The sequence below is a fragment of the Lampetra planeri genome, chromosome 5 (genome assembly GCF_965212315.1).
Source record: "Lampetra planeri chromosome 5, kcLamPlan1.2.h2, whole genome shotgun sequence".
Classification (NCBI taxonomy): Eukaryota; Metazoa; Chordata; class Hyperoartia; order Petromyzontiformes; family Petromyzontidae; genus Lampetra; species Lampetra planeri.
The window spans coordinates 12,595,110-12,883,467 of NC_136111.1; the positions used below are offsets into that span (position 1 = coordinate 12,595,110).

General features: G+C 45.0%; 9 protein-coding genes, 8 long non-coding RNA genes and 2 other non-coding genes across 35 annotated transcripts; 5 read left to right on the top strand and 14 right to left on the bottom strand.

Moving 5' to 3' along the window:
* Nucleotides 1-12,795: 12,795 nt before the first annotated feature.
* Nucleotides 12,796-28,503, bottom strand: LOC144718881 (forkhead box protein J1-B-like). 3 transcript variants are annotated; one of them, XM_078594464.1, is made up of 3 exons: nucleotides 27,032-28,503; nucleotides 23,483-24,036; nucleotides 12,796-14,923 (listed from the first exon to the last, which is right to left on the bottom strand). In XM_078594464.1, exons 2-3 carry the CDS (start codon nucleotides 24,014-24,016, stop codon nucleotides 14,156-14,158), a joined length of 1,302 nt encoding a protein of 433 aa, XP_078450590.1. In that variant the 5' UTR covers nucleotides 24,017-24,036; nucleotides 27,032-28,503; the 3' UTR covers nucleotides 12,796-14,155. The 3 variants fall into 3 exon arrangements, with proteins under 3 accessions (XP_078450590.1, XP_078450591.1, XP_078450589.1); XM_078594465.1 differs by lacking the exon at nucleotides 27,032-28,503 and adding an exon at nucleotides 25,964-26,253 and having other exon boundaries at nucleotides 23,483-24,033; XM_078594463.1 differs by lacking the exon at nucleotides 27,032-28,503 and adding an exon at nucleotides 25,964-26,253.
* A 25,865-nt stretch (nucleotides 28,504-54,368) lies between these two features.
* On the top strand, nucleotides 54,369-66,453 carry LOC144718882 (uncharacterized). Its single transcript, XR_013585484.1, has 3 exons — nucleotides 54,369-61,907; nucleotides 65,989-66,028; nucleotides 66,218-66,453. It is a non-coding gene; the product is annotated as an uncharacterized LOC144718882 (long non-coding RNA).
* A 177-nt stretch (nucleotides 66,454-66,630) lies between these two features.
* On the top strand, nucleotides 66,631-75,766 carry LOC144718884 (uncharacterized). Its single transcript, XR_013585485.1, has 2 exons — nucleotides 66,631-72,189; nucleotides 73,813-75,766. It is a non-coding gene; the product is annotated as an uncharacterized LOC144718884 (long non-coding RNA).
* LOC144718883 (UBA-like domain-containing protein 2) lies at nucleotides 74,395-88,015 on the bottom strand. Its single transcript, XM_078594467.1, has 3 exons — nucleotides 87,508-88,015; nucleotides 85,803-85,865; nucleotides 74,395-76,558 (listed from the first exon to the last, which is right to left on the bottom strand). The coding sequence occupies exons 1-3, from the start codon at nucleotides 87,625-87,627 to the stop codon at nucleotides 76,202-76,204; spliced, it is 540 nt and encodes a 179-aa protein (XP_078450593.1). The 5' UTR covers nucleotides 87,628-88,015; the 3' UTR covers nucleotides 74,395-76,201.
* A 3,676-nt stretch (nucleotides 88,016-91,691) lies between these two features.
* LOC144718885 (uncharacterized) lies at nucleotides 91,692-111,777 on the bottom strand. Of its 4 annotated transcripts, none has more exons than XR_013585489.1 (8): nucleotides 111,240-111,777; nucleotides 109,900-109,986; nucleotides 106,093-106,194; nucleotides 99,992-101,206; nucleotides 97,094-97,172; nucleotides 95,220-95,302; nucleotides 94,008-94,044; nucleotides 91,692-93,792 (listed from the first exon to the last, which is right to left on the bottom strand). It is a non-coding gene; the product is annotated as an uncharacterized LOC144718885 (long non-coding RNA). The 4 variants fall into 4 exon arrangements; XR_013585488.1 differs by having other exon boundaries at nucleotides 97,094-98,186; XR_013585487.1 differs by having other exon boundaries at nucleotides 91,692-92,459; nucleotides 97,094-101,206.
* Nucleotides 111,778-124,643: 12,866 nt separating this feature from the next.
* Nucleotides 124,644-129,292, bottom strand: RPSA (ribosomal protein SA). The gene is made up of 7 exons (XM_078594468.1): nucleotides 128,896-129,292; nucleotides 128,301-128,470; nucleotides 128,049-128,167; nucleotides 126,564-126,809; nucleotides 125,839-125,967; nucleotides 124,974-125,142; nucleotides 124,644-124,867 (listed from the first exon to the last, which is right to left on the bottom strand). The coding sequence occupies exons 2-7, from the start codon at nucleotides 128,431-128,433 to the stop codon at nucleotides 124,767-124,769; spliced, it is 897 nt and encodes a 298-aa protein (XP_078450594.1). The 5' UTR covers nucleotides 128,434-128,470; nucleotides 128,896-129,292; the 3' UTR covers nucleotides 124,644-124,766.
* LOC144719227 (small nucleolar RNA SNORA62/SNORA6 family) lies at nucleotides 126,314-126,468 on the bottom strand. The gene has a single exon (XR_013585576.1). It is a non-coding gene; the product is annotated as a small nucleolar RNA SNORA62/SNORA6 family (small nucleolar RNA).
* LOC144719226 (small nucleolar RNA SNORA62/SNORA6 family) lies at nucleotides 127,758-127,912 on the bottom strand. Its single transcript, XR_013585575.1, has one exon. It is a non-coding gene; the product is annotated as a small nucleolar RNA SNORA62/SNORA6 family (small nucleolar RNA).
* Nucleotides 129,293-129,453: 161 nt separating the features above from the next.
* NDEL1 (nudE neurodevelopment protein 1 like 1) lies at nucleotides 129,454-140,657 on the top strand. Of its 4 annotated transcripts, none has more exons than XM_078594470.1 (9): nucleotides 129,454-129,579; nucleotides 131,266-131,406; nucleotides 131,521-131,674; nucleotides 136,228-136,376; nucleotides 136,494-136,630; nucleotides 137,835-138,047; nucleotides 138,236-138,327; nucleotides 138,479-138,615; nucleotides 138,955-140,657. In XM_078594470.1, exons 2-9 carry the CDS (start codon nucleotides 131,321-131,323, stop codon nucleotides 139,052-139,054), a joined length of 1,068 nt encoding a protein of 355 aa, XP_078450596.1. In that variant the 5' UTR covers nucleotides 129,454-129,579; nucleotides 131,266-131,320; the 3' UTR covers nucleotides 139,055-140,657. The 4 variants fall into 4 exon arrangements, with proteins under 4 accessions (XP_078450596.1, XP_078450595.1, XP_078450597.1 ...); XM_078594469.1 differs by having other exon boundaries at nucleotides 129,575-129,893; XM_078594471.1 differs by lacking the exon at nucleotides 129,454-129,579 and adding an exon at nucleotides 129,586-129,889.
* A 156-nt stretch (nucleotides 140,658-140,813) lies between these two features.
* On the bottom strand, nucleotides 140,814-146,137 carry SLC25A38 (solute carrier family 25 member 38). Of its 4 annotated transcripts, none has more exons than XM_078594475.1 (8): nucleotides 146,040-146,137; nucleotides 145,343-145,467; nucleotides 143,305-143,389; nucleotides 143,080-143,153; nucleotides 142,498-142,603; nucleotides 142,251-142,419; nucleotides 141,858-142,021; nucleotides 140,814-141,518 (listed from the first exon to the last, which is right to left on the bottom strand). In XM_078594475.1, the coding sequence occupies exons 1-8, from the start codon at nucleotides 146,052-146,054 to the stop codon at nucleotides 141,396-141,398; spliced, it is 861 nt and encodes a 286-aa protein (XP_078450601.1). In that variant the 5' UTR covers nucleotides 146,055-146,137; the 3' UTR covers nucleotides 140,814-141,395. The 4 variants fall into 4 exon arrangements, with proteins under 4 accessions (XP_078450601.1, XP_078450600.1, XP_078450603.1 ...); XM_078594474.1 differs by having other exon boundaries at nucleotides 143,272-143,389; XM_078594477.1 differs by lacking the exon at nucleotides 146,040-146,137 and adding an exon at nucleotides 145,936-146,008 and having other exon boundaries at nucleotides 143,272-143,389.
* A 1,150-nt stretch (nucleotides 146,138-147,287) lies between these two features.
* On the bottom strand, nucleotides 147,288-148,790 carry MRM2 (mitochondrial rRNA methyltransferase 2). 2 transcript variants are annotated; one of them, XM_078594479.1, is made up of 2 exons: nucleotides 147,881-148,790; nucleotides 147,288-147,372 (listed from the first exon to the last, which is right to left on the bottom strand). In XM_078594479.1, the coding sequence occupies exons 1-2, from the start codon at nucleotides 148,634-148,636 to the stop codon at nucleotides 147,367-147,369; spliced, it is 762 nt and encodes a 253-aa protein (XP_078450605.1). In that variant the 5' UTR covers nucleotides 148,637-148,790; the 3' UTR covers nucleotides 147,288-147,366. The 2 variants fall into 2 exon arrangements, with proteins under 2 accessions (XP_078450605.1, XP_078450604.1); XM_078594478.1 differs by lacking the exon at nucleotides 147,288-147,372 and having other exon boundaries at nucleotides 147,494-148,782.
* On the top strand, nucleotides 148,698-150,235 carry NUDT1 (nudix hydrolase 1). The gene is made up of 3 exons (XM_078593947.1): nucleotides 148,698-148,846; nucleotides 149,585-149,730; nucleotides 150,069-150,235. The coding sequence occupies exons 1-3, from the start codon at nucleotides 148,698-148,700 to the stop codon at nucleotides 150,233-150,235; spliced, it is 462 nt and encodes a 153-aa protein (XP_078450073.1).
* Nucleotides 150,236-154,565: 4,330 nt separating this feature from the next.
* LOC144718890 (stromal interaction molecule 1-like) lies at nucleotides 154,566-187,700 on the top strand. 4 transcript variants are annotated; one of them, XM_078594481.1, is made up of 12 exons: nucleotides 154,566-154,775; nucleotides 155,397-155,513; nucleotides 172,247-172,374; nucleotides 173,363-173,477; nucleotides 174,540-174,651; nucleotides 176,718-176,833; nucleotides 177,141-177,318; nucleotides 177,770-178,097; nucleotides 179,211-179,311; nucleotides 180,050-180,195; nucleotides 180,774-181,044; nucleotides 182,147-187,700. In XM_078594481.1, exons 2-12 carry the CDS (start codon nucleotides 155,441-155,443, stop codon nucleotides 182,451-182,453), a joined length of 1,875 nt encoding a protein of 624 aa, XP_078450607.1. In that variant the 5' UTR covers nucleotides 154,566-154,775; nucleotides 155,397-155,440; the 3' UTR covers nucleotides 182,454-187,700. The 4 variants fall into 4 exon arrangements, with proteins under 4 accessions (XP_078450607.1, XP_078450606.1, XP_078450609.1 ...); XM_078594480.1 differs by having other exon boundaries at nucleotides 155,421-155,513; XM_078594482.1 differs by lacking the exon at nucleotides 154,566-154,775 and adding an exon at nucleotides 154,816-155,247 and having other exon boundaries at nucleotides 155,419-155,513.
* Nucleotides 187,701-192,750: 5,050 nt separating this feature from the next.
* On the bottom strand, nucleotides 192,751-197,140 carry LOC144719210 (uncharacterized). The gene is made up of 4 exons (XR_013585562.1): nucleotides 197,009-197,140; nucleotides 196,361-196,405; nucleotides 195,147-195,261; nucleotides 192,751-193,587 (listed from the first exon to the last, which is right to left on the bottom strand). It is a non-coding gene; the product is annotated as an uncharacterized LOC144719210 (long non-coding RNA).
* A 5,270-nt stretch (nucleotides 197,141-202,410) lies between these two features.
* LOC144719211 (uncharacterized) lies at nucleotides 202,411-206,418 on the bottom strand. Its single transcript, XR_013585563.1, has 4 exons — nucleotides 206,287-206,418; nucleotides 205,643-205,687; nucleotides 204,406-204,520; nucleotides 202,411-203,290 (listed from the first exon to the last, which is right to left on the bottom strand). It is a non-coding gene; the product is annotated as an uncharacterized LOC144719211 (long non-coding RNA).
* A 3,043-nt stretch (nucleotides 206,419-209,461) lies between these two features.
* Nucleotides 209,462-215,656, bottom strand: LOC144718892 (uncharacterized). The gene has a single exon (XM_078594484.1). The coding sequence runs from the start codon at nucleotides 215,155-215,157 to the stop codon at nucleotides 209,941-209,943; it is 5,217 nt and encodes a 1,738-aa protein (XP_078450610.1). The 5' UTR covers nucleotides 215,158-215,656; the 3' UTR covers nucleotides 209,462-209,940.
* Nucleotides 215,657-228,890: 13,234 nt separating this feature from the next.
* LOC144718893 (uncharacterized) lies at nucleotides 228,891-247,272 on the bottom strand. The gene is made up of 5 exons (XR_013585491.1): nucleotides 246,882-247,272; nucleotides 234,055-234,189; nucleotides 233,431-233,475; nucleotides 232,340-232,454; nucleotides 228,891-229,726 (listed from the first exon to the last, which is right to left on the bottom strand). It is a non-coding gene; the product is annotated as an uncharacterized LOC144718893 (long non-coding RNA).
* Nucleotides 247,273-251,156: 3,884 nt separating this feature from the next.
* On the bottom strand, nucleotides 251,157-257,211 carry LOC144719212 (uncharacterized). Of its 2 annotated transcripts, none has more exons than XR_013585564.1 (4): nucleotides 257,125-257,211; nucleotides 254,178-254,222; nucleotides 252,432-252,567; nucleotides 251,157-252,034 (listed from the first exon to the last, which is right to left on the bottom strand). It is a non-coding gene; the product is annotated as an uncharacterized LOC144719212 (long non-coding RNA). The 2 variants fall into 2 exon arrangements; XR_013585565.1 differs by lacking the exon at nucleotides 257,125-257,211 and adding an exon at nucleotides 254,378-254,439.
* A 12,984-nt stretch (nucleotides 257,212-270,195) lies between these two features.
* On the bottom strand, nucleotides 270,196-282,706 carry LOC144719213 (uncharacterized). Its single transcript, XR_013585566.1, has 3 exons — nucleotides 282,373-282,706; nucleotides 280,647-280,708; nucleotides 270,196-270,587 (listed from the first exon to the last, which is right to left on the bottom strand). It is a non-coding gene; the product is annotated as an uncharacterized LOC144719213 (long non-coding RNA).
* Between the last annotated feature and the right edge of the window lie 5,652 nt (nucleotides 282,707-288,358).

The following is a 288,358-nucleotide window of genomic DNA, read 5'->3' on the forward strand; positions in this document are numbered from 1 at the left end:
ATGGAATTTGCATTGAAGCTCAGACACCTGCACAGGAGGCTCAGACGCTTGCACAGGTGTCTGTGTGTGTGTGTGTGCGTGTTTCATGTGTACGCTTGTGTGTACGTATTTGACGGCTGAATTGTTCAAGATTATTTTTACAATAGCTTCATTTTGAGACGTCAGGTTCTTTCTTGCCATCTTGTTCTATTTGATCTACAGATCACGTGCCTCTTATACTCCATAGACCATTATATGCCTGTGCAAATTTGCAATTGGATTTGGTTGTTTTTTCAGCAGCTTTATCGATGGCACAATTTAGTCGAGTAAAATAAAAGTACAGACTGTGACTTTATCACTTTCATATCTTTGCCAGTGCGTTCGAAGTCGTTCATCACACTCTGGCGAACGCAATATTCACACCTGTCGTTGAGAAACCGAAGAGGTGGCAGCCTGCGACTAAAGGCACTTTCATTCCCTATTTATGTGCTCGCAGGATTTTCAACCATTGTGCCAAACCTCTTTGCACCTAGCTGGGTGGTTTGCCGTTTCCTTGGAGACTCTAAGAATGGGGGGTTTCAAAGCCCAGTTGTCCGATGGTATGCATTCAGGTATGGCAGGAGTGTTCTTGTGGCTTGGAGCCGTTTTGTGGGGTATTTGTATGGATTTTTAAAGCAAGTACCCATTCCTTCTTCAACTATTAACACATGTCTATGTCTCTGTTAAGGGACCCCTTGTTTTTCGGCCAAGTTGGGAATACTAACAACGGCTCCACTTCGCGTGTTGCACAAGTTATACTGGCGGTTGGAATATTTAAAATTGTATCATACTCAATTTTAAAGGCCTTGAATAGCTATGGCAAAAGAGCTTTCGTCTGAGTACTTCTGAAGAAGAATAAAAATAACTTTCAAACAGCCACGTACGCAAATATGGAATTCGGCCAACAACCACTTAGTGATCCTGGCATCGTAATTTTCATTCAATTTATTTGACAACTAATTTGTGTAAAGATATTCATGCAGTGAGCATCGTATAAATGCAGTTGTTGGTCTTATTTGTGGGCGTTATATTATACAAGAGGTGAAGTAAAGAATACGTGATACTGATATAAATTCTATTATATATTCATATACTGAATGATACGCTAATATATTCAATGATACACTGATATATTTAAATTGAGGACGGCAGGCGGGAGGAGCAAAGCAAAGGGAGTGCTGCTACTTTATCTTTGGTCACAATTTCACCCATTTGTAAGTGGTAAATGTTTCTTCTGTAGTAATAATCTTAATTATCATCAAGCATCATGCACAATCCAGAGAGTTGACACTGAGATCTCCATCTCTTCCTGTCCCTTGTTTCTCGTGACGTGCCATACTTTCTCTGTACTCGTGATCCGAACCATTTCGGTGTGTTGCCTTTGTCTCCCTTTCGATCTCTCGTCCTCACGTTTTTCAGTAATCGACAAGCTCCCCGATGCCTGGTCGTCTTATCACACATCCCAATAATGTTGTTGCCTTCCTTATTGCGATGATCTTCACGACTAGATGACTTGAGAGTTGTGCATTTTTAATATGTACTTCTTCATTTGTTATTATTTCAACTTAGAAGTGCAAATTTGATGTGTGAATTTTTTTTACTGCACATGAAATGAACGAAATTAGGCACTTATCACTTGCCTGCCAATCTTTGATGGATTGTCACAATTCATCGTTGTGATTTGAATCATATTCTTCTGTTGACGATCCAGTGCTGTTAACATCTACCTCACCGCTGCACATGAACTGATCTGATAGCTACATCTCGGTGCTGGTCTTCCTCTTGTGTGTGTTCTCTTGGACAAGGAAGACAGACTGAAAATAATGAGTTAATAGACTCTGAATTTAATGTGCAAGCAAAAGTTTAAATTGCAATCAACAAATCGCATCACTTAACCCATTTTCAGTACCGTGTTGTGGTCATCATCACTGTAAGGACTCAGCTAAGCATGTCCATGGTCAGTTTAACACGTAGGCTTTCGTGACCAATATTATCCTTAATAGATCGCGTAAATATAATAATAAAAATACATATTTACGCGATCCAACAAACAAAACCATATTCATGGTCGCTCCCCTTGATGCAAAAATTGCACACAGACCACGGTTCTCGTGATGCTGACATTGCGGAAAGATCGAAATTTTGCTGCCGAAAAGTGTGTGCCATTTGATTTGTGATGCTACACTGTGAGAAGGCGTTCTCTGGGGAATGAGTCACATTTTGTAGAAGACATTTGGTTAACTGTGACAATGCATTTAATACTGACGTCCTTAATCCAATATTGAGCAGTTATCTTAATTGGGAGCCTTTATCTTAGTAGGGAGTCCGAGTTCATATCATAAGAATAGGCTAATTTGCTGATTTCTAATAATTCGACACATCCCCATAAATATATTTTAAAGCACATTAAGTTGTCATAATCCATTGTGAAATGTTTCATAAGTCAACGTTTGAACATAATTGCTATTCAATTGCATAACACTATGTAACACAATTTTTGTTCCTGGGTAGAAAGTGTTATTTTGTAATTGCTTATGCCAAAAAGTATAGAAAATGGCTATGATTCCCCACAAACTTTGCTTTTGTGACCAGGACAGTTATATTTTTAAATTTACCTATTTTCAATTAGAAAACGGGCGAATTTGTGTCCATTCGTTGACATAAAGTCAGAAAAAAAACACATGAATAAAAGTTAACATGTATTTATACTAAAGTAATACAAAAAAATCTCCAAAAGATTTAGAAGCGAGTAGTTTTTCGAGATTTACGATTATACAGTAAATCACTTTCACGAATCAGCCCCCAAATGTAGTCTCCCATCATGTTCTCGTTATACTGTCCTTGGTAGCGGTGTTTAAAGTCCAGTATATCCTGGTGGAAGCACTTGCCTTGCTCCTCTGAGTACGTTCCCATGTTCTCCTTGAATTTATCAAGATGAGCATCGAGGATATGGACTTTGAGGGACATCCTACAGCCCATTGTGCCATAGTTCTTCACCAGAGTCTCAACCAGCTCCACATAGTTTTCGACCTTGCGATTGCCCAAGAAGCCACGAACCACTGCGACAAAGCTATTCCAAGCCGTTTTCTCCTTACTAGTGAGCTTCTTGGGGAATTCATTGCACTCCAGGATCTTCTTTATCTGTCTTCCAACGAAGACACCGGCTTTGACCTTTGCCTCAGACAGCTTAGGGAAGAAGTCTTGAAGGTACTTGACGGCTGCCGACTCCTTATCTTCAGCTCTGACAAATTGTTTCATAAGGCCCAATTTGATGTGCAGTGGTGGCATCAGCACCTTCCGGGGGTCCACCAGTGGCTCCCACTTGACGTTGTTCCTCCCCACAGAGAACTCGGTCCGCTGTGGCCATTCCCGCCTGTGGGAATGCGCCTTGGTGTCCCTGCCGTCCCAAAGGCAAAGATAGCAGAGAAACTTGGTAAAACCGCCTTGGAGACCCATCAGGAATGCCACCATTTTGAAGTCTTCGATGACCTTCCAGCCGTACTCATCATCCTTCAAGGCGTCCAGCAAGGTGTTGATGCTGTTGTAATCTTCTTTGAGGTGTACCGAGTGAGCCAGGGGAAGAGACAGGTACTTGTTACCATTATGGAGCAGCATGGCTTTGAGGCTCCTGTATGAGCTGTCAATGAAGAGGTGCCACTCATTCTGGTTACAGGCGATTCCGATTGCCTCAAACAGACTGGTCACATTGTATCAGAAGCACAGCTCATCTTGATGGGTGAAGAAGCTGTAAAAAGGTTGGTGATGCTTCCTCTGATCTGCAATTTGCACACTTTTATCCAACAAGTTCCATTGCTTGAGCTTAGACGTCAGAAGCTTGGCATTGGACTTGGTGAATCCAAGATCTCTGATCAAGTCGTTGAGGTCTTTTTGGTTGGGGTAGTATGGGTTTCTCTCCTCAGCTCAACCACTGAAATTGTCATCTGGATCAACGTCTTCCTCCCTCTCTGACTTGCTGCTCTCTTCTAAAGACGGCTGCTCTCTCTCCGGAGGAGTGGGTACCGGAAGCTCATGGCAGTGTGGCTCGTCAGGCGATGGATGAAGGAAGGTCCAGATACGTGATAGCAGGTGCATTCTTGCCAGTCCGATGTTTGGAAGGGTCCACCATGTAGAAGTAGCAGTTCCTTGAGTGGTCAGTGGGTTCCCGTCAAATTCTTGGGATAGCGAACTTCATGGCCCTCTTTTCCCCTCTGTACCATCCTAGAAAAATATATTTATTTCACCCATGACTAATGTGCAAGAGATTCTCACAACATTTTTCAGAATGATATATTTTTTCAATAAGATTGAAAATTGTAAAACATTTTAAAATTAAAAACTTTTACAATTTTAACAAATTTTATAACATAAAATTCCAAGCAACAATTGTACATCTTACCTTCCAGAGTTTTTTTTTTATTGCTCGCAGGTGAAATGAGGTGCCTAGGGTGTGTCTTGATCCCCGACAGGCATGCCGAAATAAGCCTTGTAGGCCTCACACATCTTAGCAGATGCTTCCACAGAGTACTTTTTCGCTCTTGTCTTGATAAACTGACTGCAGACATAGAAAAATGCATCTGCCAGATGCTTGCAGCCTCTTGATGCCATCTCAGAATAATGCAGATATGTATCCACTTAGGCAGCTGGAACTAAACTGAACTGGTGGGCTTAAGGCCCCTGTATTTATACTACTATTTATATTACTGGAAAATTCTATAATGTTCTAGAAGTTACTCCAAGTTTACTCAGCACTGAATCGATCTGGAATGTTCTGGAAAATAGGTAAATGTCTAAATATCACTGTCCGTGTCGCAAAAACAAAGTTTGTGGGGAATAATAGCAATTTTCTGTACTTTTGAGGCATAAGCAATTAGGAAATAACACTTACTACCCAGGAGCAAAAAAATTGTTACACAGTGCAATCATTCATTCAATGCAGCTCTACATCTGTATACAACACGGTAAATACAAATCAAAATGAAGAAACAATACTCAACCTTCTGCAGTGTTTGTCTTTTAAACATTCTCCTTGGCGTTTCTTGGTCACTCACGCTAGTCTGATATCTATCAAATGCTTCATGTTTAGTTGAAATTTATAAAGCTACTTCGACATTAGAATTGCGATCTGTTGGTGCTCCTGTACTGTGTCTGTGCCTGTCTATCAATTTATGTCGGCCTCTCGTCGGATCATTATTGTTTATATTATTGTGATAGCGATTTGACATTTCAGTGTCTATGTTTTATTTCACAATCTCGTCCACGACACTTTGTGTAGAAAAATCTCATCCAATATCCCAAAGACAACTGGGAATGTTTACTCCATGGTACAATATAAAAGTATTTTCATTTTAACACGGAATATTACTTTAAAATAACATATTGTGTTAATGCATGGAGAACTTATTTCGTACGTAGCCAGTTGCGCTAATCAGAGGTGCGGGGGAAGGACAACAAACTAAACACAATAAGCAGTTCACAAAGAAAAAAGATTTCAACTTATAATTAACGATTAAATGTTTTCCCTCTCAACAAAAGGCAGAATAGCATCTATCCATCATGTTTATTGCACACTTCTGCAGTAAGACTTGTTATCAATAGGTTGACCGGGAAGCTTAATGCTTATTAACATCCTTCTTTTTAAGAATGTCAAAATCATTTGCATTGCCTTTTGATACGATAATTTTTTTTGTGTGCGCGAGCAAGCAAGCCCAGGGTAAATAAGCATCCAAGCGCGCGAGTGACTCATATTCCCGTAAAGCACCAAAAGGGTGGCCCGGAAACGTGAAGAATGCGGCCGAGCGATGACTCTCCCGGGCTCCTCAATGCGCAGCTCTTGAGCGCGGCGGCTCCGATCCGTGACCCCCCCCCCCCCACAACGAGAAGAAACATTGCAACTGCGCAAACACGAACGACGCTCGCTAGGCTCCAGTGATTAAATAGTTACGGGCACCGCTTTGTAGCTTATGTCTTCTTTTTTTCCACCGGGGATAGGAGAGGGCATGTAGGGGGCACACCGAGGGGAGGGGTGGCGGGTTGGTGGGGGGGCGATGGGGGGAGGCTGGTGGCATGCAACGCTGGTGGGAAGGGTGAGAGCGAGGAATGGGGAGGCATTGTGGAAGCGCTTTGGCATTAATTGCCGCGTGCCGGTGTCACCGAGCCCAGGAGCATCATGAAAACGTTTGTGAAATGTGTGATCAAATGCGCGAATGGTCTTTACGCGGGTGGCTTTGACCGAATAGTCGGTTGTGTTGGAGATGTGATTAATTACAGCACATACAGTTTTATAAGAACATCCAATAGCCCCCCCCCCCCCTCTTTTTTTTTAAAGGGAAGCTGCCTGCTGGCAATATAAATGCCAGAGACAGGGATCTATTCAAATTCACAAGGTTTATGGGCACATATGTAATTGGGATTTTTTTTGTTGTTGCACAGGACGCATGACGTTTTAATGCCGAAGCTAACAGTCGTATTTTATCTCGTAACTTGGCTGTGAATTGGCGATGCGGGCATTTTCTGCTGCCGTAAAGTAGCGCGTTTTCGCAAATGTTTGTTTTGTTTGTTAGAGCGCGGTTATGCAACCGGTGCGAGTCGACGAGTCGGTGACTTTCACCCGCACCCAAAGGGGCCCCGCTGCTTGCGGGCGTAAGGAGCAGGGATCGGGCACACACGGATTGCCAAGTGATGGAGCTCCAATCAGAATCTTTATTTATACTGGAGGAATCCGATGAACTATATAGCTCGGTTTCACAGCTGTCCAATAGGGGCGGGTCAGAACGTTACAACAACAACAAAACAAAACAAACACATGATATGAGTGCAAAGTAGAGTAAGGGTAAGCAAATCGCTGAAATAAATATATACAAACTAAACTATTTTATTTTACCAGGTGTAGTGTTATCATTTGCAGACACACTGTTAGGAGGCAACAACTTATATTCACACAATGCTACACCGTTACACACGAGACTACAGTGAGGGAAAAAAGTATTTGATCCCCTGCTGATTTTGTACGTTTGCCCACTGACAAAGAAATGATCAGTCTATAATTTTAATGGTAGGTTTATTTGAACAGTGAGAGACAGAATAACAACAAAAACATCCAGAAAAACGCATGTCAAAAATGTTATGAATTGATTTGCATTTTAATGAGGGAAATAAGTATTTGACCCCTCTGCAAAACATGACTTAGTACTTGGTGACAAAACCCTTGTTGGCAATCACAGAGGTCAGACGTTTCTTGTAGTTGGCCACCAGGTTTGCACACATCTCAGGAGGGATTTTGTCCCACTCCTCTTTGCAGATCTTCTCCAAGTCATTAAGGTTTCGAGGCTGACGTTTGGCAACTCGAACCTTCAGCTCCCTCCACAGATTTTCTATGGGATTAAGGTCTGGAGACTGGCTAGGCCACTATAGGACCTTAATGTGCTTCTTCTTGAGCCACTCCTTTGTTGCCTTGGCCGTGTGTTTTGGGTCATTGTCATGCTAGAATACCCACCCACAACCCATTTTCAATGCCCTGGCTGAGGGAAGGAGGTTCTCACCCAAGATTTGACGGTACATGGCCCCGTCCATCGTCCCTTTGATGCGGTGAAGTTGTCCTGTCCCCTTAGCAGAAAACACCCCAAAGCATAATGTTTCCACTTCCATGTTTGACGGTGGGGATGGTGTTCTTGGGGTCATAGGCAGCATTCCTCCTCCTCCAAACACGGCGAGTTGAGTTGATGCCAAAGAGCTCTATTTTGGTCTCATTTGACCACAACACTTTCACCCAGTTGTCCTCTGAATCATTCAGATGTTCATTGGCAAACTTCAGACGGGCATGTATATGTGCTTTCTTGAGCAGGGGGACCTTGTGGGCGCTGCAGGATTTCAGTCCTTCACGGCGTAGTGTGTTACCAACTGTTTTCTTGGTGACTATGGTCCCAGCTGCCTTAAGATCATTGACAAGATCCTCCCGTGTAGTTCTGGGCTGATTCCTCACCGTTCTCATGATCATTGCAACTCCACGAGGTGAGATCTTGCATAGAGCCCCAGGCCGAGGGAGATTGACAGTTCTTTTGTGTTTCTTCCATTTGCGAATAATCGCACCAAATGTTGTCACCTTCTCTCCAAGCTGCTTGGTGATGGTCTTGTAGCCCATTCCAGCCTTGTGTAGGTCTACAATATTGTCCCTGACATCCTTGGAGAGCTCTTTGGTCTTGGCCATGGTGGAGAGTTTGGAATCTGATTGATTGATTGCTTTTGTGAACAGGTGTGCTCCTAATCTCAGCTCGTTACTTGTATAAAAGACACCTGGGAGCCAGAAATCTTTCTGATTGAGAGGGGGTCAAATACTTATTTCCCTCATTAAAATGCAAATCAATTTGTAACATTTTTGACATGCGTTTTTCTGAATTTTTGTTGTTGTTATTCTGTCTCTCACTGTTCAAATAGACCTACCATTAAAATTATAGACTGATCATTTCTTTGTCAGTGGGCAAACGTACAAAATCAGCAGGGGATCAAATACTTTTTTCCCTCACTGTATGTCACCTAACTCTCTTCGGCCGGGGCTACGGACACCTATCCTCTTCGTGCGTGCAGGATAACTGCATGTCTGGTCAGAGCAGCCCTCGTGCCTTTGACCCACGATGTCGAAGAGCGCGGCCCCAAGCGATGAGCATAATTTTTCCATTCACCGAACAACCTCGAACCTCGCTCGAGGCTTGCCTTATATCCTCTATCTCCTGCTGCCCCTGCTCCTCCCTCGGCCTCCCCTCGGCCCGTCCGGCCAATTCCAGTTCCCTTGCACCTGTTCGCCCATCCTGTCACGTGCTTAACCTGAGCCGACAGCAATTGAGAGTCCGCACGCCCAGGCTCGTCAGGCACATCAACCACTCAACCTCGGGGAAGTGGAGATGATACATCGTGTCCCACGTTCTGTGTCTATGTTTGATCCATGTGTCATGCAAGCGATACGCACTGATTACAAACGTTCTTAAAGTGCATTCGTATGTTCCTTCAAATAACCTACAGTATAATTTTATATCAAAAGCACTCCTTCCAGTTCCCACTCACCTCCTTATATGAACATTTAATCCCGTACTCTTTGGGTCTTTCGGTAAAGTCACGTAGATAGGTTCAAAGAGAATAACAAAAAATTACGACGTTTCGATCGCAACACAAGCGGTCGTCATCAGGAAAAGGGGGTTAGCTTCTAAAGGCAAATTGTTTATAAAGGTTTGAAATGGGCGTAGCCCAAATATCAGCAGCATTGGCGGGGCAGCTAATGTTAATGTAAGTGGTGGGCAGCGACCGCGACGGTGGTGGGTTTTCCACCAATTAAAGAGCTGCCAGGTAATAATTTGCATGTTAATGTAAGATCGGTGAGCGGCCTCCACGGCGAGCGCGCTGAGGTGGCTATGTTAATGTGAGAGATTAGCATGTTAATGGCGGAAAGCAGAACCGTAAGCTCTAGGTCGGCGCGCGAAGGTGGTTGTGTGGGAAATTTGACCTGTTAATGTGGAATCGGAGAGCGGAAAATAACAATTAACATCGGAAGGAGGTAGGATGGGAACATCACAGCCAGTTATGACTTAAACTGGTTGATAACGTTCTTCCAATGGCTGCTCAGTTTGTACCCATCTTCTCAGCTGAAATTTTGTCTGTGTCTTTAAAAATGGATGGCTTCATTAACGAATCTTTGTTGATAGCCAGTCGGTTTTCAAAGTACCTACGTCTTAGAGAAATCAATTTCGTGTGAGCCCACCGCATTAAAACAGTGATCAGCCACGGCCGAGGTATTGGTCCTACCGTGTTTCAGATCTGCCTTATGTTCACGAACACGGTCCACCTTTAACAATCAGTCTACCATAGTAAAAAATTATCAGTTGTATTTTATGATTGTGTCCCTTCCAAAATGATTTCTGTTCAGCGAAGCTGCATTACATACATTTTTTTTCTCTCACTTTATCTTTAGGCACACTTTACAGCCAGCCTTGCTGTAAATAACTTAAGTGTGCACTTCACTGCAAAAATTGTAATTTTATTTCCAGATTTTACAGTTGAAAATTATTTAATGACCTTTTGACCTCCAGTTGTTTAAGCATTTCATTTTCAACTGGCAACTCTGCGGAGATGGCATGTTTTTAAAAATTAAATTTAAACCACTCCCATGACTTTGAAAAATGATCTAGTTGCATGCCTGGAGGGAAATCAAAATACCCCACTCTCTTTTAAGTTGCTGCCCACCATAAATGGAAGACAATATTACGTGCGTGTTTAGTATGCGAGATGTGAGTATATCCCGCATGCTAAAACAATGTAAGTGACCTTATACCCTAATTATATATAGTTTGGCTCAGTGGGTTTACTCACAATGTCCTTTTGGAATATTTTGAGAGCAGAGCATAGTATATGGCATTGGGAGGTACTAGGAGGTGGTGACATTTACACAAGTCTGTATCCTAAGATGAATTTGACCTTGGGCTGCACCAAGTTTATGTTATTGTACAGCAGTGGACATGGACTTCAGTCCGAGTGAAATCACAATAATAAAAATGTTGTAAGTCCACCATTTAACCAATGTTCCCAATTTGAGTACAGTATCTAATTCACCATCAACTTACCACTTTTAGTACAGATGAGACAATACTGTACTAGTAATATAGGGTTGCCGCGATATAATTTTCACGAATTGATACCAAATTTCACAATGACATCACGATAGCACTTTCCCATAAGTTTTTAATTATATTCCACATATGTACAGTATTGTACTGCGTTTGTGCTTTGCTGTACTTTTAATGTGAATGAATATTTCTTACAAAACAACCTACTTAAGTTCAATTAACAATCATAACTTTCATATCGCACATGCTGTCAGTTACACACGAAATGATTCAATAGAATGAACTACAGAAATTGAGGTCGTTTGAATGTACTCTATTTAAATTATTTCACACCGTAATAAGCCAACCGTGTTAATCGGTGGTGCCATCAATTACTGCAAAAAACATGCTGTCAAAGTGTTAATTTTATTAATATAAATAATTTATTTACAACTTTCATTCATGCTTTTGTCATTTCATACATATTGTCAGGATTTTTTTTTAAGAACAAAAATTTGGATTATCACGATCTCACAAACGGGCAATACAAGTACAGTACATCTTACGATATATCAGTGTCGCCAAATCGCAGCAACCATAATACAATCCATATACAGTATTTGATTCCCAGTTAAGGTGGTTGACTACAAATGTATTAAATCGACGACTGCTTCCGTGAACCCAACATTGAAAAGGGTACAACATGCTGAAGGGGTTTTACAGATCCGTTGTGGTGGGATAATGTATTTTCAAATGCATTCTGCCAGGGTGGTAAGCAAAGCTCTGTGCTTTTCAAAATGTGGAGGCTGTACACCTGCAGCGGTGTGTGTGCTGTGAGTGCAGGTGAGAAGGTCACATCATTATATGGATTGCTTGCACAGGATACTCGGAGGGTTGTGAAGACTGTGAAGAATTATGAGGCATAGATCAACTAAATATAACGTTGAATTTCCTTAATACATCTTGGGATGGGCATTAGGGGCTCTGTTTTTGTGAGAAATGTCACACTAAAATGGTCACATGGTGAAATTTCATGATTGTCATGACCACACAATTAAAGCATACCTTCTGCTTGGCATTACAAACTGAACATGTCCAACAACTGTTTTGTTCCTGCTACCTGAAGCCATGATTAAAAACCCCATTTTGTCCAGGCCAGATATAAATTGACTTACAATGGGCTTTTATCTGGGCAATGAGCATATGTTCTAATCAATCATTGACAATTATGTTGTTTCATCAACATCATCAATCATATCCATATCCAGGCATTTGCTGGGTCTATTGATGGATAACACCTCTTCATGCATTTTCACGGAGGTGTTATTCTCTTTAGTCCTGTATAATATGTTTCAATGCCTTTGCCTCTTTTTTTCCATCCATACTTGGTATATCCTGCATGACTGGCACAAAGATAAACCCAGTGCCTACACTTCTCCGTCTTGTACCATCACTTTCAGATTTTTCCATATAACACTGGTAGATACTGCCTCCGCCTGTGTTGTTTGATTCCATCTCACCAGTGTTCATCCATGTCTTTGTGAACCATTTTCCAGGATCCAGATGAAGGCTGATGGCATGGCCCAGCCAATTCAGGTGGAATTTCTCCATCCACCTTGTACGTACAATACCACTTCAGTCTTGGCTCTTCTATCCTTTCAATTTATTCTATACTAGCTTTACTACCCGGCTTCGCCCGAGACTTGGATTCTTGTCTTGGATTAATACACGGCCTACGCGGAGGGTGGGGGGGGATGCGTGACGTCAGCAGGCACACTGCGTAACGCTGCCGCATGCGGGTGACATCACAGATGTGACGTCACCACTCACTTGCCGTGCAAAATATATCCATTATTGCAACCATCCCCCCCCCCCCCCCCCCAATGCAAAAGTCTATTTTTATACTTTTTGCATTGTGTACAGTCTGGAAGCTACACACATGCCAAATTTCAAGTTTGTTGCATGTCGGGAAGTATGCTCAACATTTCGAACAGACACACATATTCACAAATTTCCCTTTTATAAAGATGTATGTATTATTGAGAATGATGGATATTGAATAATTATGGTGGTTCTTACGAGATAATGAGAATGATGTATGATGATGACGATGATTATTATGTTTTAGTGCAGTTACTGAATACATATACAGACCAGTGATGAATAAGTCAAATTGGCAACAAGTGAAAACTCTTTTCCATCACTTTTTATTACCTTTCCTTTTTATTCCATGGAAAGTGAACAGCAAACATGCCTCATATGACTCAGCCATGTAACTCTCTACTTTAATAATTCTCAGCACTCAGGCGTGACAGCACAATCCGTTTCCACACCATGGATTCCATCAGCACATTAGAAAAATTATCTTTTCACTCTCTCCATAGAACTCTGTAAAGTGTTTTTTTTTACATATATATCATCCAAAAGTTTGTCTTCAATATATGACTGTTCCAGTAAACACCGAAGATGTTGGGGGTCTTTTCTCCATGTCATTTGGACAGAATGTCTTATATTTAGGAATCATTATTGTAATCTTTTTTGTAATAACAGGCATCCAGATCAATTGCGATGACTATAAAATTACAATCCAGTAAAACAATGTGAAAAAAGAGAATATTTTACAATCATTGTTGCATTGTCAAAATTACTTTAAAACGATTTCACAGTGACCAATGTTTGAGCCACTTCAGGATATAAAATTAACAGTTTCTGTGACCCAACATCAGCATAGTATATTGTTGACAATTTTAGCTTACATATCCACACCTTTTTATATATATATATTTTACATTTTGTTATAGGTTAACACAACGGCCCTTCCTTGGTTCCAGATTCTTATTACGTCATTACGCCTACAGGGTTGTCACCAGGTTGGATTGCTACAGTTTGGTACAACAGCAAATTACCCACAATCCTCCGTTCATTCTTCATAACATCAGCAGACCCACAACCATTCCCTCATACACAATGCATTATCTGCCACTGATTTCCAGTCCTTCAGGATATTGCATCCTACAGCTGAAAACACCAACCCAATGAAGAAACCTACTGCCCTTTCCCAAGTGCCTCTTAAAATCCTGGCGACCGCCATTCGGTTAGTAATGCTCATGGAATGCATAAATGAGTTACAGTGCAAAAGACTGTTAGCAATATGGTCAATTAAAAAAAGAAGTCAAAATTGTTATACAATAGTATAATACGCTCTACTAAAATCTGTTACATTTGCATCTTATTTCATTGTTTATAAAGAAAATTGAAGAGAAATAAAATGCAACTAAAATCACAATGTAATTCAACAATGTAATTAAAACAATACAAATCTTCAGTTCAAATGTAGGCACACCTCTTTCCCAAGAAAACAATTATATTAAAAATAAGCATCATGCATTCAAACAAGTTTTCTGTTATCAAAATACTGCAAAACAAGAGAGTAGTGTCTTAGATCTCATTTAGTGTATATGCGTGTGTTTAAGTCTGCAGAAAGTTTTATGTTTTAGAGTTCACATTGTATGTTGTTTTTTAAATAAAAAAAAACCACCAGGAGAACTAAATCACAGCAGGGCCTCTGGCCTGTCCCACAGTGAGGCATGTCCTGGGAAGCTCGCAAAATCAAAAACCTCGTCGAAACTGACTGTCGTTGTCAGGAACTCCTCGGCGTCTTCCTCCCAAGGGTGGCGAAGAGAGCTGATCGCGAGTGACAGCTCCTCGTCAAACGTAGGAGCGTGAGCCCTCAGGTCGACCTGCTCCAGGGCATGCTGGCACCACTCGGGCGGCGGGTTGATGTGCCGACCGTGCACCGTCAGGTCGATGTCGGCGTGCGCAAACGACGCCTCGAACTCTCCCGCTGCGTAGGCGTCTCCGCTGTCACCGCTGTCGCCGCTGCCTGAGCCAAATACGTCGTGCAGCACCGACTGCCAGTCGAAGCTGCCCTTTAGCGAGCCAAGGTCCTTTTGCTCCTCCTGTGCCAAAAACTGCCTATTGCTTAGTGCCACCTCTGGCCTATTCTTGCGCTCGCTGTGAAAGTGCTGGAAGGAGGCGGCGGCATCGCCATTGTGGCAGTCCTGGTGGGCGTGCAGATCTGAGGGCGAACGGCTTTCTAACGATGCCTGCGGGAGGCCGTATGGGCCTGGTTTGTTGGCCGAGATGGGGTTGTTGGCCCAGCGCGCCGTGCTTATTCGCCGCCTCCTCAGCAGCCCGTTGGCCACCACATCTGCATACTGGGGATTGATGCTCCAGAATCCCCCTTTTCCAGGTTCGTCCTTCTGCCGTGGAACCTTGGAGAAGCACTTGTTCAGCGAGAGGTTGTGGCGAATGGAATTCTAAATATGGGTGATAAAAAAACACACACGTCAACAATCAAGTGTGAGGTTTTTTTTGTAACACGTAGTGTACGCAGTGAATTCTTGCAACAATTTGTAAGTGCAAAATAAATGCTGAAAAGCGAACGTCCTTCAGATATCACGCTGCTATTGCCAAAGCTGAGCTGTCAAGTGCTGTTAGTGGGCACTTGATTAGGCTCTGTTTGGCAAACGAGAGCATGCATAGGCAGCCCAAAAAATGCCTGGCCACCCTTAGAAATGAAGTGACAAATACTTATCCGAATAAACATTTGCATACATTAAAGCACTGTTTTCATAGGGGTGCAGAGAAACACAAAAAAAAATCAATAACGGACCATCAGGACTTTTAAATACCAAAACACCAGAGGGCTTGGTGCTGAATAATAGAAAAATAGAACCCTTTCTTAAAATGTAATTTATTTTCCTGAAAGTTGACAGACCTAACGATGTATTCATTGTTATTATTTTACAATGCTGGAATAAAAGCTTATGTTATTGGTTTGAATGAGCCTTAAGCGTACTGGAATGACCCTAAAACATACTGCCGTTAGAGCTGGTAACAGCCATATTAAATGAACAAAGCTTTTATAATAGAAACAAAAGGCAAGGGAAAGTGCTTGTGTTAAGTGTGTCTGTGTCTCAGACTTAGCAGATTAAGACTGGTCTTTCAGCAACATGTCTCGTATTCAAGAGGGCCAACAGACATAGAACTGCATCTTGAAATACCAAAGATGGTAAACATCGCCGCCTGTGTAGAATATGCTTTTAACAATTTACCACTTCTCTTGTTCGTTAAACCACATCCCAAACCTAAGAATTTAAAATAAATCTTATTTGCAAAAGGCCATTCTCGGCTTTTGAAAATGTATTTCTTGTAGATAATAATGTTCGAACAAAAAAGTTATATTTTGTTCAGTTAATAATGTTTTTGGCTTGCACAGCATTAAGATTTGGGTGGAATGGACATTTAAATGATCAAGGTTAGAGGCATACCTTTTGTACATACATTACATACAATTAGTTTCTTTACAGAAGTGCCAATGTCTTTGCAGGAAGTAGTTTTGGTTAAATTCTGCCGCTTCTGAAATTGTGTTCATCCTACTCATCAGTCATAGTTTAATGGGGGAGGTTTATGTAAACAAATCATTTAGTTGCGTTTTATGGTAAGGTTTCCTCACGTGTAATTAATAAATTGTGCCACCCTCTCCACTTGTTGGGTAAAGTTTGATCATATCATCATAAATGTTAAATTGTAGTTGTTGTTCTGCATCTACATCATCCATACGAAAGAAGAAGGTAAAATCCCAATTGTCAATCAATTAACAGGGATTCAACGGAGGGAACAAGACAGGGGAAGTGTGGTCCATGGAGATGGAGGAGAAATCAGCTTGTGTGAGGATAAAGTATGCTGATGGCTTTGGGACGCCTTGATCCAGGAGTCGATAGATCATGGTGAAAATGATGACGGTGAATGGGGAGTGGTTCTGGGAAGTATTAATGGTTGCACAGGTGGGGCAGGGGATAACATCTTTCCCCCATTGAGAGACCAGGGGAGTAAGAAATTCCCCACCTACTACAGAGTGTATATCCTTAGAGTTGGGTATGGAAAAACTGCAATCATACACTTTGTTTTCTGGGCTTTTGTGTGAAGTCATTTGGGGCCTGGGTGAGATATTAACACCTAGTATATACATCATACTTCATGAAGCCAGGATAAAACACAGCAATTCAACTTAGATGGGCATGTAACAAATCGCCCCGTATGGCAATTTGATGAATTCTGACAATTTGGGGTCATGATTCGATTAAAAAATCCATTGTTTTTCATTTTCAGCCTGTTTGTTTTGTTTCTCGTTTGCTCTGTCTGGTTTGCACAATTGTATTCACTCCATGAGCCAAAATGTAACATTTCCATTTCATGTGCACACCTTTTTTTATTACACGCACAATTTAATGCATGAATCGTGTATATTATTTGATTCTAACTGCTGAATGAATGCATACGTAATACTCCCTCAGCATCTGGACATGGGCATTAGATCTCAAATCCAATACAATTAAATGTAGGTTTACATCACGTGAATCCTCTTGTACCATACTGTGCTTATCAATTGTCTTTAGATGTTTTTAGACTAACACAATTTCCAACGAATGTAAGTCAACCAGTGCTGTTGTTGAATGGAAACAAACTGGTACGGACAGAGGCAATTTGTTGGCCAAAATTAACATTCTCAAAGCTCTGAGCAAAGAGCTGCACGCACGGCTAATGCACTAATACATGCACGCTGGTGTATGGATGCATGTTGAATTTATTTCGCACCGTATGCAGCAAACCGTGATAATCGGAGGCTCTGTTAGATCTTAACACTGTACACTTTCAAAGGTGATAGTCTTACACGATACAAGACTGACAGCCTAGTAACTTTTTACATTTTTGTGAAGGAGATACGTTATGTGCAGATCTAAGTGATAGCCTTTACAAACGTTATTGAATTTGTTTATTTCCATTTAACGCGGCATTCAGAACCAGACACATTCTGACAGTTCTCCTGACCTAACCAACATGACTTCTTATGTAAATTTCACACAAAATGTTTCACTATTTCAGATATTACCTATCATGTTTTTATTGACTGATACATTAAATATTTTTCAAATACGGTTCAAGTTCGTATTTTTACACACAAACGTCCCATTAGCACGGTGTATGTGAATTAAATAAAGAGCAAAAAAATATCACGAATTGTCTGTCTCTGACAAAGGTAAATGTTTTAAAAAAATCAAGGTCGTGCAAATGTAATATTAATAGGTGATTATGGGACAATAAGAAAGTTAACACGTTTAAAGTAAAAAAAAGGTAAAAACGGTACAGCGTGCTATATTTAAGAACAAAGTGCATGCGGCCCGTGGGCATAATGTAAATAAAAACACCCCTATTTCCTTTGGGAAATGGTACATTCCACAATTAAAATGTTCTGCACCTGTACAAACGACATTGGCAATAGCTTCCGTAATAAACACAAACATATGACATAACTACAGTGTTTGTTTATGTCTCTGTTCTTTAAAAAAAAACTATGTTTTAGGATTCACTGCACATTTTTCTAATTACGTATCGGTATTTACAGTATTCATGCAATATAAATAAACATGAATGCTGTACTTAAAATACTGTTACAATAATAATCAGTCATTGTTATGGGAATGTACAACATGCCCCGTTACGCTTTTTAAAAAATATCCTTTCGAAAGGTTTTCGTTCTAATTTGAAAAGAAACTCGCTGCAATTAACATTTACCGTATTAATAGGGTAACTGTGAGGTTTGTGTTCTAGTATTTCAAGAAAATTGTGGTGGCTGTATTAATAAGTCAGTTTTCAACGTTCTTTTCGCATTCAGAATAGTTATACCTTGGGCAAATCGCCAGTGCCAAGGCTGAACAATGTGTTTGCCTCTGCAGAATAAATAATTTTAAGCTGTAATTTAGCTCCATTGTAAGAACATGGTTCATTCTATTTGCAACGTGAGTAATGTTGGATTGGGCAATAAATGCATGTAGTAACATGCAACAGATTAGCACTGAGGTAGGCCATTGTGAAAATGACAAAAGCCACCATCACCGAAGTCATTCTCTCCAGCCCTTAATTGCTTTCATTATTCAGGTCTAACCTTACAATACGCTCTGATATCAATTATTTGCGCTGTTCTAGAGAATTTCCAAACACTGATCTCACGTTTGGTTCATTTTACAGCACAATTACGTAAAACATCTCATTCCTGTGATCCTATTCGGTCGAGGATGTGCCCCAGCCTTGAGTATATTTCCGTAGGCTCATTTGGAACTCACACGTACGTACACACACAGAGCCCCATCGTCTGTGCTGGGCTCACCCCAACCAGCCACAGAGGGGCCCCGTACCCCCCACAACGCCACCCGCATTCCACATCCCTAACAACATCAATTTAATCACTCTCTATAGCCCCCCGCCCCCCACTGCTGGACCCATGCCCAGGCAATAAACAGGGCAATACCTAATCGCTGTTCTCACTGCTGTTCGGCGATAGTGGTCATAAATATAGCAGTGTCTACCGCGCTTTTATGAAATAAATACATTCGTAAGTGGTGTCTTTGATGTGGGAAAACCACTGCGTATGGCAGGCACAGCAGTATAAATTGCTATTCAAGACAAATTTAATGCGTGTTTATTTGAACATCTGTCCCCGAAACCACAAGGGGGCTTTTTTTTCATATCACTACTTTTTGGGTTTTAAAATAGTAGTTCGAAAAATTCGCTTTTCTCTTGGACCCAGCCGGCACTGCCGTGCATTGCTTGTGTGTAGTGTTATGAAGTGGAACCAGTGGCAAAAAAAACAGCTCCTGTGGAGGCTGATAAGCACCCAGCTGGAGGCTGCGTCCCACGAGATAGGATGCGTGGAAGGTGCATTGTAGGCTTTTGTTGTTATTGTTGGTGTGTACAATGCCCTCCGGGTTTTTTTTTACTAATAAAAGAGATGTCATGCATCGCAATCACAATGAGGAGGGCATTTGAACCATTGGCTTCTGGTAATGAGCTTCAGTCAAAACGTTGCAATAAGTCATCAGCATTGAAACAAAAGTCGGCGTGCGTGGTATATGTCCTGATCTTGTTGGTGGTGCCTTTTCACAGCACCTACTGTGTGTTGTAACCCGTTAATTTGCAAGTGTAGAAAACTATACAAAAAATGAACGTACGTCTGTGTTTAACAGATACTGTATGTCCGTAAAGTATTATATTTAGAGCCGTCAAATTATTTTATGTAATGTATACGTATACTGTATATACGGTATTAACATTGCCACGTTTATTTCCTGCGGTTTTGCGATATCAAATACATAAATTATAATTGGATATATTGAATTGCCCTATATTGTGAGATTGTTTCGACGCTTGACTATTAATGATAGTACAGCATTTTACTTTTCAGCATGTTAAACCATTTGATTGGCGTTTACGCTATGCGATGTATATCTGTTTATACATGCATAGTATTTTGAAATACTGTACAACAGCACTTTACTTTGTACTGTACCATTATGTATAGGGCGGATGAGAATTCGCGGATAAGTGAAATTCCTCATTAAATTGTCGTTATCTGCGACCCCGCCCACCACCCCCATGGATATCGGTCCCCAATGTAAACATTGATAAGAACGGGTGTCCTGCAAATCTATTTTATAACGTAAGTAGATACGTGGTGTACATTCATAAACATGTACACGTATGCAGTGCACAGTACTTACACAATTCAGTAATGTACAATATTATATGCAAAGTAAACTGTACTGCATTACCGCATCAAAACGTATGTCACCAGACATGACTAAACTGTATCGTACAGTATTCGTACGCACAACTCTTGCTGGTTGTTTGCGAGCGCAGGAGTTGAAGCAGCACTCACTGAATCGCTCCGGGACATTGTTGAATGAAAATAAAATCGGGTACCAACTCGAGTAGCAACAAGCTGCTAAATCAAAACGTCTGTCCTCCGACATGACCGACCCATGGAGGGCACGCGCTCTGCGCACCTGTTGGGCTTGAACCCACCCTGCCTGCCTGGCTGGCTGCCTTTTAGCACGGCCACTTACAAAGGAAACAGGAAGCGTCTTTTGTGTTAGACTTGACAATGGAAAGCAAATAAAAGTTTGCATGAAATGGTTCAAGACTCATTTAGCAACGGGCAGTTTAATTGTTGTTTATATTTGAGAGGCATTTTTTTGAACAAGAACGTATTCTGGCGCACTTGGAGTAGAGCACATTGGCAGTGGAGCTTCTTCTTTATTGGCAGTGGGAGTAATGTGGTGATTATGCATTCAAGGATTAATTGACGAAAATCGATTATGTATTATCTGGGATTACAGCATTCAGATTTAATGCAAACGATATAATAAATAAAAATATAATCAATACAATTGAGATGGGAAGAATGAGACAAACGTATTAAATTTTTTTCGAATTACAGTTGTGTAGTCAGCATCATGATATGAATAATACATTTGCAAATCTCAATAGAGCAGTGCACCCCTTGGCGTCAGGCAATGGCCCACGGATGCGACTTTTTTTCTCCTGAAAAATCCTTCAATACCCCTTTTCATCCTTTTCATTGTTGGGGTCGCACTTTCCCATACACTCTCCTGTGAAGGGAACCCCGATTTGTTTAATTATCAGATCTACAATTCTAAACAAGTGAAGTGCAAAACCTAGCTTAATGTGATTTTTTAACTTTGCAGATTTTTGTGACGATGTTCTATCAACTCACTGCACTTGAGAACATGTTTTTTTTAGCATGGATGGCTGCCCTAGATTCTTACCCAGGATCTCAGCAGTGCTGGCTCAGCACTGACCTCTTCGCCCTCCATTCCACTCTAAGTATTGTATTGATTTACAACCTGAATTATGACAAGCTGAGGAGCAATGATTGGGTTCAGACGTGAAAAAATAATGATGCTCCTAATGCGAGGTGGCACCTTGTGACTAAGTGTAACTAGTGATACTTCCAAACAGAAAACTGCATCCTTAAAATATACGACCCAAATTACCCTCAATGCATCCAGCCTCATTATACTGTCCAGTAATTTTGGCAGCTAAGCAAAGCTGAGCCTGGTTAATATAGAACTTGGGCAGAAGACTGGGGCTACAGTTATTAGGTGTTGTAGGCTTGATGCTAGGTGGCCAGGAGATGAGAGTACAGATATTAATTATTGAATGTAGAGTGTGTGTGGAGCTTCGAGTGTTACCTCCTCATATGCGTGGGGCTCTCCAGATATTCCTCCCACAAGTAAAATACTTAATGGAAATGGTCAAATATATCAATGCTTGGCCCTCTTGACAAAGTATTGAGACTCGGTGAGGTATTTCTGGGTAATATATAACAATATAAACTTTGCAAAAGCTACTTTTGTATGACTTAGTGTGTATGTGATGGCTATGAATGTGTATGCAGTGAATTACAGTATATGCAAGAACTGTTCACAAGTCGAATCATTATTTCTGAGATGTACAGTCAACAATAATAAATACTGTACATTTTGCTTTAATACCGTCCAGTGCTTTTCATGCAGATCTTTACAATTCGACTCAAGGATGAGCGTGTCGTACATAGAGGGACATTTTGTCTAAGCACAATACTTTGCACTCGGCTTCTAAAAGAGGTGGACAGGATTTATAGCAGTACTGTATTAAGCAAATGCAGAACAGTGGAATCTACTTGCCCGGGTTTCCCATGCAATTTAAGGCCAAAGTAGGTGCCACTTGAGAAAATGCTGAACTCTAGACACAAACTCTCAAAACCCACTCACCCAACCCATGCACTTCACCACTGCTCCCACTAGAAGACCCTCCTATCCGCCCCCCACTACCCAACACCACCCACCTCTTCAGCCCGTGGAGGAGAGGGCGTGGGTGGGGAGGCGTGGTCGTAAAGATGGTGAGGGTGGTGCTGATGGTGGAAACATGGATGACATTGAGGGTGAATCCAGTGTTTTGTCCCGCAGTTTAGGTTGGCAAATGAAGCACATAGGAAAAGAAGTGGGGAAGTGGGATGATTTATGAAGGTGTTTTACGTGGTGATTAATGGACCTGACATATGTAAACACCATTGGTGCAGTAGCAAGTGGACGGTAGCCGGGCTGAAGTCCATTTTCATTCAGCCTGATAGTCAAGGATCTAAAGTATCCTCCAGCCTCGCTTTCACGTTCCTCTAACGACGAATCTAGCACCGTGATTGGTGTCATGCATATAATGAGAAATTGTATGTACAGTACTGTATTTATTTTTGCCATAACATTTATAATTTCAGAAAGGACAGAGTAACTGCAAAAATACAGTTCTGAAATTATTTGGAGACAAGCTAAAATACCTCAAAATTTAATACTGTACGTTTATCCTTTAAGGTGTATAATTGAAGGCATAATTTAATATAATAAGTGTAAACATATATTTAAGTGCTAAATAAACACCCATTGTGTTAATTTCACTGTCTCGAATGGGTGTATGTGCAGATTTTAATCCTTATAGCATCACAACTACACCCAATTATCACTTGAGTAATCCAGATAATATTTTTTAAAACCAACACCGCCTAATGCTACATTCATGTCTTCCAGTCAGTGAATGCATGTACGAGATGTTAATACGGTACAGGAATCTACTTTATATCTACGACATTATTTGCTCACCTGTTGCTGTTGTACAATGAACTACTAGAGAATGCACAAGTATGCAAAATTATACCACTCGAAGTCCACTCATTACACTGGAGAAGGCTTTGCATTTTAACGATATGCCAAATTGCATGTTCATTGAATGAGGCAATGAAAGACACCCAGCTCCGAACCAATTAAATAATTCACTCAAATAAAAAAGGCAATTCAACATTTTAACTCAACACCGTTAAAACAAAGACAAAAATACAACCTCGTTCATTTCACTGTGTAATCTCACAGCCGAGTGATCACCTCTCCCTGCCTTTCTCTCCACCCGGTGTCTGTGCGTCTCCTTACCCTCCAGCAGGGGTCGGCGTGGCGGTAGTAGCAGAAGTTGTCCGTGATCCACTTGTAGATGGTGGCCAAAGTCACCTTGCTCTTCTTGCTGGCCTGCATGGCCATGCAGATGAGCGTGGCGTACGAGTAAGGGGGCTTGGCCGCTCCGTTGGTCCTGTAATCGATCTCCGTCTGCTGCTGCTGCTGCTGCTGCTCCTGTGCCATCACTGCTGCGCTCACGGGTTTGCCCGGCGTGCGGGGCCCCATGCTGCCCGCCGTGTCCCCCGCCGTCGGCGAGGCAGGTGGGCCGGTTCCCACCCCGAGCAGGTCACCCCATCCAGGGCCACCGGCAGCGGCCCACGAGCGGCCCTGCTGCTGGCCCGGTGGCCTCGGCAGGTCGGCGTTGGCGATGGAGAAGTTCTGCAGCCACTGCAGGCTGGTGAGGCTGTCATCCAGGGTGACGGCCCCGGCGTCGTTGTCACGGTCCTCCGGGTGCAGGAGGCGCCAATTGGCCTTCACCCGGTCGGCGATGGCTGGGCTGGACAGCACCGGCATGGCTCTGGGCTCAGCTGCTGCTGTTGGCGCAAATGGGGATGGCAACAAACAGTGTGGGAAGTCACGCACAGATCCGTTGTCGATTTTGCACGGTACAAGAATAATAATACTACAATACGTGATGAGCAGTGGAGATTGGCATCACCACTTCACCATTGCTGGACAGTGCAGGTTGGTTGAGATATCACTCTGAAACGTCGTGATTTAATTTAGTTGTTTTCATTTATTTTATTGATTGTTTTACCTACGTGACTTTACCGAAAAAACCAAAGAGTATGAATCCTTGCAGTCACGAAAGCTTCAAATCTAGAAATATCACTCGCCACTGATTGTTAGCCGTGGCCAGGAATATAACTCAGGTGGCCAGGTTCGTAACGCGTCTTCTTGTCACGTTCGGAAGGAAGCTCATGAGGTCTCATGTCGAGTCCGAGGCTGTCTCAGCCCATCATCCCACTAGGGTCGATAACAAAAGTCACCACACGTTGTGGGACATTAATCGTGGTTGTCATATGGGTAGATTCATTATTTATTGGTCCCTGCCGTATGCATGTGGAATTCTCATCTAAATTGAAAACTAATTTTTTTTAACTGCTTTTTGTGCTTCGTTTGTTTTCCTTCCCCCCCGCACCTCCGATCAGCTCGGTTGGCGACGTACGGTGCGAAAGAAGTTCAACATAATTCACTGGCTTATGATCAACAATGGAAAGAAATAAAGACCACGTTATTGCTTTGAGGCAGAAGACAATGAGTTTTAAATGTTACATCATGACACTACTTTAGCTTGGTGGTGGTTTGGATATCTCAAACGCGTTATAATCAGAGGTGGTACACAAATATACCGGCTTGACTCATTTTAGAGGCGAGAATGTGGATGGCATTCAATATCGCAGTTCAGCAACCTGTATTACTGCAGGACTCTGCGATGTTCCTGTGACCCACCCTGGGGAGTCCAGTTGTCCTTTTTGGACCAGCACTGGACGCCCATGATGATGATGATTAACATTGCAAATGCACAATTGTGCAAACGAGGTATAAAATAAGCAAATAAATGTTCCGCACTAACAAAAACTTACACGCTTACATTGCAGTGCAAAGGGTAAAATGATTTAAAGGTACGATAGTATCAAACCCCTACTGGGGTGTCATATCTGTGTTTAGATACAATACAAATGATCGAAAAGTTGTGGCATAAGGCAAAATATTAGTATTTCGGACGTTTTTTAGCCATTTATACTGTGCAACTGTTTCAATTACGATGCCTCTCATTGAAACGTATCTAAAAGGGGGTTTCCAGAGTACATGCAATGTATGCATACACACATCTTTCATTTACAACCAAGTGCCCGCTGAGATTACAAGCATATTGTGTAAAGGGAGATCACGGTTAGAAACAAGCATCAAAGCAAATACGTGCAAAGTAGCAGACAAAACAGTCGAAAGAGAAATGCTTGCAATCTGCATATATTTTAAGAGCCAATTTGGATTCAAAGTCTCTTTTCTATCCGAGCCCAGTTTCTAACTCTCTCCATTAAGGGAGCCCTGAAAGAGAAGTAGAACACAAAAGCGAATACAAAGCACAGCACACACCAAATGTAAATGTACGCAATGTGCATTTCACATAACTTCAGTTCCACATGCTGTCGACTGTACTCATGTTGGGCTGTTCTGACTCTCCGATTTGGCTTCAAGAATAAAACATGCGCAGTGTTATGAATGGACTGGTACTGATGCACTCACCTGCACTAAAGTTTTGTTACACGTCTCAGCGTTTACACGTCTAGTCGTTTAATACCGATTGCTTACCTGCACGAATAGCACTGTTCCAAACCACACGCGTGTACATTTTATATATCCAGCATTACCACTTGGCTCTTCAAATTGCCCACAATGTGAAATGACAATAAACGTGAACGTACGGATGCGGTGCAGTGCGTCACGTACACTTACCTCGAATAAATTCTCAGAGGGCAGCAGAATCGAAGCATGAACAACGCAGTTTATAACACGGTATCCAACCGCTACTTGTATCCGAGAAAGATGTGCCGGCGGTGGTCTATATGGTGCCTGGCCAAAGGCAGCAGCAGGAGGAGGAGCAGTAAGGGCTTGGCTCACTGCTTGCGTGAATTGCGGTGTGCGACGGATGGTGCGCTGGGATGGACACAAAACGCACAGGGTAGCCCTGCCCGGCTCTTTAAAACAAGCCTTGCAGCTCACGATTGGTTTCACCGGACTCTCCGTCACCCGTCCCTCGGATTCTAGAATTACTACCTCCCCTTTCCACCCACTTCATGCACTCTACCCCTCCTCCCTACCCCCTCCAGCCCTCTAACCCACCCCCGCAATGTGACATGCTTCAACCCCCCTTCACCCCAACACCCACACCCGTGTTTAGCACTGAGAGCCCCACTGCCCATTCTCATTCAACCACTTGCTAGAATGTACTACAGGGTTCTGCACGGGACACTTTTATCAGCGTTGTGTGCATGGCAAATGCTGTTTGTTGAGTTGGATTGTAAAAAAAAGTAGACGTATGTATGTCAGCGATTTTTTAAATTATCTTTCGAATACAATTTTTTTTAAGATCTATTTCTACATACCTTACAATTACATTTGAATTTATTTTCAACTGTATCGTAACCTCAAGACTGCAAAATGGCAAATTTGTATATATTTTTTTTACGCCAGAAAGCCTCACAGATTATTTTCCAGGAGGGTTCTGCATTTAGGTTCTTGGTCATTCCTATTCCGTTTTGGACGCAACCATAGTACGTGGAGATAACAACTTGCATATGAGGGGATGAGACTCAACATTTCCACACAGATGGATTCAGCCATCGCTGTGCTGTCATCTCCTGGCGACTACACAGATGAGCATGCAACATCTTGGGAGGTAGGGATAGATGAGGGGGGGGGTTGTTGGAGGTTATTTTCAGTGGTGAGCCTGGTGCATGAAGCCAAGGGCATGGGGGGAAGAAGACGACATATTGGACACTTCACGACGAGGCATTTACTCACAGGCAATGCGCGATGACGTTCGTGTCAATCGTTGCCTTGCCCACTTGTTTTATGCGTCGTATCCGTTGCGTGAGAGTCGGGTGGGAGTACTGTGCGGACCCATCCGTGGGGACACTATAGGGGAGAATGTCCTCTCGTGCAGGTATTCCTTATGGGGCCCCTAGGTGCACGTTTCTAAATTGGTAAAACTCTGAGCATTCAAAAACCATTTGAACACACACATTACTGTACATGCATTCTAAGTGTGCGCGTGTGAGACTGTGAGTGGACATGGTACATATTGTGAATAGTACATACGGTACAGATGCGAGTGTATATTGTGGCATGTGCACATTTTTTAAAGGGCCAGATTGTTATGATCATACTCTCGAATATATTCTTTGCAATTGCTCAGTTTTCTAGTTCTGCGAGAACATTATTGTAATTTAACAAAACAACTCAAAACATTCCTCAATAACATTGCTTTAACAGAAATAATACCGTATTTAAAATATATATATACATAATTAGCCATTGCCTGGAACGTCACCAATGTTTGTGTTGTCGTGCTTGTGCACGCACCACTGCCAACACAGCATCACCGCGTCATTTATTATCAGAATTGACATCAGTCGAAATCGTCTGTAAGTATTCGATAATCTGTCGCCTTATCACCACATGCGTGTGGCATAAGTCAGTTTGTATACATTGTATCGTGAATGATAGATATGTAGTTTCATGAGCCTGATAACTTTATCAAGCTTTGCGCTTTATCAATGAGTTCCCTCCTTTGTTCCCGCAGCACCCAAAGCAGCGTGTTGGTACGATCTGTGTATTAAGCCCAGAAAAACTGAACTTGTGACATTGATTGCTGCATGGACAAATTATCAATTGAAGTTTAAATATTCATTTTACGACCGGCTCTCGTAACATGGCTTAGCGATAGTGGGTTTGCCGCCTGTTGCAAGAGGTTCACGGTTTGAATCCGCCCGGGTTTACTGCTGCCGATGTATTAACGCGCATCAACATCCGCAGATAAAGATTCATTTACGTGATTCGACACGACTAGGCCAATTCTAAAAATTACCCGCAACTTATGAAACCGGGAATACATAGCAAGCATCGCCTCCTACTGGCAGAGACGAGTTAGTGCCGCATATGTCTGAGACTACATTTCGGTCCCCTAATTCGCGTCGCTCACCGCGTGGACGGCGTAAAGGAGGTCAGGGGAGCCTCTCTTCAAACGCAAAAAAACATCAACATAAAATTTTCATTTAAAGCTTTCATGTCTGCAGGGATTCATATTCTTGGTTCTTGAGGTAAAGTCACGTAGAAGGGAAATAATTAAATAATATTAAAATAACTCTTTTTTTATTGTCTTATATTTTAGTTTGTTTGTTTTTTTTATAGTTTTTTATTTATATTCTTTTATTATTTCCCTTCTACGTGACTTTACCGAAAGGACCAAGAATAACATCAACATTGTCACAATAACCCTTGCGAGCAGTACACACGGTGGTGCCTCCGACGGATCGACTTGCCCCCCACCCACCCATCCACCCCCCCATCCACCCCCGCCGGAGGAATGTGGAATTGCCATCCTTTGCGTCCAGCAACGGCAGGCGTCGTTGATGATGTTGTTGGGGCTGACGTCCCAAACGGCCACACCACAAACCGCCGCCGCCCGTGCACAACGGCCACAGGTCAACCTCCTCCTCCTCCTTGGTCTATCCACTGCTGGATGGAGGTCTCCCCATACCGTGTCGATTGTGGGGGGGGGAGAGGGTTGTTTGACCATACTTCACCACGCTAGTCAGTACGTTCACTAGGGGGAGGCAGGCGGCGGGCGGGCGGGGGGGGGCAGAATGGGTGCAGATGGAACATCCGTGACCCCCAATCGAACTCAGGTCGCCGACGGGTTAACAGCGCGATAACCACGATGTGCCGCGCGATAAACACACAACTGTTCATGTTAAAGCATCAATTACTACCACGTTTAGAGCACTTTGTCAATCCACTGCTGGATGAAGGTGTGGGGGTTGGGGGTGTGTGTAGTGAGCATACTTTACCACGCGAGTCAAGCGACTTTGGTGACGGTTCAGCCTGTTCCGCGAATCGAACTCGGGTCGGGGCAAGGTTCGCAGCGCGGCGACTCTCTGTGGGCGACTATTTCGCGGTGTCACCCTGCGACTCACGGCCACCACTGAGCACCTCGCTGACGTTGGAGGGATCTTCTCCTCCCGACGATCTCACCTCGGGGAACGCTCTCGGCCACCCACGAGCGACTTCTCCCGTGGGGGAGGGGGGGGCGGGGGAGATGGCACCGTGCGAGTGACGGTTGTCGATGCGCCCGTTGTTGGCACGTGCACAGGGAGCGAGATGAGTGACACGTGCAGAGGAAGTGAGTGACACGTGCGCAGTGAGTGACACGTGCAGAGGGGAGTGAGTGACACGTGCAGAGGGAGTTACACGTGCAGAGGGAGTGAGTGACACGTGTAGAGGGAGTGACACGTGCAGAGGGAGTGAGTGACACGTGCAGAGGGAGCGAGATGAGTGAGGGACACGTGTTGAGGGAGCGAGATGAGTGAGTGACACGTGCAGAGGGAGTGACACGTGCAGGGGGAGTGAGTGACACGTGCAGAGGGAGCGAGATGAGTGAGTGACACGTGCAGAGGAAGTGAGTGACACGTGTAGAGGGAGCGAGTTGAGTGAGTGACACGTGCAGAGGGAGTGACACGTGTTGAGGGAGCGAGATGAGTGAGTGACACGTGCATTGGGAGCGAGTTGAGTGAGTGACACGTGCAGAGGGAGTGAGATGAGTGAGTGACACGTGCAGAGGGAGTGAGATGAGTGAGTGACTCATGCAGAGCGAGTGAGATGGGTGAGTGACTCGTGCAGAGGGAGTGAGATGAGTGAGTGACTCGTGCAGAGGGAGTGAGATGAGTGAGTGACACATGTTGAGGGAGCGAGATGAGTGAGTGACACGTGCAGAGGGAGCGAGATGAGTGAGGGACACGTGTTGAGGGAGCGAGATGAGTGAGTGACACGTGCAGAGGGAGTGACACGTGCAGGGGGAGTGAGTGACACGTGCAGAGGGAGCGAGATGAGTGAGTGACACGTGCAGAGGAAGTGAGTGACACGTGTAGAGGGAGCGAGATGAGTGAGTGACAAGTGCAGAGTGAGTGACACGTGCAGAGGGAGTGACACGTGTTGAGGGAGCGAGATGAGTGAGTGACACGTGCAGAGGGAGCGAGATGAGTGAGTGGCACGTGCAGAGGGAGCGAGTTGAGTGAGTGACACGTGCAGAGGGAGCGAGATGACTGAGTGACTCGTGCAGAGGGAGCGAGATGAGTGAGTGACACGTGCAGAGGGAGCGAGTTGAGTGAGTGACACGTGCAGAGGGAGCGAGATGAGTGAGTGACACGTGTTGAGGGAGTGAGATGAGTGAGTGACTCGTGCAGAGGGAGCGAGATGAGTGAGTGACACGTGTTGAGGGAGTGAGATGAGTGAGTGACTCGTGCAGAGGGAGTGAGTGACACGTGTAGAGGGAGCGAGATGAGTGACTCGTGCGCGTCAAGCAAGAGTCGATTATATTTTATTGGCCCGCGTGGTTGAAGTTATGGTCAATTAAACCCCGCGACCCCACGCGGCGGCTTGGGGAGGTCTTCGTCAAGCGGTGGATTGACGAAGAGGCTGCACGTGTACAACAACAAGAATAATCATCATCATCATACGACGTGCCAGACTCATCGACCAAGTGGAACGAGTGAACACGATCAGGTGACGCGCTCATAAGCCTTGCTTTTAAGTGGGATAATTGTGGTTTTTTTAGCTTGAATATTCGTCAATTACAGCCTCGGCAGCCATGGTCAATCCACAGCTGGATGAAGGCTTCCCCAAACCATCGTCATCTCTCACGAACCTAATACGTTTTTTTTTTGGGGGGGGGGGGGTAGCATGACTTCTCCAGATCCTTCGAGTTTCGGGGCTTGTAAACGCAGCTGATGAAGTCTTGGCCACGCCGTGCTGCCGCTCAGGTCGACACGACCGACCCCGAGCGGTTGGACTGAGATCGAGGACGTGGTGAAGAAGCAACTCATCAACTCGCACAACACGCACCGAGAATTGCGTGCCACATGCTGGTCTCTGTAGAGGATGGTTGAACGTACGAATCTTCATGTGTACAGCCAGTGGTTGTGGTACGCTGCGCTATAAACCCGGCGACACGGGTTCGATTCTCGCTCACGGCCAACACCAGTGACGATTATCTGAACCGGTCCCGGGCCTCCCCTAGGTCGACTCAGCCTCAAAATGAGTACCTGGTGCGGTGTGTAAACATTGCCACTGGGGAGACAAAGACGGCCGGGCATGGTGCTGGCCTTCATTGGTGCTCGCTAACAGAACTTGCGCCTACAGTCTGTTCAAGCTATCCGGGGGATCTTTGTGTAAATTCCACTGCGAGATGCGGACGTCCCCCAATGCCGCCTTGGCGTGTCGTGGTGAATACGTTAAGGAGACTTCAAACCACCACGCGTGTCAGTGGCGGAGTGGCTTGAAGCTTGGTGGATATCGCCGCACTGCCCTCTAGCGCTTCACAGCGCCTCCTGCTGCAATCTGTGTCCAGATGGTGGCCGCCCATCCCAGCAATGTCCAGGCTAAGCCCTCTCTCTCTCTGCTTTAGCCTCCAAGATCGGGCGCATTGCGGGCAATTTGGTCGCGGACCAAGTAAACACCCAAAAAAAAACCATAATGTTGACCGTCTCGAAAAGTAAGTGGGCTTGGGCAGGACGACACGTGGTGTCCTTGGCTATGAGGGATGATGGTTGAGACTCATGACGGAATCGGCGTGTGTGGCATGCGCTTGATGACCTGTTGAATCGCAGAACCCGTGAGCGATGGGAACGGCTTGGAGACGCCAACATCCAGCAGTGGATTGCTGATGGCTGATGGTGATGTTGAGCGTACCGCCGGCTAAGTGCGTCTGTGTGAGTGTTTGTGCGATTTGCATGCGTGAGTTACGTGTTCCTTTCCATTGTGTTTGTGCGTACAACTGTGTGGCCTTTGTGTACCGCATGTGTGTGGCTGCACGTGTGTGTTCCTCTTCGTTTTGTCTGTGTGCGCGAGTTCCTTTCCTTTGTGTCTGCGACTCGGCGTGTGTGTGTGTGCTTCATTTGTAATGTGCGTGTTCCTTTCCTTTGTGTCTACATAGCGTGTGAGCTTATTTAGAGGTGGGGGGGGGGGCGTTACAGCCCCTTTGTCAATCCACTGCTGGATGAAGGTACCTCCAACGCGGTTGTGGGTAACGGGAGTTGTTTGACCATACTTGACCACTCTGGCCAGTGCAGATTGACGCGTGGGTGAGGGGGGCAGGACAGGTTAATCGCTCCCCACAGATGTTACATCTGTGGTCAAGAATTACACTCGGACCACCGACTTAAATGCGCGCTGTACGAACCATGGTTCTGGTTTTCCCGATGATAAACTAAAACTAAACTATTTTTTTTTATTTTATCCAGATAAGGCCCACTGAGCGATGAAGCTATTTTCTTAAGAAGCAACCTGGCCACAAATGATAGCTCAACAAAGTGGCTTATCATGCGGAAATGTATCGCAGCCAAATACTCTAAACGCATATTCGAAATGTGGTGGAAAAACTGGACGACCTAGAGAAAAATCCATGCAAACTGCAAATATACAGGCATGAGGGTCAGGATCAAACTCACGACCTCTTGCATCCCAGGCGAGGGAGTTAATACATCGCCACCGCGGCACCCACGTGATAATGATGGTGTTCTTATAGATGTAACGGGCCTACTGATGGTGTTGCCATAATGGTTGTTGTGCATATGTCAGGCTGACCTTTTCAATAATGACCACAGTGTTGCTCGAAATGTGATGGTCTTTTAATAACGTTGACAATGGCGTTATATGATATTGCTCATTGGGTACCTGTAATAACCGTGATATTCTTATAATTCTCACGGCGTTCCTATTACGTGAGAGTAATTACGTTCTGAAAAAAAACGATTACGTGGTTATAATGCCCACGCTGTTGCTATAATCGTGTAATTGTAATACGGTATTCTTACACAAATATTGTAACAACACTAATTATTTTTTTGCTGTAACGGAGATGCAGCATCATCTGCAGTGGAGAAGGTGCATCCACCAATTGGTGATGCTGCTGCTGCTGGTGATGATGGCGTTGCCTCCCTCCCCGCTCACAAATTAATTCCCGCTTTGTTCACTGAGCGCGCCACTCTTGCCGCGCTTCTGCACACGGAACGACGCGAACCAAAGGTCACGGCGCCTGCAAACGTCGCCAAACATTGAAAAAAAAGGGAGGGTGGAGGGGGGAAACGCAAGGCACACCCGGGACCCTGGGCCCTGATGTAATAGCTAATAACTGCACTTTAAAGGGCTTCCCGATGCTGGCTGTAACCTAAGGAACTTGCGCTCGCGTGCTGCTTTGTGAGCCTGGTCTCTCCCAGTGCCACCTCCCGCTAACGCTCCGCGCATGTTTTGTTGGGCCCCTTTTATATTACATCACGTAGCACTCCCTTTCACCCGTTGATAGCCAGGTTTATGGTTTTAATGACCGGCGCGGTCAAACTCGTGCAACCGTGAGATAATCGACCCGTTAACGACACGCTGAAGTTGCTTTCAGAGAGATCTGTAAACAAAAAATAACCTTTAAAAAAGCAAGATGCTTTTTTTCTACTCACTGATCAGTAGCGCCAGGTTTTTTTTCCCACTTATTGACCATCGTATCTGAATAATAATAAGTCATTACTCATTAACTTTAAATCAAGAATTACTCTGTCACCTATTGTAGCAAAAAAGCCTGGTATGTGTACCTATAATTCCTCAATGGCAACTTCATTCATTGTGCACAGCTTTAATCGTTATAAGTAATCATTAACTGTCTTACTACATACTAATATAATTCCTTTATCCACAAAACGAATGAAATGTTCAACCAACTAGAGTATTTACACCTTTTACATTTTTTTGGAATATTGTAATAGCTTGTGTATAAGCTTGTGTCTATTTCCCCGATTAATAAGCCTGTGGCTATACTACCCCTGTTTATCTCTCAAGACAGACCTTGCTCTTTTCAGAAATTTATTTCGATCCATTATTTAAAAGTGGACAGACATATCGTGGTCGTAAAATGGATCTGAACTTTATATGCCTATAAGATCCTTTATGTGGTGGACAGGCATTTGCAGTGTGATTACAATGCTCCTACCACGAATAGGGGGCGTGCCCACAGAATTTCATTTAGAGGGCAGTCATGGGAGCAGGACGAATGTTGGGGAGGTACCCACTCTCTGGAACAGTGAGCATTGTATCTCAAAATCCACAACAAATTGGATGAGCAACATTCATTTTCAAGGAGGCAGTTGCATTACCCAAAATTAAAGTTCATTATCCATTAGAAATCATGTTACTACGTGCAATGCCAAATTAGTAATTTGCAGAAACTTGTCGTTTGAGTACGTCCCTCAGTTTTACCCACAAACTACGTTTCAATGCTTGAAAGTGCTGAAAAACAAATTGAGACCAAAAAAGTGTGCTTTTATTTTCCGACAAAACTACACATTTTCGCGGGGTTGATTCTAACAATTTTACTGTTTTCACAACACTTTGATTATTGCTGGATTTCTCACTAAAACCACTGGTTTTTACGTGTCAAATGTTGAAAAACAGGCTTAAAGCCAGCAGGAAAACAAGGCCTGAATAGGGATTTTTTTTAAAGAGCGCCCCCTAGTGGTGTTAATGAGAATCTCACATGAACACATTCCTGCGGAGGGAGCTGGTAGAAACGTTGGGTTTCTCGGTCAATGGCCAGGGTCAACGGCGGCGTGGTGTATTCCGCAAATATGCCCAACTGTGAGGGCGGGCACAAGCCGACGTGAGTAGGTTAAACGTTGAGTTGTATAAGGGCACCACGAGGTGACCAGCCCCTCCCCACCCAGCCCCACCCCTCCCACCCCCCACCCAGCCCCACCCTCCCCACCCAGCCCCACCCACCCTCCCCAGCCCCTCCCCACCCAGCCCCTCCCTGCACGACGGACGGACACAATAATCCCCTGCGGGCTGGTGTAACCAAGAGGTTCCTACCAGTAAAAGTTATTCTTGTCTCTTTCATCCCATTCCGTCTTTCTCCTGGTCCCTTCAGGTCTCTCGCCAGCTTGTCTATTGTGGTGTCTCCTGCCTTATTTTTCATCGTCATATGGTCTCCTTTATATACTCTGTATTATAATTTGCTAGGCACTTTCAGGCTGAGTGCTCTTGTTATTAAATCATTGGCTTTTGAACAATTTCGTCTCAAGGGTATTTTTTCGTTGTAAATAAAGTACATTTTACCATTGCCTTGTGATATTTTGTGATTGCTTTCACTTACAAATATATGTTATTGATGCAATACATTCTACAATTTCATATATTGTGATTGTTTTAATTTGTAATAAGTATATCAAAATGAGAAGAATGCTGGTTTTAACCCATGTCCCAAACGCTCTTCACTCGACCACAGAAAAGTGATGACAGCTGACCAAACCTGGATGTGATCCTGGTGGGTCCTTAGCTTAGTGGTATAATGTGAACCACCACCTGAAACACTCAACAGCAATGCTCTCGTCACTCAGGGAAATCTCTGGTATCGTTCTTGTGATTTGCTGTACTGCACTTTCAACAGTGGCGACTGGTCTTCATGGTTGGGGCATTGGGGTGGTGCCCCACCTAAAAATGTGTCGTTCATAAAATACACTTTTAATATATTAAGTGCACGTTTTTTTACAAAGTACACTTTTAAAGTTGTTGCATTCAAAAGTTTGGAAATAACTTTTTTAAAAAGTGGCGAAATTGAGTAACGTTACGCTTTCAAATCCATTGAAAGAGAATTGATCATCAATAGTTTCCTCCAAATGATAACAAAAACCTAAACACATCCATCAAAAACAGCCTTTAAAAAATGCAAAAATATATAATAGTCGACGTTTGAGGCAATGGCCCTTCGTCATAGCACGTGATAATTTCTTCAGCTTCCTTTTGCATGATGCTAACTCCGCCCATGTCGCCAGATACAGGTGAGAAGCGTGGCGATCTCAGAAACAACGACGATTTCACATTCAGGTGGTCAAGCCAGACATCCGCGTCAGGAGCAGCGAAGTGTGTCGCTGTAATCTCGCCTTTGTATTTGTGGATCGAGTATTGCATTGTTTTCTGTTGTTTGGTCTGTTCTGGATGACCACAGTTGCATATTAGAAATGTTTAAATTTTCCATTTGTGCATCAGGTATCCGCATCTGCCATGGTTTATACGGATGCGGATTAGGGTCAACCATGAGCATTGTGGAGGATCAAAACCAGGGATCTGAATTGGGTCTGTCACAAGGTGTATGTAGAGATCTTTTGAATTCAACCAGTCACAAGCTGTCATCCCTCCCCCGCGGCACTCATCAGTTACACGTGCATCGCTCCATTTCTTGGCTTCCGCTCCGTTATTATTTTTGATTCTAGATTTGAAGCTTTCGTGACTGCAAGGATTCATATTCTTAGTTCTTTCGGTAAAGTCACGTAGGTAAAAAATGAAATAAAAATTAATAAAAATGAAAAAAAAATCACGACGTTTCGGAGGCAACACAAGTCTCCGTCATCAGGTGGGACCGTCACAGCCAGATTTGGGACCGTCACAGCCAGATTTGCAGCAAATCTGGCTGTGACGGTCCCACCTGATGACGGAGACTTGTGTTGCCTCCGAAACGTCGTGACTGCAAGGATTCATACTTGCTGCAAATCTGGCTGTGACGGTCCCACCTGATGACGGAGACTTGTGTTGCCTCCGAAACGTCGTGATTTTTTATTTTTTATTGTTTTATTTGTATTAATTTTTATTTCATTTTTTACCTACGTGACTTTACCGAAAGAACTAAGAGTATGGATTATTTTTGATCAACAGCCGTCAACCCTTCTGGTCACAATGTGCCCTGTCCAAGCCTGCTGACTTGCATTCACAGTTTGAACGATGTCACTCACGTGTTGCATGTTCTCTAATCCATGTGCTCCTCTTTCTGTCCCATAATTTGCAAGGATGCATATCCCAGTGCTTCTTTGCGCAAATTCAAGTTTTTGTTACAAAAATGTCGCTATACCATGACGATGTCATTGCTGGTAGTAAGCACTGATAAGAAATAAACTTGCTTCTTTCGACACTTTGCAATGTGTATTTTTCATGACCAAGTTCCCGTTGCTGCTGCTGCGGCACCGGCCCACCAAAGATTTTAGCCACCGGCCGCCACTACTCTGCATTAAGAACGAGCAGTAGGGCTTCTGGTTTTATTACACCAACGATATTTTTCAAATTGAATAATATATTGTTTATACAGTTATACCACCAATATTGCACATATTACAATGTAATTACGGGCCATTAACTCATGTAACTTTCATGTAGGATGAGAACAACTAAATATGCTGTATCACAGAACTCTAAAGAGTACTAATTCGTGAATTTTCTAACTTTAATTTTTATTTGCTTAAGACTGTGGTGGTTTATTGTTTGTTATTTTACCAGCCTAGCGCCCAAACTACAGCATCCATGAATCGCCAAACTCGCTACAAAAAACATGCTTGTCGTCGAGTAATGCGCACGTTTGAACTATGTATCAATATATGCGTAGCTTATTAATTTAAACACTTAAGACTTTAAAAGTGGAAATAATAATGCCAGGTGAGAATCGTGCGCCCCCTGGTGTTTGACGTTCGCATCGAGATGAGAGGCGAGCCCGGGTGAAAACCACGTCTATATGATTATGCATTTTATTCATCTTTCTAATAATACATTGATAAAGTTTCTGATAATGCATTGTCCACCAAAAAACGATTAAGGTGATGTTATTATGACACGAATTCTGATTTAAAAAATTTAAATGCTGAGCATTTTATTTGCGCATAATGTAATGTTACGTTCAACTTTCTGAAGTCATGTTCATCATAAACACTGATATAATTAACACTTATACTTAGCTAATTAGTTTCACAATTATTAATGATGAATCCAGGTTTAGATAGGGGTATGTGAACTTTAGGGAAATAAATGTGGTTATGAGTCATAAACATATTATTGGTTCTTTCGGTAAAGTCACGTAGAAGGGAAACAATAAAATAATAAAAATATTATTTTATTAAATAATAAAAATATTATTTTATAAAAAATATTATTTAATCAAAATAATAAAAAAGATTCTTTTATTGATTCCCTTCTACGTGACTTTACCGAAAGAACCAAGAATATAAATCCCTGCAGTCACGAAAGCTTTAAATAAAGAGTCATAAGCAGTCGAAACACATTAATACCTCGGTTTACATCGGGGATGCGTTCCTGAAAGGTGCGACGACGAACATTGAAACGACGTCAATCAAAGCGATTTACAGGATTGGTGGAGGCGAAGGCTGAGAGGCGACGGATACGATAATGTACGGATGCTGCTGTCAGCGACGTAAGTGTGGGTTCATGCGACGCAAACTAGGTAGTGTTATTAATAAAGTCACGACGTATTTGCAAAACGACGTAAATCGGGGCATCACTGTACTGGACTTAGGCACTCAGCAAAAACCTGAGCCGACACCCTCCACTACACAATATTTGGTCTAAATGTCACTCCTGAGGATGTCGTGAACAAATGCACATTGAAGAAAATCAATGAACAGTAACCAAAAAACATGCCACGTTTGTTTATTTGTTTTATTTTATCAGTGCTTGACAGCGCTCGAACTACATTTCAATGTCGTCACTGCTCCGTTGATTTTTTAAAAGCAGCCCGACAACGATGTGACACAGCGTGACACGTGACACAGCGTGACACGTAAGGAAGCTACTTTTTGTTAACATAAACTCCTTAATACAAAAATTATTTTACCCTTTCTGGCAATGAAGCAGGTGTTAATATGTTAAAACAGCAAATGGAAACATTTTGCAAGGAATCACGTCTGCAATAACCACACATACTTGGACAGAACAGTCGCTCGGAGGAATGATGACCGAGTGGTCAAGTCTAAGAATGGAGTGGAAGCCAAATGAAGGCTCAAGGAGGAATCAGACCCAATTTAATGTTTGATCGATATTTTCAAACACCTCAGGCCCGTCAAAAGAGACGGCACAGAAATTCGTGGTTTTGTTTTGTGAGGACCATCAATACCAAAAAAGTGCAGAACCACTGCACTCATCAGTATAGAGAAATAACCATCACAGCCTGGACGGAAGTGCAGATGTTCACTAAGGAGTGGGAGGAAAGGTGACACAGTGGTTAGTAAACTGCGCTATCAACTTTGGAATGTACGACCTTAGCCAAGGAATCCTGATTTTGAGCTGCAGGAGGCACCACGTGAAATAATTCGTCTAAAACCAATACCGTGAGAGCAAATATCTGAGTTAGAGAAAGCATAACACAATACCGAAGCTGAGCTTAAGGGTGCTGTGGGTGGTATTATACCAGTTATGACAAGCGCTATTGTACTGTATAATAAAGTGCCTATTTACAGTTTTTAGAACAAAGATAATCCTCCATTCTGGGCCGAATTTCACCCAACTTGACCTGGATTTTGTAGCCTGTACAAACCCCTCACAAAGCTGCCAATGCTAATGCTCAAGTCAAAGAACGTTCCGGAATGATTTCTCACACAAGACATCCTGTTCAGCTTACATCAAGCGGACGAGAGAATATTTCGTTTGCATCTGCAGATTAGCGGAGATTTGCTTTGATCTTCGTGGTTTTGTTTCCTGTACAAAAGTGAGCACTTTACAGTAACCTGTTTCAAAAAAACAACAACCATTGACAAGTACTGGCAAGTTATTGCAACCATTAATTAGAGTTCGAATGATCGCCAACTTTTTGTAAGACCTGAGATATGCGAAATAGTGCAGCTGCAATGCTTCGACTTCTGACTTGGGAAAATAAAAGCTCATCAGGCTCATTTTTAAGATTCCATCAAAATCACTAAACATGCCTTAAGTGAAAACTTTGAACTGTTCTACTTTGGCGATATAAGTCATGCTGGAGAGGAATGTGTGAATCAATAATGTATGCACTTCGAATGTTCCCGTCCGCACTTCTACTCGTGACCCAAGGGGTTTGTATTTACACAACTAATCAAACACCTCTGCTTGGGTCAGACATTTTTAAAGAGATTGACATTTGCTTCTGGTGCAGAGCAATGGGCCCTTTTGTTTCTGCCTCTTAAAATGTTTGGTGTCCCCCCCCGCCACTTGCGTGGTGACCTTGTTTAAAGGCGGGGGGGGGGCGGGATAAAACACACGGGGGGAGGGAGGCGATGCTGGGGGGGGGATGCACAGTCAATGTTAAACAAACTCGCTATACATGTTGAATGCTAAGTGGAACGGGTAACGATATGATCCAACAACCTTAGCATCGACTGTGCCAATTCAAAGGGGCACCCGGCCCCATACACAATTGTTTTAAATAGCTTTTTACGTTTCAAAATACACTTTTTATGTTTCTGTTCTTAAGAGTGGAGAACCACTTTACCCTTTAAGACGTCTCTCCCCGGTTAGCGCACATGCCACTGTGAGCGGCACTGTGAGGCGTGTAGTAGGTGTGTGCATCTCCAAGGGGCAGCAGCTGCTGCTGCACAGCTTGGGTTAGCTGATGGAGCTGCTGCTCTCAGTGTGTGCCAGCTTTCCAGAGATTTCACGGTCTCAGGATCACTCATTCACCACACCCGTTGGGTAATAAGTCTGCAGGACAAAAGCCCTATCTAGTTTACAGCATATGATTGATGTTTTGCTCGTGTTAAAGCAGCAGCCATGTTGCAGAGTAAACAACTCACAGTCGAAAGGATGCAAGTTCAAATTCCGGTCAAGGGCAACTCAGCTGATCATTCCGTTGAGGTCAATAAATCAGTACAGGGCTGTATTGTGGGATGCCATCAATGGTTTTCTGATGGATAGACTGGTCCCTGCCATACGAATGTGGAAGTGTCACCCCTGGAAGAGGCTCAACAGTGAAGAAAATCACTGATTGAGCAGTGAAACACGTGGAACGGTAATGTAACTTTTGCTCAAGCTATTTTTAGCTTTTTTAGATTTTCTCTTCTTCATTTTCGTATAAAAATATGGACAGTATTTTAATCTTGATAATTTTCACTGAAGCTGCAGTAATTTAGGGGACCGGGAATTACCACCACCACCGCCACAGTGTAGTGTGCAAACCACTGCACCAACAGTCCACGGCGTGGGGGTTTGTGCACACCCGTAATCCAGCACTGTGCAGGTGAGAGGGTTGGTAGGTCAGACAAATGTTGTGAAACTTTCGACCTGTAGGTATCGAGGTGGCATACCCTGGTTCACCAAAAAAAAGCAGGACAGCAAGTTAACTAATCGCCACCTGTTTCCATCTGTACGGGGATCTAGTGCGGCCTCCTGGTACGCGTGGGTATCTCTAAGAGTGCACCGGTGTCCTCCCACTTGTATAACACTCATCAATTGGCTGAAAACATCTTAATACAAAAATCCTTTACTAGACCCTCCTAAAAAGAGTCATACGACTGTGTTACTTTCGTAGATAAATAAGTAAACTTATTGTAATCCTCGAGTTCCGATTACTGGCCAGATATCAGTGACAACCTCTTAACCAACCAGCATTAACCATCATGGTAAAGTATGGTAAGAAAAAATACCCAAAGAATGACAATGCGCGCATGGAGAGGCCTTCATTCAGCAGTGAATTGCCAAAGGGCTGTACGCGAATGATTCAAATGAAGTCGCATTGCTCTGGTCATCGCATATTCAGGGCCAGTTTGCAGTACCCAACGTGTGCCGGGCTTGCAGCAATCTCCAGTGAGCATGGGCGTGGGATTGGTGTGTCCCGTCGTCCCAGTGTATGCAATATGTCATTGTTGATGTTCCATTTCAAACATGGGAATTTTGACACTGAATCCAGCAACCTGCGTTTGATTCCCTGTCGTGCTTAACAGTGGCACGTGATATCAAAACCGGTTCTGGTTCCCACGTTCACAAAATTACCCTGACCAAAATGATGAAGTATGGCCAATGGCGAAGGGAGGCCTTGACCCCATTAGTGGATTGGCACTGGGCTGTAAATTATAGATAAATCATTCAGAGGATAAAGGTTCACAAATAATAATATAGATTTGTAAAAACTCCCAAACCCACTGGGCTATGAGGTGGCTAGGAGATGGCAATACAGCAAGTGGCGTCTGTGCGAACCTTAGAGTGGTTTCTGCCCACCACTCTGCTTATGGATTTTCTCTGTGGAATGTTGGTTTCCTTCCACATTCAAAATACTCAGTAGAAATGAATCATCCAAACTTTACTGGATGTATGTGGAACTTTTTGCACCATACGTAGCCAACCGTGCTAATCGGAGGTGGATATATACATTACAATTATAATTGTGTTCATGGCCAGCTTACCACAACACTCAACCAGAGATTGCAACTGCTTGCAGTACAGTACAGTATTACCAATGCAAACCCTAGAACAGCGGTTCCCAACATTTCCAAGTGTACGGACCCATTTTCAACCTCCAAACATTTCGCGGACCACAACGATTTTATTGTACAGCTCAAATTGTGCATTTCTAAATAAAGTGGTGTGACAATTTCACCTGCAGGGGGCGCCACATGGTTGCTTTTGACTTGCTGATATAAGTTTTCCCGCAAATACAGTCTGGGATAGAGAACCGTGGTTTTTTAGAGACAGTACAGCAAGTTGGTTATCTATCCGTGGTGTTTGAATGATCTTCACTTGTCGCATACTTGGGTTTTATCCAGACACTCTGTTGACATTAAAGCCGGAAATGGTATCGAAAGCAGGGCCCTCCAGCAGTTTTGAGTCTCTGTGAAGCTATCTGGCTAAATAGCAAGTTGAAGTTAATTTTGTTTAACCATGAGACCAGGGTAGTTCAATTTGCAACAGTGACTTAGGCCCCCAAAATTACAAAAGCAAAACAAATAACATAAGAGTACAGCGATGAAGCAAATATAAATCAATCCAACACAACCGTCACATGAGAGAAGTAACAAATATTGCACAAACATAAAGCAATGTTAAATAATTACATATTACATGGTTGTGAGTGTGTGTGTGTAAAGTGCTGCGGTTATCCACTGTTTCGTGTGCAGGATAGCATACAGCAGGGTTCGCCTGGCTCGAGCTTCAAGGCTCCAGAGCCGGTGCAGAGTTTGCCAATTGTTATTTATTTGTGCTCTGGAGCCAGAGCCGGAGCCAGAGTGGAGCTGGATCTGGAGTCACTGGAGCCGGAGTGGAGCTGGAGCTGGAGTCAGTGGAACTGGAGTGGAGCTGGAGCTGGAGTCAGTGGAGCCAGAGCAGAACTGGAGCTGGAGTCAGTGGAACTGGAGTGGAGCTGGAGCTGGAGTCAGTGGAGCCGGAGTGGAACTAGAGTCAGTGGAGCCGGAGTGGAACTGGAGCTGGAGTCAGTGGAGCCGGAGTGGAACTGGAGCTGGAGTCAGTGGAGCCGGAGTGGAGCTGGAGTCAGTGGAGCCGGAGTGGAACTGGAGCCGGAGTGGAGCTGGAGTGGAACTGGAGCCGGAGTGGAGCTGGAGTGGAACTGGAGCCGGAGAGGAGCTGGAGTGGAACTGGAGCCGGAGTGGAACTGGAGCCGGAGTCACTGGAGCCGGAGTGGAACTGGAGTCGGAGTGGAGCTGGAGTCAGTGGAGCCGGAGTGGAACTGGAGCCGGAGTCACTGGAGCCGGAGTGGAACTGGAGCCGGAGTGGAGCTGGAGTGGAACTGGAGCCGGAGTCAGTGGAGCCGGAGTTAAGATTAAAATAGTTTTTAATCCAATTATCACTAAATTTTGTAAATGTTTCCCGTGTTGGCTGTCTGTTGTAGAAATGGCAAATGTCTTGCTCAGTGTGGAAATGGGACCGTGTTATCAAAGTCATCTTTGTAGTTTGACCCTCTGCTCACTCCTGTCATCCAACACAGCAACCTGCAATATTTGCACTACTTACAACAGCTCCCTGATATAATACCGGTGGCGACCTCAGCCAAGCAAGCACGTGTACATGCACTGCAATGAATTAGACAACACTTAGGACATACAACAAAACAATGTTTTTTTGTCTCAAATTATAAACAGGTTTGTAACCATGGCAAAAGTATTTAGACTTGGCAATAAATAGCCGTGGTTCTTTCCTGCAATACAGAGCACACCCAGGTCAGAGGGATTAGGCTGTATTGTTACACTCGCTGGCTTGCATCTATTCATTCATGGTGAGAGCGGAAGTTCCATGTCTGACTGCTAGTGTACACAAGTTTCGTGGCTTTATGCCCACCAGCACCGTTTCCAAATGCAGCAGCTCTGGACCTTGCTGTCAAACAAAAGGTCGCTGGAACGGTTGCTCAAACTTCTTTTTGACGGCACTGTACTTTTATTTACTCCAGCAAGCGTGCCAAGATTTGGGATCATTTTGTGCCCTGTGTAAATGTGTCGCCGTTCATCAAAAGTAGGGCGAGCCGCACACTTTAAACGAGGTGTGATCGCTTAAATACTTGTCCCATGACCAATTAAAGTATATATAAAATAAAAACCCTGTGGGTTGCTGAGTTACCAGGGGAGGCTTTATAGAAAACTCCTGCGATGTGGGTGACCAATTTTGCGGATCCTATTATCTGCGGGGTTGTTGGCGAATTTTCGCTCACCATTGAATAATTATCTGCGAAAAAAATCTTGGATAATCGGAAGCTGCTCCGTAGTGATTTGTACATGAAGCCATTCATAAACTTTGGTGGTCCTATGAATGTAAAATTGAGTTAAACAGACATGTAAAATTCAGCATAGTACTGTATTGTAATTATCTACGTCAAAACAGACATTGCATATGCAGGCAGGATGTGACACATATGACACCGATGGTATGTCTATCAACCTTGTACAATTGGCAAATCCAGCATCACTGTATGTGCCACATCCTGCCTGCGTATCCCAGCGTGCCACACTTCATGTCAGCAGTCACAACGTGTTGATTGCACAATTCTCACCCGCAGGCATGAGCCTGCAGATAAACACACGTGGACATTTGTTTAGAAATCGCCTCATGGAGAGCTGCTCCACTTGAACGCCTCAGATTGCAAAAGTTCTGGGTCCTCTAAATTTTTGGGCAGATCATGCTTCTGGTCTAACTGGCAGTCGAGTACAGAATTGTAGTTTTTCATCAAAATACAGTGTGAATGTACGGTATTCATGTAATGGAATGTAACCTGGGGTCAAAATGTCAGCCACAACAACAAACAGTGTTTTATATGCTATTTGAATTTAATAAACATCTAAAATGAGTACTATCATGGGAAAAAACAATTTAATTATACCTTCGTCTGACCATTGGTTAAATTATGAATCCATGCAATGTACAGATTTTAAATCATCTGCACCATAATGACCAGCATACTACACTAATTCTTTTGACATAAGCTGTTGTTGTGCAATTGTTGGTTGACCTCGCTTATTACTGTATTGTAATCTGTGCTCTATGACAACACACTGTCCTGTGTTAGACTCCAGTTATCGAGAACTGTCTGCTGGTGATTAACGGAAATGTGAGCTTTCATTAGTCTTGGATGAATTGTAATACACAAAAAATGTGAGGTTTCATCAGTTTTGTATGAATTGTAATACACAGGACTGTACAACTATAAAATTCCAGTGAAATTTCAGAGTTTACATCACTCTCCAGCCTTTAATTCTACCATACCATTTTTCTTCGTTTTACAAAACGTATTGCCAACTTTCAACGCAAACAAATTATACGATTCGCTAAAAGCGTTTAGCTAATGTGAAGAACCTCATGAGATCAGGATGGTGACACTATTTAGGCATGCTTTTTTGTGACATATATAAGCAAATCATCAGTGAGGATTAACCCTTCATGTGTCTGCATGAGGAAACTCACTTGAGCGCTCTGACTAAACACACTGACTCACAGACAAATGAAGTTTCTCATCGTTTAGACTCCAATCAAAGTGCCCTGTGCCCAACACAAAAGGCGAATTCATTGTAAAAATGACGTAACATGCAGTGGATCCACATGGCAGAGAATTTCAAATGGATCGATTTCAGTAGACACACGGTTGAATTTAAATGAATTAATCTTTTGGAGCACGCTGTCCATCAGAGCAGCAGTGTGGTGGTGGGCTTTGCTGGGAATGAGGTGCTATTTTGGGGAGCCTAACCACACATCTCCTTTGTCCCAATGCTGGCTGCATTACTTATCGGAAAAATAACATTTCTATTGTATGTGTCTATTAAGTCATCCCATCTAATTTCAGTTGCATTTACTGAAAGTGCACCAATTTCACTTTCACAATTCTGGTTGCAGGCGCTTTTACGGTAATGTTAGGCCCGAGCCAGTACTGCATTGTAAATCCGAAATCGTCACGTTGTATTGTTATAAATATGCACCCATTCATTGGTAAAATCCACATTTAAGATATTTCATGCCAACCTTCGGCACTTACCTACCCATGCATCCTTTAATGCAAGCTATACATGTGAAAATAAACTACAGTGCTGCATTATTTTGATGATGTTAAAAAAGCAAGTAAAATGTTAAGACTCTGTGTTCAAATCATATAATGATTATTCAACTGTAGGTTATCGTTGTCGTCTACACGATTAGTCCTGTAGCTTGTACAACATTCTCAGGCACGTGTCGTGACGTGTCATGCAAAATCAGGCCATGTGCATCAGGTGCTCGCTAAGCTGCATTGGCTCCTGGTTGCTGAACGAATACATTACGAGGTCTCACTCATTATACACAAAGTGCTTGCCACAAATTAACCACAGTACCTTGCTGATCTTGTCCAGGAGCATAAACCATCGCGCAATCTCCGGTCACCCTCTCAGTGGCTTCTGGCTAACCATATAACGAAAACGGTCACCGCATCGCACGCTTTCAGATGCGCTTCTGCGTCGTCTAGAACGCTCTTCCTTTCCCCCACACCTCCGATGAGCATGGGTGACTAAATACGGTGCGAAAGAAGTTCAACATACATACATACATTCACACGGGAAAGTTTGGATGGTTTGGCCTGAATGTTTCTGACTCAGCATGTAACGTTAATGCTTTAATGTGGTAGAGTAGATGCAGTGTATTCATATATAACCATAACTCTTTCTTGACTTTATTTTATTTCGGGTTTCCCCTTTTCTGTGGACAATGGGGTTTAGTTGGTCAATTATTTTTCTGACGCCCATTTCATTATTCAGGTATCTCCCCCAATGCTCAATTCGAAGCTTTATTCGGCGGACAGTAAACCCTCTCTATCCGCGAAGGTTACGTTCTTGAAAACGCTCGCGAATGCAAATTCGCAAATGCATGAACCTTGTTGCAATAGGATAAAGGGGATTACATTTCTGGTACGAGTGTACATAGGGTGGAAATGTAAAAGGTTAAATAACAATAAATATAATAAATGATAGACCATAAATAATGTTTTTTCTTATCTTTGATGATGATGATTTGACGACGATGGAACAGGTGCTGATGGTGAGGAATTCAGGAGGATGACGCCTCGGCAAATGCAGCTGTTTGACGACAGACGCTTATGTTGTGCCCGAAACGTCGTGATTTAATTTATTTTATACCTACGTGACTTTACCAAAAGAACCAAAGAGTATGGATCCCTGCAGTCACGGAGCCCTATCCGCAACACTTTCCCCGGTTGCATTCACGTTCTTTTTAATTGACCTTACAGCTGACTCATTCATACTAAAATATATAAACGAGTCGACTGTAAGCACGCATCAAGTAAAAATGCACAATAGCGAGTTCGGTGTGGATTATTGCGAGACTCGAGGACGACGCGGGCAGCCGAGGGGGCATGCGTAATCTTTGCAGACAGTTTCAAATGTAACCACATTCTGCATCCACCTCCCCTGTGTCGGTGGTCTGGCACGTACACCCGCGAATACTGGGGTCTAGCAGGTCGCTGAATAAGGAATTAGATGAGTGTACATTTTGGAACTCGCGAATATGTGAGGGTTTACTATCTTGGGATAACAATCCCCGATCACGTGGATGAAAATCTCTCCTTGAATACGGATCATTGTATGGTTCAACGATTATGGTGATTAAGCTCTCATAACAGCTGAGGTTCTCAGATTAAATTTCTTCTCCCATTTTCTTCCATTACCTTTCCCTATTTAAGCCATTGTTGATCATTCTCACTGAGCAGACATGTATGCAAATTCTGTGTGCTCAATGAATAATGTATTGAGTGGCTTGTCCAATGTAACTACTGTACTGTATAACATCGGTTTCAAATTTCCAAATGTCTATGTATATATACAGTATTTTGTTAAAAACACACGTTACTGTGCAATGCTTTCAATGTCTCGACACCAGCAATGTTTCCCTAACGTGTCGAGTTCATCGACTGCACGGATGCCAACGGATTTAGCCGTAAAGCTGTGTCACGCCGGTGACTCCACTGCTGCGGAATTGGCCAACGTCTTGGCCGCTGTAATAAACCACTGCCCTTGCGGTTTCGGCTTTTCCGAGCCGGGTTTCGTTAATCGTTGAAAGCGTTAGGCTGTAGGCGACTTCGTGGCATGCATCATGACCAGCAGCGGCGTAGCTCCTTCACAAAAGGGCGCCTCGAGTCCAGTTCTAAACAACCCTGTAGCGTGTCCCTGTTTCACAGCGGTGGCAAATACAAAACATAATCAAGGGAAGGGAGGGCATGACACAGTCGATGTTACAATAAATTTAAACATTTTAGGCACCACGCAGAATGAGCTAGGATAAGATATGCGATTGTTTGTCGTGCATTTTGCCCGAGCTCTCACCCGTTATGGGTATGAGGAAGGCTGTCTATGATTATGGGTGTTTGCCAAAGTGGTGAACTTTGCCACTGCTGTTAAGTATTGTGGCAATATATTTTGATTGGCTAGAATAAATTGGAAGGGATTCTGAAATTTCAGCACGGGTGAAGTAGTCACCTCGCCCACCCCCGATGCTACACATCTGGGCTTTAAACACAAATACATCCACTTATACCGTATTTTGTAGCTACAAGTAAAGAGCTGATGTTTTATGGTCCACCTGCCTGTTGGCCTTGCAGAATCGTGGTAAACAGCAAAAGTTGTCTGGACTGGTTCAACTTGTGGGTCTCTTTTTCGATTGAAAGCTTTCGTGACTGCAGGGATTCATCGTCTTGGTTCTTTCGGTAAAGTCACGTAGAAGGGAAATAATAAAATAATAATAAATAAAACATAATAAAATAATTCTCACGACATTTCTACGTGACTTTACCGAAAGAACCAAGAAGATTTGTGGGTCTCATTAGGAGTCAGGCTTGCTAAACTAATAGCGTACATCATTGGAATTCAACTTGCCAGGTTCGTATCACAGTGCCCCCACTGTTGCACCTGAAAGTGGCATTAATGTTTATTTAGTAGTTTAGCAACATATTACAAGTGGCATTTTATGCATTGTTTTGTTTACACATTCGAATTTGCTTTTTCTGCTGCCTCAATCCCACTTCGCTTCTGAGATATGACGAGATTGGTTGCATTCCGGATGATTTGGTCATAGGCTAAAGTATTACCTGGTCGTAAGTAAAGTTCATCTGCAATATTTGCTAAAACAGGTTTTGGCTGCTATGTGAAGATATACATTGCATATTTAAGCTATTAAAAAAAGAAACACAGGACAATAAAAATCACCCAACTTTCCAAACATTTCCAGCTCTTTTAACCACTTCGTATGGAAATATATACCAAAAACATTTTGCCAGGTCTATTGACCTTATACTCCGACAATTATTTGGTGGGATTTTTCCTGGTTATTGTGTTTTTGTGGATGGGTGATGATTAAGAATTTCTTACAAATAGCTTATCTCAAGCGTTGCAAAAAATGTGACTTATAATAATCACTATTAAAGTAAAGTGTTATATTTACTGTGCCGCATTTTTTTTAGTTTGGCCAAAACATAGTCTTTTATTTTTTCAACTGCAGCTGTTTTCAATAAGTCAAGCAAAAAATACACATTTCAGGCTCATAAAAGTATCAAAAATGATATCAAGCGCCAAACCATTGTAGGCAAATCTTTATCAGCAAATGAGTAAATGAATACACAACATTGCTGCCATCTGTTGATATCCTTTTTTTCATACCCTACGTTCAAATAGGCAATTAAATATATACTACAAATACTAATTTGAACACATGAATACACGAAATATTATATCTAAGGTTTAAGTTTGCCTTCAAGTCAGTACAAACATGGGCTTTTAAGTTGATAAAAGCATGCACTGTGAGCACAAAGAATCACTCATTCATTACTTATTGCGTCACCACTTTCTGGCAGGAAAAACATTTGTGCTTTGCAAAGTGTCTTCCAAGTCATTTTCGGGAAATAAAGCGTTTCATTGAGAAACAGCTTGGGAAATAATCAATTAAATTAAGTCCCTTCCACTCCAAATCTGCACATCAAAATAATATATCTTTTAGTCGATTGGCCTGTTGTATTCACCAGGGGCATTTGTTTAAGCGCACAAACCTTAGCCCAGTTTAGTCCTTCTGGTGCTCATCAGGAGAGTAAATACATGTAAAATTATTAATTGCTACTGGTTTACCACGTGTTATTGGTAAGTGCCCTCTATCTCCACCATTGGCTGTCAGCCACAAAAAAACAAAACAGTGCAGTGCTGTGTAAAACAAAAATAATTATTGAACGTGGTTACTGTGGGACTCTGGTCAATCCATTAAATGAATCATCTTCTATTCCTTATCTCAACATAAACATATTTTAGTCTATCAGCCTACTGGCCTTCCCGAAATTTATCCAGCAGTATTATTGTAACAGTGGTTTGACCCTTGTATGTTGAACTTCTTTCGGATGGTACGTAGCCAACCAGACTCATCAGCAAAATGAGGCCTGTTCCACAAATTATGAACTGCTTGTTTACCAGATGTTAAGCATAAGTGCCATCTTGGGAAATAATAGTTGTTACAATGAACGGCTTCAATTGTCTGTAGCAATTGAACAATTTTACTGTGGCACACGCATTTATATACGAGTGTATAGACACAGTACTGCGTTAATGATATATCAAACAAACACAGATGTGTGCAAGATAGAATATATTTGTGTGCAAATTACTTCCAATAACAAAACGATAAATGTTATTTTCAGCCTACATGGCATGCACGCTAACATTGGTCATAGACACCCTTTGGCTCAATGCAAAGTTAATAAAACTGTGAAGCAATGTTCAGGTATTAAATCAGCACCCGTTGGCATAACGATTCTGATGTTCAAAATTAAACACGCAAGCATGCCTGTAAGCCAGGATTGTGTGCATCAGGTGAAAATATTCCCATAAGAAATAAATATCACGTATTTGTTTTCTAAAAATCATAACAAATAATACAGCAGTCTAAGTATGTGGTGACAATGGTACCGAAGCATAAATAACAACAAGCTCAACACACTCGTTAATGACGCCGCCTTAAAAGAAAAACAAATAATAGAGGACGTTTCGGGCAACGGCCCTTATTGTGCTATGTGCTATGAAGAGAGGCCGTGTGCTGTGACCAACGCTTCATGGGGAAGACTTGATTCAGCAATGGATTGACAAAAGGGCTGTAAATAAAGAATAATAATAATAAAAATAATAATATATCATGAAAAAGTATAATTTATGCTTCATTACTTAGATTTGAAAAATATAAATTTTTAAGTAACGTATACTGTATTTATACCACTGAGTGCATACGCCGCATAATCCATATACTGGGACCATAGATGAGGGTCAGGTTTGAGATGAATAATTGTGATCGAGCTGGCTCTTGTTTGAACATCTAAACTGGGATGACACACGTGGAATAAGAAGAGGAACACTTAAAATAGTCAAATGCTGGGGGTGAGAAATGGGAAGGACACAGATAAACGGGGCTAATATTTATTTATTTTTAAGCATGTTTTGCTGGCCCGTGGGATCGATTTGCTGACCTTCCCACTCACTTTTGCAGCCTCCAAACTCCTTTTCTTGCCTGCCCCCTTCCCGGCGCCCTCTCTCATTTCCTCGAATACACACATTTCCTTGCGGCCCTTACAGTTCTTCCGCCGTTGTCCAATGTCTCAATTTCCTGCTCGGCTGTTGACATCCCGAGTGCTTTGTCGACGACTGATTTACACGGACATTGCTGCAGCGAGGCTGCGCAGCTATTTATCCATATTAAAGTTATCACGATAACAATAATGATGATACTAAATATTGTATGAGGTTTTCGTCACGGTGATTGTGAGATAACAAATCCAGATTATGCCACTAAGCAGTTCTAGACCTTGAGTGGGTCAACTATGGTGAAACGTCAAAAGATTTACCTACGACTAATTTAACATATTACACTCGCTTAAATATCACAGACGATTCTACCGATAACACTCTCCAACTTTAACAATGGACTCATGTATCGAAATTTCACGAGCGTCATTTGTTGTTTTGGCATTACAAGCTTGCCGCTAAGGTTATAATTTTAAGCTATGGCAAATAACCGCAGTGAGTCAGCATTTAAATTATTAACGTGGGATATTAACCAAACCGTGCAAACACCACGGAGTGACGGCCGCAGTAGGTGTATGGTTAGTCAGCAATCTGCATGACAAATTTCACACAATAAGTAACGGCACCGTTTAGCATTTTACTTATTATTCAAAAGTCAGTGTCTCTTTGTTCCCAGTGAACGCGGGCAGTGCTCAATTCCATTGGTGGACCTGTGTGCCTGCCAGTGTTGAAACATTCCACATTCTTATGATGAGAACTTGTTCATCCACGTGAGAACTAATGTTCACTCCACGTCGTGATGCTTCCTGTATCAGCCTCAAAACCTTCCCACGGTGCCCCAGTGCGTAAAACATTCTACCAAGACTGAGAAGGAAAACTACAAACTCAAAATACTACGTTCACGGAATTACAATGCAATCGTGGGAAGAGAATATTATTGCATGTCTGCCTTCTATTATAACATATTAAAAATACTCACTTTTTAGCGTGAAAACTGTTTCGTGCGCTGTATCATTTTTAAGAAATTATACTCAATCATTTATAAAGATATGAAAAATTAAATACAGGTGTGACACGTGGGCTTTTGCGACCAATATGATTCGTAATTCATTGTTGGGTCAGATCACGTACGTAAAATGTGTATCGTCCACCCTCCTCCACCCGACGTGGCCAATTAATAAAGGTGTTACGTGAACAAGCGTGACAATTTATTTGTGCTTCAACAGCACGACCAGTGTGTTGTTGAAAAGCAATTCACAACATTTAACAAGTGGGTACGACGTTTCGCTGGTAGTTACAATTAACATCAGGCAGTTGCCAGGATTGTAAAGGTCATTAACAATATTGTGTCCTTTGCGTTACATTAATTTTCCTTGAGAGCAGTATCTTGCAAGTGAAACAAAAATGCCGTCGCTAACCAACAGACAAGCAAAATCTGTAAATTCTATTAATAGAACAGGGAAACCGACTAAGAATAAATCAAGGAAGCATGAATGGGAAACGTTTCATAACCGGGGTCGGGGTTGAGGGGAACAAATTTCCGAATCAAGAATGCCAGTGTCTTTCCCAACCACTTACACCACCCTCCTTATCCGCGGGTTTTCGAAGTCAGGCAGGGTGGGATTGACAGAACACTACGGCATTCACTTATCCGAGTGAACAAACCACGCCACCTTCAACTAGTTTAAACTATTTGAAGAGTTATACTGTTGTCAATTAAAAAGCACACTAAAGTGCTATGTTTTGAACTGGGCCACCTGAGTTCGATTCCAGACCATGGCTAATATCAGTGGCAAGTGACAGCTAAATGTCCTTCCTACACTCACAGAGTGTATAGGGAGGCATTCATCTAGCAGTAGATTGACATTGCCATTGTATTTAATACCAGAACTTATGGCATCTTGTTTGTAGGATCGTGATCGTTGATGGGCTGGGGATAATTCTGAGAATGCTAGACGTGTATTAATATTTTTTTGCGAACGTGTGATAAAATGTTTTCCATCTGCCACCTTAATGTATTTCTCAGCCAAAACAGGGAAAACGTGTGTGCTTTCTTGTGAAATGATGGTTATGCATGTGCGTGTATGTCTGTGTGTGGGATGCGATAGTGTAGCGGTTAGCGCTCTGCACTGCGAACCCAGCGACCTGAATTCAATTACCGCTCATGACCAACGCCAGTGACGATTATCTAAACCAGTCCTGGGCATCCCCTAGGTCAACTCGGCCTTAAATGAGTACCTGATGCAGTGTGTAAAACATCGCCACGAGGGAGACAAAGGTTGCCGGGTTTGGTGTTGACCACCTACCCCCTCGTGTGCCGTGCCGGCCTTCATAGGTGCTCGCTAACAGCACTTGCCCCAACAGTCTGTACAAGCTATACGGGAGATGTGTCTTTGTGTGTGTGTGTGTGGATGTCGTTTCGGCGTCAAATACCTGGTGCGGTGTGTAAAGATCACCACTGGGGAGACAAAGGCGGTGTGGTGCTGGCCACCCACCCCGTCGTGGACCATACCGGCTTTCATAGGTGCTCGTTAACAGCACGTGACCCAACAGCCTGCATCGGATATACGGGGTAGCTTTGTCTTTGTATATATGTTGAGAGCAGTGGCGTTCACCACTGCTTGCAGAAGATCCTCCATTGCGGGAGCTGTAGAGAGGGCATTATGACCTACTCTACCACCCTGGTCAGAATTGGGACTTTCCATAACTTTACCCCACTATACGTGAACCTGCCATTTATATTGCTGGGTGGACGAGCGAGCAGGAGTTTTAGAAAATGTTCAGCATTGCCAAAAACTTCCGCGCCGGGTGATTGAGCCGGTGACCTCTGTCCACCGCACTGAAAGTTACAACCACGACATCATCCTCACCGTATATGTGTGTGTGTACAGTTCGAGAGATTTTACATCAAGTGTACACACGATAGTGGCTGAGTTCTCTTTTGGTCATTCCAATCGGTGGCTAATTACACCAGTTTTGCCAAACGTTACAAAAATAGCCATATCCTTTGTACGAACACTGAAACAAATATCTAAACATTATGAATGTAACAACAAAACATCTCATTCTTTATCAACTTGGTCGGAAAAACATCTGTGGCCCGATTTGTTTTGGTCAGTAAAATGTATGTTTTGTACCAAATTCTTTTTAAAAAATGTAAACATTGCAGCAACGCATTATGTAAGATTGCATTGTAATTGTGAACTATTTCAGGTCAAAACATCGTTTACGGGACTGCAACTGAGTCCAAAAATACCAACACGATTTTCCCAGTTAATTATCCAAGTTTTTTTTTTACTATGCAGATTTGAACTTAATTATTCTCCTGTCAGAACATTTTTTATGTGCACTGTATATACTGCTGTGTAATAATATCAGGAAGTTTTTTTTATTATGGCGGAAAGATATTTTTTGTTTTGAAGAACAAACCATTAATAAATGTTCACTTATATGGACCACATAGTTAAAGCGCTGTAGCCTGTGCTCCTTCAACGTAGGAGCAGCAGCAAAGCCACACTAAATGTCTCTCCTGAAGCCCTCTTCGTCGTGGTCAGCAGCATTTGACTCCTGAACACATTGTGCTTCCGTGCGCGAGAATAGTGCGGGTAAACGCGCACGTGCGTTATTGCAAGCACACAAACGAGGTGAAAACACCTCCGAGGACAAAGAGAAAAACACACAACAACGCCCGAGTGTTGTTGCGTACAGTGAAACATGGGGTCCGATAAACTGAACTGTATGTTCAAGGGGGCAAAGTTGTCAAAACAACAAACGATGTCACAACCGGCAGTGGTTGGGTGGGAGGAGGGGGGAGCTTTACCCGAGACGACCTTTTGTTCTGACCTTAAGCGCGAAAGATTACGTAGGGGAGGAGGGACCATGTCTGCATGCAAACCACACAACACATCCACCCGTGTGACATCTACTGCTGCTGCAGGCAAGAAGCATTCCTCCGTGCCACGTACCCGTATAGAGACTAAACAAATGCACGGAGTTGTGATACAGTATTCCGAGAAGCTGCCACATACACGAACACACATTGCTGCAGGCAACTCGTCACAGTACGCTCGTGGGTTTGTGTGCGTTGCGTCCAGCGGGGCCCCACGGTTTTGGATGGGGGTGCTCTTGACTAACAACGCGTGGTTAAATGCACCAGCATTTGTTTAACAAGTTCGACTCGAAATGTAAAACAAAAACAATACTTGGGTTTTCTTGCCAAAACAAAGTTATGGTTAGTGCTGATGGTCTAAAACAAATATATATATTTGAAAACAGAACGGAATTCTGCTTATACACATCCTCTACCGACCTGGCCTACTGACGATGTGCCATGAAAGCGGGCCATTGCCTGACACATCCATTGTACAGGATGGCCCAAATCTCAAGACAAATAGGGTTATTTAATGTATTTTAACACTGACATTAACACATTGTAACTGTTCACGTGATAAGTTAATATTTCATCTATTATCATTGTTAATAACTGCATTGTCTTCTTCGCGTGTGGTCACCTGAAATCTGTTGTTTACAACACTCGACCAAGACCCCTGAACGAATTGAGACGAAACAAAAAAAAGTCCCAAATTAATTTCAAAACAAAATGCATGCATTCATGTTACTGGTAGTCAGTTTGAACATTTGTTGAGATAAGTTAAATAACCCTATGTGATTTGTTAAAATAAATATCAACCCTATGTGTCCTGAATTTTGGGCCACCCTGTATACTTTTTCATTTTAAGGCCACTGTTTAGTTTGTTGTCCTTCCCCTGCACCTCCGATCAGCACGCTTGGCTACGTACGGTGCGTGCGAAATAAGTTCAACATACAGTACATACGTGCACAGTGTTATTGATGAATGTGATTGAGATGTATTATGCATCCTGTGTGTATGCTTTAGAACGCTGAGTCAGTGCTGCTGCTATTGAAAAAATTCAAAGGATTAGGTGAACCGAACATCCAGTCCGGTTAAACCGTTCTGAAAACAAGAAGTAAAATGCAGGCTTAACAGTTGAAATGTTAATCAATTATAACGAGGAGTTGTTATTTCATATGCATGGGAAATCAGTTGTTGTGTTACCAGCCCTATACTTTATACATGCATTCATTATACGCGGTACAAGAACAAGTGCAGAATCCATTAATATTAATGAAAGGAATGTAATTAAGGTAATCATAAAATTTTCACAATCGTATTAATTATTTGCTAGAAGCCTTCCAGATTAATGTAAAACTAGCAGAATTTATATTTGAAGTTTTCGTGACTGCAGGGATCCATACTCTTTGATTCTTTCGGTAAAGTCACGTAGATATAAAATAAAATAAATTAAATCACGAGTTTCGGGCGCACACACAAGCGTCCGTCATCAGGTGGGACAACCACAGCAAGAAACAATTGATCAGAGGTGTGGACTCGAGTCATGTGACTTGGACTCGAGTCAGACTCGAGTCATGAATTTGATGACTTGCGACTCGACTTGGACTTGCATAACAATGACTTTGTCCCACCTCTGCAATTGATGACGGACGCTTGTGTTGCACCCGAAACGTCGTCATTTAATTTATTTTATACCTACGTTACTTTACCGAAAGAACCAAGGAGTAGCAGAATTTGTTAAGGCATGCAAACTGTGGACCGCTTTCACCCCTCTGGAACTCATCAGCAGTTCAGGTACGCCAACAACTAATGGTGGTTTGTACATGTACAGCCCTGTTGTCAATCCATTCATCAATCTGGATAGTACGGGTTGGTGAAGGTGGGCAGCATAGACGTACAGTACAACGCATGATTTTTCTCCCCTGCCCTCTGATGCCCACCATGCAGCACCATTGATGGCTTACCAGATGTTATTGGTAAGTGCCCCCTATCTACACCGTATTCCATGCGAGTTTTGCTTTGTCAAGGCTGAATGGGTGTAGTTGAATGGGTGTACTGTAGTTTGTTACCGTGGTTTAAATAGAGAAGGCACGCTCAGCACTCAGAGTGTAGGTTTGATACCCATCTTTGGCCCCAAGAAGTGTTATGTGAACAACTGTCTGGTAAGAGGGTTCCATCCATCACAAGTGACTGAGTTGAAACCCGCATGTTTGTATTGGCACACTGAACAACCCACAGCTCTCATGCAGCGACTTCTCTAGTCACAGTTAAATTCTCAACTTATCATATTACTGTATTTGATAATACCTCAAGCAGGACCAGACGTTAATATAACATGGAAATGCGAACTTGTGCTATATGATGCTCGGTATTATTTCAACGATAGAGTAATAATTACGTAATTTCATGTTATGGTTCCGTTCCATTAAAATGTTACTCGGTTTTTTTAGACGTAGCGTTCGGAGATTAGCCACGTGGTTTGTTTTCTTTTTGCATACTGAACATGTGCAGCCTTAATTTATCACAAATATGGTTTTCCTGAATATAACCTCAGTGTTTTCCAGGAAACGCCAAAGAACAACATGGCACTTCCACGGAAATAAACTTCGTGGCTGGTTTGCGTTTTTTTTCTTCCAGCTGTATCTGTCAAATACCTCTCCCATACCTGCTTTTACACATTTCTATACATTTCCACCAACTGCACCTTTATTTATGAGATAATGTACAACAGCACTGTCATTGACCCTGTTTGCAGTGGCACAGTGCGATTGGCATGGGTCCTGGTTCATGGAATGCAATGGGGCCCCTACATCAATAGTTACACCACTGCCCGTGTGGTACACACAGAATTTCCTATCGTAAGTACAAAAGTACAGTGACACTGCTCTTATCCGAGCACTTATTATCCACAGCAACTATTATCCACAGTCTCTAATCAATCTGGTTTTTTTAAAAACCTCCTATCATCAATATTCTCACACATAATAGGAGCTGCGCATATAATGAATTCATATTAAATGGTATTTATGCTACCAACATTGGTAGCCATGATTAATAAATTAATCCTACTAATGACCATAATTGTCAGCTACTTGTCAATCCACTACTGGATAAGGGCCATCTGACACCAAGTCTGTTGTGGGATTGTTTTTACTATATTTTCGGAGAAAATCAAGCAGCCTCCATCCAGAAATCAAGCAGCCTCCATCCAGCAGTGGAGTTGCCGATGATTATCGAACATCTGCGCAGCTCAGTGGGTGGAATCTGCGTCACATTTTCACCGCAATTACTAAACCCGTGGAAATGTTTTTGAGGGACGTCCTCACTCTTCCCTCTCCACCAACAACCAACAGCAATTTGCCTCGCCACCTCACCCCATCCCTTCCCATAACCCCATCAAACTCCCGCTCGTCACAGCGACTCTCTGGCAAGGGTGATGAGTGTTTCTCGACTCTAATAGGGGTGAGTGGCTACAAGGGAGCGCCTGTGAAGTGAGCACACATGATGCATATCGTGCCCACGTTGAGTATGGCTATTAGATATCACTGTAGTTGTTAATCGTGTTAGAGTTAGACGAAGCATTATCATTATTAAATACTAGCCTTTTGCCCGTCCAATGACGGGTGTATTTCAGTAAATCTGAAATTTGCAAGCGAAAAGCAGACCGCGACGTGATATTCATTGCATCCATTCGTGTGCAATTTGTAAGGCCGCGGTGACACAGACCTATTTCATTGTAAGGTGAAATCCCTTGTTCATCATGACATCCTTTTTACTTTGATGTCTCACCAGCGTTACGGAGATCACGTGACGTGAGGGTTCTACCTTTGTAGTGAGGGTTGTGAGTTGACGCCGAAGAGGAGGGAGGAGGCGCCTCGTCCCCCATGTGGAGTGACGTCACCCGCTCATGATTATTAATTAGGGGGGGGGTCCATGTGGAGGACGTCACCTGTTCATGATTATTAATGAGGGGGGCTGGCCGACGTAGAGTGGTGACGTCACGCGCGGGACACACAGACATTCTTGGCTCATTATAGTCGTAAATTTGGATTACACTACAGTATTTGTTCATGCACTGTTGATGGCTTTCTACTGCTCTGCCAGTTATCAGAGTAGAGGACCGAGGATGTTTTGCTGTGATGGATGCCGTGGTAACCGATAGCTATAAAAAAATAATGCACTGCGCCTCACTCTCCGATTGTAATGCGTTGCTGCAGGTTGAAGGACGTCATTAAGAAGCATTACTTTCATCACTTTTTTTTTATAACCAGATTCCAAGTAAGGCATATAACAACAATTATTTGTGGTTTTAAAGTTTCGTGTTAATCTGGCTGGTTCAGCTCCCAGGCACTGGCCACATGGCACTAAGCCAACTGCACAAATGCAGTTCCGTGGCTGCTTTATCTTTATTTCCTCAATGAGCGCAAACACCCATGTTCCCGTGCATTCGAGGCACCGAGCCACTGAAATACCTCCACACCTGGGGCCAACGAGGCAACGTGGTCAGTGACAGACAGTGCCGGCAAGTGCCCCTTGACTCAACTCGATGGCAGTCTCAGAGCCCTAGTTCAGCACGACGATGATTGGCTACGTGCGGTGCGAAATAAGTTCAACATATATACGTAGATAACAATTATTGAAATACCTGCCCCTGCCGCATACATGTAGGGTGGTCACTTTTCTTTGAATTTAACAAAATCTAAAAATCTACACACAAATGTGGTATTGTAAAAGTCACATATCCTGGCAAACAGGTGTTGGTGGGGACAAAAGCATCAACACACGCAAGCCATGTTAAAGAGATCAACGTAGTGATGTGGAAACATGCACATTAAATCTGAAATATGTAGTGTATTGCCCATGCGAATTGAAGCATGTGCTTAGTTTAAGCTGGAGCTGTCCAGGGCTGAACTCCGGAAAATATTTTTCGTCCCATTCCCCTTGCTATTGTGCTATTGGGGGTAGGGGTACAATGTCTAGTGGGTTTGGGGTTGTGGGGCCCCAGAAAATGATACCATCTGTAGTACAGTGGTTAGTGCAGTACACTATTAACCCCCCAGCCACCCAAGTTATATTCCAGGCCACGGCTAACATCAGCCGTGAGTGATATCAGAATCGGTCCTGTTCTCTCTCCCTTCACCAACCCGTACTGACCAGCGTGGTGCAGTATTGCGAAAAAAAGCATGACATGGGGAATATTGTATCCCTTGGTGGATTCAGAATGGCTGGAATTTATAGTTTTTCATACATACTGTACTGATTACATACGGGTGCCAAACCCTCAATGCATCGACTTTACTCTGCGGCAGATCAAGGAAGGCATTTTGTAGCACAACAACAAACCATTCAACAAATCGCGCGTTTACTTTGCTAAACATTGATTCTGGAAGGGCTGGCGGAGAACGCAGATAAACACATGTATACGTACATAGTGCATAAATTCCAGTGTCTTAGCAACGCAAGCAGACACAACACGTCAGCAGTGAGCCACACTCGAGAACAAACAAACCCGACAAAGGTCTGATGCACGTGTTGACCGGATCCACTTTTCTGTCAATTTTCAGCGGAATAAAGGTGAAACCGGCAGGAGAACTTACGGCTACTGTATTTGTTTCCCTCTCTTCACCAGTGTGGGTAGAAGCTGCCGTTCAGCCGACAACGTGTGAATAATACCCAGAGTCCATCTGATTTTGTTTACAGAATCCTGCATGTATATGACATTTTCATACTGATGGCATTGAACTATCAGTTCCACAAGAGAAGAAATGGAATACATAGATGATACACCCAATCGCACGTCTCATTTTGACATCTCAATCAAATGAAAGCAACAGCTGCATTTTATTACCCGAATACAGAACTCTCCACATCACGGACGAAATGTCACTTTCAGGGCATTCTACATACAGACATTACATTGCTGATAAAGCTGGAACGGATAAAGGTACCCACAATTTACCCCACCATAAGTGATTTCAATCAATTTAAGATCTTAATAAAATATTGAATGGTACAAAGCTCTTGATCTTGATTAGATTATTCTAGCAGGGGCCCAGTGACAATATATAAACTTAATGGGGCCTAACGGCTGGGGTCACCCATCCGGTGTGTGCAGGTGGAGTAGCCAAATTGCCTTCACCCACCACCAGCCTGCTGGGTGGAATAAATGCTGTAGTATCATGTATGGTATATCCAATTTAAACATCTTAGGGTCAAACATACTGTACATGCAATTTAGTTCCTAAACAGAGCAATGTTATTTAAAAATGGTTGATCAAGTGCAAAGAGTACAGCAAAAAAAATTTCAGTTTTTTGTGCAGTACACTACAACTCTCCCTTGACCTTCTGTTGGCTGAATATGCAACTGTTCTGAAATCAAGGCAATGGCTGATTCATGGAAATCATACACTTTTTTTTTTAAAATAGAAACACCTGTGGCTTATCACCACAGTCATTTGTTTCCTGGTGAATTCAGACCTCCACTCTACCTCGGATTGTAATCTGCAAAGTGGTATTTGAAGGTGATATCTTAATAATGCTGAAACTTATAACGCGCACAATATATTATAGACGTAGACGACTGTGACTCTGAGGCATGGAGCCAAGCTCAGTGCTGCTCGAAAGCCAACGCGAAAGAGGTGGGGGCCTCTAAGAGTCTCTTAAAAGTCGGTGTAGATTGAATGCTGCTGTGACTTTACAGCGAGATGGCATTCCAGACGGCGGGGGATGCCACTCAGAAAGTACGTGTGACAGTGACGGTCCTGGTCCTTCGTATAGAGAGGAGGAGGTTGGGAGTCGTGCTATAGAGAGTTCTACAATGAGCTGTATTGCAGGGGGATAGTAGTGAAGAGAGACACGTATGGTGACTGAAAGTAGAGGCATGGTGGCATAGGCAGACAATCTTGTAGCTGACCCCCTGCCGGCAATGTGAAACCAGTGGGAGGATGACACGGGCAAGATAGTTCACGTACCAAGACCGTACCTTTACCGGCCATAGTACTTACAGTAAGAATATATACACGTGGAAATTTGCAGGTATTTAGAGTACCACTTCATTTACTTATATATTATTTGGACGTTTTTCACCCCAATAATTTGGTTTCCTGAGCACAGGCTCAAAGGCCCAACAAGCCAAAAGGCAGGCTAAACAACACTTGCAGGTGAAATATATCGGAGTTAATACGAATGTTGTGATGTTCTTGTTATTTAACATTGACATAATCAAGCCAATAAATCAGCATCCATGCCTTAATCGCTTTGAATAAATGTTTACACATCATACAATTCGATACGCTTATTATTGGCAAATATAAGTTTAATTAACGTTTTTAAATTACAGCTGTACTGTGTCGTCTTGACACAGTTAATGACACAACAAACCGTGGTGCGTCAGTGTTCTCGGTGTCCTTTACGCGTAATAAAGCGTTTTATCTGAATAAAATTCGCACAGCTCAGCTTCCAAAGTTAAAAACAAAGATATGTGGTTTCACTATATGCGTAGGTTGTACTGCAGTTATGTGCTCTGCCTGCTCATTCACTCACAGCTAACACATGTGAACACACAGTGAGCACTGCGATGCACACAGCATCCTCATCCCTATCTAACAATCCATCCCTTAGAGCAGTGGTTCTCAAAGTGTGGTCCCTGGACAACCTGGAGGTCCGCAACGGTCCTCCAGGTGGTCCGCGGGGCTGTGATGTAAATACAAGTTGATCCGGAAATTATGACATAAAATAAAATAAAAATTTCCTCCCAATCGTATCCCAATTCTGTAATCAGTGTCACATCATGAGACAAATAATCTATTCGTAAATATCAGAGCAGTGTAAACATTTGTGTTAGAGAAGGGCACACGGCAGCGGATATCACAGAGCTACATCTGAAATCACTTTAATTGACATCTGATCCACACAGTAGGAGGTAATACTTTTCTACTCACTCTACATAATTATGTTCATTGCGTGACAGTCACACCGATATTCTAATTCTTAGATCTGGAATTTAAAACTTCACCAACTTAAGAATTTTTCGTTTACCAGGCAAGGCCCACTGAGCTATGTAACTCTTTTTAAGAAGCGACCTGGCCACAAATGATAGCTTATCATGTGGAAATGTATAGCAGCTAAATACTGTAAATGCATGTTTCAAAGAAGTGGGGGGGGGGGAGGGAAACGGGAGGACCCAGAGAAAAATTCACGTGACCACGGGGAAAACATGCGAATTCCAAATATACAGGCATCAGGGTTGGGATCGAACCCACGAACCTCCTGCATACCAGGTGAGGGAGATAACATCTCGTCACCACGGCGAGAGGTTAGCCACATGAAGAACAGAATGTTATATGATGGGATTTTTTCATACAGCTATTAGTGACCAGGCTGAGACTATGAACTAACTATACCTGAGAACATTATTTAATCACACGTGGCGACCCAGATTTGAACCCAGAATCTCAGCAACGATGCCAGCTCATCAATGTAACCTCTGAGCCACCCGGCCACTTAATCCACCAGACGTATTCAACAGTCTTTGCATACTCACAAAACTCATGTGCACATAAACATTGATACCGTGATTGTGCACGGCCTGACATGGGTTTTCAAATTCACACAATAGGAGGTGCAGTCAAGACAGGTAATACAAAAGTGTTGTTTTCTGAAGTAATCCAGAACAAAAAGCACATTATGTTCATTTGCCAGTTCTTTCCGCATACTTTGTGTGCAATGTATAAATCCAGACCGAACCACTTTAGCCCCGTAGCCTGTACAAGGTTTGAACCAGGGTCCGCGCCTGCACGTGAGGTATTATTTTACTGGAATCGTTCAACACACTACGTTAGCTGCACTGGCATTTAGGTAAATCGCCAGCGCATCTAACATCGTGTGTTGAACATTATTGAATCAAAATACGTTCAGAATTTTCCCAAAACATTGCCACCTGAAAACTGCGTGGTAGTATATCAGAGCCATGTGGTGTTGTTATCCTTAAATGCAATAAAAAGTCGTTAATTAACACCATCAGTGCATTCTAATCGTACCCCTGTACCACCACGAAGGGTATACTGGGGTAAACATTTGTGCAGGGAAATTCATTCGCCGTTTAGTAATGGTCACACACCGCATTGCCAAAATAAAACTTTTCACGAGACGATATCAAATTTCATATTACGAATATAATAAAGTATCCATTTCCGCATAATTTTGCCATTGTAGCTCACATTCTATTTAATGTGCTTTGCTGTACCTTTTGTACAAAGAAATAGTACTTCAAATGTTCAACTGTGGTTCACTCAATATTTACCTGCCATAAGTATTCGAATTATTAAAATCTATAACACTTCTAATGCACATGCTGTCAATTACATACTCTGTACATTTTAATAACTTGATGAAATACCACATTTCTCATGTGACACAACCACCATGCTGTCAATTGCTCCTGAAAATATTTCACGAGGCATTAATGCACATGACAGATAATAGCTGTCCATTGACAACCTCGGTCATCAATGTTGTCATTACGGAACTATTGTCAGAATATAAAACGAGCAACAATAATCAGGAACCAATGTTGCGAAACCAACGATACGATCACCTTGGAGCGTGTATCGCACCACGTATCGTATCGTCGCCACATCGCGGGCAAGTTGACTCACACGCGAGTGAGGCTCGCTCACAATGAGACTTCACGCACATGGTCGTTCGTCCACACCGAATCGCCGACGCAAATACGGCCATGCATCACCGGCACAAGCACAATGATTCAGGAGCTGGAAGAGGAAAGCGGAATTAGGCAAAAGAGCCCAGGCGGGGAGTGTGTGTGTGTGGCGTTGCTCACAAACAAACACAAAATATCGTTAAAGCGACATCGAAATACGGGGTTGCTGCCATCTCCTTGCAGATGGAAACTAACCCACGGATAGCGACTACGCACAGAAATGTGCCTGACCTAAAATAGCCCGAGATGTATCCGTGATGTATTCATTATTCACTGATTCGGACTGCTTTTGTTCGGTTAATTACAGTCGCTACGGAAAAATGGAAAAGAGGAATATATCGAGACCGGTTCGTATAAACATATCACACGTGGAAAATGCACCGTACAATATATGCATTCAAATAGTATGGTTTCACTTTCAAAGGTTTTCACAAGTGAAAAATCCCGAGAAAAAGCTATATATACACTTTACCGGTGAACATGGTTTGCAGCACAGCCTTTAACCAAATTGCCTGATATGTGCCCATTCCCGTCAGATCTCGGAGGCTAAGCAGACGGTTGACCCTGGATGGTGCTCAGATGGGGTGACCGCCACGCACATGAACGAGATGATGGGCTGCAGGGGCACGTGTGGTGGGATGCACAGAGCAGTGCAGGAAACGCCATTATTGGACTCTACTTCTATTCTTCCCAAGTTTATACTGGTAGGAACCTCCTGGTTACACCAGCCCACAGGGGATTATTGTGTCCATCGTGCAAAGAGGGGCTGCGTGGGGAGGGAGGGGCTGGGTGGGGAGGGGAGGGTGGGGAGGGGCCGGGTGGGGAGGGGAGGGTGGGGAGGGGCTGGGTGGGGAGGGTGGGGCTGGGTGGGGAGGGCTGGCTGGGGAGGGTGGCGAGGGTGGCGAAGGGCTGGGTGGGGAGGAGCTGGGTGGGGGGCTGGTCACCCCGTGGTGCTCTTATAAAACTCAACGTTTAACCTACTCACGCCGGCTTGTGCCCGCCCTCACAGTCGGGCATGCTTGCGGAATACACCACGCCGCCGTTGACCCTGGCCATTGACCGAGCAACCCAACGTTCGTACCAACTCCCTACGCAGGAATGTGTTATACCCCCCAACTATTACCAACTCGCAATGACAACCTGACATAGCTTATGAAGACTCTCATTCCAGCAGCAGATTGACAAAGAGTTGTACGTGCATTCATCACAGTAGACATCAAGTCGATGGATTGATCACCGACAGTACTTTTGTAATTATGCTGTGTATGGATTCCCTCCATTGATTTGAGAAGATAATCACCTCCTTTAACGCTTTATATGTTTTGAAGCATACACAGTAACATAAATAAATGTTGTTGTTATCCATTATAATGAAGGCTGCATGGCTATGTATGTGTACGTGCGTGTACAAAGCAACCCTATATTGACATTTAAATACCAATTGCTCACACTTTTGAGCAATGCGTTTAATAATAATAATCTGGAGAACAGAACAGTGAGTGTTCGTCAAGAGGTGATGGTGCCAGCTGGATCTCCAGGCCACATGTGGAAAGGCGGCGGTGACGTTTCTGACTGCAAGCCGCTACATAGCCGGGGGTCCTGTGGAGACAGCCACAGTCAAGTGCTTAACTGTGGCTGTCTCACTCCCCATGCCAGATAAAACAACACTGCAGAGCTTCAGCGGCCACTGGAGAAACAAATATGCAGCCTCAACACAAACTCCAACAACACTGTGTGCCATAGCGTGTCGACAAACGTTACACCACCACCACCTTTATTGCAATACAGTCACACGACTGTGATTGATCACCCTTCCTTGGGCTGGCACGCAAAGTTAATGCACACCAGCCGAACTATCAGGGGCAGATGAGGCTGGACTTCATTGAGTGGACGGTGTGTGCTTTCGTAAGTGGATTGCTGGCCACGGATAACACCGATGGCGACTGTCTAAATCGGTTCTGGACTTCCTCTCTAGCTTAGCCTTAAAAAAAAGTCCTTAACGGCCTGGCATGGGGCTGACCCACCATCTGCACATCATGCAAGCTTAACTTGATGCTCACTAACAGTGCTTTCCTCAACAGTTTGTGAAAGCTGTAGGGGGGATCTTGGTTAATTCCCCACAACAGGTATGGTGCATTCTTCTGAGTGAGTTAAATCTCTGCCTAATTATTATCATCACTTGGGAGTCTTTGCCACCACAGTATTATACAAAGCTGTATATTTATGGTGAGTAGTATTATAATAGGCAATTTCGGTTGCAATTTCTGATATTGTTTGGCATATATATGCTGTAATGAGGACCGGGGAGGGAAATTACTCACTTAGTAAAAACGTATTCATAGTTTCCAAAATGCCCATATAAAAATTGTGACATTTCAGAATGATCCCTTTGGCTCCTACTGTACATATACCCGGAATATAACCAATGAAGTTACTGCTTTGTAGTGAGCGGAATACACAACCGCTTTTGTAGCAGGCTTGTTTTGACAACCACCAAATTTGTGTTTCCACCCAACCTACCGCTATGAAACTATTCTTTTATTTTACCAGGTAAGACCCACTGAGCTGTATAACTCTTTTCAGAAGCGACCGCACCACAAATGATAGCTCAACGAAGTGGATTATGTGAAAATGTAAAACAGCCAAATACTCTAAATAAATGTTTCTAAATGTGGAGGGAAAACCCAGAGGACACGGAGAAAAATCCACATGACACCGGGGAAACCATGCAAATTCCATATATACCAGCGTCAGGGTCGGAATTGAACCCGTAGGCTGTAACTACGATACAGCCGGTCCCTTACACCAACAACAGCATAACATTTTCTGCCATCACTATGTGTTTTAAGTTTATTTTGCACCGTACGTAGCCAACCATGCTAATTGGAGGTGCGGGGAAATTACAACAAACTAAACACAAAAAGCAGTTCTAAAGAAATTAGTTTTCAATCTAGATTTAAAAGTGCATAGCTCCAGTGGCTTCCTGATATTGGAGGGAAAAGCATTCCAGACAGTCACAGAAGTGCATCTGAAAGCGAGGCAATGCAGTTACCATCTTTGTTCATGGTTAGCCAAAAGCCGCTGCGAGGATGACCAGAGTTTGCTTGATGGTTTATGCTCCTTGACGAGATCAGCAAGGTATTGTGGTTCATTTATGGCAAGTACTTTGTGAGTAATGAGTGCCACCTTATTATGTATTCGTTCAGCAACCGGAAGCCAATTCAGCTGATCTTGCAGTACCCGTCACGACGTGCCAAAGAATTTTGAAGACACAGAACCGTGAATCCGCTGCCATTCGACAAAAAAATGCAATCCACAGCTTGTCCCAAGCAACAAATGCAATTATAAAATAAATATAATGCATTCAAATAATAAGAAATACTGCGATGTCCACTATAAACAAACCTTAAAGTGATTTATTACTGAAGTAATTCAATTAAAAAACAATTTATTTCAGATGGAATGGCAGATGCATCCGAAAATGTAATAATATTTGTAAGTTAATAATAATAATAAAACGGGAAATATGGATATGGAACAAATATTTATCTGTTGCATGCTTGGAAATCATACGATAAAAAAAGCACTGTCCAAGCACAGAAAATGCAGTGTGTAGAAGAACTGTCTCATCACCTGCCTTCACACAACACCACGCAGGGAACTTCTCGTTTGTTTCCAAAGTATCTTCTTGGTTCTTTCGGTAAAGTCACGTAGAAGGGAAATAATAAAATAATACAAATAAAACATAATAAAATAATTATCACGACGCTTCGGCCACAACGCAAGCAGCCGTCCTCAGGTGAAGAACAGGTCTGTCGGAAAGACAGCGTCTGAATGATTATGGGTTTACAATAGTTGCTGTACAGTATTTATCTAGAAGCCAAAAAAGCATATGACCAACGTAAACACATACGAGACCTCATACACTTAACATTCAAGCGGAAACGTTTATCAAAACCACATTCGGAGATCACGTGAGATCAGCAATAACGAATATTGACTCTCAATAAGCACACAAGTACGGTACTGGTACTGTATCATTAACATGTAGAAATTCCATCGTGGACCCATTATATGAAGTCCTAAACTACTGGAATGTTTGGGTTACTACTTCCCGTACATTTTTCTAAAGGACACAACATTCCCAACATGCGAGTTGGCTGCCAATGTGCTTTGGGTTTTCAGGACTAAAAACACCGATGTAAACACAACCATTCCACAATCGCTGCCCATACCTACACAACTCACTTCAGCCATGAGGACTTGTGTGCAATGCTACTGCATGAGAGAAGCACGCCAATATTTGTGAATGTGTCAGAAGAGTCAATGTTAAGATCATTCTGTTTCAATTAAATTCCTCCACCTTGCCCACCAGAAATAATAATAGGTAGAATATCAGCCGTGCACTATCCACTGCTCATGGTGCTACGTGCGATAACACAATCCCTCTTGGCTTCTGCACATGAGCTGATGCTATTGCTCCATCTCTGTGATGGTCATCCTCTTGGGTGTTCCCTGCCGCAAGCATCTTCCCTAATCCGATTATTGGCTTGTAAAAAAAGTCTACAAAAACTCTTACAAAGCCTTGTAAAGCTTTCCCGATTTCAAACAGAAACACGGTATTGTTACCAGTCTACACTGACAGTGTTAAGATTTATAAGCATGGCACTGTCGTTAAACAACAGGTTACATTGAGTTTTATTGCCCTTGGTCTCGGTTCAACCAAACACGTTTACAGAGTACAAAGTACGAGCATGAGCTGCACAGGGCAGATGACGCGTCTTGTTTCCTTGACACACAATATTGATAACTACAGCCCTTTGTCAATCCGATCATGTATGGAGGCATCCGCAATACCATGTCGGTCATGGGGGGTGTTTGACTATACTTCACCGCACTGATAAGTGGAGAGATTTACAACCGACGTATTTCATCCTGAACAGTCGGACTGCTAGAGCTTAAGCAGAGACGTTTTATAAAGTACAATATTCCAATTAAAAATATACAGTGTAGAGTATTTAGAATAAGACACGTGCAAATCATTATTTGTACATAAAGTATCGTAGGTATGTCAAGAAAATTGAGCATGTTCATGTCAAGAACAACATGTACAACTGCATCACATTTTTACACTTTCCAATAAAATTTAGTGTTCAGTAAAAAAAGAATTGCAGCCCTCTGTGAATCCACATCGGTCATAGGGCTTGCTTGGCCGTACTTGAACACAACCAGAGGATGATGTGTTAAAGAGGATCCAGGACATACACCACTGTGACATTGGCCATGACTGAGAAATCGAATCCAGGTCACTGCGTTCATAGCGCTGTGCGATAACCAGTGCCACTATTCACACCAATGTAACATTTCAACGGTACTGTACTTACAAAAATATGAAAACATATTTAACAAGGCAGACTAATGATGAATGTGTCCAGACATATGCTGAAATGTCACGTTACACCGCATCGTTCAGCAGTAAATGTTGGAGATTAACTGTGCACAACTGTTGGCACTGGTCCGACTTGCTGAGACAGCTGCTCCAGGTGTGCTGTACAAACACAGCAGATGGATGTTTTTTTGTTCATTCAGCAGCATCGGCTTCTCGTTGTGATGCCTACTACACATACAAATATAATGAAATGTATTTAATCCAAGAAAAAAATTATTACATTATAATAACATGGGGGGAGCATGTCCATACTTCACCGTGCTGGTCAATGTGGGTTTACTGTGTACCAAAAATACAGCATTGCGATCGCACTTTATAAATTACACGGCTGCTGTTTATTTATTAGAAGCTCTTTATAACATGGTTTTTCTACCACGATAGTCTTTCAACCTAAGTGCCCCGAGTACAAAAATAAAAAAACAGACAGATCAGTTAGGCTTTGCCAAGTCTTTAGCAATAGAATTACAACACTTGTACCATATAACGCAAGCCTGATTTTGGCCTCCGGTACGATTGCATTTTTCATCAAGTAGTGGCCAGGCTAAGCTCATAGCACCAGCTGCATGTGCCCATTGCTTCATACCACCATCGTGGCGGTGCGGCAGGCACACACCAACAGAGGTTGTTAGAAAGTATTTTGACAGCTAAGGCAAAAAAGAGCCCTCAAAGTCTTGAGAAATTAACAAAGGGACACTGACACATTTCGGCGCTCCTGCCACGGTTATGTAGCTTGACCACCTGAATGTGAAATTGAAATTGTTGCTCTGAATCCACATTGGTCGATAGATTGTGATAGTTTTAAATATATAAAAGTTACGGATTATGTGCAGTACTACAAATCACTGTGTATGTAAATATTAGTGCAGAAAGTGACGTGAAGATTTAAATGTCTGTGATGTGACGCCAGAGTATTGTTACATGTCCATGAATGCCAAAGGGTGTTGCGTAAACTACAATAGTTACAAGCCTTGGAAACTGGTCACTTGCCAACTGTGATGGATTACCATTACCCCTCATGAATGATCCACGTGTTATGCTGATCTAACTTCCGGTCACAAGGTCAGTGGCACATTTCCTATCATGTGATCACCTCCCAAGGTCATACACCACTAAATGTCACTTAGTGTCGTTTGCTGTGTACATGGGGGAATTGCAGAAATCCAGTTCCCCCTCCTATGGAAATGCATACAAGCCGTATGTGCAGTACAGTACTGTTATTCGATTACCGTGCTACACTCAGCTGACAATTCTCCATAAAATTACCATTTTTAGTTGTACAAAAATATTTAAATCTTAAAATACTTCTAAGTAAGTTTTCAAGGTGCGTTATCAAATGCACCTGCATTGCTGCAGTGTAAAACAAAGGCCAACTAACTGCACAGCTTCCATGATTCATATTAAGTGTACAATATGCATGTTTATTATAGTAAATGTTTAATACTTTATGTATACAGTATAACACCCATTAAGAGACCAATTATAAAATGAGAACAAGAATATTGCATTTAATTTTGCATCCAAGTTTCCTCTTCAGTAACGTTACATAGTGTACTCAAAGGACTTAATACTGGACAGTACGTGGATGATTTTCCCCACATTTAGGGTATAGATACTGCATTTTTGTCCGTAATATACATTGAGAGTCACCGACAAAAACGACTGGTCTGGAGTGACATTTTTTTTTACGTCAGTACATTTTGACCTCCTGAAGCTGGACTCGTGGTTGGTGGTAAGGGTGTGGGGAAGAGGCTTTCCGATTTCGGGGGGTTGCCAGACATACTGCAAATAATTCACTTATTCATGCTTGCGACAGCGACGTGACATTTATAACGTAATTAACCCGGAACATATTTAAATAACATTTAATACCCGAGTAACTAATTATTTACTAACTTAATACTTACATTTTAAGAAAACCAATTCGGTCACGTGTACTGCACCGTTTACCATCACTCGATGTGGAAGGCTGAAGGTTAAACTTTTAAATAAAAAACAATGTGGAAAACGAGAGCACTACAGGAAAGGTCAAGTGCCCATCCAAGGGCACAGGTTCACCAAATTCTACACGATAGTGAAGTGCATGCTTTAGAGAGCTTATGAAATGCGAGTACACAAATGCACATCAGTTATATCTGCTATAAGTGAATTACAATTGTCAGGGGAAAAGTTGAACACCCCCTAATCGAAATAAGTGAATATGGACGTATTGGCGGTACACCGGTGCAGCATGACACACGTGATACAAGTCTGAAATCTAAATTTTAATCAACAAATCTGTGATCAGTCTTTAATTGACACTGTCACCTAGTTTGACGCGATCCGAAGGGTTATTTCATTCGACTGAGACTTGCTATAAAAAAAAATGCCAATATTGACCGTTCATTGGGCTCTGGGCACTTGATTTTTTGGGCCGACCAGGAGGTTCGAGCCCCTGGGGCAACAGCAGCTTTCTTGCGAGCCTTAGGTGGGACTGGAGCACCATCTTCGTTGTCGTCGTCGTCGTCTTGAACCGCCGATGGATAGTACGACAAGCAGAGTGTTGGGGTCTCTAGGGCTTTTGTGATATCAACGATAAATGAGGACAATATATAAATATTTCATGAAGAACCAAATTATTCATGAAAAGTCAGTGCTCGTATTTATCTAACCCTGACCTAACCCTAACCATCCCACCACGTTTAGGGCACGATTGAAATCTGACACGAGTCAAAACACGGAGCCAATCGTCATCAAGCTGGGTGCTGTACGGCAACAGATCGTGAAGCTTTATGTTAAGCTGCTCATAACGTGAGTCTTCCGACTGCTTCGACATCATGAGAACTGATTTTGACGCAATATTTTCTGACAAGGGTTGCGAATCGCAGGAAAACAAATAAAACAAAGAATTATTGCGAAAAATGTGCATTTTATACTGAGCACAGGTGTACCACCAATACGTTCATATAGTATTTCCTAAACAAGAGAGGCATTAGCTCATGCTGTATCCTACCGTTTCCCGAGACCAGCTAAATTCGGCTTAACCTGAATTCCGGCTTACTCGAGTCAGGCTTCGTCAGAATTTTGTTGACATCAGTCGCAATAGGTGCAGGTGTACATTACTTCACATTAGCAAGATAGGCTACATACTGTGCGAAAATAAGTTCAACATACATGCATTCACATTATCGTAAACCAAAATGCCACCACAGAAACATGAAACTGGACTTATATATTTTATCTTTAAATGACTAGATTCGAGAAATCTCACAAAACCACCACACCAAGTGAAAAATAACTAAGAATTTTATTTTTCACACAAGCCATGCGCTAATCTCTGAATGCAGCGCTCCCAAACGTTTGTGACGATGCACGACAAGCACGAGGAACACACATCATAAATCGGTCACTACAAGCGATACATTAGTAACTATTTCCATGAAATAAGTAGGCCACTTTGGAACCCGCGTAATATGCTACTTGAGTCTCCAAAATTGCATCACAATATGCAGAGGTGATTTCACGGAGATGACATTAAAAGGCATTAAACCAACATGATTAAGATGCCTTATTGTCACATTTTATGACAATTAGCTGGTGACTTTATCTGGAGTGCTATTATGCGGGTCTTAACTGTGCTTTATGAAAGAAAAACACAAACAAGTTCAAAGCCTGCCTTCCTCTCTAAGAAAACCACGGCTGGCCCTGTGGCCATAAAAGCAGGTAGAAAACTTTAATACAAAAGACTGACCAAAAGAAAGGACGATTTATGTATGGAAAAAAGTTCAACAAAACTATGTAGGTGAAAGGATGTACAAATACAGCCAAAACAATGAATGCTATTTTCATTTTTTCGCACATAAAGTGTATTATTAAAAACCACCGTACTCAAATGACAATATATTAACAATGTGCTACATTGCCAAACCATGGCATGCATTTAAAAATGTTTCCTGACAAACAAATGAAAATGTGACGTTTTGATGGCAATAGGTGTTGCAATGCTATTGCTGGTTATCAGTGTGCTGACCAGTGTTTCAATATCAATGTAAAATCATCGTTATAAAAGAGCTCATCGACGGTTCTAACGATCGGCGATGTTTACATGATATAAACGTGTTCTATCCCCAATGTTAGTTACAACATTTAATTCTACAGCATTTAATATCACCTTGCCAATGAAATCACAATTTTATTTTATAAGTAATTGAGTAATCTCAATTGTAGATTTTAAAAAGGTCCAAGTTAATAGCAATTTCATGATGGCAAATATCATACTTTGTTGTCATACCTTCGCATTTAAAGAAAGAAAAAAAATATTTAAATTCAGATATGTTTTTTAAATTACATTTTAAATATAATGTAAATGTGACTAACCACCTTGTCAGCTATGAAGAAACACTGACAGCACTGAGGAATACTGATAAGAACTGAATTTTCCTTGTATGAAAACTGAGAATAAAAGACTTGTTATACTTAAAGTTAATCGAGTTTCCTCCAAAACGTATAAAAACAAGATAACTCTAATGATAAACCAATAACTATTCCTATGCAGTTATTAAACGGATTTTATTCACATAAGTGCAGTTACGACCTTTGCTAAATTTCATTTTTAAACATTGCACTCTCATGCTTTTTGTTTAAAATCCCATAATTTTTTTACAAAAGCCTAAAGTATATCAAAGATGCAGCATACATTTTGAAAAAATGTTTCCCATTATTTAGCTTAATGGGAGGTTTAAACCACGTTACCAAAAAGCGAAGTTATGAGCTGACGCACATTTACACCAGACAGCTAAACATTTCCCTGATCAAAATGTGTTTCACAAAATGAAGTATGCAATTATACCACACAGGCTTGCTGCAAACCCAATATAATGAACACCATAATTAACTACTTCACCACAGCACTAAAACAAGACAAACCATTCTGTAATTTTGCAGCCTTCCAAAACGCTGCAATTCCAAATAAAGAGGGAAATCAACAATGAAAGTTTTAAGCCAAGCTTTCTTCACGTTTCAATAACCGTCCCATTACAATGCAAAAGTAATCTTGAATGCACAAGGTCTAAAAGTTGTCCTTTGGTGCTGAAAGTCATCTCTCTGCCTCTGGCACATGGTTTGCTTGCGGTTGCTGGTAGTGCATTTGTGCAGGTGCTCCAGGTTGCATCCTGGGATGGAGCATGAGGGGAGGAGACATCGCTGCTGTAGCTGCCACGGTGCCACCAGACATTGGGCCACGAGCGCCCATGCTGGGTGGGGAAGAGGCGGACGCGGCCCATAGCTGACCGTAGTTGCTGTAGCCGCCACAGCTGCCAAAGGCTGGCGGCGAGGTGGCCATGGCAGCGGGGCTGCCACCCTGGAGGGCTTCCGATGTCCTGAGTCGCGAAAACATGGCCAGCGCATCGGGAAAATTTGGCGGCGTTGCTGGTGTGTTGGCTGGGGTGCCCATCTGTTCCAAAGAATTATAAGACAGGGAAGGAAATGAAAAGAAATGACCCAACACACAAGTGTTATATGTTGTGATAGACTAATTATAAAAGACCACTTCATGAGAAGATAATTGCTCAGAAAGATATGCTATCTATCATAAGCAAGAGGTTCATATTGTATATTACTTTTTTCTCATAATGAACCGTTCATATGCAAACGTTGAATTCCTGTCATTAGTTTTAAACCACAAACCAAAATGCAATTGTAACATCATTATTATAAACGTTTGTTCCCAAACGTAAACAAGCATTAAGAGTGATCATCTCCATTGGCAGTCCTAAACCAGTGAAAATTGCACATTTGTATGGTGGGGGCCAGATTTTCCATTGGACAATCACTGCTGACTTGACACATTAAAATGCACACACATTAAAATATGGCATAAAAGTTGATAACACATTTACAGGTTAAATGTATTTATTTTACAGAAGAAATGTGTGGTGGCAAGAAAATAACAATATTTCATTAAATGTAAGTGAAACGTATCATTACTATATAACTTTCAAAAATGAAGCTTATTTAAAAATGTTCTGATGTAAATGAAAGACAGTTTAAAACTAATTTAATCGGTGGCACAAATCATGACCTTATTTGACTTTCCATGAGAAAAAAAAGTTGTGCCAAAAATCGTCCCAGTACCATTATTTGCAAGTAATTTTTTTGTTCAGCACAGCTCTATTCTGAACGTGAATATGGAATTAAATTTCATGTAAACAGACCCTGGCTATTTATATAACCTGGCACAGTACAACAACTTCTAACCACTCAGGATAAAAAAGATGCCTGGCAGCACACTGCTCTTCACATTTAAAATTCACAAGCGTCCGGTTCAAATAATATGGCTTTTTGTGATTTTAAACTATTTATTTTATGTAACGTCACATATTTGTTGTGAGTCTTCTCATAAAGCATAAAGTAATTTTTTGGTTATGAAAATGTTTTCATGTAAACATACTCTTCTTCGCACAACCTTGTGAAACCAGTGAAATCTAATGCAGAAACAAGTTTCCCAAATGTTAAGAACTTGTGATGCATACCTGATCTTATCAAGCCTTACATATAACTGTTGGAAATTCACACATTGGTAAGCGCATTTTTATTATTGCTGGTTCTGCAGTAGTCGACAGTCCTTTGGATCTTCTGGTCAATATGTCCTTACTCAATTCATAAAAATCCTCCCTTTAAAGTTGAAGGAAATTAAATGTTTGTGTTTTTTTACATGGAGCACAATATGTTGATCACTAAAACTTTTCAAACAATAATCAGTCTGCTTTCTAAGTGTAGGAACAAAACAATAAAAACAGATGACCCTTATTGTATGGCTAGTGGCCAAACATTCAGCAACGGAATGCTCTCAATACAGCCATACAGTGTGCATTCACTATGTGTAGCAACTCAGATGCTTTTCGGTCTGTTAGCTATGCACTACACTGGCATGCTTGAGCAGGTCATGTGATAGCAAGAACATTACTGCTGCGTGTGACTTTACAGTACTTAACGCATATCGTTTTACAAAAATGCTGTTACCGCTTCCAATAATAGCACCGTTGATTGCACCCACCCTCGAGTTGAAATGAAAACATTGCACTTTCAAAATGTAACAGAAACTAAATGTTCTTTTCGTCAGGCAACGCTATTAAAAGAACATGGATCCGACCCGACTCAAAATCAAGTGGCTTTGTTTGCGACCAAACATTTCATTCTCTGAAAGTCACGTGCAAAAAAAGGTTCCTTTCCTTAAAAGTTTATTTCCTTTTTCAATTTCATCCCGCTGTATTGGCGATGAGGCAAACTAGTATTTCTTTTGTCAATCCAAAAATGTGCATTCGCCAATTTACGTTAACAAAAATATTTGCACGTGAAAAACGTTATTTTTTCCATCGAGGACTGCAAAAAAAAGCACGAACCATTTTGGAACCAAATCAAATAAATTATTTGCAAGGGCTTAATTAATGTCCAGACAGCAGTTTAACGATATGATGCAATGGGCTAAATTATTGGTCAGTCATATTCATAGTTTAAATCCAAACCAGTGTAGAGAGAGAGAGTAATATCCTGAAATACTAAATATATAGCTTGTACAAAAGCAAATGTGTAATTGTTTTCTACTGTGCATCATCTAAATACCAAAACGTGTTATTTTTATTAAAACATACGTAACTAATACTATACGTGTAATTCAACCAAATAAAATATCAATATTTTTGCGACAAATGTTGTCACGGTAGGACATGGTTATAAACAATAACCATGACAACTCCATTGTATGTTCCTGATTGTCATTAGTTATTGAATTAGGTTATCGGTAAATTACAGATGTCATGTTCATTTCATGGTGAGACCATGTGCTTTGCCGTAATATCCAAAGCCTGACATCTCTGCGTGGCATGTTTTAAATGTGAATAACATTTGTAAAGTAACCTAGGTGCGATGGTGTAAATGTCACAATTTTTCGTAGCTGGTTATCAAGACTACCACCCTACCTTAGGGTTACACTATACTGTACAACATGGAAATTAAATAATTATTCCTCGCTTCCAATGCACGCACCACAATAGAGATGCTGAAAACGTGTCAAATTAATGTTCAGTTCCATCGACCATGAAACAACCCATACATTTCACTGCATCGCAAATCCCTCCTATCACGAGATCCATAACCAGCAATTCATATTTACATAATCATCAATAACCGCAAATGCAGTTTGAAAATGAAACTCGGCGTAAGATGCAAGAACATTTTATCGTAAACGTGCACTGCACTTCAGATTACAAGATCAAACACGAGCTGGAGTTCAAACTTGACTGGCATAAGGGGGAACAGCATTTCACGGTGTGCCATTCTTCAGGAGACAATGTTACCACCATCGCCGTCTCACTTGCTAACACTGAATACTTGCATCTCATATTACGAAGACTACCCTAAGAAAAACCAGCTCCCAGTAAAAACACAGGATGTTGTCTCAATTATTCCTTATTAGATGTTATGCTGTTTAACGATAATCGCACGTGTAAAACATTTCACACTATTCAAATGTTTACCTGGCAACATTCAAACTGCATATTAATTATGTAATCCTCCCCATATGTTGACAAATGGTACTCCTTGGATAACACCCCCTGTAATTACAGTACTCTACTTACAGAACTAAGCTGCCTGCTTATGCAATTGGTTCGGATCTGGGAGGGGCTTTAGAACATTTAGTTAATTCTGTATGAGTTTAAGATTTATACTCTAATTAAGGGGTATTTTGTTAAGAACTACAGTACAACCCGGTATACTTGGTGCTGTCTGATTGTATTAACTGTAGATAAACCTGCCTTGTTTGCACAGATCATGGACACGATCTTTTCCAAAATTGTCTTTCTATATATACTGTACTGCATAGGACTTGTACAACCCCTTTGTTAATCCACTGCTAGATGTAATCCTCCCCACATCTAGCGGGTTGTGGGGGTTTTACGAACTACTTAACTATGCTGTATAATAAGTAAACACATTGAAACACTCTTTTTAATCACACTGACACATGAAGGCCTCCCTCCCCATGCCATGTCACCATAAAAATGTGTTTGACAATGCTTCACGGCACGAGCCAATGCTGGTTTGTGAAGGAAGGGGGACCAGGCGCATTTCAGGTATCTATCATTCAAAAGCTTGACAATCGAGCTCAGTGCCCAGGTTTATCGCGCAAGGCGCAAACCACTGCTCCAACCCTGTATGTTGTAAAACGTACATCTTAAACTGAAAAGTTATGATCGCTTACTGAGAGCCCAGAGTAATGTTAATAAGCACAGTCGACCAACCCTGCTCAAGTTATGAGATTGTGGTTAAGAAACAAAATGCCACTCTTAATTATGACAGAGATATTTTCAGGTCTGTACATGTAAAAAGATGCTGCTTCGTTAACAAAAAACTATACTTATTATGTTGAACTTCTTTCTCACCGTACGTAGCCAACCGTGCTAATCGGAGGTGCGGGGGAAGGACAATGAACTAAACACATATATCCTGTAGTAAAATCGTGTATAATAATATAAAAGGGAAATTTGTGAATGTGTCTGTTAGAAATGTTTAGCATACTTCCCAAAATGTTACAAACTTGAAATTTGGCATGTGGGTAGCTTCCAGACTGTACACAATGCAAAATATATAAAAATAGACTTTTGTATTTTTGGAGGGGGGGCGCAATAATGCATTAATATTTTGCACGGCAAGTGAACGGTGACGTCACATCTGTGATGTCACCCGCATGCGGCAGCGTTACTCAGTGTGCCTGCTGACGTAACGCATCTCTCCCCATCCTCCGCGTAGGCCGTGTATTAATCCAAGACAAGAATCCAAATCTCGGGCGAAGCCAGGTAAAGCTAGACGTGTATAATAATAACTAGGCCGCAGTGACAGACTTATTTCATTTAAAGGTTATAATCCCTTGTTCATCATGACGTCCTTTTTACTTCTATGTCTCAAAAGCGTTATGGAGATCGCGTGACGTGAGGGTTCTGCCTTTGTAGTCAGGGTTGTAAGTTGACGCCGAGGAGGTGGGAGGAGGTGCCTCGCCCCCCCCATGTGAAGTAACGTCCCCTGCTCATGATTATTAATGAGGGGGGCGGGCCGACGTGGAGTGACGTCACGCGAGGGACACACAGACATTCTTGGCTCATTATAGTAGTAAATTAATGCAATGGGAAAGTGGCCAGATAAAGAGGGATGGCCTCTCTACAGGGAGTGGGGGATGGCGGAGGGGAGGGGACATAAACCCGAAATGTCATCACGCCATGTCCTCCTCCCCATGTCTCCCCCGTCCTCCTACCAACGCCTCACCCCTTCTCCCAGCCGTCCCCCCACTCCTCGTGTCTCCCATGCCTCCTCCTCCCAACGACTCACCCCCCCCCTCTTCCCATGAGCACTCCAGCTTATGTCTCATGAATCTCGTGCAGCTGGCTATACTCATGCTGATTTTACATGGCACCGACACAGTTTGCAAGATGTGTCTTGAGCTGGTTAACAATACAATTTACATAAGTGGGAGTCCAACTAAAAATAAACAATTAACTTTTGAGATTAATAAACATTTCCAGCCTTTTGTCAATCCACTTCTGGATGAAGGCCTCCCGTGGGAATTTTCACACCGAATCAGTTTAGATACCACTCATCACCGATGTTCACCATGGCTGAGAATCAAACTGAAGGCGATCGGTTGAGTGTAGTGCGCTAACCAATGCACCACCACCACTACACCCCGACTTCCTTTTCAACTAGACAATGTCATAGACAGCAGAAGCAAAACTTATATGTTATATATACAATATAATTTTACCTGCAATTACTTAATTCAAAAGGCACCCAAACGTATCTGGAATACCAAGTACTGTATGTACTACAGTACAATAACAAGTGTTAACTGACACATTGTGGTGATTAAAATCTATCCTGTACAGCTCAGGGTATAATTTGTACAAAAACGTTATTTATATGTAGCACTGAATAAAGAACTGAATATAGAAATATTAAGAATCATGTAACATTTTTAAGTCATTAGCTTTGTAAGTGAATTTTAGAAATATCGAAGTGCAAAATGTGTGGTACATTAGCTAAACAAAAGGCAGGAGCCGAGTGGAAGATACCTGGTTATTCCTGCAAGTGGTGTTAAACACAAGTAATTTCTTCAAATAAATTAGTAAATCACATCTCCCATGCGTAATAAACTTAAATACACTAAGGTGACTCACATCTCACTTTGCCAGTAATGCTCTTGATTAAAATATATCCATTACATTGTGTTCTTCCTAAGACGGGATATATTATTTTCAGCGAACCCGGATGCCTTGCTATGGCTTACAACATAAAAAAACATTGTATACCGCTTCTTTTTCGAATACTAAATGCAATATTATTTTCAGTCGAACAATACTTGGCAGCTATACACCATTATATGCAGATAACGTGCTACAGTTTCAGAAACTTCTGTACACAAGTTACTTGCATTGGTGAAACAAGATGTCAAGATTTTGGCGAACATACTCCTGAAAACTTAAGTATGGCTTGCCAATCAGAATCTACCTTTAGTCTTCATTGTAACATTGATCTATTATTCTTTTCAACTCATCCATATATATCGAAGAACAATAGCAACGAGAGCTCAGCTCTCATGGAATAAGTTAAATGTTTACATGGTGAATTGAACTGAACAAGCATAGAATGCAACATTTAAAAATTAACCATTCTGGTAAAATATTGTCTCCACCTTTCATCCTAACAGAAGTACAAATTAAAGAGGGATAGGAGTTTGTGATATTTACAGAGCAGTTAATTCACAAGCATAACTTTATAACATGTGTGGATTTTAACGCTTTCTCTAACTGAATTACTAGAAAGCAAAATAAAATGTGGGAGCGTTTGAAAGTTTAGTTCTGCAGTAGTTATTTAATGTTGATGTCAATGTCATCTAATAAGAGAACATTGGGTTAGAGAAGCCTTTACCTTCAAAACCTGAACATCACTTCTCCCAAACTGGATGTCTGTCCTGTTTTGTGTAATGTAAATTACACAATCTTTTAGATTTCCATTTTGGATTACCATCATTCATTGTATTTCTAAGCAAATAGTTCTTCTTCTAAACGCCATTAAATCCAGAACGCTGTACTGCTACAACACCAAACAAAGAATATGTCAGCAACATTCTTTGGAAACAGTGACGCTGCACCCATCACTCACAATTCCACTCACATCCCTTCCACCCATGTGATCTTGTTGCATGAAAAGTACACTGGAAGCCTAAGACGATGGATCCAGATCAGGTTTACGCACATGCATGTGCCAATAACACATATCTTCAAACAGCTCCATATTAAGCAACCTTATGTGTGCTATTAAGACAGTCTTAAAACCAGAACCATATTTAGAAACCTTGGGTGTGGAGCCAGAACCAAGTGTCATCAACGAGTTTTCCAAGCACAGCACAAGATTACACAAATCGTAGCTGTAACAGAAGCACGGTATGGCAGGATCACGGCTGTGTGTACAAACACTTCATTGTTTAGTGTTTCATCAGCTAATGATGCAACGCGCTTTGGTTTATATATAATTAAATAATTTGTGCCCACACAAATGTTGAAATAGGATACCACTTGAATAACAATCATATTAACAAATAATAGTAATTCTTTAATTCCACGAGAGCTAAATGGAAGGCTATGATCGCCGACATCTTTGAAAGAGGACATGACACGTATAGAAAGAATAATAAACACACGTTAAACAAAGGTAGGATAGGTACTACCAAGTCTTTATATAATCAGATGTCTCACAAACAAAAGCTTAACCAGAAAACTTTGAAAGTTGTGTATACATTTACAAACACATGCTACAGTATTTGTTAAACACGCCTGTGTGATCATGTTATGCTTGGGAAAGCCATGCCCGGCAATGGGTGTGGTGTTTCCATTCAAATCCTCCCAGTCTGAGAAAACCCTCCAGTCATAACAACGCAGCCATGCAGGATTCCAACAGAATCCCTCTCACATGCACACATCCCACATAAACGTTCTAATAAATGTAATTTTCATGTCAAACAACTCGTATCACCCTGCAGCAGTGTAAACAACCAGTGCTATTTTCGTGAAAGATCTGTCAATCTGTCAACCATTAACATTGATGCTACTTATTGACTAACCTTACCCGGTAAGCATACATGTAATTGTGTATTCACGGGCAGTCTCTGACCCCCCACCCCACCCCTGCCGATAAAAACATTTCCACGATGCCGATGGTCAGTAAGTTCTAAGCTTCTGATACCTAAACACCATGCGTGAATCACAGCAGTGTATAAAAAAGTCATTCATGTCAGCCGTGCAATTTCCCACGGCCATTTTTGTTCGGACGACACGTCCAGGGATGACACGTGCCACGGGTATTATCACTTCCTCGATCTGGCGAGCCAAGGGTACTGAATGTACCTCAATTCCATGAAAACGCGCAGACAAAATCAATGCTATCTTGAATTCCTACGTCAATGTACACAGTGTAGCAACTCATAAAGGCCTCGGTTAGAAATTGTTTTCCCGTGATGTGCTATGTTAGTTAAGTGCTGTTGTTAATGTATAAATAAAACCTAAGAAAGTGCAACTGGGTAAAACAAAGAAAAGCCCCAGACGGCATTACGTTAGTGACAGCAGCAACTGCTGCTTTAATGAAGTCCATATGCACTGCGCAATAATTAAAATAAAAAAATATATACAACGCAATTTTGCTCAAAGTGAGTAAGTTGAATGAATGGCAAGGTCAGCGTCTTTCCAATTTCAAGTGCAAATTCTCGGTCAAACATAATGCTTACGTAAAGCACTGTAACACTACATAACCGCTTTACAAACATGGATGCTATATATATTCAAGGCCACATTGCAGATTAGTTAGGTTATGGACGCCGAATTGTCGTAGTGGCATTGTAATCATCACAATATAGACAACATAATGTTGTATATACTTAGTTGTATATCCACTAATCCGATGCCCGAGTTCTATTCTCCAGCGAATGACATCTGAACACGGTCCTGGTGGCTCTCCCCCTGCCCTGGCCCCTTCACCAACCCGCAATGACCACCGTGACAAAGTATGGTCAAACTACCCCTGTATGCATGGAACTCAACTCCTGCTTAACCCATAGTTTCACACAAAGGTGAAAATGTTCAAACATGGTTGGTACTTTCATTTTTACCTGGTCACCATGGTTGCAGTTGACAAAGAGTTGTAATATCCCTCATTTCTCAGCAGTGTTTGCAGCATATGCAGACTGCTCCACAACTGGTGTTAACAACCAGTGTGCCGCTAGATCCCGGCAGAAAAACAATGTGAGCACGTGATCCACTTTAAACATCTCCAGCGACAGCATCGTGACCACGTCGGCAAAAGCCAAGCGTAATCAGAACTCACGCATCATCACCTACGGCAAACACTTGTACCAGTGGATTTGCAGGGCCTGCAACTGCACATCCGGGCCCACGGACCCAGGCGTCAGACCAGAGAGATGACAGGGGAAGGCCACATTTCAATACTGGCACCAGGGTCCACACTAACCAAGCTACGCCAGTGACAAGTACATGTACCGCAGTGACCATTATAGCATCGTCTGCAGTTCAGCCGATGGACAGGGTGGCTTGGGGTCATGGCATAGTCAACGCTGGGGTCATGTGGCAGATACTCACCATCTGGTGGTACTGATGACTTTGGGGCATATTCCCGTCTTGAAAAAACGTACTCAGTGCAGTCTGGGGGATAAAAACAAAAGAAGACATACGTTGGGGAGAGAAGAGGCAAGAGGAGATGGACCAGGAGGGAACGGCGAGTCGGAGAACGAGAATGCAAGACGACGGATGAGACAGGGAGAAAACTGGGAGATAGGTTAGAGACACAGGGTCGAGACGGGAAACATTATAATAGACATAAAGATAACACGTAAAAGGGGAAAATGGCGAGACAGGGAATACGATGAAAGCGAGACAGAGAGGGGGACACTTTTAGATGTGTCGGTGTCAAATGGGGAACGGGTAAGGAGATGGTCAGGGACAGGTGGACACTTGTGCAGTGATGATCGGCAGGGCGCAGCCAAGGCAGAAAGGGTGAGACACAGTAAGACAGGCATAGAGACGCAGTAAGACAGGCATACATAGACACAGTAAGACAGGCATACATAGACACAGTAAGACAGGCATACAGAGACACAGGAAGACAGGCATACAGAGACACAGGAAGACAGGCATACAGAGACACAGTAAGACAGGCATACAGAGACACATGGGGGGGGGGAGGGTGAAACAGGTAGGAGACAGACACGAACGGGACACGAGACAGCTGAGAAATAATGGGAACCGAAAAACCAATGGGACTTTGACACGTGGACAAAGTGAGCAGACAGCCAGACATGGACAACCAAGGGACAGAGAGACAGATGAATAGACAGACACGGCGAGGGTCGTGGTGGTGGTGGGGGGAGGAGGATAGGGAGACAGTGGCAGAGGAGGAAGAGAAGGAGGAGGGGGGCTCAACGAGGCGGGTCGCCATGTTTAGCGCTCAGGCTCTTCTACGGCAGCACGAGGCTCTCTAACATGGTCGCTGCTGTTGTTGTTGTTGTTATCCTCCACCGCTTCCATTGCTGTAGTGTCAGTGTCATTGTTATCCTCTACCGATTCCATTGCTGTCGTGACAGTGTCGTCGTTGTTGTTGTTACGTGTGTGTTGGATGTTTGCTCGTGATACGTGTGTTCTCATGCTTGCGATTGTAGTGTATTGTTATGGGTTGTTGTTGTTGTTACGTGTGTGTGTTGAATGTTTGCTATTGTTACGCGTGTTCTCATGTTTGTAATGTGTTATGGTTGTTGTTGTTGTTTGTGGGTCGGCATGTTACGTTGACTTTGTGCTGTTATTGTTGCAGCTCTGTGTTTGTTGTTGTCTTGTATGTCTTGTTGTGTACGTACTGCTCGTTGTGTTTTGTTTACGCGAGTTTTGTTTGTGTATTACGTTTCTGCCGCTGGTGTTGTTTGTTTATAAGCGATTGTTGTTGTTTATACTTACGTACTGTATTCTGTTAGTTATGCTCTTATTATTTCTGTTGTTTTGTTACTCATATAATTATTCATATCATTAGTTATATTTATTGTATGTTATTCCTGTTTAAACGGTCGATGCCGTTATTTGTATTGCTTGACGACCAAATTGTATTGCCAATAATGTCATTACCATTAGTCATTGCCGATGTATTAATGTCGTTTGGCGCTCATCTTATTCGCAAGTTAACATCGATGTTGCTATCCGTACCGTTCCAACTCTCGACGTCGCTATGCCTTATTATTGTAACCCTTGTAGTCATGACTTAGTTGTCATTATTTACGTGTCGTCGTGTTGTCGTGTTCACCTCGAATTGCCAATGCGCCGCCTGCAGCAGCTGCTTCGCCTGGTCCGCGGCGCAGCCAGCGGTCAACACGAACTGGTTGATCATCACCTGGTGCCTCAGCTCGTCCATCTCCACCGACATGACAACAGCGAGCACAAATCGACCACCGCCAACCTAATACTTGAACGAATACGTTGTTAATTGGGCGGCAAGGCCTCGTGAGCTGACGCCGCCTGCGCTAATGCGTCCGTCCGTCCGCCCGCCGCGATCTAAATATTTACATCGGCGCGTGGGGGGTTCGGCCGGCGCGGTGACGTCACCACGCCGGCGTGACGTCACCACGCACGGCGTCAAACGCCGTGGTTTTCGCCGCGGCGGTCGCGCGTCATCTTTCCGAAGGGCGCAGAGAGAAGAGGAGGGCGGTTGAGCGCCTTGCGTGCTGACGTCACGCCCCGATGAACGCCTTGCGTGGTGACGTCACGCCACGATGAACGCCTTGCGTGCGGATGTGACGTCGTCACGCAAAAAAGGGGGATGTTTGTGCGGCGCTCGCCGGGGGGAAGAGGGCGTTGCGCCAGACGTCAACACGCGGCGCGTGACGTCACCACGCAAGGCATTTTACAGCGCCGACGTCACCGCCCACGTTGCGGCGACGCTCGTGATGTCATCGCGCGCACAGGGTTGTAAATCGACCACGCCATGGGCGTGTGACGTCATAAGGTGTGGGCAGTTCCACGTGCGTGGGAGTGTTTCTGAACGAACACCTGCGGTGTGTCGGTGGTCGGTTAACAAAACAAAACATTGAGTGACTTTCTTGTAAAGGCCACGTCGTACGTGGTGACTCTTGTGAATGAAAATCCCGTGAGGTATTTTAACACAAATCGAGTCAAACTTCTGCCTGCTCAGAGAAACAATTAATGGGGTTGGGAATCATCTCCCATCGGGGAATGGTTTTGGATTACAAATTACCATGGCATGCACGTGTCAGTCTATTCGTAGAACATCAACAAATACAGCCGTTCATCCACTAATACGGCTGTTAATCCACCGACCAAAATTGTATCCGCTGGTCAGTGCGGGCGAGTGAACTGAGTGGGGTGCAAGGCCCGAAACGTCTCAGATCTCACGAGCCACTTAATGCCAGCCATGGCTGGGAAACAAACTCACCGTGCTGGAGTGACAGCGCAGTCCGTGAACCACTGCACCACTACTCCACAAAATGATTTCCCACAAAATGGTACTCATGTTATCGATTCATTAGGGAAGACGAGCTGAGTCATCTCCATCCTAGACTTTTTGTGAGTCACAGCATTACCCGGAGCACCGTTTAACATGTGAGGCGAGCAGGCCTTTTATGTCAGCACCGAGGCTTTACAAAACTAAACTATAAAAACAAATTGCCAGGTTAAGGCCCACTGAGCTAAAAACTCTTTTTCATAAGCAACCTGGCCACAAATGTTATCCCAACGAAATGGCTTATGTGTAGATTTATAGCAGCCAAATACTATAAACACATGATGTTGATTCCTAAATGTGAAGGGAAACCCCCGAGGAACCGGAGAAAGATCCACACGGCCACGGGGAGAACATACAAACTACAAATATACAGGCATCAGGGTCGGGGTCGAACCTGCAATCTCCTGTATATCAGGCGAGGTAGTTAACATTTCACTACCTTTGCACGTGGTGGGGTTTGATTTCGTGGGAATTTTGTCAACAGGTTTACTGGAAGGGTAATAATTAAAGGGGAATATATTTTTTATTGAGCATGTGAATTATAGTTAAAGGTAAACGTGCAGCCTTACCAGTGTTTGCTCACGCCACTGCTGACGGAAGGCCCTCTACGAGTAGGTGATTGGCCTACTCTTCAATGCTGGCCAAATGTCACAGAAGAGGTACGTGACCTGCCAATCGACAACCAGTGACAGCTGTATATTTGAAGTTTGCATGTCTCTCTTCCCGTGGTCGCATGGATTATTCTCTGGGTCCTCTGGTTTTTCCCTCCACATTTAGAAACATGCGTGTCAGGAGGAGCGGAGTGTATTGCTCTAATGTTGCCTCTTTCGTTTAGGGTATTTGGCTGCAATTAATTTCCACATGATCAGGCATTTCGTTGGGCTTTCATTTGTGCCCAGGTCGCTTCTGGGCCTTACCTGGTTAAATAAGAGCTAATACTGTTGGGTGGCCAGAGGTGAGGGAAATGAAGTGGAATAACCATTACACTATGGCAAGATCCCCAAATTACAGTAATATTTACTGAGATGATTTTCTTTGTTTTTAAAGTGGGGGATAAGTCATCTCCAGAACACACCACATGCATTACACGCAGTATTAATGGACACACCTGACGGAGATCAAGTGCATTTGAGCAGAGCTTTTAAGTCTATCATGCAATAGCCATCACTTTTGCAGCATGCACTGGGCCTCAATTTGTTATAATAATGGTGGTTTGATAAATTTCCCCACCAACTACTTTTGTTCTCGAATATTAGCATCTGTCACCCAAAATTTTATGAGAAATTTCACAGCTTTGTTGCTTGCTTGCAAAGGTAGATTTTTCAGAGAACATACACAATAAATACAAGGTTGAATAAAAACTAGAGATATTAATCTACCACGGCAGAGTGATGTATGAAAACTAGGAATGTATATATATATGTGTCTCTGTCACTGAGTCTGCTGTGTCTATGTGTGTTTCTCTGTTCCTCTGTAAATGCATAACACATTTGAAGGGTGTTGGACAAATATCCCAATATAAGACCCTCACAAAAAAAGGCTTGAGACTTTTCCGGGAAATAGAGGATTTTTCTTGGTAAATAAATATCATTACCGTATTATTAGGTGGAATTATAATTGGTGTGAACAGGTGGTGTAGTGGATAACAAAGTACGCTATGAAATTCGTGGCCTGAGTTTGATTCATTCCCACGGGTAAATCAGTGACAAGTGACACGAACCAATACTGGGATTCTCAATTTATCAACCCTTGCTTGGAATTGCGAAGTATGGTCAAATAATTACCATGCCTGGCATGATTTTTTTTGCCAAAATAAACACAAACCCGTATTTTGTTCGTCTTGTGGATCAACAAAAATGTTTCTACAGTAGGTTCACAAGGTTACAACGCACTACAGTAATGCTGCTGGTAGAATCGGAAACTCTCGCCTGCCAAAACGCCCCCAACGTCGGCTCGATAATCTCCCTACTGGCTCCAAATCCATTCCTGGATCAAATACAAGACTGCATTCACCATCTTCAAGATCCTCCGTGGATTCGCCCCTGAGAGGTCGCTCTATCTCCTGCGCTACCCACATAGCCTAAAACTCCCCTCTGCTATTGGTGCTCTTGACTACCCACCCCTGTTCAAATCGAGGTTCAAGACCTCCCTCTTTGAATCTGGCTGTAACTTTCCATGTATAAACGTAATAAATCAACATGCCTACTTTCTGCAGGATACCCAGATCCCATTATTCTGTACAGTGTCTTGAGATGTGGTTGCATTTAGACACTGTACACATCCAAATACTATTATAGAGAGTGTACGGTATTTTAAACACTGCGGTAGAAAACACGACGTTGTTTATTGTTGTCTGTATTGTATAGAGTTGCATATAATTTCAGACATCCATCATGTTGTTACAACATGACACCAGCAGTATGGGATATTCGGTGACAGGGTAAATCACTAACAGTTTGTCCAAACTAGAGGTGGCAACTGAGGATGCGTTCACACAACTTTCTGATTGCAACAACCAATCCTTCATTAGATCAGATAAAGTAATGATTATTTTGGGTTTGGCGGAGGCTTTATAAAGAATTAATTTCAACACATCACGTGTTATGAAATATTTTTTTTAATTAAGGATCGTACATGTTAAAATATGCACTTATGGTTAAAAATGTTCATATTCTGACCTTATACACTTAGTATTGATTTTGCACCAGTGTGCGACTGTGGTCATTCAGAACAGGTCATACAACATATAACGATTTAATGCCCGATCCACAAATACGAAGTAGACATCACAATGATACAATCTGCTTGCACCTGACGCGGTTGTCTGGCTTGACCACCTGCATGTGAAATTGTAGTTGTTGATCTGCATCTACATCAACCATACAAAAGCAGACGACTGCAATGTTCGTATAATTATTCAACATATTTTGTACATGAATCCAGGTGTTCCTAGCAAGAGAGACTTATCTTAATGGTCTCTTTACCTGGTAAGGGTAACGGACCATTCATAATGCCATTGTACAAATGCCACCGTCCAGCATATGCCAAGTGACGCTCTTGTGAGTCCAAAGTCATAATTGTGAAATAATGTGACAAACATTTACTTAAAATGAACCTCTGTAAGGAGGTTATTATAAGCATGATGTATGCACTATGTTGAAATTATTTCCCACCTTATGTAACCAACCGTGCTCATCGGAGGTGCGGCACACTTAATTAATCTCAGTCTATTATTTGATTCTAGTGGTAGCTTCAAAAAACACATTTATATACAAATGTAAACACTTCAAATACAAATAATGGTTGTTATCATTATTATCATTATGTACAGGCCTTTGCCAATCCACTGCTGGATGAAGGCCACTCCACGCCATGTCAGTTACGTGCATTTTTTTTTACCATACTTTACCATGCTGGTCAGTGTGAGATGGTGAATATGGAGTCCAACACCCACCAGTTCATATATCACAACTCCACTGATGCTAGCCGTGGCAGAATATGTAAGTCAGGTCACAGGGTTCATGTGCGAAAAATTACTGCGCCACCGCTCGCTATACTCATGGTAACAGGATATTAATATCGAAGTAAAGTGCAGCACATTGGAAACGCATGTTTTGCTGTGGTGCTGTGAAATTGGCCCCATTGCTCAAGGTGTCGTTCTTGCTCCCGCCTGCAGAACAGCTGCTGTCCCGTCTCCGTGTCACATGCAGCTTTGCAGACAGAGAGTAATTTCCATACTATGGAGAACAAAAATAATGTAGCAGCTCGCACAATTTTTGCCCAGAGAAACACATACCGTGATGTGTTTAATGTATGTCAATCAAAACCACAATAATTTAAAATTACAGTATACCGCAAATACAAATAACTGAAATGCAATCATTAAAACATACGCAAATTAAGTTGGTGTAATTTCTCTGTTCCTGCAATGTGGCTAAAGTGATTTTGATTGTAGGCTACATACCACCAGTGACCAAAATCCATTGCTGTGGTACTGTGCTTCTGTCCTATGCTGCCCGCCTTCACCAATCTGAGGCCACGGCGTGGTGAAGTATGGGCAAATAACGACGGTACTGCTTTTTAATTTTAACAATCACCGGGATGTGATGTTTCAACAACAGCTTGCGTTGCCAAGGAGTCGCGATTATGACGTTCTCCTTTAACTGTTGGGGTGGAGAAAATGACGTGCACTCATTGTGACCTATACAACGCCGGTAGAATTGGAGCCGCAGATATTCACACAGTGAACAGTGTTTGAAAGTAGGGAATGCATAAAATAATGACATCATTCGAACTGTTACAAAAAAAGTCATTGTGCTTGGGGCAGGACACCTCGCTAGAAGGGTAAATAATTATCATGTTGATAATTTGCAGATCTAATGCGCATTTCAACCGAAGATTCCAAATAGCCAGATGGCTAGAAGTGGCATTCGAAGTGTCTTTAATCAAAAGCATAACCGAGGAGTCAAGAATAAATGACAAGAGTGGCAGCCGAGAAAATGGTAACGCGTCCGGGAGGACAGCCACTGGGGAGATGCAGCAAATGAGATCAGAAATCAACCGGTGGATCATTACCTTGGCAGGCTCGTGAGAGAAAGATGTACCTGTCAACCCATACTGTTTATCCGTATTCTTATACAGGGAAATTGAGTTTTCAGGTCCGCACGGCGTACAGCCGTTTCAATCCGGCCAAAAAATGTGTTGTATATTTGTTTGTGTTTCTCCCTTGTGATGGGACTTTTTAGGATGAACGTTGAGATGTATAAGGGGCACGGGGTGACCAATAAGGTCTGAATTGGTCTGTAATAAGATAGGGCACTGATAAGGGTATGACAGGCATGGAACTATGGCTGGGGAGACCTTCGTATCCAGCAGTGGATTGATCATGGCTTGATGAGGATGACGACGATGCATCAGTGAACCTCATGAACGTCATGTTGAGGGTGCACAGGCTGGTGCATTGTGTGTAACACGGGTTGGTGGAAAGCAACGCGCTTCTCTGGGACCCAACAGCGAGCGCAGTGTTTCAGCCTCGCCTCGTATTCCCACCACCGTTAAATGTTCACACCACTGTTCACAAACACACAGCACAATACTTGAGTATATATATATTTTTTTTCAAATCAATAAAAATGTATACATTTACTGTGTTCCGCTTGATTGAATGCGCAGCAGCTTTTGTGCCGAGTGCAGCAACACATCAGCACCCGCGTTCATCTTCAATGTAACACAAAAGATGGTGTTGGGGTGGTTGTTGCTGGGGGTGGTGTGGAATTCTGGCTCACCGTACGACTTGTTTTGGCTCGGAGGGCTTCCGGACTTCTGCAAGGACAGCCAAGTCAAATTAAACTCAAGTCTCGTCACTCACCGACTCCTTACATTTTCCCCACCCCATCCTCCCTTCTCCTACCTAAGAGGAGCATGCACGTCTGTCTGTCTATCTGCTGCGAGCCACAGCTTAACCCTGGAAACAGGAGCGTGACCACTGGCAGTGCCATTTGAAGTGTCTTTAATCAAAAGCATTTTTCTACGTGCTGCCTCCCCCCTTACACACGGCTCAACTTGACTGGCAGTCTCCCATTCACGGAGACCTATACCATTTATTATTTAAATGGAATGAACTTTAAATTCAACGCACGCAGAGGCCACACACACACACGGGTACTGTATGTAGTGCACTTACACTCTTCTGTCTCCATTGTGTATCCCTATACAGTGGTATTGGATAATACTCATCCAGCAGTGGAATGGACAGCTCATGATTATGTATATATACAGTGCTGTAGTCAGCCATCACACACCAAGGGGTGCAGTATTGTCATAACAGTTCGTAGGTGCTTTTAATAAGGACCTCTCTTAATGTGTTTTTTACATACATTAGCTGCACAAGCAGTACATCTTGTGTGGTAAATGCAGTACAGATGTATTTCAAAACAGTACTCTATTATTGGGTCTCATTGGTGCACATTGGCACATTCTTACTCCAGAATGGCAAGATGTCTCTATGTGCATGTCAAGTACGGTCAAACAATACCGACGACACGTGGGCTGGGGGTCTTTAGTCAGCAGTGCATTGGCATAGGCGTGGTAAATTCTTATTACAATAATTACAGGATGCTCGTCATCTCAGATACTGTAATGCAGTACTGTATAGTATTCACTTTATTTGAAACAGTTCAATAAATGTAATTCCCACATTTGCGTATCGCCATTTACCCCATTCCCCTGGCAGTAAATGGGGTCATTTATAAGAATCGACTGGAGGAGGTGAGCCATTAATAACATAAACATTCCCTCGTTATTCGCGAGGGATACGTTCCGGAGATGCTCGTGAAGAGCAAATTTCGTGGAAAGTTACCTTAAATTAATACTTAAATAGGCTATTAAATACATTGCAATTATCACAACACATATTTTTTTTTATTGGTTATGATAAACATAAAGTAAATACAACATGAATAATAAAGTATTAAATCATAGTTTATTAATGAATTTACCTTCAGTTCTGATGATGCTGCGAGGTAGAAGGATGATGATGGTGACGATGATGATGATGATCGTTGTGATGTCGTTACTGCTCCTACATATACGTAGAGTTCCAGATGCAATTCGCAGATAGCCAAAAACGCGGATAGCAAGTTCGTGAATAACAAGTTCAAGTTCATTTATTAGGTAAAGCCCTGTGAGCCATTCGGCTCTTGAATCGGGTGCAACCGCAACAAACAAAAAACAAAAACATGAACAAGAAAACATCTTAAAGTGAATATGTGACTAAGTGCAAACAGAAAATCCAAGAAAGTCAGCAAAATATTGCAGAAAAAACACCGTACACCAATGCTGTGCAAAAATCCCAGTGGGATGCAAGGCAATACTGAACTAGCAACGTTTTACCCATGCAACACCATGGGGATAGGAGTAGAGTCAATGATCTCATGTATAGGAAAAGGAAAAAAAGAAACGTAAAGGAAAGAGAGAGAGAGAGAAATTGTAAATGATAGGAAATGATAGGAAAATTATAAGAAGAACCTGATCAAAGGCTCAGGAAAGATGATAGGGAGGAAGAGGCTCCGTGCAGCGCCTGTTTTCACAGGGGGCAGGGAGAGGGGAGCGATTCATAATGGGGTGGACACATAGAAGTCGCGTAATTTACGGGTGATTTAGATATAGATATTTGATGTGCTATAAAAAAAAAATACAGATCTATAATGCATATTGAAGTGAGCTGTGCATTGAGAGTCATCATGCTTGGTAGACTTGGCAGACCTTCGAATCTGCCAAGTTGGATTTAGTGCAGGTTGGTGGAGGGAACCAGGCAGAACCGGTTCGAATATCATTGTCACTGATGTTAGCCACGGTTTAGGAACCGCACACAAGAAGCCACCACGTTCGTGATACAGTGCGCGGACCACTGCGTCACTACTCCCTCCATGCTTGTAATTGTTTCTCCCAAAATAGGGATGTGATCCCTTGCATTGTTGTATTTAACCCATGTGAACATTTATTTAAATGAACTAATTGCAGCAATTACTAATTGTGATTAAATCAGGCACACTTTACATTGATTAGCTAATTGTAGTGTGTAATGGGCCCCGTGCTTTATGCAAATCTTAGACAATTTTAAGTCAGGGTTTCATAGAGAAGTGGCAGCTGGTATGTTCTTTGTAGAGTATTGATCTGTACTTGATCCCTAAGGAGCGAGGACATTGCATAGTCAATGGAATTTTGAGACGCATGGCTTACTTTGCAAACCAGTTAAAGGAGCTGAAAGTGGCAGGGGTGCTGGCTGTGGGGGAGGATGCTTGAAGATTCACGGATAATCTGACCTTGTGGGTCTTTGCTTAACTTAGAATTATCATAAGAAAAGGGTTGCTTGTTCGAAGCACGCATAATAGCGCTCAGTGAACCCAATACACTACGGATTTAACGCACTGACTGCAGGTGCGTCCTGTCCTCAGCACAGCACTTTACTGTATTACAATTGCACAACTGACACTTGTCCGACTCAACCGCTTAATTACCACTATGGGTAGGCCAGCCCACGTGCAATTATTGTCCAAAACTTCTCCGTGGCTCGTTTCGAAATCGATCAAATGTTTTCACGGGCAGTTCACCCTTTGCATATGGAATGCTTACTGGGCACATTCACAGTGGCGCCTTGTCCCATTTATAAGTTGGTGGGCATTACCCTACCGTTCATTCATCCACACAAATTTACGCCGCCTAACAATTTTCCGGCTGGGTGCACCATCCCTGGAATAAGTAAATAAATAAATAAGCAAAAAGGACAAATCCTGGTTGCACAATCACGACTTTCTACTCCATCACAAGAGGGCTTTTTTTTTATTTGTCCGGCGAATGTGCGTTGCCACACCGTATCAAGGGAGAAGGAAGTGAGGGCCAGTCCCGGTGTCGTTTCACTTTATTCTTTGGTTCTTTCGGTTAAGTCACGTCTAAAGATAAAATAATAAATAAAATAATAGCATATTACGACGTTTCGATTGCAACACAAACAATCATCATCAGGCATAAAAGAAATAGCAACAAAAATCTAACTAGAAAACTATAGACTTTGGTTTTGATCTCATAAAGTTGACAGCCAGCAGGTGCACTGCTAATTTCGATTGCTAAGCTGATTTTTACATATAATGTTTCCCGGAATTGTTATCACTTTAGCCACTTTTAAATGTGTGAAAGTCGTTTGTGTTATGGTTGCCTACACGTAGTAACATTTACAAGGGTTTACGATGCGACAACAGTTTATTGCAAAATAATATAATTGGCTGAGGTTCAAATCGAGAAACCAATTATATTTTAAACATTGCAGTAGTGTAGTTTTCAGGTTACACTATCGCTTTTTGTTATTTTGGTGACTCCATGCCACTCTTGCAAATGAGGCTGTCTTTGTCTCTTGAGTTCTCACCTGGCTAACAACGTAAACTTGAAGTTGGAAACTTTAAATGTTAGCACCTTTAAAGCAAGCTGCATAGCTCACAACAATTATTCTGTTTCATAAAACGTACAGGAATCCACGTGTAATTCGACGCATGCAGCAATATGAATCCACGTTATCGTCCCAGCACTAAGTGTCGCAAGAGTGTTCGCAAATGCATTTCTTTCGCATGCTTTGCTTTTGTAAGGCCAAAAGGAAGCAGTGACCTGAGGATTGTGTGTGTCAGAGAATAATGTCGACAGTAACAGCTGGTCTCAACATGTGGAGCGACGCACACTGTGGGACAGGGCGTCCACACTCGGGAGGATAATAGAGTCGTCACTGGATGACATCATTGTTATTCATTCTGATTCCGAGAAGGGATCATCGTGTGTATGTGCGGTCATGCAGTAAACATCGCATGTCGCCGTGTTGCACACTGGACTTTCCATCCAGAGGTCGATCGGTTCGATCGCAGAAGTTGAAACATCGGGAACGTTTCTCAAAGCCGCTCCATCTCTGTCCGAACTACTACCTGTGGGCACAACACAGTTAGTTAGTAGTTCGGGGCAGGTTTTGTGTGGAATCATCATTTATATATCCACAGTATAAATGATTCCAGCCTGATAATTGGTTCTTTACCCTTCTATCTGGCAACAAAACTGTCAGTTTTGTTGCCAGATAGAAGGGTAAAGAACCAATTATCATATTTTTACTGGCAAATGAGGTTCCCATAGTGATTCCAGCCTCTTCAAAATTCAGTCAAATGGTTCGCGTTATCGCTTTGTCTTTTGCGTATGTCATTTATCTGAATGTTTTTTTCATCTCATTCAAGCACTGGCTGATCTTGCTTTTACTGGAATTTTCAATACCAAACTGACCACTTTACTAAAGCATCCTGTTCATTCGTCTCATCCCTTTGTGATGCCGTTGCTCGCACAGAGTGGTTTTCATCCCGTGTCAGCTCTGTTGGTCTGGTCATACCAAACTCCCTGTATGTTATGGACTGCTTCCTTCTCCTGCTTCAAGTTGTTTTAAAAGCCTCCTCTTTTCATGTCAAAATTATAGCCTAGACTCTCAAGCCTTCCTCCTCCAGGATTCCGGTTTCTATATATCACATTTAAAGTCTCACTTCGGCACTTCTCTTTACGTTTGGAGGGGAAATAGGACATTTGTCCAGTGCCAAAAACTTATGAAAATAATAGATTCCATGTTTACAAGTGGGACTGTTTATGCATGTTATTGTGTTAATATGATGAAGAATATTTGTATAAAGAGTACTGCACTACCTTCATTAGATTTAGTGTTTTTGGATGCGTATGGGGAGTAGTGGCGCAGTGGTTAGTGCACTGAGCTACGGACTCAGCGACCCGAGTTCGGTTCCCGCTCACGAACAACACCAGTGACGATTATCTGAACTGGTCGTGGGTCTCCGCTAGGTCGACTCAGCCTGAAATTAATACCTGGTGCGATGTGTAAACATCACCACTTGGGAGAGCGTGGTGCTTATCACCCACCCCTTTGTGTGCCGTGCCGGTCTTCATCGGTGCTCGCTAACAGCATTTGAGCCAAAAGTTGGTCAAGGCTACACGGGGACCTTTGTCTTGGGGAGGGGGGCAGGGGGTGATGTCTTTTCTGCTCTGATGTCCGTGGAGAAAGGAAGCATAAATTCGGTCCTGATGACCATCCTGCCGATCCTTGCGCAGACATCTCTTCTCTCACTGCTGCTGTCCTAAACGTGTGTTAGTTAATTATCTATCTGACAACGGGGTACATTTAACCTTGTTGATTGCCATAGGAATGTTGTTGTTCGTGGAAAGATTTATAATTTACCGTCAGTATGGGTTATGCTCGACTGATGGATACTGAGTACAGTTCTGTTATTCTACATGGTTAATTACGATCTTTTTATATTGTCGTTTTGCGGCTTGCCTTTTAAAAAACTCATTAATGACATTATTACACATGTGCAATATGCCATAGTACCTTTCTAGCACATGGGCTAATAAGATCAAGATACCAATCTTTAATTGACTTTCGTTGTCATTTTGAATGTTAATGAAATCCGGTGTTCATTTGTAATGCCAATATTGCACCATAGTGCTGAACAACGCTGATTTTTTTCGGATGAAATTTCATTAAGCCTGTAATAATGTAGTAAAATGTCAATCCCTTCGAGTTACAAAAACAGGTATTCGATCCACAGATTCAGATACAAACGTACTGTATTTCGAGTGCCATTACCACTCACATCAATTTCAGTGACTCTATTGGCCAAAACAAACCTCTGCCTCATTGCAAATTCATGACTCAACGCATCACAGGACTGTGTGTACAAACCATTCAAGCAACAGAGACACGCCCAGAGGATCGGAGTCGGTGCCATAGAGCCCCATTGATACATGGTACGGTTTTCATTGCTGTAAACAGAACTACAGTGCTGCAAATGAAATACAGTACCATCATACACGGGTGTGACATCCTGCTACCGTTGGATCTCCAAGTTTACATTTGCTAAACATATGTGCGGGCTTTCCCCGTTGATTTTGGCTCATTTACACGAGCACAGTCTAACAGACAAACTGGAATAGAGAAACGTAATTATGGTAATTTAGAAGCGTATGTGTGCAGAAGGTTTGCGATGAGAGGTTAAGGTCTTATGAATGAAGTCAAACTTCCGCAACAAGAAAACAGGATATCCTTATGGAAGGAAGTTGGGGTTGTTTTGAAAACATGGCACTGTATTATCAGGACATATATCCAAAGTACAGCATATGAACGAACTAACCTTGAACATGATAAGCAAGGCAGAGAAACAGTATTTCAAGATCACACATTAATTCTGGAGGGAGCACGTGTAATGTGGCGCATTTTAAAAATAACGTACGGTCCTTTTTTTCATGAAGAATGATTAGCCTGCAGATAAAAAATGCCAGTGGGTGCATAGTCACGAGAAATGATATGATCATGTGTTGTGTATAAAATACATAGTTGACAGTTTTTAGAAAAATAAACGGCCTATGTGCTGAATCACTTTTGCCCGTGTTTACCCGTGATGTGCACATGCTATGAAACATAATATAGCTTTGTGTTTTGCTAGCAAATTTGAACTTTATACTGTACAATAATGCCCATGGAAATAATCTCACGTGAGAAAAAGCACGCACCATCTGTGGTTTTAAATGTGTATAACTTGTATAAAACTGGATGTAGCTATTATACCGATTGTATGAAATATGATATTATGCAGCACTTTGTCAATGCAACTACTGGATGCAAGTATTTCCACGTCGGGTCGTTCAAGGGGGTTGTTTTCATCAAACTTCAACATGCCGGTAGAGAGCAGTACAAGACTCGTTCGGCTCTGTTGGTCTCTCGGCATCTCCACTGATTTTATCCGTGATTGGGAATCAAACGCAGGTCGCCTGATTCAAAGTGCAACACGCCACTGCTTCACTCCTCCACCCCTGTACACAGCAGTCGAGTAGAACTCCAATATTCCTGGTGGAGGGAAACCTCCAGCGGACCCGTAATCCGCGACACACCATGACAACCCTACAAAAAGGAGAATTGTCAGTGAGTCACGGGTTTTAGGAGGAAATATCCACCTATCTCATATTTTTTGCATGCTATAGAATTAACTCGGCACGTGACTAGTCACTGGAAAAATCTGTGTTAAAAAAGCGGATTACAAGAGTTTTGTCATGTTTTTATAAAAATCAAATCGACAAAATCTGCCATATGGGACTTAAGTTAACAATATTTTAGCCTTCATATCTAAGTGTAAAAAATGCAATATTCCCTAACTACTAAAAGATCACGTCAGCACGGTATGTGCAACATAAACCCCCCAAACAGCAAATTAATCCGAATGTATCTTTGCATCTTTATTTACCTCTTTCCATCTCCTATTTGTCTCATTGGACCTCTGTCTTTGTGTATCTCGGAGATAGTCAGAGACGCGTGGGAAGCGCTTCAAATAAAGTCGTCTCTGTATGTCGCGAGGCACCGCAAATGGCATGCTTTTTGTTGTTGTATATCGCAGTGGCTGCTTTTAAACTCGCCAAGCTTAAAAAAGAAGAGTCAGCGTGGCGGACTTCAAATCCTTGTCGAGAGCAATAAGGTAGACTGCACTTCTGCGAGGAAAATATGGCCAGTCTGTTACTGTATATGTAGTCAAAGATAGAAAACATTTTTTAGAGTATGCTGAATTTCATTGTTTAACGTTCGTACACCACGACTCTACTGGAAGAATATACAGTCATCAAACAAACATTTTACACACTCAACTGACTTGGTTATGCACACACCAAGCCCATGGCCAAACAAATTGAAACCCGCCTAGTCTGGAATCAGCAGGAAGGGGTCACAACCTTAGCAAGCAGACATAGGCATCCAGACTCTTTTAAGGAAAAGTGAAGTCACTTCAGTACAGTTCAGTAAATGACATCTGGAGTAGATACAGTTAAATACCACAGTGTGTCTGTAACCAAACACCATACTTTGATGACTTTTTTCCAGACTGATTTAAAAATATATTACAAACCCATGCCAACATAGTCAGAATTTAAACTGTTGTATGCTATTTGACACTTTTTAAGAACACATTCTGCGAACTGTTCTCTACATTTCACACTTTTTAAGAACATTTTACAGAATGTATTCCACGATTCTAAGATCGCGTGAGACTGAAATAAATTACATGTGACCTACAGTAGTGTAATTTTACTTTTACGTTCATTGGAGACAATGAAGGAGAGTGCCCAATTTGAACAGGCCACGTTATGGATGTTGACAAACATGTGTAAGCTGTGTTAAATGTTCGCAGGATGTGTTTGGAGAATTGTTAGGAGCAGGGAAAATGACCCTGTCCCTTGAGTGTCAAAATAAATAAGCAAATAATGTCTCTTTCACACATCCGTCTTTCCATATAAAATAAAAACTAAAATATTTCTAACACAACCCATCATTGCACGGCCTTCTGGGACTGCATAACTTAAGCAGCATTGATTTAAGCAAACTCTGGACTAGCTTTGAAGCAGACAGTGTCTCATCAGCAGAGTCATGCTTACTTGAATCAATGCTGGTTAACCGCCGACCTTACCGGCAATGACCCTCTCTGTCCCTTGAGTGAATGCGTGGCTATAGTGTCGGGTACACGGTTTAATGGACGTCATGCAGTCTTGCTTAGGTACATTTGCTGTCTGTCAGTTGATCTGTTGTACGTGACGTGAACCATCAAAGCGCTAGCGTGGCAAGCTCACGATGCTGAGGCAGCTGCATTGTTCAATACACAGTAAGAGCGGTTTAAATCTTGGCCACAGTTCTCTGTAATCCTCCACTGTCTCTGTAAAATGTAATGAATCAATTGGCAAAACACTTTCAATTTTCCAAATGTGTTTGGTAAGAGTGGGACAATTGGCCGAATATCCTTCAGACTTTCATTTCATGTACATAGAGCAATGCCTCCTACACTGCAGTTGGGTTGCACAATCTCACTTTTACTGTCATTTGCATTATTTATCGTTTTTTGCTTGTCTTTAGACTCTCAGTGGGTTCTATCAGGGGTGTAAGCTACACAGTATGGTGATATCCTGTGACATGCCAAGCATGATGGGAGGACAAAGCTTAAGGTCACATTTGCACCAACCCAGGTCACCCTTGCAAAAGAGCCAATCTTGTTTCATGTGTCTCAATGGGTTTATTTCATCTCCTGATTACATAAAGGATACATTCACACATTTTTTCCCTGTCTACAAATCGTCCAATTTTGTCTGATTAATTTCTATTCTCATTCCTTTCCAGCCTGCATGCACCTTTCTCACCAATGAGTTTCTTGTCGTTTGTAGAAAGTGTTAGATTTGGTTCTATGTGTAAGGCGTGCAAAGCTAATAACGATATTGCACTGCAGTGGCATTGGTGGCGCAAGATGTGGCAAGCTATATTACTCGCGTGAAAGTACAAGCCGTACGTATGTTGTTTTCTTTCACATTATGAAAGTCCTCGGCTTACGAACAACATTAGTTCCTGGGGCCCATTCGTAAGTCGATTTGTTCATATCTCGGAACTCAATATTTAATTGCTATGGCTCAACGACAAAGGGAACCATTGTTAAACTCACAAATAAGAAGCAATATTGTACATTTCCACGTAATATTGTAATAAATACTGTATAATAAAATAAAACATGAAGTGAAGTAACATGAAAAGAAAAAAATGAATCTGTTTTATTTTCAATTACCTTAAGTCCTGATGCGGGCTTGCTTGTCAGAAGGAGCGTGCATCATGCGGGATGCTTAGACTCATTACATCTAGGGGAAGATCGATCAGCTGAACAAAATAGTTGCGCGGTTCAGTTCGTAAGTACGACCAAACGCTCATAAGTCAGATGGTTAAAACAATATCTTATTGTTCGTTCGTAAGTGTGGATGTTCATAAGTCGGGTGTTCGTATCTCGGGGACTGTATGCACATTAAAATTAAAATATTTCAAAGTTTGACCTTGAAACAATGAGTATGGATTTTTAACATTCTCGTTTACGTTACATATGGAAACAGTAATATAAAAAGAGAGATATAGGGGCAGGGCGTTGAACAAGCCTTTGATCAATCAATCACAATACATGCATTGTATAAGATACGATAATTATAAGTTCATGTACTGGATACCTTATGTATGGATTCACCTAATCCTTACAGCCACTAGAGGCGTTACCTTTCTCTGCAACGTTGAAAATACAATTTAATCAAATTGTAACATTGAATCATAATTCATACCAGCCCTCATACTGTACTGTATCAACATTCATAGTTATAAATTGTAGAACTGCGTTTTATATGAATGCACGTTTGGTAATTAGCAAAGGTGGAGATTTAAAAACAATCTTTTGTTGGGTTTTATAAGTAAATGTTATTTTGGTTAGATCTTCCTTTAGATGTATTAGGAATAAGTTTCCTTACGTGTATTTTTATATTAACGTTACGGTGTGGCTGGTTTAAGCTGAATTATTGCCAGAAGCCAGTGCTCTTGGCTGGAGGCTAACACCAGGATAACCCACGAGACACGACTTGCGAGGGAGCCCATACAAGCCACCCGCACACACATTTTCATTCAGCCCTGCATTGAAAAAAGAAACCGTTGGAAATCGCTTTAATCGATCCCTATCGGGACTTTTGGCCAGTGACTCATTTCGTGGGCCTCCACAAGGGTTATGCTGGTGAGATCATGTGGCAAGATGTCGCTCCCATCGCTAGCAGCCAATCTCTGGGCTTTTTTTTGGTAAGTGACACCAAGTTCTGGCACTCTTTAGCTGTACAGGGAACCGGTTTTACGGGAACTGGTAAGGCGGGCCGTACCCTCTCTGTGTATATTTCCTCTGTAAATATCAAGAAATCATACATTTTTAGGGTCTGAAGAAGGGGCGGTGGGGTTGGCGACCTATCGTCACCCCCATCGCCCCTGTAGGATCCTACCAGAGGTGGGACAAAGTCATTGTTATGCAAGTCCAAGTCGAGTCGCAAGTCATCAAATTCATGACTCGAGTCTGACTCGAGTCCAAGTCACATGACTCGAGTCCACACCTCTGGATCCTACACTGGTGAAATCTGAACCTATCCAACTCACACTGATCAGCATGGTGAAGGATGGTCAAACTCCATGAAGGAAAAGTGAGGAAGGCTTCATTCAGCAGTGAATACATGATTATTGTGTGACAATTCCCAGTGTTATTATATATATACGAATAATACATTATTCATGGCACGATTTACGATTCCAATGTTCCTGTTATTCGTTTTGTCAGGTTTAAACTGTTAGTACCTTATTTCTAGTGATGTTTGTATACATATCAGATGTCGGTTTATAACACAATCTGTTATCTATACCAAAATAATATTTACACCTTATCTTATTATCAAAAGGGATGCTGTAAATCAAAGGGCTATGATTTTCATTGAAAATAATGAACTAAACGATAAAGTTAAGGTGCTGCTGAGACACATCTCATTGTGGGGTGGTGAGTGGATTCAATTATCGCATGCGTGCAAGATAGAGGTAGCGAATGGCCAGAGTTGAGAGTGAGTTGCGTCATGTTGCGTGTTGTTTACAAATATGCTGTTATCATAGCTGCTGACAGGGCTGTGTTGACCAACTGCAGCCGGTGCCGCGGTGGTTGAGATGTTAACTATCTCACCTGGTATCCAGGGGGTCATGTGTTCGTTTCCAACCCCGAACCTGACGCCTGTATATTTAGTGTGCATGTTCTCCCCGTGGTTGCATAGATTTTACTCCGGGCCCTCCGGGTTTTCCCTCCACATTTAGACACATGGGTTTTAGAGCGTTTGGCTGCTTTACATTTCCACATGATGAGCCACTTCGTTGAGCTATCATTGGTGGCCAGGTCGCTTCTGGGCCTTAGCTGGTAAAATACCAAAATAGTTTACTTTTCGTCGATGAGCCACCGATTTTCTTTTTTTCTTGGGGGAGCACTGGAGCCAGCAATTCCCAAGCTGTGTACCGCGGACCCCTGGTGGTCAGCGAGGCAACTACAGAGGTGGTCCGTGGAAAAGAAACGAAAAACATCATCCTCAATCAAGCGAATGTACCATTTCAAACAGCTGGTAAGCGTGCGGTGGTCCGCGAAATGTTTGAAGGTTGAAAAGGGGTCGGCACATTCGAAAATGTTTGAAACCGCTGCGCTAGAAGAATGAACATACTGGGCAGGCTAACCCAGGGGTTCTCAATCATTTTGTTGGCTGCTCTACCCCTTGTTGAATTTTGTTTCCAGCGATTACTCCATTGCAGTGGCGGCTCCTGCAAAATCTCTCAGGGGGGGGCAAATGTCTGGATGATTGATAAGGATAAGGCCCACCCATGCAATGGATAAATTAACAGCTTAAGCATGTAAAGGCAATTTCACTTCTTTAATATTAATGAAAAATAAAGTGACTCTTACAATACATCTTGTTTGTTTCTATACTCACTATTAAAACTAACCACTCAAGTTTATTTTATTAAAGATTCCACTAGGTGGCGACAAATTATATTGTTGGATGAAACGTGCTCACGTATGATGACGTAAGCATGTATGATGACGTAAGCACGTTAGGGCGAGCCCTCCCGGAAGCCATAGAGAATGCATTGAAGCGCCCCCGTTCGAAAAAAAACATCTTTGAATGTAAGTCTATGGGACCACTCGGGGCGATTCTCAGCCGGAGGGAAATCGCCCAAAAAGAGGCGGTACTCCACAGAACGTAGCATGACGCTGATTGGACTATATCCAGAGGCACAGTGACGGCTAGCGTGACTCTGTGGTTGAATGACATTGGTGGTGCGTCGCCCAATCGCCATAATGAAGAAACCGCCCCTGCTCCATTGCCTGGCCCAACATGGTTCTGATAAATAAATGTATGAATAATGAACATCAATATTTGAACCAATTGTCCATTTTGTTAGGTACCCCACACGAGCTAGCAAGCGAATAGAACAATTCTAGATTTGAAGTTTTCGTGACTGCAAGGATCCATACTCTTTGGTTCTTTCGGTAAAGTCACGTAGGTGAAAAAATAATAAAATAAGAAATGAATAAATTTAGATTTAAACCAAGCTACGTGGGATGAATTACATCTAATCTCATTTCAATGAACACTTGAAAATATGAGCAAACTTTCAACCAATGCTTAAATCACCATCAAAATAGTAAGTTACACAATTTACAGGACATTATTATTATTAAAATAATGATCTGAGATATTTATCTGACTTAGTGACTGATTAACAGCATCAAACGATTGGCTAATGAATGTTTTTTCAGTGATATGGTAAAATATTTTAATCCAGCACATTCGTCAAAAACACACGGATCTTCTTCACAACGGGGTGTTGTTAAGTAAAGGGCCGTTGCCTAAAATGCTTTAGGGCGATGCTGTTGAAGAATTTATCGAGTTTTCTTTTTCAGTGCTTGTGCATCACTACCACCACAGTATCACATTTTTTGTGGAATATTTGTTTTTTTGTATAAAGTACTTGCTCTCATCAATCAAATAATGAACATCGGGTTGATGTTTCATGTTTTCCTGTGGAATATTTATTTTTCTCCGTGAGTGTTAACCTTTGTATTCACCATCTTTTATCATATCTGTGAGTGCACATTTCAAACCCCAGTGAAGCATTCAAATTGGAAGGAGGAAAAAACCCCTCTTGTGAAATAGCTGGTGGCAGGTAAACCGAGAGGAAGCAGAAAGAATGAAAGACGGCAGGGTGACGCAAAAATGTGTCATTGTGCTTAGTTTAGAAGGTTAGCTTGTGAAATCGAATCTAATATTTGTGGTTGGAACAACGGCAATATTAAGTTGTCCATCCTGTCAATAACGTTTCAACAAGGCCTCCATTGCCCCCTAGTGGGACGTCAATGACATTCACGATTGTGACCACTTGGGCATGCTCAAGTGTAGTTATGAGTACTGTATTGTTTTCCAATACAGGTCTGTCTGTACTGCACTGACACTGGCCATATTAAATACACACACATAAGGGTTGCCGCGATGTAGTTTTCACGATATATGATATTTTACAATGACGATTATTGCGATATCCGTTTCCCGTAACTTTGCAATTATAATTTATATGGTATTGTTTCGTGCTTTGCTGTACTTCTATTACGAATAAAGAGTACATGACAATTGTGCAGTTACACTCAGCATAAGCCTACTATACTTATAACGCACATGCTGTCCGTTTCCACACATTCATGCAATAATAACACCAATTATGAAAATGATGATTACATATAATAGCCATCACTAAGGCAACCGGTTAATTGGAGTGGTAACAGGTGTATGTGTTAATGTGGATGTGAATTAAAGCTGTTAAAAATGCACCACGGGGAGTAGTGGCACAGCGGTTAGTGTACTGTGCTGTTAATTCATCCAAGTTCGATTCCATGCCATAGCCAATACCAGTGGCGTGTGATATCCGAAATGTTTGCTGGGCTTCCTCTACACCCATTTGCACTGGCCAGCATGAAGAAGCATGGTCACACAATCTCCACGACCGATATCACGAGGAGACCTTTATCCAGCAGTGGATTAACAAAACACTGTACATAAGTCGTTGTTCTACTCGCAGTTCTGTTGGGAGTATGAAAAGTGGTCTGTACCCGCGTCATGGTTCCACAGAATTCCTACACAAGCCCGAATCTAACTATGTTGGAACTTGAGATTTCTATGCATGACTCATTCTACTCTGGGTGTTTCTCCTGCCCACTTGATTTTCCAGAGACTGCGCTTGTACAGGGTCATGCAGAGGTTGCATTGTGGATACCTGTACGTGCGTCTCTAAGCAAGGAGCCGTCAAGGCTGCAGATCCCTTCGCATGGAGGCACAACGGCAGGTGTCTGCTCTAACAGTTCAGCTTTAAAACCGCGACCTGAAACGCCATCACAAAATCTGTAGACGACATTTCACCAATTTGGATTGCAATGGGAATAAGGATATTACATCAAAATTGATGGTATGTGATGTGCATATGAAGGCTTCCCTAAGCTGTCGCTGCCTCTAGTGGGTCAATAATCCGTCCAGCATGTGCAAACTCGCCTATTTCATCTCCACGTCTGCAATAGATGTCTTCTCGGACGTGGTATCTCCTTTGGCTGACCCTCCGTCATTAATCTTGACCATCGGCTACCATCCGTCCGAGTATCAGTACATTATATTTTTCTTGCGTGCGGAAATATGTTCAGGAGCTACATGCCAATGTCGAGGTCTTTCTAGCCACAAGAGTGTTTCAGGAGAGAGTTGGTGTAGTTTTGCTATTGCTCCTCCATTTAAGGAGCTACAATGGTTTACTCTATGGTGCGTAGTTTGGGTTGCATGGCCACAGTTATAATTGTAGCTTTTCTTTAATGTTCCATTTACGACGGAGATGTGCTCAACGACCTGTTGATGTTCTGATGCGGTCGAATGTTACTCCAGTGTCTTCGAGGAGGAATGTCAAAGCCAGGAGGTGCGATATTTGGGTCTCGAATAAGGTGTTTATTTTGGATGTCCGCATTGTTGCATTCTGTTCGTCAGCGTTCTTCCAGATCTGGGTGAGATTCTAGGATGGTGACAGGACGAACCCGTGAAGGCGATCGGCAGGTACGTTGCCGAGGTGAGTGGCCTCTGCAATACCAAATCTTGTCCACCTGGCGACGCACCACTCATTGCGCTCATCACCTTCATTCTCTCACAGCCACACCCCTCGAATCTTACCCCCATCCTTTCCTCCATCAGCTCAGCCACTTCCACCCATGTCAGGCGCCATCTCAGTCAGAATCAGAGTCTTTTCATTTATTTATCCTGGAGCAATCGGATGAGCAAACAAGCATTTTTTTACACAGATGTCCATAACCGGCGTTTCAGAAAGTAACAACAACAAACAATAGAAAAACCGATAGTCACTGATTTTCTTAGACCAGGTCGATTTATAGCTTGATCCATGATGCTCTCTGACAACTCGATGAGTTTTTAAACGTATTATTATGCTTGTTTACCTAGGATAACCTAACTGGGTCTCAAAACAATCTTTCAGGACGATCATGCTAAGTTTTCGGAAAATGTTGCCCTGTATAATCCCAATTTGAGTAATTTACAGGTAATTTTTCAGCATTGGAATGTTTGGCCAATGGTAATTACATTGTATCTTTTTTTAGCTATGGGAGGAAATTGGGGAACCTCGAAGAAACCCATGCAGAACTTGGGGGAGAACATACAAACTCCACACAGCACAGTGCCCGAGTCGGGAATCGAACCCATATCCTTGTTTTCAATTGTGCGGTGCTTCAAGACGTATTTTTTGGTGGGGACGTGTACATTTCAACTCGTATGTTTAGGTGAAAATGCTCAACATAGGTGAGTGTTTTATGCTATTGCTTGTATGTGCAGGCGAGTACGCACACTCTTATCAAGTCAAATGCCACGTGTCGTCTTCTTCCGCTTGTGGCATCACAAGGTGCAGCTGCATCCCCAGGCACCTCCCGGGTGTGGCTCGCTTCAAGCGGCACCCTCACGGGGACCCGACCAGGAACTTCGGTTACAGTTAATACTAATAATAATGGTTCGTGGTGATTAATTTCTGACATTTGGTATTCGCGCCAATATAGCAGAAGGCTACCAGGAAGGCGCCATGTTTCACGGAAATAGCTTGCAGTAGGTTCACAGGAGGAGGCGATGTTACGATGCATAATCCCGTTTGAATAATTTGGTGATATTAATGTTTAAATTTGGAAATTACGGCAGCACACAATGCCCTACTCTTTTCCAATTACGTCAGGAGATCTTTAATGTATGTGTGTATGTTTAACAACAAACTAAACACAAAAGGTCCACTGTGAAGCAGCCAACACGCATTTAATATACCTGCAGTATTTACCAGTGGGACCTGCTGGACTCAAACCTCTGCAACAATCAGTGAACGCATTGACACTCGGCCATCTCAACGTCCATTCGTCATTGCTCCTCACCCTCCCCCAACACCCATTCCCCATGCCTCGATAGTCCTCCCCGACCTCCACGCGTCCGATGATCACGTGTTTATGTAACTTTGTATTTACCTGTAATAGGAGTTCCCTGTTCATCTCCACCTGTGGAGCGCTTGGTGTGCTGCACACTGCTGTGTACATTTCACCTCACCATTTCCTCGCACATGTTTGGAAATAATTTTTTAACACTGACATTTAAAAGTAGTATGTATGCAATGCGTTGCAAATGAATGATTACATCATAAAACGTGTGTAATTATATAAAAAATGCTTTGAAGAAGGGCCATTTCCAAAAACGTCTCCTCTGATGTATTTTTCTTTTAAGGCCAGTATTATTGACAAATTATTTGAGTTAATTACTTCTCCAAACGAATGTTCTTGGTCCACGAATATGGAAATGAACCGTCACCACAAACACAAAATTTTGTTTTATAATGCGTCTCCCTGCCCAAACCAAAGGGTCTCCCTGCCCATTCGACCAAAGTGGGCATTCTAATGGTAACCATTTCACAATTCTATAACAAGGTTAAGCACATATAGCCATGGATTAACTTTCGCCGTACCGTCCTGTCTGGAAGAGAGTTCCACAACATATTACCCGCAACCTCCTTCTGCACCTCCGATTATGACGTTTGGCTACGTACGGTGCGAAAGAAGTTCAACATACATACACACATACACACACGCATACATACACACACATACACACACGCACCGCCCACCGCGCCTTCCCCACCCACTGTGTCGCGTCCGGTGGGTTGTGTGGGTCGACAGGCTCCGGAAATTGTTCCATGAGAAATTAAGCTCTGACTGAACATTAATAGGGCATTATGGAATTTTTTGTACTTTTCTTAGTTTTTAACAACATAGCTAACATCGCTTCAAATGAAAGCGCTGCTGCTGCCGCGGTGCCCCTTGCAACTGACGGCAGAAAGTGCGACCGGCGCGCACAAAGCTGCGACCACCTCACGATGCCACCGCTAGCTACTTCAGAATCACAATCTGTATTTATACTGGAGGAATCCGATGAGCTATAAAGCTCTTTTTTTCACAGATGTCCAGTAGGGACGGGTCAGAACGTTACAACAACAAACAATAAAAAAACACGATAAGAGTGCAAAGTATAGGAAACGTCCATAACAGAGGTTTTTTGGGATTAGATTATGGACAATATTGGTCGCGAAAGCCTACGTGTTAATCTATAGGAAAGGTACAATATCACTTAAATATTTCTACAAATAAAATATAACTTTTATCCTACCAGGTAAAGCCCACCGAGCGTATGAGCTCATTTTCTAAAAGCGACCTGGCCACAAATAATAGCTCAACAAAGTGGCTTGTCACGTGGAAATCTATCGCAGCAAAATCACCTAAATGCATGTTTCTTGATGGAAATAATAACGTCTTCGCATTCTTCTCCCCTGCAATGCGATGCGGCGTAGGAATAATCGCGCAGCAAACTGCGCAACCTTTTGCCAGGTGTTATGGCTTCGTGACTCGGTTCTATTCGCGAACTAAATGCCAATGTCGAGGTCTTGTTCGTGCTGCGATGGGGTTTCCACTGCCTCGTGCCCACCCACGTGCTTCGAGACGCGCACATCAACTCGCACCGCCTCCTCCACGTGGTCTTTTGTCGCGCGCTGCTCAAGTCGCCGCTTGCGTTTTTAGAATTTCGCCTAGCGTCGCTATTTTCCTCGTGCGCACGAGATTCTATATACAGTACAGTAAGGGGAAACTGGAAAATGCCATGTACGTGATTAGACTTTGGTTAAAAATGCAACTTACGAAAGTAAATATACGTGTGAGATGCTCAAAATGAAAATGGATTCGTAACACTGAGACACAAGTTACATGCAGATACGTGGTGCAAAACATTTACATTTAAAACTATCCGGTGTGCGACTGTGGTCACCCAGAACAGAACGTTGCACGTGCGATTATCAACGGAGACGGCAGGGGTGCTGGCTGGGTCTGTGCGGTGAGCCTGCCTGTTTGGCCGCTCTGGATGACTATATATTTGTATGTTGAACTTCTTTCGCACCGTACCTAGCCATTCGTGCTAATCGGAATTACAGAGGAAGGACAACAAACTAAACACAAAAAACAGTGTTAAAGATATGAGTTTTCAATCTATATTTCAAAGTGCATAGCTCCAGTGGCTTCCTAATATCGGAAGGAAGAGTGTTCCAGACGGCCGCAGAAGCGTATCCGAAAGAGCGCGATGCGGTGACCGTCTTTGTTCGATGCCTGGTCGTATGAACATGGCTACGTTTCTGAGCGCTATTGCCACATTTTAGGCCTTGGCATTGCATCCTCTGGATTCGACTCCTGCACTGTGATGGGCCCTTTTGCAGCAAAGCAAGTGAGTCTTAGAGACTGAAGTCGCATGCAACAGCATATCCAGATTATGCGCATTGCACAAAATGTGGCGGGGAAACATCCGCCATGGAAACACGTTCGTCATCTGCATGGAAAGTTTATTTAGAAGGGCGCATTGCAACAGTTGTAAACCTGTTGCTTGAACGAAACTAAACATTCCCCGAGCGGTGTTACCAAACTTATACATGGTGATTCCCAGTCCGTGACAGTCAGGATAGATACGTCATGCCTCTTGGCCACAATATATGCTCACCACCACCACATGCTGATTAGTCTTCTAGCCTCGAGGACTCATGGAGGAAATAGAGAGTGCAACAAAATTAAATGGTGTGGGTGCAGCAGGCAAGAGATAGACTGCAGAAGAACATTAGGGTGATTGATGGAGTACATCAGGGGCCATCATCATCAGCTGCCACTGCCAATCCACTGCTGGATGAAGGCCTCTCCGAGCAGCTACTATCTCTCAGTCCTGCGATATAATAATCCACCTAGCACTTGCAGAACGAGATGATTTGAGGGCTCCGTCTCCTCAGCGTATGGCGTCTCGAACGTGTCCCATCCCTTGGCTGACTCTTCCGTCATTATTCTTGACCATCGGTCATCATCGCTTGTACCAGCGTGCTCTACCCAAGCCCACATATTTTTTTGCACATTTTTTATTACGCCAATAACCTACATATGTATGCTCTCTAATCCATGTGTTTCTCTTTCCATCTCTCCGTATGATTCCAAACATGTATCTCTCCATGCTTCTTTCGACACTATTCGAGTTCTATATTGTCGTGTTAATGACCGTGGTTGTTTCTGAACCACGTGTCATAGCAGGTAAGCAGAGGTGGGACAAAGTCATTGTTATGCAAGTCCAAGTCGAGTCGCAAGTCATCAAATTCATGACTCGAGTCTGACTCGAGTCCAAGTCACATGACTCGAGTCCACATCTCATAGGTGGGACAAAGTCATTGTTATGCAAGTCCAAGTCGAGTCGCAAGTCATCAAATTCATGACTCGAGTCTGACTCGAGTCCAAGTCACATGACTCGAGTCCACACCTCTGCAGGTAAAACACACTGATTTAATTAAAAAAAAACTTCTACTTTAAGCACATTACTATACAATGATATATTTTAACATCACAATCAGCTTTCAAAAATCACTCGAAGCCCCTCTTGTCCACCCCTTTATTTTATCTCTTTGATTTCGGTCCGACGTAAATAGCTGTCCGAGGTACAGAATACTCTGCTGCACCCATCTCAGGCCTATAAAAGACCTTGTTTCATTAGCTTTCTCTCTCTCACCTGAAGACGGTCGCTTGTGTTGCGATCGAAACGTCGTGATCTATTAATTTCCTATCTACGTGACTTTACCGAAAGAACCAAAGAGTATGGAGAAATTTGAGACAGATGCCATCCAGACATCCGCCCTATGTCCTTTCTTGTGGTAGAGATACGTAGATGACACGTTCGTCATCTGGTCACATGGCCAGCCAGCACTAAACCAATTCTACAACCACATCAATTCCATACACCCAGCCATCAAATTCACCATGGAAGTGGAAAAGGATGGTAAGTTGGATGTTTTGATCAAGAAGAGACCTGATGGCTCGTTGGGACATTCTGTCTACAGGAAAGCCACCCACACGGATGCCTATCTAAAGCCTGACTCTCACCACCATCCAGCCCAGAAGAATTCCCTCATGAAAACACTACACCATAGGGCCCATTGCATCTCCGACCAGCACCACCTAGCCAGTGAGCTGGAGCACGTACACCAAGCCCTCAGAATGAATGGATATTCTGCCCTGTCCAATCCGCAAAGCTGTCTCCCCAGCCATGGGGAGACAACCATCTGAGGACCCAATCAAAACCATCACCTTGCCATACATAGCAGGGGTTACCAAAAAGATACAGGTTCGTTTCAACACAATACACAAAATCCGTGATTTGATCCCATCTGTAAAGGATGTGATTCCTGACATGCAATATCCTGGTGTCTACAAACTAAGTTGTGGCTGCGGCAGCAATTACATTGGGGAAACGAAACGACATGATTCGGACCGTGTTCGCGAACACAAGGCAGATCTGAAGCACGGTAGGACCAATACCTCTGCCGTTGCTGATCATTGTTTTAACGCCGTGGGCACACACGAAATAGATTTTTCCAAGACGAAGGTACTCTACAAACCCACTGGATATCATCAAAGATTTGTTCATGAAGCCATCCAGATATAAAAACACAGACACAACTTCAACCGAGAAGATGGGTACAAATTGAGCAATCATTGGAAGGACGTGATTAACCAGGTAAAGTCTTAACCTGCTGTGATGTTTCCATCCTTCCTGCGATTTTATCTGACTGAGTTTCATTATTAGGTTGGATGTCTTTGTATTGACGGGCTGGATGTCTTACTCGCTCTGTCACCGATGCTGCGACATACTAGGCAAGCCACCGATGCTGCGGCATACGAAGCTCGTACATTGACATGCTAACCTCTCACAACACAATGGCCACTTCCACAGCCTCAGGGAGACCATCTCTAGCCCCGCCCTCTTACCCTGAGGGGACTCCCATCTCAGGCCTAGAGAGACCTTGTTTCAGTAGCTTTCTCTCTCTCACCTGAAGACGGTCGCTTGTGTTGCGATCGAAACGTCGTGATCTATTAATTTTCTATCTACGTGACTTTACCGAAATAACCAAAGAGTATGGATTCCTGCAGTCACGAAAGCTTCAAATCAAGATTGTGTTTTGTAGCTTTATATCTTCTGACAAATGTCGCCATTTTAGTGAACTTGTTGCACGGGAACCTTTATTATCCTGGGCCCAACTTGGCAGCCTTCTCTACTATTTTTGTAAAATTTCCAGCAGTTCACTGCCAGTGGACGTTATAATGACCATGCTGTCAGCAAATATCAGATGGTCAGTCAATATTGTGTCCACTCTAATTTTCACAAAATATCTCATAATGTCCGTGTAAATAACTTTGACTCCCCCTTTTAATATGAGATGTGTTGGTTATTTCTTTATGTTATATCATTGTGGCGTTTTTGTAAATGGGTTTCATTGCTTTGCAATATGTTTTATTTAGGCATTGGTTTTCAAGAGTTTTGATAACTGCATACATTTTTACTGAGTCAAATGCTTTTTCATAGTTCCCATAGGCCAGGCACATTGGTACCTAATTATTAGGCAGCAGTGTTGATGTTGACCAGGTGCAGTGCAGATTCGACTGTGAGTTTATCGGGGATTAGACTGTGTGTGCAGCAGAGATAAGACTGGAGTGCAGTAGATATAAGGATTCGACTGGGTATGTAGTGAGGATTAGAATGTGTGTGCATCAGGAATTAGACCGTGGGTACAGCAGAGATACGACTGGGTGTGGAGTAGGGATTCGACTGGGCGTGAAGTAGCTATTTGCCTGTGAGTGCAGCAATGATTATACTGCGTGAAGCAAGGATTAAACTGTGCGTGCAGCAGGGATTCGACTGTGTGTGCAGTGGAGATGAAACCGGGTGTGAACAGGGTTTTAACTGTGAAGCAGCGCTTAGACTGCCCGTGTGTAGCAGGGATTCAATTGTGAAACAGGGATTAGACTACGGTTGCAGCAACTATGAGGCAAGTCATGTTCCCCATTCTCTGCGTGCGCTACATGGATGAGCGAGAGCTGGTTCTGTAGGGGACGCGAGAGCAAGGCATCGAGGGAGGGAGCTGGGCCCTGCAGGGGCAGCAGTGGCCACGACGTGCGGAGGCTGGCAGTGTAGCGATAAGGCAGTGGGCAGCACTTCCTGTTGTTGGAGTCGCGATCTGGAAAAAAGATATAATCTCGCGTTTATGCGACATTATTCTGACATCTCTGTTTTATAAATTCATTTCCTAAAACATGTATGTTGAACTTATTTCGCATCATACGTCGTGAACCATGCTAACCAGAGATGCGAAACATTACTAATTCGTACATAGTAGGGGTGTAAAAATGCATAATTTAAAGAAATGTCAAATGTCTTATTCTTAAACTCGCAATATATATATTGAATGCCACGTTGAATATTCATATATGGCTTCATGTGTACCTTTTCGCCACTATAGGCTGCTACATTCACCGCATTTGCTTGAAAAAACATTAGTAATCAATCAATTCGTGACTGAATTGCAAGTGGATTGAATTGCGAGTGGGTACATCGTGGTGGCACTCCGTATAGACAGCATTGCATATACCTCGAGTACAGCGTCATCGCAAACGGTCTCAAAAATTAGGAGGATTTCACAGCGAGTAAAGACATGCCAATCAAGGACCTCTCCACACCATGCGGGTCGTGGAGGTGGTTATTTTACCATACTTCACCACGCTGGTTACTTTGAGTTGGTGAAGGCGGGAAGCATTAGCTGTGGGAGCACACCATAGATCCACAGCCTATAACACCTGTTGTGCCATGGTAGTCTCCCTATCCAAGCACTATCTTGCAGGCTGGCAAGAAGTAATGCACTCCGGGTCATTTGTTCACGGGCTCACAGTGTCAGACGCAAGCGACGACCTCTTTGCAACCAAGGCAATGAGGGCCGATTTTTTCTGCAGGTCAATCAAGGTGCCTCGTTGGGTCCAGAGAGAGAAACCCATCCTCAAGTGTGCTCTCCCCTCTCCCAATACGTACACAATTCACACAAATACAAGTACGCATTTCTGTGCTGACAATATAGTACCAACTTTAACATTGATCGAGACAATTTTGTACGCTGTTTCCCGAGTAAATAAAACCACCCCAACCCTCACGATAGTGGCAAACACGTGCCGTGACAGCCGGGCCTTTTGCCGCCCCCCCCCCCCCCACCGAGTGAGCCGCACGAGGAAATGGACCGGGCATACATCGGTCGGGGCCCGGAGGCGCCGCGTCGATTCCCGTAAAGTGGCGCCGAGCAGATGCCTCCAAAAACCCAGGTCCTGTGGCGATCGCCGTGGTCGCAGCTGCGGTGGGCTGTGAGGTCATGTCAAGAGGAGATTAGCCCATTTTCCAACCGCATCAACCGCCCTGCACGTAGCCTCCACTGCACCCCCCCCCACTACACTGCTGCCCCCCACTTCTCCCCAGCCTACGCTTGCGCCCATGAGCGGTCACACCACCCAATCGTAGAGGTCGATACGATCACGCGACAGGCAACCAAGAGGAGAGGCAATGGTGATTTTGGGTAACTCTGCGAAACGATTCTGCTTTACGTCAACTGCAACGCACACGCCAGGCGATTGACGTGTGCTCATCATCGTCACCACCATCATCCGATACCAACAATTAAACACATGTCCCCCTGGCATTGCCCATCGTGCATGCTAGCACAACGAGAAGCGGGGGGTTAATTATTTACTTTCAAATGTACGGGGAGACAAGGGGCTGACTCCTATGGCAAAACGCCACTCTCTTTGCGCGGACTGCAGAAGGCAGGAGGGCAGCTGCTCTTCAGCTCATTCATCGTCTGGTGCTTGTCCTACCGTACGCGTACAACGCACATGTAAATCCTTGACAGCCTTCCAAGGGCTACATTTTTACCTAAAAACCCCGAATCTTGACCACACAGGAACAAGACTTCTGCCGAGGTGCGTGCCCGGGTCGTTGTAGCAGAAAGTCGTGAGTCCGTCGCCTATAATTTCAGTCGCTTTGCCCAAGGTCCTCCAAAATGCTTAGCTCAGCCCTGAAGCAATGGGACGTCCAGATATTTCAAGGAGCAACAACCATCGCGGAAACTCCGGTCATCTTCGCAGCGCCGGCTTTTGGCTGGCCATCGAACAAAGACCGCCACTGCAATCGCGCGCTTTCAGATGCGCTTCTGTGGCCGTCTGGAACGTTCTTCCTTCAGATATAAGGAAGCAAATGCGAGCTTTGCACTTTTAAATCGAGATTGACAACTCATTTGTTTAGAACAGCTTTTTGTGTTTAATTTGTTATCCTTCCACCGCACCTCCTATTAGCACGTTTGGCTAAGTACGGTGCGAAAGAAGTTCAACATACATCACTGCATGCATACGGTGGCGACCGCGTTACGTTAGCACTCATTTATCAATATAACTCGTTAGATACCGTGGATCCAAATAAAATACATACACTAACTTTACAGGCAGTTGAGAGCTAAAAGTAACAACACTGCGGTGTAGAAACTGACATGGGAAGGCGATAATATAGTTGAGTACACGACTTGGTGGGCAGTTTAGGGAGAGGAGAACATACTTTACTGCAATTAGAATCGTGCACGTTTAGGACAAAACATTCGCTTTATAATTCCAAGTGTTTTCTGTACAGTTGTATAAACGCAGGAATTCGGGTGGAGGTGGATGGGAACCCTTTCGAGCCTTGGCTTAAATCTGCTGAGAGGCATCAGCAGCAACGCGGATGGTTCGTGGATGAATTGGAGCCGCCTCTGTCAAACAAAAAAAGTGATTTACGCAGTTACCATCGGGTCCTTGTGAAACTACACTGCAACACGTTACTACCAACGACGCGAGCTACGTGGCCCTTATCACCAATGCCGCGTGCATTGTTAACGCCATACAGCTCACGGAGAGATCTACTCTCAGATATGAATGGCGTGTGGGAGGAAGTCGTGCGGGCTGGGTGCGAGGTGATTGGCCACCGTGAGCTGATAAGGCCACGGGGCGCCCTTAAGTACTGGCACTGGGTAGCTCCACCGCGAGCTTGTAAGTCAATCCTGTTCGTCGGCACAGCACCGAGATTGTCTCCTGTCCTCCTTACCTGTCTTACCTGGCGACCCGTCTGCCTCTTGCCTACTTGGTTGTTGTTGTCCGCTTTGCGTTGCCTGCAGTGCAATCGGCCGGCTTCTGCCACCCGCGGAGAAATGAGGTACAAAACCAAGGTGCACGGGCTAATTGACCCCCGCGAGAAGATCCCCTGCTGTGAGATAAATTGAAGAATTGTTAACTGAAAGCGCTGCCTCGCCGCGTGAGTGTTCGGTGCGTGTATGGCAGGTTCAAATTGCGCGCTTGACATCTGCAAAGGTAAACGTGTTGGCGGGCACAGCGTGTGCACAGACAGAATTGCAGTGCGTGATGCACGTAGCAGCTAGGGAGGTTTAGACCGCGACATCGAGATGATGTGTGTACCGTGAGGCATAGTTGGGGTGTACGGTGAGACGGACGGATCGCTACACTTCGATGGGAGTTGCGCCTCCATACTCGGGCACCACCGTGAAGGTGGATCCGGGGGATGGAGACGCTTGTGGGGGGAGGACGAGGCCCTCTCTGGCCCAGCACCTCGCTCCCCGCCGGCCTTCACAACTGGCTGCTTTACTGTAGAGGAAGGGGTACAGCATCCAGTTGTGTGAGACGGTGGTGGGCTCTCTCTGCAGCTCAAATTGCGTCCCTCGTTGACTGGAGTTGGCGGAGCCACGCGGGAAGGGGAGGCAAGAGGCCGATATTGCAACCACGACGGTGATAGTTGTACCACTGTGATTGTCATTTTTTATTCTCTCACATCGCTTGTCATTTTTGTTTCGTAGTTGTTAACACAATTCCAGTCGTTTGTTATTGTTGTGCCGTTATGTTGCGCATTTGTTACCGCTGTGTTAACGTTACGGGCCAGCAGGGCACGTGGCGTTCCAGTATTGAATTTTGGTTGAGTTTCTGTCGTGGCGTTGAGCAACAAAATAATATAACGTCGGTCCTGCAACGTGGTGGCACGGTTGAAATATTATGTTGATGCGATGTTGAAGGAAGGTTGTGAGTACAACACAAACTGAAGTAGTATCCCAGTAAACATAGAACTTTGGGGCAAGGTTGGTCAAATTGTTTCAGCTACATTCAAATGTTGGTCCTACGTTGAATATTTACTGAGTTTGTGTAATACATATGGGTATGTGTACTTGTGGAACATATTACATTTGCGTGCAATATGATTAGTATACAGATCAACTGTTCATGCACTAAGTTACTCGGGGTTATAGTGACAGAGTTAAATGGTAATGTTTTCAATTTAAAATATTTAATCATTGATTTTAAAACATCGATTCAAATTTGTAAACACTAAGAATGCTCATTTTCAGAAAGTAATGCTTGGACAAAATAGTTCCATATCGTGCGCCACAAAAAAAACGTGAGACCCAAAATACAAAAAAAATACTTTCAAAATGTTTAGTTATCAGTATCACACCGACTCCATTTGTGTACATTCACAATATTTCGATGTTAAATACCTATTTTATAGTGGTGTTAAAGTTCCAAATTGTACCCCTTAAAATTGGAGGGCTAAAACATATTTTTAAATTTTCAGGTTTTTCTCATCATCATGAACACCAACATCATCAAGATGAATCTTCCATATTTCCATATTTAAGTGGAAAGCTCTTATATAAGTAAAGTTCCAAATCGTGCCTCTCCACGATACAAATAAAGATTTTGGGGAACCAAATTCCAAAATGAAATATAGAAATGCGGACGTTTATTCAGCGTGTGCATTTCTACATCAAAAACGCTTGCGAAGCTCAACCAAATCCTGGCATCAAAACACGAGTGTTGCTCAATGCCAATTCAACATGTTTTGGCAGCTTAAAATTATATTGTTGGTGTTATTTTGTTTTGTGGATGTTATGGTGATTGTGTTGGGGATGTTTTGTTGTTTGGTGTTATTTTGTTGAGTTATTAGTTTTGGGAAGGTCGTGTGTATTATTGCGTTGTGTAGTATTAATTAATTGTGTGGTATAATATTGTTAGTGATATTGTGGCAATTTTCCTGCCACTCGGTTGTATTCCTTATTACATAGATTTACAGCTGTGTGTTGCCACAAGGTCGTGCAAGAACATATACCAGTTGCTTGGAAAAGTTAAAATGTGCCAGTTGCTTGTAAAATTGTAGTTTTTCACCACCGTGTCATTGTGAATAAAAACGCGAGAACTGACACGGGGTCGTAAGCCTCGTCTCTCGCCGTGGTGTCCCAGCCCCGCACTGCGGCTCGAGGCGGCTTCACCACAGACCGAGTGAGCTCGGGGCTCTCACAGCAAAGTGCTTCTTCCTCTCTCGAGCCCAAAACCCCACCGCACTCGAGCGGATCCGCATTTTCTTCTTTCGCATGGCTGATGGAGATGCAGAACAACCGAGCCAAGCAAGGACAGCAACAAGCTCAGCCTTGCAGGCGTGACAGGGACATTGCACCTCCATGATCCGTGTTCACAAATCCACAAACCCAGCGCTGCGCATGAAGATGCATAACGGACTGCTCCGCGAGATATACACATCCACTTAATCACTGTGTCCAAGATAAACTTTTTTTGTCCAAACTTGCTCACATTTATCTATTGACCCACTTGTTCGCTTTCTTTTCAGCTCCTTTCCGTTGACTTATAATTACTATATTGTGAGCGAATTTGAAATGTTTAATACGTTATCTATATTTTTTCTTTATTTCTCCAATCCAAATTGGAAAAGTCACCGTGAATCGTTTTTGATGAGAGCACGTCTCACAACTTGACCTCCATTCGAATTGATACTCTTCGATTTTTCATGCAATTTCAATGTATTTATTCAATTTTTACATGTTTTCCTCCATATTTTCAACATCTTTAAATTAAGGGTCTAAGTTTATGAGCTTGGATGACATCATCAAATTAATTTCCAAAGTCTGAAAACGCCCAGACTTTGGTAAGACCGTTCCATATGCTTTAATGGCCTGGCAGTTCCCATTGATCTCCTCGTCACAAAGTCGTAAGCTTGTTTAAAAGTTCACAAAGGAACATTCAAACATCCTCTCCATAATCCCAACTTCGCTCAGCTGTCGTGCTGTAAAGATCTGGTTGCCTAAGTGCACAAAAGTTCTCAAGCTTTGCCATAAGTTCGGCAGGCTACAATTGTAACACGATTAAATCGTAAGAGATTACGGTTAATAAGGAAACAAATGTGTTGAGACATTGAACTCCCACTCACGCAGGATCTGTTGATAGGGATTATTACGACTCGCACTGCACCGGCCAATGAATCGCCCGGGGTGAGTGGCACGGTTGCAATTTGAGCGTCAAGGATGTCGCAGCTTCTGTCGTTTCCTCAAGAACAAACTTTGCATGTGAAGCTGGACACGTTACCTCATTCTCTATTTCTTATGCACGCAAACTTCCTTTTGCTGCCCGATGTCCCGAAATGATTCAGTGGATCGTGTTCAAAAGCTAACCACACCGGCGCGTCTCAAAACATTGATTCCATGGCAATTTAGAGCTTGTTAAATCTGCATGGCAGCGTTTGCCCTGTTGTACATGCGTCATTGAGTTGAGGCCCGGGCAGCAGGCCGATAGCTGTCGTTACACAAATGGAGGGCGAGAGGTGGGGGCTGAATTGGCCACTGCCTTTGGGTCGTGCATAAATGACGTCACGCGATTTTTACCCCCCCCCGCCAGTCAGACCCCCCTCAAATGACGTCACAAAGCTCTGCCCCCCCCCCCCCCCCCAATAAAACATGCTTCAAATCGCTTCAAGCTATTGTCATTGTAGTTCGTAATGTGCCGCTGCACTCTTGATGTTGGAGAAAACATTTATTGTCTATTCAGTAGAACGTGTTTTCTATATTTAAAGTTGCGCATTTTTATGTGACGTACCATTTCTCGAACCCCCCCCCAGGTGCGTGACGTCATTTATGGACGGCCCCTTAGCTTGCCAAGGTTTTCCCAAGAGTCCAAAAATACGCAACATACTCGAGACTTAGCCGTGGGATATCGGTTGGAAAGCACTGCCATAATCGAGTTGAATTATTGATCCATTACAAACCCATTGCTTAAGTGTGTGTGCAATGGTTGAGGCAGCAAAGTCACCAAGAGAGCAATGTTACCAATTCCCCAAACAATACAGCCAAGTGTTCAAATGACCTGTGCCAAGACAGAAAAGTGCTTCATTCCTGTCTTTATGACATTTGCAAGCATTCCATCGTGCAGTTATGCATCTGTGCCTCAACCGTTACGTGCGTCTCGCACTATTTGCACATCACCATTGTAAAGTGTGCCTTGCATCTCATTGAGATTATTTTGACTTGGGTTGAGCACTCATCAACACATGCTTGTTGCAGTCTGTACAAGTCTTAGTTGTATACACGTTATTGGAAAGTTAAATGAATACAAAAAAGCCACAAATCACAATTGTTTTTTTTATTGTGCCACAGTAACGCCGCCTTCTCCACACGGATAGATGCAGAAGCGGCCACTGGTCTGGCTGCCAGGAGATTGTCCCAGCGTTCCCGTGCCTACGGTGTGGTCCTAAGACCAATCGGCAGTGGCTCCACCCCAGTCCTCGGTTTGAGCTGTGGGGGCTGCAGTCCAGTCCTCCATGGTTGCTTGGAAGCCCCAAGTTGCTGCAGCTACACAAACAGAGGCAGCATGTTACACGAGGCCATGGTGTACAGCTGTCAATCACCCTATAGCACACTCCAACGTGTCACATTTTCTGCAGCCATTGAAACTTACCGGTGGGATTCTCAGTGACGGGCACGGAGGGTACCGGCACTGCCTCGGCAGCCCAGTCGGCAACCTCCGGCGGCGGCGGAGCCTCGGTGGGCTGAGCAGCCCACTCGCCCTGGTATTCCGGCTCCTTCACGGCTGCCTTCTCTGCTGCAGCCTGTTCCTCCTTCTCAATCTATAAATGAAAACATCACGAGTCAGGGCCACAAGAAAATAGCATGCACAACATACATCATCCAGTGCAATTGCAGTAACCATCGGCTGTCAAATACTTTAGTCAGTATGTGAGTAATAGAGGCAGACATTGCATTAAGGATATAGAACCAAACATGATTTAAAACCTTCCTGAGGTTCCACAGTAAAATGATAAACCAATGTTGCTTCTTGTTATCAGTCTAGAAAAAATGTATCACGTAACATTGTACATGATTTTAGTGCAACATGAAAATGCATTTCAGTAGGTGGAAACAAGAATAAAAAAAATATCAGTTACAAAAGCAATTTATAATGATGGAACAGCTAGAGGCTGCATTAATTAAAATCAATCGTCAGATAAGGACACTCACTAAGATTATTCAGTGACATAGAAAATGTTCTGAAGATCAGTTGGGAAAATGCATAAATGTAGTCACTGACAAATAATATAAAATATAAGCTAAAAAGTAAATAAACAAGCATGGAGGAGGGTGTACACTTGGAATGACACTGGAAAACAACATTTATAGACTCACTGGTCCAGTATAAGCACCACCATTTGAAGGTGCCAATTTAGACTGAACTGGCCACACGTACAAAATGTACACGTCAGCCTCCAAGTATGATTAGGAACAGAGCACTGACAAGCCCCCTCGATGATTTGTTATGGCTCTACCTCTTCTGGGTCACGGTAGAAGTAGAGATCAGGCATGATGTCCCAGGGGTGCTCCCGTCCAATGGTGCCACGCAGACGCAGCACCTCACGAGCCAACATCCACCACATGAGGCCGATGGAGTGAGCTCCCTGAAATAAGGGACAGGGTGCAATAACAGGGGACAGAGAGGGGGCGATCAGGGGCACAAGGGATACAAGAAAACAGTAGAGATGGACAGAGGGGACAGTTAAGTGGCGACCACACTATTCTTAACTCGGCTTGACAAAAAAGCATCAGATACAATGACAAAATGTATTAGTAATTGCATTTAAATTGCAACTCGTTTGCATTCAACACCATACCTTTAGAAAGTAATTTGTACTTATATATGATATAGTCTTAATTATACTGAAGCTTTTTAACTCGACTGTTTGCCAAGAGTAAAATAACTTTATTGAAAGCCTTAACCATAGGAATTAACATGATCTTTTGCGAAATTGTAGCAGGGCCTACTACCAACGGCCAGTCAGGGGGCACAAGAAGCCCTACTGGTGTCAGCGAAAACCCTGCAGATTGCTGTTGCACACAGACTACGCTCCGCGTTCATCGACCAAGTCTGGTCTCAGCGCAGAGCTCCAGCTGTGTGCCGGCTTTACGCCACGTGGGAAGAAGGGCTCGAGAGCTTTTAACTATTAAAAATGTGATTGGGCTTAAGCAGAAGAGATGGAGGAGACATCAACTGTACCTTGTTGTTACAGGGAACAGCAATGTCCACGTAGCGCAAGGGCGAGTCAGTGTTGCACATGGCAATGGAGGGGATGTTAACGTAGGAAGCCTCCGTGAGCGGCTGATGGTCCTGTCGAGGGTCGGTCACGACGAGCAAGCGTGGCTCACGAAACGCAGCCTGGATCTGGTTGGTGAAGGTTCCGGGGGTGAAGCGCCCAGCAATCGGTGTTGCTCCGGTAGCAGAAGCAAACTTCAGCACTGCACGCTGAGCAGCACAAGATGAAAGCAACTTCATCAAAAAGGCTGCAATTATTATACGAAAACATTCTATAAAACGTTAATGTTCATTGGACTACATATCTGAATATAGTGGCTTGTGACTGCCACACAGGTAAACTTTGCTCTTATAAACAATTTAGAATTTTATATGCAAAAAATCTTGTCCAATTGGTTTAAGTTATGGAATCATTATAGCAAGGCCAAATTGAACATGGTTGATTTTTTATATGAGTGCGGAGATTTAATATTCATGCCATCATTTATAAAAGGGAGCCATTTCAGAATACGAATATTTATTTATACCGGAGGAATTTAATGAGGTATAGAGATCTTTTTCAGATGTCCAGTGGAGGCGGATTAGAACATTACAACATAGAAACACGACATGGGCGCACAGTATAGGAAAACAAATCCCATACAATGTTAAATAAAACTTAACTATTTTTCACTCCGGTTATTCTTGTATAATATTATTATTTACTCAATTACTTGCCTGGCTTTTATTTACAAGCCAAGCAGGCGTTTATACCATGAGCCGAGTTCTCCCAGCCAGGCAGCCCAGGCATGAAAGAGAGGGGTGCAGTGTTCCCGCCTCTAACGTACGAGGGATCAGACACAAGAGGCCCTCACTTAGCTTAAGAACCCAGTTAAGCGAAACCGTGTTCCATAACATAAGCAACATCATGACTTTAACATGGTGTTGTACATTTGCAGAATAACTTCTTGACGTGTGAAAAAGAGCTTGACAGTTCATCGGATTCCTCCAGTCTAAATAAATATTCTGATATTCGTGCAGAATAGTTGAACATTTACAATTTTTTACGCCATTATACCAAGTTCGCTCGATCAATCAATTTAAGATTTGAAACATGCCATATTCAGCAAAAGGGTGCAAGCTACCATACATCTGGAGTAATAAGTTTGGGTGGCTTACAAATGTAGCAGGGCCTACTACCAACGGCCAGTCAGGGGGCACAAGAAGCCCTACTGGTGTCAGCGAAAACCCTGCAGATTGCTGTTGCACACAGACTACGCTCCGCGTTCATCGACCAAGTCTGGTCTCAGCGCAGAGCTCCAGCTGTGTGCCGGCTTCATGCCAAGTGGGAATGAATGCGCCTTTGGGTCTCATCTATATCCATCAGAAACGCGTTTAGACTAACGCGAGTGGGATGACCGAGTAGTCCCAACAAGTATCTGGCCATTTCACGCGAGGCCACGAGCCCACCTGGCCATAGGGGCGGGAAGAAATGACGCAAACGTCCGCTGGGTTCTCAATGGCAACGATGGCCCTGGCCGCCAGAAGCAGCTTCTCCCACGTCTTCTTCAAGTTCAAAATGAAGATTCCTGAAAATTGGAACCACGCAAGTAGGCAACCCGCGTTACTACCGTAATGTTCAATTGCAAATCTTCGTCAAGCAAAACAGGCATTCGATAGAGAAGTAACTTATTTTTAAAAGCGTGTGGCGAGACGCCGTACCGTCGTTCTTGCGCTTGTAGACGTACTGCTCCATCTGGAAGTCACAGTTCGTGGTGCCAAGGTGGGAGTTGGCGGCCAGGAACTTGAGCACGTCCTCCTCGCGCATGGCCAGCACATCTAGGCCCCCGGACATCGTGTCGCGTTTCCCGAGTAAAGCAACGATGGGAAACCTGCGGCACCACAGATGAAGTCGCCCGCCATCAACAACGTGGCGGCGTGCACGTTCAGCGCTAAGCTGCAGCTCTCATGGCGAGCGCCAGGATCACCCAGCGACCACCACTCGCGGCTGCGCCTCCACGAGCAGCAGCCGAGATAGCGAGCGCCGACACATCGCGGGTTCGTGCGGCAGGAGCGAGGGGTATAGGGGGTGGTAGGGGCCGGGGAGGGGGCCCCAGGACAACGCAGGGCCTAGGCCGCGAGGCTTCTCGTCCCGCGCTCCACGTGCCTCAACCACATCGCGCAGCCTCCGCGCCGCACGATACATTCGCGGAGGGAGATGGGGTCGAGTGATGGTGCGGCGAGACATGGTTGTGTGGCTAGGTTAGGGTTGGAGTCGCGTTGGGGGCCGCGTTACGGGATGCAGAGCGGAGCGAACCTGAAAACGACGCCGCATGGAAGCCCGGCCTGGTGAGAGAGACGGGGGCGTGGGCTGCGCCGAGCGATGAACGCGCGCGACGTCACCGCGCATCATTTCGTCATTACGCACAGCCAATCAGCGCGCTGAACGTCATTACGCACGATGCAGCTCGGCCTCCTGACGTCACCACGCTGCCCGTCGGTGCCACATGGAGCCAATGAGCGCCCGCGCTGGCCTCACCGAACCGCGTGTCGTCACGTAATCACGCACAAGCTGGCAGCGTGCGTTGTGACGTAATCACGCACAGTCTCCCAGCGTGCGTCGTGACGTAATCACGCACAGGCCATCGGCGCGCTTGGGACGTAATCACGCGCGCAGGCTTCCGGCGCGCATCGTGACGTATTCACGCACAAGACGGCAGCGCGCGTCGTGACGTAAACACGCACAAGCTACCGGCGCGCGTCGTGACGTAATCACGCACAGTCTCCAAGCGTGCGTCATGACGTAATCACGCACAGGCCACCGGCGTGCGTCGTGACGTGATCACGCACAGTCTCCTAGCGTGCATCTTGACGTAAACACGCACAGTCTCCAAGCGTGCGTCGTGACGTAATCACGCACTGCACGAGCGGCCGTAGCTACGTAAGCGCGTAGCGCCACGGCGGCTTCACGTGACATCACGGGGAGCGATCACCCAGAGAGGTGAGAGAGAGGATCGCGGCCTGGGCCGGGGATCGCGAATCTCCGCTGCTCCTTCCCCTCCCGCCTCTCGTTCTCACGGGCCTCAGGCTCCAGCTTCGAGCCTGGCTCCTGTTTCTGTTGGGTTCCTCTCGCGCTGATCTGCCGCAGGAGATACGGAGCGGAGCTGGGGGGGCACCTTGGTAACGGGTTTTTTGAAAAATACAAAAAGTGACATCACCGAGGCGGCTCGTCGCCGTGACGTCGTCGCGAGGCGGACTGGGAAAGGAGAGAGAAGCCGGCGAGCCGAGACAGCTTCGTGTGGGCAGGAGCCGTGAGTGAGTTGTTATTCGTGTGGGCAGCAGCAGGGAGCGAGTTGTTATTCATGTGAGCAGGAGCAGGGAGTGAGTTGTCATTCGTGTGGGCGGGAACAGGGAGAGAGTTGTCATTCGTGTGGGCAGGGAGTGAGTTGTCATTCGTGTGAACAGGAGCAGGGAGTGAGTTGTTATTCGTGTGAGTGAGAGCAGAGAGCGAGTTGTAATTCGTGTGGGCAGGAGCAAGGAGTGAGTTGTCATTCGTGTGAGAGCAGAGAGTGAGTTGTTATTCGTGTGAGCAGGAGCAGGGAGTGAGTTGTCATTCGTGTGGGCAGGAGCAGGGAGTGAGTTGTTATTCGTGTGAGGAACTGCGTGTGAAGGGCTTTAATGTGATGAGGAAACCGTGTGTGAGCTACTGGTATTGAGGTATCTTCGTGTGAGGAACTGCGTGTAGAAGAAGTGTTTGCATGTGATGAGGAACTGTGTGTGAGGAGTTGAGGGTAAGGTGTTTTTACATAAGCTGCTGGTAGTGAGGTATCTTCATGTGAGCTGCTGGTAGTGAAGTGTCTTCACCATGTGTACGTTTGAGAGTGAGGAGAGCTCCAGGAAGGCGTGAGGGCTGTGTCGTCGTGAGGGCAGTTCCCAGGGTGGGTCTGCGTGTTGTGCCGAGCCGCGTAGGGGGCTGCGTGTCGTGCAAGAGTACCGGTGTCGATGGGGTTCAGTATTAAACATTCAGAAACGAGAGGTGATTTATTTTCATACAGTAGACCGTGTATTTGACACGCCCAGTATAGCGCAATTGAGGCAATATGGGGGAGACGAGAATGTGGATTCGGCGTCAAAATTGGTTACTGCAATCTCAGATTGTGAAGGAATGCCTTACTCCTCCCCACAAACGTTTTTTTTTGTAAATATTCTATTCCGCACGTTCATACCTGTCATCCCCATACGATTTACCCGTATTCTCGTGCAGGGATATTGAGTTTTCATGTCCATATAGCCGTTTCAATACGGGCTTTGTAGGATGAACGTTGAGATGTATAAAGGCACGGCGTGACAAATAAGGTATGAATTGGTCTGTAATAAGGTCACTGATGAGGCGTTGAAAGGTTTGCATGTTTATCTGCAGCCATGTGTATAAAGTGCAATGTGTCAGATTGCAGATTGAGCTGTACACATCCCTGTCCTCCCGATTTCCTTCCCCCACCTCACCACGGCGTGCCTATTTTAAGCCCATTGCAATGGTGGAAAATATCAGACTGATCATGACTATGATCTCCTTGCTATAATTGAAACGTCTCACTTGTTACATTAGAGGTGGGTGTTCCTGAATGTTACTTTTAAGACGAGCGTGAAAATAATATTGCTCAACTAACTCTGGTTTCTGCCAACACAGAGAAGCTTGCTGTCGCATCACACTGCGGTGTGAAGGGTGACTTGACTCTTAAGTCATGGATGAAGATGAACAAGTGGAGTTTTCAAGCGTGGAGGAGGAGTTGTGCTATTGGAAGCAAAATGCATTAAAATACAAAGCAAGGTAAGGGCACACATCTAACGGTGCCTCTCACCACTCGGTGAACATGCCTGTTTGTTCTGAGGCTACCATGGCATGAGGCTGAGCTCATGCGAGTGTCTTCATGTCTGTCTTCAGTTGGATCGCTGCACAGGAGGAGCTTGAGGAGTTCACCATTGGTAGCCGTGAGCTGGAGGCAGAGCTGGAGGCACAGCTGGAGCAGGCCGAGGGCCGCACTCGCGAGCTACACGCCACCAACCAGCGCTTGATTAATGACCTGGAAATTATCAAGGTGTTGTACAGCGCACTGCTTTACAGCACCATCACACACACAGACCTGTACAAAAACAACCGCCATTCACCACTAAGTAGTGGTGATGTTACCATGGTGCTTGTGGCATACTAGCTGCACTTTGAGGCCACGTGAAGTGTCCAAGGCCTGTTGGCAGGAGGTCATGGAACAGTCCCAGGTGCTATGAGTTGACTAACTGAGATGACATTCAGATGCACCAACTGCTCCTACTGTTCCAACATTGCGTTTTAGCCACCTGGTGCCCCAACCATTGTGAGTGTTACTCCTTTCACGTCCATTGTTGCTGGAGGGCGACTGCCTCCAACTGCCCAGTAGCGTCCTTCACAAGCCCTCCTCCACAGATGTCAATCTTGATACCGCTGGTACCAGTCATCAGCAGGTCCAATCTGCTCTACATCCTTCTTTACCATATCAGTCCATCTCTTCTCTAGCCTGTGCCATGCCCGTTTAGCCCCATCTGTTCAGCCAAACAGAAGCTGCTTGGGCATGTTGTGGCTAGGCATGCATGCTACATGACCCATCCAACGCAGTCTCACATGCCAGAGGAGCTCACTGATGGGACTGCGTCCACATCTTTTAAGGATCTGTGAGCTGCTTATACAATCCAGTCTGGTTAAACCCAGGGTGGATCATAGGCAAGCTAGCCTGAATGTTTCCAACCAGCACAGATGTTATTTTAGAAGGCTCCATGTTTCACAAGCATAATTGTGGTCGAAAAGACCTGGAGCTTCGTATGAAGTGATAGATTGGGTAGCTTCCACAAAGCACTATGCAACTGATGAACGATAATGCCGCTCGACTGATTCTGAGTGAGACCTCGGCTGACCAACCAGAGCTGGTCATAAGCACACTGCCCATGGTAGCTGCTTTGTTTTCGTGGGGCTGATGGTAAGGCTCCATCTCATAGTAGCATGCTCTGGATTCAGCAGTAGCATCTCCAACTCCTCAGAGTGGGCAGCAATCACCAGATCATCCGCATACGTAACATTGTTGTCAATAGGGAACTATCCCTTGACTGCACCTGGGCGGTGATCAGCCTCCCGTTCTATCTATACTGGATATAAATTCGACTGGTACATCCATGGAAAGCCTCTCGAACTACGTGGTCAATGGACATCTTTGTCGCACCCCAAGGTGAACAGAAAATGGTTCTGACACCCAGCCATGCAGCTTTACCCGGGCCTGCTCACCATCATGACGGTCCTTAATGATTGTGACAAGAGAGTTTGGGACCCCAATAGCATGAAGTATAATCCAGAGCCCTGGTCTATTGATAGTATCATAGGCCTTGTCCAGGTCAATAAAGTAAAAATGTAGGTCCTGTACACCTCTGCTGTAGCAGATGGACATAGAATATGGTGTCTGTGACGGACCGCTCTGGCCTGAAACTACTTTGGGGCTCTGCAAGCCTCTCCCCAGTGTGGCTGGCAAGGTGATGTTAAATAATCCTTGCAAGGACCTTTCCCGGCACACTGAGAAGGGAGATGCCCCGGTAGTTATGATTTGTGCCGCCCCCCTTTTTAAAAATGGGGACAACCAATCCTGTCGACCAGACAGTTATAATAACGTCACATCAGGCAATCTGCACACAAATGCCACCCTCAGCAGTTTGCTTGAGAGGTAATCCCTACCCGGTATAAATTAGTGCTAGGTGGAGGGGTTACCAGCCCCTCGTATACACTGATGTTGTTACATACATAACAAGTATAACCCGTAAAAACAAAGTTTTTCACTATAAATCCTTTATATGCGTGGCGGCGAGAGTCCTCTCGTCCTCTGGCTTGAGATGGCTGCCACCTATGGGTCAGATGATTGCATTGCACCATTAAGCAATTGGTAATTAAATATAATATTTTTGTCCTAAAAAGTGTAAAATTTTGGAAAAAAAATTTCACGAACATTAATTGTCACGCACAACGAGTCTGTGTGGAAAATGTCAGCTCGATTGGATCACGGGAAGTGGGTTAAAAAACGACCGAAAGATTTGCACGGTCGCAAGCAAGCGAACCTAATATAAAGGATTTAAAAATACACCCTATTCACACTTTCAACCTCACTTCTGGCTCAACACACTCACCCCTATTCACACTTACTTAAGCCTCACCAGACCCCACCCCGTTCTCAACCCTCTCACTCAGGTAATCTTCACCGTATTCACCCTCACACTTTACTAGGTCTGACATACACTGCACTATAAACCACACAATACACTACACTATATTTAATTATATCACAGACTACAATATTTAGAATACACTACGATACACCAGCCTGTACATCGCATGACACTATAGCCCTCTTCATCCTACTCTACAGTACAGTAGTGCACAGTACTCCACATTAAATAAATCATGAATACACGATCATGCACACACACATATATAGACACAGAAACACATAAATACAAACACATATGTTAATTAAATAGTAAACAGGTGCAAAAACCCTGTTAAAGACCTGCACAGCACCATCACACATGCACACACACCTCTACAGAACCACCACACGCACACCATGACACACGCACACACCATCACACACACTTCCACAGCACCATCACACATGCACACACACCTCTACAGAACCACCACGCACACACCATGACACACACACACGCCCATTCACACACATTTCCACAGCACAATCACACACCTCCACAACACTCTCTTGCACATGCATATACCTCCACAGCATAGTCATGGACACCATCAAGCACCGGTCTCCACCCTGAAAAATATTATGCAACACCCTTGCGATTAAATTAACTTAAATCTAAACCTATAAACAACCAACTTTACCCTACAACCTGACATTGCCTGACAATACCGTGACCAATTGGCATGATTAATGATTGACTTAAAGCTTTCGTGACTGCAGGAATTCATACTCTTTGGGTCTTTCGGTAAAGTCATGTAGATAGAAAAATAATACAATTTACGACGTTTCGATCGCAACACAAGCAATCGTCTTCGTGATTTTTTTTCTATCTATGTGACTTTACCGAAAGACCCAAAGAATATGAATTCCTGCAGTCACGAAAGCTTTAAGTCATGATTTAACCGCCTCTGCGGGGAGGGTTTCTACAACCATTAGATGATTTAACAAACTCCAAGACAAGAAGATCCATCTGATCGAGTCGCTCACTTCTCTGAAGAGAAGCTGCGACACCAAGGTCATACCAATCGCCTTTATTTATGTTTGCATTCTGACCACAGGTGTTGTGGTTAATGCAGACATGATTAGCCGAGGTATACCTAGCTCTGCGATCTTACATTGACTTGCAAATTCCATCTCTAGCCCCGTCCACTTACCCTTGGGTTGTACCCATCTCAAACATTTCTGACCTTTAGCTGCAGTAGCTCTCTCGCTATGTTTCTTCCTGCCTCAGCAGTCCGCCTGCTGTATTTTTTCGCCTGAAGACGATTGCTTGTGTTGCGATCAAAACGTTGCGATTTATTTTTTATTTTTCTATCTACGTGACTTTAACGAAAGACCCAAAGAGTCTGTATATTTTTTTTTTCAAGGCCGTGCTTTTGACCATTGTAATAAATACAATTGATGTATGCTTATGAATGAAAAAATCACGATTTTTCGATCGCAACACAAGCAATCGTCTTCAGGTGAAAAAATACGGCAGGAGAACTGCTGAGGCAGGAGAAATATATATATTTTTTCCTGCGATCGAAACATTGTGATTTTTTTATTTTTTTATCTACGTGACTTTACCGAAAGACCCAAAGAGTATGATGAATGATTATTCATAATTAATTATTATGAATCATGCCTGACAAGACAACAGATTATTGAGATGGTACCAATACTACAAAATATGAATGAATAAAAACAAGGCACAATATAAATGGGACACCATACAAGACAGTAAAAATGAACCTATTTAAATCAGGTAATATCTGAAAAAGTACAAACAAGATGAGACAATTATAATTCTAGATTTGAAGTTTTCGTGACTGCAAGGATCCATACTCTTTGGTTTTTTCGGTAAAGTCACGTAGCAAAATTACTGTTGCTGGAGCAGTCACACCTGATGACGGAGGCCTGTGTTGCTTCCGAAACGTCGTGATTTAATTTAGTAGTTTTCATTTTTATTTTGTTTTCACCTACGTGACTTTACCGAAAGAACCAAAGAGTAAGATGAGACAAAATTAATACAGTACAAGCAATACAAACTTTACATGTGGAACAAATGATTTAGAACATATGAGACACAACACGGGAGAAAAACAAATTACATTTTCAAAATAGCAGATAGAAAATTCAAAGAAGACGTACAATAACAATTTGAAAAAGTATGAGATGGACAATACAAACAAAGCAAACAATACAAATGAACCAGAACACATGATACCTTTAATACATTTGAGATACATATTACATATGAGACTGTATAAATGAAATAGAAAATCGTTCTTGAATTGAATCATGACCCAGAATAATGACAATGAATAACATCATTTTGTGTTGATTTTTTTGTTGAATGTATACTAACGGTATATCATGACTTGTAATGACAGGAAAAGCTGGAGCAGCAGCATGGCCAAAGCTATCAACAAATATCTTCCCTGGAGGAGCAGTTGGCACAAATCACTGCTATCAAGGATCAGCTGCACAAATATGTGCGCGAGCTGGAGCAGGCGAATGATGACCTGGAGAGGGCCAAGCGGTATGTTACACAGTGCAGTTACAGCACACGAGGCACAGTGGTGAGGTTTATGATGCAGAGCACCCATCATGGCCCCGTAAACTGACAAGAGTGGCTGTGCTTTTTGCTGGTTCTTAGTGCAACGTTCGTTTCCATGGACGACTTTGAGCAGCGAATGAACGAGGTGATTGAGCGCAATGCCTTTCTGGAGAGCGAGGTGGACGAGAAAGAGAACCTGCTCGAGTCTGTACAGCGGTTTAAGGATGAGGCTCGCGGTAAGTGCACCACACATCCCTGTGGTGTGGTGTAGTACTGATGTTGTGGGACTCGTGTTTGTGTGTGTGTGTGGCCTTAAAGTGCACATAGCCTGGTGACAGTGGCAAATGTTGTTTGCTTATTTACATGACGGTTATCTAAACTGCTCCTGGGTCTCCCCTAGGTCGACTTGGTCTCAATGAATACCTCGTGTGTGTAAACATTGCCACTGGCGAGACATAGTTGGCCAGGCATGGTGCTGGCCACCCAGGACCTCGTGTGCCATGCCGGTCTTTGTAGGCATTTGCTGACAGCACCTGCCCCAACCGTCTGTTCCAGGCTATACGGAATTTTTGTCTCGTGATTGCATGGTGTCTTTGTATGGTTTATTGGTGTTTGGGTGTTTTTCCATGGTGTATGTGTTCTGATGTGTACCATCAGCCTAACTAACACATTTGTGAGACACATTATAAAAGTGGATACTCCACCTGCTCAACTCTCCTAGACCAGTCGGGTGGTTATGGAGAAGTTCGAGAAGTTTTCGTTACTCGGCATTGTGCTCCTGGCCAGCTCTGCTTTGGAAACAGGCCCCGCTCATAATCATATTTAGCACAAGCTAGAAGGGAGATGGGCTGATGTGGTACAGATGGACTTGGCGGTGAGTAGACTTGCCTTTGACTAATACCAATGGTGTCAAGATCTACCTCTGGTGGATGCTCATGAAATATACTACTGGGCAGTTAGGGGCAGCTACCAGCAACTCTGAAGAGTGGAGGAGCAATGCTCACAACAATAAACAAACTGCTGGATGGCTTTAACATCATCATCATCATCATATATGCGTAGGTGGCATCAACCCTTTGCACTAACCTGTATCCATGTGCCACCACGTTGAAAGCCTACTGCAAGCCAGTTTCACGACAGATCTGATGAACCCACGAGTCCCTTGAGCAGCTGACTGGATGTTGCAATTATAGTCAGTCGAGATATGCTAAAACACAGCAGGGTGGTCGTGGCCACGACAGGTGGTGCATCTATCTGCCTGTTATCTTGGTGATACCTGGGCCTGTTCTGTGACCTGCCAGCGAGCATTCGGCACTTCATGTGATCTCAAAGTGCACCCATCCTGGTACAAGTGCCGTGGTAACGGCCCTGCCACTTAATGGCTAATGGTGGTGTTGTATACACGTGGTTGATAGGCAAGTGTGTGTGTACTGGCTGTAGACCTGCGCCAGGAACTGGCGGTGCAGCAGAAGCAGGTGCGACGCTCGGCACCAAATTCACCATCAGCAGAGGTGGCTCCATCACCGGCTCCATCACCGGCTCCATTACCATCTCCATTGCCTGCTCCAGCTCCAGTGTCCGTGCCATCACCTTCCACCCCCCGTGTCCCTGGAGACATCGCCTTCGAGATGCCTGTCACTCCACGATCAAAAGGTACCTCCCTCCCACTGCCATCAAATTTCAGGGTGGCCTCTTTGTAATTGTGTTTAAGAGGCCAACATGCAACTATAGACTGGGTAACATGTGTGAACCCCGAAGGTATGTAATAGACTATGGAACATGTGTGAACCCCTGTGGCAGTATGTCATAGACTGGGTCATGTGTGTGAACCCCTGCTGCAGGAATGCCCAATGGTTACGGAAGTTCGCCACTGACCCCATCGGCTAGAATCTCTGCTCTCAACATTGTTGGTGATCTTCTCAGGAAAGTCAGTGTAAGTACCACGTTGTCTTTTTGTGTTCGTTTTGCTGATTGCCTGATATAAATATAAAAATATTAACACTGTTATGTTCAAATATTTAATTCCTGAGGTGAGGGTGTCTGCTTCAAGGAAGGTGCTGTAGTGGGTCCGTGCGGTTTTGCAGGCACTGGAGTGTAAACTTGCCTCTTGCAAGAATGTCATGCGGGACCAGCAGTTGCTGGGAAAAGTGAGCGGGAGTCTCTCGGGTACGTCTCGGACCCCCCACAGCCCAAGCCCTCCATCTCCCGGACACGACATGGGGTGAGGAAGGACTGCACACCCCAAGATGCCCGTAATCGCCCTCTCGTACTTCCCATACAAGAAACTCGTGCATTTGATCCATATCTCAATCCCCACGAAGCCAGGAGTAGCAGAGCTTCAGGCTGCACATGCCATTTCCCTTCCGAAAGTGTGCACAACGGGTGTGAAGCACTTTTTGTTTGCTCATACGACATGGTGCAATTGATCAGGAAATGCATCAAGACACTTGCAATAGTGTACGTCTACGACATGAATGTTCAATGGCTGTTTCCCGGCTGTGTTTCATGAGGATGATGCATAATTGCCTAAATAATAATTGTCTGTGTGTACTCTCTGCAGGCCTAGCAAAAGGTTGGAGAGAGCTTCCTATTTGCCCTTTGCGGGCCCAACCCCACCCACGCCTGCCTCCCCACCGGGTGGCATGCAGATCACTGTTTGACCTACAATGCCACCTCTGCAACCTGGCACCACAGTACCATAGCAACCTTGGAGCAACCACAGGCACCCAGCACACCCTACCTCAGCATAGGCTGCATACCCCAACACAAACTACCATCCGCACCTCTAAATTTATTCGGTGTCCTCTGCAAGTACTGGTCCCCCTATAGTTGTGTTCTTTAGTTGTGAAGTCCATTCGAGAATCTGCACAGAGCAGATGGAGTTGTAATGTTCACTTATGCCACAAACCTTTAAAGTGTGCGCCTCGTGCTGCCAGCTATTTACTGCGTATTTATTGTCTCATGTAGGGATTTGCTCAGCATGCGCGTACATATAGGCGGATCCGTCTGTACGCTCGATACAAGAGTAGATTACATTGTGGAGTGAGTTCAAGGCCATGATCCACTTGATAATTTTTGTAAAGGCAATCGTTGCTTGCAATGCATTTACCATGAGAAACTGGAAATTTGGTGGGAAATGGAATGGGGTGATTGAGTTCTGTCTTGCCTTTAATCTCTTGAAATGATTTGGGGCCCATCATGCCTCTCATAACACATCTTTTCACCACCAACTCCACATCAGACTGCCACACCCCATCTCTCCACACAAACACACTATCTCTCCACATCATCACAACACTACATCATCACATCATATCCACAGCTCACTCGTGCGGGGACTTAAAGGCACCATTTTTTAAAATGCAGATTGTGTGTCAGTCTTGTGAGCTTTCTGCGATCTAATTGGAAGTTGATGTCCCAGTTGCCCACGAGGGGGAGTTGAGATCAGATTCAGATTTTGGGCAACAATATGTTAACAATGGGTAACGCTGCGGCAACCATTGCTGATTTCCGGCAATGATGATCATGGCCTTGAGAAAGTGATTTTGGATTCTGTGCATCTTAACATGCCGGAGGTGCCTACGCTTGCTGCTTTGGCCTTTGAGCCACATAAAGCAACGTGCGGTTTTATTTTCAAAATGTGTTGTACAGCAGACAGAACTTTTACAATGTTCCCCAGTGCTGCCAGAAAGCTTTGAGATTGCTCTGCCCAATTCAATTCTCTGTTTCAATGGTGGACAACAGAGCTGTAGTTTCAGGTGCATAGCAAGGGTCCCAATGGCACTGCGTCTGTAGCTTGCAAGCAGGTATGTGCTTTTGCAACTGCACATGCTCGTAGTGCCATGTGAGTGTTAATGCATAGCGGTGGTACTATGATTTGCTGAAACCCCCCCCCCCATCACCAAAGCAATGCTAGAGGTAGCTGCAGCCCTTAATCACCATCACAGCGTGATAAGTAGCAACCTATGGCGATGCAAGGGCTGGAGCAGCAACTCCGCGCAGTTGTGGCAGAGGTTAAGGTTTGACTTGAAGGGTGTGTGTGCTGCTCTATCTTCTTGCTTTTGTTGTAATTCTCTAACTTTTGTCAGCACATTTCATTGTATATACGATTGTTCTTGTAAAGTGGTGGACTAAGTGAACACGACTATTGTACATAGGTTTTGATCGCTTGAGGAAATGCCTTCCACTCAAGTGACTGAAAACCGTGTGCTTTATCTTTTGTTATAAAATGTATTGGAATAAAGTTGGACTTCAAAAACATAACGATTTCTCTTTGAACATGTATGTACATTAGAGCACTTCACGTTATTACACCATCTCTAATTTATCTTAATTCCACGAACTTTTCAATGTAGAAACCAAGCAACACCAGTCTACACTGAGCCCTAAATACACATTGCTTCTGTAAGGCAGCAAAGATGCATGGCAAATTAGCTTTATTGAAATCTGTACAGCAGCGGTAAAACATTCATTAATGTAACATCCTTTTGCGTATTTATAATCACATCTTCTGTAAACATTACGCACATGCTTTTTAAATACTCAATTGGACCCTTTTATTTAAAAGGCACAACTGCACACTGTCGAGATTAGTGCTAGATGGCATCAAGTTCTGGTAAGTTACCCAAGTAATATAGAACGTTCTTGCTTGGCAAAGTCCTTGTGACTTTTGTAATGTTATCTCCGAACAAATTCAAATGCCGGTTGATTTGTCACGGTGGCAGCATGGTCATGTGGGTCTGTTCAGCACCACCACTCAAGCGAGTACTCGTGAGACGCCTGGGTTACATGGATACCTGTGTGGGAATTGGTGCAAATAGCGAACGCTTTGGTCGTGTAAGACTCATCGCTTTGACTCCACATGCCAGTGTGACAATGAGAAGCAGTATTATGTCATGTGTGTTAATGTCATGTGGCATTGTTAGTCAGAGGCACTTGTATCACGCGTCAGACTGTCATGTGAGAGTCACTGTCCGGTGTGCTGCAGCCATGGTGGTGGTTTCACGTCTTCAGGCCCAGTCCCACCATCATCCTTTCATACACTGTCCATGCCATGGCTGTTACCAGTGTGCGGCGTAGACATCGCGGCACAGCGCCATGGAAGAGACCTGTCAGACCATGGCTCTGTGCACATGCGGACGGAAGTCGCACACAGCATGCGCATGGTGGCAGTCAGGTCCTGTAAACGGCACGAGCAGTAGTGTTCTTATGGAGCCCAGCTACATCCTGTGGCCAAGGACACCCGTTGAGGATGTGGAAAGCGAGCTGGGCTTGTTTTGTATTCATTTGGTGGCAGCAACTTATGACGCCTCTGTCTCCATTGGGTAATGCAGTAAAGTGCAGAGACCGTGGCTATCAATACCGAAGGGCTGTGAATACTGGGCTCTGCCAAGTGCACTGAAGGAAATAAACATCCCTGTAGGTAAAGCTCAGCATTATGGGTGCATGTAAAAAGGGACTCACTCTGCAGATGGCCACAAAAGTTTGTCCTGTGTGGGAAAATCTGTGAGGCTCCATTTGCATGTAGGTTTTGATGGTATCGGCTGGTTGCGTGACGAGAGATGCTACCACTCCAGCCAGCACCCCGCACGCAAACCGCGTCGGCGCCTGGCCCTCCCTCTCCACTCCTGCAGGACACAAGATGCAGTCGGCACCCGATGCAGGAATCGTGGCTACACAGTTGGCATGGTAAAGGCACCACTCTGCAACCCCTGCCTTCACAGAGCCCGATGCAACCAGACCGGCCAGTGCAATTTTCCAACCATTAATGGAGGTCACACGAGGTGAGGACTCATGTCTTCTTTTAAAACCCAACAGAACCCCAAGTGTGGAGATGCTGGTGATAAGGTTTTGTACCGTGTAGCAGCATGTGCTTGGCCTGAGTGTAGATCATGACGTAGATCCCCGAGAAGGGCGCATCGCGAGCGAGCGTTGCCGTCAAGCCACTAAAGAGGGCGCGGATGCCTTCCGTCTTACGGATGCTGCTCAGTGCTCCGAACACACTCCTGTACTTGAAGCGGCCACTCTGCCTTGGAAAAACACAACATTTAGCAAAAACTCACGGTGTTCGCGGGTGCAAAATTATCCGAGGTGGTGATTGTACCTCATATCGTGTTTTTACAACAGTGACGGGCAGCATGCACACTGCAGATACGGTCCTTGCCGACAGCCCCAGCAGGAGCGAGTCCAGGGCGGATGGAGCACGATCCCTGCATCCCCACGGCACAGGACCCAGTGACGTCACTCACTATCTCTACGGAGCAACAACAAACCCCTGTTAATGAGATCGGGCACCGCAAGCTACTCGGAGCCATCGGGCCCCGATGCTTGTTCTCATCACGCTGGCTCATCTGAGCCTTTAGTCCAATAAGTGCAATTCACTTAGTATCAACGTTGCCCAAATACAAGCTCAGGCCCCATGTATAGCTACGTCGCCAATAGGACCAGCACTCGCTTTCGGAGATTATTTGGTCATATTGTGTTAGCAGTGCTAAATCACAAAAAAACTCAAGATATTCAGAAATTACACTACCCAAAAAGGGAAAAAAGCAACGTTTCTGGAAATGGCCCTTCATAGCAAATATTAAATTTTATGTGAGGTGAATATTTTTCTTACGTGCTATGAAGGGCCATTGCTCGAAATGTCACCTATGATGTATTATTTTTCCTTTTAAGGCAATATTACCTGAAGAAACTCTCTTCGAGTGAGTGCAGGGTGCAGAAGTAGATGCCAACGCCAGGTACGCAGCGCACGAGAGACTGCAAGTGACACGGACAAGGAAACAGGCATTTGTAGCGCAGGTAGAATCGTAGCTACAGAACTATGACTGTGCCACGGTAACCTCTTTAAACACATGCGTGCGCGGTTGTCAAATACTTGTGTCCACTCCACGGGGACCTGCAGACTCACAGGGCCAAGTCCCTTCCAGAGGCCACGCACGCTCTCCGTACGCACCACATGGGTCAGCACGGACACCATCCGCACCCTCGGGGACCTGGCAATAAAAGGGGCGACATAGGCCACATTGAAGCTGGGTCCACACCTGAGTTGCATGTAAATGAATCGCTTATATGTTGGCGTCTCTGCAATGAGTTGTGAGCAGTTCCGTAACTGGTTTCTTACAGTAGGCTTTGCAGCAGTGAGCATTGGTGATTATACTTATAAGTCCTGCTAAGAAAAAAACTGGTGTGTGGTTGTCTGTCTCACTTGCTTGATGGTCAAGTCAATAGGACCACGATGCAGTTTTTTTGCACAATGCATAAGGCCAAGTGTGTTTTGTACATTGCTGTGTTGTCTTAAACTTAGTAGACTTACTATTAAGCGTCACGACCAGCAAAGTGATTATTTCACCACGTGCACATTTGCGAACAATGATTGGTTGTTAGAATCTTCAATATCTTGTTTATTTTTTTAGAGGCAGTAAATTAAGAAATGTTGACCAATAGAATGCATTCAGCAGGCATTTCAATACCATCGGTAATAAATGAAGCCATAATTTAACGAAACTGACAGCACCAAAGGAATCAGTCACTCCAAATACCAGAAAATGTTTAACACACTTCTCAACACAGAAACCTTGCTTTGCAACTACTTACTCAAATGTGGTCAAAGCAGTTAGTTGCGTAATTGATCACCGGCCTCGAGACCCGTTTGGTGGAAGAGTTTAGGCATAAACGCGTTTTTATAATTAGTGTATGTATGGCTAGTTGGGGTTAAAGGCTAAATTGGCTTAAAAGTATATGGATTTTATGGATTTCAGACTTGGGGTTTATGGGACTACAGGTAGATGAGTTTAAGGGGTAAATGTGTTTTTTTGTAACAAATCGCGAACCAATACAGAACGCATAGCTTGCATAACGGGGTTGTCACAATTCATGAAGGACAGTGCCGATGCAACTGAACCATATAAAGGGGAAGGGAGGTAAAAGGTGGGGAAAGGGGTCCATTACCCCCACCAAGCGAGGACACCACTTGGGGAGAAGATGGAAAGTTAAATTGGGAGGGGATAATAAGGGAGGGGGAATATAACCAACCAAATGAGGGAAACATAGGACAAGGGGGGGATAGGAGAGGGGGGACAAAGAAGACCCCTAAAATCAAATAATATACATGCGGCTAATGGGCGTTAATGCTATCCTTCCAACATTCCAAGTTTCGCTCCCGGTTAATCATCTTTTTTGAGTCCATTTCCTGGCCCCCTAATCCAACCAGCTCATTCTAGGCTCCATATGGCCTCGAAGTATCAGGACTCATGCTCCATGCCTGCATGTGTGAGGAAGAGGTAAATGTGTTTAAAAGTTTAGGGGTACAAAAGTGAGGGTAGACTCGTTTTAGGGATATTAAGGCATTAGGCTTATGGCAGGAATGGGGAACATTTTCCTTATTGAGGGCAAAATAGGACTGCCAAATCACTTTAGAGGATTACACATTAACATCCACACATCAGCCCCGTTACTCCAAAATGCAACTTTCATTGCCAGAAGTGACGGAGCGCGCTAATACTGTCGTGATAAAGTGTCGTCGTGTCGAAGACATTCCCCTCTAGTAACCGATTAGTGTGGGTAAGATGCATTCACCGACGATTAGCCGTCGATGAGACAGCGTGTTTCAATACCAGTGTGGTTTGTACTAAAGCAATGTTGCTGAAATTACGCAGTCCCACAAGGACATTGGGCCGACGGCTTCTGTAAGAACAGCTTTTATTTGTATTCTACGTGCACATTGCCAGCCTATCTCTTGTTATTTGTTAGGTAGTCGGCCTCGTGTGGCTGCCGACCGTAATCGATAGATAATGTCGCGGGTGGCACAAGTAGCTACACCGGCCCTGATGGTGCACGAGATCGGCGAGGTTCACGGCTTTAGTGGTAAATAGTTTGGACGGGGTCCCAGATGACCGCTGTTGTTATTGCTGTTGTTGTTGCTGTTGTTGTTGTTGTCGGGGTCGCACCGTGGGAGGCTGGCGGCGCTTAGCAGCTGGAGCCGCGTCTTCACCAGGTCCAGGGGCTGGAGCAGCAGCGTGGAGCACGACCCGCTCAGCGCCCCGCACAGGAAGGCGCGCAGCGCAGAGCGCGTCTACGAGCAAGAGGGGCAACAGCAGCAGAGATATCAGCAGCAGCAGAGACATCAGCAGCAGGGCGAGATATCAGCAGCAGCAGAGACATCATCATCAGCAGTAGCAGCAGAGACATCAGCAGTAGAGCAGCAGCAGAAACAGCAGGAGTAGCAGCAGCAGAGGCAGTAGGAGCAGCAGCAGCGGCAGTAGGAGCAGCAGCAGCAAAGACAGCAGCAGCAGTAGTAGTAGCAGAGGCAGCAGCAGTAGTATCAGCAGCAGGTGAAGGTCTCTCTCTCCCGGGCAAGGGATGATGTCCTCTCTGCCTGCACTGGGCCTAGGGAGGTCCGCGTGTTTACGGCCTCCTCCCCCCGTCCCCACCGTCAACTCGCCTTCATCGCCCTCACGTTCAAAGGCCATCGCCAGATATTATATGAGGATTCACCCTCCTCACCTCCTCCTCACCCTCACCTCCTCCTCCTCACCCTCACCTCCCCGGCCTCACGATCACGTCCTCGTCCTCACCCTCACCTCCCCGGCCTCACGATCACGTCCCCGGCCTCACCACCAACCCCACCTCCGCCACCGTCCTCACCTCTACTGCCTCCATGAATCTCGGCAGCAAGGGCAGCCGAGAAGCGGAGAGTCGCTCGGAGTCATGGCCCCGACAGAGGAGTGGAGAGTTTATAGCCCCGAGAGAGAGAGAGGGGTGAGGGGGGTGGTGGTGGTGAGGGAGAGACGAGGGGGTTCACAAGTTGCCGGCGACGTGGTCCCGCTTGGCGGCGCTGTCTCCCTGCTTGTTCATCGACACCAGAGACCGGGAAGGGAGTGGAGAGGGGGCGACAATTGAACCTCGTGGTAGCATAGTACCCCGGCTCTTGCACAATATCCGTGATGCAGAGGTCGCAAACGGGTTTTGATTCCTTACCCGTACCCGGCCGCACCAGGGTCGCAAACGGGTACCCGTATCCTACCCGATACCCGGCTACCCGTACCCGGCCGGGTATCGGGTAGGGTACGGGTATCGGGTACCCGATTGCGACCTCTGGGATGAAGCCATGTTGCAGGCGCGGGTGGGTTGATTCTAGGAACTTGAATTGTGAGAAGAGACAAGACGTTGGGAAATGAGTGACAAACGGTGACTCACCAGTGACTCACGGCCTACCCGTACCCGGCCGCACCAGGGTCGCAAATGGGTACCCGTACCCGGCCGGGCGGGTACGGGTAGCCGGGTATCGGGTAGGGTACGGGTATCGGGTACCCAGTTGCGACCTCTGCCGTGATGCAGTCATTTGTAGTCTGTGTTGATGGTCGGCGATGTGGCAATCGACTCATCTGGACGAGCTGTGCTCACGATGCACTATCACGGTGTGCCACGTGCTGAGAGCGTTCGGAGTGGCACCGATTTGGGATTGAGTGGTAGCCCAGTCATGGAGTGAAGTTACACCCCTGGGAAAAAAAGTGTACCAGAAATAAAGTATTTAATTGCCTCGGCCATTCTGTATTATTTGGTACCCCGGGGAACCGCTATAAAGATCATATATTGGTGGTGTAGAGGCAGAGGCACGTTGACGGTGATGGGTGTTCACGTGTTCATTTATGTGGGGTTGGAGTCAACGTGTTCATATGTTCACTCATGTGGGGTTGGAGTCAACGTGTTCATCGTGGGAATGGGTTGTTCACGTACTGATGGGGAGTGGGGGGTCCACGTGTTAATTCACGACGGGGCGATTGTGCACGTGTTAATTCATGGCAGAGGGCGATTGTTCACACGTTAATTCACGACGCGGCAATAATTATTGTTCACGTGATGGTCCAATTGTCTTACCTGTTAATTCAAGGGAGTGATTGTTCATGTTAATTCACGACGGGGCGATTGTTCACGCGTTAATTATTGGCGGGTTGAGTGAGCACTGCTGCTTCTATACCTGTTCGGAATTTGAGAACGCTTGTCAACATTTCATTAAGAACGCGTTGAAGTGACATTATTGCTCGATACCGTTTAAACACGAATGTTGTTTAAGAAAATTAGGCATATATACACCCACATGAGATACAAATAAAGCATTTATTTATCCACACGACGAGAAATTGCACAGTATTTTATGCTAATGCACCCACTACCTTGTGTCAGGACACGTTGCTAAATTGAGGGCATCTGCAGCGTTTGGCCACGTGCGTTTGGCCACGTGCACGGTTGTCTGCAGCGCATCAAAACCCATTACAGTTTCGCATGGCCACAACTTAACCAAACGGCAATGATATCCCTGGCAAAGCGAGTTGACATAACCCCCACGGATCCACAGCCGATTTGATTTGACGCGAATCCCAAGAGGGCCGAGAGGGTCACGGGCGTCTTGGCGCCCTGAGGCCGCTGGCCGCCAGGTAGAACTCGGCCGAGTCGCGGCGACTCGCGGGCGGCTTTAGTGCCCGCACCTCGCGGAAGGTGGCACGGAGCCGGCCACGGAGCTCCTCGCTGCTCGCGCCATCCCACAATTTACAGAGGAAGTGGCCCCCTGGCCGCAGGATGACGATGGCGAGCGCCAAGGCGGCCCCGCACAGCACCAGGCTCTGCTCATGGTCCAGGGCGCGCACTCCACTCGCCCGGGGCGCCAAGTCGCTCAGCACCACGTGCGCCGCGCCGCCCGGGAGCAGGGCGCGAACCTTCGTCTCGGTGTCTGCGGCGCGCACGTCGGTGCCGCCCAGGAACGAGACTCCGTCAAGCGGCTCCACGGGCAGCAGGTCCAGACCCAGCACGAACCCCCGCGGGGCACCGGGCAGGAGGACCCCGGTCGCGTTCACCCTGCGCGCAGCCTCCTGGCTCCAGGCACCCGGCGCAGCCCCCAGGTCGAGCACGGCTCTGCCGGGCTGCAGCCAACGCAGCTGCTCGTCCATGTGCGCCAGCTTGAATCCGCTGCGGCATCGCAGCCCCAGCTCCTGTGCGCGCCGCACGAACGGGTCGCGTCGCTGCCTCTGCAGCCAAATCTGCGCGGCCCCCGAGCGCGCCCGGGGGGCCGAGCTCGGGGCGTGCAGGGCCCGGCGCGGCGTGGGGCCGCGTAGGGCCCCGTGAGCCCTGCACAGAGACTCCACGCGGCGCGGGAGACACACGGGGAAGCCGTGGGCCATGGCCTCGTTGCGCAATCGACACGCCTCGCCGCCGGAAGTGGCCGTTTCCGGGTCACGCGAGTTCATTCATTCCGCTTGGCGCCACGTGGGTGGAGGGGTGGTGTGGATTTTGTGGGGTGGCCGTGCGATGTCGCGCCGGCTCTTCACGCTGGTGCTGGTGCTGAGTCCTCCGCGGGTGCTGCTCGGGATGAAGAAGCGCGGGTTCGGCGCTGGGCGCTGGAACGGGTTCGGGGGGAAGGTGCAGCCGGGAGAGAGCGTGCGGGAGGCGGCCAAGCGGTACGGGCGGGTGGGTGGGCTGGAGTAGCAGCAGGGGGGGAGATAGGGGGAGATCTGTGTTAAAGGGAAAAGGATGAGGGAGATAGGTGGGATGATATTGGTGGGTTGGCGCAGGGATTGTTTGAGCGGATGTGACCTGTGCCAAGCATAACCACTGGCACTTGCCATCACACAGCTGGAACGCATACAGTAGTTGTATAATTCCCAACGCTAAACGTTGTCTCCAGATTATAGTCAAGTTGGTGTGGGGGCGCTTGACTCTAAACGCACATAACTAAACATTAGCGCATGGCCCTAACCCTAATGCATGGTACCTAACTCGTGAGACGAGAGGTCAGCAAGCAAAGTTTATATTTGTCACTCATAAACACGTGTGCGGGCAGGGAGGTGACAGTCATTTGTAATTTAACAATCATGTTAAAGTACGTAATTAGTTATTTAATGTTTAAAAAAATACTATAGTACTGTACGTTAAAATTGCAGAAATATATAATTGGAGGAGCGCGTGTTGAGGTGTAAGGTGTTTTGAGGTGTCTAATGACTTGCAGAATGTATGGAAGGGTATGAGGTGGATCTGTCTCAAGTGACAATGCGTGTGAGGGTTGGCGTGTGTGGTGAAGAGGGTGGAGAATGAGGTGAGTGTGGGGGTGAGTTGCATCAGAGGGTGTGAGGAGCTATGTGAAGAGGTGAGTGTGGAGGTGTGCGAATAGTTGAGAGTGGAGGTGTGTGTTTTTGCAGGGAGCTCTGGGAGGAGTGCTCCATCACGGCTCAGGAGCTCATTGAGGCCGGCACGTTGACGTTCGAATTCGTTGGGGAACCTGAGTTGATGGAGGTGCACGTGTTCCGGGCTGACGCATTCACCGGGGAGCCCAGCGAGTCAGATGGTGAGTCACTGGGCAGTCTCGTGGAACAAAGTAACATCTTATTCTTCTTCCACGCGTTCTTCCCACTCATGTGAGGTCCGCTGTCCTTGCCAATCTTCTCCGCACTGCCCTGTCTTGCGCCATCTCATGTCCGATCGCACCGCATCGCACCACCTCTTTTTCTGCCTTCCTCTTGGATCTCTGTCCTTCCACTTGCATCACTTGAAAACGCAATCATATCAATCGCCGCAATAATATCAATCGCCGCAACACAGCGACTCCAGCACCTGTTATCAGTGAACACCTTGAAGTTGCTTCCCTGTGTGACACTTGTACTGCACCCCCATTCCTTCCATCAGAAATGCGCCCTCAGTGGTTTGACCTGGACAAGGTTCCCTTCTCGGAGATGTGGCCCGACGACCACCTCTGGTTTCCGATGTTGCTCAAGAAACAGAAGTTCAGCGGCTTCTTTCGGTTCCAGGGCATGAATACCATCTTGGAACACAGCCTGGAGATTGTGGAATAAGGGTTGTGGCAAGAAAGTGCTCGTAAACATTAGACGAGGTCCAGACACACCTGCCGATGTCACACTTGCTTCGAGCGGTTTACAAGTCGGCTTTTGGAGAACCGTTTGTTGAAGCTGAGATATTAGCAGAGGTTGTAGATATTTGTGATAATGGGGCATTTGTGTGGGCGGTGGGTAGAGGAACTCTGGTTTAATCGCATTGTTTTTTCATACTGTATAGTATTCACTGCTGCAAACGTAAGTGGTGCCTGAATAATTTGTGAACTTTCATCTCAGCACAGCTTTTATATAAACATTCCTTCTACACTATGTAATCCAAGTGAGGACGAATTGAAACCAAAATGATATTTTACAAAATAACCTGGACCACAACGCAATACAATATGCATGCATTTGAAATATGTTCTGTAATATTGTATATTTAAGCTGATGCAATGTGAAAATAAAGCTCATGAGTTTGTCAGCACACGTGAAACACGGCTACATGTAGGTATAGTCTTGTGAGTGGGCACAACCGAAGCACGGAAAACGTGGAGACATTTACACGAGCACTGTCGTGTTGATGTCTTTATTAATCCTTATTATAGAACTTTGCTACTCCACTCTCCTTGCTGCTCCACTCCCCGAGTTGTTTAACTTGTCTCTCTTGAGCCTTGATTCACAATCGGTGAGCGTTGTGTAACGGTGTTTTATTGTCGGTGCAAGACAATCATCAACAACGGGAACGATGAGAGGTGGATGTCAACACTGAATTTTTTTCTTGATTTGAAGCTTTCGTGACTGCAGGAATCCATACTCTTTGGTTCTTTCGGTGAGGTCACGTAGGTAAAAATAAAATACCTGATGAAGATTGTGTGGATTTGTTTTATTTTTACCTACGTGACTTTACCGAAAGAACCAAAGAGTATTAATTTTATTCTTAGCTTGTGGCACACGAAGGCCCTAAAAACTCCCCCCTTAACCAATCACAGTGCCTCCCACTTCCTAATGACGCTCATTGCCTTTGCGTGACAGCATCTTGAGAGAAACGCGTTTCCGACTGTACAAAGCACGAAACACGTCACCAAAAGCACCGTGGTGCCACTCAAGATGTGGGTGGTCAGGGTTCTTGGGTTCCTCTGTTAGAGGGGGGCGTGGTTTGGGTTCATCTTCTTGGTTCTTTCGGTAAAATCACGTAGAAGGGAAATAAAATAAAAACATGATAAAATACAATTCTCACGACGTTTCGGCCATAACGCATGCAGCCGTCCTCAGGTGAAGAACAAGTCTGTCGGAAAGACAGCGTCTGGTTAGGTTTCTTGGGTTTCTCTGGTAGAGAGGGGGCGTGGTTAGGGTTCTTGGGTTTCTCTGGAAGAGACGGGGCGTGGTTAGGGTTCTTGGGTTTCTCTGGTAGAGAGGGGGGCGTGGTTAGGGTTCTTGGATTTCTCTGTAGAGAGGGAGGCGTGGTTAGGGTTCTTGGGTTGCTCTGGTAGAGAGAGAGGCGTGGTTAGGGTTCTTGGTTGCTCTGGTAGAGAGGGGGGCGTGGTTAGGGTTCTTGGGTTTCTCTGTAGAGAGGGAGGCGTGGTTAGGGTTCTTGGGTTGCTCTGGTAGAGAGGGGGGCGTGGTTAGGGTTCTTGGGTTTCTTTGTAGAGAGGGAGGCGTGGTTAGGGTTCTTGGGTTGCTCTGGTAGAGAGAGAGGCGTGGTTAGGGTTCTTGGGTTGCTCTGTAGAGAGGGGGGCGTGGTTAGGGTTCTTGGTTGCTCTGGTAGAGAGGGGGGCGTGGTTAGGGTTCTTGGGTTTCTCTGTAGAGAGGGAGGCGTGGTTAGGGTTCTTGGGTTGCTCTGGTAGAGAGGGGGGCGTGGTTAGGGTTCTTGGGTTTCTTTGTAGAGAGGGAGGCGTGGTTAGGGTTCTTGGGTTTCTCTGGTAGAGAGAGAGGCGTGGTTAGGGTTCTTGAGTTTCTCTGGTAGAGAGGGGGGCGTGGTTAAGGTTCTTGGGTTTCTCTGTAGAGAGGGAGGCGTGGTTAGGGTTCTTGGGTTTCTCTGTAGAGAGGGAGGCGTGGTTAGGGTTCTTGAGTTTCTCTGGTAGAGAGGGGGGCGTGGTTAGGGTTCTTGGGTTTCTCTGTAGAGAGGGAGGCGTGGTTAGGGTTCTTGGGTTTCTCTGGTAGAGAGAGAGGCGTGGTTAGGGTTCTTGGTTGCTCTGGTAGAGAGGGGGGCGTGGTTAGGGTTCTTGGGTTTCTCTGTAGAGAGGGAGGCGTGGTTAGGGTTCTTGGGTTGCTCTGGTAGAGAGAGAGGCGTGGTTAGGGTTCTTGGGTTGCTCTGGTAGAGAGAGAGGCGTGGTTAGGGTTCTTGGGTTTCTCTGTAGAGAGGGAGGCGTGGTTAGGGTTCTTGAATTTCTCTGGTAGAGAGGGGGGCGTGGTTAGGGTTCTTGGGTTTCTCTGTAGAGAGGGAGGCGTGGTTAGGGTTCTTGGGTTTCTCTGTAGAGAGGGAGGCGTGGTTAGGGTTCTTGGGTTTCTCTGGTAGAGAGAGAGGCGTGGTTAGGGTTCTTGGGTTTCTCTGGTAGAGAGGGGGGGTGGTTAGGGTTCTTGGATTTCTCTGGCAGAGAGGGAGGCGTGGTTAGGGTTCTTGGGTTTCTCTGGTAGAGAGGGGGGCGTGGTTAGGGTTCTTGAGTTTCTCTGGTAGAGAGAGGGGGGCGTGGTTAGAGTTCTTGGGTTTCTTTGGTAGAGATAGGGGCGTGGTTAGGGTTCTTGAGTTTCTCTGGTAGAGAGGGGGGCGTGGTTAGGGTTCTTGGGTTTCTCTGGTAGGGAGGGGGGCGTGGTTAGGGTTCTTGGGTTTCTCTGCTAGAGAGGGGGGCGTGGTTAGGGTTTTTGGGTTTCTCTGGTAGAGGGGGGGGGGCGTGGTTAGGGTTCTTGGGTTTCTCTGTAGAGAGAGAGGCGTGGTTAGGGTTCTTGGGTTTCTCTGGTAGAGAGGGGGGCGTGGTTAGGGTTTTTGGGTTTCTCTGGTAGAGGGGGGGGGGCGTGATTAGGGTTCTTGGGTTTCTCTGGTAGAGAGGGGGGCGTGGTTAGGGTTATTGGGTTTCTCTGGTAGAGGGGGGGCGTGGTTAGGGTTCTTGGGTTTCTCTGATAGAGAGAGGGGCGTGGTTAGGGTTATTGGGTTTCTCTGGTAGAGGGGGGGGTGGTTAGGGTTCTTGGGTTTTTCTGGTAGAGGGGGGGGTGGTTAGGGTTCTTGGGTTTCTCTGATAGAGAGAGGGGCGTGGTTAGGGTTATTGGGTTTCTCTGGTAGAGGGGGGGCGTGGTTAGGGTTCTTGGGTTTTTCTGGTAGAGAGGGGGGCGTAGTTAGGGTTCTTGAGTTTCTCTGGTAGAGAGGGGGGTGGTTAGGGTTCTTGGGTTTCTCTGATAGAGAGAGGGGCGTGGTTAGGGTTATTGGGTTTCTCTGGTAGAGGGGGGGCGTGGTTAGGGTTCTTGGGTTTTTCTGGTAGAGAGGGGGGCGTAGTTAGGGTTATTGGGTTTCTCTGGTAGAGAGGGGGGTGGTTAGGGTTCTTGGGTTTCTCTGGTAGGGAGGGGGGCGTGGTTAGGGTTCTTGGGTTTCTCTGCTAGAGAGGGGGGCGTGGTTAGGGTTCTTGGGTTTCTCTGCTAGAGAGGGGGGTGGTTAGGGTTCTTGGGTTTCTCTGGTAGAGAGGGGGGTGGTTAGGGTTCTTGGGTTTCTCTGATAGAGAGAGGGGGGTGGTTAGGGTTATTGGGTTTCTCTGGTAGAGAGGGGGGTGGTTAGGGTTCTTGGGTTTCTCTGGTAGGGAGGGGGGCGTGGTTAGGGTTCTTGGGTTTCTCTGCTAGAGAGGGGGGCGTGGTTAGGGTTCTTGGGTTTCTCTGCTAGAGAGGGGGGTGGTTAGGGTTCTTGGGTTTCTCTGGTAGAGAGGGGGGTGGTTAGGGTTCTTGGGTTTCTCTGATAGAGAGAGGGGCGTGGTTAGGGTTATTGGGTTTCTCTGGTAGAGGGGGGGCGTGGTTAGGGTTCTTGGGTTTTTCTGGTAGAGAGGGGGGCGTAGTTAGGGTTATTGGGTTTCTCTGGTAGAGAGGGGGGTGGTTAGGGTTCTTGGGTTTCTCTGGTAGGGAGGGGGGCGTGGTTAGGGTTCTTGGGTTTCTCTGCTAGAGAGGGGGGCGTGGTTAGGGTTCTTGGGTTTCTCTGCTAGAGAGGGGGGTGGTTAGGGTTCTTGGGTTTCTCTGGTAGAGAGGGGGGTGGTTAGGGTTCTTGGGTTTCTCTGCTAGAGAGGGGGGTGGTTAGGGTTCTTGGGTTTCTCTGCTAGAGAGGGGGGCGTGGTTAGGGTTCTTGGTTTTCTCTGGGAGAGAGGGGGGCGTAGTTAGGGTTCTTGGGTTTCTCTGTTGGCGGCGGCAATCGCTGTCATGTTCGCGTGGACTTGATCTCCCTCGCAGTTGAGTTTATAAGCCCCAGAGTTCCATCAGGCGCCATTACCTGGTCTTGCCGCCTGTTGTGCCCGTGTCAGTGGACGTACGGGTCTTCATGACGAGCTGAACTCTGCTGGACTGCGGTTTCTAGACCGGGGCGAGTTTGGAGGTGAGGTTCAGAGAAGCGGGAAGTGCGAGTTTCAGGGTGTGCGCTTGTGTGGTCGTGTGCTGACCATAATAGGTGCTCGCTAACCACACCATTCCCCAACAGTCTGTACGTCTATAGGGTCATCTTTGTGTGCGTGTCAGTGTCATTGAGTGAGGAGCGGTTGTGTAGTGGTCAGTGCGCTGCGCTACGAACCCGGCGACCCGAGTTTTTATTTTTTGCTCACGGTCCTGGGCCTCCCTTAGGTCGACTCAGCATTAAATGAGTACCTGGCATTGGAGAGACAAAGGCGGCCGGGCGTAGTCTTAGCCACACCACCCCGTCGTATGCCGAAGCGGCCTTCATAGGTGCTCGCAGACTACGTGGAGGATCTTCGTCTGAAGGGGGGCAACTTCGCCTGGGGCACCGGCATCGGTGTGGTGAAATCACCATCACCTTGTGGCGAATAGCTGCTGCGACCACTGTGTATGCGTTGGTATGTCATTGTGCCATAGTGTTAGCGTGTATGTGCTTTTTCATTCGTGCCAATGTATTCGTGTATGCATATCAACGTGTCTTTGTTTTGGGTTGTATGTGTACTTAGGTATTTCTATGCTGTGTATTATAGTCGTGTATTTATTTCAGTGTGTGTGTGTGTGCGCCCTAGAGTCTGAAGATCTGGGTTCGACATGGATATGCGGGAGGCAGCGCTGACGTGTCTCTTGATGCTGGCATTGGGCTGTGCTGAGAAACGGAGTGAAGGTGAGGAGGGAGGAGGGGTGGTGTGTCTGTGGAGTTGTTGCCTTCTTTCGTGTCATTATTGGGATATGGGGAGCGATAGTTTCCGTGCTGGTGGTGTCGATTGGTGGTGTAGTAGCGGTGAGCGCGCTGCGCTACGGCCACTAACACCAGTGGTGACGATTTTCTGAACCGGTCATGGGCCTCCCTGAGGTCGACTCAGCCTCAATGTGGGAGACAAAGGCGGTCGGGCGTGGTTGCTGGCCACCCATCCCCTCGTGTGTCGTTACAGCACTTGCCCCAACATTCTGTTCAGGCTACACGGGAGATCTTTGTCTTTGTGTACGGATCGTGGAGAACTGGCGCACTGGTGAGCGCACTGCTACAAAATCCGCTCATCCCTAATATGAGTGTTAAATATTTTAACCGGACTTGGGCCTCTCCTAGGTAGAGTCAGCCTTAAATGAGTACCTGGCGCGGTGTGTAAACATCAGCACTTGGGAGACAAAGGCGGCCGAGCGTGGTGTTGACCACCCACGCCCTCGTGTTCCGTCCCAGCCTTCATAGGTACTAGCTGACAACACTTGCTCTAACAGTCCGTTAATTTACCAAATTCGTGTTACCTCAATGCACCTAGCCTGGCACAAGCACCATGGTAAGGTCCCCACCAATTAGCATTTTGGTCTCCATCTGTGTGTGGTTGCAAGAGATTAGATTAGAAACGGTAGTAATCTCTTGCCGTAGATGTGCATAAGGGTGTTGTTAATGTGTGTGTGTGGTTGTGAATAGCTTATTGACTGGTGTGCATAGCTCTGTGGTGGTGATTCCATTTCTTGATCTTGAGCTGGTGGTGTGAGTTCCACACTTTTATGATGTGGGCCAGTCTCGCCTTTCGCACGACATCCACTTGTGATGCCTTATTCAGGTGTTACTCATTCTGCCTATTTGGAAGGGACACTTGTGCCTTCCATACCACAGTTGGGATCAGAACACCTGAATGTAACTTTCGGGGATTTGAATCTTTACCCACTGAGTTCTATCCCAGTCCATATCGTATAACTGGCACACGTATGTCAATATTACACTATGCACTAACAGGCACACACACGAGAGACATTATTATTCCAGTTGTAAAGATGTTTATTGTCATTGGCCTTCTAAGTTTAAACTTTTTTTAGAAGTTTTTAAAATATGCTTGACCTAGGAAGGCCATTTGGTGACATTTTGCATGATTGGCTTTGGAAGTGCATGGTTCCTCATTGGCCTCGTACCTTTCATGTAAATTTTCACTGATAGTGTTGATGCGTTTTACAACACATGCTCTATATAGATGTACATTAGTATTGGTAGTGGTGGTTCTATCACAGTAAACAGGGGGCACATATGTGTGCCCCACCTAATATTAGTGGGGCCATCTGCAAAACACCATAATTGTGATGAGGCTGTAAGAGCCGATCTCGAAGTTCAGGTGTCAACTGTGTAACTCTTTCTGGATCTGAATGGGATGGTAAGAGGTGGTGGAGCTAATGGCATGAAAACATAACTTATTTAACCTGAGGGCCTCCCCAGCACTAAATGTTTGGCCAACTCCTTGCATTTGTTTTGCGCACCAACAGTATGGTAATATGAATATTCATGCATTTTTATCTAGTTAAGATTTCATATTAAAATAAACCCTTGTTTCCTCATTTATAAAATGTTCAGGCACAGTCTTCATTTGTATTCAACTGAGTTGTTTTTTTATGTTGCAAACTGGTAACTTCATGCTGAAATGTAAAACAAATTGATACAATGCTTACATTGCCCATATACATTTCAATACTTGCTGTATACAGTATTCCCTCGTTATTCGCGAACTTGTTATCCGCGATTTTGGCTATTCGCGAATCGCATCTGGAACTTTACTTGACTGCATCGAGAGAAAGAAAGTGATGAGATAAAATGATGAGATAAAGTCATGTGCAGCATCATAATTTAAGCTGAGTTCATTTATAAACTACCAGCTTTACTACCCGGCTTCGCCCGGGACTTGGATTCACCACGCCCGGCCGCCTTTGTCTCCCCAGTGGCGATGTTCACACACCACACCAGTTACTCGTTTGAGGCTGAGTGGACCTAGGGGAGGCCCAGCCAGGAGCGGTTAAAATAATCGTCACTGGTGGTGGCTGTGAGCGGGAATCGAACTCGGGTCGACGGGTTCGTAGCGCGGTGCGCTAACCACTACACGACAATGCGTTACGCTTCCACATGCGCAGGTCACGTGACAGATTTGACGTCACAGCTCACTTGCCGTGCAAACAATATATGCATTATTGAGCTCCCCCCCCCCCCCCAAAAAAACCCACAAAAGTCTATTTTAATAATTTTTGCATGGTGTACAGTCTGGAAAGTACCCACATGGCAAATTTCAAGTTTGTTGCATGTCGGGAAGTACGCTAAACATTTTGAACAGACACACATAATCACAACTTTGCCTTTTATATGTATGGAGATTATTTAAAACTGTAATATTTATGTTTATTTTCTATGGTTATTAAAACCAATTGAATATTTTCGTGTTTTTCAAGGTAAGTCATTACAAAGATAGTTTTTCGTAGGCCAATATGTTTATTTCAATAAAAATATCTACAAAGCGCTTACCAGTGAGAACACAAAGCAGTGCCAGACGAGGAAATGTACCCGCCTACATCATTCACTTTGCCATTCACAGCGACTTAAGCTGTGGTCACCATTCCATTTTAAATAATCGATTTGTTGAGGGAGGTGAGACCTCACAAGACCAGGATAGAGTCTCAGGCAGAGGTCGCAATCGGGTACCCGATACCCGTACCCTACCCGATACCCGGCTACCCGTACCCGGCCGGGTACGGGTAGCCGTTTGCGACCCTGGTGCAGCCGGGTACGGGTACGGGTAAGCCGTGAGTCACTGGTGAGTAACCGTTTGTCACTCATTTCCCAACGTCTTGTCTCTTCTCACAATTCAAGTGCCTAGAATCAACCCACCCGCGCCTGCAACATGGCTTCATCCCAGAGGTCGCAATCGGGTACCCGTACCCTACCCGATACCCGGCCGGGTACGGGTAGCCGGGTATCGGGTAGGGTACGGGTACGGGTACCCAATTGCGACCCTGGTGTGGCCGGGTACGGGTAAGGAATCAAAACCCGTTTGCAACCTCTGGTCTCAGGCTCCACCTAAAAGAAACCTCACCACAGAAATGTAGACTGAGTACATCACGAAGATCACATAGTTCCTGGAGCTTTTCTCTGAGAATGATCCAGATTTGGAGCGCAGCAGCTCCCCCATGGATCCCTTGGAGGAGTACGGTAGAATGCACTCATGAGTAAAGGATATACAGTGATACCTCGGTTCACAAACTTAATTCGTGAACTGACTCTGGTCGCGAACCGAATTGGTCGCGAACCGAATTGGTCGTGAACCGAGGCACATTTTCCCATAGGGTTCAATATAAATCCGGTTAATCCGTTCTGACCTTTTTTTTTGGTTTTTGAAGCACAAAAATATGAAACAAATTACAATACACATTAGTACTGTACAGTATAGTAATGTATAAAGAGAGAACACTAACCTTGCTTGAGATGACTTCAGTAAGCACTCAAACGGGTGAACTGTACAATACAGTAAGTACAGTATTGTACAGTACAGTAGTACAGTACAGTATTGTATGTGCTAAAAAGCACACCAAAAAGCAAAAAGTCACTGAAAGTGTCTTCACAGTACTCACAGTACTTCTTTCTGTGTCTCTTCTTCTCTCCACGATCTTCCTACAGGAAGTCACGACCATGTGACAGCCTGGAAATAGCATTAAAATGGCCGCGGCTCCTGTTCGTGAACCGAAGCGGAGTTCGTGAACAGGAGCATATTTTTATGAACTTTTCTGTTCGTGAACCGAGTTGTTCGTGAACAGAAGCGTTCGTGAACCGAGGTATCACTGTACTACTGATGTTATCATTCATTATTATTTTTACGTATTAAATAATGTTTACCATTTGTATTATTCGCACTTTTACCGATACCCCAATGAAGCCCTCATATTTTGCTCAAACGAAAGAGACAACACTGTTAGGAACTTATCATTATATATACAACTAGCCAGATGTTTGGATGGTATAATGACCCCTTTTAGCGCTGTTTCGATTCGTGCTCCCTTCTCTTTGAACGCATTTTAAGTGCTAAGCGAGGTCTGCCTGTATTTACAAGATATCGCACCCTATCGGAGGCAAATTACTTGATTCTTTAAAAAAAAGTGTATTTGTGTTTGGAATGAGACGTAAAGCTACGTAGAACTTTCGGCTGGCCCTATACTGCGATTGGAAACCAACCTTTGGGTGTAATTCTTTGGGGCCTAAATTGTAATACTGTATTACTATTTTCTGATTTTTTTATATACAGTAAAGCATAGATTAAGGGTGCAGTGGTGGCAAGTAGATTAGTGGGAATGCACTTTTATCCTGGTTACCTGCATTTGATTCCCGCCCACATAAATGGTGAATCATATCTGACCTGTTAGTGGGTTCCAACCTGCACTTATTAGCTTGGTGAAGTTTTGTCAAACAATCCGCAAGACTAACATAGCATGAAGAAACTTTCATTCAGAAGTAAGTTAACAAAGTGCTGAATTTTTTTGTTTTATTATAAGCATCATCAGCCATATTCTATTCAATGCTGGAAGAAGGCCACCGCATGTTGTCAACATCCTTCACTATCATGCGATGTACCCCAACCCGTCTCGTTCCTACACGTGAGCCGATCTTGTAATTCTATCTCTGCAGTAGTGGTCCTCCTGGGTATGTTCTCGCCTTTAGCTGCCATTTCACGTCCTGCCAAAGCCAACTATTCTTAAGTCGGCAGGATTGATCCAATTTGCATTTGTTCTCTGATCCATGTCACTGTCATTCCTAGCATGCATCGATCTCTATGCTTTACATACGTTTCATGTTTTACCTTGAATAGCCTTTGTGAGTGTACTTCCTTGTTTAACTTATTTTATAGTCTATGATACTACTTTGTTTTTATGCAATCTCATTGTAATGTCCATTTTTATAAAAAGTGTCAATATAGCAATCCCTTGCCAACCGCGGGGGTTAGACTCGTCATCGCTTAATTAAGTTTCCTGTTTATTAACTAAACACCGAATAAAATACAGTACATGACACAATAACGTAATAAAAGATAAATAACATTACATACCTTTAATATTCACGATGACGACAAGGAGATGATGTGGGAGGGGCTCAGCCAAACCTCCTGCTCTTCCTCTGGGCCACAGACGCAAACACTGGCCTTCACAATTTACGGCACGCTTGGGGTCCATGATTAAGGGCTTAATTAACCCTTTCCCGGAATCAGGAGAGACAATTAAATAACTTTATTGGTACAGTATGTCTTTTATAACATCACACAATACAATTATGTCATGCTGTGATGTAATACACACATCATTTGACTTCCTTAACACCGTGCTTACCCGTGGATGCTGACGTTTCCAGGCCGCGGTTGGTCAACAGGTTTTCAGAAGTAAATCCGCGTATACTCAAATCTCGCAGCTGGAACATTCTCAGTTGGCAAGAGATTACTGTGTCTTTTTTAATCAAGGTTCATGAGAGCTTAGATGACTGTATCATATCCACTATTAAGATGAATTATGTATTTCTGGGTCAATTCGGTAAGCGCAGATAATAGGATTAATTTGCTGCAACTTCTGGTGCATGCCACTTATCTTGTAAAGAATGTGAATTATAGAAAGAATGGTGTTTTTTTTTATCCAGTACTTGGAATGTCCACAGATCGATGGGGCAGTACAGATGTAGGAAAACAGAAACATGAGGGCAGATAAGAGAAATTTCACTGCATAAGTAAATGACTCTTATGTCTTAGTATCCAACAGCACGTACATCATTTCTGTAAACGTGCATACTGTACGTCATTATAAATAATAGACAGCATTTTAACGCAATGTGTACTTTATACACTTGCATTAGTGTGCATACATGTAACTCGAAACCTGAGTCGATGTGTGTGTGCTGCTGTAATTTCATACGGGCTCCACAATAAAAGAAAATATTTTTTACGTCAAATATCTCGGTCTAATTTGCCAGTGGAGTAAAAACACATGCTGAATATACTTTACAATTCTCATCACTTAATGACAAACGCTGCAATACCAAAACAAGGAGCATTTTCAAAACGGTACTTAATTTACATATGTCTTCAGTTATTTACCTTGCAGTGTTGTTATTGCGGTGATAAGAAAGCATTCCCATCCTGTGTTTTTTGGTACGCGATAATAAACTTGGCACGATTGCGGCTTGCCTTCTTTAGGAAGTGGTTTTATAGAACTAAATAAAATAACTCGGTCTGTAATGTGTTTTGCTCAGAATACATTTTTATAGTTTGGTGGTAGAGCATGGCTTTCTTCAGGACTTGTACCAATGTCCTGATTGAGGCCAGACATCCAAAAACAGCCATTTCTTTGAATGTTCTTTCAACAGGAGGAAAGCCAGGCATGACTGTATTTTTGCCCCTCTACTTGCTTGTAATCTCTGAAGGAGCAACAATTAATTATTCCACGTGTATACTATATAGTGCTCTGTAATTGCTTGTGAATGATTGTGTAAAGTTTTATACATGTGTTATTGTGAGAATAGGTTTTCCCCTTTCTGGCAACAAACAGGTGTTAAGAAGATGTTAAAAAACCATACTGAAATCTTTTACAAGGAATCATGTCTGCATTAACCACAATACTTGTGGTCAGAATCCAAACAAAAAACACTTTGATAATATATGCATTGTCTTTGAAACTGATTGGTCCACACCAGAGACCGCTTTCTTTGAAGCCTAGTTTCAAACGGTGTTAGACCAGAGGACGCCAAAGGCGCCAGAAGGCGTCCTCTGGCCAAAAGGCGTCCTCTGGCCAAAAAGGCTTCCTCTGGTTTAACACCTTTGGCACTGTGAGGCCCTCATTCAGCAGTGGAGTGACAAAAGGACTGTACTTGTACAATGAGCGCTCACCTGGTTGAAGATATGTCAATAATGTGTATGAGCTGAAATGCAAACATGTACATCAAAACACATATAGAGGTAACAGTAGGCCCAGCACCGTGACCACAAGGTTACCTTTGGCTCCAATATACCAGTGTTCATTTGTTCTTGACCAAATACATAAACACAAGTACCTTCCACCCATTTTAGGCTGAGTTTGCCTAAGACAGAACATGTTTGTGCACACCTGGAGATACTAGGCCCGTCGATGTTGTTCTCGAGGAAGTTTTCTTTTGAGCCTAGTCTCAAAACGGTGGACGCCAAAAGGCGTACACAGCACAAAGACAATGCACTATCAGCGTAATGAGAGCTCAGGGTGAGTAGCAGCTACATCATGGGACCTCCTTTGCCAGCACCAAAATATGAGAATATTTTCCCCCTTGTTTGTGTTATTGTCTTTGCAGTTTAATGCATGTAACTGTGCCTCTAAATGTGTGGCTGTGTGACTGTATAGGTGTTTGCCTGGCTATGTTTTCCATTGTGTGTCTGGTTGTACTTGTAACTGGTGAAAACACACCTCCCCCTTGTGTTGTGCTGGCCTAAATAGGTGCTTACAAACAGCATTTTCTTAGACAGTCCAAGGTTAAATGGAGGATTATTGTATGAGATGGTGTGTGTGTATATAAGTATGAATTTGGCTGCTTGAGTTCGATTCCCGCTCATGGCCAACACTAGTGACGATTATCTGAACCAGTCCTGGGCCTCTTCGAGATCGCCTCAGCCTCAAATGAGTACCTGGTTGAGTGTGTAAAGATCGCCACTGGGGAGACAAAGGTGGCCAGGCGTGGTGCTGGCCACCCACCTCCTCATGTGCTGTGCCAGCCTTCATAGGTGCTTGCTAATAGCACTTGCCCCGAAAGGCTGTTAAGGCTACACAGGGAATCTTTGTGTATGAGTGCAGGACTGTTAAGTTTGAGGAAAGAAGATGCATTATCTGTAAATTGTTGCAGCAGGAAGAATGAGTGAGTGGAGGAGGTTCTGAGTGAGCAGGTTTTTTTTGGTCACTTGTATGAGTCTGATTGCGTGCGATATGTGCATGTGTAAAGCTGATTGCGCTGTGTTTTGCGTGTGAGTGTTTGACGAGGCCCAATTGCACGTCACACTTGGTAATAAGTGAGTTGACAGGCCTGTAAGTGTATAGCAGTATATGGAATGGTGCATGTTTAGTGGTGTGTGTGCGGTTGGGTTTGTGTGATTCTGTATTTTTGGCTCTGGGTGGTTGTGGATGAATGTGTGTTTGGCTGGTCCAGTTTGAGGAGCTGGTAACCCATTTTCATTTATTTCCTTTATCAAACGACCAAAGAACAAAAATCCAAGTAAGAATGTGTCAAAGGTTCTGAGAGAACATGCATCCATTTGTTTTCTAGCCAAATCAATATGGTAGAGCCAGCAGACTAAATCCCCGCCCCCACTTTCAAGAGCTTCTTAAAGCGGCAGTTAATTGATTCAGCTGGCCACGTGGAATATTTCAACGCTCACTGGGGTAGAGAGACTGCCATTCCGCGGTCCGGAGCTCTTCCGGTACCGGCTAGAGAACTGGGGAATACAGGCTCCTGTTACAACGAGGGGTGCACAGTGATTTAGTCAGGGCAGGATAACTTTTAAAAAAATGAGTGGCTCATTCCTGAGTGTGGAGGCGATGATTGGGAGGTGGTAAGTGCTAGGCTGTTGTATACTCACCTGCCTATCAACAGATGTTGAGGATTGATGGGATCGTTGTCATTGGAGTGTGTGTGTGTTTGGGGTGTGTTTGCGTGCGCATGTGACCTGTGTCTGTGTGTGCAAAAAAGATCTGGACAAAGTCCCATCGGAGAGTTCCTCCGGCAGACAAGGCTGCATTGGTGGGTCATGTAGCCCGCATGCCCAGCCACCACATGCCTCAACAGCTTTTGTTCAGCGGGGATAGAGGGGGCTAAATGGGCACGGCACGGGCTAGAGAAGAGATGGAAAGATGTGGCACGAGAAGATGTGGAACTTAGTGAACTTGCCAATGACTGGTACCAGTGGTGTCAAGATCGGCTTCTGTGGAGGAGGCTCGTGAAGGATGCTACTGGGCAGTTGGAGGTAGTCGCCTCCAGCAACAACGGAGGGCAGAGGAGCGACGCTCACAACAATGGGAGGAGCGCCGGGCTGCTAAAACACAGAAACTTTGCACAGTCCGGGCACAAGGTGGTTAATTTCAGTCAATCAACCCATTGTACCTGGGTCTGTCCCATGACCTCTTCGACACTTCACGTGGCCTTAAAGTGCACATAGCCTGGCACAAGCACCATGGTGATGTCACCGCGACTTAGTGGAGAATTGTGGTAGTTGCAATTTTCGTGGCTCATTGCTCCATTTTTGACAAGAAAGCCATCATCAGGACTCAAGGTATGTGAAAATGAAACAGATTTTTTTCAATTTTTATTACTTTATTTTACGTGTTATTTACTACCCAGTTTTATGAATAAGTTTAACAATACTTCCCTTTGTTGAACTGTAAAATATTTAATAACACTGATCATATGGGCATTTAAATCCAGTACATTCTACATTCGACTTATGAACGGGTCTCAGGAACTATTTGTGTTCGTAAGTCGATGAATGGCCATAGTCTTTCTCCTTCCACAGGTATTCCTGTGCTGTTGTCCTGAATGGCATCCACTCTTTCTAAGTATCTGACAAAGTTGTTTGGTGATAGTGGATCTCCCTTTCTCATACCTATTGTTGTTGGGAACCATTCTATTTATTTTCCAAACTTTACTTCCGACTTAGACCTTTCACCTATATCTTGCAGAAATCTGTATCAGTCTTTTCTCTACTCCATATGATCTTAATGTTGCCCACATTGTCAAATAGGTTCTGGAAATCTATGAAATGGTTGTAAACCAGCCTATTTCTCTTTGCTTTATCTGCTGTAAGCCTTAACATCAAGATTTGCTGTATTGTGTTCCTGTCTTTGCTAAACCCTGCCTGTTCACCCACTAAATATTCCTCAGTTTGCACTTTTAATCGGTTGGATAGTATTATCATTAGTATCTTCCCCATCTGGCTCATGCGTGCGATGGTTCAGTATTTTTTACAATCGTGAGGTCACCTTTCTTGGGTATCGTCGCAAATATGTTTTTTTTCCCACTCTTCCAGTATTTTCTCTTCTCTCCATACTTGTTTTCATAGCTCATGCCTTCATGTCGTCTATTATTACTAGTCAGTTAACCAGTCACTCAGTCAATAGAATATATTATTTACTAGGAAAACAATCAATCAGAAGGCTTTCTCTGTCACCCGTCAAGATCTCACTCATTTGAAAACCCAAATTTTTTTCAGGTGCAGAAAGCATGTCAGACGATTGTGTAATATCCTTCCTCGGTTCATTAGGGATTATCTTTTTCTTTTTAAATCACGTCTAAAAACTCACCTATTTTAACTTGCTTTCCCTGTAACTTACGATAAAAATAATAATTTGTTGTCTGTTTAGATTACTCACTAATTATTACTACAGTATTCACTTTTCATCAAAAGTCTTATTTTATTGGACTTTCGAGTGTAGTTTTATTTATTTTTTATTATCAGCGTTTTATTTTGCTTAGATTTGAACTATAGTTGTAAGTGTAATTTTACTTTTAAGTACCGCACTTTGAGATACTTCAATATGAAAGGCACTTTATAAAATAGAGATTATTATTGGAATTTGCCACCCCAGTTGCCCACTAGGGGACAGCTTAAATCAAAATTGTTCAGATTTTGGGAAATTAGTTTTACAATGAGAAGTGCTGCGGCAACCATAGTCGGTAATGATTGCCTTCAAATTTCCAACGTAGACCTTTTTAAATTTGCTTAATGTTTAAACTGTCAAAAATGTGTAACTTCCAACGCCACCTACAGGACGTGGCTTGCAGTGCTCGCACACAAAACGTGCTTCGTTATCTTTTTAAATCCTTTATATTAAGTTCACTTGCTTGCTTGCGTGCTTACGACCGTGCAAATCTTTCGGTCGTGTTTTAACCCACTTCCCGTGATCCAATCGAGCTGACATTTTGCACACAGACTCGTTGTGCGTGACAATGTATTTTTGTGAAGATTTTTTTCCCAAATTTTACACTTTTTAGAAAAAAAAATTATATTTAATTACCAATTGCTTAATGGTGGCAGGCAATCATCTGACCCATAGGTGGCAGCCATCTCAAGCCAGAGGACGAGAGGACTCTAGCCGCCACGCATGTAAAGGATTTATAGTGAAAAACTTTGTTTTTACGGGTTAATTTTTAGGCTTCTGTCTCTATTGTTTTCTTTCTCTACTTTTTTGTCTGCCTTTTACTGGGCTTTGTCTCCTTGCTTTATTTCCACATAACAACAATGGAGGATGGATGACCGATTGTTACAACAATGAGCAGTGCCAGGCAACTAAAACATAGAAAATTGGCACATTGGGGTATGCAGGTGGTGCATCTGGTAGTAATCTCAGTTAACTCATAACAACTGGGTCTGTTTCTCTTGCCAGCAAGCCTTCAACACTTCCCTTGGCCTCAAAGTGCACATAGCCTGGCACAATCACTGCGCTGATATTTCCACCACTTTATTATGCATGGCGGCTGTTGATGTTGTTTTGTCTGTGTGTGATTGTGTGTGGATGCATGTTTGGCTGGGTGGTTATGTGTTTGAATTTGTCAACGTGGGTGTGTCACGTTTTCTGTGTATGTAGGTGTGGGTGTGGGTTGTTTTGTAAACATTTTGTACACATTGTGGTAATCAAGAATGTGTGTGAGTGAATATGTATGAGATTATTAATGGAATAAACCAGCACTTGTCAGAACAGCTTTCAGACCAGGAGTTGTTTGTCATCATCTTTTGTGTCAACATATTTTTGGTAGTGAGTCTTGTGTGCTTATGCCAGTAAGGATTTGTTTTTAAAGGTCGTGTCTCGTGAATGGTTTTACAATGTAAATGTTGAAGTTGCTGTATAGGTAAATGTCAGAAGGCTTGTGTGAGATGAGGTGCAATTGGTATTTTTTTTACTGCCCTACGGTTCTATTACTCTGGAGTTGATTCCCTGCTATGGATAATATTCGTGGCAGTTAGTATATCAACCTGTCCTTGGTCTCCCTAAGGTCAACTCTTCCCTAAATGAGTACTTGGTGCAGTGTGTAAATATAATAAAACTTCTTAAAGCTAGTTAGGGAGACAGCCTTTCCAGTTATGGGGGGGGGGGGTGTCTGACATACTGCAAATAGTTCATATTTTAGTTTTACAAACGATCACTTATATTTACAGGTAATTAACGCCTAACACATTTCATTAACAATCAATTACTTGATAAGAATGATCTACTCTTGAGAATTAAAGATTAACAATTCAGTAACAAGTGAGATTACTACTGTACAGTTTCATCCAAGACATTGAAGCAGAGGTGTATAGCTGAGGTTCAGAAGATGTGGGAAGTGGAGGAGATTTTTTTAACAGGTTTGAAGAGTTTATTTTGTTGTTGTAAAATAAATGTGAAACCCAAGAGAACTACTTAGCCGAGCACGTTGATGGATTGAGGTGTCCAAAGACATGAATGGGTTAAAAAAACATACACCTTTTGAATTTGTAGCTTTTGATTTTCTAGTGCATAAACATACATCAATTGTATTTATTACAATGGTCAAAAACACGGCCTTGAAAAGAAAATATATACAGACTCGTTGGGCCTTTCGGTAAAGTCACGTAGATAGAAAAAAAAATCACAACGTTTTGATCGCAACACAAGCAATCGTCTTCAGGCGAAAAAAACAGCAGGCGGATTGCTGAGGCAGGAAGAAACAGCGAGAGAGCTGCTGCAGCTAAAGGTCAGAAATGTTTGAGATGGGTACAACCCAAGGGTAAGTCGACGGGGCTAGAGATGGAATTTGCAAGTCAATGTAAGATCGCAGATCTAGGTATACCTCGGCTAATCATGTCTGCATTAACCACAACACCTGTGGTCAGAATGCAAACACAAATAAAGGCGATTGGTATGATCTTGGTGTCGCGACTTCTCTTCAGAGAAGTGAGCGACTCGATCAGATGGATCTTCTTGTCTCGGAGTTTGTTAAAACATCTAATGGTTGTGTGGAAACCCTCCCCGCAGAGGCGGTTAAATCATGACTTAAAGCTTTTGTGACTGCAGGAAGTCATATTCTTTGGGTCTTTCGGTAAAGTCACATAGATATAAAAAAAAATTCACGAAGACAATTGCTTGTGTTGCGATCGAAACGTCGTGAATTTTATTATTTTTCTATCTACGTGACTTTACCGAAAGACCCCAAAGAGTATGAATTCCTGCAGTCACGAAAGCTTTAAGTCAAAATATATTCAGTAATCGGTGACATGGCAATAGTAATTTTCCATAGCACGTAAAAAAATATGCATACCATTATAAAGAAGTGGCATTTCCTGAAATGTTACCTGATTATAAGAATATTTTAAAGCCGTGTTATTGATTATAATCTATTGAGTTTTTTTTATTGTGCTTGTATACCACTGCTAACTCAGCAGCATCACCAAATAATGTATTTATGAAAATCGTTGTGCTATAGCGGCTTGCAATTCCCAGTGTTGATAAGCATATCTCCAATTTCCTGCACATGATTAGCATAGAGACGTGTGGTCGACTTGCAATGAGGATTACTGCAGAATGCCATGTTCTCCCGCTCACAGCTTAATTAGCCCACAAACTGTGTTTTAATGCCATGTTCTCCCGCTCACAGCTTAATTAGCCCACAAACAGTGTTTTGGTAGAAGTATTTCTTTTACAAATATTTCCTTATTTTTTTACAAACAGTTTTGGTCGCCTTTCTGGCTTAATCAAGTTCCAGATTACTCGAGTCCGTATTGAAGAGGTTTTACTTTATCAGCACTGTGGAGACAACGATGGCTGGATGTAGTGCTTCCTACACCACCCCAAACATCGCACACCTGGTGTTGACGTTCATCAAAGACATCACAACATTAACTGGCTGATGCGCACATCTCCTTCGTATGTGGACAATTTAAGACAAGCCGCAGTGCGATTGTCGCCATGCAACCAACAACTATGGACGGTATAATAAACCACCGTGGCCTGCGCTCCTTCAATGGAGGAATACTAAAACTACACTAACTCGGTCATGAAGCCTTCTCTTGGCTAGCAGACCTCTACATTGGCACTTACTCCCTGAACATATTGCCATTCGCAAGCATAGAATATACCACCTCCCCAATGTCTCCTCAATAAGTGTCCATTAACAGTGAGTGGTGGGGGAGGGGTGAATTTACTTTTAAATATTTGTGAGTGACACTTTATGGGACCACACATCCGTGTGCTTTATTGCCTCAGTTCCTTCAAACGGAAATTAATCCGTGAAGCGTGTGTGTACAGAGAACACCCAGTGTTGGGGCTGTTCGCGAGCACTTAAGACCACCTAAGACCGGCTTGGCGCATGTGAAGTTGGCCTGGCCAACACCATGCCCGACCACCTTTGTCTGTCCAGTGCCAATGTTTACACACGTACTCCTTTAAAGCTGAGTCCACCGATGGGAGGCCCATGACTGGTTCAGAAAAATCGCCGCTGATATTGGCCGTGCCAGCAGGAATATATTTGGGTTTATAGTGCAGTGCGATAATTACTACGACTGCTCCCCACAATAATATGAAAAAAATACATTCAAGAAAGATCCCCAGTTTTAACATGTAACAGTATATTAGGGCAAGTGCTGTTAGTGAGCACCTTTGAAGGCTGGTACGGCATAGAAGGTGGTGGGTGGACAGCACCACGCCCAACTGCCTTTGTCTCCCCAGTGGCGAAGTTAACACATTGCACGAGGTACTCATTTGAAGCTGTGTAGACCTAAGGTAGACCAAGGGCCAGTTAAAATATTTTCTGTCACTGTTATTTATCTTACTCGGCAATCGAACTTTGGTTGCTGGGTACGTAGCACAGTGCACTAACCACTGCACTTCTGCTTTGTAACCACACACTGATGTACATTTACGAAAGACATATACAGTATGGTATATAAAGGCACACACAAGTACTAGATATGCACACATACACAGACATAACACGTGAACACTTCATAACGTACATGGTAATACTGTACACCATACACAACACTGGTACTTACATAAACTTTGAACCCAGGTTATAAGTAGCTGTGTGCGTGCTTACTGACGTGAGCACACAGACGAATGGGCCATGTCACGCAAAGAAAAATATCCCCCTTTCGCCATACAAACTGTTGGGGCAGATGCTATTCGTGAACACTTTTGAAGGCCATATTCATAAACACCTACATTCCGGTATGCACATACACACATCCCGCAATATGTAACGCATGTATGAACAACTGTCCAACAATATCCAGAGCACGCCTCAATTGCTGAAATAAAAAAAAAGGATTTGCAATGCCCCTGTTGTGAAATCCATATATGTATATGCTTGGCCATGGTACTGGATATTAAATCAAAGACCATTAAAGGCATATTTATGGCTCATTGACGAGACACTAGAGCTCAACACACATTTACAATGAGACTCTCCCAGCAGTTACCCATCCATAAGCTTTAATCCCTAAACCATAACGCCTTAAACCTATACAAAGTAAAATGAAGCGGCATCTGATAATATTTCATCTATTGAAAGTCAAGGAAGGTCTGTGATTGCATGAAAATCTGGTCTATGATTTTTCGATACAAAAATCTGTGGGAACAGTAGAGCCAGATATTATTTAAGTACAATCGTCACTTTTCACAGTTAAATAGGTGGAATTGTTGAAGTTTCTGGAATGAAAAATCCTTAGTTTGACACCATCCTCAAAGAGTACCACTTCTTGCCACATGTAATTTTGTTGTTTTAAGGCTGCGAAATGTACGTGCCAGTTATAAAGTTTGGATATATGAGGCTGATAGATCTGCATAGACCTGTGTGCCCATGTCAGGTGTATTGTGTACCTCTGCATTCTGTTCATCGTGTGTATTATATTGCGCCTTGGAAAGGGCACGATATAAATGCGAAATAAAATAGAATCCCTGTGTTGTCTACATATGTAGTACAGCAGTTAGATTGCTGCGTTACGAACCCGGCAAACCGAGTTGTTTTCCTGCCCACGGCCATCATCAGTGACAATTATCTGAATTGGTCCTGGGCCTCCCCTCGGTTGACTCAGCCTGAAATGAGTACTTTGTGCCATTGGGGAGACTAAGACAGCCGGACTTAGTGCTGGCCACCTACCTCCTTGTGTGTCGTGCCGGCCTTCATAGGTGCTTGCTATAAAAGCACTTGCCCCAACAATCTGTTAAGGCTTTAAGGGGGAATCTGTGTCTTTGTACAGGCCGATGTACGCACTTCTAGCTAATTGTTTTATTCTTGCCTATGGAAAAATGTTCAGTAGCTAAATTCCAATGTTGAGGTCTGCTAACCACGAGATGGCTTCAGGAGAAAATTTGTCTAGTTTAGCTATTCTTCCATGGAAGGAGCGCAGACTACATTGGTTTACTTTATGATCGATAGGTTTGGGTTGCATGGACACAATCGCACTGTGACTTGTTTTTAATTTTAAATTCATGAAGGAGATGTGTGCATTGGCCTGTTGATGTTCTGATGCGGTTAATGGTTACACTCATCTTTTAGAGTAATATCAATGCCACTTGTGTTTGTCTGTTGTGTGTGTACACGTGTTGTTTAGCATTTTGTTGTTTTCCTGTGCTTCTTATGTGCAGACAAGTGTCCTCTGCCCGGATGCAATGTGGACCCCACAACACAACTGAGCTTCGATGCCGTGAGCTCGATCCACGCGCGCATGGACGATGATGACGACGGCACCATTGACACGAGGGAGAGCGACGGCGTAAGCAACATCATCGTCACTGTCACGATCAAAACATTATAATCGTTGTCATCATCAATATCATCAACAAAAATTACACCAGTTATATCATCATCAACATACCATCATCGGCAACTTCACAATTGTCATTATTGCCAGCATCATTCACACCGTGACGGGGAAATGGCATAAGGATTTCACCAACACAAGCCTCACTAGCATTGTGTGTATGTAAATGTGTATGTGTGAGTGTTGGGTACAGGTGTCCATGACATCCCCAGGCTAAAGCCCATTTGCCCTTAGTTAAGGGACTGAAATCTTGCCCCCCGTAGAGAGCCTACAGAAAGACTGCACAGGTGTAGTTCTGAGAACTTAGGTTTAATTCTTTGCAATGTAACACGAGTTATCCTGATCCGCACCACTCGTAGTGTGGCTACTCAACCGGAAGCTAGTCTTTGATGAAGCGTGTTTACAGCAGCATCGGGGAGACAAATGCGCCTAGGCATGGTGTTCGTCACATGACCCTCTTGTGTGCCATGCCCGTCTCAATAGATACGAGCACCACTTGGTGTTCCGGTTCGTATGATTAATAATAAAAAATAATGTCTTGGACACAGTACACACACTAGAAAAGTTTAACATACATACAAATAAAGGCATTCAGGTGGTGAGCTGGTACCAATTTTCGCCAAAGCTCTGTTGTCCTCTATATATTAAAGTGTTATTTGTAAATTAATTAGTGTTTACATGTTAGTGTAAACCGGACCACCTGGAGAAAACCGACACGTGTGAGGGGGAAACACTTTATCCCATGCAGATGGAAAAGGTGGAGTCCACATTTTTTATAGCGCCTTCTCCTGGCAAGTAAGGGTAATACACATTGACACCAACAGGATTTGTGTGATCCACCATCCCTCACTGCGTTCACGGTACTGGATTATATGCCTACACCACCATCGCCTGGTGATGTAAAGACGTGTGTGTGTGTGTTTGTCTTTGTACATCCAAGTTCCTGCGTGAGGACATGGAGTACAGCGACCCGGCCACACAACACCGTCGCTTCCACGGCGGAGACCAGACAATAACGCTTAAAGAGATGTGGGCAGCCTGGCTTGCATCTGATGGTACACTCATACACACTCACAATCTTGAATGCAGTGCTTGTACCTGGACTCATTGCACATTCTCACTCGAATTGGTTAATTTGCAATTTCGTTTTATCGGCTACGTAACAATGTGTGAAAGCTACTTAGCTTGTTGCTCCACAAGAACCTCTGGGTATTCTCGGCCACAATTAATGCTCAAATTTATTTTTACTTGTGAACCATACACCCATTTAAAAGAACACCTGCGCTGGCTTGAAACATTTAGGCTGGCCAGCCTATGATCAACTGTTGATTTGACAAGACTGGATTGTGTGATGAACTTGCATATTGTAAATAATCTAGACTTCTGTTTCCATGCCCAGCCACTGCATGCCTATTGCATACTTTGTTTGGCTGAATGGGCCTAAATGGGCATGGTATGTGCTTAAGAGGAGATGGGCAGATATGGTACAGCAGGACACGGAGCTGAGTGGACCTGCGAACGATTTGTACTAGCGGTGTCAAATTCAGCTTTTGTGGAGTGGAGTCGTGAAAAACGCTGCTGAGCAGTTGCAGACAGCCACCCTCCAACAGCAACAGAGTGCATAGGAGTGACACTCAAAACAATGAGCAGAGCCCTGAACAGATACAACACAGCAATAATTTTTATTTCTTTTATCAGGTAAAACCCACTGAGCTATTAGCTATTTTCAGAAGCAACCTGGCCACAAATGATAGCTCAACAAAGTGGCTTATCATTTGGAAAGTTATAGCAGCAGCCAAATAATCCAAATGCATGTTTCTGAATGTGGAGAGAAAAACCGGAGGACCCGGAGAAACATCCACGCGACCATGGGGAGAACAAATAAACTCCAAATATTCAGGCATTGTCAGGATTCAACCCCTGAGCTTCTGCATACCAGGCGAGGGAGATGACACAGTGGGGAGCAGTCACCTCAGTAATTTAAAACAGTTATGTGACTGATGCGATAAAACCTGACCCTGTTCAGTTGCCTCCTGCGAGTGAGCCTACAACACTTTACATGGCCTTAGTGTGAACCATCGGTTGTTATTATTGTGGTGTCTGTCTGCCCCCCTCAGTTTACAATTGGACAGTGCAGGATGTGGCACTGTGGCTGGAGACTATGGTGGAGCTGCCGCAGTACCTGGAAAACTTCCTCGAGAACAACATCGACGGGCCTAGTCTCCCCAGGTGTGCACAAACATGTTCTGTCTTAGGCAAACTCAGCCTAAAATGGGTGGGAAGTACTTGTGTTTATGTATTTGGTCAAGAACAAATGAACACTGGTATGTTGGAGCCAAAGGTGACCTTGTGGTCACGGTGCTGGGCCTACTGTTACCTCTATATGTGTTTTGATGTACATGTTCGAATTTCAGCTTATACACATTATTGACATATCTTCAACCAGGTGAGCGCTCATTGTACATGTACAGTCCTTTTGTCACTCCACTGCTGAATGAGGGCTTCACAGTGCCAAAGGTGTTAGACCAGAGGAAGCCTTTTGGCCAGAGGACGCCTTTTGGCGCCTTCTGGCGTCCTCTGGTCTAACACCTTTTGAGACTAGGCTCCAAAGAAAGCTGTCTCTGGTGTGGATCAATCCGTTTCAAAGACAATGCATATATTATCAGTGTGTTTTTTGTTTGCATTCTGACCACTAGTATTGTGGTTAATGCAGACATGATTCTTTGTAAAAGGTTTCAGTTTGGTGTTTTTACATCTTAACACCTGTTTTGGCAATAAAAAGGGGAAAACCTATTCTCAAAATAATTACAATTTTATATTTACAATTTAATACCACTTAAAATGAATACAGTTTAATCAGTCACTGACAGTCACCATGAAGCAGAGATGGAAGGCTTGAGGCTCACCATATATGAGAGGCTGAAGAGATTAATTGACAGGTTTGAAGAATAAATGTATTCATAATATAAATATAAATAACAGTAAAAAAACAAAGGCACAAACGGAGAATGTAGATTATTGAGAGCGTCCCAAGGGCATGGGTTTACAACATTCCATTCAACACGTGGGACTTTAGACCTTACAGTGCACAAGCTAATGCCAATTATATGCATTACAATGGTTAGAGATCGTGTTTTTATCGGTTGTCAAGCCTTATCCCGAGCACAGCTTAATTAGAGAGCAAATAGTGTTCCGGTTGGATATCTCTTTGTTTATTGGTTTGGGTTAGTTTTTCCAGCTTCCCCAAATTTCAGTGTACTCTGAGTCCAGTTCTGAGAGGATTCACTAACATCTGATGAATCCATGTTATTTTGGGAAATAAATTTTTTGATTATCCGGAAAAGAAATAGTTTCAGATTGCTCTGAAAAAGTGGCATGACTTCTTAATGTTGAAATGGGTACATTACATCATTGTGATGTCTTATATTTGTGGGAATATCTTTGTGCTAGTTTGTGTGCATGCATGTGTAAGCGAGTGTATGATTGTGTATCTGATAGTATGCGTTATGGCCGTGTGTGTGAATGTGAGTGTATGTGGGGAGCGGTGGTGTTGCGATTAGCGCGCTGTGCTACGAACCCAGCAACCTGAGTTCGATTCCCGCTCACGGCCAACACCAGTGATGATTATCTGAACCGGTCATGGGCCTCCCCTAGGTCGACTCAGCCTCAAATGAGTACCTGTGTGTGTGTGCTGTGCCGGCCTTCATAGGTGCTGGCTAACAGCACTTGCCCCTACAGGCTATATGGGGAGCTTTGTTTTTCTACAAATGTGAGTGTGAGCTTCACACCACGACCTACAACCACTTATCAGCTGGCAGTGGTATTAAATGCCTGTGATCTAGTGCTTTGGAATCAAGCGTTGATAAAGCTCAGAGATTTGTGAAACTCCTAAACCTGCTGGGCTGTGAGGTGGTGACTCAGGGTGTGGTAATACAGAATGTGTGTACACATATGAATTTGCCTGCATGCATATGTGTGTGTATGTTCAGTGGGGAGTGGTGGAACAGTTGTTTGCGCACTATGCTACGAACCCGGCGACCTGAGTTTGGTTACCACACAAGGCCAACACCGACAATTATTTGAACCCGTCCTGGCCTTCCCCTATGTCGACTCGGCCTCAAATACCAGGTGCAATTTGTAAAAACATCACCACGAAGGAAACAGGCGAACAGGCATGGTGCCGGGCACCCACCCCTTTATATGCCGTGCTGGTCTTCATAGGTGCTTGCTTAACAGCACATGCCCGAACAGTCTGTTAAGGCTATTTGAGGGATATTTATCTTTGTATGTTCCAGGTTGGCCATCACCAACCACACATTCATGACCACCATTCTGAAAATCCCGGAGAGGAGCCACCGACACAAACTCCAGCTCAAGGCCCTGGATGTGGTGCTGTTCGGGGCACCACTGTGTGGGTCTACGCACCCCATTCCTCCCCACCGCATCCCATTACTGCATATCACATGACCATACATAAAATCACATTGACTAAATATTAAGCCACATTGATATACATCACAGCACATGTATTTATCATCAAGCCACATTGCTACATGTCAAACCACATGACTGTCCTTCATACCATGACTGCGCATCACAACACACATGTGCATCACACCAAACGGATTTACATTACACTCTATCATGCTGTCACATCCTTTTCATCCACATCTCATTGCTCCCAATCACTTTCTGTCTGTGTATGTGTGTGCAAGCAGCGGCCCAGCGGAGCCGCGTGAAGGATGTGGCTTTGGCTGTAGCGGTGGTGGCAGCTGTGACAGGCTGCTGGCTGGCACTGGTGCAGCGTCGTCGTGCCCTGGAGCACGTTGCTCGCGTTACTACCGAGCTTGACAGCCTTCAAAGGGCAGAACAGAGTCTGCTCGACATGCAGGCCAGGTGGGGACACGGGAGACTGTGGGGCAACGGTTCATGGGAATTGGAGCTGCACAGGGCCAAAAGTGATTTATCAATTTACACGGTGATAAGTTGCATCACGTATTGTGTGCATGACATCGATTTAACAACTTTGGACCACAGTTTTTGATCCAACTGTGCAATTGTAATACCAGGTCATGAGATAAAGTAATGTCATATAATAATATCCAAGTCACCCTTGCTAATGAGACTCTCCTGGTCTCTTGAATTCTCACCTGGTTAAATAAACTTGCCTCGACTTTACGAAATCACAGGAAACAGAGAGACTAGGACCCGAAGACACACAGTTGATGCTTTGTCTCGATGGCTGATGATGATATGTCTCTGGCTGACTCTGTGAGGCTCTGGATCGTGGGTATCAAATTTCTCTTCTGATGACACTGCCACCATCTCGCTGTCTCTCTCTGCACAGGCTTCTGAAGGCCCAGGAGGAGCAGCGCCAGGCAGAGGAGGAAAAGCAGAACCTGGAGATGCGGCTGCATCAGGAAGCGACCAAGCGAGCACAAGAGTGCTCTGCCCAGCCCGCGGATGAGCACGAGTTGAGGGGGCAGGGCGAGTGGTCGTTGGGCGAGTGGGCGGTGGACGAGCGGGCGGGAGGCGAGTGGGTGGCGGGTGAGCGGGTGGAGTATGAGCCGAGCGTACTGCAGGCGTGGCTGCAGCTCACGCATGAGATGGAGGTGGTGCACCATGCGACGGCTCGCTCTCATGCTGAACGCCAGCTCTCAGTCGCCCGTGACATGGTGAGGCTCGTGTGCGCTGCTCACCGACACACAAAGTCTTAAGCTAGATCTGAAGCTTTCGAGGCTGCAGGAATTACTCTTTGGTTCTTTCGGTAAAGTCATGTAGAAATAAAATAAAATAATAATATAATACAACGTTTCGATTGCAACACAAGCAATCATCATCAGGTACAAATGAATGAGAAAACAAACATATTCTTGGTTCTTTCGGTAAAGTCACGTAGAAGGGAAATAATAAAATAAAAAAAATACAATTCCCACGACGTTTCGACTGCGACACAAGCAATCATCATTAGGTGTGAAATCAATCGCCTTGTCAATCCATTGCTGATTCTTTACGCACTGAACCACACACACAAACATACACAAACACATACAAAGACAAAGATCTCCCATATAGCCTTAACAGACTGTATGGACAAGTGCTCTTAGTGAGCACCTATGAGGGGATGGGTGGCCAACACCACGCCCGGTTGCCTTCGTTTCCCCAGTACACCGCACCAGGTACTCATTTGAGGCTGAGTCGACCTATACATATGTACACACGGACATGCACACACTTACATGTCCTCTTGCTCACGAACACACACACTCACTAACATTCCCACAGTGGATTCACTAACACGCACTGGCAGCCCAACGTGTTTACGAAACAATCACTGCAGCATGACAACATGAGCCAAATAATACATTCTCCAGCACACATCACGCTCACTGATATTGAACACTCAACGGCATATGCTCATTACTTACTTGCTTACTCCTTTTCGATCCCTGTGGAGCATAAGGCCGCAACAAGCCCACGCCATGCCGGACGGTCTTTAGCAGCTTTCTCTCATTTGCTCATTAACACATAATAATGTTGTTTTTTCTTACACCCTGATATACTCACTGATATACTCGCAAGCGGCATTCACCCATATGCGAGTACACACTCACGTATGCATGCGCTCACCAGCTTAGAATCAGGATCACAATCTTTATTTAGACTGGAGGAATCCAATGAGCTATGAAGCTCTCACATATGGCCTCGGGCATGCATTGGTGCGTGTGCGTTGCTTTTGTCTGTGTGCGGAATTTTACGTGTGCATGTGTGTGCGGGTGCCCATGCAGGCCGAGAAGGTACAGCGAAAGCGCAGCTCAGTGCTGGGCGCATTCTACATCGCTCACAGCGCCTCCCTCGACGAGGTCGATCACAAGATCCTCACTGCTAAGTACGACCTCTCCTCCTCACTCACCCCCTCACTCACCCCATCACTCACCCCATCACAGCCTATCGTTCACCACATCACTTCCACCCTCATGTTGTGTGGTATAATCTCATGGGTTGGAGTTGGTTCTGCCGTAGCACGTCCTGTTGTGTGATGTGTTGTAATATTTCGTGCAGTGTAGTTGTGGGCCGTCCATAAATTACGTCATGCACCTGGGGGGGGGGGTCAGATATTTGTGACGATGTGTGACGAGGGGGGTTTGATAAATGTGACGTCACATCAAAATGCACAATTTTAAATAAATATAGACAACACGTTCTACTTCATTAAATATACTTTTTTTCAATTGTTTTCTCCTACAATATCAGAGTGCAGCAGTACATTAAATACGTGCTACAATGACAATAGTTTAAAGTTATTTGAAGCATGTTTTTTTTTTGGGGGGGGGGGGGGGCAGAGCTTTGTGACGTCATATTTGAGGGGGGTCTGACTTTTTGTGATGCCGTGTGACGAGGGGGGGGGGGGGAGTAAAAAATCGTCCAAAATCGCGTTGTCATTTATGGACGGCCCCTTATATAGTGTATTATGTTACACTGTATCGTGTGTTGTGTTATGTCATGCTGTATTATATGGAGTGTTGTATTACTTGTGGGTTCTTTGTGTAGTCTTTTGCCATATTACGGTGTTGTTTTGCTATTAATTTTTAATTTTATTGTGTTGTTGTGGTGGGTGAATGTCCAGGCAGGCGCTGTATGACGTGACCAACAGCCTGCGTGAGCGGCTCCATCGCTGGCAGGAAATAGAGAGAGTGTGCGGCTTCAATATTGTCCAGAACCCAGGCCTCAACTCCCTGCAGGCCCGCCTGATAGAGGGGCGCCAGGGAGACGGTATGGAGAGATGGGACACGGGGAGAGACACAAGACACGGGGGGAAGACATGGGAAATGGGGAGAGACGTGGGACATGGGGTCACACCTGTATATGAGGCATGGGGACACAGGGAGAGACGAGGGAGTGGGTCCACCACACAAAGGGTTGCCTGAAATCCTATGGCTGACGGTGTGAGAGCATGGGTAGGGTAGACAGACAGAATGCGGGAGAATTCACAGGGACATAGCAAGAAATGTCAAGGTATATAAAGACACACAGGACCCGGGAGGACACATGGGATATGGGAGGCAACATACAATGCATTCATGGGCGCATGGTGACACGGGATGAGACACAGGAACATGGGAGGACATACATTACATTGGAAGGAGACCTACGGATACAAAAGAAGACTGAATACATGCCAACACTAGAGGGAACACATGGACAAAGGGACTGGGACTTGGGGAGGAAGACACAGGTATATGGATGGAGATTGTAATAGCACAATCTCCACCCATCTTACTGTCTCCTCCTCCCATCATTATGCATCTTCATTTCCCTCCCTCCCTCCCTCCCCCCCCCTGTCCCCACAGACGAAATCCCAGCCTCGGCCTCCATGCCTGTCTTATCCTCGCGCCCATCCTCGTCTTCCTTGTCTCTCTCATCATCCCAGTCGGCTAATCAACTCCCCTCCAAGAGTCACGTGACCCGCTCGGTGGCCAATGATATGGCTCCTGCGGCACTGCGAGCACGTTTTGCCCACCTTCCGCAATCCGATTGGTCAAGGACCGTGTCACATGACCCTCTCCCTTTGGCGGGGCATCTCCACAAGCCCAAAGTGGCTTTCACTGCAGGCTACGTGCGGTAGGAAAATTTGGTGAACTTTAATGAACAAACTGTGCATCCATATAAGCCGATGGGCGACCTGGGGGTTGTTATAGGCAATCAGCCAGTATCACTTAGAATATTATGTTTTAATTATCAGGCTGGGTGTCTACAACTGTTAGCTCATAATTGTTGGGGCACCGAGTCAGCATCACTGATATCTTAGGTTGAAATATTAAGCTCTTATCAGCCACCTTTGGTGAAACCAGGTTCAACTATGTTTTTATTATGACAGTCCCAACCCAGTTGCTGTTGACTGCACAACAACAATTGTGTGATAAAAATACAAAAAAATTAAAACAGCAACAGGAATTAATTTTATATCGTGTCTCAATGCAAGCGCATTTTAAGACGCTTTAAAAGAATGAAGGGCAAAAAAATGCTTGAGGGTAGAAGGCTGGTGGAGAGGCCAATGTGAGAGCAGGGAATCATGGGATAGAGAAGAGAGTTACACCGTGGCAGCGCCTGGGACAAAGCAGCCAGGACCCAGCACCAACAACAACAGCACGAGCTCCAGGGACAGCCGCAGCAGCCAGGGCGGCACCAACAAGTGCAGGACAACCACGAGGGATCTATCACCATATGTGAAACCCCCTCCTGTAGACATCGCCTCGTCCTTCCACTGCATAGCACCAATGGAAGGCATTTGTGAATACTGATTTGTAATTGTCACATACATTTGCTTTGGTAAATTGGCACTTAAATAGGTATTTAGGTCGTCATTACCATTTAAAATGAAACGCAAGCAGTGAATTAATCGCTACCAAATGCATTCAGATTATAAATGGTACTTGAATTATCGTGTTACATTTGTTTAACTACAGTAACATAATTTTGGTGACACTGTACTAAGTTCGTGTTTGTCTGTGTTCTGCATCTCTGCATCTATTTTTTTCTATCTCAACCTCTTTCTCTCTCCATCTCTTTACCCTATTCCATCTCTTGCCATTCACTCTCTTATGCTGCTGCAATACCTCTCTCCTCTCCTCATTATTTGCTCGTTTTCCAATCCTTTCCCTATCCTCGCTATCTCCCACAACCCGTGTATGCTCCCTTTCCTCTCTTCCTTTTTCCCTCTTAGGCAGGGAACCAGCATGGAGTCACTGGGCTCCATATCATCTGCCCCCCTAGGCTGCACCTCCCAATCACCGACAGGACAGGTCCCATCGGGTCCTGGCCACACTCCTTCGGGCCCCGAAGACTCGAGTGAGAGCGACACCAGTGGCGGTGGTGCCAGTGGAAGTCTGGGAAGGGGAGGGGCGAGCAGTCCAGGCAGCCATGTGATGAGGTCTTCGCCCACTGCGGCTGCGGTTGCTGCTGGAGCTCCAGTCACCAAGAAGAGCCGTGCCTTAAAAATCACGCGCATCTTCAAGAAGGCGAGCATCTGAGGCCTCTGTACCATTGCACGTAAATAAATACAAATGTAGTGTTGCTTGTTTAGGGCCTCATTCACTTGTTGAAAGGTATCATTTTAATTTTGTCACTTTTATTTTTGTGGAAACTGCATTTCTATCAGCCTATGCATTTATTCCTTAATTTACAGATTTGAACACAATTGATGACATTGCTGTCACAAACCGGTATCTAGGCTGTCGATTGAATAACAAATGAATAGATTTTATACAAATAAAAACGTATTTTATTGACAAGGTTTACTAAGAAAGGCTGAAACCCAGTGTACACATGACTGGCACAGGGTAACAACAGTGCAAACCCAAGTATGCATTTCCCTCCCGCTGTGTCACTGGTGCGTGTTCCTGTGTCATCACACTGGCACTATAACTCGATCATCTGGGCTATTGAGGGGCGAGGGGTGTACTGGATAAAACAAAAAGACAGATAATGGAAAAGATTTTTAAATTAGGCTATAACAACATATTTATTGTTTACCAACTTGTAATGAGGATGAAGGCGCAAAAAGCGTAGTGTGTGTTGCTTACTAAAGCAATCGATTTGCTTGCTGACATGTGTTTTTGGTCATGTGGACACTGAGTCGCTGACTCTCAACAAGTGAGCCACTGCTCATAAACCAACAAGTGCATATAAAGGTATTTTATTTCTTTTTTTGCAAGTACGGTTAGTCCGCAACCAAGAGAGACGGCCCATGGACAATCGAATGGTTCACTGTATTTGGGCAACCAAGTAGTAGTGAAAGAATGGCTTGGTGAAGACCGGTCAGTCGGTGACAACTGTGAACGGAAGTAGGCTCAGTGCAGTCCCCCAGTCAGCACAAGAACTACTTCATCACTGTCGTAACATTTATGTTTGTCACCATTATGGTTCATTCATCATAACAGTCACTGTTATTGCCATGTTTCTGGTTATTTACTGTATGCACTATAATATGTATGCTAGGCATGTAATAATGCATTGATTTATTGATATTGATTCTTATGATCGTGGTCATAGAATTGTGTATAAAAGAATCGATAATTTTTTTATCCTGTATATTGTCTGTGGCAGCGGAGCCGTTAACAGCAATGTGCCATCAACCCAGTAACTAGAGTTACATTTCTGGCCATAGCTGCCTTCAGTGGTGAGTGATATCTGAACTGGTCCTGTGCCCCCCACCCTTAATCAACCCCCAGTGACTAGTGTGGTGAATAATAGCGAAATTTGCCCTATAATTGAAATGGTGTGTTAACGCCTCAAGCACTGGATTGAGAAAGGGCTGATATTGCATGTTATATGTAATATATTCACATAAACCTTGCAACCACCTTAGATCCCACATGGACTGCGGTCAGTGGCAAAAAAAGTATCGATTCTTGAAACATTTGGCTACATAATATTTACCTGTCAGCTCATGATATGTATGTGTGTGAATGCTTCTTCTCCTTCTGAAATAACCCGAGTCTACATGTCTCATGTAGACTCCGAGTCCAATGAATGTGGTTTAATGGTTTATTTCACATATGAATAAAAAGCATGAAACTTGAGTTGAGAAACACAAAAGGCCATTATAACCTCAATTGTTGCAATTGAGTCGAAGCATGGATTAACTTGTATTTGCTGATTGAGAGACAATGTCTTAAAAAAATCTCACGCAGTTTCTAGTTGACAATTTACAGTAGGTTCCTACTACCGTGGACTTCTTGTTTGCATGAGTACAGTGACTGAAAGTGATATAAAAATAAGATGACCGTTATAGCAGTGCATTGTCATCGAAACGTACCACGTTTCACCCCAGTGCTGTTGGGAGTCCGAGGAGTTATCGCAGAATGTATGCGTTTTGTTTTTATTTGTTGTTTCTTATAATGACTGTGTCAGGACCTGGCCACTTTGAGCCTCTTCAGAGATTAATACTTTTCAGTGCCTTTCGTGTTTTGTTTAATAACATTGCATGCTGTGCAACACATTGCCACCGGTTAGTAGTGGTTGAGCTGGAAAGTATTCCTTTTTTTATATCATCGTGGTACATTGCATCTTTAAATCCGCTGAATAGCTTTTTTCCAATGAGAAATGTGTGAGCTCCAGCTATTGGGGGTCCCCATTAAATATGAATTGCTTTACTTTGCTTTTGCTTTCAGTCAAAGTGCCTTAATATTTATAAGCCAAAGAATTAAACGCATGTTTAAAAAGAGCAATGATTGTCGCATGCATTATACAATTCATGCTATAAATCTAGACCAGTAGGCATGTAACAATACATCAGTTTTCTGCAATTTGTAATGTATTTCATGTCAATTCTGCAGCCTTTAAGAGACTATCGCTAATTGTGATGTTTAAACAACAACAACCATTTATTGAAGTAAATCATGACCCTCAATTGTGACAACTTGTCTACTCACCAGTAGTTTTTTGAAGTGAATCATTCCACTCCTGCTAGGACAGCCTACTTGTTTGGTATGTAGGAGGTCGTGGGTTCGATCCCGACCCTGACGCCTGTATATTTTGAATTTGCATGTTCTCTCCGTGGTGGCATGAATTTTTCTCCAAGTACTCCGTTTATTCCCTCCAGACTTAGAAAAACATGCGTTTTAGAGTATTTTGCTGCTAGAAATTTTGACATAAGCTATTTCGAGCTATCATTTGTGGCCAGGTCGCTTCTGAAAAATAGCTACGTAGCTCATTAGGCTTTACCTGGTAAAATAAAAAACAGTTTAATAGTTATAAAAAATAGTTTACTTCAGGTTATATATAGTAGTTTGAATTTTAATGATTTATAATTTTGGGGGAGTTTTGTCTATAGTTGGTTAAAACGTCATTCCCGAAGGACAATCTGCACTATCCAACCGAGAGTTAACACTTTTGGTAAGAGAACTGTTGGTTGGTGAATATATGGGTGAGAAGATTGAGAGAAACATATTTTTGGGAAAACTCTGCAATAATATATTCCATCTCCTCCAGAGGGGGTGTTTCTCACCTATGTATTGCCATGTGGAACCACGGGAGAGCATTCCTGTATTTATGCAAGTGTCGGTACACCTTTATTTAAACAGTCAGGACATTCCGTTATTCAACCAGTGAGTGCATTCCTTTATTTAACAATAGTAAAACATTCCTTTAACCAGGGGAGAATGTTTTAATTATAAAAGTGGTTGAATGCTTTACATGGGGGTTTGCAAAGGGTTGGGGCTTGCCCCGTGACTGCTCTCTGGTAGCCCTTCACCTCACTGTGAATCTGATGTGCGTTATTTTGCCTTGATCCGATGTGTGGTATATTGTTTTGGTCTGCACATGTTTTCCCAGCTGATGGGGATTGTTATTATCAGGAGATGGCGTCCATTGCTTCGCATACTTGGTAAGGTTGTTCTTTGCAGAGTGTAGACGTGCTTGAGCTATTGACGGGGTTGGCACTGGTGCTGAGACATGTTTGTGAACACTCTCACACGTATACACTCACACACAATAACACTAATCATCACCATCTCATATGCCGACACTCAAATATACTACCAAGACGCACACCATCACTCGCACTCAAATACATCAACACACTAACATTCACCAGCACTTGCACAACAACACATACACTCACACTTACGTACTTTATCTTTCAGCCGTATATCTTGAATACACCGTAATTCACATACACCAACACTAAACACATACAGCAACGTTCACTATAACTAACATACAACACTGACGAACACATACACCATCACTCGCATGCACCAACACTCAACCACACAAACCTTACATGGCAACAGCCAACACTCACAAGTCCTACACTTACACTTCGACACCAACACTCTTAACGTACACACGTAAGAACCAACAGTCACTTAAATAAAGTCGCCAACACTCACTCGCAAGCACTTGGTCACCAACGAGTATACATTTACCAATGCGTGCTGTTGCCCATCAATACAATATCACCAACATACACACACTTTCCTACATACCAACACATACTCGCATTCGCTAATTATACACATTCGCCCTCTCTTACTCTTAGGCTGGATTCACACTGGATTTTAGACGTGCGTTTAGTGGATGTCACATGCTTTGTGTAAATCCATTCAACCATCCACAAACTTCTTAACTTTAGGGTTACTTGGTGTCACGTAGTGTGTGTTTATCGTTTGGGCCGATATTTGGCCCACATTAACATTTGGACACTCTCCAACAAAATATTAAAAAAATCCTTTCTGATTTTTTCGTTATCCTTGGAAAGTAATGTACAATAGCTAATGATTTAAAGCAGTTTTTTCACCAATTAAATTGAATACCCATTACAAATACATTTCTCACCCATTACACTTAATAACGAAGAACTCTGAATTTGACACCAATGTTCTGACTTATTTTTTAAATCCTTTATATTAAGTTCACTTGCTTGCTTACGACCGTGCAAATCTTTCGGTCGTTTTTTAACCCACTTCCCGTGATCCAATCGAGCTGACATTTTGCACACAGACTCGTGCGTGACAATTTATTTTCGTGAAAATTTTTTTCCAAAATTTTACACTTTTTAGGAAAAAAACATTTTCATATTTAATTTAAAATACCAATGTGATAAAAATGAAACTCTTACTCAAGAAAAACTGAAATGAATAATAACATAAAACCGATGCCACGCATATAAAGGATTTATAGTGAAAAACTTTGGTTTTTCGGGTTAATTTTTTTTGCCCTTGAAAGCAGGTCTGCTACAGTCATACAGCAGCTATGGAAATGTCCTCACTTCTGCTATTAACATCTCGTTGAATTCCACTCGGTGTCCTTTATGGGAAGCTGCTTGCCACTCCCCAACCCTGATTGGCTACAGTTCCACTCGCTGAACTATAAAGTTCTACTCGCGTTTATTAAAATGTATTCACGTTACAGCCCGTAATTGATGTCGCCTCTTTTAAATAATTTAGAACTGCTTTTTGTGTTTAGTTTGTTGTCCTCCACCTCTAATTAGCACGGTTAGCTAAGTACGATGCGAAATAAGTTCAACATACATAATAGCCATTCGGTTTTGTGTGTGCGTTAAGCGATCCTGTGTGAACTCAGTCAGGCACACTCCCAACAAACCTCCCAATGGCCCCACACCCCTCACTAACACACCCTTGTTGCCACAAATTGACACTTGCGCAGTTGAGCTTTCATCACTTGTGCTGGTGGAACCTCAATGTTGGTGGTGCCTTCCGTGTGCCTGCTTCTGTGCCCATTGTCGGTTGAAATAAATATAGTGCTTTATGCCATCGCTGTATGTTTGGTTGATGTATCTAGTCCAGGGGTTGGCAACCAAAATAACAGAGACATTTTTTCGAATTTTGTACGAAACTCAATTTCAAAAGCCGTAATGCATGTGAATACATATGTAATGACTCGGACAACACGAACATTACTACGTGTTAAACGAACATTACGTCACAAAGCAGTCCTTAAAGAGGCGCATGCAGTTCCAGAGCCTGCAGGTTGCCGACCCCTGAGCTAGTCGAACTACTTGCGCACACACTCATCACTGTATAAACGTGTAATGACGACTTGACACACTTTCTTGAGATGGTTTATTTTATTGTAGACACGTTCACTTGAGCAGGCGGAGACCCCACTGCAACAGCCCCGAGTCTCCCGCGCATCTCCCTTATGTACGATCCAAGGCCACGCCCCCATTCCCAAACCTTACTGATTCTAGACGCTTGCTCTACCAGCAGACTCTACCGTCCTCTTCTGTCACCTGGCCACGCTCCTATTCTCGATCATTCCCATAGCCACCAGTCCATTCGTACTATAAGATGACTCCCCTGTCATTACCTACCGTGGCCACTAGTCCACCCACACCGTAGGTTGACTACTGTCATTACACATGTAAGGATGTTAGACATCCTTGGATAGCATATTTGTAGGACATGGGGGTGACATGGATATAAATACCATAACTGTCACGAGTTGGGGCGTTACTGCATAAAGATAGCTACGATGTGGCTTGCTAGATGGTGATTGGTTGGAAGGTATTCAAGAGTGAGAAGATGGATATTTGAAAAAGGCAATGGCTCCATTGGGCACTTACAAGGGGAGCAGAGGGATTGGTTAGGAGGAAGGGATGGGCGGCGATTGAAGAGCGGGAGGGAGACGAGTATAAAAGGGAGGAGTGGGGGAGTGGAGGGGGACTTGGAAGAGGGAAGCAGGGGAGTTGTGTTGGTTGGTGGTGGGCATTGAACGTTTTTGTTGAGGACAAACTTTATCCAGTAAGTACCGCCTTTGGAGTCCATTACATTTGGTGGCAGCGGTGGGATACTGCATATTCATATCCTGCTAAATACGAGGGACTCTCGGACAGATCTGTGGAAACGGAATATGGAGTGGTATGGGGCAGCGCGGAAGAGATGAAAAAAGGCTGGGATGGCAGGTCCTCAGGAAGGCTCAACCCGATCACCAACTCCTCCAATACGTGACACAAGATCTGCAAAGTAGGTCCGTACAACAGTTACACAGACGCCACGAATAAATACGTCCCGCGTGGAGAAGTTGGACAGACTGTTGGATGCTGTTACATTGTTACTGCAACAGCAAATGAGAGGGATGAGTCTGCAGCCAGTACCGGTGGAACCAGAGCTATAAACTGAGGGGCCAAGGCTGCCTACCCCACAGCCGGTTCTTGGGGAAACCATGCCAGATCAACCTTCCTTGCCGGATCAACTGTTACCTATCCATCAACAGCAGTTGCAGCAGCCACAGCAGTTCCAACAACAGCTGCAGCAGCCACAGCAATATAAGTTTCAAAAACAACAGCAGCTTCTATAGCAGCAGCCAGTGCTAACAGAGAGCCCATCTCACCTCCAAGAACAGGGGGCCCCGGGCTTATAGGGTTCCATGGCAGCGGAGCGGCGTGGAGGTGCAAGACAGCTGCGTTGGCTGGCAGCGACAATAGAAAAGTTCGTGGCAGATGAAGGAAACTGGGGCGCCTTTGTGAGACGGTTTCAAACAGCAGCATTAGCGCTGGCATGGTCGGATGGAGAGTCGTTAGAACCACTACCGTCAGCCCTGGGTGATGGGGCACTCATTATTTTATGTTTTATTTTACACGCTTTTATTTAACTCTGTCTCTTGTTGTTGTCGTCGTATCCTCAAATCTTGTAACTAAATTTTAACCCACTTCCCAATGTGGTATCGACTGCAAACTTGGTATACTTATGTCATACTGATGACAATACTATATTCTGAAAAAAAAAACGTATTTTTAAACATTCATTTTTATATGTTATGTTTCGGTACGGAGGACACTCTTCACCAACACTTCTGTTAAAAGCACAGCCGTTAGCATACCCAAATGTTGCACTTCCTTTCACTCCAGACACGGATGCCAGCGACGTAGGCGTTGGTGCCGTTCCATCTCAGACACAGGATGGCCAACAATTTGTCATAGCATTTGGGAGTCGCGTCCTGTCCACAGCCGAACAGCGATATTGCGTCATGCGCAGGAAACTGTTAGCGACGGTACATTTCACACAGCAATTTCGCCCGTATTATATAACAGGACCCTGCAGGGTGGGCTGGTAGGAATAATACTAATACCGGTACAGGGATATCGACCGCACACACACGCGCACACACACACGCACATACGCGCACACACGCACATACACGTACACACGCACACAGACCGCACGCACACACACACACGTACACACACATGCACGCACGCACACGCACACGTAATGAAGTTGTGTTGCTACGCTTCCAGTTCGCCGTGAATAACGATCCGAAGCCCAATAGCGCCCATTCATCACGCCGCTCGAGTGGGCCGGACACGCACACACGCACGCACACACACGCACACAGTCACACATATACACACACGCACGCACACACAGACACGCACGCACGCAAACACACGCACACACACGCACGCACGCAAACACACACGCGCACACACACACACGCACCTCTCACCTGCAAGGCAGCGGTCGCCGCTTCTCCTCCCACATCTCTCGTCGCGGCAGCTGTAACGATGGTGCAAGTTTGTTTTTATCATCAATTCCTCCTCCACCTCTCCCCGCCACTGTTCACCCACCAGAATAAATGAGTTCGCCCATAGTCAGTCGATCAAAAAGTTTCGCCGTGAGGCGCCGGAAGCGACGGCCATCTTGTTTAATTCACAGATCGCAGGGGGAGCGGGCGGCCATCTTGTCGGACAGGGTCATGCCAAGTGTTTGCAGTAGGGGGCGATGTTGATAAACGGACGGACGGACGGACGATATAATCTATTGGTGGTCTGGTCCACTTCGTTCCTACCAGTATAATGTAAACTTATGGCGGGACCCTGGGGTTCCATAAGCCCCCGGCTCTCGCATAAACATTATAATGTAAACAAAAACTTTGCTCTTTTTCACCAGTGGGTTTGAAGGATGGTGGCAAGTGTTGTCTTGTTAAACTATGCCTTTAAAACTGAAAACTATTTACCTGCAGTACCTCTATTTAAATACACTATCTAAAATAATTTATACACCTCTCAATTGTTGAATTTCTCAGTGTGGATTTGTGAACACACTTTGTAAACAGAACATACGGTTCATATGGGCACAAGTTTACTATTCGGACTGATCGTACATCACTCCAATTTTCATTACGCATCGATCAACCAACTGGCTAGCTAGCACGTTGGATAGTTTCTCATAGTGTATCGAAAAGGCTTGCACCACACAAACGCTGCGCTCTTTCCAGACTACGACCCCGCTCGCTGTGTACTTGCACAATCGGCTTAGCGCGTTGCAAGAAATTTGACTAGGGGATGTCGGCTGTTGTTACACCTATTCTTTGGGTCTTTCGGTAAAGTCACATAGATAGGTTGAAAGAAAATAACAAAAGACTACGACGTTTCGATCACAACACAAGCGATCGTCATCAGCGCTGAGTAAACTTGGAGTAACTTCTAAAACATTCTAGAACTTTCCTAGCGATCTTGAGGCATTAATTGAATTATTGGCAGGAGGCGGCACTAGCCACATCGACATCTCCGCAGGCTACCAACAAATGGATTTGGTTAAACAAGTAAACCCGTAAAAACAAAGTTTTTCACTATAAATCCTTTATATGCGTGGCATCGGGGCGGCTAGAGTCCTCTCGTCCTCTGGCAGCATTAAACAATTGGTAATTAAATATTTTTAAAAAAAATCCCTAAACAGTGTAAAATTTTGGAAAACATTTTTTCACGAAAATGCATTGTCACACACGAGTCTGTGTGCAAAATGTCAGCTCAATTGGATCACGGAAAGTGGGTTAAAAAACGACCTAAAGATTTGCACGGTCCTAAGCAAGCAAGCGAACTTAATATAAAGGATTTAAAAAAGATACGGAGATGATTGTCGGTGCTGGAGAATTGGCTTAGTTGTACTGCCCACAGGTGCCTCTTGGAACATCTCCCCAGTAACGATATATTCTTGTTTGAGGCCGAGTTTATCTAGGGGCGGCCCAGGACCGGTTCAGAGAATCGTTACTGGTATTGGTCGTGAGTGGGAATCGAACTTCGGTTACAGAGTTCACAACGCAGCACGCTAATCGCTACACGACAACACACAGTCACACACAAGCATATGTAACGGTGTTATTGGACGGACGTCCACCGTCTCTGGGGGGTTCCCACATCTGTCCCATAGGGGGCAGTCAACGGGCTGAGCCAGTACCAGGGGAGTAGGGCTCAAGGGGCAAACAGTCAACCGGCAGATCGGATCCTGGAGCGAATGGGCCAGCCCCCAAGTAGGGGGCTGTGGGGGAATGATGTCACCCTTCTCGGACCTGGTAGAAGGTTCGGGAAGGGAGGCGTGGCTAGGGCGGAGCAAGCCACAGGGTAGGATAAAAGGCAGAAGCCCGAGAGGGTCCGGGCAGTGCTGCCAGCGAAGACAGAAGGACCAGTTGAAGACAGAAGGCCGGCTAGCCTAGGACTATGGGACTCATCTGACCAGCAGTCCTTATCAGAGCCGGGCAGACTGAGCCAGTGGTGTGACCCTGGGAACCTCGGAGCCCGACGTCCTTATGAGGGCCAGGTCCGTGTAACCAGTGGTCGGGACCTGCACTCTTGCTGGGTGAGGTCAGACTAGCCCGAGACCTTTAGCTCAGGGATAGGGCGAGTTCTGTGGGGAAGTGTATCCCCTTAGTTAACGGGTGGAAGGGCCGCTACCCTTCCTGTTAGAGCTGTTGTGTTGTGTAAGGTTAAAATAAATAAGTGTTGCCTCAACCATACGTCTACGTTGTCAGTAGAACCCACTACACATACACACACACTCACGTAGGCGCGCGTGTACACATGAACAAGGGGTAGTCTGCTTTAATATAAGCAAGGCTGGGTTTATTTCATTGCATGTGTAAAAATCCATCCATCAGAACGCTGGGCTGCATTTGCAGACAGAACCGTGTTTGCATTCTGTACACTGCTGCCTTTCAGGTTACCAAGCCACGTCCAGCATTCTGAAAGTAGTGTTGTTCAAGAGTGATCTGTGACTGGTATTTGAGAGTACGTGTACTGCACTGAGGTGTTTATTCCATAGTGAATGGATGCATTATGCCTCGTTCGAGTTTGTGTCATTGTGCACAATACATCTGAAAGATTATTGAAATGCTTTGTACTAAAAGTACATTTAAATGGAGCATTAGTGGTTGTGCTAATTAGCAGTAGTGTCAAATATAGTAGTAATAGCTATAAATAGCAGCAGTAGTTTTTTTTAGGCATGTAAAGATTACCCTCTGATTCAGTGAAATGTCAATTCTCTCTATTATATTCAATAATCAATTCCTTTCTTAGGTCTTATTTGTAATGTATTTAATCCCATTCATAGAATTAAATTTGCTCAGCATAAATATAATGTTTGCATATAATATGCAATGCCATTTAAATGACTGATTCTTGTACGACCGATTGGAGGCATGAATGATAGAGTACGAATTCATTTTAATGAATAAATACATGATTACATGCCTAATACTTATGGAAGGGTTGACACTGGTCATGATGATTAAGAAGCAAGGAGTGGAAGCCTAACAAACTAAGAGCAACCCTTTCACCCCGCAGCCATGTTCTTGGAGTTCACTTTTTCAGCTTCAGCTTCTCCTTCTGCTTGTCAGAGTCCTTCTTGTAGAATTCAGAGAACTCTGGCATGGGAGAGAAATGTAACTTCAAATGGATGGCATACGTACAGGTTTCCCTCGCTTTCTGAGGTAGATGCGTTCCAAATGAGGGTGGACAAAGTAAAATTGCGTAGCGGAGACACATAACTCACAATGGACCGCAGCAGACAGCTGAATGGCGAGTAGCGCAGATGTAGACACAATGTCGCATGTCCGACCACAGCCGCATTTCAATGAATTCAAACCGCACATCGCAAATTTTGGGTATAAATATGTTAGCCGTATATACACGAAATCACACAAACCGAACCAGCATGAAGCAAGGGAAACCCCTTATATATTACAAGAAGGCCCATCACTGATCGATGCCCACACCCAATCGGTATACCTAAATGACCCCACCCTACCTGAATGTACTGAAAATATTACACACGTTCACTTACTTCTAAAGTACAGTATAGAAATTCGTAATGTTTAAACCACTTTGTTTTGGTCCAGCAACCTATTTGTGCAAGGCCCAACTGTAATTTTATTTAGATGTTCACTTATCCGACCTTGTTACATAACCACCTATATTTTCCCATCAAGTCGGGTATGCGGTATTGTACTGTATCGTTGGTAGAAGGGAATGAAACAAAACAACCTGTAAAATAACCACAATTCGACCTTGAATTTCCTTAGAATGTTGTGGTTATGTGCTAAATTTAAAATGAGAATTTAAAAGACACAATTTTCACTTGGATGTAAATTACAGAAGATGGCAGTAGTGCAATTGATTCTCAAATGTTTGTGAACATTTGACTGCTGTTCTCTTGTATAAGCGTCATTTCTGTGGGTACTCCAATTTTCTCCCACAAGTGAAACAAGAATTTACGTAATTGGGAAGACATTCCAGTTCAGGAGAGAGTTTGGAATATTTTCTTTATAAATACGTGCCATGTTATAAGAATAGGTTTTCCCCTTTTTTCTGGCAACAAAACAGGTTTTTGGATGTTAAAACACCAACCTGAAACCTTTTGCAAGGAATCATATCCGCATTAACCACAGATGCTTGTGGTGAAAATACAACAAGAAAAAACATGCTTTGACAGTATATGCATTGTCTTTGAAACTGATTGGTCCACACCAGAGACAGCTTTCTTTCGAGCCAATCAGTTTCAAAGACAATGCATATACTGTCAGAGCATGTTTTTGTTTGTATTTTAACCACAAGTATCTGTGGTTAATGCAGATATTATTACTTGCAAAAGGTTTTAGTTTGGTGTTTTAACATCCTAACACCTGTTTTTTTGACAGAAAAAATGGGAAAACCTATTCTTATATTTTGACACTGGTAAAGGAGGTCCCATGACGTGCCATTTTTGTTCATATAGCAATGCCTTTCCCTTGGCTTTGTCCTTTCTACCTTCCGTGAGTCCTATTATCCCTAGCATCAGCGAGGTAGAGCATATATCATGGTCGCAACAAAGGCAGATGTCATTATGACTCACGGACTATATCATGCCATCCTGAGTTTGTGTATGTCCCTTTTAAACAAGGTAACAGCCCTGTGCCACGATCTTCCGTAGACCATGGCCACACACCTTCGAAAGAGATCTTGCCATCTTTGTTTTTGTCCACAGTGCTGCAGTCTTGATCCACACCGTTCATTTCCAAGAATTCATGGTAGTCGGCAAACGAGATGAAGCCGTCGTTGTCCTGTTTCCGCAGAATGAGGAGGAGACATTGCCTTGCTCGTTAATGGCAGCTTTGTCAGTGCTGGTGCAAATTAATGGGAAGGTGGCTAGTGGTCAAGACTAGCAACAGATTCACATCCAAGGGAGAAAACGTGTCTGTGATCTACCACGGATATGTCAGTGATGAAATTAGCTTGTGTGCTGTTCATTGGTGGATTGGTATATCGTAGAACTGTGAGTAATGGCTTTTTAACCTCAATGTCCCCATGTCCACGCTCATCACCTTCAACTCAAAATTATCAGTGTGGTGAAGTATGGTCAAATAACCCACAATCCGCAAGGCATGAGGAGGCTCTCATCCACTCATGCACGGAATTAATCAATCACAGGAATGGATGACCCTGCTGGAAACATCTTGAGACGAAGTTAGACTTTTGGTATGAATAATGGGTCTCATGATCATCCTTAATTTGGAGCTTTCGTGACTGCAGGAATTACTCTGTGGTTCTTTCGGTAAAGTCACGTATAAAGAGAAAAAAAAAAATATTAGTATTGCTAGTATTTAATTTATTATTTCTCTTTATACTTCACTTTACCGAAAGAGCCAAAGAGTAACTCATGATCATCATTATATCAGCTGGTACAGAGGTGAGTGTTGGCACTGATCAGGGATACAAGAAGTCTCACAGTAGCTGAAGGGTCCCACAGGCTTGTGAGGGCCATGATCCAGCGATGCACAACAGGAAGCATGGAAATGCTGTGTGGAAATCGCACCTCTTAGAGGCTGCATTTCAACTGCCTCAGGTAAACACGAGGGAGATGAACTGAGACACCCATCTCGTGTCCAGGTGCCATGGCTTGGGCGCGACAAGAGTGAGTAGTTTCAGTCGTCAATGCTCATAGAACAGCAGAGCTAAACACGACAAATAAGAGCAGAGGTGCTAGCCCATTGGGGGCTCTAAGCATTTATGTTCCCTCCCTTTCAATTCGTAAATTCCCAAGTAAGAAAGCACAAGATGTAGACAAGTGAAACATGAGATGTAGCAAAATAAGATAAGCTGGACAAACTAAATAGGTGTAATCAGATAAAAGAGGATACAGATGCAACTGCCTTCACTCACCATGTCAATTGCTTCGAAATTAGCTTCCACCTGTGTTTCCCAGTCCTGTTTTTCAAAACAAATCACAAACAAAACTTTTAGAATCTTATCATCATACGGAGCTACGACACTGCATATGGGTCATTGTGTGAAGTCAACGTTTGAAAGTATTTTATTTGAAGAGATGAACAGATGTATATTTATTTATGTATTTCAGAATACTTCACAAGAGTAGAATGTCGAGAGCCATGAACCCCAGCAATCCATTTTACTTTACATCCTTGGCCAATCGTGTGGTTTGATCGTAGCTTATGACGATGCAAATAATCAACAAGCCATGAACAATTAAAACAAGTATCCTACGTTCGTCTGCACTGGATTCAATTATCGATTTCAAGACTAGCGTATGGATATCAATGTCCAAAGCCGATTTTTGTATTCATGGATAATTGTTTAACAACCTTCATAGGTAAAGGAAAGTAATTTTTTGCGTCATCATTGAGAGAAAATTTGTCTCTCCAAATAAAATATATAGAATGTTTTTATACGAATATATAATATTTTTCCTAATTAATAGGTGCTCTCTAACGAAACGTTCGGTATCAGCGTGTATGTGAAAGGCAATGCCAGGCATCTTTGTCGTGATGGTGCAATGAGTGTATTCCCTACCATGGCTGAAGTCGTTGGTGATCCGTGAGCAACTGGAAGGTCGAATCTGGAGCCGCTGATGTGAGGATCGCAGCGATGCGCGCACTTTTATATGCGAGCACCCAGGTGAGGGTGGGGCTCTCCAGGTGCGTGGGGCTCGGGAGGGGTGGGGGCGGTCGTGTGGTTGGGGTTGGTACATGTGCCTGTTCACATGTGGATGGGAGAGGTGACACTGTGGGGAGCCAAGGTGGTGCATCTGCCAATCTTCTCGAATCTTCAACCCACGGCAAATGGATGGATCTGTCCCGTGACCTGCCAGGGAGCCTTCGACACTTCACGTGGCCTCAATGTGCACCTGACACTCATGTATGCTGAGCTCTTCATTCTCAATGACAAAAATACCCCTAGTTATGTTGCTTTATTCAACCTGTTACTCTGCTCACGTTGAGAAGGGTTCTTGAATGGAGAATGTTAAAATAAAGAGAAAACACCCAAAGATCCGCTTTTCTGGACTCAGTCATTTGTCATACTGCGATCTCATGGCAAAATCCATTGTTTTCATATTCTTCTATGCTCCCACGTCCATACTCCATTATTTTACCAACCAACCCGTACAACCAGGATAATGGTGAAGTCTGGTCAAATAGGGGGGGGGTTGTGTGAGATTAAGAATAGCCTGTTTCCTTGGTGTGTGTGCGAGTCAGTTCATTGGTTGAGTATCAACAACACATAGGGTTGATGTTTGCATTGAATCTTGAATAAATCATGCTCAGGCTTCCAGAAGACAAAAAAGATCTGATGAATTAATGAGCATCATTTTAATGTTGCTCATTTAAGGAAGCATGATTCAATTACGCCTTCTAGAAGATTACTTTGCAATGAAAGCAAACACTTTCAGCGCTCTAATTCGTCATGGCAGAAAGCTACCAGAACATTCTTTCAAGCTATGAATAAAACAAATGCATCGTCAACACTGTTCGTGTGCTCATTAAACTGTGCACAGTACATGCATCGGTCTACCACGTACATTGTCTAATGGTGGTCAATTTACACTCCCTTTTATTAAACGTTATTCTTAATACATTTAATACATGCCATTTGAAATACTAATAATTTTCTATAATTGTTTGTATTGAATTCAGGAAAATGTATGTAAGAAATCTACACTGCAAGGTCACCACCACGTGGTACAAATAAGGCAGTTGGTGGACTCTTGGATTCGTAAGTTGTCCAATTGTTCTGCTCGTGGACTCTTTTTTCCCTTTGATATTAAAAATACATCGCTGTGAATACTTTTTGGTAAAAAAAATTTAGCCTTCCACCTACAAATGCGTTGTGTAAATATGTATTTTTCTCACGAATCTCTTTAGCCTTCCACATCCAGTAAATCTGAAGCGTTCCACATCTGCTTATGGTGATGAAGAGGGACTCAATTTAAAAGTAGATTTTTATACGTATGTATGTTGAACTTTGTTTGCACCGTATGCAGCCAGTCGTGCTAATCGAAGGTGCAGGGGAAGGACAATAAATAAAAAACAAAAGCAGTTTTAAAGAAGTAAGTTTTCAATCTAGATTTAAAAGTGCACCACTCCAGTGGCTTCCTGATATCGGAAGAAAGAGCGTTCCAGATGGTTGCAGAAGTGCATCTGAAATCGTGCGATGCAATGACCGTCGTTGTACGATGGCTAGCTAAAATCCGCTGCAAGGATGGTCGGAGTTCGCGTGATTGTTCACGTTCCTTGACGAGATCAGCAAGGTATTGTGTTTCATTTGTAGCAAGTACTTTGTGTGTAATGAGTGCGACCTTTTATTAAACGTTATTCTTAATACATTTAATACATACCATTTGAAATACGAATCATTTAATATAAAATATATCTTGATTTGAAGCTTTCGTGACTGCATGAATCCATACTCTTTGGTTCTTTCGGTAAAGTCACGTAGGTATAAAATAAAATAGATCACGACGTATCGGGCACAACACAAGTATCTGTCATCAGGAAAATGTATGAAAGAATTCTACACTGCAAGGTCACTACCAGACCACGTGGTACAAATAAGGCAGTTGGTGGATTTGTAAGTTGTCCACGTGTTCTGCTCGTGGACTCTTTTTTTTCCCTTGATATTCAAAATACATCGAAAGGAGTTTATGAAATCGTGAAAACAATTTCTCTAGGGATCATATCCCTTCCAAGATAGCGCCACGCCATGAACTCTCTATTTTGGTTGGGCTCCAACTCTTTGTGCACGAAGAAACAAGAGCCCAAGCATTACATTATGCTTTTGGAGTTACCAGATACTCTGGTATTATTCAACCATGATTCACATTTTACTGACCAGAAATGGTTAGGATTCTTTTCCCAGTACCTGTCAAGATAAACTCCTTTACAGCTTGTCAATGCCCTGTGGAATTTAGCTATTAGGTACTTAAATATCGGCCTACCAACATACTTGAAACCTTTCCTCACCATTAATTTTTTCATCTTAAGCAATAACCCCTTTTTAACATATGTGTATCGGCCTCGCTGTGCGCTGCGTTGCACCGCTAGCTGATTAAATAACCTCGCATACAATAAACCCTGAGAGCCAGAGTGAACATCCGACTCCAAACGTCATTTATTGAATTGAACGAGGTAAAACTGATGGAAAAACATAGCACAGATACACCATCTGTTAACACTTGGAAACATCAACACAATGCATGAACACTACAGCATTACAACATTGTCCTAGATAACATGTTTCTCAACAATAGATCCTGGATGGACCAGGCACCCACAACAGTGTTGAATAGCTATACAAGAGAATAAGCTACTGTGTTAAATAAAGGCACATCGTGTAATCATCACACTGCACCCCAGATGTACAGCATTACATATAACACTAAAGTGTGGATGAGATATTTCGTCATCCTTGCTCTCAAGATCGCAATATAGTTACTTGGGTACAAGTTTGACTCGACTTATTTGATTACAAGTAACATTCACAATTAGGCAAGTTGCAGGCTTCGTTGTTAACTAGGCCTCGTATTTATCATAACAAATTAACAGCATTATAAAGGCATTTATAGCATTATAACGGTCATTATAACATTATAACAGCATTCCCAGTATTATAAGAACATAAACGAACGGACAGACAATGCTTCTTAAAGTCCCACAATGGACAATTACAGCTGGCTTCACTGGGATGCGATGTGTGCCGCCATTTTGAATTCTTTGTAATGGCGGAACCCCAGCCTCGTGGTTGAAAGGCTGTCAAATCGTAACTTCCTGTTCACGTCACCAAATGCACCCTCAAAACAGGAATTTCCTGTGTACTCACACCCCCACTCCCGCATGGAGCAAAACACCTGCCGTGAGGCAGAACAATATGAAACATAACGCTTACATCTTCTTGGTTCTTTCGGTAAAGTCACGTAGAAGGGAAGTAATAAAATAATAAAAATAACACATAATACTTATGATTACTTCCCTTCTACGTGACTTTACCGAAAGAACCAAGAAGATGAATCCCTGCAGTCACGAAAACTTCAAATCGAAATATAACGCTTACAATAAAAAAATAATCTTAAACAACTAACAACCATATGACCACAGCTTATATCCTGTCTTGATCACCCAAGTTGTAGGGCTTCTTCTTCACCGCCAGCTCCGTCGTCAGCGGGAACTTGATTATGGTGTAGTAGTCCGTCTTGTTGCGTGTGGGCACGCTCTTGCCCGGGTACTTGGGTTGCAGCTGCAGCCACAGCATTTGAGGCCTGGAGAACGTGGGGAGGTGTGCACCTTGCGGTGGCGCACCGCGTACACCCTGCACAGCACCATCTTCTTGGCCTTGAGCGCCTTGGCCCTCGCCTCCCCCGTGGGCTACGCCTCGGCCCCGCGGGCCTTGCTGCCCTCAGGATGCCCCTTGCCTTTGACCCCCTTGGGCTTGGCCGGAGCCGCGGCTGCTGCTTCCTTGCGGGGCTTGGGTACGATGATGTGAAGAGTGTTCAGATCCTTGCACGACTGTCTTTATCTATGGTGCCCATACAATTGCTTGGTCCATCTCGTTGGAAGAGGTTATCCCCGTCAGTGAACTCTGGGAAACTCTCCTGCCAGGCTCGCCAAAATATTTGGGAAACTCTCCTGCCAGGCTTAGAGAATTACAATTACAGTATGTAATTACAGTACGCCATCCTTTACAGTGCTAAAACCCCTCCAATTGAATATATCACGAACGAACAATTCAAAGTCAAGCTTGAAGTCTAGAACAAGTCGAGAACAAGTCTAGAACATTTCTCTAACGATAAAAAAACAACCTTTGGGTCCTTTACTTGTGTAGGGGTGTTAGAGAGAGAGCCCGTTATGCATGGCAGCTTATGGCAAACAAACACAGTGGGCGGGGCTACGTGAGTGCACGGGAAGGTGCTCTCTACGACGTCCGCGCCAGGCACCCCGTGGGGGCCCCACCCCTCAGCGGGGGGTTGGGTATAAAAGGGGATGTATCGGAGGGCTCGGGGTTCTTGTTAAGCTAACCAGTGAAGACTGAAGACGTCTTAGCTAGAGCCCTGGACTCCCCTGGTTCGCCGTCCTTATCAGGGCCGAACAGGACCGAGCCAGCGGCGTGGTCCCGAGATCCAGAGCCGGTGCTCTTGTCAGCGCTGGTCTGGGACTCAGGGTACCGGGCCCGACTTACCAGTGTCGGGCCAGATAGCCTCCCCTAACCCATTAGAGGAGGACTAGGAGGCAGGCTAGGAAGTAGCTAGCGCGTGTATCCCCAGCTAGCCGGGTGAGGGGGCCGACACCCCCTCTAGTGTTGTATGCCAGAACCGTGCTGTGTGAATAAAACCCGTGTGCCTCCAACTCCGGCGTCCAAGAGTCGTGAACTCTATTACACTTGTAAGATCCAACAGCACGTGCGTCACACACAGCAATTATTGAACAGAGTCGCCATTATCCATGTGACTGGTGTATAAGTGCGGTTATTCAATAACCCTGCTAGCCACCTATAGGCCCAATTCAGTCACCACATGCTGCTGTACACACATGCATTGATGCCCTGCACAGAACATCAGGACTTTCCCAGAACCACACTCCCTTGCTGCACTAGGAAATAATTAAAAGAGTGGTCCATTCCTAATGTGCCACATGCACCTCCGGTCACGAGCCTCCCTGGAGTCACCGGAGCCAAACGGCCCGACTTAATCAGGGCACTCTAGTTCGGTCCTTCTTCCGCTCCCTGTTGACCCGGGGCCGGTACTTAAGGCCAATAGTAGTGGCGATTGCGCATCGTGCCCAACAATGCAACTACACATGGATTGATTTTATTGTCACTGGTGTTGGCGGTGAGTGGGAATCGAACTTCGGTCGCAGTGTTCGCAGCTACAACACACAAGCACACACAAGCAAATACACACACTCACGTATGCACACGTGTACATATTAAGAAGGGGTAGTCAGCTTTTATTTAAGCAAGGCTGGGTTTATTTCAATGCAAATGAAAAAAACAATCCATCAGAACGCTGGGCTGCATTTGCAAAAAGAACCGTGTTTGCATTCTGTACACTGCTGCCTTTCAGGTTACCAAGCCATGTCCAGCATTCTGAAAGTAGTGTTGTTCAAGAGTGATCTGTGACTGGTATTTGAGAGTACATGTACTGCACTGAGGTGTTTATTCCATATTGAATGGATGCATTATGCCTCGTTGGAGTTTGTTTCATTGCGCTATTTTCGATCATGGTGTCAGTACATCGTACAGCACAGTACATCTGAAATCTTACTGAAATGCTTTGTACTAAAAGTACATTTCAATGGAGTCTTCGTGGTAGTGCTAACTAGCAGTAGTGTCAAATACAGTAGCAATTGCTATAAGTAGTAGCAGTAGTTTTTTTATTAGGCATGTAAAGATTACCCTCTGATTCAGTGAAATGTCACAATTCTCTCTATTATATTCAATAATCTATTCCTTTTTTAGGTCTTATTTGTAATGCATTTAATCTCATTCGTGCAATTAAATTTGTTCATCATAAAGGTAATGTTTGCATATAATATGCAAAACCATTTAACTGACAGATTCTTGCACGACCGATTGTAGGCATGAATAAGAGAGTACGAATACATTTTATTGAATAAATACATCATTACATGCCTAATACTTAGTGGAAGGGTTGACACTGGTCATGATGATTAAGAAGCAAGGAGTGGAAGCCTAACAAACTAAGAGCAACCCTTTCACCCCGCAGTCATGTCCTTGGAGTTCACTTTTTCAGTTTCAGCTTCTCCTTCTGCTTGTCAGAGTCCTTCTTGTAGAATTGAGAGAACTCTGGCATGGGAGAGAAATGTAACTTCAAATGGATGGCATACGTACAAGTTTCCCTCGCTTTCTGAGGTAGATGCGTTCCAAATGAGGGTGGACAAAGTAAAATTGCGTAGCGGAGACACATAACTCACAATGAACTGCAGGAGAGTAGTGCAGCGGTAGACACAATGTCGCATGTCAATGAATTCAAACCGCACATCACACATTTTGGGTATAACTATGTTAGCCGCATATACACGAAGTCACACAAACTAAACCAGCATGAAGCAAGGGAAACCCCTTATTTATTACAAGAAGGCCCATCACTGATCGATGCCCACACCCAACCGGTATACCTAAATGACCCCACCCTACCTGAATGTACTGAAAATATTACACACATTCACTTACTTCTAAAGTAGAGTTTAGAAGTTCGTAATGTTTAAACCACTTTTTTTGGTCCAGCAACCTATTTGTGCAAGGCCCAACTCTAATTTTATTTAGATGTTCACATATCCGACCTTGTTACATAACCACCTATACCTCAATTCCCATCAAGTCGGGTATGTGGTATTGTACTGTATCGTTGGTAGACGGAAATTAAACAAAACAACCTGTAAAATAACCACAATTCGACCTTGAATTTCCTTAGAATGCTGTGGTTATGTGCTAAATTGAAAATGAGAATCTGATTTTTTTTCACTTTAATGAAAATTACAGATTGCGGTAGTGTAATGGATTCTAAAATGTTTGTGCACATTTTACTGCTATTCTCTTGTATACGCGTGATTTCTGTGGGTACTCCAAATTCCTCCCACAAGTGAAACACGAATTTATGTAATTGGGAAGACATTCATGTTCAGGAGAGAGTGTGGAAGCTTTTCTTTGTAAATACGTGTCATCTTTGTTCATATAGCAATGCCTTTCCCTTGGCTTTGTCCTCTCTATCTTCCGTGGGTCCTATTATCCCCAGTGTAGCCCTGTAGCATACGCAAGGTAGAGCATATATCATGGTCGCAACAAAGGCAGATGTCATTATGACTCACGGACTATATCATGCCCTCCTGAGTTTGTGAATGCTCCTTTTAAACAAGGTAATGGCCCTGTTCCATGATCTTCCCTAGACCATGGCCACCCACCTTCGAAAGAGATCTTGCCATCTTTGTTTTTGTCCACAGTGGTGCAGTCTTGATCCACACCGTTCATTTCCAAGAAGTCATGGTAGTCGGCAAACGAAATGAAGCCGTCGTTGTCCTGTTTCCACGGAATGAGGAGACATTGCCTTGCTCGTTAATGGCAGCATTGTGAGTGCTGGTGCAAATTAATGGGAAGGTGGCTAGTGGTCAAGACAAGCAACAGATGCACATCCAAGGAAGGAAACGCGTATGTGATCTACCTAGGATATGTTGGTGATGAAATTAGCTTGTGTGCTGTTGATTGGTTGATTGGTATATCGCAGAACTGTGAGTGATGGCGTTTACCTTCATGCCCCCATGTATGCGCTAACCACCTTCAACTCAGTGTGGTGAAGTATGGTCAAATAACCCACAACCCGCAAGGCATGAGGAGGCTCTCATCCAGCAGTGGACTAGCCAAAGGTTTGTACATGTACTACTCATGCACGGAATTAATCAATCACGGCAATGGAGGAGCATGCTGGAAACATCTTTAGACGATGTGAGACTTTGGGCATGAATAATGAGTCTCATGATCATCATTATATCAGCTGGTACAGAGGTGAGTGCTGGCACTGATCAGGGGTACCAGTCTCACAGTAGCTGAAGGGTCCCACAGGCTTGTGAGGGCCATGACCTAGCGATACACGACAGGAAGCATGGACTTGTTGTGTGGAAATCGCACCTCTGAGAGGCTGCATTTCAGCTGCCTCAGGTAAACACGAGGGAGATGAACTGAGACATCCATCTCGTGTCCATGTGCCATGGCTTGGGCACGAGAAAAGTGAGTAGCTTCAGTCTTTAATAAGTTCCACACTGCCCACCAGGGATTATTTGTCTGTCAGGTCTGTCGTGTAAAGCCACGCCCTCGATTTGTATTTCATAGAGCGCTTCGGGCAGGCTCAGCACCACGTGACGCGCCGTCCCACGCAGCTTGCGCCGTGTGACACGGATAACACACGAATGTGTTATCCGTGTATAGAGCAGCAGAGCTAAACACGACACATAAGAGCAGAAGGTGCTAGCCCATTGGCGGCTCTAAGCATTTACGTTCCCTCCCTTTCAATTCTTTAATTCCCAAGTAAGATAACACAAGATGTAGACAAGTGAAACATGAGATGTAGCAAAATAAGATAAGCTGGACAAACTAAATAGGTGTAATCAGATAAAAGAGGATACAGATGCAACTGCCTTCACTCACCATGTCAATTGCTTCGAAATTAGCTTCCACCTGTGTTTCCCAGTCCTGTTTTTCAAAACAAATCACAAAACTTTTAGAATCTTATCATCATACGGAGCTACGACACTGCATATGGGTCATTGTGTGAAGTCAACGTTTGAAAGTATTTTATTTGAAGAGATGAACAGATGTATATTTATTTATGTATTTCAGAATACTTCACAAGAGTAGAATGTCGAGAGCCATGAACCCCAGCAATCCATTTTACTTTACATCCTTGGCCAATCGTGTGGTTTGATCGTAGCTTATGACGATGCAAATAATCAACAAGCCATGAACAATTAAAACAAGTATCCTACGTTCGTCTGCACTGGATTCAATTATCGATTTCAAGACTAGCGTATGGATATCAATGTCCAAAGCCGATTTTTTTATTCATGGATAATTGTTTAACAACCTTCATAGGTAAAGGAAAATCATTTTTCGCGTCATCATTGAGAGAAAATTTGTCTCTCCAAATAAAATATATAGAATGTTTTTATACGAATATATAATATTTTTCCTAATTAATAGGTGCTCTCTAACGAAACGTTCGGTATCAGCGTGTATGTGAAAGGCAATGCCAGGCATCTTTGTCGTGATGGTGCAATGAGTGTATTCCCTACCATGGCTGAAGTCGTTGGTGATCCGTGAGCAACTGGAAGGTCGAATCTGGAGCCGCTGATGTGAGGATCGCAGCGATGCGCGCACTTTTATATGCGAGCACCCAGGTGAGGGTGGGGCTCTCCAGGTGCGTGGGGCTCGGGAGGGGTGGGGGCGGTCGTGTGGTTGGGGTTGGTACATGTGCCTGTTCACATGTGGATGGGAGAGGTGACACTGTGGGGAGCCAAGGTGGTGCATCTGCCAATCTTCTCGAATCTTCAACCCACGGCACATGGATGGATCTGTCCCGTGACCTGCCAGGGAGCCTTCGACACTTCACGTGGCCTCAATGTGCACCTGACACTCATGTATGCTGAGCTCTTCATTCTCAATGACAAAAATACCCCTAGTTATGTTGCTTTATTCAACCTGTTACTCTGCTCACGTTGAGAAGGGTTCTTGAATGGAGAATGTTAAAATAAAGAGAAAACACCCAAAGATCCGCTTTTCTGGACTCAGTCATTTGTCATACTGCGATCTCATGGCAAAATCCATTGTTTTCATATTCTTCTATGCTCCCACGTCCATACTCCATTATTTTACCAACCAACCCGTACAACCAGGATAATGGTGAAGTCTGGTCAAATAGGGGGGGGTTGTGTGAGATTAAGAATAGCCTGTTTCCTTGGTGTGTGTGCGAGTCAGTTCATTGGTTGAGTATCAACAACACATAGGGTTGATGTTTGCATTGAATCTTGAATAAATCATGCTCAGGCTTCCAGAAGACAAAAAAGATCTGATGAATTAATGAGCATCATTTTAATGTTGCTCATTTAAGGAAGCATGATTCAATTACGCCTTCTAGAAGATTACTTTGCAATGAAAGCAAACACTTTCAGCGCTCTAATTCGTCATGGCAGAAAGCTACCAGAACATTCTTTCAAGCTATGAATAAAACAAATGCATCGTCAACACTGTTCGTGTGCTCATTAAACTGTGCACAGTACATGCATCGGTCTACCACGTACATTGTCTAATGGTGGTCAATTTACACTCCCTTTTATTAAACGTTATTCTTAATACATTTAATACATGCCATTTGAAATACTAATAATTTTCTATAATTGTTTGTATTGAATTCAGGAAAATGTATGTAAGAAATCTACACTGCAAGGTCACCACCAGACCACGTGGTACAAATAAGGCAGTTGGTGGACTCTTGGATTCGTAAGTTGTCCATTTGTTCTGCTCGTGGACTCTTTTTTCCCTTTGATATTAAAAATACATCGCTGTGAATACTTTTTTGCAATTATTATTTTTAGCCTTCCACCTACAGTAAAAAAATACACAAATACTTTACAGAGAAGTTTTCTTATTGGATGGAAGTTTGGGAAAAAGTCTTATTTTCAATTAAATATTAGCCACACTTTTTTTGCAAAAGTTTGTTGTGTTTATGTCAGTGGAGCAATCACATCTGTATTGTACACCACAGCATCGACTTCATTATTTTAGGGTTATGATCATTGACATAAAGTATTTTTTATCGTCTGATAGATGTATTATATCAACTTTTCTTTATTATTTTCTATATTCAGGATTTGCATTCATATCAGCATCATCAATGGTCGATCTACTGATGATTGAAGGCTTTCCCAAATATATAATAGCACTGAAATAATAAAAGAACTAAAAACTTTAAGGCACTAATACATTTCATAATGATTGCTTGTTGTAACTGACACATTGTTCTCAGTCGATTCCACGTTTATTAAAACCAAAGCTGCTTGTGACTGAGCTGTTGTTCAGGCTGAACGTCCATAGTGGGTGGTCAAATCACATGACCTCACTTTCCCATGTCGGTCGTTGTGAGTTTGTGAAGATTGCAACCAGAAAAAGACTGCACCAATCTCACAGATTATCCCAGAACTTATGCAAAAATTTTAATGTGCTAATTTAATGCATTGCCACAAATATGGTTGAAACTACACATTACTTCGTTAATAAATTTGCAACTTTATATATGTCTTTCGCACCGTACGTCGCCCACCGTGATATACAGTATATCAGCCACAGATTCATTCATCCATTGCAATTTAATCATAACTCAAACATATGCTCCTGACAAGCCAAACAGTTTATGATGTTTGCATTATATATCCATAAAACATGCTTGGGCTTGAATAATTAAAATACAAATCTCATGAAGATTGGTGAGTGTGCGTAAAACACTTTCTGGGAATGAAAAGAAAACTGCAACTTCTGAAAGCGGTTATCGTGCCTTTAGACTGAGTTAGTGCGGCCAAGAGAGAATTTGCATTCCTACGCAATCCCCGTGTGTAAATGCCTTGGGGAATCGGACATGCCAACAATCGTGGCCTACGCAATGTATAAAATTGTTTTGGCCATTTGGTACTCAGGCTCCAGGAACTTAAGACACAACTGGACAATCACAGAGATCTTTCCACTCACGCACCCGTGTCAGAGAGTAATAAAATAAAATAATTTACATTTATTTTATTTTATACCTACGTATGGATTCCTGCAGTCACGAAAGCTTCAAATCAAGATTGTGTGAGGGTCGCTCGCCCCCGAGATCCCTCCCTCGATAATGCTAACGGCCGGGCTAGCATCATCAATCGCCCCCCCCGCTGCTAGGTTCCCCACCCGTGGTGTGGGAGCCGTCGCCCGAGGATTCCCCTCCACCGCGGGTCCGCGTAGCCGGCATGGTTAATTTACGTACGCGCACTCCCACACACAGCTCTGCGCGGCACTCACTCAACACGGAGCACTCACGTTGTGATCGCACACCTGTATCATATACGTAGTGAACACAGGCGCACCCACACGCGCACCGCTCTGCGCAGCGCTCCCCCGAGGCGAGCCGCAGCACTACAGAACCACTGCGTACACACGCTTCCCCACGCGCTCACACTGCACGACAAGATCACGCGAGACCACGCTTCGCTATTAATGATTTATTACCTGGTAACTTAATGTTGAATCAGTGAGTCGACGAGGCTGGCCTATTCCACTAAACCGGTACCTATTCCCTATTTATCGGCTATTATCCTACCTCACCTCCCCACTCACTGTTTGGCGCCCGTGGAGGTACCTCGATACGTCGCACGGACGTCCGGGTCGCTGGCTGCAGCTGCTGCTGGTCCGCTGGCCTGGAGAAAAGAGCGCCCCTTCCCCCTTGCGCCCCCCTATTTATTCTCCCTACCTCAAAGGGGTGCTGCGCTGAACAATGGGCTCGTAAATCCTAATTAATCCCTTTCTCACGCAGGCCCCCATCATCGAGGTTCATGCGGCGGCGTCCATTACAAAGGTGCGCCGTGGGAATTTGTGCACGGCTGCCCGCGTGCCCCCGCTCTCCAGGTTATTCATACTAATAGCCTTATTCTTTAACTCCCCTAATAATGGTGCCTGCGTGCCCGAGCGTAATTACGTCGTCCCTCCGCTGCCTGTGCGGGGGTGCCTGATTATGCGTTCAGATGCGCTGCGTGTTTTCTAACGATGCTCCTCTATCACAATACTTATTCCCTCTGCCTGCCCCGTCGATACTCGCGTGTGTGGGGGGAAATGCGCCTCAACCGCGGTGGCCGAATGCCCCACGCCGCGACCACACCATATTAAGGCTGGCCGCAGCGCCGCGGTGCCACGTAGCACGGGGGAGGTCATCCAATTCCCTGATCGCCGGAAACCGTGAGAGTTATTCCCGATAAGGGTTTCTCGGATAAAAACCGGTCGATCAGGTGACCTTCCCTTCCAGCTCTATGGGGGGGGAATGCGTGCGGGTGTGTGCTTATGTGGGGGGGGGTGATGGGGGGCAGTGCGGTGGGGGAAGCCGGGCGGCTCCCTGGCTCGGCAGAGCGGCCCCGTCGCTGTGGCACCACATAGCCCCCCGGGGTGCCAGTCCCCGTCCCGGGTTGACTGGAGCACCTCGCCTGGGTTGCCCCCACGAGGTATCGCCGCGGGGTCCGCGGGATTCGCCCGGCCCTTGTGGCTGGCCTCGGGGGTGGCGGCTCCGTCTCCTGGGGCTCCGGCGGTGGTCTCCTCCTCCATTCCAACGGCTCCCCTCGGCCCCTGGCACCTGCGGGCTGGGGAACAAACTCAGAGGCGGTGGGGTTTAGGGGTCGCCGTCCTCGTCGCCCCCGGCCCCGCCCGGGGCCCCTCGGAGCCCGGGGCTCCGTGGGGCCCATATACTGCGCGAGGCCCCCGGGCACGGGGGGTGGGGGGACCCCGGGGTTTCGGGGTACTTGGACGGCGGGGCTCCCCCCCTCGGGGGCTGCTCGCCACGGCTTCAGTCGGCGGATGTTGACCACCATCTCCCGGCCCCTCTCTCCTCCCTGAATCAGCACCGTCCATGGTGAGATCTGCCGTCTCACAATCCAGGGTCCTCGCCAGTAGGTGGTCAGCTTCCCCACCTGTCCGGCACCGATGCGGGGAGTGTACAGCCACACCTCGGAGCCCGCAGTGTAGAAGGGGGGCTCCATACGGGGTCGGGCGCCCTGCTCTTGCCGCTGGTGCGCGGCCTCTCCGTGCGGGTAGGCTCGGCCCCTGGCCCCTCGGAGGGTCTCCAGCAAGTGCTCCACGGGGTGGCTCCCTTCCTCCCGTTGCGGCAGAGGGACACCGAACAGCAGATCTGCGGGCAGGCGAGACTCGCGACCAAACATCATTAGGAACGGGGTCTGTCCTGTAGATGTGTGAACGGCGGTGGTGTAGGCGAACAGGGCATAGGGGAGGTGTTCGTCCCAGTCCTGTTGATTCGCGGCCGCCATGCGTTTAAGCTTCCCGGCCAGAGTCTGGTTCATCCTCTCTACCATCCCGTTCGCCTGGGGGTGATACGCCGTGGTTCGGTCCTTCTGGATCCCGAACTCTCGGCACAGCGCCTGGAATAGTTCGGCCTCGAATTCACTACCCTGGTCGGTAATGACTCGTTCGGGGATCCCGCACTTAAGTACATAGTTTTCCACGAAGGCCCGGGCCACTACGAGGGCTGTTTTATCCGGGATAGCCACCGCTACGGGGTAGCGGGTGAAGTACTCCACTGCTACGAGAATATATCGGTTGCCCCGGTGGGATCGTGGAAAGGGCCCCTGCAGGTCGATTCCGACCAACTGATTCGTCCGACTGACTCGGAACGGCCTCAGGGGTACCTGGTACCTCGCCGGCTTTTGCCCACACTGCTGACAGGCCCGGCAGTCCTGCACCCAGGCGGCCACATCTTGCGCCAATTTAGGCCAGAGATACTGGCGACGCAGAGTCTCCCGGGTGCGCCGTTCCCCGTCATGGCCCCCGAGCGGGTGGTCGTGTACCAGTCGTAGTAGTTGGGGTCGCACATGGGCGGGAACGCAGATGCACCCCGGCTGCCCAGCGTCGGCCAGTTCCCTCACCACCCCGTTTTCTACACACAACCGGGGATACAAACCGCTCCAGGGCCCTGGTAGTGCATCCTTCTTCTCTCGCAGTGCCGCCTCCACCGCCGCCAGGTCCGGATCCCGCTGCTGGGTTTGTCGTAGCTGCTCGTCGTCCAAGCCCGGGAAGGCGCAGCCGACATCCTCTTGGATCCGCCCGGTTGGGGTGGGATGATCCGTCTGTCCCCGGGCTCCTTCTGCAGGGGTTCCTGTGGCGCACACCGCACTCTCTCTCGGGGGGGGGAGTTTAGTTTCCGCGCGCTCCTTGGGTTCTGCTGCCTGGCGGCAGCGTCCCCCCGTGAAGCACGGGCAGGCGTCTCCCTCCCTCGTCTCAGCGCGCACCGCGGGCCGTCTTGACAAGGCGTCCGCGTTCGCGTGTGTCCGCCCGGCTCGGTACTCGATCTGCAGGTTGTACTCCTGCAGCTGCGCCAGCCATCGAGCCATCTGCCCCCGCGGTTCCTTGAATGTAAGGAGGAACTGCAGTGCATAATGATCGGTGCGCACACGACATCTCCTGCCATACAAGTACGGTCGGAACTGTTTACACGCGAAAATCACGGCATACAGTTCCTGACGGGTTACGCAATAGTTCAGCTCGGCCCCGCTCAGGGTCCGACTGGCGTACGCGATGACCCGCTCCGTCCCACCCTGCACTTGCGACAGCACCGCGCCCAGCCCACTGCTGCAGGCGTCAGTGTCCAAAATAAAATCGGTGGTGAAATCTGGGAAAGCCAAGGTGGGGGTGTGGGTGAGGTGGTCTTTGAGTGTGGTGAAAGCCGTCTGACAGGCCTCCGACCACTGATAGGGGTTCTTAGGGGAGGTGAGTTGGGTGAGGGGGCGTGCAATCTCACTGAATCTCTTTACAAATCGACGGTAATAAGTGGCGAGTCCTAAGAATGCCCTGATCTCCGTCAGGTTCCTCGGCCGCGGCCAATCCACTACGGCACGCACCTTCTCGGGATCGGTGCTCACCCCTGCCTCGCTGACTCGGTGTCCGAGGTACCCCACCTCGCGCTGCGCAATGTAACACTTACGCGGCTTGAGCTTGAGATGAGCCGCTCGCAGTCGCTGGAACACCTCTCGAAGCCTGGACCAATGCTCAGATAAAGATCTACTGAACACTATCACATCGTCCAAGTAAATCAGGCACTGTTCCCACTGCAAGCCCCGCATCACCAACTCCATCAACCGCTGGAACGTCGCGGGCGCGTTAGTGAGTCCGAACGGCAACACTCGAAACTCAAACAGGCCCATTGGGGTGGTGAATGCTGTTTTTGGCCGATCCTCCTCCGTCATCTCCACCTGCCAGTAACCGGACGCCAGATCGAGGGTGGAAAAATACCGCGCTCCTGCGAGACTGTCGAAGGTGTCGTCGATGCGGGGTATGGGGAAGGCATCGCCGAGCGTGACTGCATTTAGTTTACGGTAATCGACGCAGAACCGGGTTGACCCATCCTTTTTCATTACTAGTACCACTGGGGCTGACCAGGGGCTCGCCGAGGGCTGAATTATGTTATCGCGAAGCATGTCCCCAACTGCCTCTTTGATTTGGGCGCGTTCGGGTGCGCCCACTCGGTACGCAGGGAGTTTGATGGGTCGGGCTGCACCGGTATCAATTTGGTGCTTAACAAGATCGGTCCGACCCACGTCCGAGTCGTGTTCACTGAATACGTCGGCATACTCCCGCAGTAACTCGCGCAGCCGATCGGCCTCTCCCTTAGGTAAATCCGCCCATGGTACATGTAACGCGTCGAGCAGGGGAACGACCTCGGCTCGGGGAGTCGGGCCGACTCGCCAGGCCAGGTCCTGGTCACCCTCAGGACGCCCGGGGTCCTCAGCCCAGAGTGCGAACACCGAGTTGTTAGAGTGGCGTGCGTGCAGGGGGTGTACGGTGGCTATCGGGGTGTGCCGCCGCAGTATCGCTGGGGTACTGTGGGGGTTAAACATCCGCATAAACAATCGGTCCCCATCTGCGTTTACCAACGTGGCGGATCCCACGACCCCATACCGTTTTGCCAACTCCGGGTGAGGAGTTAGCATTACCTCCCCTGATGGTCGGAGCGCGGGGTCGGTGGGGGATGTTGCCACCGGCACCAGCATCACGGTGAGCGGGCCGATGGTGACTGCCGTCGCCAGGATAGCGGCCACAGGTGCGAAGCGGGGGCGCGTCGGTTCTCGTCCCAGGAACGGTATCCGCTCGCCGTTGCTCTCCATGGTGGCGCATCGCTGGCGGGGTTGCACGTTGAGTCCCAGCCGTTCTAAGAGGTCGGTACCTGCGATACACTCGTGACACAACGCACTCGACACGTAGAACTCCTGGGTGCACACCTGGCTGCCTATGCGGACCTCTAGGGTGGTTCTCCCCAGCAACCCCATTCCGGCTCCGCTCGCCGTGTGCAGTGCGCGGTCCGGGGCCTGCAGGTGACGCACGTCGACCCCGATCGCGCTGCAGTGCGCTGCGCTCACGAGCGAGGCCACCGCCCCCGTGTCCAGCAGGATTCGGGTACGCACTCCGTTTACCTCCCCTTCCACCAGCGACGTGGCCCCCGTGATCCCCGCCACCAGCTCCCGTAGCCAGTCGCCAGGAGTCACCGTTTCTGTGGGCGTTGTTGCTGGAACCTGTGTGGAGATCACTCGCTCGCCATTATTCTCACAGCTTGTTTGTGTCGGGGCTACGTCGATTTGACCCCCCGGTGGTCCCCTCTCTAGGGGGGCCTTAGTGTTTGACCTTAGCTCTTGTCTAGCTCGGGCGACCTGAGGACAGTCCCTCCTGAGATGCCCTCGCCGATCGCACACATAACACGCCCGGGGAGGGGTGGCGGCTCCGTAGTGGGCTCTCTTCCCACTCCCTCCTCCCCCAGTGCGCTGCTGCTCATACTCTGCTTCTAGTCGGGCTATCCTTCCAGTTAGCCCTCCTACCGTGGAGTCTAGTTCCCCCATCTCGGATCGAATGGTCTCAACGGAGGATTGCAGCTTGGTCATATTCTCACCTACGTTGGTTATCTTACCGTCCATATCTCCTATGCCGGTCTGTAACCCGGCTACCCAACCCGGGGTTGTATCGCTGGGTCTCTGGGGCTCCCTTGCCCGTCCCCTTACTGCGATGGCGAGCTCTTCCTCCTCGTCGGAGAGTAGGCTCGCTACGGCGCACTCTCGTCCCCTCCCTCGAGGCTGCGCGCGCTCACCCGAGAGTTTCTCGCATTTGCGCGCGCGCTCGACGAGGGTGTTAAAGGAGAGGCGTGCACCGTCTACATTTGGCTGCCACCACGGGGTGCGTGCCAAATATCGCTGGATTTTACCGGCGGCGAGGCCCTCAATTATTTTGGCCTCGTACTCTGGGTACGCGAGCTGGGTCAACATGCGTACATCCTCGGCATAATCTCGTAGATCCTCGCCGGGCTGGCGACGGCGTGCCTCTAAGGCCGTCTGCGCATCCTCCTCGTCATAGGCGCCGAAGCGCCGTTCGAGTTCGCACATTAATTTTTCCCACTGAGTTTGTGCGCTTGCGGGCAAAGCTTCCACAAAGTCAGCTGCTCGCCCATCTAAATATAGCTCTAACTGCTGCTACGCCTCCTCATCTGACCACCCATTAACTTTTTTAGCCCCCCTGATGCTGCGGGCAAACGATTTCCATGTTGGAATTCCTTTGCCCGTAAATGTGCCTTTGATTTAAATCTGGGTTGGGGGGCCTCTTTCCCTTGGGGGTGCGGGGGATCGTCCCGTTTCTGACACCAATATGTGAGGGTCGCTCGCCCCCGAGATCCCTCCCTCGATAATGCTAACGGCCGGGCTAGCATCATCAATCGCCCCCCCGCTGCTAGGTTCCCCACCCGTGGTGTGGGAGCCGTCGCCCGAGGATTCCCCTCCACCGCGGGTCCGCGTAGCCGGCATGGTTAATTTACGTACGCGCACTCCCGCACACAGCTCTGCGCGGCACTCACTCAACACGGAGCACTCACGTTGTGATCGCACACCTGTATCATATACGTAGTGAACACAGGCGCACCCACACGCGCACCGCTCTGCGCAGCGCTCCCCCGAGGCGAGCCGCAGCACTACAGAACCACTGCGTACACACGCTTCCCCACGCGCTCACACTGCACCACAAGATCACGCGAGACCACGCTTCGCTATTAATGATTTATTACCTGGTAACTTAATGTTGAATCAGTGAGTCGACGAGGCTGGCCTATTCCACTAAACCGGTACCTATTCCCTATTTATCGGCTATTATCCTACCTCACCTCCCCACTCACTGTTTGGCGCCCGTGGAGGTACCTCGATACGTCGCACGGACGTCCGGGTCGCTGGCTGCAGCTGCTGCTGGTCCGCTGGCCTGGAGAGAAGAGCGCCCCTTCCCCCTTGCGCCCCCCTATTTATTCTCCCTACCTCAAAGGGGTGCTGCGCTGAACAATGGGCTCGTAAATCCTAATTAATCCCTTTCTCACGCAGGCCCCCATCATCGAGGTTCATGCGGCGGCGTCCATTACAAAGGTGCGCCGTGGGAATTTGTGCACGGCTGCCCGCGTGCCCCCGCTCTCCAGGTTATTCATACTAATAGCCTTATTCTTTAACTCCCCTAATAATGGTGCCTGCGTGCCCGAGCGTAATTACGTCGTCCCTCCGCTGCCTGTGCGGGGGTGCCTGATTATGCGTTCAGATGCGCTGCGTGTTTTCTAACGATGCTCCTCTATCACAATACTTATTCCCTCTGCCTGCCCCGCCGATACTCGCGTGTGTGGGGGGAAATGCGCCTCAACCGCGGTGGCCGAATGCCCCACGCCGCGACCACACCATATTAAGGCTGGCCGCAGCGCCGCGGTGCCACGTAGCACGGGGGAGGTCATCCAATTCCCTGATCGCCGGAAACCGTGAGAGTTATTCCCGATAAGGGTTTCTCGGATAAAAACCGGTCGATCAGGTGACCTTCCCTTCCAGCTCTATGGGAGGGGGAATGCGTGCGGGCGTGTGCTTATGTGGGGGGGATGATGGGGGGCAGTGCGGTGGGGGAAGCCGGGCGGCTCCCTGGCTCGGCAGAGCGGCCCCGTCGCTGTGGCACCACAATTGTGTTGTCTATATTTATTTAAAGTCGTTTCTCAAACCCCCCCCCCCCCTCGTCACATATCGTCACAAATGTCTGACCCCCTCCCCCCCCCTAGGTGCGTGACATCATTTATGGACGGCCCCTAGGCTCTAAAGAAAGCTGTCTCTGGTGTGGACCAATCAGTTTCAAAGACAATGCATATACTACTAGAGGATGTTAATGTTTGCAAAAGTGGTTAACGCAGACATGATTCCTTGCAAAAGGTTTCTATTTGGTGTTTTAACATCTTAACACCTATAGTAATAGTAATAGGTTTTTACCCTTTTAACTGGTACAAAAACTGACACCTTTATACAAGGCATCATGTTTGCAATAACCACAACACAAGCAGTCAAAATGCAAACAAAAAGAAAAAACTCTGATGATGATAATGATATGCACTGTCCTTGAAGTTGATTGGTCCACACCCGAGACAGCTTTTCTTAGAGCCTAGTCTCCATTGGTGTTGGACCAGATGACGCCAAAAGGCGTACAACTCAAAGACAGCGCATTATCAGAGTATTGAGAGCTCGGGGTAAGCATTTACACTATGAGACCTCCTTTACCAGTGGCAAAATATAGTAATAGGTTTTTACCCTTTCAACTGGTACATATACAATGATGCCTTGTTCCTTACAGTGCCACGGGCGAAGCGAGCCACGCTGACCGACGCCCTTCGTCAGATGCGGCTGATTTACGGACCGTCATCCGAAGCACGTCACCGCTTCGACACCAGGAAGAAGACGGCCTCGGAGTCAGCGCTGGGGTACCGCAGCGCGTTGCTGGCCATGGCGGGAGTTGCCTACCCTCGCATGGATCAGGATGCCGTAGATTCGTTGGTGCTGCAGAAGCTCCTGAGCTGGGCCCGTGAGCTTCGAGTTGCCATTCCGGAGGCCGACGACGATGACTTCACGTCTCTACGCGCTGCCAGATGCATCCAAGCGCATCTACCGTTCAAGGGGGACGCGACCGTCGCCGCCTGCACGGGCCCACCTGATGGCCAGGGCCATGACGTGGATTTGGGGCCTCACCAGGCCTTCGCGGCATCAGCAATGGGAAGTCGCGGATCGTCCGATCGGCGATCCCAGCAGGACTACCACCAGCGGGCCCGGCCGACCTCACGCCAGGACGGTGCGTCCATTGTCTGCCACAACTGCGGCCTTCGGGGCCATGTGGCGTCCGGCTGCCGGGCCCCCCTGACGCCGGACTTCAGGACCTCCCACCACGGCGCCTCGCTCACCACCGGCTCCTCGGCGTACCCAGGCGAGTTGCGGCACTTCACACTCTCGGCCTCCACTTACACCGAGCACGTACCTTCACACATCACAGGGTGGTCATGCGTCAGACGAGGGGGATCCGGGGCATCATTGATCGACCGGGCGCTCGGACCGGGTCAATGGTCTGAGTTGGCCCATAGGGTCGTTGCTGCAGCGGCAGGTTCCTCCGCCGTAGTGGGTTCTATCGAGGAGGTCGATGTTCATATGTTGGTCGACACAGGTGCGTTGGCGACCATCATATCGGATCTAATTTATAACATTCAACCCAATAGATGCCGTCCCCTGCGGCCAGTTGAGTTGCCATGCTTTTCCGCGAAAATGGGGGTTCGTTGGGCATCACGGGACAGATCAATGCCCAGATCCACATTGGCGACGTTCAATTGGATGGGCTCATTTTGGTCTCATCGACCCTCGCCGTTCCGTGCCTCCTCGGAACGGATTTCTTGGGGAAAATGCCCATTAACAAGGGGTGTATCAAGCTCCCCTCCGGCCGACGCATGGCTTTCCTGCCCACATCCACTCGGTTGCACGCCGCATCCACAATGGTGCAGGCATTGGCGGCATGTACAGTTCACGTTCCTCTTGGGTCTCAGATGTTGGGTCCCCTCCGGCTTTGGAAACCTCTGGACTACGACGCGTTCATGGGGGGCGTTGTGATTGAGCCTTCAAGTTCAGCAGCGTGGGTGGCAGACCTCGTGCGAAGCGACCACGAGCCCTTTATCCAGATCCTTAACGCGGGGGTGAAAACGGCCGTCATTCCTCAGGGGATGGTGCTCGCTCACGCGACACCGGCCCCGTCGGGGGATTTGATGGTGGGTCACGTAGGGGACGTGTCCTCTTCCCCTACCGAGATGGGTCCTGACACGGGTTAGCTCGACGCAGTTTGCTCCGGTTGTGCCGATTTGTCATCGTTACAGCATGCTAAATTACATACGTTGCTGACTGATTTCGCCGACGTTTTCCGTCAAAGGAAATTCGACATTGGCTGTACCAAATTGCTTAGCCACAACATCGACACAGGTGATGCCGCTCCAGTTCGTCAAAACCCGTTCCGGTTGAGCCCGGCCGAGAAGGAGCATGTGCGGGTGGCCGTCAACCAGATGTTGGCGGCCAATGTCATTGCGCCATCAAATAGCCCATGAGCAGCGCCGATCGTTCTTGTAAAGAAACACGACGGTAGCCTCCGGTTCTGTGTGGACTTCAGGAAGCTTAATAAGATTTTATGGCCGACGCGTACCCGCTTCCCAGGATGGACGAGTCGCTCGATGCCTTAGCGGGTGCGTGCTACTTCTCGACCTTAGATCTCCTCTCAGGGTTTTGGCAGCTGCCCGTTGATGACGCATCCAAACCAAAGACGGCCTTTTGCACTTTTCGAATTCAACAGACTCCCTATGAGTCTCCACTCGGCCCCGGCGACGTTCCAGCACCTCATGGAGCTGGTCCTCGCTGGGCTCCATTCGGATTCTTGCCTGATCTACCTCGACGATGTCATCGTGTTTAGCAGAACTTTCGATGAAGACCTTGAGCGTTTGAAATGCGGGCGGCTAACCTCAAATTCAAACTGCAAATGTGCCACCTCATGTTGGATTCGGTTTGTTACTTGGGGCATATTGTCAGCCGCTCGGGCATTGCCACTAACCCGGAAAAGACAAATTGCATGCGCTCATGGCCGACTCCCACCTCTGTTGGGGAGGTCCGGAGTTTTATCGGCTTTGCCTCATACTATCGGTGGTTTATCGCGGGATTTGCGTTCATCGCCAAGCCCCTCTACGCACTCACGGCAAAAGGCATCAAATTCCATTGGGGAGAGTCAGAACAGGCCTCGTTCGATGTGATCCGACAAGCACTGGTCGATGCTCCTCCCTTGTCTTATCCAGACTTTACCGTTCCATTCATTCTGGATACAGACGCCAGCAACACCGGTATTGGAAGGGTGTTGTCGCAAATTGTCAATGGAGTGGAGCGCGTCATCGCCTATGGCAGCAGAGTGCTGTCGGCCGCGGAGCAGTGTTACTGAGTGACATGCCGCGAATTGCTCGCTATCGTTTTTTTCGTACAGCAGTATAGATCCTATCTGTATGGCAGGCATTTCATGGTACGCTCCGACCACGCGGCACTACGATATGCCTTGCGAGTGGACCAACCATCTGGACAGCTCTAGCGTTGGCTCGAGATCCTCCAGGACTTAGTGTTCACTGTCGTTTACTGGAAGGGGATTCAACACGGGAACGCTGACGGGTTATCGCGACTGCCGTCCAATGGCCGTTGTGCCTGTTTTCTTGGCACGGGCCGGTGTAGGAAGCCTGAAGTGGTACCGCCCCCATCTCTTGCGGCCGCGGCCAGGGATGGGATCGGGCAACACGGGGCTCCCTCCATGCAAATTCCGCAGGACGCGTTGCTGGGCCTCGGGTTGGACGACTGGGGACGTCTTCAGATGGAGGACGTCTCCCTCCTTAAATTAAGGCGCCGGGCTGAGGGCGCCGAGGGTCACAGGCGGCAGGGCGGTCCCATCTCATTTATCATCCGGGAAGGTGTTCTCATGCATTGGGATGGGAGGGCTCAGTCCCACACGTTGGTGGTGCCCACCTCCCTGAGGGGACGGGTTGTGTGTAAAACCCATAGTCGCCTCTTGCATTTGGGCGTTCATAAAACGCTGGCCAATATCCAATTGGAATTTTTCTGGCCGAATATGCGAAGCGATATGGCTGACCTTCTGCAAGGCAAAAAACACATGCTAGGCCATTCTGCCCACCCCTCCAATCTATTAAGGTTTCCCGGGTCAATGAAATCGTCGCTTTGGATATTTTGGGTCTGTTTGCTGCTACTCCCCGAGGTAATAAGTACCTCTTGGTTGGGGTAGAATACTTTACCTGATGGGCCATGGCCTGGCCACTCCCCAACCAGTCGGCGGCAGCCGTTACGGAGGCCTTTTTCCACGACTACGTCCTGAATAAGGGTGCTCCCAAGCGGATGCTGACCGACCAAGGGAAAAATGTCTCTTCCACCCTGTTGCGGGACGTATGCAACCTGCTGGGGACACACAAAATTCGGACCTCACAATATCACCCTCAGACCAACGGTATGGTGGAACGATTACATGGGGCACTCACCTTCATGCTATGCCACCAGGTGTCTAATTCACAGACTGACTGGGATCTCCACATGCCTGGTGTCCTGGCCGCCTATAGAATGGTGCCCCATGCTGCCACGAGCTACTCGCCATTTTACCTTATGTATGGTAGGGAGGTTTGCCCCCCAATCGATGTCCAATTGCACATAACGCAGCCCACACCTAGGGCTAAAATTGCTGACCACATCCGTGCTAATGTGCGTCGTCTGGTGGATGCCCAGGAGGCTGCTCAAAATAACTCGGAAGCTTGTCAGCTTGCTAACGAGCGCTTGCGGAACCTCTGCACTTCCCGCCATGTTTGGGCGGAAGGGGACCGTGCTTGACTCCACTGCCCGCAGGTACCGCTGGCTACTTCCTCAAAACTGCTTAAGCCTTGGAGGGGCCCGGTTGTTATTGTCCGCGTTGTCCGCCCTCAGTGCGTCAGGATCCAGCACGGCAAGCACCGTTGCTTCGTGCACCTGTCATGCCTGAAACCTTACATCCAACCTTGCACACCTCCTGCACTTCTCGGGGGCCGAGAGTGCGATGTGCCCGGCGAGCCGCGCTGCGCCGATGCCGATTCTAACTCTCGGGCAGGTTCTGTCGTCCCGCCCTCAGGTGCCTCGGGAGTGAAATCGACCCGGCCACCCTCAACGGCCGACTCAGCAGAAACTAACTTGCCCACCAGATCGGCGGGCCAGGACACGAGCCCAACCCCAGGCCGTCGGCCCCCTCCCGCCTCCATCGCGACCGATGGACCTGCCACTCGGACTCGCTCCAAACTCAGACGATTTTTAAGGGTAAGCGCATTGGTCTAAAACATCTTGTGTGACAAGCGATGACGAGGGACGTTATTGAGGTTCCAATTAATGGGAAGGCGACTGTTTCCCTCGATTCATAGGACTTCCCGGGGGGTAGTAGTATTGCGGCGGATGGGTGGGGGAGAGATGTATGACAGCATGGGCAGCCAGCGTGTTGGGGTCGACTTGAGCATTCCAGTAACACACTGCATTGCAGTGTTTAGTTGGACATCAATCGGTTGAGCATAACTACTTCTGTTTTATACTGGTGCACAGTTTTCGGCTACAGAGTACACTTCAAAACGATCCAGTAGTTATTACAGTATTATGCCTTTTCACTCAGGAAAGCTTCACTGAATCTTAACTCTTTTTCAGGAGGGTCTTGTCAAGTTTTCACAGTCGAAAGGATGCATTTATGTGTGCAGGTATACCTCCATTAGAACTCAGGATGCGCTATTTGGAAATGGAGCACTACAGTGATACCTCGGTTCACGAACATAATTCGTGAACTGACTCTGGTCGCGAACCGAATTGGTTGTGAACCGAGGCACATTTTCCCATAGGGTTCAATGTAAATCCGGTTAATCCGTTCTGACCTTTTTTTTGGTTTTTGAAGCACAAAAATATGAAACAAATTACAATACACATTAGTACTGTACAGTATAGTAATGTATAAAGAGAGAACACTAACCTTGCTTGAGATGACTTCAGTAAGCACTCAAACGGGTGAACTGTACAATACAGTAAGTACAGTATTGTACAGTACAGTAGTACAGTACTGTATGTGCTAAAAAGCACACCAAAAAGCAAAAAGTCACTGAAAGTGTCTTCACAGTACTCACAGTACTTCTTTCTGTGTCTCTTATTCTCTCCACGATCTTCCTACAGGAAGTCACGACCATGTGACAGCCTGGAAATAGCATTAAAATGGCCGCGGCTCCTGTTCGTGAACTTTTCTGTTCGTGAACCGAGTTGTTCGTGAACAGAAGCGTTCGTGAACCGAGGTATCACTGTATATGAAACAACGCTTTAGGAGGTTATTATAACATGGTTCCAATGGAGATGCGTTCCCAATCACTATTTTAGATATGAGCTAAATATGAGGGCTTCATTGGGGTTATCGGTAATACTGTAGCCTTAAAATCATACTGTACACAAAAGTGTAAAGACATTTCCTAAATAAGTATAACTTGTATTGATAGTGACGTAAAAGAATGCAATAAGTTACGTACTTGCCAGTGCATTTGGTCAGAGCTTGTGGGAAGTATATGCAGTACTAAACAATCGGATTAATCGATCCATAGGTCGCGAATGAATCGATGCAGTGATTAAACCTTGTTGGATCGACTGTCAGAAGAATCGGTGCAAAACACACCTCGATTCAGGTTCTGCAAGACCGCTCCTACGGGCAACGCCAGGCCTACTTTATTTCATATATGGGACGATCCACACAATCATTTTCCTTCAGGACAAAGAGCATTAGAACGAAACAGATTTATAATAGGCGAAAGGAAAAGAGGTATGCCTGTAATCACATTTCAGTATTTTTGCACACGAAATATGTTTCTCATTTAACCACTCTACAGAAAATATATGGATCAGCAAGCCATTTAAACCTGTCAATTTCTTGGGCCATTCCCTGATTATGCCAAACAATCCACACCTGAAAAGGGCAACTTGGTCACTTCATTCACTGGCAGACTTTCTGCTTGATCCATACTGATTAGGGCAGCCATCGTTCCAGGATCTTCGGCGAACATGCAGGGATAGAATACAATGACACAGAGACTTGCAATAGGCCCGCGAATTTTCTCTTGGTAGCACTAACTTAGCCTAAAGGCACGATTAATTTTTCATCAGGTTTCTGTTAGGACGTTTAAGCCCAAGCAGGTTTTATAGAGCTATAATACAAACATCAGAGTCTATTTGGCTTATTGTTGGGAGAATGTTTGAATCATATTAATTAGTAATGGATGAATAATTCAGTGGCTGATATACTACAGTTGCTAAATTATTTAAGTAAACTGTAGTTTCAGCGCTATATGTGGCAATGCATTAATGTAGCACATTGTAATGTTGGCAGTGAGATGGATTTATATGAAAGTAGAAGTTATGGGGTCATATATTAACTTAAAGTTTTCGTGACTGCAGGAATTCATATTCTTGAGTCTTTTGGTAAAGTCACTTTGATAGGTTCAAAGAAAATAACAAAAAAAATACTTATCTACGTGACTTTACCGAAAGACCCAAGATTATGGGGTCATCTGTGTGAGATTGGTCCACTTCTCGTGAGGTTGGGGTCATCAGGTTGAAGTAGTCACAAACTTGCAATGACCGACATGGGAAAGTGAGGTGATGTGTTCTTGCCCCCCACTATGGACATTCAGCCTGAGCCACAACCCCACACGTGATGTCGACTGGGTACAATGTGTCAACCACAACAATAAACACTATCAATTATATGTACTATAATGGGAAAGAGATTATGGCATTGTTAGTCTAATAATTGTATGAACACAAAGTCTTCATTGCAATATTAAATACACGTTTTCAAAATATAACGACCAGGTCTACTAAAAACTGAATATGTAAAGACTGTCAAGGTGACGACGTGATGGATTAGTAGAACGTGATGGCGGCTGCTGTTGCACAGATGGTGCTGATGTAGGGAGGCTTTAATGCCTTTGAGTATTTAGTTATTTTAGTATTTAAGTGCTATTATATTTGGGAAGGGCTTTATTCAGCAGTGAATAGATCATGGATAATGCTGGTATAAATGCAAATCCTTATTCATAAATAACTATCTTTACCTTTATCTAGAAAGTGATGAAGAAAAGCTGATTTGATACACCGATGACACGATCAATAACAGGTGATGGCAATACTATTACAAAAATCTATTGGATTTTACGGTGCACAATGCAGATGTGATCGCTCTACTGATATGAATACAAATACGATTACATGTAAATGGACGATATAATCTTGAAAACAAGATGCATATCCATGCTCCTGTATCATCATTAGTAAATGGAAACTTTAAGTCAAACAAAAATCTGAAAACGAAATAAAACATGAATTGTTTATTGTTAACCGTTTACAGAAGCAATAACTTTATTCGTAAATGCAGCCAAAGGTAGTGCAGCAAAATCCGTTGGACTGTGCTTCAATGCTCCCATCACGCATAATAAAGATATAACACCCAAAGCTCTGCTTTAATGGATTCAGTCCTTTGTCATACTGCCATCTCATGGCAAAATCCATTGTTTCATGTTCTTTTCTGCTCCCATGTCCATGCCTCATGCTTTTAACAACCAACCCCCACGACCACGATGATGATGAAGTATGGTCAAATAAGGGGAGGTTTCATGAAATGAAAAGTAGCCTATTTCTTCAGTGTGTATGCGAGTGAGTGCGTTGGTTGAGTATGAGCAATACAAAGGGTTGATGTTTGTACTGGACCTTGAATGAATCACACTCATGCGCGACGCTTCCAGAAAACTCCCAAAAGTTACCTCATGAATTAATGAGCATCATTTTAAGAATGCACGATTTAATGGGGACCATCTAGAAGATTACTTTACAATGACAACAAAACCTTACAGCGCTGCAATTTGTAATGGCAGAAAACTACCAGAATAGTATTTAAAGCGATTAATAAAAAACTGCATCCAACAACTATTAATGCATTAATTAAACTGTGCATAGTACGGATACGACGTTCTGGATTCACACTACATGCATTGGTCAACCACGTGCATGGTCTGATTTTGGTTAACTTCCACGCTCTTTTGTGCAAGTTTACCACAATTAGACAGATGTTGATCAATCAGTCTCCGCTCGCTAAGTTAACATTTTGCTTGTTTTGGAACAAATTGGTCTAAATTCATATTGCTTGTGATCTACGAATTATTGTAGAGATAATTTTTCGTTAAACAAGACTAGCCTATATTTATGCAGTTTATTATATCGTTATATACACACACTTTTAACCATGTTACAAAGTTGTTTTATGCTGATATCATAGAATTGCAATGGTTCCAACATTATAATCGTTTATTAATTATATCGTTATAAATGTTAACCGTGTTATAAAGGTTATCAAAGTTGGTGATATAATAGAATGCAATTTTGTTAATATTATAGGTTTATTATATGGTGAGAAATAATTTTAACAACCACTCAAACAACCGCAGCCATAGACCACAACAAGTGCTTCACCACAACCATAACTCAAACCACAATCATATATCACAAAAAGTGTGCCAACAACTACACACACAATTACAACCGCTCAAACACAACTACACACGGACACCAACTACCACAAAGCATATAAACACACAATTGTACACTCGCAGTTGGTCGGGCGTCGCTCCGGCATCCTCGGGCGATGTGTCCAGGCTGACCACATCTGAAGCAGGTGATGGCAGGTCTCTGCTGGGGGGGGGGGTCGCCTCCCCCCTAGGCCTCCAATCTCGAGGCCGCCGCGAGGTCTCCCCCTGCCGCTGAACCCAGCCTTGTACTGCCGTAGTCCCTTCCCTCTCCAGCTCAGGATCCTGCTGCGCCATCGTGTGGTTGTTCCTTGCCGATCGGGCAGTCGAGGCACCGCTCAACTGGGGCTCACCTGCTCAGGCTACTGATGAAGAAGCGCAGGGACGTCTGCGCTTCTTCATCAACGACAGGCAGCACGATCCCCGTCTCGTGCGCCAACACCAGCAATTTCTCCATCGTTAATGAGTCCAGTGCGGCCAGATCCATACGCGGATAGACCGCCTGCCCAAGCGCCATCAAAGCACTGTAGTAAGCGTGGGGCGTTTCAGCCTGCCCCCGCCTCCATTGCAGGAACTTCTTCCACGTGTTGGATGGTGTCTCAAAGACGGCCGCCCCCTCCACTACCCCCTCCTCCTCTTTGGTCGCCTCTTGCTGGGCCCTAGCCGATCGGGTGATCGCCCCCCCCCCGCGCCAGCGCCCTCAGAAGTTCTCCCGTGCCCAGTATTTCTAGTCTTCCCGTGCCCAGTAGTTCGCGTCTTCGGGTCCGCTCTCTATGCCTCCCACCCATTGTTCTCCCCCCAATGTTGTGAGTAACTCATTGCGGTTGGCCCAGGGGATCTTTTCTGTTTTGCGCCCATACAATTTCAAGCCAATTTAGGGGCGCGGTAATGTAACCTGTCCTGTGGGGGTCGGCCAATCTAATGGCACCGGGAAACTGTGGGACTCTCCCCCTAGGGGCCCTTCGTATTAAAACCCGATGTGCCAGGCAACCCCCTGCCAGGACACTACGTGGGTGCGCTGCGTGCGGGTGTGTGTTTAGTGCGGGGGCCGGGACGGAGTTGCGGCGCTTGCGGAGTTGCTCCGTGGTCGTGGCACCACAGTCGCGCTCCTGGTGTTTGTTACTGAACAGCAGGTTTTTTTTAGCAACTGACCTGTGCATGAAAGCAAGATACATGATAACTTAATGTTGAGTATTGTACCTTGAAACCTTTGTATTAATACTGTCACTGTGAGAATGTCTTCCACTCAACTCAATACACCATGCAACTATAATAATTAGTATTATAGCCTAGATATTACTGCATACGGGTTAAAAACATTCGTAGCTATTTGAGTTAAAATTAGTCGGGAAAAAGGAGGGGGCCCACACGTATCTTGCATATCCCCGTTGAAATAGGTAGTTGCAACACTGGGTCCATGAGTAATTAATACCCATATCTTAATTGTACCCATACCTTAAAGATAGGGTACTTTCCAAGAATATATTGAAGTCCACCAGTATTGATTCAGCCAAGTTTGACTCTACTTTGCTGCAATCAATGCTGCTAAAATTATGACACTCCCAGAACGCCGTGGGGCTGATGGGCTGTGTAACGAATAGTACTGCTTTTTACGTGAAGAGACGAATATATGAAGGGGACAGTGTCTGTTTATCTCAATTGTTTCCCAAAGACCCCTGCTGAGGATAACCGTCGTGTGTGCGACCCTATGTATATGTAGGGGTGTTACGGAGGGGCTGTATACAATGGGATCAGATGGGAAAGAAACACAGTGGGCGTGGCTATGTCCGTGCACGGGCAGGTGCTCCCAGCGACGTCCGCATCGGGCAGCCTGGGGGGCTGACTCGGAGCTGGGATCCCCCGGGGCCCCACCCCTCAGCGGGGGGTTTGGTATAAAAGGGGATGAGTCGGAGGGCTCGGGGAGATATGTTAAGCTAAACCAGTGAAGACCGAAGATCGTCTAGATAGGGCCCTGGACTCCCCTGGATCGCCACCCTTATCAGGGCCGCACAGGACCGAGCCAGCGGCGTGGTCCCGAGAGCCAGAGCCAGTGCTCTGGGACTCCGGGTACCGTAAGCCCGACTTACCAGTGTCGGGCCAGATAGCCTCCCCTAGCCCGTTAGTGGAGGACTAGGAGGTAGGTTAGGCATAGCTAGCAAGTGTATCCCCAGCTAGCCGGGTGAGGGGGCCGATACCCCCTCCAATGTTGTATGTCCGTGATTGTGCCAACTGACGCGGAATAAATACGTGTGCCTCCAACCCCGGCGTCCAAGAGTCCTCAACGATATTACATCTAGAAGCTGGACCGAAACGAGTGCGCACACGTAGATGTTGAAAAACAGACTGTTGGGGCAAGTTCTGTTAGCGAGCGCCTATGAGGGCCTGCACGGCACACGAGGGGTTTGGTGGCAAGCACCACGCCCGGCTGCCTTTGTCTCCTCAGTAGCGATGTTTACACATTGCATCAGGTACTCATTTGAGGCTGAGTCGACCTAGGTGAGGCCCTGGACCGATTTACTTAATCGTCACTTATGTTGGTCGTGAGCGGGAATCGAACTCGTGTATCCGGGTTCATAGCCCAGCGTGCTAACCGCTGCACGACGACAAACAGGCAAACGCATGCTTACACACACACTCACGTATTCACATGAACAAGGGATAGTCAGATTTAATTTGAGCAAGGGAGGGTTTATTTCAATGCACATGAAAAACCTCATTCAGCGTTAATTTCTCTGTAATCATTGCACGTGGCAAACCCCCTCAAGAGCGCTGGGCTGCATTTGCTGACAGAACCGGGTTAGCATTCTGTACACTGCTGCTCTTCAGGTTACCAAGTCACGTCCAGCATTTTGAAAGTAGTTTTCAAGAGTGATTTGTTACTGGTTTTGTGAGTACGTGTACTGCACTGAGCCAATGCACAAGGTGTTTATTTCATAGTGGATGGATGCATTATGCCTCGTTGGAGTTTGTGTCATTGTGCTATTTGCAATATTGGTGCCAGTATGTCGTGCAGCACAGTACATTTAAAATATTGAAATGCCTTTTTACTAAAAGCACATTTCAATGGAGCCTTAGTGGTAGTGCTAATTAGCAGTAGTGTCAGGTATAGTAGTAATAGCTGTGAATAGTAGCAGTACCTTGTTTATTAGGCATGTCAAGATTACTGTCTATGATTCGGAGACATGTCACAATTTAATTTGCTCAGCACGAAGGTAATGTTTGCATACAATATGCAATAACACTTAAATGACTGATTCTTGCACGACCGATTGGTGGCATGGATGCGAGAGTACAAATTAATTTGAATGAATCAATACATCATTACATGCCTAATACTTAGTAGTAAGGTTGACACTCGTCATGATGATTAAGAAGCAAGGAGTGGAAGCTTAACAAACTAAGAGCAACCCTTTCACCCCGCAGCCATGTCCTTGGAGTTCACTTTTTCAGCTTCAGCTTCTCCTTCTGCTGGTCAGAGTCCTTCTTGTAGAATTCAGAGAACTCTGGCATGGGAGAGAAATGTAACTTCAAATGGATGGCATACGTAGAGGGTTCCCTCGCTTTCTGAGGTAGATGTGTTCCAAATAAGGGTGTACAAAGCAAAATGGCGTAGCGGAGACCGCAGAGTCACGTAACCCACAATGCGCCACACGAGGCAGCTGCTTGTCGAGCAGCGCAGATGGTATACAGAAGGTCGCATGTCCAACCATTTAGCCGCATATAAGTTATTTCAAACCGCAAATCGCAAATTCTGGGAAGAAATAGGTTAGCAGCATATACACAAAAATTATTACAGGAAGTGCCCGTCACTGATCGATGCCCACCCCTTTGTGTGAATAACCCCACCCTACCTGAATGTACTGAAAATGTTACACACATTCGCGTACTTCTAAAGAAGAGTATAGGAGTCCGTAATGTTTCAAGCAGTTTGTACTTTGTTTTGGTCCAGCAACCTATTTGTGCAAGGCCTAACTAGATGTTCGCATGATCTCATATCCGACCTTGTTACACCATCTGTAAAATAACCATAATTCGACCTTGAATTTCCTTATAATGCGGTGGTTATGTGCTGAATGTCACATGAGAATAAACAAAATTTTCACTTGAATGTAAATAACAATGTGATGAATTTCCTAACTATAGGTTTCCGGGAGATGGTAGTAGAGCAATGGATTCTCAAATGTACGTCTGTGCACATTTCACTGCTGTTCTCTTGTATGCGTGATTTAGCTGGGTACTCCAATTTCCTCCCACAAGTGAAACAAGAATGAACGTTATTGGGAAGACATTCCAGTTCAAGAGAGAGCGTGGAAGATGTTCTATGTAAATACGTGTCATCATTGTTCATACATAAATGTCTTTCCCTTGGCTTGTTCTATATCATGTCCTCCTGAGTTTGTGTATGCCCCTTTTAAACAAGGACGCCATCCAGACTGCCACTCTACGCCCGACCTTATGGAAGAGGTACGTAGACGACACTTTTGTCATCTGGCCACATGGCCGGCCTGCTCTAGACCAATTTCTCGACCATATCAATTCCATACACCCAGCCATCAGATTCACCATGGAAGTCGAAAATGATGGCAAGCTACCCTTTTTGGATGTCCTAATCAAAAGGAGACCTGATGGTTCAATGAGCCACTCTGTCTACAGGAAAGCCACCCACACGGATGCTTATCTAAAACCGGATTCCCACCACCATCCATCCCAGAAGAATTCCCTCATCAAGACTCTATATCATAGAGCCCAATGCATCTCCGACCATGAACACATTTCCAGTGAACTCAAACACGTACGCCAAGCTCTTAAGGCTAATGGTTACTCCGACTACACAATCCGCAAAGCCATCACTCCAACCACCAAGAAGGATCCTGTTGAGGAGCCTTTCAAGACCATCACCTTACCCTACATTGCTGGGGTCACAAAAAAGATCTCCAAAATCCTGATTAAACACAAGATCCAGGTCCGATTCAACACAGTACATAAAATCCGTGATCTGGTACCGTCTGTAAAAGATGTGGTTCCAGACATACAGTACCCTGGTGTCTACAAACTAAGTTGCCTCTGTGGTAGCAGTTACATTGGGGAAACCAAACGACATGTCTCAGACCGCATCCGTGAACATAAAGCTGACCTGAAACACTGTAGGACAAACACCTCAGCCGTGGCAGATCACTGTTACAACTCAGTGGGCTCACATGACATTGACTTCTCCAAGACAGAGGTTCTCTGCAAGCCATCTGGCTATCATGAGAGATTCGTACATGAGGCGATCCACATTTACAAACACAGAGACAATTTTAACCGAGAAGATGGATTCTGGCTTAGCAATCACTGGAAGGACGTAATAAACCATTTTGATACACATTAGGGTGGGTAGAATAATACATAGTGTTATATTAAAAATGTATAAGGTATAGGGTGGTTTATAGCAATACAGTATGTAATTTAATGTTGGTTTTGCCTATGGAAGTATATAGTACGGTATAGACGCGTGTGATGTAAGAGAATAAAGTTTAGATGGAAGCATATTATATAATTTTTTACAACGTAGAATTTTTCATGTATTACTTACTGTTAGTAACTCAGCTTATTGTAGAGTATAGTAAGTTTACTGATGATGCTATGTAGTTTATACTTTAGTTTGTCATGCAGTTTATACTGTAGTTTTTTACGTGGTTGTTTAGTAACTACAGCTACATACTATTAACATTCCTTTCCTTTGTTAATGCTCCCCCCCTTCCCCCCCCCCTTTGATGCTGCTAATCCTGCATAATGCACGGGCATAGTATTGATTTGGAACCCCCCCCGCCCACCTCCTACGCATTTTCCATATGCTGAATTCCTCTTGATATGCAAATTATTTTGTTTAGGCGCTCTTCTTCCCACCTCCCCCCTCTCTAACCCAGCTTAAATATACGATCCAAGCTTGGGGTGTTTCATTCTTCGCCTGAGGATGGCTGCTTGCGTTGTGGCCGAAACGTCGTGAGAATTGTTTTATTATGTTTTATTTTTATTATTTTATTACTTCCCTTCTACGTGACTTTACCGAAAGAACCAAGAAAAAGAAGGTAACAACCCTGTGCCAAGATCTTCCGTAGACCATGGCCACACACCTTCGAAAGAGATCTTGCCATCTTGGTTTTTGTCCACACTGGTGCAGTCTTGATCCACACCGTTCATTTCCAAGAAGTCATGGTAGTCGGCAAACGAAATGAAGCCGTCGTTGTCCTGTTTCCACAGAATGAGGAGGAAACATTGCCTTGCTCGTTAATGGCAGCTTTGTGAGTGCTGGTGCAAATTAATGGGAAGGTGGCTCGTGGTCAAGACTAGCAACAAATTCACATCCAAGGGAGAAAACGTGTCTGTGATCTACCACGGATATGTCAGTGATGTAAATTAGCTTGTGTGCTGTTCATTGGTGGATCGGTATATCGCAGAACTGTGAGTGATGGCGTTTTTACCTTAATGTCCCCGTGTCTACGCTCACCACCTTCAACTCAAAATTATCATTGTGGTGAAGTATGGTCAGATAACCCACAATCCACAAGGCATGAAGAGGATCTCATCCAGCAGTTGACTGACTTAAGGCTTGTACATGTACCACTCATAAACGGAATTAGTCAATCACGGCAATGGAGGAGCCTGCTGGAATCATCTTGAGACGACGTGAGACTTTGGGCATGAATAATGAGTCTCATGATCATCATATCAGCTGGTGCAGAGGTGAGTGCTGGCACTGATCAGGGGTACAAGTCTCACAGTAGCTGAAGGGTCCTACTGACTTGTGAGGGCCATGCCCTAGCGATACGCAACAGGAAGTATGAACTTGCTGTGTGGAAATCGCACCTCTTTGAGGCTGCATTTCAACTGCCTCAGGTAAACACGAGGGAGATGAACTGAGACATCCATCTCGTGGCTAGGTGCCACGGCTTGGGCACGAGAAGAGTGAGTAGCTTCAGTCTTTAATGCTTATAGAGCAGCAGAGCTAAACACGGCACATAAGAGCAGAGGTGCTAGCCAATTGGGGACTCTAAGCAGAACATATCTTTACGTGCCCTCCCTTTCAATTCGTAAACTCCTAAGTAAGATAACACGAGATATATACAAGTGAAATATAAGATGTAGCAAGATGAGATAGGTGGACAAAGTGCATAGGTGTAATGAGATGCAAAAAGAGGATACAGATGCAACTGCTTTAACTCACCATGTCAATTGCTTCGAAATTAGCGTGCGCCAATGATTCCCAGTCCTGTTTTTCAAAACAAATCACAAACAACACTTTCAGAATCTTAACATTATTTTATCATACAGAGCTGCAACACTGCATATTGGTCATTGCGTCAAGTCAACGTTTGAGTATGTTATTGGAAAGACTAACAGAGGTATATTTATTTCAGAATACTTCAGAATACAGTGGAATGTCTGGAGCCATGAGCTGCAGCGCTCCTTATCTTATCTTGTGGGTTGACAGTGGCTTATGAAGATACAAATAATCAACATGCCATTAACAATTGAAAAAAGTCTTCCACGTTCGTCTGCACTGGATTTGATTATCGATTCCATCGCTTTGGTATGGATAATAGCGTCCAAAGCCGTTTTTAAAATGTATGGTTAATCGTTTAACAACCTTAATAAGTAACGCAAAAATAATAGCGTCATCATTGAGAACGTGTTTGTCTCTGCACGCAAAATATATAGAATACTTTTTCAGACGAATATATCATATTTTACTATTTAATAGGTGCTCACGAACAAAACGTGCGTGTGTGTGAAAGGCAATGCCAGGCATCTTTGACTGTCATGATGGTGCAATGAGTGTATTCCCTACCATGGCTGAAGTCGTTGGTGATCCGTGAGCAACTGGAAGGTCGAATCTGGAGCCGCTGATGTGAAGATCGCAGCGATGCACGCACTTTTATTTGCGAGCACCCAGGTGAGGGTGGGGCTCTCCAGGTACGTGGGGCTGGGGAGGGGTGGGCGGTCGTGGGGTTGGGGTGGTACGTTTGCATGTTTACATGTGGCTGGGAGAGGTGACACATTTGAGAGCCCAGGTGGTGCATCTGCCACTCTTCTCGAATATTCAACCCAGCGAGCCTTCGATGCTTCACATGGCCTCAAGGTGCACCTCGCCTGACGCTTGTCTATGCTAAGCTCTTCCTTAACTCCCAATGTCAAAACACCGATTACTCATGTGTGTGTTTATGTAATCATGTACTGTTTAAGAAAACCTCAGTAACTTTCTGCTCACGTGAGGAAGGGTTCCTTAATAGAGAATGTTTGAGCAATTTTATAATGAATTTTTGACATGGGATAGAAAATGGGACATCCAGGAGAAAACCCATCACGCATAATAAAGATATAACACCCAAAGCTCTGCTTTTATGGATTCAGTCCTTTGTGATACTGCCATCTCATGGCAAAATCAATTGTTTTATTTTATTTTCTGCTCCCATGTCCATGCCTCATGCTTTTACCAACCAACCCGCACAACCAGGATGATGGTGAAGTATGGTTAAATAAGAGGAGGATGTGTAAGATTAAGAATAACCTGTTTCCTCGTTGCGTATGCGAGTCAGTTCATTGATGCACACATCGTCTCCAGCTGTGAAGTCGGTCAGGGCGTGCTGGATGGACTGGCTGTCCTTCACGTGCTGAAAGAGGAGGCTTTCACATGGCTCTGTGGCTTCGTGAGCTGAGTCCACTCACATATAACATTGACAAACATTAATTTTTCATGGATATCTGGCGCTGTAACCATATGGCAGTCACGTGCAAAAGCATTCGCTAAATAAATGGTAAACTTATTGAGTAAGAAAAAGGGTTGATGTATGTATTGAATATTGAATACATTACGCCCAGGCATGACGATTCCAGAAAAAAGACCAAATGAATTAATAAGCATCATATGAATGTTGCTCATTTAAGGAAGCACGTTTCAATTGTGCCTTCTAGAAGATTACTTTACAACAGAGGTGTGGACTCGAGTCATGTGACTTGGACTCGAGTCAGACTCGAGTCATGAATTTGATGACTTGCGACTCGACTTGGACTTGCATAACAATGACTTTGTCCCACCTATGAGATGTGGACTCGAGTCATGTGACTTGGACTCGAGTCAGACTCGAGTCATGAATTTGATGACTTGCGACTCGACTTGGACTTGCATAACAATGACTTTGTCCCACCTCTGCTTTACAATGACAGCAAACACTTTCAGCGCTCTAATTCGTCATGGTAGAAAGCTACCAGAACATTCTTTCAAGCTATGAATAAAACAAATGCATCGTCAACACTGTTCGTGTGTTCATTAAACTGTGCACTGTACAGTTACGGCGTTCTGGGTTCACACTACATGCATGTAAATTACTTCTTCAGCCTTCCACATACCAATTAAGTGTGTAAATATCTATTTTCTCATTAATCTCTTGAGCTTTCCACATCCAGCGAACCTGGAGCTTTCCATTTCTTCTTCATGGTGATGAGGAAATGAATTGTAACATAGATTTTTGAAGTGTTATTATATTTACATTTTTTTGTTAATTTTCAGTAAGTCTTTTAATATCCAAATTTGTAAATGTTTGGCGTTAATTACACATGAATGTAATTTTATTTTTGTGTATGACTATGTTCACGAACTAAATACCATTGTCGAGGTCTGCTAGCCACCAGGGAGCTTCAGGAGAGAGTTCGTGTCGTTTTTATATTCTTCCATTGACAGAACGCAGATTAAAGGGGTTTACTAAACGATCTATATAGTTTTGGTTTCATGACCATAATCGCACTGTGGCTTGTCTTTAATTTAGTAAGGAAATTGGAATGGATCAGCTCGTTGCAGAACCAGGATTGTTACATAACTAAACAAGACAACTCATGTTAATTCACAGACAGGGAAGTTTTCTTACTGGATGGCAGTCCGCAGAATAGTCTTGTTTTCATGAATATATCGGCGACAGTTATATGCAAAAGTATTTTGTTTTTCTGTTAGTGGAGCGATCACGTCAGCTTTGTACACCCCAGCATCGACTTCATTATTTTAGGGTTATCATCATTGACATCAAGTGTTCTCTATCTTCTCCTAGGTCTATTACATCCGCTTTTCTTTATTATTTTCGTGATGAAGAATTTGATTTTAAGGCATCATCATCCATGATCTATCGACTGCTGAACGAAGCTTTTCCCATAGAAATTACTACTATAATAGCCCAGAAATGTGTGAAACGCGAGTGACGTCACTCCACATGCCACCCCCCCCCGTCATTAATAATAAAATAATCATGAGCGGGTGGATTTTTACACTCACGCAGAAGAAGGTCGAGTGAAAAGATATTATACTGGTAGGAACGAAGTGGGCCAGACCACCAATAGATTAATGTGTCCGTCCGTCCGACTGTCCGTCCGTCCGTCCGTGTATCAACATCGCCCCCTACTGCAAACACTTGGCATGACCCTGTCCGACAAGATGGCCGCCCGCTCCCCCTGCGATGTCAACTAAACAAGATGGCCGTCGCTTCCGGCGCCTCACGGCGAAACTTTAAACTTCGCTTCAAAATTACTTTACTGAAACGCAGCACGTTTAAAAAAAAAATTACTTTACTGAAACGCAGCACGTTTTTTTAACACAGAGACAAGAAACATTTATTAACACAGAGACGAGATACATTTAATCGCCTTATTTGTGCACGAAAAGCACGGCGCGAGGCCTAGTGCGGCAGGCTTCGCAAGGCCTAGTGCGGCAGGCTTATTAACACAGAGACGAGATACATTTAATCGCCTTATTTGTGCACGAAAAGCGCGGCTTCGCGAGGCCTACTGCAGAGGCTTCGCGAGGCCTAGTGCAGAAGGCTTCGCTAAGTCTACTGCAGAGAAGGCTTCGCGAGGCCTAGTGCAGTAGGCTTCGCGAGGCCTAGTGCGGCAGGCTTCGCGAGGCCTAGTGCAGAAGGTGGTGGTGGGGGGTGGTGGGGTGGTGGTGGTGGGGTTGGGTGGTGGTGAGGGCTGGTGGGAGGGGTGGTGTTGAGGGTGGTGTTGGGGGGTCTTTAAATCTCACAGCGTTTCTTGTCAAAACAAACACTTTTAATTAACGTTACACTAGAATACAGTAATTTTTTCTTTAACTCCTCTATACCCGGTCGATATCCCTGTACCGGTACTAAGTATTATTCCTACCAGCCCACCCCGCAGGGTCCTGTTACTGGTAGGAACGAAGTGGACCAGACCACCAATAGATTAATGTGTCCGTCCGTCCGTCCGTGTATCAACATCGCCCCCGACTGCAAACACTTGGCATGACCCTGTCCGACAAGATGGCCGCCCGCTTCCCCTGCGATCTGTGAATTAAACAAGATGGCCGTCGCTTCCGGCACCTCACGGCGAAACTTTAAACTTCGCTTCAAATTTACTTTACTGAAACGCAGCACGTTTTTTTAACACAGAGACAAGATACATTTATTAACACAGAGACGAGATACATTTAATCGCCTTATTTGTGCACGAAAAGCACGGCGCGAGGCCTAGTGCGGCAGGCTTCGCGAGGCCTAGTGCGGCAGGCTTTGCGAGGCCTACTGCGGAAAAGGCATCGCGAGGCCTACTGCAGAGAAGGCTTCGCGAGGCCTACTGCAGGGAAGGCTTCGCGAGGCCTACTGCAGAGAAGGCTTTGCGAGGCCTAGTGCAGAAGGCTTCGCTAGGTCTACTGCAGAGGCTTCGCGAGGCCTAGTGCGCAGGCTTCGCGAGGCCTACTGCAGAGAAGGCATCGCGAGGCCTACTGCAGAGAAGGCTTCGCGAGGCCTACTGCAGAGAAGGCTTCGCGAGGCCTACTGCAGGGAAGGCTTCGCGAGGCCTACTGCAGAGAAGGCTTCGCGAGGCCTAGTGCGGCAGGCTTCGCGAGGCCTACTGCAGAGAAGGCATTGCGAGGCCTACTGCAGAGAAGGCTTCGCGAGGCCTAGTGCAGAAGGCTTCGCGAGGCCTAGTGCAGCAGGCTTCGCGAGGCCTAGTGCGGCAGGCTTCGTGAGTGTGCCAAGACGTCTGTGCCACCAATCCCGGTGTGCCATTTTAGGCTGAGTCGACCTAGGGGAGGACACGAGGATCGCGGTGACGCGGGGTCGCAGCCGTGATAAATCCACTGCTGGATGAACGCCAACCCCAAGCCGTCGCCCCCCCCCCCTACGCCCTTATCCTGCTGCGATGTAATAATCCACCTATTATTGATCGACTGACTATGGGCGAACTCATTTATTCTGGTGGGTGAACAGTGGCGGGGAGGGGTGGAGGAGGAGGAATTGATGATAAAAACAAACATGCACCATCGCTACAGCTGCCGCGACGAGAGATGTGGGAGAAGCGGCGACCGCTGCCTTGCAGGTGAGAGGTGCGTGTGTGCGTGTGTTTGCGCGTGTGTGTGCGTGCGTGTGTGTGTATATGTGTGAGTGTGTGTGTGCGTGTGTGTATGCGCGTGTGTGTGTGTGTGTGCGTGTGTGTTTGCGTGCGTGTGCGTGTGTATGCGCGTGTGTGTGCGTGTCTGTGTGTGCGTGTGTGCGTGCGTGTGTGTATATGTGTGACTGTGTGCGTGTGTGTGTGCGTGCGTGTGTGCGTGTCCGGCCCACTCGAGCGGCGTGATGAATGGGCGCTATTGGGCTTCGGATCGTTATTCACGGCGAACTGGAAGCGTAGCAACACAACTTCATTACGTGTGTGCGTGCGTGCGTGCATGTGTGTGTACGTGTGTGTGTGTGCGTGTGGTGTGTGTGCGCGCGTGTACGTGTATGTGCGTGTGTGCGCGTATGTGCGTGTGTGTGTGCGTGTGTGCGCGTGTGTGTGTGGTCGATATCCCTGTACCGGTATTAGTATTATTCCTACCAGCCCACCCCGCAGGGTCCTGTTTTTAAAATATGACGTTTCTTTACAGAAAGTGACGGTCAAAAATAAATCTACGGAGCACAGTGCTACATCCGTACGTGACGTTACCGTAAATAGAGCCCTCCCCCCGGCATTACTATCACAAGCAAGACATTTTTTTACGCAAATTTGCTTTACATGGGACGTTTCTTTACTGAAAGTTACTAAAATACATAACTCTACGCAGACGTTTCTTTACGTAAATATTACAGCTTCCGTCCTAGGACGGGCAAAAGGCTAGTATATAATAGCACTTTAATACTAAAATAACTAAAAACTCAAAGGCACTGATCCATTTAAACCCAATCTGTGCAACAGCAACCCCTTTCACGTTAGCCTAATCTATCATGACAGTCTTTGCATAAATTCAGTATTTCTTCGTTGTTAAATTTTTTGCGTAATTTTGTATTAGCCGTAAAATAATGTTGCTAACAAAGTGACTGCAGTAAAGACTTTGCATTCATTCAATTATGAGACTAATAATGCCATAATCTCTGTCTCAATACAGTACATATAATTGATAGTAATTTATTGTTATGGTTGACACATTGTACCGAGTCGACACCACGTTTATAAAAACCAAAGCTGCTTTGACTGGGCTGTTTAGGCTGAACGTCCATAGTGGGGGGTAAAACACATGACTTCACTTTCACATGTCAGTGGATGCAGGATAAAGAGTGCACCAATCTCATGAAGATTACCCCATAGCTTCTACTTTCATATAAATCTATCTTATTCCCATAATTAAAATGAATTGCATTAATCCATAACTACAGATAGCAGTGAAACTAAATAATTCAAGCACATTATCCAACCACAAGCCAAAGAAAAGCTGATGATTGAATCATATCTCCATAAAACATGCTTGGGCTTGGATCGTCCCAACATAAACTTCATGCAAATGTAACGGTGCCCTTAGGCTAAGTTTGTGCTACCATGAGAGACATTTCGGTCCTGTAGCAAGCCTTTGTGTCATTGCAATATGCGCTGAAGGTTCTGGAACTATAGTACGGATCAAGCCAAACATCTGGCAGCAAAATAAGTTGACAAGTTGACATTTTCAGGCGTGGATTGTTTGACCCAATCAGGGAATGGCCCGCAAAATGGACGGGTTAAAATACCCTGCTCATCCATATACTTTTCTGAAGGGTGGTTGAGTGAGAAGGAAGCAAACATTTTCAGTGCAACTGACTCAAATGTGATCACACATAGCAACATCCCCTTGACTGTGAAAACTTGACAGGGCCCTCCTGAAAAAGAGTTGAGATTCAGTAAGGCTTTCCTGGGTAAACAAGCATAATGCTGTAATAACTACTGAATCGTTTTTAAGATGAAGCGTTTCTCTTGGACATAGTCACAGGAGACGAGACATGGGTGCACCATTTCAAAACAGAAATCAAGCGTCTATAAACGGAGTTGCACCATAAATGATCCTCATAAAAAAGGAACCGTCAATTGTAAACGGCATGGTCACTGCGTTCTGGAGACAGGTATTCTGGTTGTTGATTTTTACCAAAGGGTCCCACAATTAATTTTTGAGTTATTTCTAAACACTGAGACATTAAATGAACTCAAACGACCCATACAGAGAGCGAGTCCCCATCAGGGCATGTGTAAGTAATGCAAATTGAATAATAAATTAAGTGCCATTTAATAAAATGACACTTAATTAAAAACGAAATAAAACATTCATTGGAATAAAATCCTGGGGGGGAATTCCGTTTTTTTATATCTAATTTAAAGGATGTCTTGTTCCATTGAAATTCCATGTAATTTATTTCCAATGGATGATGTTTTTGTTACTTCCACCTCTGCTTGACAAAGCAAAAACCACACCCTTGCCTGCGCACGACCATTGCTGCAACCACATCGTTTGGATGGTCTATGTTGCCCCATCCCCCGAGCAGCCCAGACGTTGTACTCTCTTGCTACCACCTCTTTGGCCAAACTGAATGATGCAGTCATTGTATGAGCAGTACTTTTCAGATGACAAGGACGTGAAGGAGGCAGTCGAAAAACGGTGAAGCGATTGCTGACAAGGACTTGTACATGTGTCGGCATACACGCCCTCGTTAAATGACATCAAACGTGTGTTGATATGAGGGAGACTGTGTAACCACGAAAACCATGGGTATTTATCAAGGATGCGTGCATTTTTCATGCAGGTTTCAAAATTTTTTAGGTTAGATTTAATGAGAGATGAAGTTATTTTCGTACCCACTCTCGTATATTTATTTTGTCACCTATCATTACGATCTTTATCAATACTATCACGTTGTCTTGCTGATGTTCAGTTGTGGATGCACCGACACTTTCTTTAATTTTGATAAGAAGAGATGTTGTTGGGCTCTCCATATCAAGTGCATACATTTGTAATGGGTTCCGGAGACACTTGTAGAGGTAACTTCCTTATTACAATACAACACTCCAACAGTCCTGATACTCTGTTACAGCCTAGGTACACAGCCTAGGTACCAGAGGTGTGGACTCGAGTCATGTGACTTGGACTCGAGTCAGACTCGAGTCATGAATTTGATGACTTGCGACTCGACTTGGACTTGCATAACAATGACTTTGTCCCACCTATGAGATGTGGACTCGAGTCATGTGACTTGGACTCGAGTCAGACTCGAGTCATGAATTTGATGACTTGCGACTCGACTTGGACTTGCATAACAATGACTTTGTCCCACCTCTGCTAGGTACACAGCCTAGATACACTACTCTGGCTACGCTCTGGGTCCTCCGGCTACAATTACCCTAGGGGAGGATAATCTGACCCGACCGAGCCAAGGTGCGGGTCTGGACTCTGGCTTCCTCGGAACTCGCCCTTACAAGGACGTAGAGCCGGGAGTTCCAGAGTCCCACCACTGGCCCTCACAGCGTCCCGGCCCTTACAAGGAGACGCGGGACGAGGGGGTCCAGGGTCCTAAGATGGCTGGTCTTGGGTATTGGGTCTTGAGCTACAACTGGCCCCGATCGTCCAGGGAGCTGCCCTGTTATGCCTCTTCCCCAACGAGGGGTGGGGTTGTGTGTGCCCCCAGATATCCCACAGAGCACACACAGCCCCCCCCCCCACCCGTTGGTGGCGCCAAGGGCTTATCTGCCTCGGTCCCAGAGCCCCCAGCAGCCCCTCCCCTCTTATGGCACTACATATTTGATGGTTTTAGTATAGCCATAGACTGGACTATAATTTGGTTCTCCTCTGTGGTCAGAAACGTTTACCCTAGACTCCAGTTTGACATTTGAGGCCCACGTATAAATGTCACTAAAATCAGTTTTTTAATTTATGCAACATGGCTTGATTAAGACCTATGCTGTCCCTTCCTGATGATGAGCAGCTGGTGCATGCTTTCATTTCATCTAGGTTGGATTACTGTAACGCCTTGATTACTAGCGTTAGATTATAATATATTCAAAACTCAGTTGCCCGGGTTTTAATCAGATCTAATCGTATGACAATATAGCTATTCTTTCGTCTCTGCACTGGCTCCCTGTAAAGTACAGAAACAACTTCAAGATTATTTTCTCACGTTTTTGGCCTTGAATGGACTGGTTCCTAAATATCTCGCCGATCTGCTCACGTTTTATATACCACTGCGAAAAATATATGCTGATTCTGGTCTACTCATCATTCCAAAGACAAGACTATGTTCTATAGGAGATAGAGCCTTCTGCATCCAGGCCTCACGATTATAAAATCCCCTTTCTCGGTCCACTAGGGATTCTAAGTCTGTTTGACTTTTAAAATCACGCCTCAAAACGCAGCTGTTTGTACATACTGTTGTATATATGCCTTTTCCAAAATTTTACATTAATAGTGATATTGTCTATTTTAATGTAATATATTTCCTTACATATGTAATAAAAGACTTGACCACGATCTCTGGCTCAGTGTCCTTTATTTGGTCCGTACTGCATTCCCACACGGCTGTCTCTCTTATTCTCTCAGTGCTGGTTCCGATGTCACTCCAGTCACCATCAGCAGCCCCGCTGCTGTTCTTTGTCGCTCTTGCAGCCCCACAGCAGCTCCGCTGCTGTTACTCACTCTCAGCCCCCTTGGCTGTAATCGCTGCTGCTCTTCTCGCTCTTGCTTACTCCGCAGCGCTCTGACAGACTCGTGCTGTCTCTCTCTCTTCGTCGCTCCTGCGACTCTGCAGCCACACCGCTGCCTCTAACACACAGCCTTCCTGGCTGTACTCTTCTCTCTCTTCGTCGCTCCTGCGACTCTCTGCAGCCACACCGCTGCCTCTAACACACAGCCTTCCTGGCTGTACTCTGGGGTCGGCTCCCGCTCGCCGGCGGTGCCCCCCTCCTCTCATTCGCCCTCGTGGCCTCACCCTTTTCCATTCACAACCCGACTGACTCCTCTTTCCGGTTTACCCGCTTAAGGACCCCAACCTTTCACCCACGTCACCTGGCTCCGCCTCCTCGTGACGTCACATCCGGAAGGTCGCTTACGCCCGCATTACACCACCCTCCCCCATAGAAAAAACCCAGCCGACCTCGGCTGAACAATACCAAAGCGTAATGCGGTGAACCGACCTTCCTCCTTAAAGGACACTAAGCATGTAATATAACAACAAGAACAACAACAGCACAAAGCACAACAACGCACATCCGCATGTCGTACACGACAGCCACCCGGCCCCAGGATAGTGGAGATGATGTAATTCCGGGCCGCTTAAGAAAACCCCAATAATTACCCAAATAACCGCGATGGACGCCCCAGTATTTACATTTTAACAGCAATATTATTTACACGTGAAAACAACAACAACAAAAAAATGTCTGCTCTTACCCACCAGCAGTCCTCCCTTGAGGACCAGCACAGACCTCAGACGTACACAGCATGTACCCACAGTCACTCTCAACAAACCAACAACCCCTAATCGCACACCCTCGCGTGGAGAGAGCCACGCTCCCCAGCGGTAACGTTTAATTCGCCGTAACCCTCACCGTGGTCGTCAACCCACGGCAACATCCATTTACCATACTCTCAGCTAGTGCCATTTCGGGGATGAGCAGCACTCGGCCATGCTCCTCCCTTACTATCCCATCAGCGATGGACACACACCAGCCTTGCCAAAAATAATGACGTTGCAACGTCAACAAAGTCTTCTGCACCCCTAAATGCAATAGTGTGTCACAATGGAGAGTTCTCATCAACTCGAATCGCGAGGACGTTGGTAGCACCACACGCCAGCTTTCCTGGAACCCTTCTCGCCACATAAGCAGACCATCTCGGAGAGCGGTTCGCGGCCCCACAGCCGTACTCGGACTCCCATTGTCCCTCATAGACCGCTTCCGCATGGACAACAACAACTCATCCATCATTTGTTCCCGAATCCAGACAGACCGCGGCAGATTCAAAACCCCGTCAGTCGGTCCCGGTTCCATCGGAGTATCCGACTTCTCGACGGCCAACGTAAGCGGCTGAGGGGGGTTTAGAATCGGCGAACACCTATGCGTCCCCGATGCACATTTACAAGGGGCGCGCCCTGGTAATCTGGAAAGTGCGTCAGCGTTCGCATGGCGCACTCCCTTCCGATGTTGAATTTGGAAGGAAAATGCCTGTAGCGTGTCCAACCAACGTGCCCACTGTCCCGATGGCTGGTCCATTTTAAGTGCATATTGCAAGGCCGCATGATCCGTACCCACAATAAAAGAACGACCGTAAAGGTACGGTCGAAATTGCCGTAGGAAAAACCAACCGCCAAAAGTTCTCTACGAGTGACACAGTAGCGTGTTTCCGCAGGCGACAAGACTCGGCTACCATACGCCACGACGCGCTCTACGCCCCCTTTAGACTGTGATAATACCGCCCCATTACCTGTGTCACTCGCGTCCGTATCAAGACTGAAAGGGCGATCAAAATCGGGATAATCCAATGTCGGAGCCGTAGCCAATAGATCACGCAGACTCCGAAAGGCCGCCTCTTCCGGCTGTCCCCAAACAAATTTCCGTCCTTTACCCGTAAGGAGATGCAAGGGCCTCGCAATCGTCGCAAAACCCGGCACAAATCTTCGGTAATACGAGGCAAATCCCAAAAACCGCCGAACATCCCCCACGGTGGCCGGAGTCGGCCAATCCCGGACGCACGCCGTCTTTTCCGGATCCGTGGACACCCCCTCAGCACTCACAATGTGCCCCAGATAACGGACGGACCGTTGCAGTAGGTGGCATTTCTTTGGTTTAAATTTTAAATTGGCAGAGCGCATCCTCGTGAACACTGTCTCCAGCCGTGTTAAATGTTCCTCAAATGTGCGGCTGAAGACAATGATATCGTCCAAATATATAAGACACGTCTGCCACTGCAACCCCGTCAGACGAGCTCCATCAATCTTTGAAATGTGCTTCATAGCCAAGGGAAGATCAATCCCTCGGCAAGGCCAGATATCAACGACCCCCCCCACGGGGTAATGTTCTCATAGAGACAATAACGCCCTAACCCAAAACCCATGAGCCCCCGGCACACCAGGTTCAGTCTGCCACCGCACAACTGAACCATGACTCCCCGAGCCATATGAGCACACGGCCCATTAGTTTAAGACATACCACGGAGGTTTCGCCCCGGGCTGTCAGGTCAGCCATCAGCCATAGGCCGACGTGACCACCACTCGTGCATCACCCAATCAACAATGGCAGGCATAACAGATGGAATATTTGCCCCACCGAGGTTTTTCCCGCGCGCTCAAAATGGCGGCCCCCTTCGCCCAGCGCGTTCGCGCAATATCTCGCGCGCACTCAAAATGGCGGCCCTTTCCGCAAAGCGCATCGACGCCATACCCCGCGTGTGCGCAAAATGGCGGCCCAACGTGCGAACACGTGGCCAGTTTTCTCCATTCGTGCACCCCAGCTTCCCTTTGCTGGGGGTCACAAATTGCTTCCCCCGTCTTATTGTAACAATCCCAACAACGATAGACGCACAGCCCCAGCTTGCTGCGCGCAACAGTCATATCGGGGAATTTTTAACCAATATTTTACCAACCACATTGGTTACACAACCCAACTCGCAAAGCAACTCGTGGCTGCATGCGACCAACCGAATACGCGACGCAACTTGGCGCCAATTACGGTCCCATTAGCATTAACCTTTGAGACACCCACAACGGCGTCATCACGCACCCTCAAAGCGCGCTCTCTCTCTCACAAAGCGCCGTTACCCATAATATACACAAAATCGCGTGTACATAACATCCATACGACCAAATAATAGGGTCCCCCTCGAATTTGTTACCAATTTCCAAACAGGTACGCACAATTAATAACATCCCAATCCCAATAGTCAATCAATGCATCGCACCCCATAACCGTACAGAACGGTGTAACAGCACATACAGTCAGCATATCGCGATCACACGCGCACATTTAAGCACAATAGCAAACCGATCTGCAGGTAACCAACACACCATTAATCCAGTCGTAACATTGCAGCAACAACACAAATATTCTCTCTCTTGCAACAACCACATCGCACATAGCACCTCGCAGCACAATACACCAAAAAAAATATATATATTTTCCAATTAAGGACATCGCACAAGGTAACCCACGAGATGATACAGCGCAAGATACCCGACGCTCCCGAGTTAATAATTAACTTCGCCATCAATATAACAACTCCACACCGCAGCGCACACACACAATTTAACACTCAGCAAGCACAGCATACTCTCCGTCCATTCTCAACACACGTACACACTTTAATTGACACCGAGCAACAAGCAGATAGCGCGTTCATCGTTATTACACAGACATACTCACAGTCCGAACCGCGCTCCGCACAGTCGAGTCATGAGAGAAAACAAAATCGCCCCCACCCGGCCCTCGAAAGATGGGTGAGGTGTGTGTAAAGGCCGGTTGCGTATCGTTACGACCCGCCCGGGGCTGCAGCAAGAAGAGGACGGCAGGGCGGCAACTTGAGTCGTCTCGCAGAACTCGTTCGGCGACTTGACTGCTCCGTTGTCACGCACCCGAGCCAGGACGGGAGAGCTCCCGCCCCAGCAGCTGTAGCGTCGTCGTCCTCTCCTCGCAGCTCCCCCTCGCAAAACAGCAGCTCACAGCAGGCTGCTCTCCCCGCGGCACCTCCAGATGGCAGCGCAAGGCTGCCTCTCCGCCGCGATGTTGAAGATGGCGGCGTCTCCCCGCCGCGGTGAAGACAAGATGGCGGCTTCCCGCCGTTTCTCCCCTGCCACGCCCAAGATGGCGTCTTCGTGCCGCGTGGCAGATGGCGCTGGCAGCGCAGGCAAGGCGTCGGCCTGCAGACCACCATCGGCTCTCCCCACTGCCGTCGTCGGCGTGGTGAGCTCACACGGTTTCGCCAGCACGATTTTCCAGGTCTCCAGCTGCGCCATCTGTCTCAATCGTAAGTCGGATGATGTAGCAGATGATGGCACAGGAATATTCTTTCTTCCGAGCCGTCTTGACAAGCCGTTTCACTTCTGACACCAGTGTAATAATAGACTTGACCACGATCTCTGGCTCAGTGTCCTTTATTTGGTCCGTACTGCATTCCCACACGGCTGTCTCTCTTATTCTCTCAGTGCTGGTTCCGATGTCACTCCAGTCACCATCAGCAGCCCCGCTGCTGTTCTTTGTCGCTCTTGCAGCCTCATAGCAGCTCCGCTGCTGTTACTCACTCTCAGCCCCCTTGGCTGTAATCGCTGCTGCTCTTCTCGCTCTTGCTTACTCCGCAGCGCTCTGACAGACTCGTGCTGTCTCTCTCTCTTCGTCGCTCCTGCGACTCTGCAGCCACACCGCTGCCTCTAACACACAGCCTTCCTGGCTGTACTCTTCTCTCTCTTCGTCGCTCCTGCGACTCTCTGCAGCCACACCGCTGCCTCTAACACACAGCCTTCCTGGCTGTACTCTGGGGTCGGCTCCCGCTCGCCGGCGGTGCCCCCCTCCTCTCATTCGCCCTCGTGGCGTCACCCTTTTCCATTCACAACCCGACTGACTCCTCTTTCCGGTTTACCCGCTTAAGGACCCCAACCTTTCACCCACGTCACCTGGCTCCGCCTCCTCGTGACGTCACATCCGGAAGGTCGCTTACGCCCGCATTACACATATATATGGGTTCAGCGAGTTATAAAAAATATGCAGTGACGCATACCTGCGAACTAGTCCCTCGAGGCAACAAAAGGCAAACAACCCCCACCGCTGCCTCGCCCACACAAAATACATTTGCAGGTTAATTGCTGTGCAAAGTTGTAAAACAGTAATCACTTAGGGGCAATTGAAAGCATCTGTTTTCCACAGATGGCTGGAGGAAGAGAGAGGTGCCAGACCTTGATGTGATTTATGAAATTAGTTCAATAAATTAGGACAGACACACACGTACACCTGACACACGGTCACAATCACAGGCCGAGGAGCGAAATCCAAGAAATTCCGGTCCTTTGTGAGAAGACGAGCCGAGGTGGGAGATTTTCGGATATAATGAAGAAGCCAAAGCACGCAAATCAGTAATGCGAGTGGCAAGCTCCGGGGTATGGTCTTCGAAATGAACCATGCGTGACGAGTCTTGCAGAGGAGAGGGGCATTGTGTTGCTGAGTTTTGAGTTCAGCGCTGACAGAGGATCGCTGAAAGTTTTATTCTACATTTACCCTCATGTATTGAGTCGCTTGCAGAGTTGAAGACTTCGTTAAGTTGTATTGTACTAAGCTATAAGAGTTCTGAGAAGCTAAGAGGTGTGCTCATACAATTTATGAGTTTTGGGAGTGAGTGAGGAGCGGCGACAAGCAGCTCACAGCAGGAGCCCTCTTGGAAGAAGGGCGGAGAGCACTAAGAGACGGACAGCGCTGCAGCCCAGCGGACGTGCTGACTCTGAACCCCGAGCTCACACCAGCAAAGTTCGAGTCTACAAGGATCAACAGTGGCGAGTCTTGCAATGGCAAGCTCCGGGGATGGCCCTCGAAATCAACCATGGGTGTCAAGCCTTGCAGAGGAGAGGGGCGATGTGTTGCCGAGTGTAAGTTCGGTGCTGACAGACGAAGTATCGCTGAAGGTTTTATTCTACATTGAGTCCCAGCTCCCTGCAGTAGCTCACATCACGGAGGAGGCACCCAGGGTGCCCGAGCGAAGCAGGTAGCTGCTGACAAGGACCGAGCGTGTCCACCGAGAGAGCGCGGAGCAGTGAGACAACAGCGTTGCAGTCAGTGGACGAGCTGTGAGCGCTATCTGACAACGGGATCATCGCGCACATTGACGCAGACTGAGCCGGACCCATCATCCCTGCCAGCACGGGCACCGCGGACAACGTGAGCATCGTGCCGACTCAACAACCACCCCAGCAGTAGAGAGAGCCTGACGGGGCAGCCAAGATAGAGTGTCGGTGCATGTGAGAGCGCTGTGTGTTCAACACACACATAACGCGCATATCTGGACTAATTAGATTGTTCCAAAAAGTTATCTTTGTGTTTAGAAAAGGGTTGACATCCCAAGGTGGTGCGTTAACTATTAGCTGATCGTGAAACGCATTGTTCTGTCCGTTGAGTTACATGAATACGGTCGTTTAGAAGTAGTTTAGTCATTCATTTTCGTTAATTGCATAACCTTACCAATGCATTCATTGATAACATACTAAACAGTTATAAGCATCTATGTTACGAATCTACACACTCACAGGAATACAATTGTGTTGAGATTTTTTAAATCACAGAATCTTGCCCGCAATGTATCACAGATGTCCCATCTGTTAGCCAAACATGCACACGCGCGCGCACACTTGCTTCAGGACATTTCATTCATTGCATAATCTTGAATTAATTGATGTCTACTTTTGCCATTGGGCACATGTTTCTTTAGCACGTCCGTATGAATATTGTCATATTATTTTTTAAGCACTTTTTCTATCGCCGTGTATGGTCGCGCTACTCTGAGAAGCTAGCCTATTGTTCTGTTGCTCAGTTTTCACAACGTAACCATACAGGAGGACTGTGGTGGCAATTCCGAGTTTTTAGATATTAAAGTTGCTTAACACAGAGTCTGAGTGGTTCCTTCCTAAGTTCATGGAAAATAATTTTAATTATAAGAAGTGTATCCTGCGGTGAGATCTGGATTCTGAGACCTGACAGAATTTCGTAAATTAGCATAATTGCATGAAATTAAATATTTCTCATTTTGGTAATGTTTTTTTTTTATCAAAACACAATGCTTTCACGGTAAAAATTTTTTAAAAACTATTTTGTCCGATTGGATTATTTTGTAATTATTATTAGCTTTTATCGTAGTTTGTTCTTCATGTTATTGCCATTTAGAGTGCAGTTGTCATTGCTCTTATTATACATTTTCCATTTTGCTTAGATTTGATCTATCCTTGTGAGTGTCGTTTAAATTTGTATGTACACTACTTTGAGATACTTGGATACGAAATTCGCTTTCTAAAATAGAGGTTATTAACACATTCCTGCGGAGGGAGTTGGTAGGAACGTTGGGTTGCTCGGTCAATGGCCAGGGTCAACAGCGGCGTGGTGTATTCCGCAAATATGGCCGACTGAGGGCGGGCACAAGCCGGCGTGAGTAGGTTAAACGTTGAGTTTTATAAGGCCACCACGGGGTGACCAGCCCCTCCCCAGCCCCACCCCTCCCACCCCCCACACAGCCCCACCCTCCCCACCCAGCCCCTCCCCACCCAGCCCCTCTCCACCCAGCTCCACCCCTCCCATTTTTGGATGCACAACGGACGGACGGACACAATAATCCCCTGTGGGCTGGTGTAACCAGGAGGTTCCTACCCGTATTATAATCAATGTCATGCAACCAGTCAGTGCTGGCATCAGCGCCCTCGCTCCTTCAGTGGACAGTGCCCACCAATCATTCTGTCCATTTCACACATACCACGCCCAGCCGTCTTTATATTCCGAGTGGCGATGTTTACATACCACACCAGGTACTCAAATGAGATTGGCCGTGAGCGGAAATCGAAATCAGGGCACTGTTTTCGTAGTGCAGCACATTAACCGCTGCACTACCGTTCCCGCTTCAAATATACACACAAGATAAATCAAATGATCCGATTTCGTTTATGCAAGGCAGCGTTTATTTCTCCGTAACCATTGCACGTGGGAAAACCCATCGATCAGAAAATCGAGCTGTATTTGCACAGAACCGTATTTGCATATTATACACCTCGGCACTGAAATGCAGCCCCACATTTTTCATAAAGCGCATAAGCAAAACGAGCATACACTTTGCATGCACTAGGATCCTTATAGGAGCAGTCGTGATTGATTCCAGGTGTGCGAGTACCACAGTGAGCGAATGCATGAGGTGTATATTCCATACTTGATTGATGTATTATGCCATATAGGATCCTGTGTCATCATGCAATTTACGATATTAGTGGCAGTATATCCAGCAGCAGTATATCTGAAATATTATTTGAAAAGCATTTATAGTAAAAGCACAGTACATTTAAACCGATACTTTGTGGTGGAGCTAATGATCAAGTGTCAGACAATAGTAATAACTGTGTTTAGTATCAGTAGTTTGATTAGTAAGCATGTAACAATTACCCTCCTGTGTGATTCGGTAAATTGTCACCATTTCGGGTCTCTATTCAAGAATAAAAAACAAATTGGGACTAATTTGTAACGCCTTTCGTCTCGTTTGTATGATCTGATTTGCATGATTAGCTGAGAGGTAATGTTTGCATATAACGTGCAATAACATTTAACTAATAGATTTTTGCATGTACAATTCGAGGCATGAATTGAATGGGTAAGAATTATTTGAATGAAACAGTTAATCATTATATGCTTAATACTTAGTGGTAGGGGTGGTACTGGTCGTGACGACTAATCAGGCAGTAGTATTCGTAGCCTAAACCTAAGAGCAACCCTTGAACCCTGCCAGCACGCCCTTGGAGTTCACTTGTGGTGCTTCTCGTAGTCCGCCTTGTAGAAATTCACGAACTCTGGTAAGCGAAAGAAATTCCATTTTAAACAGGTTGATCAGAGATAGTGTTGCACCCCAGGGTTGGACTGTGCATAGGTCGGTCATAATTCATGACGAAGACAGACACTCAAAAAGTCAAGGGAAATACATTAAAGCCAAAGTTCTAGTTATAGACAAACTTAAAAACCAGGCCTGTATCATGAAAACAGGACACCATTCCTCGAAAGAACATGGGTGGAGATGCTGCATTGTGAAAATTCTGGGGATTGGGGGGGGACAAACATTATAAAACGACCCCTGCCGAAGGTCATATATACTACAATATGCAAAGCAATCCTGAGTTTTTATATGGACTCCTTTAAACAATGTCACACTACAGGGTTGCTCCTGTGCCACATTCTTCCGTTGCCACCCACCTTTGAAGGTGATCTTGCCGTCTTTGTCTGCGTCCATGGGGTCCATGTCAGCGTTCACGTTGGCAGCGTCATATTGCATGCCACTCTTTTTCAGGAAGGCCACGTACTCGGCCTGAGTGATGGTGCCACTTTTGTCCTGTGTGCGCAGCACAGGGAGAAAGCATTGCCTTGCTAATTAATTGCAGCATTGTTGTGCTTGTACGCTGGTTCAATTAAGGGGAAGATGGCCAGTGGTCAGGAATAATGAGGGAGCAGCAGACAAAAAGTGGAACACGCCTCAGAAAATGTCTACCTTGGAGATGGCGCGAAACAATAAGATCATGTGCAGGTGATTTCGATGTGTTTTTTTTATTGTACCGTGCGTCTGACATTTCGCTCCATGTGCTAGGAGCTTCTTCAGGAACTGAGGAGGAAGGGAGCTGCTTAATTGAGTTGCTGAAGAAGCTCATGGAAGTCATGTTGAAATAAAATGCGGTACAACCTGAAAACACATTGGAGAGCTGTATGGCACAACTGCAACGATCTAAGTGATAGGTGTAATGTTGCATTGCAGATCCATGATCTGATCACCTGATTCACGATCTGGACTCGAAATATTGGCCATTACCGAAACCTGGATATACGAGGACTCATCAGATGTGAGGCTGCACCTAACGGATAAGCTATTGTACGTCAGCACCTGCATGGGAAGCCTGCCAATGGCAGTCTGCATAGTGGAGGGATCGTACTGATTCACAGTGAAGATATCGGTGTGAAAGTCCTTAGCGACTGATCAACAATCAGTTAATTTGAGCTGCTGCTTGTGAAAAAAACGAACAGCTTTCGGGGGCTTATAATTGCTGGCATCTATTGATTGCCGTCTTCATCGTTCTTGGACATTTCTTCTAAGCTTTCCGGTCTGCTAGACTGTGGGTCACGTGGTTCTCTCTACAATACCTGTGGTGACCTGAACTGCCTCGGACTGACCAGTTGTTGTGGTAAAATCAACAGTGATCTCGCCGGGATTATCGACGGCCACATTTTAACCAACCATATTAGCGGCGAGATATGTTGCTCGGCAGCAGAGGGCACTACAACAGAATTCACTTTTGTACATCACTTCCATCCTCACACGTCTGTGCTCCCAGCCTTCAGTAACCCACTGACCAGAAACCGCGAGAAACCGCGTGTCGTGGAGCGGACCTCATCCAGCAGTGGATTGACCAAAGAGCTTGTACATGTACCAATCATGAGTGGAATTTGCCAATCATACCCTGCTGGAGACATCTTGAGACAAAATTCAACTTTGTGCGTAAATAATGAGTCTCATGGTTATCATTCATCTCAGCTGTCACTGGCGCTGAAGTGAGTGCTGGCACTGACCAGGGGCACAAGTCCCACCAGTACCTAAAGGGTCCCTCAGGCTTGTGAGAGCCACTACCTAGCGATACACACCAGGAAGCATGCCCTTGCCGTGTGGAAATCGCATCTCATAGAGGGTCCATCTTATCTCTCAGGTAAACACGTTCGAAATGAACTCAGGGACCAATCTCGCTCTGTCCAGGTGCCATGGCTTGGGCACGAGAAGAGTAAGTAGCCTCAATCTTTAATTATCACTTAACAGTGGAGGTAATCACATCACTTAAAGGTCCACAGGAAACCGCACTGCTGTAGGTTGTTTTGTCTTGACATTAACGAGTGTTGATTTTTTGGTACTGTACTTATACTTTTCATTGGAATCCTTCTGGTGGCACTGCTTGAACTCACCAGATCAATGTTGTCGAAAACAGGTCGCATCTTCTTTTCCCAGTCCTGTTTTGCAAAAGAAAACACAAACAATACTCTTAGGAGCTTAACACAATTGTGGTTGTATTGCGCTGCAACACTGCATCTTTAATCTTTCGGTAAAATAAGCCTTGAAGATTATTCATGCGGAGTGACTACCGCTGGTGTGTTTATTTGATTACCCACTAGCTTAACTACCCGGCTTCGCCCGGGTCTTGCATTATGGTATTTGATTAATTCACGGCCTACGCGGAGGGTGGGGGGGGGGATACGTGACGTCAGCAGGCACACTGCGTGACGCTGCCGCATGCGGGTGACATCACAGATGTGACGTCACCGCCACACTTGCCATGCAACATATTATATCCATTCTTGATTTGAAGCTTTCATGACTGCAGGAATCCATACTCTTTGGTTTTTCGGTAAAGTCACGTAGGTATAAAATAAAATAAATCACGACGTTTCAGGCGCAACACAAGCGTCCGTCATCAGGTGGGAAAGCATGGTCTGCTGCTGAAGCAGACTGTTTTAAAGGGTTTGAAATGGGTGTAGCCCAAGGGTCATAAAGAAGTGGCTGGGGCTAGTGATGTTAATGTGAGAAATTAGCATGTAACTGTAAGATAGGAGGAGAGCGGCCTCCTGGACGAGGACACGGAAGTGGCTATGTTAATGTGAGAGATTAGCATGATGTTAATGTGAGAAATTAGCATTTAATTGTAGAAAAGGAGGAGAGCGGCCTCCTCGACGAGGGCACGGAAGTGACTATGTTAATGTGAGAGATTAGCATGAAATAACAGCTGATATAGGCAGGTAGGATGGAAACATCACAGTCAGTTAAGACTTTACCTGGTTAATAACGTCCTTCCAATGATTGCTCAGTTTGTACCCATTCTCTCGGTTGAAGTTGTGTTTGTGTTTATATATCTGGATGGCCTCATGAACAAATCTCTGAAGGTAGCTGGTAGGTTTGCAGAGTACCTCCGTCTTGGAAAAATATATTTCGTGTGAGCCCACAGCATTAAAACAATGATCGGCAACGGCAGAGGTATTGGTCCTACAGTGTTTCAGATCTGCCTTGTGTTCACGAACGCGGTCCGAGACATGTAATTTCGTTTCCCCAATGTAACTGCTGCCACAACCACAACTCAGTTTGTAGACACCAGGGTACTGCATGTCAGGAATCACATCATTTACAGATGGGATTAAATCACGGATTTTGTGTACTGTGTTGAAACGAACCTGGATCCTGTGTTTGTTTAAGATTTTGGAAATCTTTTTGGTAACGCCTGCTATGCATGGCAAAGTGATGTTTTAGTTGGATCCTCAGAAGTTGTCTCCCCATGGCTGGGGAGACAAGCTTTGCGGATTGTACGGTGAGAATATCCGTTCATCCTGAGGGCTTGTTGTACGTGCTCCAACTCACTAGCTAGGTAGTGCTGGTGGGAGATGCAACGGGCCTTATGGTGTAGTGTTTTGACGAGGGAATTCTTCTGGGCTGGATGGTGGTGGGAGTCAGGCTTTAAATAGGCATCCGTGCGGGTGGCTTTCCTGTAGAACGAATGTCCCAACGAACCATCAGGTCTCTTCTCGATCAAAACATCCAGGAATGGTAGCTTGCCATCTTTAATTACATGGAGAGTTGTATTTACAGTGAAATTTGCTCCTGTGTTATTTCGGCAGTGTTCTCTGTCAATATTATCAAACAACCCAGTTTTGTTTGTTTAATCGAGGGCACGAACATTATTGTAAAAATCTGACCTCAACTGAAATGTACCATTATATTACTGTTAAAGAAAGTATACTACTGAAACGGCCAAAATTGATCAAAGGGTTGCCCAAAACTCGGATAAACCGGAGCTAAAAAACTTTGCAAACTTGCAAAACACATTTTGCCCTAACAGCTACCCATCACCGTGCATACAGCTAATTAAATACTTCCAAAGACAAACGCGTTGAAGCATATGCATTAGGATGTTTTTTCTAACTTAAGAGAAAAAACCAGGCATAGGCAGATTTAGTTGAAATGGCTTATTTCAACAACCGGTTTTCTTTGGCTTACTATAATGTATGTGCTATGAAGAAGGGTAATTTGCACATACAGTGGCCTATGCTATATATTTCAGTTTATAGCCGTATTATTGACTAAGGTAGTATTTGTGCTGATGCACCACGGCCGAAGCATTGTCAGCAAGTTATTTTTCACGTAATGTAATACCTCGATATACGAAGTAGATGCGTACCTGGAGCTTCGTTTATTTAAACTTTGTATATCGATTACCTTATAACGCGCGATAACCAAGCTTTGGCACATGAAGTCTGCAGCAGTAAATTATCGAACGTAATAGCCAGAAGATGGGAATCGCACACATAGACGATCTGATTGAAACATTTTATTATTTTGTCCTCGAAGGGCTATAAATCACAATTTCCGTATGACGATAGTTGATTCTATGCTCATAAAACTAAATAAATTGAAAATCTAAACTACATTTTCAAAAATGTGGGTCAACCAAAAACTATTACAGCCTGAATGTAAAATTGTTTTGCTCATAGAGCTGGTTCGGTCTAAAGTTCTACGTTATTTAAGTCACGTTTCAAACAATTAAAAAGAATACGAAGCACATCAGAGAAACGAGTAGGTCGTATACTCGTTGTGACTGGCACTATAGCCCAGAGAAAGAAGGTACGCCATATTACAGCTTACAAGTGCATACATGTGTGTGTGTGTGATTCTAGTACTTTAACAGCCATCATAGAGGCAGCCGATCGGCCACTTTGTCCCAGACAAGTATCTCCCCACTCCGGCTTCCACTAAAATTGGTTCCGGCAAATTGTATAATTATCCACACGTCGTTGTGTGTGCATTTCAGTACTGTTTGTGCATTGTGCATGCGTGTCATAATGTGTGTAATTGTGTGTGTGTTATTACCATGACGAGAAGCGTTGATCGGTGAGCACTGGTGGATTCTCGAGCTGTTGATGTCAGGAACATTGATCAACGTGCCCCTTTTATTTGCAAGAAAACAGACAGGGTGGGGCTCTCCAGGTACGCATCGATGGAGAGGGGCAGCAATGGGGCGGTCGTGGGGTAGCGCAGTGGTTAGCGCGCTGCGCTCCGAACCCGGTAACCCGAGTTCGATTCCTGTTCACAGTCAACACCAGTGACGATTATCTGAACCAGTCCTGGGCCTCCTCAAGGTCGACCCAGCATCAAATGAGTACCTGGTGCTATGTGTAAACATCGTTAGTCTGGAAATAAAGGCGTGGTGCTGGCCACCCACTCCCTCGTGTGCTCTGCCGGCCTTCATAGGTGTTCGATAACAGAATTTGCCCAACAGTCTGTTAAGTCTCAACGGGGGATATTTGTCTTTGGAAGATGGTCAACTATGTTGATGTGGTTTTTGCTACTCGCGCTGAAGAGTTGGAGATTCAACTACTGAACCTGGAGCATGCCATTAACGAACACCTCTATGGGCATTTTGTGTCATCAAATACTCTCCACCCTCAACTCCAAACGAGTGATCGGGCAGTTGTGGAGAGAATGAAGATGTTTCCTACCTGGGGACTCGGCTTATGGCCAGCTCTGGTTTGGCAGCAGAGGTCTCTGAATCAGTCGAGCAGCATTTAATGTAATCAATTGTGTAACGCTGTATTGAAGTTACCTGGTACATTTCTGTATATGAAGCTCTATGTCTTCTTGGCTCTATGTCTTCTGTGCTGGTTGAAATATTCAGGCTAGCCTGCCCACGAACCATTCTGGGTTTAAACAGACTGGATTGTTTGAGAAGCTCATAGATCCTTTAAAGACATGGGCACAGTTGGTTAATTTAGCCCGTATGCCAAGGAGCTTCTGTTTGCCCGGGGTGCAGAGGAGTGGTGGTGACAGCAGTGAGTGGAATGTCAGGTGGCTAAAACGCAGCTAGGTGGTGCATCTGCCAGTTATCTTATTCAGTGAATCCATAACACATGGTTTTGTCCCATGACCTCTTGTGGCGAGCCTTCCTCATTTCACGTGGCCTCAGGGTGTATCTCGCCTAGCACAAGCACCATGGTGATGCCACCACTACTTCGTGGTGAATGATGAATGTTGTTGGGAGCGATTGCTCCGTGGTTAGCACGCTGCAATATGAACCCAGTATGTTGAGTTTGATTCCTGGCCATGGCTAATATAAGTGCCCAAATTATGTCTGGAGCGGTACTGGGCCTCCCCTAGGTTGACTGAGTCTTTAACGAGTACCTGGTATGGTACGTAAGTGTATTGTAGCACTCAGAGACGCTGTCTTACTTAAATTATATATATATTTATTATACAATACAGTCTACCCGATTTGATGACAGGTTATCAGATGGACACAGGTTGACTAATTTACAACTGAGTGACTATGTAGCTGAAACACGATGCTCACTACATACCTGGCTGACTATATAGGAGCCGTCATATTGCGTCGTTCACGCAGATTGCATCTTACAATCAATGAGGATCCACAGACAAGCTGGTAGGCAGATGGCACCAACAATCACCAAAGCTTTGCGATTCTGTATATATTAAGGTGTCATTGGCCAATTAACAATTGTCTGCATATAGGAGGAAACTGGAGCACCTGGAGAAAACTGACGCATGCAAGGGGGCAACACTGTATCCCATACCGATGATATTAGTCTGTATTTTGGTCTACCGCATTTCTCCTGGCTGCCAGGGTATGGCCCTCGATGTTCATGGGAAGGGAGTGTCACGACATATAATCCAGTATTTAATATATAATCCACATTTACACGCATATTTTTTTCCGTCATGTCCGTGGAATTGTCACATCTGCACTGTGCAACATCGAATATACAATAGACTCTCGATTATCCGTCAAGGTTTGGTGTACTGGGTATGGCACTGGGGAGGATTGAGTCATACCTACATGGCCAATCACAGTTCTTCAGCTCGGCAATGAACTGTCATCGCCAATGCCGTGCCTAGTTGGCGTACCAGGTGGGATCCGTCCTCGGGCCCTTCCTATTTTCAACAGACGTCTCTCCGATCGCCAATGTCATCTCATCACATGACATCAAGTTCCATCAATATGCTGACGATACACATTTGTACACCGCAGTGAAGTAAAATTTAAATATCTCCTTGCTGGCACTCGGGCACAGGTGAAAACAATGGTGGGAAGATCAGGTATGACGGTCGCAGACTCCAGAATTCCGTTTTCTAATTATCTAAAGATATACTCGACCAGAATATTTTGATATGGCCTATAATGTGAGCACTGTGCTATGATTTGTGTACGGGTCCTCCATTGGAGCACATTGAGGAATGCCATGGCGTATACCAGGGGTCGGCAACCTACGGCTCCGGAGCCGCATGCGGCTCTTTACGGGCTGCTTCTTGACGATATGTACGTATGTACATAGATGCATTGCGGCTCTTGAAATACTGAATTTTGTACCGAATTGGAATGAAATGGCTCTTCTTGTTATTTTGGTTGCCGACCCCTGGCGTATACATTTCTCGTTGATTGTAATTGATGGGAAATCGCGCAGGTAACACTGCTCCTGAAAAAACAGGGCAGTGCTAATTCCAGCCCATATGCAGCCGACGCACGTTTTTTTTCCTCCCATACCTCCGATTAGCACGGTTGGCCACGTACGGTGCAAAAGAAGTCCAACATACAGAATGCGTCTTTTGATCACCACATCCGGTTGTCAGACGAATACATTATACGGTCGCACTCATTACATACAGAGTGCTTGCAACAAATGAACCACAACACCTTTCTAATCTCGTCAAGGAAGAGAAAATCATTATGCAAACTCACACAGCTGCTTTTGGCTAACCATCGAACAAAGATGGTCACTGCATCGCGCACTTTCAAATGCGCTTCTGCGGCCATCTGGAAGGCCCTTCCAAAATTAGGACGCCACTGGAGTTATGCACTTTCAAATCTAGATTGAAAACCGCTATTTTTGTTTAGTTTGTTGTCTTTCCCCAGCACCTCCGATAAGCACAGTTGGCTATGTATGGTGTGAAATAAGTTATTCATACATATAAAAGCAACAATATCAAACATTTATTCAGCCCTTACAAGTTAAACATTAATCAAATTATATGCTGCCTGCAAAAAGCCACAGAGTAGCTGACGTTTATTTTCTATCTCCAATAAAACAAGCTTGGGCTTGAAGTGCTCACACTATAATTATGAGCAAGCATCACATCATCATATTATTCCCGGGGAGTATGAATTAACTGCATATTTTATTAACTGTATTCTGTCCCTACATTATAGACTGCCAGTACACTCACCACATTTAATAACCAAGCTGCAGGCTACATTATAGACTGCCAGTACACTCCCTCATTAAAAACCAGGCTACAGTCTACATTAATGGTTATTTGTTTTTTATTCTTTTTCTTTTCTTATTATTTTTTATTCACTTTATATGTATTTTTCTATCTACGTGAAAGAACCAAAGATTACTCTTTTAGAGTCACTATAGCTTCTACTACAGACAGAACACACTGCTATATAGAGTTAGCATAGCTACTACTACATCCAGTATACACTGCTATAGAGTTAGTATAGCTACAGCTACAGCCAGTACACACTGCTATAGAGTTAGTATAGCTACTACTTCAGCCAGTACACACTGATATAGAGTTAGTATAGCTACTACTAGAGCCAGTACACACTGCTATAGAGTTAGTATAGCTACTACTACAACGAGTACACACTGCTATAGTTAAAATAGCTACTGCTACAGCCAGTACACACTGCTGAAGAGTTAGTATAGCTACTACTACAGCCAGTATACACTGCTATAGAGTTAGTATAGCTACTGCTACAGCCAGTACACACTGCTATAGAGTTAGTATAGCTACTACTACAGCCAGTACACACTACTGTTGTGATAGTAGATACTACTACAGCCAGTACATACTACTGTCGTGATAGCAGATACTACTACAGCCAGAACATACTACTGTCGTGATAGCAGATACTTCTACAAACAGAACATACTACTGTAGTAATAGGAGCTACTACTACAACCAGTACATACTACTGTAGTGATAGTAGCTACTACTACTGCCAGTGCATACTATTGTAGTGATAGTAGCTACTACTACAGCCAGTACAAAGTACTGTAGTGATAGCAGATGCTACTATGGCCAGTACATACTACGGCCGCCATCTCCTCTTGCTCTGGCCGGCTCGGCTCCATGGGGTGCATCTCCGGGGCCCTGGTCTCCGGGAACGCTGTGGGAACCTCCTCCATGCTGTCGTCGTCGGAATGCACAACAGGTGGGTTATTCCGTCTCGCGCCAAGCCGGTCGACGAAGGCTGGAGACACTTCTGACACCAGTTATTGAGGTGCAAATGACGATGCGGAGACACGCCTTCAAGTAAAGGCTTGCGCTGGTTTATTAATAGGGGTTGATAATAACTTCCACCAGGGGTAGGTGCCCTACACTGGGTCCTTCACGTGGACCCTCGGCTCTGTCTGTCCCTAGCTCGGCTAGCTCTTGGGCTCTCTCTCCCTCGAGTCGGATCGGGGGATCAGCCAACACCGACCGACCGGGGAAAGTAGCACCTTCCACAACTTCAGCCGGCATCTCTCCAAACTCCCTGAGCTCTATCGCTGGCTGTCTCTTTAACCTCTCTCCATCCCAGGCTCCCACAACGACCCCGCTTTAGTCACAGGGTCCCCTTTAAGTACCACGAGGAGACATGACGTAATCGCACCGCCCAGTGCTCATGATGTCACGTCCCCATATTACTCCTCTACGTCGACATGTGCGTGTGCGTCCATATATGTGTGTGCGTTGTGTGTGTGAGTCCATGTGTGTGTGTGTGCGTTGATGTGTGTGTGAGTCAATGTGTGTGTGTGACAGTCGCTGTGTTTGTGTGTGTAAGTCCATGTGTGTGTGTGTGAGTCGATGTGTGTGTGTAAGTCAATCTGTGTGTGTGTGAGTGGATGTGTGTATGTGAGTCGATGTGTGGGTGTGAGTCGATGTGTGTGTGTCAGTCGCTATGTGTGTGCGTGTGTAAGTCGATGTGTGTGTGTCTATGTATGTGTGTGTAAATCGATGTGCGTGTGTGTGTAAGTCAATGTGTGGGTGTGTTAGTCCATGTGTGTGAGTCGATGTGTGTGTGTGATTTCATGTGTGTGTGTGTGTAGGTCGATGTGTGTGTGTCATTCGATGTGTGTGTGTGTGAGTCCATGTGTGTGTGTCCGGCAAAACAACCCCCTACCTCCTTGTGGTGCTGGACGGGCAACGCTATCGTGGGCAGTGCTGTGGGGGGAGGGCCAATTCCGATTGGCCTTTCCCTCATGGCATTTGTAACCACCACAGCGGCTAAATGGGGACTCTGGATGGGTGCGAGGGGCTGATAACCCCTCCACCTTTAATTAATTGCCACTAATCCACGACCACAAAATTTAATAAATAAGCTTGTGCCGGAGGCCCCGGGTGGACAGGCGTCTATGACGTCTACTGGCCAAACCCCATTTGGCGGAGCCAGGAGGTTTAATCTTTACCCTCAGGGTTCCTCCAGAAACAACTAAAAACCATTACGTGTGGCCACGTGGAATGTTCGAACGCTCACTGCGGAGGAGAGTCTGCCACTCCTCTTTCGAGAGCTGGACCGGTACCGCCTGGATCTCTGTGATATTCAGGAGGTCCGGTGGACCAGCTCTGGCTCCTGCCACCATGAGGAGTGGACAGTCCTCTACTCGGGGCTGGAGACTGCCAAACAACAGGGTGCGGCTCTTCTACTAAATAAAAGAATGAAGGGGGTGTGGGAGCGTGGCGGTGAGGTGTGGGAAGCTGTAAGCCCCAGGCTACTTTGGGCTCGCCTTCCCATCAACCAGAGGCGAGGAGTGGTGGTCGTGGTAACTTATGCCCCCACTGAAGACGAACATCCGTGGAGAGATGCAGGCAAGGCCAATGAGTCAGATGCCTTCTATGACCTCTTGTCTCAGGTGCTAGCTAAAGTGGCCCCTTGGGATAGAGTTATCTTGTTGGGTGACTTCAATGCCCGAGTTGGTCATGATGCTGGCACCTGGTCTGGAGTAATTGGAAGGCATGGGCCAGATCAGCTCAATAACAACGGCAGGAGGCTGCTAGATTTTTGTGCAGCCCATGGGCTTGTAATTACTAATACGCTGTTCCGGCATCAGCACATCCACACCACATCATGGATGCATGCCGCTGGGGTTGGCATCGTCCCCCACTCCTCCTGATGTCGAGGGGAAATGGGCAAGGTTTAGGACTGTGGCTCATGCAGCTGCAATGGCTGCTTTGGGCACACGGTCCAGACCTCCCCAGATACCCTGGCTAACAGAGGAGGTGTTCAAGCTGGCTGAGAAAAAGCGACAGGCCCACTCTCATTAGCTACAGCATCCCACGTCGGAGAATGAGGAGGCTTACAACAACCTTTGCTCAGAGGTTCGGAGAGCTGTGACACGCTGCAAGGATAAGTGGTGGTCGCGGGTTGCTGAGGAGATGGAGTCTGCCTCAGTGGCCCGCGATAACAAATCGCTCTTTAATTCCATCAAAAAAGTAACCTGCAGTGCCACACCTATTACCATCATTAGGGTAAATAACGGTGATCCAATCTCTGACCCCCAGGAACAGGTTTGCAGATTTTCTGAGCATTTCTGTGAGGTCCTGGGGGAGGGGAAATCTCTCAGCCTGGAAAACATCATGGGACAAAGTTGGGATGACCCTGCTGAGGCTGCAGTGCCTCAAATATGGGAAGAAGAAGTCACCCCCTGTGAGTGGCTGGCTGAGGTGCCATCTGTTTAGGAAGTACTGAAGGCGATCCAGAGTCTGAGACAAGGAAAGGCACCGGGCAGAGATGATCTCCCAAGCGAAATGCTGAGGGAGGGTGGCGTTTGTGCACAGACTGCCCTACATGACATCATAACAACAGTCTGGACCACTGGACGGGTTCCACAGGATTGGAAGGATGCCCTGGTGGTCCTTCTCTTTAAGAAGGGGACCGCACAGACTGTAATAACTGCAGGGGCATCTCACTCCTCAGTGTGCCGGGAAAGGTCCTGGCAAGGATTATTAAACATCGCCTTACTAGGCACGCTGAGGAGAGGCTTGCAGAGCCCCAATGCGGTTTTAGAAAAGGGCGGTCCTCACAGATGTCATATTTTCTGTCCGTCTGCTACAGCAGATGTGTAGGGAATTCCAACAAGACCTACATCTCTGCTTTATTGATCTGGTCAAGGCCTATGATACCATCCATAGGTCTGGGCTCTGGGTTGTTCTTTGTGCTTTCCGAGTCCCTGATCTGCTGCTCACGATAAGTAAAGACCTTCATGATGGTGAGCAGGCCCGGGTAAAACGACGTGGCCAGGATTCAGAGCCATTCCCTGTACACCTTGGGGTGCGATAGGGATCTCCTCTCCCACATTAGTTAACATCTATTTTGACCGCGAAGTTAATGAAGCCTTTAATGGTTGTACCGGAGGAATTTCCATCCGCTCACTCAGAGGAGGAGTTGGAGGCGCTGCTGCTGAACCTGGAGCTTGCCACTATGAGGTGGGGCTTTACCATCAGCCCCACCAAAACTAAGCACTTGCCTGCGTATTTTGCACCATCGGACACTCCACTCCACAACTCCCAATTGGTGATGGGGCAGTTGTGGAGAGAGTGGAGGGTTTCCCATACCTGGGCAGTGTGCTCATGACCGGCTCCAGTTCGACAGCAGTGATCTCACTCCGAATCAGTCGAGCAGCATTATCTCTTCATCAGTTGCTTAACACTGTATGGGAAGTGACCTGGTCTGTCGCTCCGCATGAAGCTTCAGGTCTTCTCGGCCACGGTCATTCCCTCCCTTCTCTACGCTTGCGAAGCGTGGACCCCCCTAATGGAACATCTTCGTCGGTTAGCAACATTTAGGCTGGCCTGCCTATGATCCATCCTGGGTTTAACCAGGCTGGATTGTGTGAGGAGCTCACAAATCCTTGAAAAATCTGGACAAAGTCCCAACAGTGAGTTCCTCCGACAGGCAAGGCTGCTTTGGCTGGATCCTGTCGACCCGCATGCCCAGTCACCGCATGCCTAAAGAGAGGGGGCTAAACGGGCATGGCACGGGTTCGAGAAGAGATGGAGTGATGTGGTACAGGAGGATGTGGAGCTGAGTGGACTTGCCGATGACTGGTACCAGCGGTGTCAAGATCGGCCTCTGTGGAGTAGGTTCGTGAAGGACGCTACTGGGCAGTTGGAGGCAGTCGCCCTCCAACAACAATGGAAGGTGAAGGAGTGACGCTCACAACAATGAGCGGAGCGCCGGGGGACTAAAGCACAGCAAGTTGGCACAGTAGAGGGCACAGGTGGTGCATCAACCAGTCATCTCAGTCAGTTGACCCGTGGCACCTGGGTCTGGCCTGTGACCTCCTGCCAGCGGGCCTTCGACACTTCACGTGGTTTCAACGTGCACATAGCCTGGCACAAGCGTCGTGGTGACATCACCACCACTTAGTTGCGAATGGCGGTTGTTGTTGTGTGTAAGTCGATGTATGTGTGTGGGACGATATGTGTGTATGTGGAAGACGATGTCTGTGTGTAAGTCGATGTGTGTGTGTAAGTCCATGTGCGTGTGTGTAAGTCGACGTGTGTGTGTGAGCCGATGTGTGTAAGTCGATGTGTGTGTCGATCTGTGTGTGTATCTCAGTCTATGTGTGTGTGTGTGTAAGTCGATATGTGTGTGTGTAAGTCGATGTGTGTGTGTCAGTCGATGTGTGCATGTGGGGGTCGATATGTGTTTGTGTAAGTCGATGTGTGTGAGTTGATGTGTACGTGTGAGTCAATGTGTGTATGTAAGTCGATGTGTCTGTGTGTGTGGGTCCATGTGTGTGTATGTCGATGTGTGTGTATGTCGATGTGTGTGTGTAAGTCCGTGCGTGTGTGCGTCTATGTGTGTGTGTGAGTCGCTGTGTGTGTGTGAGTCTGTGTGTGTCAGTTGATGTGTGTGTGTACGTCGATATGTGCACGTGTAAGTCGATGTGTGTGTGAGTCGATTTGTGTGTTTGAGTACATATGTGTGTGTAAGTCGATGTGTGTGTGTGTCTTTTTCGCCCAGGCAACGCGGGGTACTTTCCGCTAGTAGTTAATACATTTCAAATCTTGTTAAGACTCTTTGTAATCAAGTTATTTGTCCATCTTTTTATTGCCATTAAAGCATTTTTAAACGTCCGCATCCGTATCCCATAATATTGAGGGAATTGCATGTGAGAGAAAATGGAGCCGAACTCCTCTCTCTCCCTTACTTAATAAAAAAAGTGTAACCCTTACAGGGTGCCAATCAGCCAAGCATGTAGATCATGCTGTTACTTTACAACAAGGACTCTGGAACAGAGTTGTGGATTTGGAGACAATATTTCCCCCCCATCAGAATAAAGGGAATGGGAACCATTATGATTTGCTGCTCTGGAAATAACACGTGACTTGTTTCTATGACTTCGGATGTTTCAACTAAATTTGAAATAACAGTATATATAGTACATTTATTTGATTTGTGTGACTAATCTTAAAAACATTAATGTTTGATGAGTATTTTATTCATGATGTGTCCTTCACTCTGCCTTTCACACCACAACTACTAAATATTAGAAAATGAACACCGCCATTAAACCCAGTCCCAAAAAAAATGTAAGCAAGGTATGCAACATTTCATTTCGTTATAACAACATTTTTGATAACAATTGTGAAATTTGTAACACAATATTTCACATACATAAATGACCAGAACTCTGCGGTGCCGAGTCAAGCTCAATGTCACTCGAATGCCAGACAAGAGAAGTGGGGCCTTTAACTGTCTCTTAAAAGTCGGTGTTGATTGAATGTTACGAATGTGAAGTGGGATGCCGTTCCAAACGGTGGAGAATTCACGTCGGGCAGGAACGGTCCTGGTCCTTGGTGTAGAGAGAAGCGTGCGACTTGTGCTACTGTGGAGAGATCTACTTGGAGCTCTAGTGCAGAGTGATGAGAGCAAAAAAAGGTGCATATGGGTACAATCATATTACAATACACCGTTTCTTTCCTACGTCATAATTCATATTTATAAATTCTACAGTGAGATGCTGAAGTCAATCATATGTCAATCTATTTTATTGAAATATAGTTTTTCATGGAAGTGTAGTGCCTGAGATATGCGTCACATGCTGAAGTCGGTGTGCGCGCACCCGGCGTACAGTGGGAGCAAATAAGGATACGGGGCGCTGATTGGCTGGTCGTTGTTGTTGTCCAAAAGGAGGTGACGTGATGTCTGAGGATGGTAGCAGGTGGCAGGGAGTAATTAAGGACGCAGGGCGCTGATTGGCCGAGAGGGTGTTGTTGTCGCAGAGTGGTGCCGCATTGTCTGGAAAAACATGCCACGTGGCAGCGGGGGCTGGGAGCGAGTGTCGTCGCGGGGGATGCCCCTGATTAATTGGGAATTAATTGGCTCGGGGATGAAAACAGGGGTTTTCGGAGGAGACGGGAGTTCGCACCTGGGAGGAGACAGAGGATGGAAGAGTCGGAGCAGCAGAGCTAGTAACAGTATAGGGTAGCAGTGGAGAAGTGTAGGGTAGCGGTGGAGAAGTGTAGAGTAACAGTGAGACAACGAAGCCAGTAGGAAGCGGCTGGAGTGTGGGAAGAGAAGCTGATGTAGTTACGATGGAGTGGGACGGCGGAGCTGATAAAGGGCAGCCGAACTGTGGCGGAGAGAGTGGAGAGGAGAGTCGACGGAGGAGTAAAGGGGAGCGAGTGAGGCCGGCGGAACGCGGCGAGCGAGCGGAGAGCGTGGAGGAGAACTGTGAATCGGTGTTAGCGGGAGGAACGTTGAGCGATGTTCGATGGAGGAGTGTTGAGCGAAATACACGAAATAAAGTAACGAGGAAAGACAAGAAGCTGTCGTGTCGGTTTGAGCGCTACAGAAGCATACTTTACAATGGCAAGTGTTGAAAGTGCTCAGTTTTGCGAACACTATGTTGGACACACGTGTGCCAGGAAGAGATCCACCTGGTTGTGCACGATCCACTCTGCCGGGTGTAGATCATAGGTATTGAGCGACGCCGTCATTTCCCATGCGTCAATTATCACAACGGGGAGGTCCATAAACACACGTCGTGTCAACGCCCAAATGCGGAATGCCAGCCAGTTGCTGAAACTGGCAAGGTTGATGTCCGTCTCGCGCATATTGATGGTCTTGATGACAATGGTCGTCTGCGGACTGCGTGCGATCAGTCGTAGAATCGCGGCGCGCACGTTCAGTAACCGCCGGGACGCATCGACCAAGGGGAACGGCACAAAGTGGGCCCCCAGCGACACTGCCACAGCCGTCATTGGCCCACCGGAGATGGCATCCACCTTGCGAATATGGAAAGGGTTCAGAGGGAACACCGGGATGTCACACTGGTGGAAAAGCGTTTTGACCCAACAATTACTAAAAAGTTCATAATGCAGAGGGATATTATGCAACGAACAAAACTATTGTTAATATAAGCAACACCATCCCCATCACCTTCTGATTAGAACACTCACTCACAACCTAAAAAAAAAATGCAATGTTTTGTTCCACATTCTTGTGTTCCACACTTCAGATCAGATCTGTTGAGATCAACCACGCGCATGTTGGTGCACTGGGATGCTGTTGGCATGAATGACGCAATATGAAATGAAAATATTACTGTGCACCACACCTCAAGCGCTACATGGCGAAAGTCCTTGACACGCTGCAACTGGGAACAGTAGTATGGGTAACCATGCGGAATATAGCGTAGCAAGATGTCGTTTTGGGGGTCCACGGCGAGTCCAGGTTGGTGAATTGTTGGAATGTGCAAGTTCAACCGCTTCAGGGCTGAGAACAGAGACAACAAAAACGAAGCATTCAATGTGTTATTCTATGAGCTCTGTCCACACGCAAACAACACTGCCCACCAGGGATTATTTGCCTGTCGTGCATAGCCCCTCCTAAACATGTACGCTCCCGGATTGGTTGAAGTGTGTCACGTGACCGCGAGCTTTCTGTCGTGCACGAATGCGCTGTCCAACCAAGTTCCTACCTGCCCACTCCGAAGGAACGTGTTAGGCCTCTCATAAAACAGTTAACGACTCTCCTGTATGCTTTACACAGAATAGTCTGCTCTAAGTCAGTCCTTCAACATGCTTTATAATTGAGCCCACGGCAATGAGCCATTTTATTTAGGGATTGTGTGTTGCCTTGGTGTGGTCTGGGACTTTTTATTGTCTTGTTGCCTTGCCCAAGCTTGCATTTAATGATGCAAAATCTGACGTAATTAATTAATATTTATTTGTATTTAGTTACTTGCTTACCTTTTTCCCCTATTTTGCACTCCTATCGTTTTTTGTATTGTTTATTTTAACTTGCTAACCAACCCCTCCTGGAAATCTGTGAAAAAGAGCTTTATAGCTCATTGGATTTCTCCAGTCTATGAACCAGCTTGAGACCATCAGTCAACGTGATAACTTAGTTTACTTGTGGGAAACTGTCCAGATTCAAAGTAAGTCACTTAGCTTTATTTTTCTTTACATTACTAATTATGCAATCTCAGTTTCCATATTTTAATGGGGCCAGGAGGGGCAGAGCACTTGTGACTTTTGCAGGAAGCAGAGCGGCAAGTAACTTGCTGCTATTTATTCACCAATGTACAGGCTTCAGTAAATTTCCGCCACTGCCGAACAGCTTGGGATAGACGCCTGTGAAATAGAGAATCATATCTCATTGGGCTTTTCTAGATACAAAATGTATATCTACGTATATTCTTGATTTCAGTCCGGGAATATGTTTGGAAGGGGCACTTCAACTCAATACAGGCCTTGCTCACCACCATAACTCCAAGATGACTTGTTCAGTGTACAGGGTGGTTCACCACATTTGTAGAATCTTATATACATTTCAAAATGTTACTGCAATAAATGGAATATGCAAGTTTATGATTTACGTTATATGTTTCAAGCAGATACAGGCGCAGATGGCACGATGAGGTTAGATGGCAGCAGATAGCTAATATAAGGAGTCCGATGCGGATACGAGATAACAGGTGGCCAGGTGGTGTGAGGATACTTCTGGCACTTGGGGGTAAAGCTTGTGGTGAGTGAGGAGGGGGGTCTCTTACTGGGCATGGCCGAGTCCACTAGTACGTTGTACCATTGACGCACGGTGGAGTCGCCCAAGAGGTAGATGTTGCGTCTGCGGAGGCATGCGGTGACCTGTTCAGCTTTGAGAAACCTGCGTCCTTTGCAGTTGGCCGGTTGCCACTCCTTATTCAGGTAATACCCGAGCTGCTGCACTCTGCTCTTCAACTCGCTGGCCCCAAAAGCATCAGCCTTGCTCTTGTCTTTCTGGATTCCACCGCACACAGGTAGCAGATGTTCCTGCACAGCTGGCAGGCAAACAGGGTCGATGTAGAGAGCGAGCATGCTCAAACGTGCACACCGACAATGCCTCAGGATATATGAAGCTGATCGTGATGAGGTCAATAATAATGAACGGTATCAACAGGCTAGAATAATACAAAGTTATTCGGTTTTGAAGCCAATGAGTTAAACAGATGCCAACCGTGTGATCCAATACAGGGCCAATAAAAGTAGCATTCTGCTTGAATATAATATGGATCCTTTATTTCCAGTATCAAAGCATGAAAAAAGAAGAATACGTTTTACCCTTTCTGGCAATAAAACAGATGTTTAGATGTTCAAACACCAAATAGAATCATATCTGCATTAACCACACGTACTTGTGGTGAACATGCATAGATATATTCTTTAAGCTGGAAAAGCCTGATGAGCTATGATTCTATTTTTCACAGATGTCCATCCAAAGCTGTTCGACAGTGGCGGAAATGCACTGAAGCATTGGTAGATAAATAGCAGCAAGTTACTTGCCGCTATGCTTCCTGCAAAAATCACGAGTGCTCTGCCCCTCCTGGCCCCATTAAAATAGGGCAACTGATATTGAATATTTAATAATGTAAAGAAAAAGAAAGCGAAGTGACTTAGAAGGGAAATAATACAATAATAAAAATAAATCATTATAAAAATGATTACGACGTTTCGATTGCAACACAAGCAATCATCATCAGATGTGAAAACTACAGCAAGAAAATGTGTTTTTATTGCTGTAGTTTTCACACCGAAAAAAACAAGAATATGAATCCCTGCAGTCACGAAAGCTTGAAATCGAAAAAAGATAAGTGACTTGCTTTGAATCTGGACAGTTGCCCACAAGTAAACTAAGGTATCACGTTGACTGATGGTCTCAAGCTGGTGACCAAACAATACACGAAAATGCTTTATTTAGAATCACAATCTTTATTTAGACTGGAGAAATCCGATGAGCTATAAAGCTCTTTTTCACAGATTTCCAGGAGGGGTGGGTCAGCAAGTTACAACAAGCAATACAAAATCACAGAGATAAGATTACATAGATATTTGAATTTAACAATAAAATCTGTGGTTATTTGTAACTATTGTAATTGGCTGTCATCTGGCAGGTTCATAAAAATGTAATTTAATGAAAAAGAAAAAATATAAAGATTTGTATTGAATTTATTCAATACAAATTTTCTCTATTTAGCAAATTTGGTGTAAGTTGACGATCATTATTCTGTAATGGTGTGCAAAACGAAAATATAAAATACGAAAACAGTTTCAATGGGCGAGCGTCAGCATCAATGGGTGGGCTAAAAGTAAAAAATTCCACCAATAGGTTTGTTCGATCAACAAATAATCTAATTTGATCCAGAAATAATGTAACAGGAATCACTTTACTGATTTAAAAAAATCGCCCTGCTTGATCACGACTTGATCGCATAAACACATGTATTCAAAATGGAATAGCTCGATCACTGCTCAATCACTGGGATGTCACATAGACGCATGTGTTCAAAATGTCATAGCTCGATAAGTGCTAAATCAGAGCTTGATCGGAGTTTGATTGGTGCTCAATCGAAGATCGATTGGTGCTCAATCAAAGCTCAATTGGTGCTGGATCAGAGTTCAATCGGTGGTCGATCGGTGCTCAATCTAAGCTCGATCAGTGCTCGATCGATGCTCAATCGGAACTCGATCAGAGCTCAATCGGTGCTCGATCAGTGCTCAATTTGTGCATGGTTGGAGCTCGATCAATGCTTGATTGATGCTCGATTGGAGTTTGTTCGGTGCTCAATCGGTGCTCGATTGGTGCTTGATTGATGCTCGATCAAATACACCAACCTACTCAAAATGTCATGGTTCGATCGGTGCTCTATTGACGCTCCATAGAAGATAATTTGTACGTACTGTATGTTGAATTTCTTTTGCACCATACATAGCCTGACTATATTTTGCACCATACATAGCCAACCATGCTAATCGAAGGTGTGTGGGAAGTACAATAAAGTAAATACAAAAAGCAGTTCTAAAGAAATGAGTTTTCCTAATATTGGAAGGAAGAGCATTCTAGATGGCTGCAGAAGCCCACCTGAAAGTGTGTGATGCAGTGACAATTTTTTTCGATAGCTAGCCAAACGCCACTGCGAGGATGACCAGCGTTTGCGTGATGGTTTATGCTCCTTGACGAGATCAGTAAGGTATTGTGGTTAATTGGTTACAAGCACTGTGTGTGTAATGAGTGCGACCTTATAATAAATTTGCTCAGCAACCAGAAGCCAATGCTCGGTGAGCACTGGATGGGCATGGACGGATATTTGAGTAACCGTCACAATATGTGCCAAATAATTTTATACATGCTGCAGCTTGCTAATGTTTCTGCCAGACATCCCATAGAGTAGTGAGTTGCAATAATTGAGCCTTGTCGATACTATGCTACATGTCACTGTGTTGACTCAATAGAGATCGGATGTGTCTGAGAGCCCTTCATTGGAAATTGTAGGACCTGACTATATTTTGCACATGGTGCTCAAACGACATATTCTAGTCGAGTATGGTTCCGAGGCTCTTTAGATGAATAGAAAACTGAATCATGTAGTCTGCGACTGCCACACCTGATCTTCCTCAATGTTTTTTACCTGAATGCCAACCAGCAGATATCTAAATTTGATGTCACTCTGGTGTATAATTGTGTATCATCAGCATATTGATGGAACTTGATGTCACGCGATGAGATGACATTGGCGATCGGAGAGACATATTTTGAAAATAGGAAAGCCCCGAGGATGGACCCCTGTGGTAGGCCAACTAGGCACAGCATAGGCGATGACAGTTAGTTACCTAGCTTGACTAACTTTGATGGTCCATGTGCAGTGACTTATATGGAGTCACTCTGGTTTTTAGCACCAGCTACTGTCACAAGAGTGGAACTGTACGTCTTGAGTCTCTCTCTGGCACCAGAGTGGGTATGACATGGAAGCGGGCCCTAGGGGGCATAGTTCTGGTGAGGGTCAGAGAGAGAGCAAGTGAGGACGTGATACTCTGTGTGAACCCGAGAGGGCACGTGACCGGGGCAAGGTAGCAAGGGGGCCTGAAAGGGGGCTCTAGGGACACGTGATATGGCCCAGAGCCTTCTAGTAGATTCTAGAAGGGGTGTGGCCGAGGGCGGAGTGAGGCCACGCTAGGGTGCATAAAAGGGAAGTCCCGAGAGCGATCGAGGCTCTCTGTTGGAATGGAACCCGTCGTTGCTACGTTTATTCGATCCTCGGTCCTGGGTCTTCAGTCTTCGATGTTTACGCATGGCATCGTGGGTCAGGCAGTGTGTTACTGACTGACCCGGTTATGTAGTTACCCCGTTGTGGTCTAGTTAACCGCGTAGTTATTACCTAGATGTAGAACCAGTGTACGTTTATGTAGTTACCCTGTTGGGGTGTTGTAATAAACGTGTTGCCTCCAAGAACAAGTGTGTGCCTCCGTATAGCACACTACACATGTAGGTATGACTCAATCTGCCCTAACAATGTTAAATAGCCACACGACGAGTATGTCTTGGTCGATGGTGTCGAAGGCAGCTGAGAGATCGAGGCCAAGCAACACTGCGGTGCACCGGCCATCCATGATTTTGTAGAATCCATCAGTAATCTTGAGTAGAGGCGTTTCAGTGATGCGGGACTTCCGGTATGCTGACTGCAATGTGTTGAATCTGCCCATTAAAATTGTACTCAGGTTTGGGATAGGGAAATAGTTTGTGGGGTCACTACAGTTCAAGCCAACTTTTTTCAAGAGCGGTGTTACCTGCACCATTTTAAACCATTATGGGAAAGAGCCCTCGCTGAATGAAAGATTTGCCAGTTGGACGATCAGCGGTACAAGGATGTCTAAGCATGATTTAGAATTGACGTGTAGATGTAGTCGAGCGACGATGTCTTATATGGTCGCTGTGCGATGAACATGGACACCTCTGCCACTGAGATTGGTGCCAGGGTCTCGAGTTTTGGTTCTAGGATGATCAAACTCACATGGCAGACTGGGAGAATGCGTTGACTTCAAGTTAGAAACTGCCGTTTTGACCGTCACTATTTCATTGGCGAAGAACGTCGCAAGTGCTGTACACAGACCAGGTTGCCTCGTTGATGAGTGGTTGGAGTGCACCAGACCCTTCACGAAGCGCCAAAAAGCATGGGGTTGCGAGCTGACTCATTGAAGCGCAGAGCATAGCATGATCTGCGAGACTCAATAATGAGTTGGTTGGCAGATCTGCAGGCAGCTCTGTAAGCGAGTCAGACAGTCTCAAAATCAGTGTTCTTCCAAAGATGCTCCAGCCACCTCCGGGACTGCTTTGCTGCGATTGCCTCCAGTGACAGATAGCTACTGCGCGCTTTTCCCTTTCTCTTTGTGCTTATTCGGATGGGCACGAGTTCATCAAGAACAGCAGTGATGTCATGTTCTAATTGAGCTGCAAATTAATCGACTGTCAATGCAGGATTTAGACACGCCGATGAAGACCGGATCTTCTTACGGAAAGCATCGTGGTCCAGTCATTTATAGTTTTTCTTTGATATCGTTGTAACGGTTAGGCTATCAATCTGTAATGCCACTTTGCACGTCACGTGACTGATTTGAAATACCCACATCTTAAATAACAATGTGCTTCACAGTTATGGCATCGGCGGATGTGAAGATGTGATCCAATATATTTCCCGAGCGACATGTTACATCAATGGTGTGCTGGGTTAAACTGTGATTGTCGTTAAAGTTGGCGAGATCACTGTTGATTTTACCACACGAACCAGTTGGTCCGGGACAGTTCAGGTCACCACAGATGATATAGCGAGAGCACAGTGGCCTACAGTTTAGCAGACTGGAAAGCTCGGAAAAGAATTGTGACAGCAGTGAGGGCGGCGGTGGATTTATGAGCGTGGTAGTAAGCCCCCGCATGCTGTTCGTTTTTTTCACAAGCAGCAGCTGGAATGACGTAATTGTTGATGAGTCGCTGAGGACTTTCATGCAGATGTCTTCACAGTGAATCAGTTCAATCCCTCGACCATGTGGGCTGCCAGTGCCAGGCTTCTTAAGATGGTGCCGATGTAGGTGCAGCCTCAAGCTTAATTTCGACCGGTGAGTCATCATATACCCAGGTATCGGGAACGGCCAATATGTCAAGTCCACAATCGTTCATCAGATCGTGGATCAATTCCATCTTGTTGACTATAAAACGTGCATTGACCAATCCATAGTGTTTTGCATCGGCAGCAGTATGAAGATGAAGGCGCTCTTCTGTGATTGTGTGGATGTAGGGCAGAAGAAGAACAGACCAGATCTGCAGCACAACCATGTGCGAGGCGCTGCAACAAGTGATAAACATGGTCAGGTAGGGGTCAGCATGTCCACAGCAGACTATAGAACAGTGGGTGCGGAACTCGAGTAGTTTGACCCGGCAATCCGCACTCCTTTCTGCACGTTGGATCCTGGCCCGAGTTTGCTAGTGAGTCCCACCGCAGTATCAGCAATGATTAGGTGAGATATAATTGATTTGTCTATCCAAGCCAAGCTAAGTTGCCGGCACAGACCCCCATTCTCCGGAGAAGATGGGAGGCATTGCCTTGACCACACCGCTCAGCTTGCTCAGCTGGAGTCCTGCGAGAGCAGGGCCTGGCCGCAAGCAGCTGTGCAGCAGCAAAAGCAGAATTTGCAGTGTCACCATCGCAAGGTATTGTAGCTGTTGTTGCTTCTGTTATTGCTGTTTTTGTTGCTGATGTTTCTGCTTTTGCTGCTGCTGTTATTACTGTTGTCTTTTCTTCTGTTTTTGCTGCTTATACAGCAGTTGTTGCTGACGCTGTTGTTGCTGTGCTACAAGGCAAGTCCTCGCTGAGTGATGCAGCAACACGGGAAGCCTCCAACAAAATCAGTCCATTTTAGCTTATATGTGTGCTTTGAAGCAAGAGCAGGCTGCGCACGTCCACATCAAAGAGAAGTCACAGCGCCAACTAGTCTTTGAAATTTTAACCAAAAATAAAACCCAATTAAAATTAAAGTAAAATCGTTAATAAGTTTGAGATAAAAGGAATAAGGTAACAAAAAATAAGAAAAATGATGGGTCTCCTCTGTGGGTATTCCCTTTTCATGATGCAACATGCTTGGACCAATGCTCGCACACATGCACTCACTTTTGCAATGCATCTTGAATAATAAGTAAATTGAAAAGCACAAATTTTATATTTTATATCACACGTACACATACTAAAGTAAACTAACACGTACCTGGCAAAAACAGGAGAATTTCCGTAAAAACTTTTATAGATATATTTAGGCGTTCAATAGTGAAACATAGTGAGGGTGAAAAGGAAGATAATTGGAAGAAAATCAGAAAGCCCACACAAGGCACACAAACACGTGTACACATCCGAATCAAAAGATTATTTCTCGAGGATAGTCCATTGATTTGAAAAGCTCTCTAAAGTGGAACACAGGTAAAAATGTGTCACACCACTATTTAATCAGTTGAACAATAGGCTTTCGCGACCAATATCCATAAGAGGTGTTTGGGTTACTTCGCGTAAATATAAATGTATCATTAAACCCGCCACCACCCGACACATCCAATTAGTAAGGATTGTCACGTAAACAGAACATGCCAATTCCTTACTAGTACAGCGCACGGGTGTCGCCTGATGATGCTAGTTGTAATTACTGGAAAAACGTCGTACTCAATTTTAAAATGTTGTAGATTTACTCTCCAACACACCGGTGTGCTGGACTAGTAATGAATTGGCATGTTCTGTTTCTGACAAACCTTACTTAAATGGCTGTGTCGGGTGGTGGTGGGTTTAACGACACATTTATATTTACCTCAAAAAAACCCTTTATTATGGACCAATATGTAGTGTTGCTACAATAAAAGCAAGTGCTGTCTGACTGTGGTTTACTATATTATATCCAGGCGCGGTTCGTCCACTAGGGGCGTTGGGGCCGCCCCACCAAGCAGCTCGATATGAGAAATATTTTTTTCAAAAAATACTCTTCTATAAACTGTTTTGTTGTGTTTAACATGTTTTAAATGTAATGATTCTTGCAACGTGAATTGCCTTATGAAGATAGCATTTTAAGTTGTTCATATTAGAAACCGCTGCAACACCACAGTCTGATTTGTGCCTCGGGGAGATCTTGGGCGGCTATGATGGCGTCCAAGTGAGAGATGTCCCCCTTCATTCGTTGAGATTAGCTTCGCATTTAGGCACGCCGTTTGAGACCCATTCAGGGCGGTGAAAAGGGCGCCCATGGCTGTGATGACGATGTCACAACGCTAGGTTGCACTGTGCAAATGTAGCAGGTCACGGTCTACACGCGCTCGGAGGAAACAACATCAATGGCGATAGCAACAGGTGCAGCAAACGAAGAATTAGCAAGGGACACTGTGGAGTCACTCCTAATATTAAATTTGAAAGGATGACTATGCAGGAGAAGTTGAATGTCAAGCAACTGGGTCCTGATCAACCGAAAATTTACATCAACCAGCGCTCAGGCGACCAGAGAAAAGCATACGCAAGGACATTTAGCCAGAGCTGGTATGCTAGAAAGGCCTGGCTATGTGGATGTGCAAAGCAGAATGCACTTTTCTGTTTCCCTTGCCAACTTTGATGTATCGTAAGCTTTGTTAATTATTGAATGGCAATTTAATGGGTTGATTGAAATATGGTTAAGCATGTAGCCGAATAGCGTTCATGTGGCCTTGAAACCAGAAGTATGTGTTACATTGCACTTAATCGTGGCTTAAACCCCAAATCAAATGTGTAGGCTAATGTCAGTATAGGCCTAGCTTTCCATTCGACAATGTAGTCAGTGTAAAGTGATGTTACAGTTGCCACAGATAACAGTGAGACAGTGGCCACACAACGAAACAAGCTCCAATTAAAAGTGAAGTAAATAGTAGGCCTGTGTACATTGTATTAATGTCGCCAGTGAATACTGATCAAAGCGTTTTGTCTAGGTGGGTGTACGACGGTATGTGGCTGTTATTGTACAGTATGCGGTGTCTTGGTTGCCTTGGCTAATTTGTTGAGTCGTGTCAGCTGAGCTTTAATTGTTCTTTAGGCTTTTGGCAGTGTCAAAGGGGTTGTGTAATGTGGACTTGAAGGTCATGGGGACAGCATTTTAGTGCTTTATTGTTTGTATTATTTATCAATGCCTACCGTTGGTAGATAAGACAGTTATATCACTTTCACGGGAAGGCCAATAACATGACGAGGTTTTTCTTTTTTCTTTTCAGAGGTCACAAACAATAGCCCCACCTAGTGGAAATGTCACGAGCCGCTGCTGATTATAACGAGTGGACAATACATTACTGCAGTGTCATGCAGTGTAGAGTTGCGTAGCACATCACATGTTGCCAGTTGATCATAATGTAATCTGTTATTTCAACATTACATATATGATGATTCTAACAATAAAGTGAAAAAAAATCGCTTTCTCACTCAATATGACTGAATTTAAACACACAATTTATAAATAAACAGTCACCAGCGTGAATTGCAAGATTTATTATGAACAGTTTTATCAGTTCATAAAATATTTTGGAAGTAACCCCTCCGCCCACTATGAGCAGTACCACATACTGCAAATTATATAATTAACACGTGATTTTCAGCAAAGCAAAGCATCATTGAGTAATGATGAGGTGATTATTAAGCCAGATTTAATTTAACCCAATTAGTGTTTCCTATATTACTTATATTTTACGGATGCAAACTTACACTCCAGATGGTCTGTACCGTTTGAAGGTATTTTAAAAGCCTTGTATGTGAATTGCAAAGTTAACATTAATTTGTGTCAATTTTTTTTGCAACAATACGAACATATGGGCGCAGCCAGTCACGGTTATTTATTTAATGTTAAAATATAACATTGTGAGATATAACAAATTAAGTGAAGCAGTAACGTATGTGCATGTGACCGAACCGTAATGTGCACCAATTGCGCACTGACGGAGTACCGATTGAGCATCGATCAAACTCCAATCGAGCTCTGATCATGTACTTATTGATCACCGATCAAACTCTGATCGAGCTCCAATCGAGCACTGATCGAGGTATACATATTCCACTGTCAGATTACGGGGATAATTTAGACTTAGCTACAATAATGAACTTACAAAACCATACAAATTCTCGATTCACTGCGAGCCCCTTTAGCAACCCCATGAAGGGTTCCTCTTGATTGAGATAGCCATATCGATTTAAAGCTTTCGTGACTGCAGGGATTCATCTTCTTGGTTCTTTCGGTAAAGTCACGTAGAAGGGAAATAATAAAATAATAAAAATAAAACATAATACAATACAATTCTCACGACGTTTCGGCCACAACGCAAGCAGCCGTCCTCAGGTGAAGAACAGGTCTGTCGGAAAGACAGCGTCTGAATGAACACCACCAAGCTTGGCAGCGTATATTTAAGCTTGGTTTAGAGAGGGAAGGGCGCCTTGACAAAGGAATTTGCATATCAACAGAGGAATTTAGCATATTTATGCTAAATTTTAAAATTTAGCATATTTATGGAAAAACAGTTCTGTTTCTGATGGTCTGAAATCCGTTTTAGCTACAGTTCAATTGCAGCACTGCTTTAACATGTTTAATTTCACTTCTCAGACTATCACCATCTGACACTTTCTTAGCCCGATGTACGAGCGTCTTGATGAGAGAGGATTTCTGTCCTGCGTAATGGTGTGACTGTGCATTCAGATAGGCGTCAGTGTGCATTTTATTTCAGTAAATGATGTGTGTTATTTTACCATTTTGGCCACGTCCGAGAAAAATATCCAGAAATAGATGATATCGCGAAAGCCTACGTGTTAAAATGTTGTATCTTGTGTAGGCCCTAGAGATTTCACACGTCCCCCCAGGAGTACACATACTATGGGGTGCGAACCACCCATTTATAGCAACACCTGACTGAATTTGTATCCATGACACCACCTACCCACAGAATACCAAATGAGAAGATGTATAGTGTCAGAGTGACATCTGGCTTCACATTCTCAATTTTGTATGCTCTAAATATAAGTTTCAAGAGCAAAACCTACCTTCACCTTTAACAAGTATGTTGGAGTTTCCATTTGCTTTTAGATATGCATGTGTTTTTTCTCTGCAAAATAAAATTGAGAATTACATGTAAAGGTTTTGCGACAAGGAAAAGTTACCAGTCATTAACTATCCTGTATCCACTTCTGTATGCATTTCATTTATCTTAAAATAAATGAATTAACATGCAGTAAACTATATAAAGAATGCAAAACTCCTTGTGCATATTTGGAGACCCCTGGGGCTTAATTCTGGGACCACCTCTCGCCAACCTTTATATCAGACTCCACTGCACCTTCATAACACATCTTGGTCTCCAATATCACTTCGACGTGGATGACATCAACCTTTTACTCACTATCACACCAGGATCCACTAACCACAACCTAGAAAAAACATCAGTACTAAACACTATCAAAACATGGCTCACAAATAACTTTTTAAAACTAATCATACAAAAACGGAGCTCCTCATAACTAGCGCTAAACAACAAAGTCAATGTCTATATTACAGACCTCTTGCCGATGCAACCAATCAACAGAGTAAACTGCCTAGGCATCACATTATACATCAGCCTAGATTTCTGAGAACATATCTCAAATCAAAAACCCACGCACTACCATCTACGCAACATATCTATGACGAGCAGACCATGCCTCATGAACAGATTCATAATCTCTCGGTTAGATTATTGCAGCTCACTACTTTTGGCATACCTCAAACCCCTACAACGTCTTCAACCCATCCAGAATAATACTCTTTGGTTCTTTCGGTAAAGTCACGTAGATATAAAATTATAAGATTATTACATTTTATACCTACATGACTTTACCGAAAGAACCTAAGAGTATGGATTCCTGCAGTCAAGAAAAGCTTCAAATAAAGATCCAGAATAATGTCGCTCGACTAATTGTTAACCTCCAGAAAAATCCCACATCACACAAACTCAAAAAAGGTACACTGATTACCAATCAAATACATAATATGCTTCAACATCATCCTATTAACATATACATCAATAAGTAAGTACATTTATAAATGCGCAAATCTAATAACCTAGGTTATCACGAGTGCAAAATACACAACCAAGTTCCACCTTACACCAGAAATATACAGATCAAGCAAAACAACCCAAACACTACTGAGTTCTAATGTGATGGAGCTTTGAGTGGCAGATTTGCGCCAGGACAGCGGCACATATGTAAACAAACATTTTGTTTAACTTTAATTGACTAATGTAGTCTGTTTAGATTTTTTTTTAAAGCAAGCAAGGCATTTCAGTAATCTAACCAGGAACAAATAAAGCATTTCAGCATCAGGTTGTGACCACGTTGGTCTAAGGGGAGCTATGTTGCGTAAATGGAAAACGAGATTTTTTGTAATGTCACATATTTGGGCCTCAAATGTCGAATTGAGTTATATAATAACACCCAGGTCTGACCTCAGAGGAAAACCATTTAATTAATGCAATTGATGTAGAGCCCAATAACATAATCTCTGACTTATTACAATTTAATTAACAACGTATATGTAAGTTATCACATAGATCCAGGATTTACGAATCACTGGGTCTGAAACGTGGCACGGTTAATGGCCTCTCATGGACAACTCTGAATAAGGACCACTTCGTGAAACATCAGCCAGCTTGTGTGACACTGCCAATATACTTAATATTTTATTTTTCCCTAAATTGCTTTAAAAATATATCTCAATGAGCTAAGCACTTGCCTTGTGAAGAGTTCTTCATGCTCTTTGCTCAAGCTGTAGACAGTGTTGTTAGAGAAGAACCACTGCAGGGAGGTACAGGGGACATGCTGTGGCTCGTAACAAAGCCAGGGCTCACCAAGTACTGGCTCTGTGAGGTTGCACAGCTTACGGCCTTTGGTCAGTAACCGTGCCCCACACTCCGTCGTCTCCTGGCTGGCCTTATTCACCCCAAAAATTCCCCAAAATTGAATCTTGACAGGAAAGGCCTCACGCACCACCTCAAGCGCAGCCACTGCCTCGCTCGAGTGTACAAACAGCACATCAACGTTTGTCACTCCAGGCCAGCGTAGGACAAACGACAGCGTGTAGGTGCCATTGGAATGATCTTCCAGAACGCCTATCGCGGATGACATCCTCTTTTCACTGAATACACGGCCGATGAGGAAGTCTCCACCGTGGCCCTTCGCTCTGCCCCTGTAGTCTTTTGTTTGGACATGCACTGTTAAGACATCGCCCACGTGGTATTCACGATTAGGGTCGAGGATTTTGAAGGAGCTGCCTTTGTGAGAGGTGGTGCCATTGAGGTCACTGAGCGTTGACTCAAGGGTGAGCCTGTCGTGGCATGGCACCGTCACATCAGGGTAGGTGCCCAGTTGCTTGGGGTCACTGGCGAAGCGTGAGAGGTCCTCCAGGGGGAGAGGTGAGCACATGTCATTCTTGTCACCCATGTCATGCTTGACACTCAGTTCACCACCTATAATCACCAGGGAGATGTCCTGCAACAGGGTCCATATCCACAGAGATATTTGAAATTCTAATATTTGAATTATAATTACATGAGAATAAATAATGCAGTACCTCTTGCAAATAACTTGGTAGACGCAGGAAATGCCTGTATATGTATAGCATCTACATTTCAGCATATGTCAAGATACTGCACAGAAAAAGTTTGCATGTTTAATGTTGTAGTCAAAGCCGTCGATAAATAGGAAGAAAAAAGGGAAGGTCTTGGTTCTCGACATCAATTGGAGCGAGGAGTTGACAGCATGGATGACTGGGGGAACGGAGTTATTTACAGCAATAAATCATGTTTTTTCTAAAACTACTCACTACTAACCCTGGTACCTCTACTTTCATACCAGTAATTGAATATGATTATGTGAATAGGTCAGTGCAAATCACAGCATAACAGTCTCTGCACTTCATTAAGCTCTACACTTTATTTCAAACAAGAACTATTCTGCACATTGCATATCATTCCCCAAAATTGAATCTTGACAGGCTTACGCCAAGGGTTTCTTCGGGGCTTACGCCAATAACGGGCTAAGGGACTTATCCCCAGGGGTAGGGGTCCTAGGCTCCCAAGCACAACTAGCTTCCCGGGCTCTTCCCTCTGCGCCGGCCGAGGGATCATCCAACATCGGCCGACCACTTCCATTGCTAGTGCTGGTTCCCTTTTAGGCTCCGTCAGCCCTACCCCTGGGTCTAACTTCCACCATTCACGTTCCCGGGCTCCTGCGACGACCCCGCTCACTTAAGTACCCCCGGGAAATATGACGTCATCGCCCCGCCCCTGTGCATGACGTCACTTTCCATGATGTCATCGCACCAGGAAGTCAGCATGACGTCACATCCGTCATCACACTGGAAGGTGAGCGTGACATAGTGTCCCCGACTACTCCTCTGCAAATGTATAAAATAAACAGTATCGTGTGAATGTGGTGTAGCAAAGAGTAACACATACAGTTGTAGTAGCAACAACGGTATATTTTTTTTACAATTACTTTAGTATGTTGCACAATGCAAACACTACAATACAGTAGTTCTTTCATGTGCTCTCAGCAAGCATGTTTATTTATGGTCATATGGTTGTTGCAACGTATAGGTAGGTACTGGGTGGAACGTAAGACCAATTTTCCACCACATGAAGAGTGTTTAATTTTGATACCATCCAAATGTAACCCGCGATTATCAATCATGCATGCAAATTCTGATTTGTACAATTAGTTATCTATCAACCTGGCCCCTTAATAAGGTAACAGGTTCTATAAATCACACGTTCAACATGGAAATGACCCAGGTAAATGGTTCAGTGATGTTTAACGTCAAGGAGAATACTTATATCTTTGGAACCTATTGTGAGTCAAACTATAATTTCAACCCAAAAAGAAGAACAATCCAATCCAATCACCTCATGTGATGTATACTGCCCCTGACTAAAATGTTAAATATAAATTCCAGTTATGGGATTCCCATGGCTTACAGCATTCCCTTCATATTCCATGGACCTCCGTGAGATCTGGCTCATATCCTGTGGAAATTTCACTCAAATTGTAAGTCAATGATTGCCCTTCATGCGTTTTTCATCTGTAAAACAGTGTAGAGCTCCCTGTCAATCCACTGCTGTGTCAGGCAAGTGGGTTGTTTAACCATACTTCACAATGCCTGTCGGTGAGGGTTGGAGAAGTGGGCACTCAGGACTTACCGAGTGCCAGGCATTATATTTATGTTTTCAGGTTCATTGCACGGCGCAAATCACAATCATACATGTATACTGTACAGGCAGAGAGATCACCAGTCCTCGCAACCTACCACGCTACGTATTTCTGTCACAACAGAGAGCTTCATCGTCTTGCCCTTTCAGTTCCATCGCCGTGACACATGGCCCTTGGGCTGCGTCGACTCACTGTCGGGCCTTCTGGTCGATAGGCAGCTCGATCCCCTTGCCCTGGCAACTCCATCATCGCGCCACGTTTCTGCAGCTTACCCTCTTGCTCCCAGCTCTTTTTTTGTGAGAGTCCACTCGAACCCTGGCCCTTGTTTCCCTTCTAAGGGTGGTCCGCCTCAGCTTGTCGCTCTTTCCAGCTCCTGCCATTGTCCATCTTTGGTTGACTACGTGAACTGGGTCTCTTAATGGCCAACGTTGGAGACACCCACACCAGACCTCATCTCTCCCCATCCCTGCTCTATCTCCCCATCTTCCCCGCCCCCCCTCTCCCCCACTTTAAACTTGGTTTGTGGAACTCATGCTCTGTTTGCAATAAAACTGCTGCCACTCTGGATGCCTTATCCATTCACCTTGACACCTTGGTCCACACAGAAATTTGGATTTCTCCCATAAATACTGCAGCCCCTGCTATTATCTCCTCTTCATGTTGTTTATATATTCATTCTCCCCGCATTACTCGCAAAAAGGTGGTGGAATTGGTATTCTCATTCCCTCTCTGGTCTCCTACCCCTCCCTCTCTGTTGTCTCTTCCTTTTCCTCTTTTGAGGACCAACTCTCTTATTTTTCATTCCCTTCCATTTCTTTCCTTGTAATCACCCACCTGGTCCCCCTGCATCCTTGTTTGACCATCTCCACTGCCTTCTTGCCTCTATTTTCCCTCTCCCCCCATGTCGCTATTCTCTTTCATGACTTCAACTTCCACCTCAATTAGCCCTCCATCTCGGCAATTATCCCTTTAATCGGCTCCTTTAATCTACACCTTATTCCACCCTCACTAACCATACATTAGACAACACTCTAGACTTAATTTTCATCCCCGATTGCACAGCTTCCCTCATCTCCACTGATATTCACCCACCTTCTGATCACCTTCTCATTTTGCTCATCACGTTACCCTCCCCTCATGCCTCTATTGCCCCCCAAATTGTTCCGCCACAATATCCATTTTCTCATGATACATTTTTCTGATCTCCCTCTCATCCTTGACCTCCCCCCCACCTTTGACTCTTCCTTTCTTCACCCAGATGATGCCACTTATACTATTGCTTTGGCTCTCTTTCTCCCTCGATACCCTTGTGCCTCTGCATTCATTTTCTCCATCCCCACGCCCCACTCTGCCATGGCTTTTTCCTTCCCTTAAACTTGACCGGCGCCCGGTCCACAAAGCCGAGTGCTGCTGGAAAGCCTATCCCTCAGCCCAGACTCATGCATTTTACCTTTTTCTTCTTTATAAATTTCCTGCAGATCACAAATCTGCAAAACAGTCTTACTTCCAATGCTTAATTTTTCCCTTGCCCCACACCCTCGTCTACTCTTCTCCACTATCAACCACTTGCTCCATCCTTATACCTTCTCCTCGCCTACCAATGCCTCTTTCGCTCCCGCTTTCTCCCACTATTTCTCAAAGATCGAGCACATTCGGTCGTCCCTTGTGTCTATCCATCTCCCCACTGCTCTTATCTCCTGCCCTTTCCTCTCCTTCATGCACCACTGCCCCTCCTCTCTCCTCTTTCACCATAACTTCTCCAGCTGAGCTCTCCATGGTCATTTCCAAAACTATCTCAACCTCTTCCCTCCTTGACCCCATTTCTGCCTCCCTTCTTCCTTCTAGATTTGAAGCTTTCGTGACTGTAAGGATTCATACTCTTAGGTTTTTTCGGTAAAGTCACGCAGGTAAAAAAAGTATAAATAATAAAATCATAATAAATGAAAATAAATCAATTAAATCACGATGTTTCGGAGGCAACACAAGTGTCCGTCTTCGGGTGGGACAGTCACAGCTAAATTTATTGTATCAAGTTATCCCTTCTTCCTTGCCTAATCCTTATCCTTCCCTACCTTGTGTCTTTTTTTCAACTCCCTCTCCAATGGTGTCTTCCCCTCCACCTTCATCTGCCATCATTTTTCCTCTCATATCTCTTTTGCCTTACTTTTCAAAATAATTGAATGTCTTGTTCATCACTAGCTATCACTACACATTTCTTCTCATTCCCTCTACCCCCAATTCCAATCCAGAGTTCGCCTTCTCCATTCCACTGAAACAGCCCTTGTCAATGTCCAGAACCATCTTGCAAACTCTTTCCATGCCAGTCTCCAATTCTCATTCTTCTCGACCTTTCCTCTGCCTTTGACAGTTGATCATCCCACTCTTCTTTCCACTCTGTCCGACTTCAGCATCTTTGGCACTCCCCACTCCTGGCTCAAGTATTACCTTATTTCCCATACATCCTCAGTCTCCTTCAATCACTCTATATCCCCTCTCTCCCCTCTCAATGTCAGTGTTCCACAAGGTTTGGTTCTGGGTCCTTTACTATACTCTCTCTATATTCTAGATTTGAAGCTTTCGTGACTGCAAGGATTCATATTCTTAGGTTTTTTCGGTAAAGTCACGTAGGTTAAACATTAAAATTAATAAAAGTAAAATACTAAAAATAAAAAAATCACGACATTTCGGAGGCAACACAAGCCTCCGTCTTCAGGTGGAACCGTCACAGCCACGCTGTATCAAGTAAATGAGAGATTGCAGGAGCTACCACTCCGTTTATATAATGGTTGGAGAGGGGGGAAGTGGCAAGTGCGGCACACTTTTTATTCATATGGTAAGGTGAGGCTTAAGAGGGTGAGCCTTTGTTATGGAGAGGTACGGTTTGTGACTCAACCTGGCCTACCTAACAATAGTGTGAAAAGGAGAAACATGGTAAACCTGTAATAGTTGCCTGTCAAATAAGATTGGTCAAATAAGTGTAGTTAAATCTTTTTTGCATGGTTAATCACATCTTTCCAATGATTACTCAGTTTGTAACCATCATCACGGTTGAAATTATGTCTGTGTTTGTATATTTGTATGGCTTCGTGTACAAACCTTTGATGGTAGCCAAGAGGTTTGCAGAGAACCTTGGTCTCAGAAAAGACAATTTCATGAGAGCCCACCGAGTTGTAGTAATGATCGGCAACGGCCGAAGAATCAGTTCTGCCGTGTTTCAGATCTGACTTGTGCTCGCGGACACGATCAGAAACATGACGTTTCGTTTCTCCAATGTAGCAATCACCACAAATGCAACTCAATTTGTAGACTCCAGGACACTGTAAGTCAGGAACGACATCCTTCACAGATGGAATCAGATCACAGATTTTATGCACTGTACTGAATCTGACTTGGATCTTATGTTTGTTTAGAATTTTGGAGATCTTTTTGGTCACGCCTGATATGTATGGTAACGGATAGTTTTAGTCGGAGTTTCATGTGGCTGTTTCTGTGTGGTGGGAGAAACAGCTTGG

Coding starts and splice junctions, on each gene's coding strand:
- LOC144718883 (XM_078594467.1), bottom strand. CDS start 87,627: ATGTCGGTGGAGATGGACGAGCTGAGGCACCAGGTGATGATCAACCAG. Junction 85,866..87,507: donor CGGCGCATTGGCAATTCGAG/GTGAACACGACA, acceptor TTTATCCCCCAG/ACTGCACTGAGTACGTTTTT. Junction 76,559..85,802: donor GTCATCAGTACCACCAGATG/GTGAGTATCTGC, acceptor TCTTTGGAACAG/ATGGGCACCCCAGCCAACAC.
- NDEL1 (XM_078594470.1), top strand. CDS start 131,321: ATGGATGAAGATGAACAAGTGGAGTTTTCAAGCGTGGAGGAGGAGTTG. Junction 131,675..136,227: donor ATGACCTGGAAATTATCAAG/GTGTTGTACAGC, acceptor TTGTAATGACAG/GAAAAGCTGGAGCAGCAGCA. Junction 136,631..137,834: donor GTTTAAGGATGAGGCTCGCG/GTAAGTGCACCA, acceptor TACTGGCTGTAG/ACCTGCGCCAGGAACTGGCG.
- NUDT1 (XM_078593947.1), top strand. CDS start 148,698: ATGTCGCGCCGGCTCTTCACGCTGGTGCTGGTGCTGAGTCCTCCGCGG. Junction 148,847..149,584: donor GTGCGGGAGGCGGCCAAGCG/GTACGGGCGGGT, acceptor GTGTTTTTGCAG/GGAGCTCTGGGAGGAGTGCT. Junction 149,731..150,068: donor GGAGCCCAGCGAGTCAGATG/GTGAGTCACTGG, acceptor TCCTTCCATCAG/AAATGCGCCCTCAGTGGTTT.
- LOC144718881 (XM_078594464.1), bottom strand. CDS start 24,016: ATGCCGGTGCTGTCCAGCCCAGCCATCGCCGACCGGGTGAAGGCCAAT. Junction 14,924..23,482: donor ACGCCGACCCCTGCTGGAGG/GTAAGGAGACGC, acceptor ACCCATATTTAG/AATTCCATTCGCCACAACCT.
- MRM2 (XM_078594478.1), bottom strand. CDS start 148,636: ATGAACTCGCGTGACCCGGAAACGGCCACTTCCGGCGGCGAGGCGTGT.
- SLC25A38 (XM_078594474.1), bottom strand. Junction 142,420..142,497: donor TTGTAAAAACACGATATGAG/GTACAATCACCA, acceptor TTTCCAAGGCAG/AGTGGCCGCTTCAAGTACAG. Junction 142,022..142,250: donor CAAGCACATGCTGCTACACG/GTACAAAACCTT, acceptor TGTGTCCTGCAG/GAGTGGAGAGGGAGGGCCAG.
- RPSA (XM_078594468.1), bottom strand. CDS start 128,433: ATGTCCGGGGGCCTAGATGTGCTGGCCATGCGCGAGGAGGACGTGCTC. Junction 126,810..128,048: donor CTTCCCGCCCCTATGGCCAG/GTGGGCTCGTGG, acceptor TGTGCTGCTCAG/CGTGCAGTGCTGAAGTTTGC. Junction 124,868..124,973: donor CGTCACTGAGAATCCCACCG/GTAAGTTTCAAT, acceptor CTGTTTGTGTAG/CTGCAGCAACTTGGGGCTTC.
- LOC144718892 (XM_078594484.1), bottom strand. CDS start 215,157: ATGTGCGAACTCGAACGGCGCTTCGGCGCCTATGACGAGGAGGATGCG.
- LOC144718890 (XM_078594481.1), top strand. CDS start 155,441: ATGGATATGCGGGAGGCAGCGCTGACGTGTCTCTTGATGCTGGCATTG. Junction 176,834..177,140: donor GCTGTTCGGGGCACCACTGT/GTGGGTCTACGC, acceptor GTGTGCAAGCAG/CGGCCCAGCGGAGCCGCGTG. Junction 179,312..180,049: donor CACAAGATCCTCACTGCTAA/GTACGACCTCTC, acceptor GTGAATGTCCAG/GCAGGCGCTGTATGACGTGA.